The sequence below is a fragment of the Tinamus guttatus genome, unplaced genomic scaffold (assembly GCF_059628265.1).
Source record: "Tinamus guttatus ecotype Peru unplaced genomic scaffold, ASM5962826v1 Tinamus_guttatus_pri_ptg000038l, whole genome shotgun sequence".
NCBI classification, from domain to species: Eukaryota; Metazoa; Chordata; class Aves; order Tinamiformes; family Tinamidae; genus Tinamus; species Tinamus guttatus.
In genome coordinates this window covers 4,991,191-5,279,548 of record NW_028288572.1, presented here as the reverse complement: position 1 = coordinate 5,279,548, position 288,358 = coordinate 4,991,191, and the positions used below count along the sequence as shown (strand labels likewise).

Sequence of the window (288,358 nt, the reverse complement as noted above, 5' to 3'; positions counted from 1 at the left end):
CTGTAGCTATCTGGACTTCACTTTGGAGAAAGGCCAAAATAAGCTAATTTCTGAGTTCAGTATTCCCAGTAAAAGCGGTGCAATCCTCATTTTTTTCCAAAGGACAAGAACCCCCCTAGGTACTATCATTCCACTCGCATTGATAGTGTCTAAGGTCCTGGGATAGGGAGTTAATTTTGGTGCCATAAGTAAATATATAGAGATACGATGGTTTTAAGTCACTTACCATATGATAATTTAGAACACAATGTGGATCTTCTTGCTCTGAGATTTAGCTTTGGTTTTATGTTTTAGTCTGTTCTGAAACAGACCACATTTGGATTTTTGTAGTGACTTTTCATTCTAGGACAGTGTCAATGAGCAGCCTTCATGACTGAGCTCTATTGACCTAAACAAATTAAAATGCTTTTCCTATTTATTTCATTCACTCTAAAAGTATTACTGCACTATTACTGACTCCTCCCTTGAAAGACTTATGTTTCAGGGCCATTTTTGAAATCAACCTTTATTTTGCTGTCTTCCAGTCGTGCATATTTTTTTTCTTTCTCTAATGAATACTAATGCTGGCAAAGAATTCAAGACTTGACCCAGAAATAAATTTATGCAAAACCAGCTTGTACACTCTTCCTTTAAACCTAAGGGGACAATAGTCAAAGTCACTTCGCTTCTATTTCCACTATGCAGATTAATTCATTCACGCTCACAAAGTGTTCTAAAATTTTTGGCTGGCTAGTGCTTATGTAAGTACAAATGTTAATACTGTGAAGAATCTTTTCCTAGGCTATGTCAACAAACATCAGCATTACGAGGGGGACGCACAGGAATTAGTCAGTGGCTAGACTCTGGGACATCTGATTATTACTGGGGATTACTGGTGCAGGAGATTAGATGAAGTTTTGTGAACTTTGAGTTTTTCCCCTTCTTTGAGCTTTACACAACAAAGGTCTGAGAGAGAGCAGAATAACTTAGAAGCTCATATATGCCAGTGTCTGCTGCTGGTGGTGTTTGGTTAATATTTACTTTTCTTTAGGCTTTTGGTTAATGTTTACTTTTCTTTAGGGGTGCTGTGGAATGATTTATAGAATCATTTTATTCAGCTTTCCCTGTCCATAAACATAAAGCACAAAGGACCAAAGAGTAATTTCATTAGTCTCAGGAGACTGGAATTTAAATGAATGGCTATGCTATGCTGGTTGCACCCAAAAACAAAGGAAATTTCATCTTGATGCTTCTGTTTTTAGGCCTTCATTGGGGAACCTAGTGGAAGAGATGTCTGGAGAAGTTGGGATGTTGCTAGTGGCTCTCTTTAATCAGGAAGACTCTTATTCCTTTCTCTAATACATAGCCAGTTTTCAGGAGTAATATATTCTCAGCCATTTTAGAGCAGTAATAGCCAACCTTGTGATGGTCAGCTCCAAGCTGTGGAACACTGGCAGAAAACAGCATCTCCTTGGTCTCTTAGCAATGTAAGGTTGATTCCAGCAGCTCTGTTAAAAAAAAAAAAAAAAAAAAAAGCTTTAATGCACGGCATAGCTGAGGTACACTCATTTATCAGACCTCACATGTCTCTTGTCTCTCAGTGCACTGGGTCGTGGGACTTGGACACTATGTGCTCTGCTTTGCAATGCCTGAGGCAGTACTTGTCCTGGGCTGCCTTCTAGTGGAGCACATTGGTCCAGCCTCCTCGGTCTCCTTCAGTCGGGGATGTTGACCCTTCTCGGCAGGGGATATATCTCATTATGATGGCTGTTTTTTATTTATACTGTGTGATAAACAACACAGTACTTGCATACGGCTGGTCAGAAACCACCCATGAAGCAGTCGCAAGACTACACACTACAGTACAAAGACTGTCAGCTCTGACTTCTCTTATTTCATTGCAATACCATGTCCACTCATACAATTATTTTTACCAGTGTTCAAAAAAAAACATGTAACAAAATCACTTAAATTCCATGCATCCTGTCTTTTCTTTTCTTTTCTTTTCTTTTCTTTTCTTTTCTTTTCTTTTCTTTTCTTTTCTTTTCTTTTCTTTTCTTTTCTTTTCTTTTCTTTTCTTTTCTTTTCTTTTTTTTTTGGTACATCTTAAACCATGGTCCATGTTAGCCTTCTCAAAGTTTAGTATGACATACAGAAACTATGTAAATGCCTTTTCTTTAGCTAGTCTAGTGTAAGACATTGGCCTCTTTCCCCAAACTTTCCTTCCTCCTATGTATTTATATAAAGCTTTGTAAAGCTTTTCCATTTAGAAACCTAAAAGTGCCATGCTACTACAGAGTCTTACAGACAATTCTGTCTTATATTTTCCTTGGATCTGAATGTTGTCTACCCCATGTTGTGTCTCCAGGAAGCCCTTTCATGTGTAATGTGGAACACTTAGAAAGACCATTCTGCTGCTACTATTTATCATCAGGGTATGGACATTAAAAAAGTTTTAAAATATCAGCTTTTAAATATCAGCTTTTAAAATGTCAGCCAGCCTATTACTCTATTGTTATAAACCAGCAATGGGTGATGTGAGACTCCAAGGAGGAAAAACATTAGACATATTTATAAAATAATTCAGTACCTCTTTATGTAAAGAAATAAGCAATGAGGCTTGTCAATGCAACTTTTATTAAGCACTGTCTTACTTTTTGTTTTGTTATTTACTTTTAATGCTGAAGAACCTCTAAATGGATGGCTGTGAATGGAACTCTTCTGGCATGGAGCACCACAGAGTTCAAAAGGAACAAATGTGATCAGCCTCAGTGAAACACATTCCTCATTACATTGTACACAACCTCTATTGTGTGTTTATTTATCTTTCCTCTAGGCATGCAGGGCAGAAATGATGAGATGCAAGGCTGCCTAGTAGCCTTCTTGCAAAAACATTGCTATTTTGACCTATTTCAGCAACAATAATATCTTCAAAACAGATCTTTGGCTTAATACAATCCTCTCTTTCAAGGTGGGCCAAGGTTATAATAACAATGTTTAAATCTCATGTGGCAAATTATCTCCAAGTTTGAAAGCAGTTTGCAAAGGAAGGGCAGTTGATATTAGTAAATCTGTTTTCAGATGGGGACACTGAAGCAAAAGTGAAATATGTTTCTTCAGTTAGCAAATAGAAGTAAATATAGGAGTAAAACCTATTAGCATTTTAATTCATGGGATCTTAACCAATTGTAGGTAACAAAACCCTTGAAAAGGGAATGAAACTTTAATTCATGTGTATCCATGACGTTTTGCAAAAGCTGAAGTACTAATACAGAAGCATTGCCCTGCCTTTTGCAGCAGGAAACAGCAGGTTAAACAGCAGGTTCTTTGGTGCCTGGTTAGACTGAGTCACAGCAGACTCAAAGCCTACGTGCTCTCAAATCTCATGCAAACTAATAAATAGATGTCATGGAGCAGCTTGGCCATGATCTGATGGGCATGGGCTGCCCTCAGGCAGGACAGGCAGTCAGAAAGCTCTTGACCACTGCTGTAAGTAGCAAATGTTATTGCAAAATGTTCTGTGTTTTGTGTATGCGTGAATGCAATGCTGTTAGGATGGCAGCTTTAGTCAGAGAAAGTTTTCTGCAAATGTATGGGCATAACACAATAACTTCCAAAATGTGTGTGAACATACTGATGATAACTGAGATATTGGGAAGGCAGCTAAGGTATTAGCTTTCACCTGCAAAATCGAAGTGATGGTGTCCTTTTCATGCGATCAATATGAAGGCACTGTAGTTTACGAAGAAATGAGAACTTCTGGCTTGAAATTAAAGACTTTCTAGGTGAGGAGGTTGCTGAGAAGCCTTCAGCTCTGAAAATGCTCTCCTCGTTCTTCATGAAGAGATTGAAAGAGCTGATTCTTTAAGGCCAGAGTTATTCTGCAATAGTTTAAAGCTACAATTAATTGACAATTGATGGGTAATTTCCTCCTTACTCCCTCTTCCTCCTACTTCTCCCATGAAATCACTGGAAAAACTAGTGAATGGTTTAATTCTACTGCCTGGATGGAGATGGATGGAGTTACAGCAGAGCATGGTTAGGATGCCCTCATGCAAAGCCACTAAGTGCTGAGCCTCAGGCTAAACAAAATATTTTGCGAAGGAAGTGGTGATGGTTGCAAATGCCTGGAGCAGGCAAGAAGAAAGGAGAGGAGGCCTGGTTGTATGGTGGGGAATGGCTGCCATGGAGAATGATCCTGAGGACCTTAGGATCCCATGATGATCATTGCTGGTGGAAGGGTTCTGGGATTTCCAAACGTGGGCCCTGGTACAGTAATTTTGCAACTCCTTCTACTCTTACCAGCTGAATGTGGAGACCAAACTGTCTATAATTATTGTTTAAACTCTGCTACTGTTATGCGGTCTCATGAAATCCTCAGGAGAAGAATGCAGCAAGCTGCACTGTGCTGAAGGCTGAAGCTGTGTCATCCAGCCACTGGCTTGGCCCCCATGATGTCCCACTGGGCTAGTGCAGTACCACAGATGCGTGACACATGGCCGTATCATGTTTAATTCCTGTCTTAAACTGTGTCTGACAAGCCTCACCAGGAGTTATTCAACATTATTCAGTCCTTATGGTCTATCTATCATAAAATAGGTTCAGCCAATCCAGGCTAGGTCTTGAAAGTGCCCTTTTGGATATTTCAGAAGGGTTAGCTCTGAAGCGGTCACCTAGAAGTGCCTTCCCTGTACTAGCTATCTCCTTGGTCTCTGACAGCTGAATTAAAGGCTATCAGTATAACTCTAACAGAGGTTAATAACCCCTTCCAAATCATATTCCTTTAAGGGACAGTATGTGCACAAACACTTTTATCCATCTTGCTGAGTCCCAGGTCTTAACCACTTGCTTTACTAAAAGGAAAACAATTTAATTGTATGTGACTATGAAAAACTTTTGCCTTTGAACTTACAATATGCAATTTTGTTGAATGCCTCTGTTCTTGAATGAGAAATGGCAGAACAAGAACTTGCCAGCTACTTTGGGCTGTGCATTGCTTCTGCTTCTAGCCAGGACTGACTTTTCCAGGGACATGGGGCTAAACGCTCCCCGCTCCCTTTCAGTGTTGGCAGCTGGTGCTGCACCTCTTCAGGGCCTAGTGATGTGATTGTCAGTGCAACCACACAAAAACTGCCACTGCTCAGCCAGAGACCCCTTTCAGTGAGCAATCCCTGTCTCTCCAGCATTTCTTCTGTCCAGCATCCCTTCAGTTTGGGTTTCCACATATTTCCAAAAGGAGAGACAGTGTAAGGAATGCTCACTTTCCACAAAACCTGCTTTGATGCAGGGCACCAGGAATGAACACAGGCAAACAACGGGTTGTTTTTAGCTTTAAAATGGTCTGCTGAAATGGTCCATGGAGAGGAATATGCCTTCTGAGAGGAACCATACCCTGCCATTGCCTCATGGTGACTGCAGGCTGCGTGCTCTGGGAACACAGCTGTGATATGCAGTGACCCTTGCTAGCTGCAAGGGGAAGGAATGGGAGACCTTGTGGCTGCCTTTCATCGCAGGGGGCAGGGAAAAGCATTTCTTTTCAAGGAGCCTCAGTTGGCCTCAGCCTGTTCTGTATTTACTGTCTACAAAGGCAGTCTGTTTGTCTTTTATTTCAGTCCTTAGGAAAACTAAATGACTGTGACCAAAGATGTTCTAAAAATATCTGGGCAGATCTCTGAACTGTTCTGGGGAGGCAGTGAACTCCTCTGCAGGAGATGACAGGCCAGACCCAGTTCACAGGAGATCCCAATTTGAGACTGCCAAGCCTTCTTTCTTTCATTTAGGCAAGCTTTGATCTGGTGACTATCTTCAAAAAAAAAAAAGTGAACACTGGCTTGTGGTCACTGTGGATTTGGTTTGCACTTTTTTCCCCCTTGCCCTGCCCTTGTCACTCTTTTCCTTGCATGAAAGAAAAGAATAAATTTGCCCTTAAAGGAGCTCAAATAGCAGCTTTTACCTCTAGTTCTTGGCCTCCAGTTTTTCATATTGATTCATACCAGCTGGTAAATTGATCTGCTTTTCTAATCTACTTTCTCTAACCCAGGAAAACTGTTTGTGAAGAAAACATTTCCCTGTATTACTCTTCTGACCTCTTCTGGGGAAGAGTTTTTGATTTTACTTTCTGCATCGTCATTTCTACATTTTCCTAAAAGATATATTTCTGCATGCAGAAAAGCACTTTGAAATGATCTTGGGAGACCTGAGAGAGGGAAGGAGACATGAAACAATTCAAATGCAGAGATGGCCTTTAGATTGTGTGTGTGTGTGTATGTGTGTGTCCTTACAGCATGTGTGTTCGTTTTGCTCCTGGGAATGAGTGATAGAGATGGTCTCCATTTAAATATTTTGGTTGAAGGACCAAGTCATAGACAGCCTGACAGAAGCAAAGAAAGTGGCGCTGTTTCTCTGGAAATGTTGCATGTGAACAAATGCTACTGCAGAACCATGAGGAGTGGGATGAAGATGCTGCATCCCTATGTAGCATCTCAGTGTTCAGCTTTGTATCATTTTGCTGCACTGGTGGGCAGCAAGGATTGTGCTTGAGATCTTCAATACTGCTAAAGACTGTCAGAGGTCCGAGCTTGTGAGATATTTCAATCTGCTAAACAGCTAAACAGTTTAGGAAGGTGAGAACTTCAGCTGATAGCCCTAAGTGAGATAGCAATTGTAAGGCAAGATGACTGTCTCGAAGGTGGCTATCAAAATCGGGTAGTCACCTAGGCTCCCTCTGGTGAAGAGCATTTCTGTAAAGGAGTCATGGAAGGGAGTTACCATTGTGCTGCCTGGTCTCAATCTTCCCTCTGATCAGTGGGAGCCTGGACAACTGGAAAAGCATCCAGTTGGATTAGCTTGGGATCCAGCATCCAACTGGATTATCTTGGGATGGGTCAAGTCATGGCACCTCACAGTTAAGATCACAGAGATCTCAACATTTCTGTCCTTTGCCCCATCCTTCTGCTTGGGAAGTCAGGTTGTCAGAGCCCCAAGGATGACACATACTTCATCAGTGTGTTGAACCTTACATCTTCGGCAAGCAGTTGCATTTGCTGTCAAGTGTTTGCATAGGCAGAATTCCGAGATCATTTATTCACCCCACAAAGCAGTACATTCTGTATTACGCATTCAGTCTGGCTTTCTCTGATGGAAGTTATTTTCTCCTCCATGTACTTATAGCTCTCTTGTCAGTGTGCATCAGCTTGGCAAACATGAAATTTTGTTGAAAGGAATGGAAGTGCATATATATTTAGCAAGAGGGCAGCAAGATAGATTGTTCTGATCTGAAGTGACTAACTTATTCCATTAGTGGGCTGGGAAACATTTGCACCAGTGGTTACCTGTTCTTGCCATTGCACTGACAGGTAATGAATGAGGATGCTGCTGAACAGAGTGTGATGCAAACAAAAATAAAAGGTGTCAAGGTAAATTCACCAAGCCCCCAAACCAGGAGAAAAACAAACAAACAAACAAACAAAAGCCCAATACCATAAAATAGTGCTTGACAAATACAAAAGGATAAAAAATTGCAGAAAAGAGAAATGTTACTGTCTAGCTTCTAGCACTGCAGTAAAACAAGTGATACAACACACAGATACTGTCTCTTTAGTGAGAGGTTCCAAATACTCTGCAATCATTTTAATTAATGGCCTTGTAACATTGTGAGCCAGAAAAGTAGCATTAGTCTTTCATAACGCACATGTTAGGAGAGTTCAGGCTGCTGTTTTTTCTGTGCTAAGAGGAGAAATGGATGACAGACAAATCTTTAACGGGATTTTGTCAATGTACAAAATTCTGGTTTCCCAAACACAGCAGAAGCAAAATAAGGAATAATATCTCTACTCTCTGTCCAAGCACGTTCCAGCTCTTAACCTAGAAACTGTTAATTTTCACTCCAGGCTGAGTTCTTGGACTTATTCACAGTGAATCTTTGGGGGTTTTTTTTGCTCCCATTTTTTTTTCCTTTGCTTTCTTGCTCTTCTCTGTCTCTAATGCAAACAGTCCTGGAATAACAGTCAGTCGAAGTGTTTCAGGTCCGCATATCTTTGTTTTATACTGTGCTATTTTCTGGATGGAACTGAAATAGTTTCTTGTCTATAGTTCCAGAAAGGACTATATAAAGGAGTTATCTGTTAAATAACTACCTCTTAATATAGGAGTTCCATCCACAGTACTTTATTCTATATAAATTACAAGTAGAAAGGTAATGAAGGCCCAATATTCCTTATCTGGTACAACTGGTTTCCTAGAAGCACAGATCACTTGAAAGCTGCTTGAAGATGCTGGGAGAGATACCCCAGCAAAGTGAGCCCTTACAGAATCATAGAATCTTTAATGTTGGAAGGGGCCTCTAGAGATCATCTAGTCTAACTCTCCTGCACACGCAGGGTCACCTAAATCATGTGGCACAGGACTGCATCCAAGCGGGTTTTGAAGATCTCCAGTGAAGGAGACTCCACAACCTCTCTTGGCAACCTGCTCCAGGGTTAAGAATTTTTTCCTTAAGTTCCTGTGGAACTCTTGGTGTTTCAGTTTGTGGCCATTTCCTCTTGTCCTATTGCTGGCCACCACTGAAAAGAGGGTGGCCCCATCCTCTGCACTCCCTCCCTTGAGGTATTTATACACACTGATCCCCTCTCAGCCTTCTCTTCTCCAGGCTGAACAGGCCCAGCTCCCTCAGCCTCTCCTCATAGGGCAGATGTTCCAGGCCCCTGATCATCCTTGTGGCCCTGCGCTGGACTCTCTCCAGCAGCTCCACATCCCTCTTATACTGTGGAGCCAGAACTGGACACAATACTCCAGATGCAGCCTCACCAGGGCTGAGTAGAGGGGCAGGATCACTTCCCTCGACTTGCTGGAGACGCTCTTCTTAATGCACCCCAGGATCCCATTGGCCTTCTTGGCCACAAGAGCATACTGCTGCCTCATGGTCAACTTATCATCCACCATGACACCCAGGTCCTTCTCTGCAGAGCTGCTCTCCAGAAGGTCAGTCCCCAGCCTGTACTGGTGTCAGGGTTTTTCCTCCCTAAATGCAGGACCTTGCATTTGGCCTTGTTGAATTTCATGAGGTTTCTCACCGCCCAGTTGTCCAGTTTGTCCAGGTCCATCTGGATGGCAGCGCAGCCCTGTGGGGTATCAGCCTCCCAGTTTCATATCATCAAAGAGTGTCCCTCGGGAGACTCTTCCACAATGCAGTGCCTCATGCTGCAGCCACACAGCCGTGACTCCTGGATGCTATTGGATATTATCCTCTTCTCTACATCCCTTCCAGCACCCTCTTTTACAGGAGCAATCAGGTATAGTTCATCCAACCTTTTCTTGTGCTCTATGTCTCCCTTGCAGAATGGAAAACATGCAAGAATTTGAGGGCATGTAGGAGAAGGTAGAGGAGGGTTGACTCCATTCTCTTTCTGTTGTACCCTCTGGTTAATTATAGTGATGCCCATCTTCTACTGGGAAAATGCAGTCAAGAGGCAATACAGACATTACCCAACATACTCAGAAAAGCTGAAGTGTCCCAACTCCTTGCTTTATTCACTAGCTCACAGGATCAGTCTAGGACTCCTGAAGGGCAACCTGAGAGGAACCTGGCTCAGGAAGGCTCAGCATAAAGGCCTTTGAAGTCAGCAAGTCTTTCTTCTAATGAAGTTGCAGGTTTGTTGCTTTTCCCCTCTCTTTAGGAAGGTCTTGAGCTCAGACTGAGTTTCTGCTAGTGAATCATCTGTTTGCTCCCAAAGGTCAATTTCAACTAAATCGAATGTGATGAACAATTTTTTTTTTTTTTTTTTTTAGGAATGACACAAACTGTGTTTCCCAAGGGCGATGTCCTCATCTGAATGAAAGTCACAAGGGGACTGAATCTTCAAACACGGACAAGATGCTACTACCTCCCCCTTTCAGCAAATAGCAAAGATGCCCTGACAGTCACTTCGCACATGGGAAACCACTTCAGGATGCAGAGCAGGAGGCTAAACCATGACCTTCTACTGCCATAGTCTCAGTCTTCTGCTTAGCAGGGTCTGAAGTGTAGAAGGGGCAGTGTGAAAAAATATTAGCCCAGATACTGTTTACAGGCCTCCTTCCACCTCTGAGCTGCGTATTCTGGGAATGCAGCTGAGCAACTGCAGAGCCAAATGTAAATTAGAGATTAATTAAGTGGGATTAGGTAGGAGAACACTTATCCCACTTTCCTGGAAGCAGAGGAAGAAAGCCCATCTTTCCTGGTGATGCTGTGGCAGCTCCCCTTTTTCACTGACTTTGCTGTTCTCCGTGGTGAATGCAACTACATGGGCTCAGCACCTGTGAAAATATGAACCAATTATATTTAATTAGAAGTCTGCAGTGACTGCATTTCAAAGAGCTTTCTCACAGTGGCCGTGTTGTGTAGGAAAGGGTTTGTGTGGCACAGTAATTCTGTCAAATCATCCCTGCTCCATAGGGATATCACAGACATAAATGGCTTTGAATGTACTTTAGAAATGCATCTGGTTGCATTACCCTTCCCAGCAGTGTTCTCAAGGGATCCTGGAACAGGAGGGAGGTGACAGCAAAATGCTGGCATCAAGGGCATAATCCACACCTTAGTTCATGCCAGCAGCAGTGCTATCTGCTATGCCAGGTGAAGCTGTATAATTCATAATATATAATTATATATTATAATTCAATGTATAATTCAATGGATCATTTCACCACTCAGAGGAGTTTATTTGAAAGCATGGATGATTCTGCAAAAAATGTTTTTTTTCACTCTGTCAGAGTTTGGATGCTAATGAGACTTCGGAAAAAGATGTCCTAAAAGCATCTGCCTGGTGAAAGTTCATGAGGAGAAGAGATGCAGTGATGGCAAACAGGAGTGGAGAGAGTCGGGTAGCGGAGATCAAGATCAGAGCAGGACAGAGGCCCTGATGGATTGAGTTCCTCAGACCCAGCTTAAAAGCAAGCCTTGTGCATGTTCTTCTGGGTGCTGAGGTGTCTCGTGACCTGTCGCAGTGAGAGTTGTAACTGTGCAAGTTGCCTCGCCACGATTTTTGTCTCTTTGCAGACAGGCGCAGTCAGCTCTGTTGCAGGCTGGGCTTAGCAGAGGAGCAGCAATTCCTGCAGAGAGCCAAGCCTGGCTCTGACAGCTCTCTTGCGAGCCCTAGTGATAGCAGGACCTGCCTGCAGACCGAGGAGTCCTCTAAAATACATTTCTAACAGCTAGAAAAAAAAGGAAAATGTCTCTTCCATTTGCTAAATAGCACTTTTGCCCCATCTTTCTCCTTTACCTTATCAAAATGCCAGTGAACGTAACTGAACACCACAAAGGTCCACAGAGTGGAAAAACTTCTGCTGCATTGCACCCCAAGACAGAGATAAGAAAGGGGCCTTAAAAAGAAACAAGAAAAGGGAGATGGAACTATTTGAAATAAATATTTCTTTCTATGACATTCAAAATCTCATGAAATTTGCATTAATGTGTATTGTGGACTTGGTAATAGTGTAATTGAGTCTCACTTCAACTAAGTATTCGGTTTAATCTCACAGGGAGATGTTGTGTGGACAAGGATGGAGACCTAAGTGCTATTCTGAACAGGGCTATAAGTTCCAGTCAAATTCCTGATTTTCTAGTGTATCTCGTAAAAGAAACATCCTTACATTTTCACGCATTTTGTTTTCTCTGGAGGCCTTTCTACCTCCCTTGTATCATATGTATTCACTGTTGACCATAGAAACTGAGATGCTGGGATGCATGCACACACATAGACCTGGTGGCTGCTTTCTCAGGTAATGCTTTTATACCGGCAATTTTGCTTTACAGGCAATTCTGTTCCAATGGACAATCAAACATCCAGCGGTTCACATTCGCCTAGTGAATGGACAGGAGGAAAGCAGAACATATCAGGTGTCCCTGAATTCAGCAAATGGCTACTCGATCATCCCTGGTTTAGAGCAAAACTAGTTATTAAGGAGCCTCATGGATTTTCTTGCTGAATATGCTGCTGTCCTAAACAAGTCATCTCAAAAGCCATTTTATGTATAATGTTAAATCTAGCACCTGTCTGTTGCTGAGTGAAGTGATGAAGACTGACAGGATATTGCTCCTGCAATTGCTATTGGAGTTTCTTAAAGACCGACATTAAACTTAGTCTTTTTCTCTCCCGCCTGATGGAGTTGGAATGAATTGACTTTTATAAAGTTATGGCAGAGTGGTTTTATTGCCTGGTTTATGGCAGGATGCAAACAAAAAACAGACTCAGACCAGTGCCCGAAAGTTTGTGTGTGTGTGTAGATGTGTGTATATACAGTTGCATAAAAGCAAATATTGGTATTCATCCTCAGCAGTTATTTTAAATCCTATGCATTTTAATTGTTTGCATGACCTTGATATATTTTAAATTAAAATTTGTATTTCATGGGGAAAATTCTGGTCTCATGTATAGTATTGGTAACTATAGGTTTATACCACAAAAAATGATATTAGAATTTGGTGAACAGAGATATTCTAACTATATAAAAACACACCTCAGTCTCCTTTCAATCAATAGCCATTTTCAAGCTCGCTAGTACTAGGCTTGAGAATGCAGTGTTTTTCATGAGTAATCCTCAGAATTGATGAGCCTGTAAGTTCAGCATTTCTGCTTTGCTCTCAGCCAACTCCCTTTTTATTGACAGTCTCTGGACGAGCTGTAGGAATGACCAACAATCTGTTCTTTCTGGATTCCTAATTGCTGCAGTCTTCTAAAAAGCTTTCTGGCAAAGGTACTGAATTGGAGTTTGGAGTTTGGATTTGCAGTTTGGAGACAAAACAGTTGATCACAAGACTCTTTTCCTTTAACACAGCCAGGGAGAAATTTCCCACTATTTAAAAATAAGGAAAGCCTGTTCTGTATAGAGCTCTGGATATACCTTGTCTTGGTTTAGGCACAAGTGTTCAATTAGACAACGCATCATTCCAGGATAAATCACCTTTTTTACTCCAAACTGAGTGTGCAAAAGGAAAAATAAGGTAATAAAGGTATCAAATTTATCCTGCCTCAAGGTGATGCCCTTTATTGCTGTTATATAGTGACCATACTGTGACTTATCCAGTGCTACTCCAATTTTTCGTTCAAATTTCTCATCTGGAATGCTCCAAATAATATTTTAAAAGCATTCATTGTATCTCCGAATGAGATCTCCCTTCATTGCCTCTATCAGCTGGTGTGAATCAGGTTCAGCCCACAAACTCCCAACCACACATCGTGTCAGGCTCTTGATCATGTCTTCTACAGCCAGCAATTATCCGGCAAAGCAAACTCAAATGGAAAGCATTTCTGGGTGAGGAAGGTCTTAGTCCTACCTTGTAGCACAGCGGCGACACAGAGTGTGCAATGATTTGCAGTGCTGAACAGGGCCAATATTAATCTGGTGGCCCAGTCTGAGCAACCCTGTCCATCTCAAGCACGATGTTATTTATTTAGGTAATATATGAATAGGCTGATATGTTCTTTTCAAAAGAACATTAAAAAACTCAAGCTGCTGTGCTAAAATCTGGAAATATACCATCATTAAAAACTGCATATATATGCAAATATTCACATGCATATGTGTACAGAGAAGAGAGAGTGTGAGTAGCAGTAATAATGTTTATCAACATATAAGTCTTCTACCTAGATGTACAGGTCAATATTATCTTCCTGGTAGCTAATTTGAAGGTGAGAGGTACAAGTTCATGCCCTGTGTATGTGAGCAAAACCTAGCAGCTACTGCGAATTAAAAAAAGAAAAAGAAAATGAAAAAAGAAAAAAGAAAAAAAACAGGCCATTGGTATTGTTTATTAATATGTAGATGTGTTCGTGTAGCCAGCCTATATTTTAAAAACTATTTTGGGCTCTGTTCCTCCTGTGAGATTCCCTAATCAAATAAAATGGAGCCCAACACACACATTTGAGTAAATTAAGACATTAAGACTTGGAAATCCTATTTTCTGTTTCAAAATATGAACATTGTCTAAACTACTCCTGTTATCACTCATTATTTTATTTATTTATTAGCACAGTTTTCTGTGCTTATCATAAGCTGTATCACAGACTTCCAAGGTGCTTAGCTATGGAGGTTTAGGGCTGGCTAAATTTTTAACGATCTTATGGTTCATGTAGCATTTGGTGGGATTTTTTAGATTGCTAACTCTGAGCTTACTTTAGTTAACAAATATGAGCTATTTCTGTGTTCCACATTTTTTTTCCTTTCCTTTCTGAGCCAGGTTTTCTCCAGCAGCCAGATGGTTGCTAGAAAACAGGAAGGCCTGTAGGTGGTCTTTATGATTAATATTTTAGTAGATTGTTAGTGCTCTTTATTTGATGGTCAAATAGAGATTATGTCAGGCTACAGAAAACATGCAATTAGCTAATAAGCAATGACAGTAAATATAACTGTTCATTTAAAAATAATAATAAAAAGTCTCCATTTTGAACTGCTGTTTTTAGCAGGAAAAAAGAAATAAGGACTTTATAATATGTTTCTTTTTAAAGATGATCAGCTTCCATAAGTCTTCCATAAGTCATATCAATATGTTGATTGACCCAAGTTGGTCTTCTGAAGTCATATTTATAAATTAATCCCCGACATCGAACCAGCTGTGAGCCACTTTGAACTGTGAGAAGTACTGTATCAATCCACGTATGGAACCATCAAAGAATCCTTGTTTTATGAGCAAGCATTCACTATTATCCTACATTAACTTTGCCAATTAGTTGGTACCTCTCCTAACACAGGCAGTCCTTTTCCAGAGGGTCTAACAACTGCCTAAATTAGACCCATGGCCAGTCAGTTAGTCTTTTAAATGGGAAAGCTAACACAAGAAATCTTAAAGAGCTATAAAGAGTACCACTGTACACCATTGCAAAATGAGACAGATGGACTACAATTCTTGGGAGAGTTAACATAAAAAGAAATGAGAAGTTAAACCAAATTTGTCTTTGGAGCTGTAGATAAAACCTAATCTACCAGGCTACAAAGCATAAAGCCCAAACTCCTTTAATATACCTATAGATCTTTTGGTAAGAGTAGGAATTTCTGTATGAGTAATCCATTCATGTACCGTTAAAACTGACAGATACATGGCTATTTATTTAGATAAAATCATATCTGCAATTTAGAACAATACACATTGCAAATACATATTTAGAATATTTTCAAAGGTAATTTCAGAAAAATAAAAAAGGAACTATTAATATTTGAACTAAAAAGAGACCTGAATATGGTTAAGCATAGAAACTGACAGAGAATACAAACAAAAAAACATGTTATTGCCATCTCCACCATTCAATAGTTATGTAATTAGGGTCAGCGAATGCCAATGCTCATGAGTTTTAAGCATTTATTTCTAAAGCTTTTATTTCTATTCTAAGCTATTCTAATATCATTTATTTCTAAAGTGATCTTTCTGAGAGATTTGGCTTCATGACAAAATTAATGCTGAGGGTGCATCATGTATATTCAGCTTCACACCTTTATTGCTTTTAGATCACAATTTACATTAGAATATAGTTAACTTTAACTTACTTGTTAATAAATTGAGGACTGTGAGCAGTTTTAAGTAGAACAGCCTCACTAAAGTCAGTGAACGGATCTGTGGTTTAGAGCGGACACCTCTGTGACATCCTGATGTATATCACACTATGACATCTGTTTTATTCAGTGGGTTAATCATGTTTCTGCATTGACCTAAGGCAGATATTCATTATAGCTGGCTCTCAGAAAAAAAAATCGATATCTTGTTGAGGAATAGCATGGAGAAGCCATTGGGGATGAGTTTGGAGCTTGGACTGTCCTTCAACTGTGTGTTCACTCTTCTGTAATAAAAGATTGTCCATCTAGTGGTCATTTATAATGTCTTTGGGTTTTTCATCTATGAATGTGTCGATGTGCTACAAGTGAGGCTGGATGTACTTCTTCAAGTACAGGGTAGAAAGGGAGAAGACGAGTAGGGCTTCATGCAGCCCTACTTGGAAGATTTGTGCTGATAAAATGACTCATGAGATGAAATTTTGGCATGGAATTCCTGCTATTTTTCACATGTAATTGTACCTCTCTCCTGCTCTGAATAAATAGATTATGTAATGTTAAGATAGTGCTCTGTTGCACTGTCACACAGTGCAAACCCATGACAAGGCTGTCCATTGAGTGACAGGCCGGGTAGGACCCATATCTTAGATCTTCTCAAGATTACAGTCCTCATAACCAGCAAGCATAGAATTAGACATATCATCTACCATGCATGCATGCAGATCATGTTCAGAATACCCAGCCAGTTCGTGTAGAGCCAAACATGCAGTTATGAGGCAGATGCATAGGCAGAGGATTCTATGGTTACACCTGCACTGGGATCAACTCTTGCAGAGAATAAACTTAGGCACTGGTACACACACACACAGTTGCGTGACTGGGTTATGGCAGCATGCTTAAAAAATCTACTGAGTTAGAGCCCTAGGGTGACTGCTGTATGAACAGGAAGCATGAATTGAGTATGACAGCATGGATCTCACTCTAAAACCCACTATTTTTTTTTAGCAATGACTGTTTCAGTTCAAATTTGCAAACTGTCAGCTCTGCTGGCGGAGCGCCTTTCTTGGATATTCCTTAACATATCATTTTCCATGACATGTGCCGCACTGTAATAGTAAAAGTGTTATCCTGAGAACAGGGTTCTGTGGTTGCTCTCCTACAAAGTAATTTTTCCTTATCCTCGGTTCTGCTGTCACTTAGCAACCAAGAGGATAACCCGTGAAATTCTAAATATTATCTTGTCAAGGAAATCAAAACAGAAAATGCATACTCAAATTGTTGGGGAAATCACCTCATCTTTTTTTGCTTTTGCTTCAGCATCTTTGACTGTCAGAGGCACAGGAAATTGCTACTTACAGTGAATCTATACATCTGTCTAAAGATCTAGAAGATACCCACTTCAATGACAGTGCAAGGAAATACAGAGAAGGATCCACTGAAGACAAAACTAGGGCTGAGCATATCAGCAGTGATATCCTTTACCTCTGTATCTTGCAATGTGATCAAAGGTTTTCACAGAATCACAGAATGGTTAAGGTTGGAAGGGACCTCTAGAGATCATCTAGTCCAACTCCCCTGCTCCAGCAGGGACATCTAGAGCACATGGCAAAGGGTGGCATCCAGGCGGGTTTTGAAGATCTCCAGAGAAGGAGACTCCACAACCTCCCTGGGCAGCCTGTTCCAGGGCTCTGTCACCCTCACAGGAAAAGTTCTTCCTCACATGGAGGTGGAACTTCCTGTGTTTCAGCTCATACCCATTACCCCTTGTCCTATCACTGGCCACCACCGAGAAGAGTTTGGCCTCATTCTCCCTACATTCATCCCTCAGGTGCTTGTACATATTGATCAGATCTCTCAGTCTTCTAAGCTAAACAGGTCCAACTCGCTTAGTCTTTCCTCATAAAATATATGCTCCAGTCCCGTAATCATCTTTGTTGCTCAATGCTGGACCCTCTGTAGAAGCTCCATGTCCCTCCTTTCCTGAGGAGCCCAGAACTGCACACATTACTCCAGGTGCATCCTCATCTGAGTAGAGGGGCAGGATCACCTACCTCAACCTGCTGGCAACGCTCCTCCTGATGCAAGCCAGGATCCTGTTGACCTTCTTGGCCACAGGGGCACATTGCTGCCTCATGGTCAACTTGTCAACCAGGACTCCACAGTCCCTCTCTGCAGAGTTGCTTTCCAGCAGGTCAACCCCTAATCTGTATTGGTGTCTGGGGTTATTCCTCCCCAGGTGCAAGACCCTGCACTCATCCTTGTTGAATCTCATGAGGTTCCTCTCTGCTCAACTCTCCAACCTGCCCAGATCCTTCTGAATGTCAACACAACCCTTGGGAGTGTTGGCCACTCCACCCAGTTTGGTATCAGGCTCAAATTTGGTGAGGGTGCACTGTGTTCCCTCGTCCAAGCTACTGATGAACAAGTTGAACAGCACTGGGCCCAGTCCTCACCCTTGCAGGACACCACTGGCCACAGGCCTCCAACTAGATTGGGGCCCATTTATCACCACCCTCTGAGCTCTGCCATCCAGCCAGTTCTCAATCCACCTCACTGTCCATTCGTCCAATCCATGCTTCTGGAACTTTCCTATGAGAATATTATGGCAGAATGTGTCGAAAGCCTTGCTGAAGTCAAGGTAGACTTTCGTTCAGTCATAGTAGAGTCAAGGTAGACTTTTGTTCAGTCAAAGTAGAACTTCACCAAGTGGAAGGGCTAAGTAGAGCAAGAGCTTTGGAGAAGCAGGATATAATAGTAAACAGAGGTTGTGGACAAGGAGTTGGAAGAAATGGATCTCACAGGTCTTAACCTATCGTTACTGTCATACAGTTTGACTTCGTGGACTACTCAGGTTTCACACAATGATTCTGCTTCACAACCATGACTGAACTAGAAAATATCTTTTTAGAGAGGCAGAGTGGCACAGAGCATGTATTTAAAGACCGAAGGTGATTCAATCATGTTATAGAGAAAGGTTTTCAATGGTTAATTATCCACAAAATGTGTAAATTTATTTCTAGTTTGAATTTGCCTAGCTATGAAAGACATTTTATTCTGTCTTTTTCTATTACATTAAAGGATCTTTATAGAGGATAATTCTTCCTCATGGAAGAATTTATAATCTGCCATAAAATGACCATTTTGCCTTCTTTTATGTTAAGCTATGCTATTGACCTTCTTTAGCCTTCCACTGAACAGCAGTCTCCAACCATTCTGTAACCTCTACTACTTTGAAACTAAAAAATGGGTGAAAAAAGTCCAACAAATATTTCATTTAGTGGAATCCATCATTCTCCGAGTGCAAACTTTTGCACTGGGCTCAGTATCCCAGAAGTGGGCCCCTCATGCAAAGGTAATTATGTCTTCCTTTTCCTGCTTAATATTTCCTTTCTACAGTCAGGTACAAGGCTTGTTCTCTTTAGTCATTTGTTACAAGAAGAATCAGTGTTCAGCTAGCTACTCTCAGGAATACCCATGCTGCTTTTATTTATTTGTTTATTTTAAATACATTTCTTTATTCTGAAAGTACACCTTAGCCACTGTTACGATCCTGAATTATCTTGTACTAAATGACATGTTGTGCAAGTCGGTACCTTCCAGACCACATTGCATATTGATCTTCTTGTATGCTAATTTACTGTTTCATCAGTTTTTGGCTTATTTTCCATCTTTACTGGTTGTTGTTCTATTATTTCTTCAGGCTAAAGCTAGAGATCATAAAATATGGGTTAGAATGGACCTCAATATATCATCTAATCCATTCCTGTGAACCGAGGCAGTTAATGTCTAACAGAAGTCTTGCCAGGTGAGGTTCAGTGGTCTGCTGACCTTTCATTTTCATAGATAACAGCACACAAAGTGTGGGCCAGCATTTACATCTGCCCATTATGAATTCTCAGAGCAAGCGATCAGGCATTTGCCTACAGTTGGACCACCTGGAAACAGCCTTCAGTACCAGGGCCCTGCAAGGTCATTGTTCATGCTTTCAAAGCTGGAGGCCTTCAGCCTTCTGCTGGCTGCACAACTGTCCCTGGTAATCTACAGGAGGATCAGCAGGATTTAAAGCAGGCAATCATCCTTATCAGCCTCTATATGTGGCTCCTGCCCTTCAGAAACATGTGGGCCAGGGGGCAGGACTTTATGTGAGACAATAACTAAAAGGTGATAGCAACTGCTTCCATGGAAGACCATGCTGGCACCTCAGCAGATGTCTATGACAGCCTTCAGCTGTGCATCTGCAATTGAGCATGTTAATTTTCACTGCTAAAACACGACCAATTCTAATAGAGTTTTTTCTTCTTGCTGAAGAAAGAGATTTCTTATTAAAGAGGGGGAAAATGAACAAGCAGAAACTTAGGCGTGTATCTGTAACTCAAAATATGTTCAAGTGAACAAAAAGGGCAAAGATGTCATCTTTCTCTGCATGCCATTGAAGAAAACATCACTGTTCCCTTTCTGCAGGCCAAAGCCTAAAGTCACAAAGAGATAAACTGACTTTAGGTATGTCATAAGGTGAGTGAGTTGGAAAAAAACAAAAACAAAAAACATAAGTTCTGATTTTCTGTTGCCTAGCTTTGAGGTTCTTATACCTCTGCCCAGGGAAGGAGAGCATGCTGACAGATTCCCAGGAGTTTTACCTGAAGTGCTGAGGAATTATCACTCTCCCTGTCTACTGTGTGTTCACCTGGATTTTTTCTTAATGTGTATAATGGATATAAAAAGATCATGAAGCATTAGGCAACATCTGAAGTCTCCCAGATGAACTTCAGAAGATCTTCTCCTTTTTTTTTTTTTTTTTCTTTGAGCATTCTTGGTTCCTCCATTCTTTTTCTACTCTGCCATTCTCCATTTCTCTCCACAGTTGCTTCTTTTCCATTTTATCTCTATTCCATTGATTTGACATTGATTGTCCCTCACAACATCCTCCTGGGCAAGCTCCAGAAGTGTGGGATAGATGAGTGCAGTGAGGTGGATTAGGAACTGGCTGGATGGCAGAGCTCAGAGGGTGGTGGTCAGCGGTGCCGAGTCTAGCTGGAGGCCTGTGGTTAGCGTGGTCCCCCAGGGGTCAGTCCTTGGTCCGGTCCTGTTCAATTTATTCATCAATGACCTGGATGAAGGCACAGAGTGCTCCCTCAGCAAGTTTGCTGATGACACGAAACTGGGAGGAGTAGCTGATACCCCAGAGGGCTGCGCTGCCATCCAGAGGGACCTGGACAGACTGGACAACTGGGCGGTGAAAAACCTCGTGCAATTCAACAAGGCCAAGTGCAAGGTCCTGCACCTGGGGAGGAATAACCCCAGACGCCAGTACAGGCTGGGGACTGACCTTCTGGAGAGCAGCTCTGCAGAGAAGGACCTGGGCGTCATCGAGGACGACAAGCTGACCATGAGGCAGCAGTGTGCCCTCGTGGCCAAGAAGGCCAATGGGATCCTGGGGTGCATTAAGAAGAGCGTCTCCAGCAGGTCGAGGGAGGTGATCCTGCCCCTCTACTCAGCCCTGGTGAGGCCGCATCTGGAGTATTGTGTCCAGTTCTGAGCTCCACAGTATAAGAGGGATGTGGAGCTGCTGGAGAGAGTCCAGCGTAGGGCTATAAGGATGATCAGGGGCCTGGAACATCTGCCCTATGAGGAGAGACTGAGGGAGCTGGGCCTGTTCAGCCTGGAGAAGAGAAGGCTGAGAGGGGATCTAATCAGTGTCTATAAGTACCTCAAGGGAGGCAGTGAGGAGGATGGTGCTGGCCTCTTTTCAGTGGTGGCCACTGACAGAACTCGAGGTAATGGCCACAAACTGAAACACCAAAAGTTCCACAGGAACTTAAGGAAAAAATTCTTAACAATGAGGGTGACAGAGCACTGGAACAGGCTGCCCAGAGAGATTGTGGAGTCTCCTTCTCTGGAGATCTTCCAAACCTGCTTGGACTCAGTCCTGTGCCACGTGCTCCAGGTGACGCTGTGTGTCCAGGGCGGGTTGGACTAGATGACCTCTAGAGGTCCCTTCTAACCTTAAAGATTCTATGATTCTGTGATTTGGTCTGGATGAAATGGAGCTGTTGGGATGCTTATTTGGCTGTATTGTCCAGTAAGAATCCTTGTAAAATCAGCTGAGGGAAGTGTTCACCCAAAGACAATTTATTCTATCTATATGGTGTGGTTTCACTAAGTATCTTGTAGGGAGGCATCCTGCCTCCCAATTCATGATACTCAGGCTGCATTTTTGGCTTTGGAGCTGAAATTGCTTCTGGGAGACCAGTGGTTTTGGCAAGTAGAATAAAAGTGTGAGCAACCAGAAAGAGGTGGGGATGGAAATGTGTAGTAAAAATACATAAATCACAGCATTATAAGCTGCCAATAAATCTATTTTAACCTTCTGGGCAGTCTGTGCTCCCATGATATACTTGGTCTGATGGGCTTAGCGCAAAGCTCCATCTTCTGCCCTTCGTAGCTGTGATCCTGAGAGGCTATGATTAGTTTACAGGCACTGAATACTTTTATTATCACAAAAGAGACAACTCCAGTAATCCTTAACCACATAAAACCCCCTTGACTGACTTAATTGGATTTAGAGTGAAATAAGAGGAGAAAATGCAGTGTCTGCCATCCTTTTCACAGCATGACAAATATTCTACGAAACAGTAACATAACAATGGCTATCAACAGTATTCCAGATAAAAGTTCACAGCAAGTTTTGTGAGATCTGTGTGCAGAGAAGATCCTTATTCCCATTGTTTTGCAGCTGTGCTTTCCCCATGGTGACCTGCATTCCCATTAACTCGTAATTCCTAAACCTGGTGGGAAGCAGAACCTTCCCTCCCAAGATGACGATCTGATGCCTTTGTCCTTCCCAGCAGCCTGTCATCCTGTTGCACTAGCAATGTTAAGAGTGAGAGGGGGAATTTTAAAATCCCCAGTATGTGTATTTATCAACTATGAAAGAAATTTAAATTGGCATTTCTGTGCCATTGCCTGGCGGCCACTTTTTGGCTGAAAGACGTCCTCATTTGTAACAGCATCAGTGAAAACAACCAATATGAGAGTTCACAGACTATCGCTGTCCCACTTTGGTAGTGAACAATAAAGAAAGAACATCAGATGTTCTCACATTAAACATTTTGTTCAATATTTAAACATCATGGCCTAAATTTTTAACATGGTGCTCAAAGCTTCAGCTGTGTGCCTCCCATGAAATGTGATAGCAGCTGTGGAGGTAAATCCTAGTACACAGCACTCATTATTTATCCCTAAAGGCTTCTAGTGCTGCTGAAAAGATCTGAATACATTTCACTTGGTGAGGCTTTAGCAGGATTCCTAATATCACCTAGCAGATTATGCAATTAGTAATGAGCATATTAAATCTTGCAGTGCATAGTGCATGGGGAGAACACAAAGCAGTTGTGCCAGGATGCAAGCAATGAAAAGCATTTAGATTTAAAGAAAAATCTGAGATTTTAGTTAATCAATTCAGTAACATAATATGCCAATTCAGCAGGACTAAGATAAAAAAAAAGAATCAGTATGTTTAGCACTCAGTATTTTTAAGTCTTGGCTACAAAACATGTGTCTATTTATTTTATTTTCTGGTTAAGCTCCTTTTTGTGTTTGTGCACGTATTTTCATGAAACTCCTGAAGAGGCAATGGCATGTACTTGTTTTACCCGAGGTTGTTTGAATCAGTTTTACAATGTGCTCCTTGGTTACCACTCTTCTCTGGGGAAAACTATGACAGTTTTACACTCAACACAATGTGTTTTTCCCTTCGTGCTAACTGAGCTATGCCATTCACAACATCCAGAATAGAAAAGGGGAAGGAGAATCCATACTAGTCACTGTTCTCCAGCATGCTGGAATAAGGAGGGATTCTTGGTGCTCTACATCACCACCTTCCATCCTGTGATGGGCTACTGGTTCAGGGATGCAGAGGACACAAAAGAGGTTACATAGGATTGAACCCATCGGGCTAAGGGGCATGTGGGAGGTGGGCTGGGGGAGGGACTGACCTCGTTGGAGTCTCCTGAGACACTCTGCTCTGTTGTACCAAAATGAATTCTGCAGCATCTGCCCTTTTAACTACTTTCCTCTTACACTGAGTGAAAAGTGTAGGCACAGCACTGTGTGCTTGCTTCACATTTCTCACAATTACTCAAATAGCTGAGGAAATAATCTATGCTGTGCTTGGGCTACTAAGATGAGCACACTTGAGCTGTAATTCGCTGTATTGACTGCACAGGAGTGCGGTGTTGAAGCCGTGTTCAGCAGTGCAGGTTCAGCCTGTGTGCCCTATAAACTGTGAAAGATCTCAGGTGAAGAATCTTGCCAAGATTTTCCCTCCTTGATAGCGCATCAGAGTTACCTTGATTTGAATAATTCTTGCCTCATCTGTTGAGACCAGACCCAGAAGTAGACAGATGGAATTGAGAGACTCTTGAGGAAACTGTTATATAACAGCTGATTAATAAGATGTATCTATTAAAAGAATATATGGAGCATTAGTAACTAGCTGAGCCAGTGGTCTGTCAATTAAGAGAATCCAGGAGCAGTGAATTTGCAAAATCTGATTAGGGTTATCTGTGGTTTGTTAGATGATGACTAATAGAAACTCTGAGTTATAGTTATGATGAATCTTCAATGTAACAATATGAACATCACAAATATTAAGATATGTGAAGAGGCGAGAGAGATCGTTTGGTGAGGCTGTAATCATACTATCCTTAACCTGTATGTTTCAGGGTATTATTACCTTCATGTTATCAGCATGGTTATAATTTTATAAGCTATATGGAAAAATTAACATATGATTCCTTATGTACTTCCAGAAACTTACGTTTTACTTTCAAGTAGATGTTTCTCATAAAAGTATTAGTAAATACTGCTGATGAAATAAATTCCCTACAACAACTGGTAGTGACTATGATAGGGCCTGTGTGTCTTACTGTGTTAAAGCAGCTATATTTTTGACCTTTGCAGATGTATTTATGATCTATGAGAGTTTCATTTGTTTTTGTGCAATGAACAATATTCCTCTTGAAACTCTCAAGAACCTGTATGAAGATAACAAAAGATGGGTTGCTGTGGAAGAGTAAGGACATCTGAACCTGCAATACATTTACAGAAGATTTTGGTAGACTTTCACTGTTCTGCCATTGCCTCCCTGCAGTGGCCAAACATTGAAGAATTTAATGGTAACAAAGGGAAAAACAAGCAAACCACACATAGGCTTCCTCCAAAAAAATGCATGTGGGAAAGTAGAGAACAAAATCCCCTGCTAAGCCCATTACAGAATTATTTATCTGAATTTTAATTGGCATGTCTGGATTGAGTCTTTCGGCTCAGTCACATCCAGTGAGAGTGATTTACTGAACACCCTCAAAAATGCTCTGAGAAAGGTGTCATGTTACTCTGCAATTCCTTCTTTCTTCTTGTCTTGCTCTGTGTAGGAAATAAGTTGTCACATTCCTTTATGCCATGCAGCATTTCACAGGAGTTGAAAATCATTCAAAGGGAAAAAATGCGTTCTTCTTCTTGATCTCCTAAGTCACAAAAATGATCATACAAAGTGATGTTCCTTTCAGTCTCATGAAGTAGGAATTGAATATAATTTTAAATGATCTTATTAGTCATACATGGCTAAAATGTTCTTTTTCTCCACTAATTATCATTTATCTTCACCTAAGATCAAGGATGCAACCAAGAGGACACCTCAAAGAACAATGTCATAATTTCCTCCACAGTTTGAAAAGGTATTACATATCCAAGCATGTGCTGCAAAACAAAACCCAGCAATAACTGCAGGGATAACAGAGAGCTAGATATATGATTGCCCTTAAACGAGCATTTAATTTACAAGGTAGTGAGCTCTGGAAACCAGATATGATATCCATATAGGACAGGTAAGCCATCAAACAAAAGGGGCAGGAAGCTGTGGTGACACATGATGAAGACTTATTGACCAAAAGTAGGACATCAGTCAAAACTGGCAGCAAAGATTAGTTGTAATATCTTCTCTTAAGGCTGTTGATTTGGTCTATGAAAAATGGAGTTAAGGAAGCAATGAACAATTCACTCCTTTAGAATTAAGAAAGATAAATCTAAAGGCAAATTTATCCATGACCTTCATGAAATCTCATTCCTGCAGCCTTATAAATGTCTCATTGGACTAACTGTCCATTTTAAACCAAATTTATTCATTTTACTTTGTTTTATGTGGATTATTAAAGTAAATCATTGTAACTTTGATCTATATCAACCGAAATAATCTGGTTGCAATCACTTGCTGGAATATTCATCCAGTTTTAAATTTTATTGCATGAAGATATTTGCAATAAATACAAAAACCAGTTATTTCTACCAAGGGTAAATATTATAAGGTAAATGTCTGACTGGCTAAATAAAAGACCATACGACTTGATAACAATCACCAAAATTTTCATCTGGGAGGATCTTAGTGCTAAAGTAAGGGCAAATGCATCTAGATCACGCTTTACAAACCACAGTTCAGGAGTAAACAGAAAATGTGTGTGGAATCTGTGCTGGATGTAAGGACAGAAGATAAAATTGGTTGCCCTGAAGAAGGGTTAATTTTTACCACCTCACTGAGGAGACATATTTGCCCACCTGTGTTTTGGAAAATTCCAATGAAGGAGAGTCTATGGGCTTCTGGAGGTATTTTCATTCCATGTTTCATTAACCAGATCATGGAAGGGTTTTCTTTGGATTTAACTGAGGTTTCATCTGCTGGCAGTTAAACTCAGGAATTCATCTGACAGCACATGGAAAATGGAATTAGAGATGGATGACAACAGCATCTGCAGTTCCTTGCCACTCCATTATTTTTTTCCTTTCTCTCCTCTTCACTGTTGTCTTCTTTTCAGGACCAAACACTAATTCTTGCAACTTGTTTTCAGAGGCCACGTTTTGCAAAATTCTTATCTTTTTTTTTTTTGTTCCTCTCTTCCAGGCTCACTAATTTGTTCACAGCTTAAATCACAAGATTCAAATCTGAACTGGGTACTCTAATTTTAATAAAGTAAAGTTTAAAAGAATAATGATGTCCCATAGCTTACACACCACACTAGGAAGGATTTTTTATTTCCACAGCAGCAATTGCTGCTAGGTGTGCTATTTTTGTCTTCCAAAGTCTTTTTATTTCTCTGTATTATCACTAAGTCTGTTGTTTTTCATATTGCATTTGCATATTTTCTCTCTTTGTTATAAAAGAAATATGACATTTTTTTTAAGTGAACTTCATCTAAAATTTTAAAAACTAATGTATATTCTGACCCCAATCCTAATTGTTTGCAATCCCTTCTCAGGTGGGTGTCATCTGTGCATTTTACAAGTGTGTGCCATTGCATTACTCAAACTGTTGGCAAGAATTCGGATGAAGACCAGGGTAGGACAGACCCCTTTTATCCTCTGTATGAAATTCCTTTTCTATTTTATAGCCAGTTATCAATATGAATGTTTACAAGGCATTTATCAACTGATTATTCAGTCGCTTTAAGGTAGGGTAACAGAAATCGTATCCCTTTCATTTATGAGACTGGCATATGAGAAAGATCCAAACTTTTCCAATTTTCATACATCATATTCCTGCATATTCTTCTTACGTGCTGATTTACGGTAAAAGAGTCCAGTACTTAGTTTTCTCCATTTGATTTTAGGGGGCACTTGACAGATTCATTTCTTTTAAGAATTTTTAGTAAAAAATGTTTTATTCTTTATTGCTCTTCATCTTTAAATTATAAATTTACAAATGATAAATTATCTGAATAAATTGATTAGCTTTTGTTGCATTTGAAATATCACTAGCCAATAGAGCTAGAAAATTGTTTTCAAAGTTCAATCATCTCATGAATTTCATTTTGCATAAAATATTAAGTTACGTTAGATTTTCAAGGTGTGCATTTATGGATAAAACTACCATTTCTTTATAAGGAAAGACATCTATGCACTGTGAGCAGATACCCTTCCCAGTCCGAAATGTGAGGAGAAGTTCTAATATGATATTGTATAAGACATTGAACTCTTCATAAATCAGCATGTACTGGAAACTCAATCTATTTCATGTGAAGATGCAGCAATGTCAGTCATGGTTATCTTGATTAGATAATGAGAAATATAATTGCCATTCCAGTGAAATATCTTGACTAATTGCTGATTACATAATTGTGAAGTGCTTATCAAACAACTTCAATACTTCAGGGTATTCCCAGGATTTTAAAGGAAGGTACAGATGAATGGCTGGTAAATAATAGGTCTGAAACAGGGCGTTCAATTCTATTTTCAGATTGCCTTTCTAATAGCTTATACACTGTAATTGAAACTTATTACTAGAAGACAAAGCTAAAGACCCCACTCTGCATAGGCTGAAGAAGCAAGCACATTAACTGACTTGAAAAGAATGAAAAGGGATCCTGAATCTTTCCTTTTTGTCAGTAGGTCCAAACTGCCTTTGTGTAAGGTCAGAGTGAACTTTCCATGGGTCAGAGCTGTATCAGAGGATAATCTTGTGAATTCCCTTGGGTCGGTTCTGACTTCTACCACATTTTCTGTGATGCTTCTGAGATTAATCATTTCATACTTTAGCACCTTTATAGCAATACAGCTATATCACTTCTCCACTCCTGTGGTCTTCTGCTTAGAATTAAACTGCTGCATGTCTTCAAAAGGGCTAAAATTAAAGGACACTCTATCATCTCAGCTGGGGAGGCACTATCTTGTTGTTATTGAGCTGGTTTTGCAGGCTGAAATCTCCCTCTAATATATCTGCATGGGTTATTTTCTTGACCAAGGTTCAAATGATACCAGAAAATAAAATCTTTCCACTTGATTAATTTTAGCTTGAGAAGCAGGATATTTTTAAACTTGATTTCATACTTCTTCTTGTCAGTAATGAGAATTCATTATGATAATGAAGGATAATAGGAGAAGAACTTTCTCCAGCAGACATGAAAGATCATCTTTAATTTTTTGCATAGAATTCTATTGAAAAATCTGCATTTTGCTTGAATCAGAGACATCAAATTAATAACAATGATAAAAAGGGAGTTTCTGAAAAGAAGTGCATTAATATCAGCTTTAACGTTAACTCCAGTATTAAAAAAAAACCAATTTACTTGGTGAAAGACAGAACAGGGAGATAAACATCATTAACCTTGAAAAAAAATAGTAGCATTTTATCATTGCCTTTTATTGAAGCCGTTAAAGAGTGAGGGGAGGTAGAACGACTTTGTAAGATCTTTTGTATAGATGCTGAATTTTGAAATGTCGAGGCAGCTTTTTGTGTGAAGGGAAGGAGCAAGCCCTCTGACCTTGCAGTTCTCCATGCACAAAAGAGCCAACTTCCTCTCCAAAACCTTGTATTTTATTACCTGCCACTCTATACAATACCGACTAATCTTAAGTGCCAGTATGGGGCTATTTGTGTGAGGATTTATCTAACTCAGTTTTAAGTGTTTATATCAAGTTCTCATGGGTTCTCTCTAAAATCAGAGTCAATAGAGTCAAAGGAGTGTGGGATATGGTTCCCCTCACCATAAAGTAGGCATCCATATCTGGTTGGATGAAACTCAACCTGGTCTGCTCTACCTAGATTTCAAGATTTCCAGGGTACCTAGAAAGCCAGTGGTGCCTCCGATGGGGACGAGTCCCTGTCTGGTGTCCTGTCTGCTCTGTATGAGCAGATACCTACACGGTAGGTGAACCTCTGTTCTTAATACTTCATTGTCCACTAGGTGCCTAGCTCTGGAGGTTAGCTGGATCTGCCCTAGCCTATCTTTGGTGTGATGTAGAAATAAATCAGCCCGGTAAGTTTTAAAATGTGGTTAACTTCAGCAGGTTGCTTCCATGATTAATAACTCATAGGCTGAGTTACTACCAGTGCTGCCATTAGTCTTGAAGTTATCAATGTTAAACATTAATCACAAGCTCTTTGTAGCTGGTTGGGTCCTAGTGAAGCTATGAGAAGGCTCCAGCTGATTTTGATAAGATAGGAAGTGGCCTTTAGTTAAACAGTAATTGTAAGGCTCTGCTCTGAGCTGACAGGGAGTCACGGGTTATATTTCTGTCATGGGGAGACTTCTGCTGCAATAAAAATGAGTCCTCTTCAGGGATCATTAATTAGGTATGTGTCTCCCTGGAAAACATGTAGCTATTTTAGGTCCTGTAAAACACTAACACACATGCTTTGTTTGTTAGTTCAAATCACAGAAATTTGTCCTTAAGGTGCGCAAATGAGAGTGTTGGTACTGAGACACCTATGAAAGACATCTAAGTAAGAATACGCTTTTTTTTTTCATTTTTTTTTTTCAGAGAGTTATAGCCTTTGCAGTAACTTTGTCATTTTGAGTGAATCTTTGGTCAGGGCTACTTCAGAGCAGATGGCATTGTATGTCTGAATTATTTTTAGAACAGAAGAATTTTGCTAATGTTTCCTATCTATGACAAACAACAATGAAAAAATAAAATATAAAGTGGTCTGGAGTGTGATATGAAGGAATTATTTGACAGTTCAGAAATACATTCTGGATTTTAAATGATGATTTAAATACTTTTAACTTTTGAATTTGACCAATGGGCAAGGATTCTAAGATCTCAGGATTATTTTACCTATAAACCTATATCCCAAAGCAGCGATTTAAATGTTAATCACACTCACTCCTAATTAGAGTAGGTGGTTGAATTAGTGGTCTGTTGCACAGATCATTTCCTGTTCTAAGACTGCTGAATGTATAATTGTGTTGTTGTTCTTCAAACTGTCTAACAGCAGCTCTGGAATATTTTTCTCTTTGCAAAGCTGGGCAAGGGATGTGTGCTGCTTTCCATTCTTGCACATCAGTAGTTTTTCTGCTTGTTGAAAAGCTACACCTCTTACAATCAAAATTTCCTTAAGCATAAAATCAATTAAGAGCACAGAAGAAGATCCTGAGATATTCAACTACCCTCTCTTAGTTGTGCTTTTAAGCTATTGAGTTTGAAGGTGATGAGTCAGCTCATGGAAAGTATTCTGCCATGCCAGCATCGCTGTTAAAGTTCAGCTTTGCAGCTCAGCAAATGCAGATGTCAGCTAAAAAGCAATAGCCTTGAACCTGTTCACAGCCTGGCAAGGAGATGTCACTGCCCCATGGATGGTGATGGAAGCTCTGGGGAGATCCAATTCCAAGTTGTACCCTGAGTGCCTCAGCTGCGCAGACCCAAGTGCGCAGGATCGCAGGTGTGCCACCCTTTGGAGAGCTGTGCCTCATCCATCATCCACATGAAGGTCATGAGCTCGTTTTTAGCTGCTCAGCAATAGAATAGGAGGGTCGAGTTACCTTAGTTCTCTGTCTGCCTTCAGGCCTTGAGTGTTGAATGCCCAGATGCAAGGTCCAACTGCACCATCAAAATTATAAAAGAAGGTCTTTCTTTTTCTTAATTCCCTGAGCTTCAGCATAGTTCACATCACAGATGAAGGTCACAGAACACAATTATCAGGGCAAGTAATACCATCCCTTGAAAAATGTCAAATGAATAGGATAACTAAAAAGCTAGAGAAGTGTATTCAGAAGAGAAAGGAAAACAAATACTGACACCATTTCCTAAACTGCTAATAAAGTGGTGGGAAAGACTTAAAATGAAGAACATACTGGCACTGTATGCAAAAAGCACAGAACAAATGTTTTGATGACTTTACTTTTGACAGAATTACACAACGAAGATTTGCTCTCTGTAGTTCTCCTTGAACATCAGGATCTGGATGGAAGAAAGAAATGTGAGAATCAGCTTTAGATTCAAGAAGATGTCATATACTGTGTCTGAAGAAACCTTACCCAACACATTAATTCAAAATGTCTTAGCAGAGAAATCGGCCAAAAAAAACACTAAACTGCAGCATTTCTGAAGAACTGCCTAATGGGTTACCACTACAGTCAGTCTTGTTTAAAAGCCTCATTAATGGTCTAAGAAGGCTGAGTAGGCGGCTTGTTAATGGGATTCTCAGTGACTATTAAATTGAAAGGAAATTTGAACACCAGGCAGATGAGAGAAATAACAATAAAAAGACACAGAGCTGTTAGCAAATAACAAAATGAGATTCAGTTTAGAGAAAAAGAAGCAAAATTATCCGATGAAAATGATTCTTCCTCTAATCAGTGGGTAGAAGAAGCTTAAAATTAATGGTGCTGAATAAAATGGATAGGCAGAAATATGTCTGCAACAATGTTATAGGTAGAGCTAATGGGGTTTGGGTCAGAGATGGCCCAGATGCCTTCTTGAGGTCTTTTCTATCCTATTTACTAGAATTCAGCAAGTCTGTAATAAGTTATTAATGACCTTTTGGTCTGCATAAGCAGAGTGAGCAAAGCAAAGTGATTGTTGAGCCGTGATGTGTCAGCTGAGGTGCCTGTTTACATGCCCAGAGCATCATGATATGTAGGGTAGTGTGTTCAAAATGGGGAAGGCTTGGGAAACTGCTCTTGACGGTGAAGCAGAGCAAACTTTGCCTGGGGAGATGCACTCAAACACAGATGATTTATCATGTGAGGGTAACTCATCACGTTGCTGGCTTGCCAGGTCTATGGACACAGGGCTGTCCAGTGCCAGGCATCAAATCCAGTCCTGCTCACAGGCAACTGTAATCCTATCCATCCACCAGCTGAGGCCCAGTTTAAAAGCAAGTCTGATGATCAGAAACCTCCCAGACCTCCCAGATCTACCTGAGTTGTACAGAAGAGACACTACTCAGGGTGTTGCTGCTTTGTTTTTCTAAATTTCATTAGATATGATTAAGAACATCCCAACAAGGGATAACATTTATTCTGTAGCAAGAGTGACTCATGGAAGTAAGGACCATGTCTTCTCCTGGAGATATCTACTACTCCATGCAAAGATGACCTCCCAGCCTCTCCTTGTTCTGACTCATCTTTTCCCAAAGCTGCATGGGCTTTGGGAAAATGCTCAGATGTCCTTGACAGGACATCTGGGCTTACACTATGGAACGGTTGCAGAAACAGCTTCTGGGAAAAGGTGCCAGACAGTGATGATGTCAGCTTAAAATATTGACAAAATAGTCCAGGACTATGCCATCTGCAGCAGGGTGCATCAAGCTGTCAGAGACTTAAGTGAACAGAGGAGTTTGTAAATACAAGAATCTTCCTGACTGCTGCCACTTAGGAGGTCGTTTGTTAACAGTTTGTGTTCGAAAACAAGAGCTGTGTCATGTCTTGTGTGTTAAGGCCCATGCTGAGATCTGGCACAACCATGTGGCAGGTGTGACATGACTGGCAATCTGATTTCTGGAGAGGCCCTGGGTGAACAGCTGGAAAGACTGATAGGACTGCATGGTCTGGGTTTCTTTCAAGTTTTCCAGCACCTGGGGAGGAGTAACCCCAGGCACCAGTACAGATTAGGGGTTCACCTGTTGGAAAGCCGCTCTGCGGGTAGGGATTTGGAAATCCTGGCTGACAGCAAGTTAACCATGAGGCAGCAATGTGCCCTCGTGGCCAAGAAGGCCAATGGGATCCTGGCTGCCTCAGGAGGATGTTGCCAGCAGGTGGAGGGAGGGGATCCTGCCCCTCTGCTCAGCTCTGGTGAGGCCACATATGGAGTATTGGGGGCAGGTCTGGGCTCCCCAGGACAAGAGGGATGTGGCGCTTCTAGAGAGGGTCCAGCGGAGGGCAACAAAGATGATTAAGGGACTGTAGCATCTAATGTGTGAGGAAAGGCTAAGGGACATGGGCCTGTTCAGCCTTGAGAAGAGAAAAGTGAGAGGGGATCTGATTAATATGTATAAATACCTGAGGGGAGAATGGAAGGAGGATGGGACCAAACTCCTCTCGGTGATGGCCAGTGACAGGACAGGGGTAATGAGTGCAAGTTGAAACACAGGAGGTTCCATCTCCATGTGAGGAAGAACTTCTTTACTCTGAGGGTGGCAGAGAGGTTGTGGAGTCTCCTTCTCTGGATGCCACCCTGTGCCACGTGCTCTAGGTGTCCCTGCTGGAGCAGGGGGGTTGGACTAAATGATCTCTAGATCATTTCAAACCTTAACCATTCTGTGATTCAAGTGTCCTTCTCTTGCATCCTTGAGTCTAAACCTCCTACTGCTGCTGCTGATTTTTCTCCTTGGCCTAATTTCTCTAGTTAGTCATTTCTACTCAATGAAACCTCACATGCCAAGACAAAGACCATCACCATCTTTTGTATCTCTTATACCTATCCCAATCCTGTGTTTCTTTCTTTCTGTGAGTGTTGGGAATACATAATCTGTACAGAATCGCCTAATCTGTGAGTATTGGGAATGGGGATTATTTTGTACTTTGTGTATAACACATGTGGATATGGTGTATCAAGCAGTATATTCTTTTCTCATTCTGTGTATGTGTTTTTAAAACATGTAAGCATCAAGGACAGGATTACAGTGATTATTCTGGACAAATATAGTACAAAGTATTTCTGTAATTCTTTAGATTTTGTTAGATTCTGCAAAGATAAGTCCTGGAAGAAATATATGGTATTATCCCTGTAGAATTAGTGCATTATTAATGTTTCCAGACAAAATAGTATGGTGAAATCAGAAAATACAAATGAGCAGGACTATTAGTCCTGCTTGGCAATCAGGACTCCTCCATGCATCCCTGAATTGCTGCAGAACTGAAAGTATTGCTCATTACTGAAAATCAGCAGGTCTCATTCCTTTCTCTTAAAGTATACTGTGGGGTCTATGAATGGAAACTTGTGATTTGACGTTTACACACATTTTGCCAGATTTACATGAAGATACACACATGCACACAAATGCAGAAAATTAAAGCCCTAAGGTGTTGAGGATTCTTAATGCTCAAGGCATTATGTTGTACCTTAAATGTAATGACGATTTACTGGATAGAATGTCTGCAGGTGTTAATTAATGAAACATCAGTCAAAGCAACAGAACTATACCAGTTTGCGTCAATGGGTGATTTACAGAAATTTGCACTGGACTAGAAGAGCATACTAATTACCTTTGTATACCTCCCTCACATGTCAAAACAACAGATAATTTTACTCTTCATATTTGGACTATTAATAAAATAGATGATAGGCATTACATGAATTTACTGAAGTGAAAATGATTTAAACAAAGCAGTAATTACTGTAGCAAGCCATTGATGATAATATTTGCCTGCTTCCGTTTTGCAGCATAAATAGTGCTGTCTCTTACTGCAAAATTTTACATAGTTAGAGAAAGGGTGGAAGGAGCTCACAGAGTTTGCAGGGTGGAGTGCATTGGTGAACTACAAGACTATTTTGTACATTGAATAGCAGCCACTGCACTCCAATAGGCACTCAAGCTAGTTATGTTAGGCATTATTTGCACAAACATAATTTCCCAGCCTCAGAGAATGCGAGTGTGTTAAGCAGTATGGTGAAGTGGGCAGAGCACTGGTCCCAAGTTGCAAGGATGGTGTTTTCTTGCTTGTTAGGTGACCTTGAATAAATTGATTCATCTCTGTATTTTAGTTTTTCTCTGGTATAGAATTGTGGCAGTGGTGTTGACCTCTGTTGGAAAACGTTTTAGGATAAACCGCTGAAAGGAGCGTCATAAGAATGGCTACTTAATAGCCTGTATTAGTGCCTACCTAGAGTACTTTAAACTTTAGAGCTAAGCTCAAGGTAGATGAGTCCATTCCACTGCAGTGATTCATCCTCTTGAACTGAGGTCCTGGCTCACAGCACCTACCACTTTCTACCAGATGTTTGCTGTTGTTTTCTTCAAAACTAGTATTGAAAGTCATGTTTCTGTATTGTTCCATCTTCAAGAATGATTTGTCTGATGACTAACTTTCCCATCCCAGGTGCCACATGTCCTCCTGTAGGACGTGTGATTGCCCCCTTAAAACTTTTTATTTTTTAATAATTTGATGAATTTACACAAGCTTTTTGCTTCTCTGAATGTTCACAGAATCATGAATGCAACCGTTTGTAATTGCCCTGAGTACTGGAATCCACAGACACTAAAAACTGAGATGCAGCATAGTCACTCAGGAAGACCTCTACTGATATTTTCCTCCTAAAATAGCAGGATATCCATAATGATCTTTGAAAACATCCCTTCAGGTGACATTGTTATGTTTCTAAGTAACTGCTCATATAAAAGTCTGTGGTTGGTGCTACTTCATGGTGACTATGATATCCTATGTAGAATGCACTGATTTCATGAATAAACTGACATGGATGGGAGGACCCTAAACCATCTCTCCTTGGGCTAATATTCATTCTAGCTAAGGCACTTCAAACAAGTATCTGGCCTGCTTGTATGTGCCCAGAGAAGAGACCTCTAAAGGGGTATATGGTGGACTGACTGATGAGCTGTTGAGGGATCTTTCTTTGCTTGTATTAATTAAGCTTTTAGTTGGCTTTGTTGTAAAAATGATGAAAGTCCACTAAGGGCTGGTGCATCTTGATGAAAACTCATTGTAAAAGTTTAGGATTGCATAAATTGTGAGAATTTGAGAAGCTTCATCCACTTCTGAAAAAAGTGAATATCTGCTTTTTTAATGGAGTTCGGAGTTTTTCTTCCTAAATAGAGAAATTTTAAGCAGAGAGGAAAAAAAGAAGAGGCAGAAAAAATTCCAAGATAACATTTTTAATGTGCTTCAGTGGGTGCTGTTTTCAGTGCCTCACTGTATCTTGCCGGGAGACTGTACCTACAAATCCTTGCAGTTCTACAGACTTCTATAAAACTGTTTTACTGGCATGACATAAAGGCCTCCAGGCTTCACAGGTTTATGTCACGTAATCTCTGAATATTTTCTCTGACAGCCAAGCAAGCTGGAGGCAGCCTTGGCTACAGCTCATCTAGAGATGATTGCATTATCTGCTCTGGACCACACTGTATTGGATAATAACATTTGTTACTCATAAATAAAGATCACGTGGCACCATTATTCAGTGCAAATTAAAGATATTAATAAAGTAATGCTATGAGAGAGAACCTACTATGACTATAAAATATAATATTCAGGTTGCCAATATAAAAAATATAATATTCAGGTTACCAATATAAAGTTATACTGTATGTGCATGTTGCATCTGGGAGAAGACATCTTTAAAGGCCTATGGCATTTATCAATCCCACCAAATTGCGGGTGGGTGGGTATCTTTCTAGGATCTATCTTACTACTGTTTTTGGTAGGATTTTCTGTTCTTCTTTCCCTCTCCTTGTTAAGAATATTGTCTGCACAGAGAATCATACTGTGTGATTTTTATTATTGTAATCATAGCTTTGCTAGCAAAAAAAGTATTTTCCTCATAGTAAAGGACTTATTTTCATAATTCATCATCCTTGGCAGCTTCATAATGAGATAAACTCAATGATTCTTTGTCTTCATTGCTCCTTCGGAGTTCAAGCTGAATTATCAGAAAGGAGTATGGACATCTTCTTGGAAAATTATTTATAACAATATCATTGTAGAAGTGAAAGTAATCTGTGAATGTGACAAATGTACAGAGTGCCTGCTCCACCAAGACTCTCAATCTGGTGAACTTCAAACTTCTCTTTTTTCCTGAGTTTCCAGAGAAGTGTGTGTTCTCAAAGGCAATGAAGGTTTATGGGATCACCCCTCAATCTCATTAGCAACTTTCTGGCAGTTCAAGTATTTATCCTATATTGATTGTTCATCATTAACTTAACAGCGAGCAAAACCTGGCTGTTAATTTTATCTATCATCTCAATCATTTTTTTTCTGAATATCTTATGGGGATGATGTCTCTCAAGAATGGGATTTGTTTCAAAGCTAGCATAAGAAAGATTTATTTGTCTGTCCTAGAAGTCATAGCAGTAAGAATGAGTATTCTGTCTGAGCTATAGTAAGCAAACTCTTATGTGTGTGTGTGTATATATATATAAAATTCTGTATATACGTGTGTGTGTTGTATGTATGAATGCTTGTATGTATATTCTCCCCATTCCAGATTATTCAAGAAAAAAAGTTTCACATTGGTTTCACTTGGCCTAAATGATGTTTTACAATACTGATGCTTAATGTTTGAGATGTTTTACCACAGAGAAACTAGCACGCAACAATAAACTCTATCCATTGAGAAACCATGTGAAATAAAATAAGTGCATGCCGTATAGATCTTCAGTCTCTAGATCTCTACCTTCAGATGTAGTGAATTTAGGTCAGGAAAATTAGAGTGAATGAAGCCTTTTATTTTTGTTCTGAATGGATGTTTTGTCCTTTATCCCACAAGATGGCAGCAAAGGAAAATGGTTGCTGAAGCACAAGCCAAAAACATTCAAGGACACTTAAGCATTTAAGTTTCCCCTGTGATTAATAAGATACTGAAAATTCCATTGTGCAGGAGAGAGGAGAGGTTGTAGAAAGCCACCTGGGGAGCTTGCCAATCTAGTGAGAGCTTAATGAAGTTCCTTGCTATTATCTTTGAGTGTGTGCCTTAACAGTGTGGTAACAGCACGGCAGCTAAGCAAGGTCTCCTGGGCTTCAGCATCCCGATCTCTAGTGCTAATTGCTGGATTCTGAACAAATTTAGATGTCCCCTCCCACCTCCTCCTGCAACAAATATCCCTCTGGCTCCTTCTAAACTGTTCTTTGCCCAAGGTAGCACTTATACTTATGGTGACGCTTGCACCTGGGGGACACACTGGTGGCAGCACAACTGTCTCACTTTCTGCTGTTTTACTCTAAGATCCACCTGAGTAATAGAATCCTGTTTTGAGGGGGTTTGCCATCTGGCAGTCTTACCTAGAGCTATTCATGCAGAAATCAGGGTAACTCTTTTAGCTGGTTTTAATTGCCAGGGGAACATTTCTGTTTCCACCAGTGACTGTGCTGCATGCGAATAGAGATTAAGTCAAAAAAAAAAAAAAAAAAAGGGTTCTTGGCAGCATCCTGCATTTTCATTCATGCATTCTTTCTATAGGCAAACAGGGCATTGGTATTCTAATTACCATTAAAATATTCAGGAGACTTTTTTCCATTTTGAGTGCTCGAGTGTCTAAATAAATGAGACAGAAGGCAAAGTCTGAAAAAGTAGCATAGAAAAGTGAAGGCATCTTTCCAAAGACTCTACTAGAGCTTGAATCAGGACCCAGATCTTAGTCAGGTCTGTAGATGGTCCTGCTCTCTGCTACTTGTCCTGCTTTAGATTGTACTGAACACCAAGGGTGCCCTGGGTGATAACAGGACACTGGTAAGAGGGACTATACAGTCTTTGCTTATCATAGAATCACAGAATGCTTAAGGTTGGAAAGGACCTCTAGAGGTCATCCAGTCTAACCCCCCTGCACACGCAGGGTCACCTAGAGCACGTGGCACAGGACTGCGTCCAAGCGGGTTTTGAAGATCTCCAGAGAAGGAGACTCCACAACCTCTCTGGGCAGCCTGTTCCAGTGCTCTGTCACCCTCACTGTTAAGAAATTTTTCCTTAAGTTCCTGTGGAAATTTTGGTGCTTCAGTTTCTGGCCGTTTCCTCTAGTTCTGTTGGTGGCCACCACTGAAAAGAGGCCAGCACCATCCTCCTCACTGCCTCCCTTGAGGTACTTGTATACAGTGATCAGGTCCCCTCTCAGCCTTCTCTTCTCCAGGCTGAACAGGCCCAGCTCCCTCAGCCTCTCCTCATAGGGCAGATGTTCCAGGCCCCTGATCATCCTTGTAGCCCTACGCTGGACTCTCTCCAGCAGCTCCACATCCCTCTTGTACTGTGGGGCCCAGAACTGGACACAATACTCCAGATGCGGCCTCACCAGGGCTGAGTAGAGGGGCAGGATCACCTCCCTCGACCTGCTGGAGACGCTCTTCTTAATGCACCCCAGGATCCCATTGGCCTTCTTGGCCACGAGGGCACACTGCTGCCTCATGGTCAACTTGTCATCCACCATGACACCCAGGTCCCTCTCTGCAGAGCTGCTCTCCAGAAGGTCAGTCCCCAGCCTGTACTGGTGTCTAGGATTATTCCTCCCCAGGTGCAGAACCTTGCACTTGGCCTTGTTGAATTTCATGAGGTTTTTCACTGCCCAGTTGTCCAGTCTGTTCAGGTCCCTCTGGATGGCAGCGCAGCCCTCTGGGGTATCAGCTACTCCTCCCAGTTTGGTATCATCAGCAAACTTGCTGAGGGAGCACTCTGTGCCTTCATCCAGGTCATTGATGAATAAATTGAACAGGACTTGACTGAGGACTTACCCCTAGGGGACACCGCTAGCTACAGGCCTCCAACTAGACTCTGCACCGCTGATCACCAGCCTCTGAGCTCTGCCATCCAGCCAGTTCCTAATCCACCTCACTGGGCACTCATCTATCTCACACTTCCGGAGCTTGCCCAGGAGGATGTTGTGAGGGACGGTGTCAAAAGCCTTGGTGAAATCGAGATAGACGACATCCACCGCTCTCCCCTCATCTATCCATCTGGTCATTCCATCATAGAAGGCTATCAGATTAGTCAAGCAAGATTTCTCCTTGGTGAATCCATGCTGACCACTCTTGAGCACCTTCTTGTCCTCCATGTGCCTGGAGACAACAGCCAGTATGAGCCGTTCCATCACTTTTCCGGGGACGGAGGTGAGGTTCACTGGCCTGTAGTTGTCTGGGTCCTCCTTCTTGCCTTTTTTGAAGACTGGCGTGACATTGGCCTTCTTCCAGTCCTCCAGCACCTCCCCCGTTCTCCAGGATCTTTCAAAGATGATGGAGAGCGGCTTAGCTATGACATCCGCCAGCTCACGCAGCACTCTGGGGTGCATCCCATCAGGGCCCATGGATTTGTGGGTATCCAGTTTCCTTAGGTGCTCTCTGACCCAATCTTCCTCTACCCAGGGTGAGTCTTCTCTCTCCAGGCTTCTTCTCTTGTCCCTAGGGCCTGGGCTCTAATGGGCTGCCCTTGGTAAACACCGAAGCAAAGAAGGCATTGAGCAACTCTGCTTTTTCTGTGTTATTCGTAACCAGGGTGCCCATCCCCTTCACCAGTGGACTTACGTTTTCGCTGATCTTCCTTTTGCTGTTAATATATTTGAAGAAGTTTTTCTTGTTATTTTTAATGTCTCTTGCCAGATTGCATTCCAAACTGACTGACTACGTTCCTGTATTTCTCCCAGGGGACCTGTCCTTTTTTCCACATTCTGTATACTGCCGCCTTCTGCTTGAGCATTGCCACAAGCTCCCTGCTCATCCACACAGGTTGCCCCCTCTGCCTGACTTCTTACACACAGGGACGCACTGTTGCTGGGCGTGGAGGAAGTGCCGCTTGAAAACTAACCAGCTCTCTTGGGCCCCCCTTCCTTCTAGAGCTCTAGCCCATGGGATTCTTCCGAGGATGTCTCTGAAGAGGCTAAATTTGGCCCTCCTGAAGTCCATCGTTGCAAGGCTACTTACAGCCCTGCCACCTCCTCATTGGATCCTGAACTCCACCAGCTCGTGGTCACTGCAGCCGAGGCAACCCCCACCTTCACATGCGAAGCAGGACTATCCTTCATGCTGGGCACATACAATGAATGCAGTAGGATGATGGGTGAAATGCAGCAAGCCTCAAACAAAGCCTTCTTGCTCAGGCTGAGCAAACATCAGCTATTTTTTACATGATGCCAAAGAACTATCGGGACAAGACCTGCATGTCTCTCCATCACATGTGGCATTCCCAGAAAAGAAACCTGAGCATCTTCTCACCAACGTACTCCAACCTGTTGCCCAGGTGGACAAGTGGATCAGGACACTACTGCTGCCTACGGTAAATGCAGCCATGCCGAACCAAGGGCTTAACCAGGCCTAGAGAAGGTTTGGCCAGCTTGAACGTTAATCTAAAGACGGGCTTCGCCTCTCTCTGACTTTGCCCCCGCTTCTTGCTGTCCACCATCCGCCCCATTGGTGATTCCTTAGCGAAAAATCCCGCTTAGATTCAGACTACAAGCAATTATAATTGTGGCCTGTCTTCAGGCCACTCACAGTGACACGGTCCAGCATCGCTGCAAAGCTTCACACTTCATGTGCCAGTGTGAGCATCACCAGTATCCGGCTGGGGATCTTACCCAGATGTACCACAGTTTTCTCAGATCAAGCTTAAGTCTTTTCCAGGCCATCAAGGGCACTGGCCAAGTGCAGCCTGTTCATAGTTCTCCACCTTCTTGGGATTAAAAGAGAAACATTCAAAGCATACAAACATGCACTTAGTATAAGACTTTAAAGCAAGTGCAAAGGAAACTTTTGCTGTGTTAGAGTGGACATTTAAAATATTATGAATTATTCAGTCTTCCAAAACTCTGGCAGATGCTCTGAGGATGGACTGTGAGTATTTTTTTAAGCTGAGGTGTTTCTGTCTAAGAAAAATGCCACTCTCCATTATTCTGAGCTTGAAGAATAATGAAAGAATCAATCAAATCCTCTAACAGTGACAGAAAACACACAAAAATCCACATGAGACTCTTTTGGGGCTCTAAGAGGATTAGATTCCTCAGGCAGGATCACTTCTACGGAGGCTTGTTTATGGAGCGAAGAAAAATAGTTGGACATTTGTGTAGCCAGTTCAACAAAGCAGACAGTAGAAAACTTGCATCCTATCAGAAGCAACATAACTCATTTCTTTAGGCCTGGGTTCAGATCAAGAACCTGAATTCCAGTTTGACTCTGACATAGACAGGTCAAGCAGCATCGAACAAATCCCTTTAGTGTTTAGCACTTTTCATTTCCTTCTCATTCCATATTTTTTTTTCTATTTTTGTTATTAATTCTTCAAGGGCTGTTTCATACTAGAGATACTGAAGTACTTGACAAAGTGATTTATGACACCTGAGACTCTCGAGGAGTCCCATCATGCTATATCCTGCATGAAAGGATAGAGATGAGGGGGTACTGGTTCTTACTGGTACTGCAGGTGATGTGGTCAGAACACAAGCACATGGCTGAATTCTCCCCCTCATCTGCAGTGCCACTGTGCCTGGCCCTGCAAACAGATGATGCTTCCAGAGCCACTGGAGAGAGGGACAAACTCCACTTGTATCACATGTTGCCGGGGGAAAAGAGGGATTCTCACCCCATCTAGAGACAAACCAACAACAGGCTGGTGTAACATGAAAGTGTGATGTGGGTTAGCCAGATGACTTAGACTTATCATTTGGCTCATGGAATATAGTGTTTTAGAGAATAGAGTGCATACATTTTATATAACGCATATATGTGTGTGTGTGTGTGTGTGTATATATGTATATATATGTGTGTGTGTATATAGAATGGAAAAGTCTTTTAATATAAACCTTCCACTTTAAAGTTAGAAACTGTTAGAAAACAGTTATGTATTCTACAAGGTGAAAACTACTAAGCAAATTTTAAAATTTCACAGCTGACTAAGATGACTTCCAAATGACTTCAACCATTCACAGACCACGCACTGACACTGGGTGTCAGACCGTATTTTTCCTGTTTTGGAGATGATTGGAGGAACCAGAAACTTCATGAGTTATATTTTTTTCATGAGGGTTGTTTTTAAACTAACAAACAGGCTTTATTCTGCAATTGCAAGAGACTATTAGCAGGCACCCAGCCAGTGGCAATTGGTACCTCTATCGGGAGCAATGGTTTGGGGTACTGCTGGAGTATGGCTGTGCTGGCTAGCACAGTTGTGCTGAGATATGCACACTGGAAGGTGCAGTCATATGAATTCTTATGCTCACATAGGTCCAGGAGGGAGAATGTGTTACTTTCATGTCAGTCTTCACAACGTGGCTGACAGCTATACAGGACAAAGACACTCAAAAATCATACCCCAGGCCCAAAATGAAACATTAGAATTGCTGCAGATTTCCAGGAAGAAATTATTTAGAGAGGTCCTTCTGTCCTCCCTGTCTCCCTCCTTCTTATTTCAATTCCTATCCTATTCAAAGAATGATTATTTCACATCAAAGTCACCCGTTTTCAATTTGGTATTCCAAACCTGTTCAGATTAGTTTGTGCCCGAGAGCTGACTTGCAGATTTCCAAAACCTTATGTAGCCTTTCAGCTCTTTGGGCAAAGACAGGTCAATTCTATGTGCTTTAATTTGCACTCTAAACATTCAGTCAGCTATAAATACAGCAGGATTATAAATTTATATAAATATATTTATATAATGTATAAATACAGATATTCTTGGACATATCTGCCTTACTTGTTCCTGGCAGAGTTGAACATGAGAGAAGAGCATTTGATGCTCATTTGTAAGAGGCTCATGTGAGTTAAGGGCTCCTTTTGAAACATGGTGCTTTGTAAAGGATTGAAAACAGCTGACCTCTCTCCACATTAGCATTCTGTGCTGGTAAAAGAGTGAGTCTACTTAAGAGTGTCACCAGCAAGCACGAAGAGGGGGAAAATTGTTCTGAACTACCAAAACACTGATTACAAAGTAAATGGATCTCACAGGAAACACTGAAAGTGTTTCTAATGCTAGTCTCTGTAAGCAATACGACAGATTTTCAGATGAATTAGACTGTGATAGTCAGCAGATGTGATTGTGTTCCCAAATCATTTTTAAGACAAGCTGCCTAATCTTTTTTCAAGCTGTTTGCCTCCAGCAATGACTTGTATTATTATCGTTTTTGGGGGGACTTGTTTGTTTTCCACAAAATCACCTTAGATTCTTTGGTCTTTAGCACTCATAATTTCTTAAAACGGAGGTGAGACTTAGATCTATCCTTGTTTCATGGCAGCTTGTGTCAGCTCTCCTGGTCTGGACCAGGTTTCTCACATATGCAAATTTTGCCTGTGAATGTGGATCCTTTCTGTGTCTGTACCTGTGGTTCTTTATAGCTTCCATCAATCTGGAATTAGGAACAGCTGTTTTACAGAAAACAATGGAAGAATTTGCACTGAATTCTAACAAGTGTTCACATAATGCCAAGTGTAGGATGTTTCATCTGCTAAATTCATTTTATAAGACTGTGCATACAAGTGTTTCAGCATCAGCCAACTTGATGTAACTCAGCCAAGTGCTATAGAAAAGGTCAGGAAAGATATCTGTTATGATCTGATTGCTTTGGAAAAGGCTGTGCAACTTTAGTAGCCTCTAATGTGCTTTGGCAACCACACTATTGAACATCTTTGTGCTCTTTGGGGCTTGAATTCAGCAGGTGTTCAAGTTTCAGCATAAGGATTGCCAAGACTAGAGTTGCCTTCTAATGTTGGTAGGATCGTGATTTTGAGGAAAAATCAATAGCAAAGGTCAGATTAGGAGGGAAAATCACAGAGCTGTCTGAGATACAAAGACTTCAGTAGCCATTTTGTGCTGTTTGACTTGGAAGGAATGTCCTCACTTGGGCTACAGTAAAACTTTGGCCTGGTTTGTTTGTTATTTGGTGTTAAGGATCTTATATCTATCTCTTGAAGACTGACATGTACGTCAGTGCAGCAGAAGCCTAAAATAAGCAAGAAATCTTCAGAGACAGCTGAGAAAAGTTAGATTTCCCTGAAATATGGAGGAAGTACAGTGTACTATTATAAAAATACCATTAAGAAAAGTATTTGCTATTCCACTGGTTGCAATAAAAATTGCAGGACTTGTCAGTCTGACAAGCTTTAGTTCATAGCACAAAATACCTGAAATCAGAAATAAACACAAATTTCCTGCTGAACTATAAATTTAATTTATTTTGATTGTCCTGACCTTGTAAAGAGGATACCAGTCCCAAAGCATCTTCTGGCTGGCTCCTGATGAACAAGGTTTCTTGCTTTCAAGTGTTTTAGCTGTGTTCTTGGAAGAGAAGGTGCAGACTAGACTCCAGTCATGTCTTTCTGGGGATACCTCTTGACTTTCTTCCAGCAGAGCAACAAGAGAAATGTTCCCTCTCACAGGCCACAGGTATGCATAAGTGTTGGGATGGCAAAGGATACTCTTTACTAGTCAAAATTAGTAACTTGCTTGGATATATGTGCTTCATCTTCCTCATCTCTCAGGTCAATAGTTTTATCCTGCCTCAAAGCAGATATTGCTATGGCATTTATGCTTGTTTCTGGTCTTAAATGCTTTCTTCTAATTTTAAATAATAAAAAATGAGCTTTTGCTATTCAAACTCAATCCTGATATTTCTAGTTATACTAATCTAAGAAGAGAGATAATTCCTCTGTAGACTGTCATACCCTGAATCTTTTCACTCATCAGAGATAGGGAAGGGGAAGCCGGAAATCATAATGTCTCTGCAATAAGGACTTTTTACATAGTTCAGGAACAAGCCTAGAGGGGTCTACTATGAAGAGCTCTGTGGATATAACTTACTTTAGTCATCTGCAACTTAATCCTCAAACTGTTTAGTGAACAAGGTCATTATATTTCAGAATGGTTATTTGGACACAGCAAGATTCATTGCTGACATCCCCCTGAGCAGCTCTTGCTGATGTTTTCTCTGAATCACATCTAATCCCAGAACACCCTCACTGGAGATCAAGCAAAGTAATTTCTGCTGTCTTGAAGAAGCTTTTTCTCTCCCTCAAATACCAATGAAATCTGTTAGATGCACAATAAAAGGTCTAAACATCATAATTTGTGGGATCAGCTGCCCAAAGGCAGAAGGGAATCCTGGTGCACAGCGAATCAGACAAAATTATATACTTATATAATGGCATTTTCTTTTTAATAGAATGTGAGGGCTTTCAGAGCAGTAAACTGCTCTCCTCTCATTAAATGCATTGAAAATGCCACCCCAGGATAACCCACGAGAAATCCTGATTTCATGTCCTGAAGCAGAGTTATATTTCTTTAAGAAATCCAACCTGCCCTGAAACTATCCCTGATATGAAATAGCCGGCAGGGTTCAAAGGGCTTTTAAAAGGCTTGAAGTACACTGGAAAACTATGTTCTTTTTTTTTTCCAGAGGCAATAGAAAAGAGAACAGTGTGATTGGTATGTGCACTGAGGTGATACACTATTAATAATTCAAAGCAGCAAAGGCTTTTATTCTGCCTTGCCATTGTTACTTTCCAGCACAAATCTCTCGCCTCTGTCATTTGCTGGGAACTGCTAATCCAAGTGAAATATTAGGACTTAACTTGTTCTCATCTTGGTGGCAGAATTAGGTAACATTCAGTTCAGGAAAGGAAGGGGAAAATTCTTCTCGTCAGCCGTCTTGAAAAGTATGAGAAATACATCATGAACTGCAGGTTGCAAATAGGTAATTGAGTTATTTGGGAGATACTTTCTGAGCATTTAACATGCCTCCCTTTCCTCGCTCTACACAGGTTCAGAGGAAGCCTTATTTCCATTTGTCTTTCACTGCGTCCTGTCTTTTCTATTCAACAAAGTTTTTTTCTGGCTATGGAAATAAAATAAAATAAAAAGCTCAAGAAATCTTGTTAGTCTCAATATCTTACTTACAGAATATCGTATGCTTATATAAAAGTGACAGGGAGGCACTGTGATAAAAATCTGATCTTGCAGGGGATGCTTCATCCATTTAATTCAAGGTCACAGTTCTAGTTATATGGGAAAGTATTAACACCCTCAATGTAGCTGCAGTCATGCAACTGAATTGGCAGGAAGATATCCTGAGATCTCACTAGTGTTCTGTGAGTGGACTCTTTCTGTTCAGATATTATAGTCTTCAACTAGAACAAAAGAAATGTGAAGCTATTGCACTGAACACCAGCATAAGGAAGGAGAAATCATAGAACGGGAGGTGGTGGGGAGGAAATGGAAGAATGAATCTGGGGGAGTAATTAAGTTTCTTTTCCAGTGCTTGATTATAGATGGAGTTTTTGCTGAAATCAATGAAACAATTATGTAAGTGATAAGGAAGCTAAATAGTCTGACAGACTGTTTGCCAATGAGCTGGACCACCAGTCTGGAATGACTCTGGTGTCTTCCACTGAGAGAAACACATAGGAAATGATGTTTTTCAAGGCTTGGAATCTATGCATGAAACACAAAAATTTTGTCATCTTTATCTTCAGAAACATTCCCAAGATTGAGCATTTTACTTCTTTTTGCTTTGGTGGTTTAGCTCAGTAGTGGATAAATAATGCTAAATTCATGGATTAAAAAAAAACAGTAATAATCTTGAAGAATCCACTCTGTCTTTTAGGGCTTCACTGATTGACTGATTGTAGAATTGTTATCTATCAGCACACCCGGGACTTGCATGGGAATTAAGCATAATTTCCACAGAGGTCAGCATAATCTTCATTTGAATTCTTCAAGAGCTAATGGATTCGCTGCCTTTCATGGTAGTTTGTTCCAGTGGTTAATCGTGTTTGCAGTCAAAAGCATGTGCCTTATTTTCCATTTGACCTTGTTTCAGTTCTTATCATAATTTTTGTTCTGCTTTTCTTTGCTAGCTTAAAGAACTCTGCAGAAACTACTAGTTTCTGTCCGTGGTATTTGTTTGTTACAATTAAGCCAACCAACTCCAGAAAAATCCTTTATTTCACACAGTTTGATTCAATTCTGATAGTGATCTTTAGCAGAATTGATTATGAACTATTTTTTGTCGTCTCTCAGTCTTAGGTCACAAGAGAGAGAAACTTAAGCTGCGACAAAACTATGAACCAAGGCCGAAAACCTTAATCTAAATATATAGTCTCGACTTTTAAGCTGTAAAGCTCACATTCCTGTCCCTGAGTTTGGAGCTGAGGGTGGAGTACTTGTGGGTGAGAAGTACATTGGGCATCCGTATGCTGAAAAAGACTTATAATTAGCCTTTGCTTGAGAAGATACGAAGAAGGAAAGTACTAAAAAAAGAAAGAAAAGAAAAAGAGAAGGTCGTTCCAAGAAGACTTGTCTGCTAACATGCATGTAATGTCTCCTGAGAAACAGTAGGTCCTGCCAAGCTGATCTTCAGGAAAGGAGGAATTTGATAAGACACAAGGTGACTGCATGCCGAAGTGTCAGCTTTGGCATGAGGAAGAAGCTTGTGCCCTTACTGCCCTATGAACTGTGTTGAGGCTACCAAGATGCTGAACTGTCATTAAAAAGATTTGTGGTCAATGGCCTGGGAAAGAACCAGCTGTTAAGGTAGCATCTGTCCTCATCTCCTCACATGGGCACCCCTGTGATCTCCTTCCCTCCTTCATACAGATGGGACACATCTGGGCTACAGCTGCTAGCGCATCCAGGCTCCTGGTATCCCCTTCCATGGCAGCAGAGCTGAGGGGAAAGGGCTGGTGCAAGTGCACATCTCTGCCCAGTGCATACAAAGTTCACGGACTTAGCTGACCTGAATGGGAATTCTGGTTCCTAGACATGGCCTTAAGAGTATCTCTCTGGGCTCATCCAGAGGAGGCACTTAATCAAAGCAAAATTACTCAGTGATTTTTTAAAAAAAAAAGCCTAGAAAACCGACAGCCTGCCACAACAGTCACTGTGAGGGAAGTGAGGGAAAATGAGTTGGAACACTTTGCTGTATTTTTGTGATTTTAAGTAACTGATGAGTTAATTGAACCAATGCTTAATATCCTGTTGCTGTGAAAATATTGCCTGGCATATTCACATCACTGCTGTTGCAATCAGAAGTCATATTGTGCGTACTTCTTTTGTTTGAAAAATTTAGATTTTCAGTAAACCACATGACTTTTTTATTAATTGTTTTCTTTTGAATCTCATTGTTGCTGCCATTTGGCAATAGTGGTGCTTGTTTTATAATACTACAAAGCTGAAGGAGGCATTGATTTACAGGCCCTCAAAATGTATATGCACTGTGAATAGGATATCAACATTAACATATTTATTGGGCAGAAAAAATACTTCTGAGTGAGGGAGGTCTTGGTCATGGGAGGTAGTCTGAATGGCATTTTAAAGGCAATGCTGTCTTACTAGCCTTGCATACTGCTGTCATTTTTGCATGAAAAAGCTGAATGAATCAGTTCCTGGAAAGCTCTGTAACTCCTGACAGCCATCATCTGAACAAAAGCTCAATGGAAAATGGGCAAAAATAAAGAGTCTGTGTGCGTGCGGGAAGTGAATGGTGCCTTGAATGGTGCCTAAGCTACTAAAGTGGCCTAAATCAATTAAATATATTGTTCTACATGGAGAGCTAATAAGCAGCAGAAAAGGATTCACAAGGAAGTTAACAAATTGACTGTGCAATTACAGCACTGACCATGTACAAGTGAGGATGTGGTTATTTTGTACTCTGATCATTTTGCTGCATGTTGGCCAAGTCAGTGCTGGAGAAGCTTCCAGTGCTGAAACTTGATGGCATGCAGTACTGGCCATTTTGCTGTTAGACACCATTCCCATGCTCATTCCATGCTCCCTCCCTCAAGGAAGGGAGTGAGAATGGGGCCGACCTTCTTTCAGTGGTGGCCACTGATAGAACTAGAGGAAATGGCCAGAAACTAAAGCATCAAAAGTTCCACAGGAACTTAAGGAAAAATTTCTTGACATTGAGGGTGACAGAGCACTGAAACAGGCTGCCCAGAGAGGTTGTGGAGATCTTCTCTGGAGATCTTCAAAACCCACTTGGACACAATCCTGTGCCATGTGCTTGAGGTGACCCTGCTCGTGTAGAGGTCACTAGATGATCTCTGAAGGTCCCTTCCAACCTTAAGGATTCTATGATTCTATGCTGGATATTTGCAGCCTGGAAACTCTTTAACTCCCATAGATCTGAGGAAAGGGAGATGAAGTTCCAATCATTGCAGAAGTATCAGATGAATTTTTGTGCTCATCTGCACAAAAAAAAATGTGCACATGCTTTTCAAAATCTGCAAATGACTGTGAAGTAATCAGGAATGAATTAAACCTGACAATATTGAGTATTTTTCTTGTATGTGCAAGAGCTGTTATTTGAACTGCTTGTTTTTCAGTTAGCACTCACTCCTCTAGATGATGAGATGCCTTGGCTTTGATCTAGATAGAGGTAAACTATTTTTTTCTCTTGAGTTTTAATGTGGGCTAAGAATAGATACCCCGACAGGTATTGGTAAGCAACTGTTACATTCTAGACAGTTTTAGTAAGATTCATTAATGGTATGAATTATATTCCAGAATATTTTTTTAATCCTGCCAACACCAGCACACTTGCCACAGATTTGGGCTTTGCTAGAATATAGGGGTTGTAGTTCCAGATGTATGCACATGGAGCACTGCAGAATAATTTCAGTACAGAACTGCTATATAACTATTCAATATTCCATCTGCATTAATGAAAAAAAACTGGTGCTTCGAAGTTGGCATAAACTACCCTTGATGTAGCTAATCGAATGTTGCTTTTCGTAGAGGTATTCTGTGGATTTCAGTCTGGTTAGCCAGAAAATATTTAAATTAGAAGAACTTATGGCACAAAGCTTGTTGAAGGGACTGAGGTAGGAATTTCTAGGCAAGCAGGTGGCTGCTGCTTGTTTCTGGTCTGCACATTTGTTGAAATAAATAAAGTGACAACAAAGAACTTAGTTTTTGCCAGTGCTTTCTCCTCTTAATAGGAAGACTCTTACCCTCGATATTGGCTAGCTAGTCTGGACAAAGTGTTACAATATCAAGATAATACGCCTTTATTACACAGGTGTCTACAATTTAAAGGATATTAACCACATGTTTTGGCTTTATAGTTCGCTCTTGTACGAACAGTGCTAACCAGTATGAACAAGAAACCCTTAGGACAGAGTAGTAAGAGAAAACTCAATACTCTAATGATGCCATAAATTAATGGAGTGAGACTGTGTGCATAAATAATGGCTACTATTCCATTGAAAAGAGATTCTACAGCAGGCAACGGCATTACTGAACCTCAAGGTCATCACACTTGGAAAAGAAACAAACAATATAATTGCATGGGTGACAAACAGCCACTTCATGTAGACAAATAACAACAGGTGAAATTCCAGGAAAGAATTATTCCATGGGAATGAGCGGATTTAGGAAATTCTTTATCTGGTCACCACAGACTCAGACTTCATTAGCAGACAATTCTGCTTGGGAACATAGTTATGCAAATGAGGATTTTGAAGGGGATAACACAAAAATTCATCTGTATCTGTGCAAAGAAGGAGATTTGTGCCCATGCTAAGAAGCTGTAAAGTTACCTTCACATCTCCAACCTCAAATCCCATTGTCTAGTTAATACTTGCTGCTAATTGTCATTACAGGGATTGGCAGCAGTGGTGAGAATTAGTGAACGCATTCAACAGGGATATATATTTAGCCAAAATTAAATGTTTTGGGAACATGGAGAAGTGAGTCCTTCCGCTATAGAAATAAGCTGAGAAGGAAAGCTGTTTAATGAGCTAGTTTAAACAGCTAAAATTTACTACTCTAGGGCATAAAACATGTCCTTAAATACGAAGTTAATTTAACTACTTCATCTCTTCCTTTCCTACATCTCCTACAGTATCACTGTTACCTTGGGTAGTCTGAGGGCTCTACCTTCCAAGATTCCTACCCTGCATTGAAAGATAGTATCTGTGGGAATTTGAAGAGGTAATCAAATTGGAGCAAGAGCTCTCCTACTGAAAGATTTACACTGGCTGTAATATTTTAGGCAGCTCTTTGCTCTATGTTTTCAGACTTGTACTTCATTGATGCAATTTTCTATGGAATTTCTTTGGTCATTTATATTATTTTCTATTTCTGAAGCCAGCTCCAATATGATTAAATTTTGTACCGCATACCCATCTTCACAATATTTTACAAAGAAAGGTGATATTTTTGTTCTGCTACATTTTCAAGTTTTGATGTCTTTTTTATCAGGAAATCTAGTAAATAGTACAATGTAGGGAATCATAATTTCCTAGACACATTGGCAGCCTTTATAAAAATGGGCCTGGTCCAGTGGTAGCACTCTTGAGGAATCTCAGTTTTGGTTAAGGAGTGGATAATGGCCTCCTGGCAAGAACTGTGTTTGCTTGTGAAAAATCTGTGTGTCACACAGTATTGGATGTGAGAGGTCTTGGCTGGGGATTGCTGCATGATTCCAGGCTCTGCTCCTGCCATTTGCAGTTTATATTAATGATAAGGTTTACTGAGACAAACCTTGGTGCTTTGAGCATACAGGCCTGAAGAAAGTTTGTTTGTGCACTTTACAAATTCATGTGAATCACAGCAGCAATGCAACTTTGAAATATGTTTATTGTTTCCAAGGGGAAGCTGTATCGCCTGAATTATCCTCTTCTGCTTTTGATATAAGGTGTGTAGCACCTTGGTGTGACCTTGTAGCAAGCCAACAGGATTATCTCTATTCTGGCACACAAAAAATTGGGGAAACCTTAGTCTTGGCCTTTCTTGCTTCTGAGAAAACTAAACAAGAGTTTAGCAGTGAGCTTTGTCTTCTACTGTACTTCAACACAAACTCATTTTGTATCCTTGAAGAGAGCTCATTTGGTAGAATGCAGACTGGGGATGGGATTAAGAATGATACCTTGTGAGTTAATCTCTAGAAAGTGATTCCAGCAAATCTGATTAATTCCTTGCCTTGCCAGTAGGCACAGCTGTAGATTCCAGAAAAGTCATTCAAGTGCTGTTTAGTGCCATTTGAGATACCCTAGGACATCTTAATCCTCCAAGTGGGGCTGACAGATATGTCATAGGGCCTACAGGAGAGCCATGACTCTCTAGTGTGGGAGCTAAAGGTCAAGTGAGGTAGCAAGATACAATTCCTCTGTCCATTATCAACTAAGCAAGACATTTTAGGCTCCATAGCCAGTGGACTCAATGGAGTCAGTGAAGTCTGTGCAAGATCCATCTCTTCTCCCATCATTGCCTCCCAGATTCCCATATCTGGGCAAATAACTCACACCTTAAGATAAATTTGCTTTCCTGACCAACTTTTCTGTGATTAGTGTGGAGACCAGACAGCTGTCTCAGATGCATACAGGTCTGTACTTCAAGGCGATCAAAGCTGAGAAGAACCTACCCAATCTCCTTATTGCCTTTGCTTCAACTGGACCAGAACAGATAAAGTTGCCTGCTTTTCCATGGTTAACTCCCTCCACAATTTATATTCTAGATTAGTCCAGTCATGGGTATATTCTTGCCCCTATTTGCAGGTAACAGAAAGTGTGAGACTATGCTGCTGTGCTGAGCCTACAGCTATTATGGTTAGACACTCAAAGGTGAATTATTTGATGAATGTAAGGAATTTGAGTCTCATAGCAATATCACATCCAGAAAATAATCACACTTCTTTTAAAAAAAATTAAACCCTTTTTATTTGTATATTTATTTTATATATAAAAGAAATACAAAAAAAAAAAAAAAGAACACAAACAAAATGTCAATTATGGCAATTCAGTTTTATCAGTCCCCTCTGCCTGGGCTGCTGCCTCAGATCCGCCAGGAGTGAGCAAAGTCCTCCGATTGTAATGTCCCTTTATGATTCCAGAGTTATTGTTCTCATTAAGAATTTGCTTCTGTTTTTGCCTGTTAAGAGACTGTACAAGTCCTAATACAACAGCTGCTAATGAATACTGTCCAGTCAGTTTTCTTGGTTGTAAGATTAAAGGATTTGGTTGAACTCTTCCTAGAAGAAAATATGTTTTGATTTTTCCTTCCTGTTCACTGATACCTTTAACATAAATCTCTCCTCGGTAGTCAAAGGCAAATCCCCGGTCCTTCAGGATCTGATACGTTTCTTCAGGCACTTGTATTCTGTCACTAACACCTGTGCTGTCCATTCGACTCGCTAAATTAACTGTTTTGCCCCATATATCATACTGGGGTTTCTTAGCACCAATAACTCCTGCTACGACGGAGCCATGGCTAATCCCTATTGAAAAAAAAAAAAAAAAAAAAAAAGAGGAAATAGTGAGTTAGACAAGGAAAGTTGAAAGTCATGTTTTCAGTTAAGAAACAGAAGCCTGATTCAGATACACTTATCTCTAAACTTAGGTAAAAGATGTAGGAAGAGAGAAAGAAAGAGAAAGAAGGAAAGAGAAGAAAGAAGAGAAGAGAACATGAAAAGTGCTACCTTCACAGTAATTTTACAGCGAACCTGTCACAGTGGGACTTTAATATTTCCCTGGCATCTTAAATCTGTGCACTGTTCTCAAAGCTCCTTTAAACTGATTCTTATGTAACAGGAAAGATCTTTCTGGTTCTACATTTGTTGAAGGCAACCCTAGTTGTGCTCTACAGTCAAGAATATAGGAATATGCATTCCTATATTCTTTGAAGTGAAAATATTGAAGTATTCTTACTCAGTTATTAGAAGAATCCATTCTGTAAGAATGTTTGTTAAGTACAAAATAAGAAATAATGTGGAAGAAGCTATTTCTTTTCTACAGCATTGTTTTAAGAATAAATCTGATGCCAGTGAAAGGCGATTTATTCTTCAGGGAAAGTATGTTTGGAGGATTTTTTTGTAGATTAATTTTTAGAAATTGGTTATAGAAATGCTTTCCAAATGCTTTTCCAAACATTTATGATGTATAATAAAATCATCAGAAGTGATGTGTTTGCCTGACATATCTTGGGAACTGTCAGAAAGCCCTCAGAAATAGCAGATACTGCACCCCTTCATGCTGTGACTGATTAACGCATTTCAATTTTTGTTTGACAGGATTGCATGTAAAACACATGTTTCTTATGGCAGATTTTGGTGTATTGACAAGCGCTTCAGATTGAATGAGAAGACACCAGATGTGTTCCTGCTATAGAGCATATATTCTGGGCATCATTTTGTGTACCACTGGGGTCATTTCACCAAGTAGAATAAGTTCCTATCACAGCAGTTCAGAGGTACTGCTATTGAGCCAGGTCAGGTCAGAACTGTAATTCAATTTCTGTGCAGAGCCAAATTACTTCATAGACTTGGTCTTACCCCATATTGGCTCTTTGTCAGACTTGTCAAAGACAATAGATAATTTTGCTATCCATAGAAAATTTGTGAAAACTTAGGACATCTCTACTCCCCCTAAATTACAGCTGATATTCTGGGAACAGTGTATATCTTATTTTTAGCTTTGCCTGTGATTACGTCAATGTAAAAACAGGACATATAATCTCTTAAAAGGAACATGTGCTTGCAATGCTTCTGAGATTTCCTTGCAGAGCTGGATATTGCAGGTGAAATTACATTTTAATTCTCATGCGTGAACTCGGCTTACCAATGCGAAGTTCAAAGTTGTTAAACGAATGCTTGTTGATCTCCTGTATGCTTTCATTCAGGGCTATGGAGAAGTCAGCCAGAGCACACAAATGTCCCCATTTGTCTTCACATTGCTAAGAAGTCAATTATAAAAGAATATGTTATAAATGTTTAATGTTTGCCTGTATGACAGTTCCCATCCATCCCCATTAAGTGCCAAGAATTTGCAATTTTTGAGAGCAGTCTAAAAATGCAGACCCAAGGGTGGTAGGGTAGTATTAGTGGTGAAATAACATTTCCCATTTATATTACAGCATTTGTATACCTGAATGCAGAGAAATCTTACTGTGAAGCACAGAAGAAAGTAAATTCCTAGCAGGAATTTGAAGGGCAATCATTGAAATTAACTGGACATGTGAAATCCACCTAAGACTGAGAAAGGCAAGGATTTAGATAACTTGAGCGGGAGAGAGAAAAATTAATGAGAATGGAGGAACACCCAGGTAAGCAAGAAGTAGAGGAAAAGATGAGAAATACATCATTTTCCTGTGAAGCCATCACTCAGGAAAAGCACTGACTCCAGTGCTCCCAGGGATGGAAAACTGACCATGTAAGCCAGGCAACCTAATACACTGTAGGAGACAGAGAAGTGGCTGTTCCTTGTCTCATAAATTTATTCCACTTGAAGAAGCAGAGTGAATCCCTGTTTCTTTCCTTGGGTTCTGTACAAGCAGGAGAGAGCAGTGTCAGGCTCCTTCCCCTGTGGATATGAATGGAGGTGGGAGGAGCAGTCTCTATGGTTCCCATTCCCATGGAATAGGAACTTTCTCATTCCCCTGGGGCAGGGGCTGTCCAGAGGGAGTAAGAATCTCCTTAAATATTCTGACTGGGTGGTGTTTTGACCCAGTAATGTTATGATGTTGCACCATCTATTCTGAAGCCTAACAAATTGTTCATTAAAGGAAGATCCAGGCAATAGGAATAAAGAATTGGGAGGCCCCATTGGGTCATCCAGTCCAACCCTTTGCTGTTTGAGCATCCGGAATAGTTGATCCTTGATCTTCTTAGTGTCATCCTGATCTGGTCACATATTGCCCTTTCCTTCTCTTTAGCCATATTTGATTCAGAGTGAACCATCACTCCTGCAGCACCCTTAACCTCTTTGATGCTGATAAGGTGGAATACATATATGTATGAAGGTAGGTTTATTTAAATCATGAAAAGTATATTTAAATCATGAATACTGATTCCTTTAGACTAATATAGTTCAAACAGCAGAGGAACTTATCAGTTTTGGAAATGCAGGAAAGATTTCTTCAACCTATGTGAGTTTTTACCTGTATCTAGAGTCAGACACATTACTTAGGAGTCATGTACCTGTAAGCAGCCCTTTTCTCTAGTGTTCAGTCTTTCTTTGCTCATCTTTTCAAGAAGTATTTTGAACTGAAACAATCAAAAACCTCATGCGGGTTTGGTTCTGTGGATTTCTAGCCTTCAGCATCACTGTTGTTATTCCATAGGTGGGCGTTACTCAGCTGGTTGCATTTGACGTGTATTGCAATGTATTCTAAACAAACACTGGAAAATGTCTGGGTTTTCAAGCTCACTCCAAATTGGATTCTGCTTTCCTGCCAGTTGCAGAAAAGGTGGGCATATCTGATTCTCACTCTCTGGTTGGTTTGGGCAGCGCACCTGCATTTGTGGTGATGTTCCCTGGACAGAGGCAGCAGCCACTGTGCCAGGCACATTGCAACAACTGCTGATTTCCCTTTGGGTGTATTTTAGAGCTTTATCTTTCTTTGAGAACTCTCAGCCATAGTTTTGAATATAATTATGAATGGATTTCTTTCATCTGGCTTCTTAAGGTGTATATGTGTCATCGTGCATGTGTCCAGTGTGTCTGATTTTTCTCTTAGCTTGATTTGAACCTCTGAAAGAGAAGGCAGAGTGCTGATTTCTGGCTTCATTAGATTGTTTAGCTGAAATAATGCCTCTATTTTATTTCTGATGTATAGTTTATTTTGCCATCTGTAGCTATATAGCTACAACTTTGCAATGAAAGTTCAAATGCATTGTTTTCTCTTAAAAATGAACCTCACACTAGTCCAAGTTTGCTGTTGCTAGTTTAATACAGCCTCACTGCCCATAGTTTGTTGGAGGCTGTTAACCAGATTCTGCTCTGAGTTTCTGCTCCTGAGATATAGACAGACCTCCTGTGGATAATCATCAGCATGATAGATATTTTTTTTTCTCTCCCTCGTATAAGCCTAAATTTGAGGAAAGAATCCATATGGTTCTTGTACAGAGCACAAGTTGCCATTTCACTTCATCAAAAAGTGCAACTGTTGTCTGCCAGAAGCTCAAAATGTCTGTTTTCTTTTAACAAACATAGCTCTGTGAATATGTATAAAAATGGCACTAGTATTCTTTGACGTTAAGGGTGAGATCACACCAAAAGCTTGACTTCCTATAAAAGGCTACTCTCTTACCTGTTTTTCAGGTGATAATCCTGACACAGCCATATATGTGCTGCCAATGGTTTTAATTTTTTCAATATCTTGAAATCTCTCTTCACCTAGGAGCTAGTAAAATGTAAGAAAATACAGTTACTTCTTTAATTTCTAATTCTTTCATAGATTTCAAAATGAATCGTTACACTCATGGTTTCTTCGAGCTGGCAGTGGCCCTCAGTTCATCCCAGGCTCTGGGATACACCGAGTTTAAATCTCTGAATTGTTGCTGTACAGTCTACTCACAGAGCACAGGCAAATTAAATCCTGCTGTGCTCTGAAAGGCCGTTTGGAAAAAGCACATGATGGATGATACAAGGCATACATAATCGAAGCTAACACAAATGCAAATGATTCTTGCACTACATGCAATGTAGTCACCTAAAATTAGTGAAGACAAACCCTGTGTGTATGTGGATGTAAGAAAATTTGATCACTTAAAAACATTCCGAAATCTATTTCTCAGTAACTCAGTCTGCTTAAAATAAGTGCTGCTACAGAAAGCTTTCAAATGATAAGACCAGTGAGGAAAGGATTTTAGTCCACCTAAAATAACTATCTGCCCATCTTACAGTCAGTGGATGGAGGCAGATGCCTCCAAAGAACTTTTATCAGTGATCTCTCTCTCCTCATATACTGTGTGGACCAGACATAACATGTCAGTTGGGTGGTTCAGTCCCTATTTTTATAATGTATTTACCTCTTCTACAGAAAATATAGGTAACAAATAGGAAGTGGTAACATCTATATCTACCTAGATTAAGTAGAGCTGCTAAGTAGGCATTAAAACTTGTTAGATTTAGAGTCTGCCAGAAGGGCAATAAGTTTATTGTAGTGACTAAAGCACTCATTGAAGTAAGAATGCCAGTATGGGCCTTGTTTCCAGCCTCTATTCATAGTTTAACTCAGAATTTTCTGCAAAATAAAGACTATATTCCTTTAAAGATGCCCAGCAGAGGTCAAGCTGTCACATGTCTAAACCTCAGGCACAGCAGAGATTTAGGGGAACCCAGCACCTATTGCCTCGTCACAGTCTTCAGAGATTCTTACAGGGGTTAATACCCAAACACCCAGGGAGATATAGGCAAGGTGGTTTGTAATAGATGTAGGAATCAATAAGGTTACATAGGTCTGGGTGGAATGAAAAAGAGATCACAGATAAGGACTTTAAAAATTTCAGTTCTAAAGGCTTAACTTAGTTGGGGCTTAAATGGAAAAAAATCATGCTGTGGTCAGGAAGCAAAATAATGAAAGCTTTTCCTCTTCTTTTATACACTGTCATGCATTCCTTTTCTAAATAGCGGTTTGGAGCATCCTGTCAATTAAAAGCTAAAGGGATTATTTCATTCCAACGGAGAAACATATCAAAGGCACATCACAAAATATCCCCAGACATTGAGCTGACCGCAGCCTACGTCACCCAGAGTCAGGCTCTGGGAAGCTCTGCAGCTCATCTGCAGCCATCCTGCCATCAAAGCTCCATGCAGGAAATGCAAAGCCATACAGTCAATGGCTCCTTTCCAAGTCAGGGAAGTCCAAAAACTTGACCCACTTTGCATTTTCTTCAGACCACTAGTAAAGTCCATTGTCTATTTTTCTCGCTTACAAGGGCTGCCCTTCCAAATGTGATTTTAGAGTAAAGCACTGCTTCTCATAACTCATCTTTTATGAGCAATCTGAGAGCCCCTGGTGTGTCAACAAGGAAGAAAATTATTTTGGTGAGGAAACAGAATTTTTTTTATTTCCAAGTGGTTACTGGAAATCATAGCAAACAACACAATAATTTAATAAGTGCAATAAATCACTAAAACAAATGTTTTTAAGAAGAGATTAGTCTGTTAGTTATTAGGCAATTTAAAGGAAAGAATCACAAGTTATATTCTTTTTTTTTACCATTCATCATTATTTCCAAATCTCATTTTTTCCCTGTTAAATCCTTCTTATAATCTGGGTTCATTCTTAGTTGGGTTTGTTCCCATTTCAAATAAGGATTCATTTGCCTTCTAGTTTATTTGGAATGTGATAGAATGATGGATGCTAACACAGAGGGAAGATATGGGGAATTGTTTCTAAATCAGTTATATATTTTGGTGTTTTAAATGAGCTTGCAAATTTACCAACATAGTCTGGAAAATATTTTCAAATAGTAGAATGTGGTGAACATCTGAAAAGCAACAAATAGCTGTGATCCATGTAAATCTAAGGTTAAATGGAGGTCAGCTGTTGGGTAAGACCCCATAGCACATACATGCAATAAAACACATTCAAGTAGTACAAATGGGAACATTTCAAGACATGTCACGATTATGAAGTAATCTGTTCAGTCTGAAAACAAGATTCTGTTTTCTAGTAGAATCTCTATTTGTGACAACATAACATATTAAAATATGTGGTCCTAAATATCATCTAAACCACTGTAGATAAAGAAAAAGAGGGACTCTACCCAAATAAATAAACAATTCATGAACTAGAAAGCTCTTATTAAAACACAAATCCCAACTGCACCATCACAGAGATACATAAATGATAGATTAAAAAGACTAGATAGAAAATCATTTCCACCAAGACTCATAATCTTCAGAATAGGAGAAATGTCTTTATATTATTTTTTGGTATAGCATCTCCGGGAACGGGAGTTTAGCCCTGAAAGTGTGTTATTAAAACTACAGCCATTAAAAAAAAAAAAAAAAGAGCAATTATAAAAGCAGATCTGCAAAGCTCATGTTTGTTTATTGATGCATGAAATATTCCTGTCAGCCTCTCTGTGCTAGTGTCCAAAGTAGGAAGTCACATATAACTGGATTCTATAATGATGTTATACATCAAATAAAAGATCTCCTTTTGTTAGTCCAGATGTAATGCCTCAAATTCTGCCTCAGTAGACAAAAAGCCTAGAAAATTTGAAAGCCAACTGTTCAGGGCCATTAGGAAAAAAAAATCCTGGGTAAAATGGTGCTTTAAGAAACACCTTCTCCCAAGCGCCTATTTTGGATCAGGTTTCCTAAGAAAGAATTAGCCTTGGATCCTGAGTCTCCTGTGGACTCCTGCTCTGTGCAGGTGGTGATGGTAGGGTTTGTAAGACCACTGTTCACAGTTTTGCTTTGTCTGGCTTTGACTCCCTTACATAGATCCCTTATCTGGAAAATACAATAACAGATCCGGGTGGAAAGATGAAAAGACAAGTCCTCAAAACAAAAAGAAAACACGCAAAGATAACCAGTCTCCTGTCACCATCACACTTTCCAAGCAAGGTGTGTTCGGAATTTTTTCATCTGCTTTCATTCAGAAACATCTCTATCATCCTACGCATGCAGCCTTCCTACTGCTTTTACCTGTGGAAGTCAAGGAGGGGACTCACAGGGTAGAACCTGTTTTGAGATTAAGAACATATTTCAGTGGCTTAAACATGGGCATGTGGCATCACCTCAGATGCCCTAGAGCAAGTTTCTTGGCTGTGTGCCAGGGATTGCTTTGAAACAGCATAAATTTTCTCAAAGTGAAGTATCACATCTGTCAGTTCCATGTGGCTGCCAGAGATACCTTAGGACATGGTGCGCATGGACAAATCACACCAGGTGCCCATGCTTAGTGAGTAGAATCCCGTCTTAAGACTTTTATGTGTGGATGTGAATATGTAGGCAAAGCAATGCTGAGGAGTAACTTTTTTTCTGTGGTTAATAATCTCTTCCCAAGCTGCACTTTTCTTCAAGGGCTACATCAAGACAATGTCAGAAAAAAAAACATCATGAAAAGAAAGGGATAGTGACTTCCCTCAGTGTCAGTCTATAGTCGAATGGAAACATTACGGTCCAGTGAAATGTTGTACCTGAGGTGACTTTTGGTTCTTTCTCCACGGGAAGGATTCCTTACTTCAGTTGTTCTGGCTGTAATATCTATTTTCAATTTGCTTGGACAGATTAAACTAATGGCATGACTATGCTGGAAGTCAGTGGGGATCACATAATTTCATTTACTACCCATATCAAGAACATATCTATTATTTAACTAAAGATGTCTGGGATATAATATGGTCTCTAATTAGACCCTTTATTAATTACAGAACAGGTGTTAGGGACCTCAATGCAGTATTATGTCAGGTTTTTGATGAAAAAGTTGTCTTCAATAATAGCCGCAGCAACAATGCAATTTTGCTGTGAAGATTACATGAGTGTGCATGAGAAAATATTTTAAATTAATTCACAGCAATAGACTTTACATTCAATTTGAGCTATAACATTTTTAATCATATCTGGAAAGAAAAACAAAACTATTAATCAAGAAACATGTTGACAGTTGTGCAAGATCCCAGAAATAAGAATTAAGTGTTTATACCTTTATAGAAAGCTGTTCAAGGTCTCAGCAGGTGGCAAGAGCTTATCTCATAGGAGAACAGTTTAGTTTCCTGCCAGACTGCACAAGGATGCATCAAGCTGTACCCTGCATTCCTCTGTAAATTACATAGATAAACTCCCAGTTTTATCACAATTTAATAAGCTCGACCCTGGTCCAGCATTGATGAACTAACACACTATTGAGCTTCCTCATGAAAAGGTACAAGATGAGGGAGGGTAAAGGTGTAGTTTAGGCCCTGGCCTGGGTTACTTAGATTCTATTTTCTTTCTTGGGCACATGTATCTGTTTTCAAACAACTGCACGAAAGACCCCTTTGCGCCTTGGTTTTCCACTAATAAATTGAAGATAACTTTCACAGGAGCAATGCAGCAATAAATTCTTCAAAATATGTGAGATGTTTTACATACTTGCTGCTTGGGACTGAAGAAAAAAAAAGAAAAAAAAGAAAGAAAAAGTCTCCCCTGATATCTTTTTCTCAGTCTTACACCTTCCACCTTTTCCACTTTCATCTTTCCCTCTGATAGCTTCCTTCAAAACAAAATTCCTTAGGCTAGACCCTCAAAGAGAGGTATGCGCTTAAGGAAAGACTGGGGAAGGACTAAATTAAAAAAAAAAAAAAGCCCTTCTCCACACTCCAGCATTGATTCTTAAATCTCCATCTGAACCCTAGAAAGGCCTAAACTCTGACAGTACTAATTTTTGGGGAGGAAAAAAAAATCTAGGGGCTTAATCTGTAAGAAGTATCTTTGTGTGGATTCAAAAACTAGGCATCCATTATAGACTTGCACCAAAAACTCAATCTTGTGGACTCAACCTTAGTGCCAGTCTTGCCTTACTCAGCAGAACTGTGAAAGAGCTTTTTTTTTCTTTTTCACATTTTTCTCTTTCTCATCAAAGAACTTTACCAAAAGTAGTCATAGGTGATTGTTTCTCTCCCCTTCCAACCTGGATTTTCCATCCTGGGTCAGAGGTCCAATCTCTCTGTTAAACTCAAATGAGTAAAATTCCACTTCTTTTACTTGGGCAGTCTAGGCTATTTACCAACTATTGCACATCACTTGGAGTAGGTTCAAATTCCTAATTCTAAATACATTTAGCCTTAGTTTAATGCACTTCCTAGTTCTTAAGATATTTCAGAGTTCTTATTGAGGCTATCCTTTACCCCTTTTCTCTCCTAATTCCTCTTGGACTCATTGTTGTACCTAATACCATCTATCTTAGCAGCCCTATTAACTACTTGGCAGAGTTTGCAGCTTGATCCATGCTACCTTCTCAGTTTCCAATTTCTCCTTGCTTACAGCTGTCATTAGTTACCCTGGGGACTGATCTATGCTGACTTTTCTTCTCTTTTTTGTCCTATATGTTTCTGTTAGGATTCGGGCCACTATTTCCCAGAGCTGTTGCAAGTTCTTTCTTCTAGAAAATGAAGGCATATTCTCCTTCTAGCAGATTGGAGTAGTTTGTGGTTTTATTTATGTATATTTATCTTCGAGTGATTATATTGATTTCAATCTCTATCTTACTGGCAATACTAAGACCAATGCTTGACAATACTAAGTAAAAAAAGCAAAATAGAATATTGTAATAATTAGATCAAAAAATGCACAATTATTGGAAGTAGGTTAGTAAATTCAATGATCTAGGATTAAATATATAGCGGTTAGGAGCTCATCATTTAAAGTATATCAAATTATCTCTAATGGCTGGTGTTACCTCATCAAAGTCTGCAATGATCTCATTCAGCAAGCGCAGACATTCTACTCCTTGGTTATTCATTTCAGTCTGGGAGTAGAAGTCAGCAAATCCGGGAATGGAAGCAAACATCACACCAACAGCATCATAGGACTGAGAGTATAATTCCTAAGGGAACACAGAGAAAAACATCTTGAGTAGGTAAATAAGGATAAGAAAGTCATTATGTGCACATAAATATATATTTTTCTTAGCTTTTCATATGTGATATACTAATAACTCAGGATAGCATCCATATACTACGTATCCATGACGAGCCAGACTCCATAGGAGGAGTCTACTAGCTCTGCACATTTTTATAATGAAACTTAGACAGGATTTGCTCTTTGTTTGAAAAACTGCTTCTTTTCCATCCAAGATCAGGAAGCCACTACATAAAAAAACTGAAATACAATTTCTAATTTTGATGTTCATGAAGAAATATTCAAAGAAATGAATCATTTGCAGTATGAATACCAAAGAAGCAAACACTTTTAGTCAAGGTTTACAAGGTAAGACATTTAAGACTTCCTCCTAAATGCTTGTGGATGAGAACATATTTGTAATTTTATTTATTAACAGGGACCATTTTAAACATCTAATATGACCTCTTGACGAAAGACCTCATTCAGTGACCATCTTTTCAGGTGGATAATTTATATTTCAGATAACTGCAACTCTTTAAAAGCTTGTTTCTTCATAAATTTTCAGAGAACACTCTGTCTTCTACAACCTATGGTTCTTCTAAAAGTGCTGACTATGGAGCCATTTGGTTGCCTGTCTCTGGGAGAAGATTCCTGCCATTAGGGTTTGGAAGGAGGGAGAACAGAATAGGAGAGGCAACAGCATTAATGGGGACTGAAAGCAGCTTATAAGGGACCAGACACAAAAGGTTTACTGGGATGAAGTATGCCCTGAGCAAACATCTCCTTATGCCACATGTAGAATTCACTCTGAACCACAGATTTATGTAAGTATGGGTTCTTCTGATAAAATGTGTGAAAATATGTTCAGCTATTTTCTGAATATGGAATACATTTTTAGGAAGAAAAACTAATTTCAACTTAAAAATGCCAGGGACAAGAATGCCCACTGCTCCTGGTGTGTTTTCTAGTGGCTAGCATACTACAAACACACCACAAACCCCATTTTCTTTTGTCAAATGTTCCTTGCTTCAGCTTTCTGTCACTGATTCTCTCCCTTGGCGGTGCAAGGCAAAACTCAGTGTAGTACTGCTCTAAGGTTGAACACTTTCGTTTCTGTTCTTGGCTTCTCTTATGACATTCCGGCCTGAAGCAGCTGCTTTGCAATGTTCTTGATAGTTCATTTTAGGAAAGTTTGGTGCTTTGTCCTTATTAGAAAAGAACAGGACTTACTCCTAGATACCATATACCTAATATGAAACCCTCTTCTTCCTTCCCCCTGCTTCTCTCTAGAAAAACGTCTTGAATCCTTGAACCCCTGCACTGCTAATACCTTCAGCAGTTGCTAATACATTTCTCACTGGACTCTTTAGCAATGCCTTCTCCAGGTAAAATGAGAGAATTTTGCTTTCTTCAAAGACACATAACTAGTTTTGCTCACCACTTAGCATTTACACATAATTTCACTGAAGAACATCTGCATTTGGGAGAAGAGACAACATATACTAGAAGGATTGTGGATATATGCACACATACACACTCAGACATACACTTTCTTTAAATCTTGAAGACACAAAACAATTGGCTGAGCGTTCAGCTGTTTTTTTCTTTTTTTGTCCTTTTTTTTCCTATTTTTGATGAGGAGTATCAAGATAGAAATAATATATCCATGAGAATATGCTAACAGTACACATTTAGGAACTCATTTTTTGAGAGCAGAGGAATTAACTTAATAGCCAGACATGAATTGCAGGATTGATTGTATTGAAATCTGGTAGATGCGACAGCCAGCCAGCTCATGCATAAATCATTTCCAAGTATAGTCACTCAGGGAAATTACCTTACAAAAAAAGCAGGGATGGTGGCACTGAATTCAATGGCATGTTATTGAAGCATCAGCAGTGATCCATGAGCATCTGTTTGCTTTTCAAAATTATTATGTATGTGAACATATATGAATGGAGATATAAGAGGACATGTATTCCCTGAGAACTGATAACATAGACAAGACAAAACACAGGTATAGCTGGTGTCAGAATCTACTTCATCTGCAATGAAGTGATTTAACTAGGTTGCTTTTACAGATCCATTTTCTCATGTGCAGAATAGTATTTTTATTGCAGTTTAATACCTGCAGAGTGTAATACTCAAGAGGCTGATTTCTAAAGTGCCTTTCCTTGTAGCTTCTCACTAGGTTGTCTTTCCCTAGGCGCTATTTGAAATCATATCTTCAGAACACAATGACTCCTTATTGTGCACTCTAATTTGGCTGGTTACATGTAGTTTTAAAATGTACAACCAGAAAAGGGGAGTCTCAAATTCAAAAAATAGATAAATCACTGCTGGAACCTGAAACTTGAAACATATGCCACCTCTTCATCTGAAAAGATAATTCCAACATTACATGCTAAAATTCCACTTTTGACATACAGTAAACTCCATTCAGAGAAAACACCATTTGCTGTCTTCCAGATAAGGCATAAGTGACTTATTGCTACTTCCACAATCAAATGCTGGGCTTTCCCTTACCGTTTCAGTAACTCCTCTCCCAAGTCTGTCTTAGGAGGATCTAGAGACTCCATTATTTGATTTTATCGCTTTTTGCACTGTCTGACAGGCTTTCACTGTGTTTCACTTTCACTCACTAATTGTGTCTATGCCCTCTACATACATTCTTTAAGAACACGGCTATAAACTGTGAGGCAATTGTACAAAATAGGTGTTTTTTAACCATGCAAAGAAGCAGTTTAAGAGTAGTTTTAGAGTCATAGGGAATGGTAAAAACATTCTCTTAATTTTGAAGATGCAGGAAACTCAGGTGTGTTCCTGTCTGTTGCACAGACTTCTCACATAACAACATGCAAGATCATAATAACACTTCTGCAGCATTGGCCTGTTTTAAGGTTGCACAGGCATTCTATTAAATTCATGTATCTTTTAAAGAATCCATGATTTTCATAGATTCATAGGTTGGAAGGCACCTCTGGAGGTCATCTAATACTACTCCCACTCACATTTAGGCAGATCCAGTTCAGGGCTGAATATCTCCAAACCTGGAGATTCCACAACCTCTTTGAGCTTCTGATCTAGTATTTGACCACTTGAATGGGGAAGAAGTTTTTGCTGGGATCTAATTGGGATTTTTCTTACTGCAACTTGTGCCCAATGCCTCATGTTTTCCCACTGTGCACCTCTGAGAAACTTCGGATCTGTCTTCTCTAAACTCACACATTAGGCAGTTGAAGACATCAGTAAGATTCATCTTCAGCCTTTTCCTTTTAAGATGAACAGGCCTAGCATCTTACCCTCTGCTTGTATGTCTTGTGCCCCAGTCCCCTAATCATCTCAGTGGCCTTATCCTGGACTTGCTCTAGTGTGTCTATGCCTCTTGTACTGGGGAGCCCAAAACTGAATGTAGTACTCCAATACGGTCTCAGAAGTGCTAAATACAAAATAATAATCACTTTTCATAGACTCATAGAATCGTTATAGTTGGAAAAGACCTTCAAGATCATCAAGTCCAACCATAAATCCCTCAACACCATGCCTGTTAAACCATGTCCCTAAGCACCTCATCCTCATCTGCACATTGTCTTGACCTTAAAGCATGAATTCCTTAAATTTCTTGCCAGATGCCAAATGTGGGAACTATTTGCATACTGAGTCCTATCAAGAATTAAGTAGTAAATATTTTCTATCATCAGATCTGCTTCTCTTCTCCTTGTTAGACGGAATTATCAGAAATAGAGCTGATTGATTGATTGATTGATACATACTTCATTATCTCGATCCTTTTCCAGGAAGTGACGGGCAACGTGACTGGGTAAAATGTTCCGTAGCATATTCTCATTGTGCTCTCTTAATTCCTTCATTTCATTGATTTCTTCTTTTGCTTGAACACGCCACAGAAAATCCAGCCTTGCTGTGTATTCAAGCTGTAGTTCCAGGGAGAAAAAAAAAAGGTAAAAGTGAAACTTGACAAGATAAGAGTAGCTCTTTTACTGACATCATGGAAGGCTACCCCTGCTATATATATGGCTTGGATGCTGTAGAAAAACTTTGACTCCTAAATATTTTATTTCGTTGCCAAAAAAAAGAAAAAATGCTATGCCTATGGTGAATGTCTGAGAGGAAATTTGGAACTATTTATATTTGTCATATTAGTGCTAATCTTAGTGGCTAAAAATTTTCACAAAGTTATTCTCTCTTAAACTGTTCTGTATCAATTAAATAATGACATCAAGGAGTCATACAGGAGTTTAGGTAACGGAAGATGAAGTTCATTTACCAACATAAACCCTTAAATCCCAACATGGAAAAAAAAAGTGTTTTCCTTTTCATATCTGCTTCCAAATGAAATGGGTTTCATGGGGAATCAACAGTGATTCCAAACACTTTGCAGAGAGAGGTCATTTTTTTTCTCAGGGATGAATATCTTTCTCTCAGTAAAACTAAATTCAACAGCTGAAAGTACTGTCAAGGAGAATTTTTAAGTCTGTGATGCCAAAATGATGTATTTCTACTGTTAGGATATGCACTTGCATTTTCAAGTCTTTTAAAGGAGAGTCAAAGACAAATTGTTTGGTATCCCCTGAAGACTCTCTCCCTGTTGTATTGTGCATCCAGTGCCTGTACATGCAAAATGATATACCTTGCTGGCCTTAGCTAAGAAACACAGGGGACAGAATGTACTTTGAAGATTTGATACTCTAGTCAAGAATAATAATCAGATACTCAGCATAGAAACATATTATCCCAGCAAATAAATGCAGTTAAGAATCAGAATAGATGCCAAGCAGCTTGTCAAAAAGTGCTGGGATTAAGAAAGTGGTTGAGATGCAAATCGCAGTAAAGAGCAATCCTGCTTTGGGTGGGAATGACTAACAGAGGATTCAGGTATTGTTTAATGACTCATCTTGTCCCCATTTTTGTCATCGGCTGTGAGCAATGGCAAACATATCAGCAAAAAACATGAAGCCCTTGCAAGGAGGCTTGCAGGTTGACTGTATTCCAGGGAACTTCTAATTTTTAAATTAAAGATCTTCTGTCTTGTGGCTATTAATTCCCTAACATTAACTGCACGTCTGAATAAAGTATCTCTTGCCTCATTTTCCTTATGTTTTTCAGTTTGTCTTTCCCCTTGATTTTCAACATTTTTAACAACTAATGAATTTATTTTTTTTGGAAGTGGTAGTGGAATTCTGTTCTATGAAAGATTAACATCTCCAAACCTGGCTCAGTGGAGTAGCAGATAATTTTTATATTTTAAATAATTTAATTCTGGTTATATATAACTTCACTGTCAAAGGAAAAAAAGTCTTGCTTTTTCAGCAGAGAACTGAGATGATGCTTTCAGTTTTGGGATAAAATGATGAGCTAGACTGAACATTTGAAAATAGATATTTTTTAGAAGTTGCTCTCTTATGTTCTGATATTTGCTAAACCCAGCAAAATTATAGAGCTGAATTTTTGTTCTTGGAAAGAAATGTAATGACTATGCAGTGGCACCCCTGAAGAATGATCGAGCATAATATAAACCTTGAAATGTCCAGGTTTCCTTGCCCTGTCAGGTAGTTCTCAGAAACATCCCTAATTGCACTAGCAAGTAAAGAAAATAGAAACATTACCCTGAAAGCCTAACAGTCCTCATCTCCCTGAACACTGCTACAAACCAGTCTCTCTGCACTGAATTGCCACACATAAAGCAAGCACAAAATAAAGATCAGCACTGAGGAGGCAGAATGCTTTTCTTTGGAGAAGTAGCAAGGGGAAGATTGACATCCCAATGGGGCATTTCCCACTAGGGGAAATAATCTGATTCCAGAAAAGCCAAGTACTTACAAATATGCTTTCTTTACTATCCTAGCATGTGGATACAGAAAGTACAGTGAAGGTGATCTGCAGCATACCATCAGAATTAGGTACTTCATTTATTTTCCTCTTTCCATTAGAGGTATCTCCTCCTTGCATTTCCTACCTCCTCATCCCGTCTTTTGACTACGAGGGAGAAGGCTAAGGTCACGCTTGCTGCAGATGAATTGCTGCATAGGGAAGTCAGTCCTTTCTCCTTTGCAACAGGACTTTGAAGAACTGAGAGCTGAGACACAACTCCCACATCCAGGGCTTATTAGGAGCTTTGCTCTCTGTGTCTGCTCTGGCAAACTTCAAGTTTTTTCGTACACGAAAGAGTCCCAGAAGCAGAGAAGTCAATTATAAAGGCCAAAGCTAGTCTAGACAAGACCACTTATCTACAACTTAGAGAAACCAGAGAAAATGTTTTTCACAGAAAATGGTTTGCATAGAAAATGTTCCCCTTAGCTCATTAAAAAGAGGAAACAGCAGATAAATATGCTTCAGTATAGAATAGTTCTAGAATTGAAATTCATATATATGTATATATATACACATATATATGTTTATTTTATTTTCAATTTGATTTGCAGAAATATTTATGTACAATATTTATTAATTATGAATATATTTTAAATATATTAATACATATTTAAAGTATGTGTTTTTAGATTAAATTTCTAACAGGGAATTATCTTACTTAGCCTATTGTGTTTAGCATCACAGACCATCCAGATTTACTTGCTGAAGTTCATGTGAGGTTTTAAGAAGACTCTGACTAGACAATTTCACAACTTATTTTTTCTTGATAAAAATCTAATTTAAAAATCTGTGCGTAAGAGCAGGGATTGACTTCAAATCACCCTGGATAAAGAAGAGAAGAAAGCTAGGTATTCAGAAGCATATCGCTCATAATCTTGTTCTCGCAAAGTTAATCTTCTTTATAAATCCATCTAAAATAAGACATGTCTTAAACTATTTTATTTAGAATATATATGCAGTTTATGAGAAGCAAAGCTGGGCTGGAGAACAACTTTATCAGAGATGCGTGTTCCCCATCAGTTTGGGCTGTTGCAGAGATTTTGTTTTTGTTAACGTGCTGTGGAACAAATTTTCTATGTTTCTTATTTTGTGCTTATACAGAAACTGTTAGGTTAACCTACAACAGGAAATTAAACGGTGCTGGGAGATAGGCCGGAGCAGATGTTTTTGCATCTGGAAGTTGCCTGGGAGAACATGCAGCGGTTGGCACATTCAGGGACGGTTTCCAGCAGGCAGTTTGGATGCGGCTGTCCCATGTAATAGGACAAGGAGGCTTTACAGAAGAGCAGAAAGCTCCACTGTGCCAAGAGGAGAAGTCTCCCAAGCATCCCAGATCAGGTTTATGTGAAATACAGACATTTACATCCATTTGCATCCTGACTTCAGATGATTTATTCTCAATGCATTGGGTGTTTTAAATTTTACTTGGTCATATTTCACTTTACCTATGCACTACATCTCAATTCTGAAAAAAACAGGCTTATGTATTCCTCCTCAAGGATGCAAGTCCTAAAGCTTTTAGATGCATCAACCCTTTCTACGATCCAAGTAAATCCAGATCCAGGAAAAATGTTTCCTGCCAATGGTCCATTCCCCAGAGTAGTTAGAGTTGATGTTCACACCACTAAAATCACTTCATTTCTTCAAATCTGGTGGTTTTTCCCTACAAACACATTTAGTCAAATCATGGGAGTTTTATTATTTTGTGACTTGTGATTCCCTTTCATCATTTTGCTTTTCTGCCTTCCCAAGGGCACCGGAGCAGTCAGATGCTACTAGAATTATACAATACTTAGGATAGATGAGGTCCCATTTGTTCCTTCTACTTCTATTAACAACTGCAAATTACGTGCCTGCTGCTGAATGTAATATTGTACCTGTTCTTTAAGAACTGCTAAGCAGTGGTAGATGTGGGCTTTCTTTAATCAGATCCTGCACATGGGTTATTCAATTGTTAAAGGTCATATGCTCAAGTGGGTAAAAAGGCAGTTGGTATTTTGAAAATAATTATTGTCACATCCTGCAATTGCCAGTGGCATAGGGAATGGTTAAAGCAAATGTTTGTGTTACCTGTTGACCATGATAAAATACAGCTAAAAGGAACATTGCCATCAGTAGTAAAGATGCTTCCTTTGTACCCAGGAAGTCTGTGCTGAAAAAAAAAAAGAAAAAGAAAAACAGAAAGAGTAAAATACAGTTATTGATTTGTCAGTATTTGTTGTAATCATGAAAGAGTTTCGTTTTGTAACCCTGGTGCTTTTTGTTGTTCACTACAAAACCACTGTGTTTTTGAAAATTTCACTTCATGGCTCTTCCTCTTCCCTGGTAAAAGTCAGTGTACAGCTTCCTTGACATGAAGAATAAGAATTATTTTCAGAGTTTTACACCAAGGAGACTCTTTCTTTGCCATGTTTGATTAGTGAAAGAAAATCAGAGACAATGACAATTATTGTTACCTTCAGTACTTCACTTAGCCATTGGATTGTTTCCTTCTTGTCATATATCGTATTTTCTGGTCTTTGCCCAGATGTCATATCAGTAGATTCTAGCAGCATAACCAATGTTAGAAACTGGAAATGTATCTCAAGTTATTTAACATTTTAGTCAGTATCTTGTTGCTGTAGGAAGCTAGCAAGAAAAATACGTGTGCAGAGCCATATTATGTGTAAAGCTGTGGCTGTTGTGAGTACTATTTTCACCACAAATCCATGCTTGTTTATCTTTCTGTGCATCTTTGGCATAGGATGGTCTGGCTGGCTGGCATATGCCCAGAGGCACAAGCAGTAGCAGTGCAAAATTGGTCAAGTTGCAAAGACTGGAAAAGAAGCTTTTTTCTAAATGAGTTAAATCACAGGTGCTCAGCTTCAGAGTTATTGCAGCACTTAGTGGTCTTCTGACTATGCAAATCTGGGTGCATCTTCTGTCCTTCTATCTGACCTTAAGCTCCTTTCCTAGGCCCGTCCCTCACATGCCCTCCTAGACCATCCCTGTGTTGTCCACACATTTAACAACTATATGTTATAGTTTGAGATCTGTGAAATCCTATCCTCAGAAAATAAACAGTTCACTCCTGTTTTCTTAATTTGAGGTCAGAGTTTTGATCAGTATCTGCACTTTTCAGCACTAGAAGCAACTGGTGTAAAGACTCTGGGAATCATATTATCTAGTTTATTCCCACAGAGCTTCATGTGCTGTGTTTCACTATCATTAAATAACCTTCCAGATTAGGAAATGATCAGTATATACTTTCTAAATACACTTTGTTTATGCCTGAGATATTGCTCTTGGGAAGAAAATACCTTGGCTCCAGAATAAAATTCTTGACCAGATCTAAGGAAATATCCAACCACCTGCTTTTAAGCAACATGGGTGGACTATGACAGATATAAGAGATAATCCTTCTCAATATTTAATTGTCATCATGAAATAAGCATTTTAATTAGGAGGCTTGAGAAAGAATCACATCATAAATCTTTTAGGATTAGTCATTGCCCTTTGCAAACAACTCTAAATTCTTGACTATGGTGCTATTCAGTATGTGCACACTCTGGACATTCTTTTTTCTCCTAAAGGAGGCTACTAACACTTACTCTCCGCTGTGGTTAAAGTTGTCATATTGCAGGAAAAGGGAAGCATAAATAGTCTCAGTCAGGAGAGAATAGATCGCAATCATGATGAGAAGTACTGCCAGCTTCAGAACAGAGTTGAGACGAAGAAAGACTGCACAAGTCACCATTGCCAGCACACCGGTGAAGACGAAATACTGAAGAGAAACATCAGTGGTTGCTTTTAGTGATCAGTGATTACATACCCACCTACAAATATCTACATAAATGACCAAACGATGAAAAGTATCTTTTTTTTTTTTCCTGGATTTTGGAGATCCAGTTGGTCTTACTAGGATTCAGATTAATATCCTACTAAATAGAGCACTCAGTAGAACTCAATAGAACAGAAACTCCTTTTGGGCCATCATTGCATTTTCATACCACTCAAAGAAGGGGAAAAGGCATCCTGTGTAGTGAAAAGAGGAAAAGGCACAGATGCTGCATGTACCTATCCTAGCAGAAAGTCAGCTGAGTGAAAATCATTTCTTTTTCTTTGAATTCTGAAATTCCACAAAAGTCACATAAATCAGGATAAGGAAATCATATTCCTTCTTTCTTTCTTTATTCCTTTCCCATGTTATCTGAACAGAGGATAAATGTCTATTTATTTATTTATTATGTTACAAGCCCAGCTCAGTTTCACTCTTCTCTTAAAACATGATGCCTGGAAGTTTCATTTGTATCTCATTTTCTAATCTCTTCATTGTCTCATTTTTCTCAATGATTGGTCATTTGTCAAATGCAATGCATGCCATTATTATTGGATACAGACAGACAATCATGGCCATGAGCTATTCAGATTTAAAAAAGCAATGCCAGCACCCAAAGTTCAAATGTAGTTTAAATTAGCTCCTATAATCTAGCATTAGGAGAGAACAGCAGAGTTCATTAATTTGAGTGTGCTTTCTCTTCAGCACAGTTCTCTGTAGGAATGTGTGCATCTAGGCAATTTTGCTGTATGCTGGTGGCAACATCATGACACAGCCTTATGACTTCCAAAGCAACATGCTTGTTTTAGTTGCACATGACTAACCCATTGGTTTTGTTACCTGCTTGTTCACCATAGAGAGCATTTTCTTTGCCTCAAATGAAAGTTCAAAATCACTACAGCAGAATCACTGATTATTATTGTTATTATTATTGTTATTTTGCTAGGTAAGAACTATTAGTCTCCTCCAATAGCTTCTTATGAATTAAGTAGCGGATTTTATTCCAGCTGGAACACTGATTTGCTGCTAGATGTGTTTACAATAATTTTAAAATATATAAGGAAAAAAAGCCAAACCTAGAGATCAGAGCAAATGAGATTCTACTTTTAATAAAAAGACAGCTGGAAGGCTTAGTTTGGCCAAGCAGTTAGCAATGTCTTTTTGTGTCATTGATTTCATAGATGGACAAGAATATCACTGAGCACAGATATTCCATTTTCCTTAATGAATTCTATTGAAGAAATAAAATTTGCTTTGACTTTTACTAAAATGCAGGATGCCTTTCATCTCTACTCATGTTTCAGCTTTTTGCTGCATGTTATGTATTTCCATGTATGTCCTTGGCGAGCAAGGACAGTGGAAAATTATACAGCATACATACAGGTTCTGCATGAAGCTCAAAGGTTGAAGCATGAAGGGTTTGGAGTTCATATAGTCTCATAGGGCCTATTACAAGACCTATGAGACCATAGGATTGATTATGTTTTTTAACTGCTTTTCCTTTTTCTCCAGTTTTCCTACCAGCATGTGATAGCTGCAAGGATTCAGATTCACAGAACTATTGAGGCACCTGACTCCAGCCTTAATATATTGCTTGAGGATTTCAGTCAGCAGATACCAGGTAACCTCTGTGGCCCTGTGCCTCAGATTCAAAGTTCCTACCTCAGGATAGGAACAGATGTCTGTAAAAGATGCAGATGAGTTGAATGTCTGGTTCTTCAGTAGTACTGGATTGTCAAAATCACACCATAGCTGTGAATAAAGAAAGAAAACAAAAGCAGTGATATATGGCACATTAGTGACTGGGTGCTTATGGGGCTGGCAGGATTCAGGGATGGAACCTATTGACATCCTACTCCCCTTGGTCCAGTGCCAGCACCCACACTGGTATCAGATGTCTCAGAAGAAACATCGTGCTAAATGAAGGCAAGATGACAATCTTGGTGGTAAAAAGACTGCATATAATACTGCATTTCCCTAATATGACCTGAATCCACTTTAATGTTGTTTCAAATAATTTTAAAAATAAACAAAATAATATTTTTCATTTGCAATATATCATGCTCTTAAATCACAGGGAAATAAAAATGCTAAAGTTTTCATGTTTTGACACTTAAAACAGATGAAGTCTCCTGTCACATATATTAATCCAATCTGGATGTTTATATAAGGTCATTTAATCATCCTGGTATGTGCAAGTTAGTTCCCCTGTTTCTCTTTCCAACAGAGTTAGAGAGTTTGTTTAATGAGCTCCAGTTTCTTATAATTAAATTCTAATGAATTTTGAACTTGGAACTCACTTGTTTGTTCTTTCAGCAACTCAGATATCTCTGCATTGCAGCATATTTTCTCGGTTATTTGTGCAGTGCTCCATTACAACTGATAGCAAATTGTACTTTCTGCAAGTATACAAGGCACATAGGCAGGAGTGCCTCTGTGCCTTTTGAAAATGAAGGGTGCAGGACAACCATCCTGGACATTTTTCTTAGAAGACCTGCAGGATCAGAAATTTTCTTCTATTTTTATACTGGCAAGGAGGTCTTATAGAGAACTCCGGAACTCGCTCTTCTGGTGAAACCAAAATGTTATCTTCTCTGCTGAAAAGAATCTGAGACTTTAGTCCCTTTCTATCTATCTATCTGGGTTGAGTGGATGCAAATAGCTGCAAAGGCAGCTTCTTAAACACATGAAGGTCCCTACCGAGTGCTACATTTCCCTAGAAAGAACGCAGATCACTGCTGGGGTACTTGCTTCATGAAAGTACCCTTTTTTTGGTGGTGGGGGAGGTACAGAAAACAGTTACAATGCAAACTAATATTATGACAGGATTTTGATATACAAAATAATGGGATTATGAGTGTACTGTGATTTCCTGTAAAAGGTAGGACTTGGTGCCTCAAGTCATTGTAATTCTAAATATATGACTATAAATATATGACAGTAATCCAAGAAGAGGCATTATAATGCATTCTTTCCTGATGTGTATTTGTCAAATACATTTTATAAGCCTCTAAATCCCATAACATTCTTCAGTAATCTATACAGTATCACTGTCCTTATCTTCAGCAAGTTTTCAGCACTATTGAACTTCCTATCATTTTAGCAGACTTGTAGTTCCTCTGTAAGTGTAGGAATTGGTGATTACATCTTTCCTCCTCCAGCTCATTGTCCTATCAGTGATTACAGGGTATCACAAGAAAACCAAGACAGATGCTTAATCCCTAGCATACTGACAGCCTATACATAGTCACAGAAGAATGGCAGCAATACAACAAAATACAATTTAATTGTATTTAATGCAATTTAATTTAATACAATTGTTAGCAATGAGAGTGCCAACCCTTGAAGGGTCTGACTTCAGCAGATCTGCTACCATAATATAATAAGCAAAATAATTATTGTTAAAGGACAATTATTGATGCCATTGTTGTGTTATAGTTGCTATTGTCAATATTATCAGTAAGGAAGGAATTATATATTTGCAAAGAATAAAGTTCAGCTGAAAAATACTTCTACGCCTTACTCCAAAGATGCTCTAGGAGAGGAAAGAGCACTGTAAATATTATTTTTAATCCAACAGTGAGATATTTAGCTTCTCCCTGGTGCAGACTTTAACAACTGCTAGGCTTCCTGACATTATTATCTGCCGAATTCATGTGAGGCTTTCTCATGTTTCTGAAGGTGTTCGGATAATCAGCGCTCTATCACATTTGCATCAGTCTTATACCTGTCTTCTAATGATCCCAGTCAGTTACGATGCGACATTGTACACCGCCAGCCAGCCCCACAGTATTCGTCTACCAGTATTTTTATCTAAGCGCAATTATTCTGCAAATCTTGGTACCTGGCTTCCGTCATAGATACACTGATAATCTTTGCTCACTTAACTTTGGGCACTCAGTGTAAATGTGCAAATTAGGAGACCAATCAGTCTAGACTCCTTGTTGGAAAGTGGAGAGAAAAAAATCTCTAAGAGAATATTGCTATCATGCAGAACAAATCTTTGAGGATGCCGGTTATTCTGCACTGACTGTAAAGAAGCTTAGTGTGGCTATGCCTACACTTGGGTTCTTCAGCTGTAGAAGTGGCAAGGTATTATTAGATAATTTTTTTAACTTCCCCCATACTGTTGTTACTGTAGCAGCTTTACCTGATCTTTCCTTTCCATGCAGGTACTTTCTGGGTTTATTGGTCCTTCTCATTTTTTAATAACCCAATTGATAGGAGAACTGCAGCATTAGGAATTTAATATCTATGAGCATCACCTGGATAAACAGTCCTGAAGAAATTGTAGTAGTATATTGGGAAATTACAAATGGTTTGCAAAGTGTGGATATATTGAAAAGAAAGTAGGAGAAGGGTTTTAAAAATAGATGATCCGTATAAGAAATAAATAATTAGATATTTTGGTGAAACATTGTTTAAGCAATAGATTGAATTTCCTGAAGCTGTAGTGCTCTTTTACATTTAAATCATATCTGATTTATAAACACATTACTTAGCAAGTAGTATACCAAGCTTAATAATTCATAAATCATCTTTTCCTGTATAATATTCCCTGTTTCCCTATGAAACTTACAATATTTATGATGGCTCCCAGAAAATTAATCAGAATGGATGCAAATATAATGACATTCCTGGCCAAGTAGGTCTCATTAATCCAGCAGCAAGTTTTCCGGAGCATTAAGGGTAAACATTTGTAATCCTCTGCTGTGGTGATTAGCACAAGAGCAGAGTGCAGCATAATCAGTATAGAAAACTGAATGACCATTGGTATCACCCTGGAAAGAAAAAAACAGAATACAGCATTAAATATTAAAGCAATACCTCTGCTAATAAAAATAAATGGGAAAACAGTTAAGACTAGGAAAATAACAGTTGTCATAAATCAGAAGCAATTACTTTGGAAAGAAACAAAGAGAGAGTGAGTCATTTGTGTTCCATAGAGTTGTTCATGTTCCATAGATTTGACCATCGCTTCATATGGTTTCTTGCTGAGTAACTGCTGTTGAAGTAACATGCCAGTAAAATCACTGCCAGTGCCTCTTACCAGTAGGAATGTCCCTTTTTTTAAGGACTCAGTTCTCCTCTGTGTCTCCTTCAGAGCTGGTCTCTTCACCTTGTAGGATCTGATGATACATTGTAAGAGCTTGTTTCTCTAGGGGAAGTTTGGAAGGGTGTTGTGTTCCTACATTCATACAGTGCAATGCAAGTGCACTGCATTAAACTCCTGCTAGTAACAAAGATCATTGGCTTTAAAGTAAGAAATTGCCTTAAAGCAAGAAATACAGCCTTATTTCTGGCATAGGTCTGGATGTATTAATTATGGAAAGGTAATACTTCCTTAATTTTAGTTAATATTGAGTCCACAGCAGGTAAAAATGCCATCAGTTTCTTAAAAAAAAAAAAAATAATAAAAAAGATCTACTGTTTTCACAGAAACCCTTTGAAATGTTGCATGGATGAAAATGTGCTCAATGATCCAAAAATTTATAAATAAATCATGTCATTTGGCGTATCCTCTCAATTTTCTTATTGCTAATATGATCTTTAATCAAGAATTATTCCATTGAAAAGAATTATCATCCAAAAAGAGGATTCAATTCCCTTGAAAAAAATATTAAAAACAGTTTCTTAACTGTTCAACTTTTTTTAAAAAAGTTTGTTTCTTTTCATCTGGTTTAAATCTGGGACTTGTTATAAGTCAAGCAAATGACATGCTTGAGAAATGTGGCAAATCGTTTTACTCTTCTGAGAACAAAGCCCTCAGCTCCTCACAAGTCAACTATTTGTACCCGTTTGTGCCAGACATTGTCTTTCTGTATTTCTTTTCCCAAAGCTTTTTATTTTGACTGAACTCATGCAAATGAAAAATAACTCCACTGTTCTCTCTGCAAACCAGCCTTCACTCTGCTTCCTCTTGCCTTTTTGCAATACAGAGGATGATTAAAACTGAGTCATGTAGTTAGGTAATTAAAATTACTAGCAACCTAGTTCTGCACGGAGATTTAATCATGGTTTCTCAGAGAATAAAATCTTTGCAAGAAGAGAGTCAGGGCAATCCAGGGGGATTTCCGCACTTCCAAGTGGCTGAATGTAGGTAAGGTGTACTCTGCTCATTGAGCCTTCTGTAAAGATATATTCGTTTTGCTGAAGATATGAAGTTGCAGATGTTGCTCTTCTCTTGGGGCAGAGTGCAGTGCTATGTTTGTGTTTGGGCCTTGGTGAAAGACAAGTTTAAGGCTGAAGGGTAGAAACAGGAGGGAAGGCCTCAACATAGCTTTTATTTCCACATTTTTCAGTAGATTTAGGTCAACCAGATTCACTGCTTGAATCTAAATGTATAGGACTGAAACATAACAAATTTATCCTCTGTTTCAGGCTATTCAAATTTTTCCTAAGCATAACAAATTCTAAACTCAAACATATTTGAATTCAAATCTGCATTTCAAGCCTACAAATAACAAAGGTCTCACTCTAGAAAGAGGCACTATAAGCCAATATGTAAAGAGTCCATTGCAAAGAGGGAGCAAGACTGTAATAATGATAGAAGATTTACACAGATAACCAGAAAAGGTTCAGAATATTACTGCCAAAGATCTGACATTTCTTAGCTCTTTCTTATAGCCGATAGCTAGAGTCCAAAATATTTGCACAAAGGAGATCCCAAAGATGTGGTAAGCAGCTTATGAGAGAGCTGTGGGTATAGCTTCCTAGTAGTAATCATGATTTTAAGAGATTCTCTAAAAACTGAATAAATCAAAAGTTTGTATTCAGGAGAAAATATGTTTGGCAGGAAAAAATAGACAGAAATCTGAGTGTATATGTAATCTGTTGAAGTTAGAAAAAGGTACAAATAACACATGAGAAACAGATGCCAAAAGTAAGGGATCTCTAAGTGCAGAATGTTGCTTCTGTGTAATGTCTAAACCTGCATGGTTTTAAACCTCATTTTCTTTTGCAAGAGTACTCTGATCTTTTTTTCCTTAATTCAGTTGTGATAATAGTTACATTAAATCTGACAGTGCTTTAAGCACGATATCTATATAAATGTTAATTCTTTCTGATCAGTTAGACAAAGTTATAGAATGACTTTTCTTAAGCCTGAAGATAAATTAACAGAAATTGCTTTAAACTTTTTTGTCTATCACCTACTAAAATTAATTTAGTTAACATAGAAGTATAATGAATGTATAAAATTCTGAAAATGGACTGGAAGTCAAACAGAGTGGTATATAGTAATGTGGATTTCACTTATAACTACAACTGGTAAATATACTCAGAATCTCAGAATTAATGAGACTTGGTGAGTAGCATTCCAGAGAAGAAAATGGGTTAAAGAGATAATAAATAAATTAGGAGGCTGTAGTTAGCAGAGTTTTTCTTGTGGAACATATCTGAACTGCTATATGTGAGAGTTACGTGCATAAAATCATGATGTTTATAGTTGTAAATTGTGTCACAAAAACTTTTAAAATAAAATAGTAAAGATATTAAAATGGATGTTCTGTGATTGAATATACTGAATTAAGGTGATTATGTATTAAATTCCCTTGACATTTTCTGTGTGGTAGTATTAGCTTTGAAAGTAATACGATGATGCTACCAAATGGAGACACTATGCAATCATGGCTTGAGCGGAGCCTCTGTCTGTGAAAATACACAGACAGTAACTGATGCTTTTTAGAATAACAAGGTATGTTCATAGATACATTCAGGATACACTGATGACCAGAATATGGCAAAAAAGAATTAGGTGTGAAATGGGTAGTCTTGGAGATAGAAGTCCTTTCTTCTTGGAGCAGACAGGACATTAAACAGTTCTGTTTTTCTTTTCCTCACTGATGAGAAATTGTACAGTCTCTACTAAAACTTGAATATCAGGTGAAAAAGATACTTAAAAATAAACATAGATATTAGGAAGCAATATAGTCAATAGACAGTCAATAGGCTGGCAATTGAAAAAAAAAGTCAATAAAGCCAGGGCCAAGCTATACATTACCATAATGGAGAACTAGTCAAGAGTCGAGCGAGCTATTCAAGAGACCTGGGATATGAGTTATGGCACAAGTCATTTTACTGCAGAGCTGTGACCTACATTTGTTTAGATGATTGTCACCTTGAGATCCACTGATTACATTGACCAGTTCTCCACTGGCTCTGCCTTGAACACAGACTAGGAACATTGACAGCTACAGTTATGGGAGATGAGTTTCTTCAGTCTCGTACACTACAGCAGTATTCTGTGATAGTCTTCCTCCTTCCCAAAGCCAAGTGGCTGAGATCCTCTTGGGAACAGATAGTGTCTATCTGTATCTCAGATATACACAGACAGTCTATATTTGCAGATATAGCCTAACAGTTCTTCAGACCTAGCCTGACTCAGCTCAAAATAATGCCAAAATAAGGTTTTCAAAAGACTATGAGAGTATGGGAAGTAAAGCCTCAGACCTGAGGACAATAAACATGGGTTCTTATTTTGGACTGCCAAACTCCAGGTTCAGGATACAGCACTGCTGAATTATATGAAAAGGTATTATATGCAAAGATCCTATATGTAAAACTTCTCAAGACCTAAGTCAAGGATATCAATCTGAAATTCAGCCTAATCCAATTAGGTGCCCGAGAAACCATGGGTGTGTATTTGCTGATAATAAATATGTAAATAATAAAACTTCCATTGTAGCTGAACTGAACATTAATACATTTCTTCCATTGAAGACTGCTTGAGATAAATGACAAAATAGGACTTCACACCCCTAAGGTGTCCTTGAGGATCAATATCATGCTCTCAGCATGCCAATGGCACCAACCACAGCAGAAGACACAGTCAAGGTTGGCACTGTGGAAAGAACCAAACATAATGCTCTTTTATCTCCAAGAATTCAAAAGTGTCTCAAAAGTGGGACGCCAGGCTTTGATCCTGTCTTCACTCAAAAAGAGTTTCAAGACCACATATTTTTCTTTCCAAGGATTCCCTCACTCTTAATTTCAAGTGTGATTTAAAATGTAGCCTTTGGCTTCTCTCTTTCTGATGTACAATTAGAAACCGAGAGTTCTGGAGCCAGAAGAAAATCTTATGAAAAAAAAAGTGAATGTTTAAATGAACAATAATTTTGAAACATCTTTTTCTTTCCTCAAGCCAGTGGAAAAATGTCATATATAAGATTAGCACAGAAGCTCACACTAGTAGGATCTATTGGCCCATGTGAGCATATAGAAAGTTTAGAGCAAGAGATTAATCACCCTTCCAGACAACTCAGATGGAGAAGATAAATCACTACAAGGTTGGCAGTGTAAGTAAGTTAATGGCTTCGTAAAGGATAATTACAGCAGAATTATGACATTCATTTATGTTATAAAGTAATTTCTCCAACTCAATATTTCAAGGAATGAAAACTAGTGAATAGATTCCTAAATTCAGTGATAAACTTTTCCTGTCAGGAAGGAATATGAATGGATCAAATATTTATCCTGCGGGAGACAGATACAAACTGAGATAAAATTTGGCAACTCCCATACATACTGAAAAAGATGACTATTTTCTTTAACACACAGACTAAGGCAAACTATCTGGAAAGATCCCTTAAGATCCTTAATAACATATTTTTATGATCATTCAAATTATATTTTCTTCCACTATGTTTCCAGAAATCCCCCAAAGAGTCAGCTCATCAAAGTATTCAAATATATACTTAAGCAAATGCATAATTCCATCCTGTTAGTCTCCAAATTCTGCCTAACTTTGTGATACCTTGTTCTCATATCGTCTCATATGCTCATATCTTAACTGGAACTTAGTTATTTTTTTTTCAAAATGTTTAAACTTTCTTTGTCCTCGAACACCCACATCTATTATTTTACGATTGCTTTAGATGTTGACCCTGCTCATTTAAAAATGAAGCCTTTTAAAGACTGAGAACTGTTTTGAGGCAGAGTATCAACACTTGAAAAATGAAGATAAAAAATTGCGTTCTTTAACCCTGACAATGAACTCCTAGATTAATATAAGAATTGCCATAAAATATCCACCTCACTCTATTTATTTTTCTCTCAAAAAGGACAGTCGTAAATGCTTTTTCCTAAAATATCTTACCAGCTTCTAGCAATCAAACTTAAAAGGCATTCCTGAGGCCAAGCTTGCATCATTTTGTATATATATATATACGCTCATATATATATATATATATAATCTGCTGATTCCTGTTAAGAATAGATCTAATGTTTCTTTGACCTTTTCTATATTTATAGCCTCTTTAGCATTTAGTGACACTAAGGTCCACAAAGAACTTGTGAAGTGAAAAAAACCCACAAGACTGCTGTGTGGTTTAGGAAGTTCCATGACTCCCTTTCTCTTCATTACAATGGCCCTAGATGCTCTCATGACAATTAACAGAGATGAAAATGTACAGATAGAAAAAATGTCATGTTGCTGGCAAAGCAGTGATTAATAATAGTTACAAAAATCTTGGGAAAAAATATACATTAATAAGATCCATAAACCTTGTTGTACATACAGAAGAAAAATATATAAATAGCAGCTAACAAAATTTAAGCATTTTGGGTGTGTATGTAGAGACAGACTGTAGAAAAGTAAACCAATTTACTAATACTAGAGAAATATAGCACATAAGGAACAGCAGAAGGCAAGCACTAGTCTGGGTGCATTTACAGCTAAGAACAACTGTAATGCTCTAGTATGAAGCCTTCTACTTGCACCTATTCAGCATTTTGGTATTCTAAGACACAAATGCAGTGAACTAGGACCTCCAGGGATGATCCAAGAAATACTGCTGCAATTCTATAACATAATAAATTTCTTATTTCTTACATAAGCACTGTGTTTTCAAGATTCTCCTACAGCAGAAGTGCATCAAAGTAGTAGAAACCACCTTACGACTTTGTGCCTCTGAGCATTTCCACTGCAGTTCTTGCTCTACTATGGGTCAGCTAGGACCATGGACATTTTTTAGCAGTAGTAGATGTTCTTCTGGGTATGCCATGAATCCGGAAAATAGGCCATGTTCCTAGTACACTTTCTTGCTGTTGTCAACATTTAACAGTAGACAAAAATGCCAGTTGATGGGTTTTGCTGCGTTACATGATGTGGACACAGAGGCCACTTCAGTGTTGCTTAGTCTTCACCTGAGTAGGAAGTTGCCATTTGTCACACAGCAGAGGTGGAATCGCCTGCTTGCCTGTGTTTAACAGCACAAGAGTGCTCCCCCCGGGTAGGTGAAACCTATCATTAGCAGCTAAGTGCAACTATACAATTTGCTTCTGTAGTGTGCACAAACAAAAATAAAACACTGATCCACAATGTGATTACCAGTCTCTTCTCAAAGGAACACTGTAATAATCCTGGATCATGTTTTACTTCAACACTAGAAGCAACAATCCATACTATGTCATTTTGGCAAGCCAAAGTTCCCACATATCTCAGTGGGAGATCTCTGCTTAAAAACATTAAAGTGTAATGTCAATAGATGCTTCTGTCTCTCATACGTAAGTGTGAGGCTGCAGATAATATGATACAAAAGCAGATAACAAGGAAAAGGAAAGATGCACAAATATTTTAATGCACTTTGGGGAACAAGTAGGTTTTCTTGGCTTATTTCACAGCAATCTTAGAAATGTTATCTCACTCGTTCCCCAAGAGTGACTTCAGGCTTAGAGCAATACCCTTCTGTATTTACCTGGAAGAAGGAAGTAAGCTTTGGATAGCGGTGATAAATACAAGAACAATAAATGCGCACACCAAGTTTGATTTGAATACCTCGTCCCGCATTTGAGAGTACTGCAATAAAAAAAAAGAAAAAAAAAAGAAAAAGCAAATCAGCTCTTAAACCATACAGTGGTTTCATAAAGACTGATGCATTTAAGAGGCTTTGGGGAAAGTAGTAGAAATAGATTAATAAATATGAGTTGCCTTTTTAATGAAAAACAACAAAATTAATAAATAAGCTGATAGAATACTTTATCCAAGTAAGCAAAACTATGTATTTTTCATCTATAATACAAATTTTATTTGTTTTTTTTATTTTTTTCCAAAGTATCAGCATTAAAAAGAATTAGTAGATGCTAGAGACTCTACCTTCTGAGTAGAGCATTAAATATTTAATAGTTTAACCATGGAAAGCATTTTTTCTCACCTGAAGACAAACCCTGAAGTCAGCAGTGGCTACCTGCATGCATGACACGTCAGAAAGGTCTCCTTGCTTGCCAGCCTGTGGCCATTCTGATTTCTTTTTTATTTTTATTTTTCCAAAAAACATCCAGTTGGGGACATTCTTTCAACTGTTGCATCACTACTCTTTATATGAGATTTACTCCAGAAATTGAGTAACTTGGATACGTCCAATAAAAGTATATCAGTCAAAGTGGAAACATCACCCAAATCCTCAGCTGGTATAAATCACTGCTGATTCAGTCCAACACCAGTTATTTACAGAAGATGGAAGTTTTTCCATGGATTTATTACTGAAAAACCTCTTTATTCTACAGTGATGATACTGAATTTTCTTTACCAAATACAACAAAAAAGGCACAAGCCCTGCACTAGTCATTTTTCCTCTGGAATCTCTTCTGCATCGTGTTTGATCTTTGACAGTTTGGAGGGTGCAAAGAGTTACGTATAAAAAGAACGAAGAATATTAGAGTCAAACAGCTATCTGATATCATCGTCTTTCTCAGGGAATTTGTAAATAAGAGAAAACAAGAGTTGTAAAGGTCCAGAGTGAATTTGAGAAAAATGGAATCGGGACATGGACCATATGAGGAACAGGTATTGAGAGAGTTCAGCCCTGATCTCCTGCATTGTAGAGCTGAACTGCTATGGTAGGAAGATCCTGCACAGACTTAAACCATAGTTACTACGTGCACCCTCAATAGGGGCTTCATCTTGACTGTAAGCAGACTATAACTCCTTAAATGAGAAAGGTGATTTTCTCTTTCCTGCTCCCATTTGCTGTGAATACAGGTGTTTCGTTTCTGACCTCCTGTTTTAGGCTATCTTCTGCCACTTGCAGCAGCACTATGACTTTGATGTGATTTTTAACACTGCTCACAGGCAACTCAATTTAAATTGCTGTTGAGAGCATGGAGGGATTGAACCCAATACCATGGGGAGGAGGACAGCACTGCGTCAGTCTACTTAAGGAAAAAAGAAAGTGAATTAAACTTCAGAAAGTTCTACTGTTCATCAGCTTACTTACCAGGGGCAGGCTCCTACCTTCTACACCAGGAGAGAAGTAGAAGTTTGAAGTGAGGTGAGCTGAGGTGAGTTCAGTTTACCTAGATTGGCTTGGGTTTTTCAACAGCAATGGCAAAATGATTGTATATATGAGAACTGCCATGTTCAGATCAGGTCAACTGCTTTCTGTAAATATGAACTACTTCTCCTCTTAAATATCATTTTTTTTAACTTTTCATAAATTTAGCGGTGTTTCATACATCTTTTTTCAAAATGTTTCATAGGTTAGGCAAGCAGAATTATTAAAGGCTGCTTTGCCTGCCTGTGTTATATGACTCTAGATTTTGGTGCAAAAAGAATTAAAAGGAAAAAGAAAGGTAGGTTTCTTAAAAGATAACATGAAATCTCAACTATTGCTTAGGGAAATTAGAATAAATTAATTGACTGAAATACAAACATGGAATTTCCTGCTGTTTGGAGTGTAATGTCAAAAGGATAAATGCTCTGATCTAATCAGTAGTAATGTTGCAATGAAAAATTGTCATTAGTGTGTCTAAGGCAGCACCAATACTGATGATAAATGTAGCACTTTAGCCATTTCCATTTTTAAAGTCCTTTGAGTAATTAAGAAGTAGATTAAGCCTTGTGGCTCTTCTGTAAGGGCGGGAGGCACATAGCTGCTTTGAGGTAAGTGGAGCAGGAGTAAGGATCATGGCATGACCTACTCTGCAATCAAAGCAGTGATATCCCACAGACCTACCTGAGCTGGTGTGACTTGATCACAGCCTCTGGCAGAATGTCCACAGCAGCAGGGAGGTCAGTGAAGGCTCATCCTGCTTCTCAAGAGAGCTGAGCCATTTCCTTAGGACTCTGTGCTGTTGTGGTTTATCCACGTGCAGCCAGCTAGCCCAGAGTTAGCTTGAGTCAAGAAAGCATAATGCTGCTCCTGCCCATAGATGCTGGTCATCACTTTTCTCTCTTCTCCCGTGGCTCCTCAGAAGAGGAGCACTGGGCAACTGAGATTCCAGCAGACTTACTTAAGTAGTGCTATGTAAAGTGAGCCAGAAGAAGGCTCAGCATTATGGCAGCAGAGAGTCTTTAATGGATAGAGGCTATATTTCAAACATCTTCAGAATGTTCTGGGGCAGCTCTCCCTTATTTCTTACATAAGAATAACCCTTCACTTTTAGACTACTGTGAGGAGGAGAGGACCAGATTAATTCCTATGTTACATGTTCACCTAGAGACAGTGATTGGACATCAGGAATGAATGCTGTCAACTCTATCCTCACTGGTGCGCTTTAACTCTGGTTGGACCTACGATTAGAAGGGGAATCATTTTGTGTTTTTTCTCCATACCAATGGTGCTTACACAATAGGAAAGCTGAAGATTGAGGCTGGGCCAGAAGAAGACATGTTAGGAACCCAAGTCAGGAATACAGGCAAAGGAACTATTGAGGAGAGCATAGCGCAGATGTCCAGACCCAGGTCCCCAGTGACAAAGAAGGTGATGAATGGGCCCAGAGCTTGCCAGGCTTTCTGCAACTGGGAAAGCTACTGGAAGTTTCTGTATTGAATAAAATAGGTGAAGCCTATATCTGCAAGGATACAATAAGTAGAAAGGGAAAGATTTGATTCCTAGTCACTTAATTTCAGTTTCATACTTCAGAACTTCTGAAAAAGATGAACTTAAAGATCCAGGTAAAATTTTGGACTTAAGATAATCTGTAATGAGAAATTCAAAGCTCTTTTTGGTATTTGCAGTGGGCTCACCTAACAAAAAAGATGCAACACCACCTCTACATTCAGTCAGATTAGGGTTCCCAATAAAAATAGGAAGGTTTAGAATACCTTTATAAACATCTTTAGACTGGAAGCTTTCCTTAATAAAAGCTCTTCCAGAATGCAAAATTCCCTGTCCCATTACCCTGCTTCATCCTCTATGAAAGTGCACAGTTCTGATATTACCAAGTCACTACTACTGAAGCGGTATCAGATTTTCTTTATATGCCATTATATGTATGGAAACTCTGTGAGTAATTTTACACTACTTTCAGAAGTGTTTCAATCATGTCTTTTTTGCTTTCTCTACCTACATCCGATTTAAGAAAACAACCTCTAGCAAATTTGAGAGTGAATTAGACTCCAAGTAAGATATAAAGTGCTAATGAGTGAGATACAGGTTAACAATGAGTAATGTACTTGGGAAAGGTATCTATAAAATAAACCAGGTAAGAATCTTGTACAAATTATTTGGGAAATCATTGAGTTCTTACAAAATGTATGTGGAATTATACAGATTACCTAGAGGTGATAACACATGTAATTGTTCTTGCTTGCTGTGGAATTTACATATCCCAGGAAGGACACAGAATCATAGAATCATAGAATGCTTAGGGTTGGAAGGGACCTCTAGAGATCATCTAGTCCAACCCCCCTGCATACGCAGGGACACCTAGAGCACGTGGCACAGGACTGCATCCAAGCAGGTTTTGAAGATCTCCAGAGAAGGAGACTCCACAACCTCTCTGGGCAGCCTGTTCCAGTGCTCTGTCACCCTCACTGTTAAGAAATTTTTCCTTAAGTTCCTATGGAATTTTTGGTGTTTCAGTTTCCGGCCATTTCCTCTAGTCCTATCAGTGGCCACCAGTGAAAAGAGGCCAGCACCATCCTCTTCACTCCCTCCCTTGAGGTACTTATATACACTGATTAGATCCCCTCTCAGCCTTCTCTTCTCCAGGCTGAACAGGCCCAGCTCCCTCAGCCTCTCCTCATAGGGCAGATGTTCCAGGCCCCTGATCATCCTTGTAACCCTGCGCTGGACTCTCTCCAGAAACTCCACATCCCTCTTGTACTGTGGAGCCCAGAACTGGACACAATACTCCAGATGCGGCCTCACCAGGGCTGAGTAGAGGGGCAGGATCACCTCCCTCAACCTGATGGAAACGCTCTTCTTAATGCAGCCCAGGATCCCATTGGCCTTCTTGGCCATGAGGGCACACTGCTGCCTCATGGTCAACTTATCATTCACCATGACACCCAGGTCTTTCTCCGCAGAGCTGCTCTCCAGAAGGTCAGTCCCCAGCCTGTACTGGTGTCTGGGGTTATTCCTCCCCAGGTGCAGGACCTTGCACTTGGCCTTGTTGAATTGCATGAGGTTTTTCACCGCCCAGTTGTCCAGTCTGTCCAGGTCCCTCTGGATGGCAGCGCAGCCCTCTGGGGTATCGGCTACTCCTCCCAGTTTCGTGTCATCAGCAAACTTGCTGAGGGAGCACTCTGTGCCTTCATCCAGGTCACTGATGAATAAATTGAACAGGACTGGACCAAAGACTGACCTCTGGGGGACCCCGCTAGCTACAGGCCTCCAACTAGACTCTGCACCGCTGATCACCACCCTCTAAGCTCTGCCATCCAGCCAGTTCCTAATCCACCTCACTGTCCACTCATCTATCCCACACTTCCGGAGCTTGCCCAGGAGGATGTTGTGAGGGACGGTGTCAAAAGCCTTGGTGAAGTCGAGATAGACGACATCCACCGCTCTCCCCTCGTCTATCCAGCCGGTCATTTCATCATAGAAGGCTATCAGATTAGTCAAGCAAGATTTCTCCTTGGTGAATCCATGCTGACTGCTCTTGAGCACCTTCTTGTTCTCCATGTGCTTGGAGACAACAGCCAGTATGAGCCGTTCCATCACTTTTCCGGGGACGGAGGTGAGGCTGACTGGCCTGTAGTTGCCTGGGTCCTCCTTCTTGCCTTTTTTGAAGACTGGTGTGACATTGGCCTTCTTCCAGTCTTCCGGCACCTCCCCCGTTCTCCAGGATCTTTCAAAGATGATGGAGAGTGGCTTAGCTATGACACCCGCCAGGTCACGCAGCACTCTGGGGTGCATCCCATCAGGGCCCATGGATTTGTGGGTATCGAGGTTCCTTAGGTGCTCTCTGACCCAATCTTCCTCTACCCAGGGCAAGTCTTCCTCTCCACCAGCTTCTTCTCTTGTCCCTAGGGCCTGGGGCTCTAAAGGGCTGCCTTTTGGTAAACACCGAAGCAAAGAAGGCATTGAGCAACTCTGCTTTTTCTGTGTTATTTGTAACCAGGGTGCCTAATAATGGGCAATGAGTTAAAGGAGGAGTAAGAGATTTAAACTGTTATAAAGCAAGAACTACACTAATTCTCCTGGTGGTTCTGCGTATCCTGATTTTTTTTTTTTTTTTTTTTTTTGCATTTTATAACCCTAAAAGAAGCAAATCAGCAAATTGATTGCTAGTCTAGATTTGTAACTGTTCTTTAATGAAAAAAACCTTACCATTTAGGGAGCCAATATAAGCCTAGCAAGGCATTTCACATCCCTTGAAGCCATTAAAGAGGATGTACAATCACAGTGCACAATAGTCCTTTTACTTACACAGGAAGAAGAAATACAGTTCATTGTTTATATGATTACTAACTTTTCTGTGGTTAGAGACATATACCATTAGCACAATTGAATAAGTTTAACAGCAAGACACTCTTTGGTAGAAAGCTAAGCTATGAGCTCTGGCTATTCCATTTGTGGAATAAATGTAAATTGAGGGAGAAATGCACTTACAGGTAAGAGAAAAAATCATTAGGCAGAGGCCAGTGCTGCCTAAAAGCATGATGACTAAATGTGACCACATCTGATTTTACATTAGAGAAGTTATTTTACTTCAGAGTTACCTCTGACTTGCAGTAGCCACTGTGCTGAACTGAAGGTGACAGGCAGCAAATGAAAAGAAGCAGTGTGAGACGGGAGGGCAATAGACGTGCACTGTCTATTTGCCCAACAACACTGCAGGGAGCAGCTCAGGATGCTGATGTAGAAGGTCAGGGTAAGCAGTTGCAAAATGTTAATGACTGGAAGAAAGCATAATTTCAGACTGAAAGGTTAGGGGTGGAGAGAGCAGAGGGAAAAGACTTCTGAAATAGCTTTATGAAACTCCAATTTAAATCTGAGTTTGTATTGTTTTCTTTTCTAAATGGGCAGGAGGAAGGGAGAAAATGATAGTAACATAAGATAACACAGAATAAATAGCTACCTACTGTAAAAAAAACAGAATTCTCCCATTATTTTTTCATGATTGCCTCTAAACTGTGAATTAACACTAAAGTTACCAGGTCAAACCAGGCACTGGCAAACAAGGAGAGAAGGAAGGGATGTATTCCACATTTTCCCATGAGATATTGCCCTTGCCTATAAATCAGTGAATCAAATCACTTGTCCTTAACCTGCACCATTCCTAGGCATCCAGATGCATTCCTGGTCTTTTGCTGAGCACATCTGTGGTAGCTTTGGCACTCTGAACACAAACAAAGGAGGCTGCTGGAGGCAAATACCCAAAAGGAAAGACGCCAGTAGAGCAGAGTAAATAATTGATATTTTGATATTTTCTTGATATTTTGATATTTTCTACCTTAAATTCTCACAGTGCTTAAAACTATCCCAATTCAGAAGGCAGGAATAAGATTCAGTCTGCTTTACTGAAGGATTTTTCTGTTTGTGCTGCCTGTGCTTGCCAGCTGAGTTAAGGACCAAAGGAAATATGGAACAAATGTACCACTTTTGAAGTATTACAACATACCCTGACATTGGAAAAATCATACTGAGAAGAAGATGCATCATAAGTGGCAAAATTTTGACTTTTTAAAAGACTTTTTTTTGTCATATAATTCAATATTTCATTAATAATTCAGATATAATCTATGTAATGCTATGGATTAAGATTTGGGCTTTTCTTTTGTTTTTTGTTTGTTTTGTACTTTGATGAACTCCAACCCTTTCTGCCTAGATTTTACTTGTGGTTGTGCAATCTGAACATATAATAAAGTGTATATTGTAATTTTGGACAATCCCCATCACCTCCAGCCCATGTTCAGGTGTTTTTTATGTTAGATAGTAACTTGGTCATCATTCAGTAGTTTGTTCACTCAGCAAATTGTTTGAAACCAACATAAGTTTTATACCCCTATACTCACCATCTCCCACCTTCTAAGTTGCATACATTCTGCTCTAGACCTTTTTGCCATGCCTTTAGAACTTGAAACTTGAAAAGATTCATGATAGTCATGACTTGGGACTTCTAATTTAATATATTTTTTTCTGAGGGAGAAATTGCCTTTCTCCCTCTCTCTTTTAAAGTTTACTTTCCTTTTTCTTCTGTAGGACTACTTTTAAACTCCAAGCATAATTTTTTCTTTCCACTGGCCTTTATCAAACTGTTTCAATTGATACCACCTGAGGATTGGTCTCCCATAGTCAGCTAAATAAGTGTATTTGTTCAGAGGAGGTTGGAGTGACAATGGAGAAGAGGGCCTCCATGGCTGCAGTCTCTGACGTTTTTCTTTATTTTTCATCTAAGTGCATATCTCATCGGAGAACTGCTATTACTGCATTTTAATAAGCAGAAAAGAAATAATTTGAAATCTGTGCTGAAAACCCCAGTGTGGTTGTTTTTCATGGGAAATTCTTCTTTTCAACTTAACACTTAAATCTGAACGTAGACTGAGATAGAAATTAGTGAGATCATGCTGCTGTTGAGAAACAGCAAAGATATAAACAATATTTACCTCTTAGAAGCAGATGTTAAAAAGAGATATCCAAAACAAAGAGTTGACAGATTCATTTTGACTAGAAATAAAAATAGCAAATGACTAGAGGACATCAGATGGATCTACTGCTAAATGAAAGTAACATATCTATATAAATATAGATATATAGGTTGATTGGATATGTTAGTTTATTAATATGCTTAATCCCTAATTGTATTAAAGCAATTTGTCATCTGAAGTAAAACTGCCTATACCAGAAAGCAAATTAAAACTGGCAAATGTTTTTTGTTGTTTTCAGAAGCAGAGTTTGTGCAGTGTAGGAATTTTCCAACAATGCAATTTAATCATTACAGTAGTATAACACCTGTGTCACAAAGCTATCTGTTAATGACCTCCAGTTCAATCACTTCTGAAACTTCTGAAAACTTCTGAAACAAAACAAAAAAGAAGAACAAAACAAAAACAGAAAACAGACAATGCAAAGCTAGAACCTTGAGCTTCTCTAATTCAGTGGACATTTATTACAATTTGAGTTGCAAATAATGCAGCTATCAAGACCCAGCTACCTTATGCTCCAGGCTGGAGTCTTTAAACATCAGTGAAAAAGGCTTGATATGCTCTCTTCTCAATTTATCGCCACTTCGTAAGTCGATGGTGTGCTCTATTCGCTTGTTAATTTCCTCAGGCCCAGACTGGACATGCAAAGCTTGTGCAAGATGGTTTGGAAGCAGATTTATTGAATTTCTTGTTAGGGCAGCCAGAGTCTAGGGGAAAGCACATGCAAACAGAATAAACCTGCTGGTCCCCTTGGGTTAAAAATGCAATGTTTTAGTTCATGTTGCATTGCAAACCATTACAGCATCCATGCAATTCATTCAATGAAATCTACAGTAGTGTAAAATAATGTCTGTTCCACTAAACACATACAGTACATAAAGTGGGGAACTTTAATGTCCTGTTTTTTACAGGTTTGCTGATGCACTGAGTGCTAGGAATTCTTTTCCTCTTCCAGATTATTCTGATTAATTATTAAAACATGCATGAGGGGAGTACACACTAAAATCACAACAGGGTATCAAAGTCTATGGAGTGTTTTAACAACTAAGAATGGAAGCTGCAGAAACAGAAGTTGCAAGCAAAACAGAAGAAAATATGTTTTCCATGACACTAAAGTTCCTGGATGTGCATAGTTAAGGAACAGATCATTTAGGCAGGAGTGAAGAAGATGACATTTCTGATTACTTCACTGTGGGTTTTCAGATAATATGCTCTTCTTCACTACTGGTATATTTCAGCCAGTCTAGATTACAGTTAGACATTGTAACTTAACTCTAATTCCTATTATTTTTAAATGACACCTCAGTTCGTTACATTATTCCTTTGATTCTTTCATTGACTACTCAAAAAAAATTGGTTCTTGCATTCTTGCACAGCTTGCTAAGGAAAGCTAGTGGAAATAATACAAAGGATGCTTCACCTTCAGGAAGGAAGCAGAGTTTGCTTTCATAAAAAGAATAACTCTGTCAGGTTTCATGATACTGTTTCATGATACAAACCATGGTCAAGCAATAAGCTGAATGGGAAAACAAACTCTAGGATACTCTCAGGAGTTGAGAAATGTTAATGAATGCAAAGAATATAAACCTTCATACATCACAGCAGAATACACTTCTTATTGACAATAAATATATTCTTTTGTATTGGTATAGTTATCCTCTAGCTCCTTGCTGGAAACATCTTCTACTGTATTTGGCCATTGCTGGGCACAGGAAGCTGGAATAAAATCCTGGTTTTTCCCGGAAAACTAGTCCTTATGGATCATGTGATTATATGAAGCCAATGAGAGACAGAAGTTTCCCTTGTTAATATTCAAAGTACGGCCAGCAAGTACCTTCTAACAAATCTTGGAATGTACATTAAAATACAGGAAGAGTTTAAGTATACACTGTCAAACAACCATCAACAACTTTCTCTGACATGATTAAAGTCCCAGGACTCCATAGACACAGATGAAGTGATTCTTTTTTTTTTTTTTTTCTCTCATATTCTATGTTTGGAAGAGTAAAATAAGAGCCAAATATATAGACAGAACAAGAATATCAGGACTGAAATATTCTGTCTATTGGAGGAAAAGACAACCTTTCCATTAGCTTCAGTAGGAAAAGGTCTTCACTTTTTTGGCAAATGGCTCTACTCAGGTCATCCCGTCTTCCTTCCAAAAACAAACGATATCATCAATGTTTGGAAAAAAAGAATTAAAGTAATCTTTCTCATAATAAAAATTCAGATATCCTTGAATCTATATTTTAACTTTGAAGTTAAAATGGAAACTCTAAGGTAAAAGCAAGCCCCAGAGAAACAAACTAAGCCAAATGGAAAAATACTGTGGTACTACTGACTGAAGCACTGTTGACATTTCTCTTTTAAACTGACCTGTACAGAAAAGCTGTTATCAGTATGTGGGACTGAAAGCTCACAAAAGGGTCTCAAATTACTAAAGGATAAGATCACTTCAGCTGCTGATATGTGCATTAATTCCTCAGAATGAATTCATGCTACTATCTCTCAATTAGTACTTAAAGTCTTAGTTGGGCATTGTTTTTCATTTATATGAGGGGAATGACCTCAATTAATCCTAATAAGTGGTTAATTTTATTCAAATAATTTTTGCTGAATGTATGAACTGGTTTACATTTGGTGATGGATAAACATGCCACAATATCACTTCTGTGGCAATGCTGCCACTGGTATTGGTACAAAAATGGACTCTGAAGATGCATTTTTCTTTAAGAAAAGCAAGAAGAAATTCATATTTTAGTTTGATGGAGTCTCTCCCTCACACCCATACATACACTTAAGACAACTGCTTCCCTGTAATCAATAGTAAGGATTAAAAAAAGCATGCATGTTATTGGCCCAAGACTAATCAAATGTTTCTCTATCTCCTTCTTCATTCTGCACCTTTTAAGACTGTGTTATGTCTACATAAATAGATACTGATCGTCCCTGTTACTTCTACATTTTTGTGAGCAGCTGTATGGAAGATATTGATGCATATCTTGTAAGGGACCAAATTCTGCCCTTCTCATCAGTTCTGCTTTATACTTGAAACTCTAGTGGAAGACCAGGGAACATGCATAGGAAGGACAGAATTGGACTTGGATGGTTTTGGTCATAACACTTGAAGAAAAAGTATTATGTACACAACACTTTTACATAGATAAACGTGGACTGGGGCAAGGAGACAGATGCCAGTGTTAGTATTTTTTTAGTTAATCTTTTTTTTCCTACTTTGGGTATCCTGACTAACTCCTGGAATTTTTAATAATGATTGTTCTGTGAAATTGAATTGTAAAAATTTTCACAGATGTATTATTCTGACACAACATTACATAGTTCAAAACTTTCTGGAACTAACGGAACGCTATCAATGCCCTCCCTTTCCCTTGGTCTCTTATACTTCCATACTAACTAACCTCTTTATTGGAAACAGTCTCCATGTTGTGATTTCTGCTTTTATTCAGATTGATCATAGTGTTTTTACAGACCACCTGTCTGAGGCTTATAACAATGCACTATGACTCTTCAAGGCGCTACTGGCTTGAAAAACACGGGATAGTCTTTTCCTGATGTGGATAATTATTATATATTATATGGGAATGCGTGAAAAGTTCTGCTAGAAATAAACCTTGCTGAACTTGAATCTGAGTATAAATGACAATGTGAATAAAAATATAAATAACAAGGAACTACTTTACAAATATTTTGCAGAAACATTAAAAATATAACGGAATTTAGCTTTTACATCCTTTCTCCCTATAAAGCTTTCATTTAACAAATCAAATCATCTTGGCTTCAACAAAGCAACAAAATTACAATCACTAACATTTAGAAGCTCTAAGAAGGCTTAAAATATATATTTTTTCATGCTGTCAACAAGAGGTCTTGGAGTGACATACAAGGGTCACACGTTTTAGCAGATAGGATATAGGTGAGATTTGGTTCAAGAAGATGACACCTAAGTTCGGCTGTGTACATGCTTGGTGTCTCAGCTTCTGTTACTGACAAGGGACACTGGATGCTTTCAGTTACACGGTCATGTTCACCTGTTGTCAAAGGAGATGCCCTAGGTTATCCAAGGCTATGATTTGAAGCTAGGAGATGTGATGTAAGAGACCTATAGGAGGTCCATGTGCTTCTCACAGGTGGGTGGGGACTAACTGGAGATACCAAGATAGTCACACTTAGTCACTACCAAGAAGCTGAGTCAGATTCTTAATCAACACAGCCAGTGGAGCATAGTGTACTCAGGTAACTCACTAGCTAGGAGAATTCACTTGTTTCAGCATAAGTGAGTAATGCTTTTGGAGACATCATAGGATCTCCTACCTGGGTTTCAGATAGCAGACCAGGTGAACACAGGTCTTCTACAAATCTCTTCTTATATCAGGCACATATGGATGATGCAGGAACCCTAGAGCACTTCAAATAGCAGTAGACCCTCATGTATAGAAACTGAGTTGAGTGGGGCACTAGACGCATAGCCCAATCTCCGTATACAAATGTTAGTGTCTCAGTTTTGAACTGAATTCCACCTCTGCCTTTTATGCTCATCTGCCATCCATAGGAATCTTTTAGTATCTTTTTTTGATAACTGATAATACTCATTGCAACCATCATTAAGTTATGCTTTTAATTTGCCTTTTTCTTTTTTTTAAATTTGCTTGATAATAGTCATATCAGCTGCCTCCAGCATCAGTGATAACATTCTGCATTCAACTACTACTTTAGTAAGGCCCAGAGAAGCAATCCAACTCCATCAGCTCTCTTAGCTTCTGTTCACAATAACTTCTGCCCAACTTTCTTTGCTTTAGAAAAGATCCTGAGAAGCCTGTTTCCATAACAGGAAACACTATCCATATTAGGAACAGTCTGAATTTCAGCACAGACATTTACATCCCTGACTTACAACCAAAGTCTTACAATCACGTTTGCCATGCTGTAACCATGAACCAAAAATTCAGATTTTTTTTAATGTCCATATTACGTGAAAAAAAGAATGGCTATTCTGCTTCTCAGTCACATGAACATTCCTAAATGTCGACTTAGGACATCCATAGGGAATGAAGTTGGAATAAAGAACATGGGCAGTGATGAATTTGAGTTTGAGAGCTACTCAAATTTTGTTGCAATTTATACAGAGTAATGCAATCACGTAAGTCCTATTAACAAATATTCAAGCAGATGGAGTGATTCATTGCTGAGTTGCTGCTGCTTGGATTCTCAACATCTGCTGCTGCCAGTGACTTTTAAGCTGCATAATAAATGTTATTAAATGCTTATTCTGTCCAAGACAGACATACCTCTAAAATATAAAAAGCCATTATATCCTAGTACAATTTAAATCTACTATCTGAATTTTGAATTGAAATCCATTATTTATGAGCAATAATGCATATTTTCTCAACTTTGAAGGTAAAAATTACATAAAAGTTGAATCAGTCATAGAATAGCAGACTTCTTAAACCTTCTCTCCTTCAAAAGGCTTACTGTGAAGTGGTATGTAATATAGAATTGTAGTTATTTATAGCAATAGAAAAAAAGATTTTTCAGTTAAAAAAATCTATGCTAAAAATCTATTTATTTTGTAGCCACAAGACAGAAATCTGTTTTAAGACAATTGTTTATTTATGCATATGTCAATAATTTCATAGACTTTTTTTTCCTGTTAAATGTGAGCTGGTATAAAATTGCTACTCCGTTATTTTCTTCCCTCTTCGTTATTGATGTCAAGGTCAGGTTTATCTGAAAATGAAAAGATAGCCTAATCTGCATGATTTTGTTTGGACTTGTCTTTAGAATGTCTTAAATGGAAAGAAGAAGAAATAAAGAGAGAGTTTAGAAGAGAGATTCTCGGCAGCATGCATTCATATCTCAATTCTCAGTGAAATGGGAAGACAGAGACAGGTTGACAAAATGCAGTGAATACTAAAATGCAGCATAAATGTATGTTACATGGATGTACACATATATAAAAAACAAGGTTTTATATAACAGCAGAGTTTTATATAACTATGCCATGCGTCAGTTCACTTGGGAGAGATGAAGACACCACCAGGGACTGATTGGTTGTGAGGGTTTATCACTTCAGAGCAGATTTGTAAGAAGCAAAAGTCAGTTGACAAAGCAAGACCTCCATGCAACAATGCTGGAAGTCCTGGAGACATTGCAAACAGTAGGATTAAGGATGTGCAGCAAAAGAAAGGATATATCATGTCATTACCGATCCCTCTCAGAAAAATAGAAGGCAACTCCAGCTGACCTTGTTTCATAATGACTCATCAATCTTTCAAATGCAATGAAGAGTGGTGTCTGAGGGCATTTTAATGTTTCCATTTTTAATTCCTCTAAGCAAGAAGACTTCACAAGTGATTTTTATGATGGTAAGAAGACTGTTTTTCCTGGGCTGATAGCAGTTAGTCATGCATTGCTTTTGGAAAAAGTCTGACCAGGAGCAGCTGTTATTTCTCCCATTTTTGTTAAAATATACATGACTCTAACCCATCTGTTATTTAACCTTAATTATTTCTTAGATGCTCCTTTTCTTATATTTTTATCACAAAAATAGAAAGTAAAGAATGGTCAAATTCTTATTATAAAGAACTTCTTTTTTTTTTTTTTAAGCTAACCATTTTCTTTGTACTATATATCAATAACTTATACTATGCTTCTTTCCCTGGCAGAATGTCCCTTCACTTGTCTCTCTACTTCGACTGCAATTCAGTAAAGCTATGCAAGATACATGCTCTGACCAGAATGTCCCAACTAGTTTGGTCACATTTACTTCTCATTAAATTTCTTCTTTAATGATTGTTTCAAATAAAGTTCTATATTATTTTGTTTCTGTTGGATGAGGAAAAAAAAATCCCCAGGTCCCTGGCATTTCCCCAGTTTGGATACATGGGTTAATTCTGTCCTGAAGCAATTTGTTTAATCATCTGAGGATACAGTATGTGTTGGAGAAAAGGTTACAGATGAATTTGTTTCCACTGAGGCTACCCTTATTGAAATGCGCTCAGGCATGCTTTCGTACTTGGAGACATTAAAGGAAGTTTGACTTACATTCTGTTTTCCCACTATGTTATCGAATGGAAGTTCAGGGCTCCAGGAACCTTCGGTAAATGTTGCCCCACTGTTTCTCCTGTCGGAGGAGCTGACAGCCTCTTTCACGATGTCTTCAGGCAAAGTCAACAGGCTCTCCTCAGGTTGTTTGATTAAATAAGTCTCGATATTATGCTTTCTCAGGAATTCATTGCGCTCTTTGCCATGCCCTTCTTCAACTTTATAATCCCCATTCAAGCAGTCAAGAGTGGCTTTGGAGATGTGGATTCTCCTGCATAGGTGAAATAAGTAGCAACAAATACTGACTGTGCTTTAGTACATATAGGAGGGAAGGAGGGTTATGGACTCAGCATTGTTCTTAACATGATGGATAAAAAGAGGTCTTTCTTCTGGTTGTGATGATTTATATAATAAAATATGTATTTTATGGTTGTGATGATTTATATAATAAAATATGTATTCAACATAATGCCATTAATTATTTCTGATTCGCAAGTTCTTTAGAAACACAAACTTCATTTGGGGCAAATATTGTCCGGACATGTTCACATCTGTAAGCCTCTATGAATGCACAAAGTACTGTCAGAAGAAAAACACTTTGATATTCACTCTTGATACCTTTGCTCACAGTAACAGTTTAATGAGAGACTTCAATAAGTAAAAGTGAGTGAATCAAAATTGCCATTTCAGATATAGTTGAAGGAATGTATGTTATATTTTAGAGCAGTTTGTGTGAGATCTCTTTAATCTCCTGCACTTACCTGAGGTAGCTTAGACAATTTAGTATTTTGATTGTACCTGAATTAAGGAATTGTTATAAGAACTGTTCCAGAGACAGAGAGGTGCAGTGATAATCTCTGGTAAGGGCAACTGATGTGTTCGGAAAGCTTTTAAAACATGTAGTAGGACCTAGGAGAAGACATGGAGATCTCATGTGAAAGTGTGTTAGGGCTGTTGATATGTTCCTACCAAACCTCAGGCGTTTTGTTATTTGGGTTTTCCCATCCATCGCTATGACTACTATGAAGTACAGAAAGAGGTTCAAAATATAGAAAGAACAGGCCTTGCTTGTTACTGATTTCAATAAATCTTCCACTGTCTATATTTAAGGTAAATTTTGGATGTCTCTGAGACATATCTGTATAGTTAGCAGAGCAAGTAGTAAGACAGCATCAAAAATACAACAAGAGGAGATGGTCATTAAACATTTAGCTAAGTCTAACAAGTAAATGTGGTGTATCTTTACGATACTTTAAAATTGGCTTGTTTTTCAAAGTTTGAAGTCCAGGCAATTTTTCAAAGTCAGGCTTACAATCAAATACCTAATATTCAGAGAGAGCTAAAATTTATAATCATTGCTCAATGACATGTATTTTTCTCAGGTTCACCTGGGGACTTTCTTCTGGAACTTAAAGCATGCCATTGCAAAGTTATGTTACACAAAATACTGGTGAAATGCTCCTGTGTGATGAACATGCCTTGCCAGAACTATCTTGTAAATATTGCTGGTTGTCTTTAAGCTTTGTGAGATAGATGTCCAGAAGTACCAGAACTTGGCACAAACTGAGTCTATGTGGAGCATTCAATTTCAGTATATAATTAAAAGACCAAAATTTTGTTTCTTAGTCATTTTTAAACCAGTCTCATCTTCTCACTGAAGTTAATACAGGTTCATTACAACTTGATTTGTCTCAAGACATGTTGTTATGATGTCCATAGAGATTAATACTCTCTTGTTGCTAAATGTCAGAAAAATTGTTTCTCAAATAGAAGCACTCAAATAGAAGAACTTTTGGCCTGGACTTTGAAATCAGACATACAATATCTCAGAAGGGCAATGCATTTCCTAGGTTAGAATTCTAAACAGGCTAAATTAAGTAAAATACTAATTTAAAAAAGAGAAAAAAAGTAAGGAAGAAAGAGAAAGAAAATGATACATTAGTTGCCATGGTGACTATCTTTGTGCTGAGTTTCAACCTAATGTAATTTCAGAAGATTGCATAATAAAGCCATAAAATATGGATTTTATAATGGAAATGATAACAGCATGGAGCTGGCTATTGATGTATTACCTTTAAATGGACCAAATATTAATAAAAAGTTGGTAGATTAAAAATGTTGTCTGCTTTTGCCTTTGCATAGCTACTTAAAAAGAAGTATAATGTAAAGGTCATTTTCTAATTTAAGGCAAACACAGTAAACCATGCACCTGAGCCTGAGCACTGAAGCCAGTAAGTCGATGCGAAAAACATGTCAAGCCACAATCAGGTCCAAAACTTTAGTCAATCCTTGTCAATTATACATCCTGGAAAATTAATTATTTGCTAGGTTTTATGCCAATTCAATAGATTAAAACCTAGATGCACCAGGAAAAGACTAATAGAAATCTGGAGCTTGGTAGAAGCATGTCTCTGAAATAACAATATGGGATCTTATACGGTTTCCTTATCAGGTGTTCCAGACACATTTTTTTCTCTCAGAAATGCAGAATTTTTATTTTTTATTTTTATTTTTTTTCCCCAGCACACTAGATTCTTTCTGACTATGGCTGTCAGGCTGATTCGCTCAGGGGCAGCTGGTCCCTGACCAATACTTGCTTTTGATTCTACAAGATCTTGGTGGCAGATGCAAAGCCATGGGAGGGGAGTTTGAAATCCCTCTCCTCTGATGCATGGATGAGGTATTGCCCTCCTGCACCCAGACTTGCTGGAGGGATGATCACAAGGGTTGTTTCACTCCACAGTGTGCTCAAGAAAGGCCTGTGACCCATTTCTGCTCGTTTTCCTTCTTCATGTAAGAATAGGACCATTTGTGACCTGGGGGTAGCTTTACTGGAGAGGCAGAGAAAAGTAGTGTAGCCTTGGGCATGTGAATGATATCAGTACCATGGCAGGCAGTGGGACTTAAATGCTGGGGACAGGGACAAGACAGGAGAGGCTGTAGTGACCTTAACTGCTCTCTAGTAAATCTGCTCTGTGCCCCAGGAAAGTCTGACGTAAATCACTATTTCGAAGGCCACAGTGAATTGCTGTCACATACACGTTTCGCTCTGTTAGCAAACAGATATATAGGAGTGAAAATCACTCTGCACCAGTAGACTACAATTTAGCCAGGCTTTTTATTGACAACAGCAAGGTTGTGTGTACTCAGGATTATTCATTAGTAGCTGTATTAGTTGTATGCATTAGCAGTAATAATTATACTTTATGCAGGAGTGGATGGTGAAACTTAGTTAATCATTTTGCTTGTGTTAAAAAAGATACATCTGGCCTTTCTTAGCCCTGCAAAAATTTGTATATTAGTCTAAAGCTGGATTATGGGCAATGGTGGAAGGGTTTGCTGTTTGCATATATAATGCAAATATCTTTATAATGTTCTGGGAACACGGCTGCTTTGACATATTCAGGTGAATGTGTGGGAAGCATAGCACACATCTCAGATCTGATAACTTAAAACATCCCTCACTACCCAAGATGACAACATCGCTTAGACTTTTTTACTGTATAAAGGTCTTCATGGATATTGTTTCTACTTTCTATGGCCAGAAAATGTGTTGTTATATGGGATCCTTTTCCATACACATCAGTGGAAGATGGGATTAATATTGAACAGGACATTACTGCAGTCCTCACTGAACCTTAGAGGCTTTGGCTTCAAAACCACAGTGAGAAAAGAGTCATGACAGGCAGGAATAACATTTTACCCTGCAGGGGAATCTGTTACCTCAGACAAAGAAAAACTGCTTCTCTGGAGACCTCCAAAACCCACCTGGATGTGACCCTGTGCCACGTGCTCTAGATGTCCCTGCTGGAGCAGGGGGGTTGAACTAGATGATCCCCAGAGGTCCCTTCCAACCTCAACCATTCTGGAATTCTGCGATATTTCCACATACAGATACACTAACATAAATGACTCAAAATGTCTATGAAAGTGTTAGATTGTTTAAAACAGTGCCTGAAAAGGTTGATCATCAAAATTCCTTGTTATTAGTGTAACATTATATTAAAACATAACTGTTCCCACACTTATTAGTATGGATTATGGATTAAATTGCACTCTCATACCTCACAGCATCATTTGAATGCAGAAGAACAGATAATGAAGCCTCAGGAAACTCAGGAATGGACAAGACCTAACTAGGAAATTTGGATCACCTTAGGGTATTATATGGGCTCAATACAACCACTGACCATTTTCAGGAGAGTAGAGTAGTGTCAAGATCTGAACAGTTATCAAAGGAAGAGAAACCTTGTTGTCTTTTCCAAAAGCTCTGTAAGATGGCCTTGTCCACCTTTTATGAATAAATCCTCCCAAATCCTTGCCAATTGCATTAGAGAGAAAAAAAAAAAAAAAAAAAGCATGTCACAGCTGCTTAAACAATGTAAAGAGAATTAATCTGTTGGCAAGGTTAACCATGTTGTGTGTTGACAATATTTCTGAGTGTGGGAAATATGTATTGCCTTACCCAGGAATTCCACCTGACTCCAGTTTGTTTGCGATGTCCACATCCCACGACCAGACATCAAACTGCCACTTTCGCAGGCCCAGCACCCCACATAGAACTGATCCTGAGTGTATCCCTATTCGCATGTCAATGTCATGCTTTGTTCTTGACCTCACGTATCTATTAAAAAAAAAAAAAAAAAAAGTCAGGTTCATTCATATCTTCAGAAAAATAAGATAGGAAGTAAAATTCAATGCCAATTTGACATGAAAGATCACTTAGCTTGTAAAATAAAGAGATAACTTTCTAGATAGCAGAGTACAGGTAGTGATAAAATGACTCTAAAAGCTGTATTATCATTAAGCACTTAATGCACTCATGGTTCAGTGGCACACATATTATTCCAGTCAGACATAAATCGAAAGGTAGGAAGAGAAATAGATATACAAATTAAAGGAATTGTTTGATGACGTAAGTCCTTTGGCTTGGAATTATAAAAGAACATTCAATAAAATGACAGAAGCAGTTATCATGAAATCTGCATATTTTAAATTTCATTTTTGAACAACCTACAAAATTTCAAAAATCTTAATTTACTGAAATTTTACAGAGTTAGTTAGTCATTGCACAAAGTTTCTTTTTTTGGTAGATTGGAGCAGAATGCTCTCTGGTCCTTTATGACCAAAGCAGTATACTTCTAAAATATGGTCCTTGCATTCTGTATCATGGTAAAGGCCACTACACAGCCATGTAGTAAACACACAGAGACATATTTATTAACAGTTGCAGAGAAAATTTTGTTTCAACACTGTTTTCAACTACTATAAGACTATTGATTATAAAGAAAATTGAGATATGTAAAAATAGTATCTTCCTTTCCTTATACAAAGCAACATATGTCATGCACAGCCACAGGCAGGTTAGTAGCATCTTAGACCCACTACTGCTTCTCTCTGATCACTGGCACATCACTGCGGGAAGCTCACAGCTAAGTTATTTGACCTACAACCCCTGTATATCCACTAGGACGATGAAGAGAGTATGTTTCCGGCCCTGCCTGTCTGATAACAATTTGCAGTAAAAATACTATTACAGTTAGTGTTCATTAATATTTGAATAGCATGCTCAGGACAGGAAAAACACCTTGTTTTTGTTGGTCTGCAAACAAGACTCCTATGTACCAACTCTACTGTCACTGAAGTCAATAGCAACACAGCAAGATCACACAACAGGGCAGACAAAGAATAAACAATCATTTTCCACGATTCCAAAGCTAACTACTATTGCCTTAGATGCCTTAGTCCTGACCTTGACAGACCCTCTCTAGAGCAGAAAAGAATAAATTGTTTACTCCATTCACTACTTGCCCTTTCATGTTGCAAGAGAAGCAACAAATCAGCATGTGACAAAAGAAGAAACGAGAGTTTTGAAATGGGGAGAAGTCAGTGATATAACAATGTGCGGAACTGGGAACAAGCAATTCAGCTTTATTGCCATTTCCTGCATAATCTAAAACCTTGGAGGAAAAAAAGCATATGAAATGTCCCAGTGCAGTAGTTCGCCTACTAAGGGAGATTTGTTCATTATATCAGGAACCTAACATATTTCAGGTATCTAAAAGAAAAAGATTTACACAAAGTTAATCACAGACTAATAAAAAAGAATAATCTTGGGATTTATCTGTGTTCTGATATTATGAGTTTATGGCTTTCATCTACAAATTTCTTTATTGCTTTGCAATCAAGAACATTTGAAATATCAAAATTAAACACATCATCACCTGGCTCTGCAAGATGAGACTCGACTCTTCACACTGAAGAAATGCCTTAAATATTGTGAGAACGATTAAGAGCAGTGATAACACTGCTATTCATAACAGCATAACATGCTGTGAAGAAATTTTGCAGATATACTACAAAAATTACTAAACTAACATCCTTCATGTCAAGAATATTGTCATACAACTCCCCACATGAGCATTCCTGCAGTCTACATTTTTCTTATGTTCAGACTGAGATAATTATTTCTGTCGTTATGTCTGATTTTCCTGCCTTGAAATAAAAAGGTAATTGGATCCAGAGGAGTAAAAAGCTTTTCATTCAAAAATGCACACAGTAATGGGACCTCAATTTGAATAAAATGGTATAATAAAGTCTCTCTATACATATATATACACTACAACCTCATCTGTATGCAAGGTATGGGAACTAAAGTGCACAGGACTCATTGACTAGACTATGTACTAATGAAGGTGTAACTGAGCAATATTTTGCTCTACTTCCAGAAGGTTTGATAGGAGTTGTTGGATTTAGGGTTTTCTTGCGTTGTAAAAATGTTATGATAACCTGTAAAGGCTGCTGTGGCCTCAGCCAGCCGTAATGGACTTTCTTCCTTTTCCAAAACATCACATAAGAGCACTGTCTTACAGCCCTCTTACATGACACTAGAGCCTTCTATGCCTCTTGCCTAATCTGCTGTCTTTCGTAATCCCCAGCAGCTTTTTCCTGTGTGTGGCTCAGGTGATATCCGACCCCAGCTCTTCACCCATGACCCACAGGGATTTTTTTGGCTACCTGCCTGCCTCCTTTGCCTGAGGGTTCTTTGTTTTCCCTGTCCACTGCCCGTGGTGGTGCACCTGTGGGGCCCTATCTTCACATCCTCCTCTCCCTCGCCCTTCACAGCAATCTGCCTGTATGCTGGCAGGTAGGAAGTTAATTGCATGAGGGGACCCAATTGAATTGAGCTGCAGGGAGTCTAAGGTGTGTTTAAACAGACTGCTCAGAACGTGAATGCATATACAATACAGATTTGGTTCTGCTCTTGTGGCTCTTTTACTTATAACACAAGACTAAGGATAGAGCTGTTCAGGATGCGCTTTGTGGACGCATTAGTTTCCACCAACTTTTGTTATAAGCCTCTAAATTTGATAAGAAAGACTTGGGGGAGAAGTGAGGCAGTTCATTGCTATATTTGAAAAAAAAAAAAAGAACAACATAGAGTTATCCCTTTTCTTTAAAATTTGGAGCGATGTGGCGTGAAATAGAGTTCTGAACTTGAACTGTGTAGGCAAAGGAACTTCACCTTGGTTATCTCCACAGTCAGATCCAACTCCCTAACAGCCAAGCTTCTGTGTGCTTCTGAAGGCCTTGTTTGCATACTGCTACAGGGTAAAAGCAATTAAAACTTTGAAATGACAAACACTGGATCATTTTAGACAATAGAGAGCTCTTATTTACTCAGGAAGGGACAACTTCCTATAAATAATAACCTGTATTAGATACCGAAACAATGAAGAATATTCACTTCGCATAAGCTCAGGAACCCCTCATGCTCAGTTCTTCTGCCTTCATTTATATAAATATAAATGAAGCTTCTAGCTAAAAAAACTTCTTAAAAATTACTTGCTTTAGCTCTTTTACAGGCAGATACTTTGACAGGATGCATGTGGAAAGCTGCACTATTGAGGCAGCTCTGTTTATCTCACAAGCTGTCTGATATCTTATCCAGAAAGCAGAAACTGACGGAAGCTATTCACACTTCCATATTTCATTTCATCAAAGTCAGTGATAAAAATTTCATTGATTTAATTGGACCTTGAGGTTTCCTTCAAGCCAGCATTCTTTGATAGGTGGTTGAGTTTTCTGCTACTAATTAGAAACTCTCCTAATTGTATATAAAAATGTGAGCCAGAAGACACGTATCTGCTTTTAAGCATATTCTGTGGCTGCCAGGAAACTGAATGCCTGGAATTTAGATCTTAGAGGTTCACACTGTGCCACACTGGCTACATATGTATTAATCAGTTTAGCTGTAGAAGGGTCTGGCTATGGTTTGAGACTTTTGAAACACAATTAATATTTATTTATTTATTTATTTATTTATCTCATCCAACTATCTCACAACCAGCTCCAGATTCAGGAGTTCACACGGGTCAGCACCACCTCCAGCAGGCTTCTTGGATGAGATGCAACTACTTGATTTTGGAAGTAAAGAAATTTTAACAGAAAGGAGTTGGCTAGCCTGTGCCACTTTTCTTCAGGGATATTGGCATTGTCTAGAACTTCTAAATTTAACTGTAGATTTACAATCACTGTTGTATTCAGATATGTGGAATAAGAAAGGAAAATCCATGCTTTCTGCTTAAACTAAGCAAGGGTCATAGCAGGAACTGCTTTTAGCAGAAGTTTGGACAAAAAACTCCTGAGATCCCTTCCAATCTGAACTATCCTATGGCCCTAATGTTCAACCACATAGAAAACTTTTTGGTTAGTCAAAATAGGCTTGTGGAATTTTCCTACTCAAGTAAGAAAATTTACTCAAGTGCCTTTTCATTCTTACTTGAAACTGTAGTAAGTGAATTGATGTAAGTGCTCTCTTCAGGATGATTCTGGGAACCCTGTCATGCTTCCACAGGAAATATCTGTTATTTTTAAAAAGCTAGGTAACAGGATGCACTAAACTACTGAATGGTTTGAAGAACATGGCTAAGATATTATGACTCACAGGATATATAATACTTTATAGATCGACTTTACACAGTGTCGAATTTACAATTAAAGACAGGTATTATTCCCAGAAGACTGTTTAAAATAGCTTCAGAGTGGATTTTCCTTTGAATTAAATCTGAGTTCCAGGGCGAGCAGTAGCTATTGTTTGGAGAATTTTCATAGCAGACCACTATTATACCAGGCTTGCTCTGAGCTCAAACTGATACTGTAGCAACATGGGCAGCATTAAGCTACTGCCATATCTATGCTTTCTGATGCTTCCCTTTTCTTACGTCTGCCTCTGCTCTGAGATAGGAAACTGTCATAGCACCAGTGACTTGAGTACAAAAAGCTGCAAGGGCTACTGCAGAGCTAACAGCTGCTTAATTCTCAGTGTTTTGACAAAGAATAGAATTCCAATTTAGGAGTATAAATAATATTATCAGAAGTTCACTTTTTCATTTCAAAACCATGTTATAACAAGCTATTTAAATATATACGCTCCTACTCCATATTGCCAGTATTGCTTTGATTGTATTTTTTGACACATTCTAAGAAAAAGAGTCGTAAGAGTTCACAAATCTATTAATCATGACTCAGTTCATTTCATACATTCACCCAAAAACAAAAAACAAGAAAAATCATGCTGTCCTTCAGTTCTGCTCTTTTATAGTCAGTGACTGAAATGGACCCTTACAAGACCTGATATGATTAAGACCCAGTATGAAACCTATTCAATCTATGGCTTGCGTCTGAAAAGTGCTGACAGAACCTGTGAAAATCTTGTTAAGCAAGGATCTTGTATCCTAGCCCCATATAGAAATGAAGGTAAGCAGTAGTCTGTAGTTTCTGATTTTTTTGAGAAACATTGTCTTCTGTGAATCAAAGCTCATTCCCTGAGACTTGTTCTATACACTATATAAAAAAAAATCTGTGGAAGGGTTCCAGAATTGGGTCAATTATATAATAAGTCTTGGAATATAAAAACAATTCCCAACTGTCTCCTTTATTGAGCATCAATTAATTAGTTAATTAATTAATTAATTTTTAACACCAAATAGATCATGTTAAAAAGCATTGTTTTCCTGTAAAAGGCAAGATATTTGGCAGATCGGTAACTGAGATCATCTAAAAAGTATATATATATTTAAGTGAATTGATGTTGCTAATATTATATTAGCAACTAATTGCAGACTTTTAATGTAGGCAAGCTGTTATCTTGTTTCTGGAGTTTAGCCTACACTGTATGCTGAGACTATTTTTTCCGTCATAATAATTACTCTTTTAGATGGCCTTTTAGTAAGAAAGAATCCGAGAGACAAAACCATTCAAGACTCTTTAACTTGCCAAAAAACTATGGCATAGTTGGCATAAAGACTTTTTTGAATTTCCACCATTTTATGGAAATGTTTAGCAAGATCTTTAAAATGAAGTTACCTCACGAAGATGAATTATTCTCATCTCATTCTTGACTCTGGCAGACTATGTTCTACAATTTCCATTTCAGAAACACTTTATACTTCCCCCATGATTGTTATTCTTTACCTCTTTTTACTTTTCTTCCTTCACTTCCACTTCCTTTCGTGTTTCCCCTCCTTTCTCCTTTACCCGTCTTTTCCCTGAACTTCTCTTGATTCCACTTCTGCATCTTATTATCTACTTCTAACAACTCAGATCAATGTACTAAAAACCCAAAGGAACAAATATGCTGATATTTTGGATTATAGTTTGTATTGGAGTATACGGAGTACACGCTACAATGTGGTATTTAGAAGATATTCCAGTTCAGAATTACTTGTATATTCTCTCTTTCTCTTATCTACTTCAACATCTTTTAGGAAGAGATAGTCTTACCAGATCATACATCACTTTACTGTTCGATTTGAAACTCATGTTTGATATCCGTCTGCCAGCAAACAGATATCCTTATCTGGAAATTTATCATATATTCTTAATGTCTAGGACTCTAGCACAGCTTTGGACTTTTGCTAACTTATGCATTGAAAATGCTCATGATTGTTCTCTTCTTATTCAGCTTCCCCTTTGCTCCTTTACATGCATAAGATGACTGCTCTTTCTGTAGATAAGTGCAATGATAGATCTAGTTCCCGTCAGTAAAATCTCTGACTAACTATTATCTCATTTGTATCAACTGTCAGTACAGATGGACATGAATAAAATAGATCTAAATGCGAGAAAAGTTGTGCTGCCTGTGACCACATGTGAGAACCAGCTGAATGAATGGATCCCTCATGAAAGGCTCATTGGTAATTTTTGTCAATTGTATCCACAGTTAATGACAGTTTAGAAGAATTTGGGGTCCACAAGACAGCAAAAGTGTAGGATTCTCACTTGTTCATGAGGGTGATGGGGCAAACTTTCTCACTTTAGTGTATGTACTAGGTTTCCTGGGACCTTGACAGTCTTATTTCGATAGTGGTCAGTGGTTAAGGGAGGAAAGTACAAGAAGGCGGGATGGAATAACTTCTAAAAGCTTTACTTCTCTAAGCTTTGTAACAAGACACAATGAAGCAAAAAGTGTTATAAAGAAAGTAGTGATCTTGAATTGTTTTGATGGGTACTGGACAGTTCTTTTCAGCTGCAAAGAGAGACGAGGAGCATCGAGGCACAAGTCTGGAGCTCTGGTATATGGGTTTAAGATCAAGCTGTAAAATTTGAATTAAAAATGAATTAACACTGCTGTATGGATATAAGGCATATTAAAACATGTTTTTTTTTTTTGTCCATGCAGATTTAATTTATATGCTCTACGATGAGTAAACTTCATATTCTTGTTTAATTCCTGCTAACTAAGAAATCACCAAGAAGACTGGAAAGAAAATGAATTAGTAGAAGTCTGAGACAGTAGATTTTTGGGCACCCTCTCATCAGAAGCGTTGGTACTGATCCCTGTAAAATAACCAAACACTGTCAGTGGAGAGAACAAGAATCTTAGAGGAATTACAGAGGAAAATCTGGTCCACCTACTTTAAGACTTCCATCTACATTAAGGATATATGGAACTTAGAAGACCTACAAGCAGCAGGAATTCTAAAAGTGTGGATTGTTGTCTACTCTGTCTTTAGAGGCCTAAATCCCAATTCAGGCAAAATGATTCAAACCAGGCAGTATTTCAGATGAATTCACTATCTCAGAAGAAAGTGTGTTTCAGATGGTATAACCAAGCATACATGAATGATTTGATGTGTATCTCTGAATAATTTTGATAATGTTGATAGCATTTTTCATCTATATTTTCTCTAATTTATGCTTCCTTTTCACTATGGGGATTCCAGAAGCCAAATATTGATTACTCTCTGTGCAATATTTAGTCTGTGATAATTGAATCCAACCTTCTTAGAGATCATTGTTGCATAACCATTATTCAGTTACATTTTCCATTAATTAATTTTTGTCAGATTCTTTCTCTATTAATTTCTGGGTAATGTAGCTCCAGTACACCATAATTCTCTAATGCACGTAATGAAACACATGTAGATTAGAGCAGTCTGGAAAAGAAGCAGACAAAGAAACAAGGCAGCAAAACATCCACGTGAAGAGGAAAATACTCAGGTTAGGAAACATTTTTGAGGGGAGACAACAGCAGAAAAAAGATTTGGAAAAGGGGAACTTTGCAAAATGAATAAAATGAATAAAAAATAAATAAATAAACTTACAAAATTTATCTCGGGGTACTAAATATTGGTCACTGTCCAGGCAAATCATTGGACTAGCTCTATACATGGACTGCTGAAACCTTGCTATTTTTAGTCATTATAGCATAAAAATACAGTAATCTATCAGTAACACAACCACATATACATCATGGGAGCTCATCCCTTAATTAAAACACTTCCACACTTGTGGATTTAATCACCAACTTAATTCAGCAAGTAAAATTTGCTCATTTGGCAAATCCTACAGAGCTTATGAGCTTGTCTATACTCCAATACCCAAGCTAAAGCATTGCCGCAGCTGTCTATTTTGTGTTTTAATGTTGTTTTATTATATTAAAGGGATTATAGGAAGAAAAATCACACTCCTCCTCATCAACCTACTCTTAAGCATGAGAACAGCATAGAGTGAGAACCCTTAAGATCTGTGAAACCTATCTCTCCCAGTGCATGCATAACTATCGTGTTACATGCTCTGAAGAAACACAGGTTATTAAAGTGCAGTTAGTATCTGTTCCCACGGATTCAGTGCTTTTACGTGGATTAAAAAAGTCTTGTATTTTTTCACAGTGGTAATCTGAAGGTCTTTGAACCACTATAGAATTTACTGTGTTTAGTTACAGCATACCCAAATAACAAGTTCAGGACATTTAAGAAACGAAACAACATGGGGAAAAAAATACCTGATAGTTTTGATCATGCTGAGTCCCATTTCAACACAACAATGTGCATGGTCTTGGCGAGGTTCTGGGAGCCCAGATACACAGTAGTAACAGTCCCCCAGGATCTTTATCCTAAGACAATGATGTTCCTAAATGTAAATATATCAGAGAAGAAAGAAGAGATTTGTAGTTATGGTTTCACATTTTAAAAGGAATGTGAAATTGGTTGAAAAAAAAATGAAAGGAAATGCTAATGCCTCTTACTGGATGTTTTCTGCTTGCAATTACTATAATATTGCTTTATTTTGGTTTTGATATAAAGTACTTTTAGCCAGTATGAAAGTATAAAGCAATTTTTGTGTTACATTTGTCACAGATGTCCTTGACAGTGATGAGAAAGGTTAGACTTTCATAAAGGTTAGTTTGGCCAAGGACTCAGAAAACCCAGCTGAGAGTATGAATAACTCATTGAGACTCTATTCCTCCAGGGCATTTTTCTGCCCTATTTGAAAACTCTGAAAATGAATGAAGAGTCTCTTTCACTGATAATTCCTTCCCACGTAAAGTTTCCACTGTCACATTGAACCATTTCTAACAGCTGTAGGAACTGATCAAAGACATCAAGGCATTTCATGTCAAAGACATCAAACTGGAGAAACAACATTCTTGGTCACCAGAACGGTAAATATTTACTTAGCATCCAACAGAAACTTCCTTTTACCAGAAGCACATGCAGAATTTCACTTCTTAAATATATATTAATAGTATCCTTATTACTGTATGATTGGATCACTGTTTTAGAAGATCCTTTTCCAGTAACAAGATCTATCTGGGCTGCTGGAGCTTCTGCACCTCTAAGACAAGCAAGCAAAATATGTAAGCCAAACATAAATAGCAAACGTGCCCCCAGGGTCTGGCTTGGCACCCACAGGATATCTCCTATTTCCTGTGCCAAGGCATGGCAACAGGGGCCATGGCAAACTGAGGACACAGCCAAAAGGGTCAGGGGGCAGAAGGCATTACAACTTGAGTTAACAAAGCATTTTCATCATGGAGAATCATCTAAATAATAACTGCAAATTTAGCATTCTGTCAGTGAAGGCTCCAGAGACAGAGTGTCAAAATGAAGACCAGGCATTCCTGGGAAGCAGGAGGTTTTCTCAAACTGGTTCATTAGATAAGAGCAAAAGAGACAGAGAACAGGGGTACACTAATCCCAGTGGGATTCCAATCCCATTGGGATTTTCTACAGGAGCAAATGTGAATGCCAACGGTACCTCAGGAGTTGAGTAGTGGCTGAATTAAAGGTTGTTATCTAAATTTCGACAATGAAAAAAGCAGTTCTGTAATGAATTTCAGACAAATCTTTTCAAATCCTTACATGGTAAAGGGAACCAATTGTTTCATTTGCACCTCAAGATGCCACAAAATCAGCTGAAGCCTTAAGTATACCAAAGAGAGTAAAACCTGCTCTGGACACAAGGTCATAGTAAGCTGATTCAACCTGAAGTCTCCTTAAACCATCAGGAGCTGAGCGCGTTAGAAGCCTTGGCCTGGTCTCCACCTAATACCATGGCCGCCTCTGAAGGAAGTGTCTAGTGGTCAAAGTATGACAAAGAAATTCAGAAGTTAGGTCAGGCTCTTGAAAGGAAAATTTCTCATGTGAGTGTCCTCTCCCTTTGCATCATTCTCTGTTACCCCTCTGCAGACGCACACAGATGAACACTGGGGATGTTTTGTAGGGCTGTAAATATAAACTATCCTTCAGAACAGGATGAAATCTGCTGTTGCTAAGCCAAAGACAGCTGATTTTCCTTATAAAAACCATACTGAAGTAGGAACAGAAAGCTTGCATTCTAACATCCATGAGATTTGAGCACCAAATACCAAAATATTTATTTTCAATAAATTTCCTGCTCCTCAAAAAAGTCATTTTTACAGCACTTTCCATCTAAATTTTTGTCTATCTAGTGATATTACGGAACATTAAAGGGAAACAACAAGAACTGAGGATTCAGTGGGCATAAATCAGTTCATGATAAACCTTTAATGGACTACTTTAAACTTTTCTCTTTTAAATGTAAATATTTCACTTCCCCAGTAACAAACTGGAAAGAGATAAAGGTATTCAAATGACAATTTCTTGTCTTCTTTTGCTGTTATAATAGTTATTCAATTGATTTCCTATTTCTAATTGCCATTTACATCTACAAAGCAGCAAGAGCATATAAACTCATCAATTTGAATGAAATGGCATAAAGCACCTTTGACTTGTGAACCCACTGCAAAGAGATTTCAGCTAATAACTTTCTAGTGTAACCAGGAAAAAAAAGGGGGGAGAAACAGTCAATTTCCAGAAAAGACAGATGTGTCTGAAGTAGTCTTGCCATTATATATAACTTCAACTTGGGAACATTTTTTAGTATTTTAATTACACTTTTGTATGCAACATTTGCACGTAGCCTTATTCCAGCAGTACATTTTGTGGGAATCCCTGTTAACTGAGCTTCTAATTCTGCACACCTAAAGAATACAGTCTATAGCAGAAAAATCTTTGTTGTTTGGATGTTAATGCACCCCTTAAATGGGCTGAAATGTTAATTTCATTACAGTTATTACAGAGAGCTCCTCATGTCTCCTCATTTGTTAAAAATCAGAACAAGGACAACCGCTTCAAAAAGACAAATTTAACAAATACAAGAAAGAAGGAGCTGTATGCAGTAATGCTAAAGCAGTTTTTTTTGTATGCAAATGTGAGTGCCTGTGGTTGTATTTCTGGGTGTCAGCTGAAAACCCTTAAGCTAAAAGTGGATATGCCCTCTCTCTTGTCATGATGTGCCTCTATGAGTGTCATCATTGCCTCTGTAATGCTTTGCCAAAGAGGCACCTACCTGAAAGCTCAGTAAGGAGTCAGCTATGAGATAAGACATCCAGACAGACATGGCTAAATGTAGGTGTCCATTGTCAGCTGACAATCCAGGCTTGTAGGGCAGTCAAAGGAGAGCCAGACAGTGCAGTCAGCAAAGCCCATAGCTAACATGGTCTGCTCGTTCAATCCAGTCATCTACAGATAGGGTTACAATGCATCTGAGACATCTCAAGGAACTAAAAGATATGACACAAGACTTGTGTGTCTCTGGAGCAGTAAAGGGGGGTCTCTATTTACACAGGAAGCTGTGAAGATCAATTAAATTAATTGTCTTCCTTATTTTTCACAGAATCACAGAATAGTTGAGGTTGGAAGGGGCCTCTAGATAGATCATTTAGTCCAACCCTCCTGCTCCAGCAGGGACACCCAGAGCACGTGGCACAGGGTGGCATCCAGGAGGGTTTGAAGATCTCCAGAGAAGGAGACTCCACAAACTCTCTGGGCAGCCTGTTCCAGGGCTCTGTCACCCTCACAGGAAAGAATTTCTTCCTCATATGGAGGTGGAACTGCCTGTGTTTCAATTTGTACCCATTATCCCTTGTCCTGTCACTGGCCAGTGTCCTATCACTGGCCTTTCTCCTGATAGTTGAATCATTCTGAGTGACACATGAACTGTGTTAGAGCACAATTATGTTGTCTTTGTCCTTTTTCTCTTCTCATATTATACTCCTCATTTCCTTTTCCCTAATGAACTGTGGATTGTCTACCACTGCAAATGTTTCAGCTAGATCTAGATAAAAATCTGCCAGGAAGGACAGAGGGTTAATGGTCCCTTTGCCAGAGATGATCTCTTGAAATCCCACCTAATAACTCTTCAGTTTACTCTAAGCAAGTAGAGTTTATAGTAGACACTTTTTTTCAGGCTGCTTGTATTTGTACCGTTAGTCATTAAGTTGGGAGTTATGACTAACATGCCCTTGAAGAAGCCACAGTATAGTTGTAGATATGAGATTAAATTTTATAAGGTCCCGCCTACCTTTCAGTGTTATAAAATGGTATATTTACATTTAAGATTACTTTTCCTCCAGCTGTAGAACCCATTTCCACGAGTAAATGTTTTAAAGAAGAAAAAAAAAGATCACACAGGAATTTTACTGCAGAAGGTATTACACTATCGTGTGAGATTCTTAGGCTGTTCTGAGGCTGTTATGATCTTCTGCCTCTTTATTGTATTCCTCTCCCCCTTCCCTCAAGCAACTCCAGAAATTCTCCTTGACATGTTTAGATGATATTGTACAGACATTCACATCAATATTAATCAACTTCACACCCCCCCACACTCACTGATTAATATCATTTTCTTGAGTATCAATTAATTTCAAAGCATGTCATAAGTAGAAGGGTTTTTTTTCCTACTTACAGCCTCTCTTTTGATACAAAAGAAAGATTAAGGGCCCTGATTCTGCCAAGATCAATTGAAATCAAAAAAAAATTTGCTGAGAGATGTTGAACAGGCTCGAAAATGCAGCTATTAACAATAATAATTGTGCATTAATTTAGTGGCAATGGATAAGAAATTTCTTTTCCTCAATCCAAATCACCTTAATCCAAAGGGGGAAAAATGCAACTCTTTCATAAGTAATCATGTCATGCATGTAAATGATTTACATTTAAGCTTATTAAATACATCCTTAATGACTGGAAAGGAAGCAAATCAAATTGGCACAAAGTAATGATGGAGAAATGAGTTGCTCAAATATCAAGTTACTGAAAGACTCAGTGAGAAACTTCATTAATTTTTTTTTTCTTCCTCAGGTTGAATTTTTGAAGAGAAGAGGAAAGCACAGAAGGATTGCATCCTGTAAATTTCTGCCAATTTTTCAAATCTGACTGTGGTGAAGTCCCCCTGTTTTCAAAGGAATTCTGGGTGTTAGAGCCCAGTCCATAGAGAAGTCCATATTCACAGTTTTTCTAATTTCAAGATAATAATTTTAAACACCGGATGAGAAAATATTGCGGAACAAAAGGACCACGTATATAAATCTCTTTTTCAAATGTGGCTGGCGTAGGGGGAAGTGATGACTTGGCCTTTTTGTAAAATAGCTCAGTTCCTGAAACACGTGCCAAAGGTAGTGCCAGAGATATCGGAAACCTAGATGAAAGGCATTTCTCAGCATGAAGAGGGCATAGGCCAAAGCTCTTAGCAGTCTGTTTTGGATGGGCAGGAGAAAGGTCTGTCTGAATTTCTCCCATTGTGGTACTGTCATTTTTAATATAGAATTGAGACCTTGGCAAAGGCAAATAGACAGAAAATCTCTGACTCAGTTATCCAGGCAGATAGGGGGCCTAAATTTGAGTTGTGAACCAAGGAACAATAGTTTTGCAGAGGGCATCACTCTAAGAAGTCGTATAAGGAATACCTTCCTTCTGAGAATAGCCAGTAACTGGGGGGTTAGGTTTTCTGCAGGCCAGTGGGAACTATGAGCTTGGGGTCTCCCATGCTGAGGAAGTAACTGAAGCATGTTCTTGTGCAAGTCTTCCCATATGTTACCTCACCTTTCCATCCTTTTATGTATTGCAGAAAGACCACAGTTGTTGGTCACAACAAGTACCCTCGCCATCCACTGCTGTTAATGTAATTATCAGATTGATCCATGGGACTTTTTAGGTTCGGAAACTCCTACTTTAAATAGTCTAGGTGTGTTTCTTTCCTACTGTGGCAGCAGTAATCTGCATGGAAATTAGCCTATTCTGTGCATTTTGGGAGTTTCTAGGACAGCAAGATATGTGAAGTGTGAGGTAGAAATGTCTCAAGACTCTAATTCCAACGCCTAAACTTCATTCAAATATCAATTTAATGACTTTTTTTTTTCAGTTTGGATTTAAGTGACTCAATTCCTAATTCACTGATGGTATCCTTGAGATTTTTCTTTGATCAGTCAGTTTAATGTGACTTTTTCAATAAATGCCTATATATTGTTCATAAGTGATGAGCATTTCTAAAAGTGTTCTAATGTACTGGGAGGTTTTTTTGACTATGTAGGTTTTCTGATGATTTATTGTGCTCTTTAGCATTGGAAATGCTATAGCATTAGTTAGAACATTTTTAAGGTATTGTTTATTCACTGGTATTAGATAATTATGTATGGCCACTGGGAAGGAGGGAAAACATCACAGAATCAAGAACTTCGAAGAAAATATTAAATATCATTTCTGTTACTATAGATTTGTAATATGTCTTTATAATTAATTAAATATCTTGTATGTAGACTCATAACCCTGATAACTGATACAGAACCCAGAACACATGTATTCAGGTATGCACGTATGAATGCATATATAAATATATATACATGGAAAAATCATGCCTTAATTTACTGTCATATATATTTAAACATCCAGTTTTGTTTAGGGACTCTCAAGAGTTTTGAGTTTTGTTTAAAGATCATTTCACAAAAGAACAAAGTACTGCCAACTCCAACATCGAATGTAGCAGGGGATTAGTAAAGCACTTACTAAAGCCAGAGTGTTTTTATTGTGAAGACTAAGGAGCCTTCAGTGCCTTCCACTTTTCCCTCTTAGGCATTAGTTGGTGCAGACAACGTGCTTGGGTTGCATGATGTGTTCCTAACCATGAAATCTGCTGGTTAGACTGATGCTAGCCTGCTGCTTCACTAGTCAGAAGCAAAGCCACTATAGGAGGAGTCTTTTTGCTGTTTGACTGCAATTGTCCAAGACAGATTTTGGCCATGGTGAAATAATACTGACTCCCTTGAGAAAAATAAGTAAGCAAATAAACTCATCCATTCTTTAGCAAGCGAGCTTGAAGAAAAGCAACTTGCGATTCTTATTACATAAATAATCCTCCCACTAACACCACGTATTAAAGCCTCATATTAAACTGTGCGTCTTTCTTACACCCAGTATCTGCAGTTTCCCCACAAGAATTCCTGCTAAGAGGCAGCAGTGTTCTGGATTGTGGTATTGAAGCTGATGAAACTGTAAAGAGATGAGGTGTCTTACAGGCCACTCAGTTTATTCTTACATGAAACCTAGGGATAATAATCTTTTGTGGGAATATTTCTGTTTCAACATTAATGCCTCCTTTTGAATACTAGTCCAAACTCAAATCCAAGCATATCTGTATATTACTCAAACAGTGTTTGTGTGTACATATTTCCAAATTTAAAATTTGTGGCTTGATACTATTTTTAGATCTCATTATTTTGGACTCATACTCAACTCCTATTGGTACAAAGATTACAGAGTTAACTCCTCTGCTTAGGGTTTTACCTTTTTCCTTTCTCTCACCTGAAACTGAATCTACATATAGCCTGAATATTCCAAAATATGGCAAATAATTTAAGCAATATTATTGGTTGACATCTAGCTTTGCAAAGAAGACTATGGAAAAAAATGTCAAAAATAGCTATTATTTGATCAAAGTAGGATCTTTTTTAGCCTTAAGTGAGTATCTTACCAAATGTCATCTTATTTCCCTTCTTTCCTCAAAATTTCTGCCTAAGGAAAGCATTAATATTAATTAAGTTTCTGTTCAGACATTTCAGTAGATTCATGTATGTAGAAATCTTTTCAGCTCTTTTTTTTAGTGCCAATTCATTTGTCCCCCTTTCCAGTTGCCACTTGCATCTTTAATAACCATAAATCTTTCACAGATATATTACTGTAATTCAGAAGGTGGAATTAACTGTATATAACAAAATGTTACATTTGTTTCTTGTAAGAAATATTAGACTCTTTTTTTTTTAGCGTATTTTGTGCTAATGGTCCAGATATCCTGATTTTTTAAAATTTCTAATTATATGCATTGCTCATGCCATAATGCTTTTTGTAATTGTGGCTGAAGGATTCAAAAAAATCTAAGAGCTCTCATTGAGTCTTCATTGTACAAGGAAAAGAAAGGTTGGATAAGAGAAAGCAGCAACTAAGCCAAATTGCTTTTCTAAGAAATCTGTGCAATAGCATCTTCCTTAATATTATATGATTTATATAAGAAGATGAGACAGATCAAACAATCCCTTATATAAGATTATACGATACTATTTTTATCTAGAAGTATATTTAGAAGTAAATAAGGATTTATAAGGATTTTCCTCAAAATCTAAAGAAACTGCCTCAAGCTTTCTGCAACTGACCTCTTTGCTTTGATGATAATTCTTTGCAAAACCCAAGAGATTGTGTAACAGCATGTATTTTATAGAGTTATGATGACTTTATGTTAAATGGATAAGGAATAAGTATTAAGTGATAGATCTCAAATCTAGATGGGAATGTGTAATCCTCATTTAAGGGAATATATATTACTATTTCTAGAACACATCTAGAAAAAAAAAACTCACAGTGATCTGTTTTTTTCTGTTTTATCAAAAGGAAATCTGAAATGTGGCTTGAGCAAAGCATACAGGTGCATCCAGGAAAAAAAAAAAAAAAGACTACAGAAGAGAAAAATTAGGCACAGCAAGATTCCGTGGATGTTATTCAAAACCAGAAGAGACATGAGAGATAATGCATGCTGTATAAACAGTGTGACTGATTAGGGAGTGGACAGACTCCCAGGATATATGATGATTTTTCCATCTCTTGTCAACTTCAGATGAAGCCTGGGCATGTTTATGAAAGATACATCTTTGCCAGATGTTAAATAAGAAACTTCATATAACATGAATGGTGTGAAGTTAGCTCCATGGAAATCACAGCTTTAAGAAAAAAAAAAAAAAAAAAAAAAAAAAAAAAACATGTCCATGGACCAATACATTTTCATTTCCAATTTTTTTTTTCCAGAGTCATAGGAAAAGTCCAACAAAATATTTAGGCAACCGACCCCTCTGTCAGAAACCAGAACTCTGAGTGTTGAGTCCTGATTTCTCATGAAATGCAGAGGAAGAGGTTAGGCTAGTAGGTACAAGAAAGAGCCTACATCTTGAATTTAGTGATTGGGACATTCACTTGGAAGGTGCCAGGCTGAATGCTGAAGCTCTGCAGACTGAGGAGTTCTGTCATTCCAAACTCACTCAATGTCTGGGTAAGAGCTCTAATTTCTTGATTATTCTGTACAAACTGGGTTATCTACTATTGCTACTTTAAAATAAAATGGGGCGAGTAAATTCTGGGATACCCACTCCCATGTTAGCATGGTCACTGTTTTCCAAGAAAACTTGTTAGTCTGGGACTGAAAAGAAAGATTTCTGGTTGGATTAAGTAGGAGGTACCACGCAGCAGATTGTGAAAATTGTGATGTTTTCCAAAAACACAATTTTCAGTTTATATAGAATATTAAAAACAAGCAGAGAAATGCCTTCAAAGTCAGACAGCAACTGAAGAAGGACTAAATGTTTGGATTAATTTTTTTTTTGTGTAAATGTCCTCTTCTCCTTAATCCCTTTATTGGATCCAATTCTTGTATCAAAATACAAATTAAAGTTTGTGCCTGATTTGTAAATACACAAACATGATCGGTAAGATCGCAGAATCCCAGAATCCCAGATCATAAAAGGCAAATGTATTCTATCATCAAAGCTAGGTAAAATTGAAATCCAAACCAAGGAGGTAAATTATAATGTGAAAATGTGCATTCTAAAAATACTCCTTGACATACACACATACTTCTGATTTTTTTGTTAAATGAATTTCTTCAGTCGGTAGACATTTTTGTCAAGACACACAGAGGTAGTCATGATTCTTTTAAACTGTTCAGAAGTCATAGCTAATGCAACTTCTTTCATCTTATTTGCTTTCTAATGCAGATGAAATACAGAGCAGGTTTTTTTGCTTGTTTGTTTGCAAGACAGGTGTTGTAGACTGACCTTATTGCACTGGCAAGTATGGCAGTGACAAGGTAATGGACTAAGGTATCAAGCTGTACAAGACATGTTACTGTTTCAGATAAAAATAGCTAGCTAAAAACAACTTTCGATAATTACTGAAGTCTTGTCTTCATGACTTTAATTTCCAAGCTAAGCGACAGCACCATGGGTTTTGCTGATGTCTGTGTAATAAGTGCACATATATCCTACATCGTTGAACTAAAAATGTATAAAGATCAGTGTAGTGTGCACATGAGTGTAAGGTTTATAAATGAGAGGCTGTATTCATGGTTATTAGAGAACTAATTAAATGGTCAATGACATTCTGAATGCAATTCCTCTTTTCCCATAGTTCCCGTAAGTTCCTACATGTGGATGGATACATTCTAACTTAAACTCCATTAAACATATTGACTAGGACTTCACTGGCTACAGTAGTAGACCAGGTAGCTAGGTCTGGTGTAGACCTTAAAATAGATGAGATGAATGCTATCCTGAACCAGAGAAACATAGAAAGGAAGAAAAGAAAACACAGTTCTAGAAAGTTTGCATGGATCATGCATTGCGTGTATTTCTATGCTTTGCTTCTTTTTCTACTAGGTAGTATTAATAAATCAGCAACTAATCTGCTTAAAGTACTAGATTTCACCATTGTATTCAGTTTATTTCACTATTGAGTTAGAAAGACCTTAGCCTAAATGTTGGTAAAACCTGCTACTAAACCACTGCAGTGACTGTGATGGTTGACTATGTCATTTAAATGAATAGGTCTTTTAATCTTCCATAGTACTTAGAAGACTAGAAGACAAGTAAAAGAAAGGTGTGCTTGGTTTATATTGTTGTTGCTGTTGTTATTATTTTTTAAAGGCATTTTCCAGCAAGTGACAGAACTATAAGTTTCCTTAGAAATACTAATATCTTTCATGATATTGTTGGCCTAGAATTAGAAAAGCATGAAGTTCTTTTGACTTGCTATGCGGACTCATCACTTTTGATACCATTAAGGTGATCAAAAATTCTTCCCTAGAGCGCCTGAATTCCAAGCTGACCCTTTGTAAACGAACTGTGCTCAACTCACATGTGCTAGCCGATCAAATCTGGCAAAGAGCTCGTTCAGCATTCGGACCAACTCCTGGGCTGATAGAGTTGTAGAGAGGTTGGTAAATCCTTTAACATCTGCAAAAAGAATGCTAAAAAAAAGACAAAAGATATTAATATTGAAGTCTACTTTCTTTTGGTAACTCGCAATGTGATAAAATACAACCCAGTGTATTGTTATTACTATGTTCTCTATATCAAAGTTATGCCTGGCTGAGGGAGGTTTTCAGAAGGAGCAATTTACCTATGAAGGACCATTTTAAGGTCATGCTGCCTTAGCTGTTGACCTTTAGATATGCTGGAATACCAAATATAAAAACTGAAGAGGCTAAATAGCAAGCATGAAAAAGTAAAAAAAAAAAAAAAAAAAAAAAAAAGGTATATTTTGCAGATCTTTCATCAAACTATTTTGTCAAGACAGATACAGTTAAGACTTAATAAGCATATTGTACCCATTTTACCAGGGAGAAGACTGAGACAAGGTGGAATCATAATACAGAGGGCTGTCAGTGTCCTTCAGACAGTATCCTTTGCACCCAGCTCTCTGTCAGGAACTGACTGTGTTCCTTGGGAAACAGATTTATAAGTAGCAGTTTTTTACAGTGAGTTTGACTTCACAAATTTATTTTCATAGTGTAATTTTCAGGCCCGACCCGGCTATGTACCCACCACTCAAGATCCACATCCCAGGAGGAAAGGTAGATTCACAGCAATCTTGTCAAACTGGCCCAGGCTTTGGCCAGCCTCCTTGCATCTGATTTTAGGGATGTGCTCATGTACTTAAATTAGGAATACGTTCCCTCATCATGGAGGGAAGGGAGAGATCTGCTGTCAGAAATTTAACTTTGTAAATTCACATAAATTTCACAAAAGTAAAATATGAGTCATTTCTTGAATGATTCTTCATTCTTTCTATTGACTTTATAGGAAGTCTAGTGTCACAATACCTTGAAATTAAATGCAACAGATAAAGTATGTAAACTTATGATAAGATCTTAGTCAAGAAGCTAGTTCCTAACAGGGCTCTCTCCAATATTTCAGCAGCCTCTGAATCTTCTACCCATGTAGCTTTGGCTGTTCACTATACCTACAATAAACACATGTGAATGTAGAAAAACATACACACATGCACTCATAGCCTGTGTGATATAAGATAAGATTGTTATTGCCCAGAACAAAGCACATACACTCCTTACTTTCATACTTAGAAACCAAAATATATATGTATATATATATATGTATATATATCTTGCTTTGAAAAAATAACAACATTCAGAAAGACATGTTTCACTGGCACAGCCTGGAAATAGCCCCAATGAACCTCATTAGCACTAATCAGCTAATGATTTGTGTTATAATCTGAGTTTAAACTAGCTGAAGATTTTCATTTGTGTATTGAACAAATATATCACAATTTGAGATTGCACAATTAGCAGTAGTATAAGCTGTAATAAATACAGTAGTGATAAAAAATGGTTAATGACAATTCATCTCTTTGAGGTATGCAGGCTGGTAAGTTTGCGTGAGCATTACTATGGGGCTGAAAACTACGTCAGGGTTTTTGTCAATGAGAAAAGCAAAAAAAATAAGAACCAGACAAAGCAAAGAGGAATAAATGTTAATAACAACTCATATTTTAATTTAAAAAAATCGAGAAAGAATCAGCTTCTACAGTTTTTTTATATAAAAAAGTTAATTTTAGAGATCCATATCCTGTTATTTTATTTAGTAGTCTGTGCAAAATATTCATGAAAACACAAACAAAAACACAGGTTTGTAATCTAGTCCCTGGAAATAAGTACAGGAACAGACCAATATCTGTACTTTAAAGCATATACTATGTTCACTCTGCTCCTCTTTCAAGCAAAAAATGTTTAGACTTTTCATCTCTAACTATAGCTCTTTTCTTCTGAGGTTCAAAGGGAAGGGCCATCTTCTTTTCATTTTGATTCTTCTACCGCAACACTAACTCTAACTGAGAATGGAAAAGGTAATAAAAGAAATTTTAATTTATTTCAATGCAAACTTTTTGTAAAGGTCCCTGACACTTTCTACCAGACTTAATAAAATCATATGTCTGAGCTACTGTAAGGTCACAGAAGAAACAGAAAATCAATTTTCTCTTTTGTAGAAGTTCAGCATTGTATTTATTGAACTGGCACAGGCAAAGTTATATTTGGGCTTTGTTAAAAGGCAAAGTACATGCTTTCCTGGTAAATCGTGCTGCTTCGTATTATTCAAGGATGCTCATTTTCGCTTGCTACAGTGATGGCAGTTTAATCATTTGTTTCTGTGATTTGCTTACTTGTGACTCACAGCAAAAGTTCCAAGTTTAGCTTAATAATCTGATTGGGTGGAACTACAAGAGAATCAAAGAGATTCTGGAACATGATGGAATGATAGTTGATAGTATTTGGTGTGTATAGGAAGGGTTTGCTACTTGAGTAGCTGCTCATAAAATCAGTTAGCTTCCTCCTAACTAATTTTATGGTAGACAAAATTTAGAGGGAAAAAAAAACGAAATTAAGAAAAATGATAACCCGTAACAAAGATAAAATGCACATGGCTACTAATCACAGTAGCTATGTAACAGGTCAAAATATTTTAAAGGATCTTGCAGTCTTTATCTCATTTCTCAAACCATATTGTCTGTCAGGCCCTTCACCCTCACCAGTTAAGGGGAAATAAGGTCACGGCAGAATCTGTGTTCATCTGTCCTCAACTCAGGCTCTCCGTTCTGTGCATTCCTGACATTTTAATGAAGAGCAAAATGCCCCAAACGAACGGCCCAACCCTCAGTGTGCAATTGAAATAGCTCTTGATATGGCAAAGGCATCAAATATCTGATGGGTAAAAGAAGACATCAAAGTACTTCTCTGCTTACGAATTAAACCAGGTTACAGGGTAACTAACTAACTGGCTTATTTTTGAATGAATAAAGCAACAGCAAGGAAACTCAACACACATTTAGCACCATCAGTGACCTTAAGCCTTAAAGAGAGGCTCCTCCACCTACCTGACATTCTCATAGCGATGAATGTAGATCTTATGAAACTGGTGTTGCAAATGTTCATCCTCGACATTGGTCATATCGTTTATCATTTCCAGAACCACAAACCGCGGTAAGACAGAGAGTACCAGCCGCTCCTAAAATGAAAATAAGTGTCCTAAGTGTCAGGCCCATTCACAACAATCTGAATTAGTACTTCACAGAGAAGAACTTCTTCTTGAATGCCGCCATTGTAAGAGTCCAAGGTAACTATTTAAAATGCAGTTCTCCTCTCCAAAAATTCTAGCTCAGGTCATTTGTAACACTTTGTGTTAGCAACTTAACTGTCCCCAGAATATAGACACTTCTCCCTCCATTCCCCCGCATTTTTTCCCTCTGTTTTAAACTCACCTGTTGATTACTTAAAAACACATATTAGTTATGATCTCCATTACATATTTTTCATAAACACTACCTAAGCACATACTATACCTATATTGACAGATATAGTGCAGAGGAATTTGCAAGTCATCAGCAGAAAGATCAGGTCTTCATTGCTGTTATTTATTAAAACTTACAGATTGAGCATTAAATGTTCATAAACTCTATAATAATCAATTAAGCTGGATGTCAAGTAGTAGCAAAATATATGTAGAGGAACCCAAATTCTTTTCATCTAATTTAAAAGGACACTGTGTTAATTAAAAGGACACCATGGAGAAAAAGTTTGGTGCTATTGTCATAGACTAAAGACAGGGGTAATATGACTTAAGGCACAACCAAGAAATAGTTCATGGAGAAAGTTTTGCCATGGATCATTTTAGACATAGGGTCTAAATAGTAACCCTAGTGTGATTTGGCTGTGGGGATACACTGGTTAATAGGAACTAAGTAACCACCTTCAGCTGGGTAGCATTCAGTGTTGAGCTAAAATACATTTTTATGTACTAAATACTAAATACTAAAATACATTTAGTTGAACTAAAATACATTTAGTGGCTAGAGTATCCAATGGTACCCGCAGACTGATTGTCTTCAGAGCCTATCCATTCTGCAAGAGTGATCTTCATTTGGGTCAATGGGAAATGGAATAAAGTATTTGCAAGTTATGAACATGTATGAAGCATTTACTCCTTGCTAATAAAACACACCAGACATACACATTTACGAGGTGAAGAAGACAGATATGAAATGCTGACTGATGTCATAAACTTCACAAAAAAATGAATACTTCTGAGAACCTAAAGAAGAGCGAAAGCACATGGGAGGACGAGCGCAAACTTCGTCTCATTCTGGAGAGCAGAGTGAGTATTGCTTATCTACAATTCCATTTTCAGTCAGTATCACATGAACACAACTCTGTCCTATGCCAGGAGTTGGGAGTCTCTGTTGGAGACTGTCATAAATCACAAACAAAAAGTTAAAGTTTTCAAAAATCCTTGTTTCAAAAATCCTTATAAATCTACTTTTATTACAAAATCTACACCAGCTCTTTAGACTCATAGATTTCCAGTACGGTTTATATTCAGTTGTGTCAGATTCATTTCAGAAAACAGATTTCTGCTTCCTAAGCATACTTCTGAATTGCGAAGTGACTTAGGAATCTCTAAGTCTTTACAACCATCCATAGAACTGAAGTGCTTACATCATTTAACAAATGACAGTAGCCTTCAAAGTTTCTTGAAAATTATATGTGTAATTTCAGAGATTTATGTATGTTAGTAAAACAGGTTGCCAGGATAATTCATCTGGCTAGAGGTCCACTTCGTCAACCCTTTTTTTTTTATAGATCTCTCCCAAAAACAGACTGGGGGCTCAGCTCTTCTGTTGGCCAATCAGTCACTGCTGTTTTTTTCCAAAGACTTTGTATGACCTCCCTGTCCCATGATTGATCACATCTGTGCACATCATACAGCAAGGGCTTGTATAGCAGCAGCTGTCAAAGGAGTCCATGTAAAATATAGCCTTCTCTTGCCCCTGGAAGCACAAGAAGCGGGGAGCATGTGTTATTCTGCAGATGATAACCTGCTCTTGGTTATTTTCATACTTTTAGGCCTTAATGGACTTTCACTCATTTGTTGCATAGACATTTATGACAGAGAGCATGTTGAAAAAGAAAAAAATTTATCGGGATCTTGGCACATGGTGATGCTCACATACAAATGTCAAATCTCCTGAACAAGACTGTTGCTAACTGGTGATGAGGAACTTTCCACTGCAAGAGTCCTAGCAGTAGTGACTTAAGCTGGATGGGGAGAGACTTCTCAAACTACTGATCTGCTAGGTTGTTATAATGCAGCTGGCCATGGTCCTATTTGACCATACAAACACATGCATAATTCATCACATGACCATTTCTGCGGGAATAGTTTCTATTTATTATTTACAAATGGCTTATCTGCACATAGTTCTGTGGCAAGAATAACCTAGAGGAGGATCTGGATGGGACACTGTAACCAGGATGTTAGTCACAACACTTAAATGTTTAAATTTGACAATATACAGAAGGATATGCTTTGGGAAATTTCTAGAACTGTCCGAAATCACCATTTGGGGAGCTTCTGTAACAATCAGTCAGTATTTAATGTATGTGTTCAGTCAATCAATTTTAAGTTGTCTCAGACCAATCCATTATCTCCTCTGTGTAGGTAACTATCCAGGGGTTTGGTTGACCACCCAAGTGAGGTTTACTGAGGTCTACAGAGTGTGCCCATAGGCACAGGTCTGATAGCTGGATACGCCACTAAACATAACACTAAAACATAAACTTGATTTTCATACTTACAACTCAAATATCACAGCTCTTGCCACGCGTGCGGATGGGTTATATAGTTTTTCCAAAAAGTAATAAGTTCAGTCAAGTGGTGGCATCTTAGGACCACCCAAGGACCACCTAGTGGCACCATCTGCCACTAGAGGAAGGTGTGTGATCGGCTTAAACTGCCATTTGCAGTTTGTGTACCCATGACCCAGGACTAGTTTGTCTCCTGTTTGATTTAGGTAAAGAAGATGCAAATGAGATGAAATTAATTTAAATAATGCCATTCAAACTGGTCTTTTTTACTAGGAACACTGCAGAACATATTCAGCATTACTGCTGTGCATTTGTACTCAAGAGGTACAAACAGTTGTTACAAATTGAAGTGATATAAATATATATGTAGAGAGATGGTGTGTGCGCGTGTATGTCTATATTTACACTCACTAGTGATACATCTATATACTTATATTATTAGTGTATTACTATGTATATGTGTATATATATATATATACATAGTATATATATAATGAAATAAAAATGTTGCATTCCACACTCTGGTGCTATATAAATGCTAACAGTAGTTATGCAGAGACAGCTGAAGCCCTAAAAGATCAATCGCCTCTTGGAAGTCATGAAGACTGGATCATTCCTAGACAGATTTTACCTAGTCCCTCTGTCAATGTCTTATCAGTTTGACAGCTCTGATAGATTTTCCAAGAATCCCACCCATATCTATTTCTCTGCAAATTAAGATGATTTCTTTTTTTCTTTTGCAAAGTAGAGATGGTAACTACTGATTATCTTCCTCCCTGGAACAATATTTCTTTTTGTATCAGGTTATACAGTACCTAGTCATGGGGTGGGTGGAATCAAGAGCAACTCTTCCCTCTCATATTAGTAAGGGAACAGCAGCTATTTCCATAAACCCTTTCTCCACGTCACTCCACCCCTTCCATCACACAAAAAGAAAGATCCTTTACAGATCTGGGAAATGCGACTGGTTTTGATACTGCACATGTAGCTACAAAACAATTTCAGTAAACCAATTTTGGAAAAGAAAACCTCCTAAGAGAAAATTTCAGAATCCCTCTACTGAAAATATTAATGTGGAATAAACTAGATGACTCAGAGCAATATCATAAATATTTGATGAGAAATAAATGAGTAGCATAATTTTATAGGTTTAATAGAGAAAAAAAAAGTCCTGGAAATATTTTTATATCTTTTAATGTGTTAAGAAATTCTAACAGATTGCCACCTTTCAGCACTGTCTTGCCTAAATTTTTAAATTGTCAGGAAACAGATATTTTATTACTGCTACTGTGAAGAAATTCTTAACTGGAATGCAATGTTATCACAAGTTTGGTACATAGACAGTCTTTATTTATAACTTTATTTATGGGCAGCTTTGATCTAATAGTTACATTAATTTATGTGTTTCTGGACCAACTAAGCCTATTTGGATTTATTTTGTGGCCTCTTCTAGTCATTCAGGTGAAAAGATATTCTTCCCACAACTTTTTGGCTATATAATTTTCTTTGATTCCTATTGCCTTGCCTTAATTTGGGCTGAAATCTCTAATTTTTATAGCATTCAAGAAAAGTCCTTAAAATTCTATTAATTAACATTACAATATTCCCTTCAGCATTCTGTATGCACAATTTCTACTTTATATATATATTTTAGGAGCAGTCTTCTGTTGGTACCTCACTTCTCAGAAATCAGAAGTACTTTAGGCTCCTAGAAGTCTATACTGGCCACATTTAGGAGAAATTTGAGGACAGAAGACAATTTGGGCTGAGGTTAGTATGATTCTCCTTAGCATTAAAATTCTATATTCTAAAAAGGTTTGTTCTTTGGTTGTGAGCTTTCAGGTTCTTCTAGCCCCATAATTCTGTATTGATATTTAGCTCTGGACTGCCTAGCTTTATTTCTGTAGTTGTTTGTCCACCTGGTTGTTTTTACATGCTTATGAACTCGTATTCAAACATAAAATCCTGTCCACTTTTGCAAGTACCAGTCTGGCAGCCAAGAGTCCTGGGGGTCAGGTCCTTCCTGAACTAACAGGTTCTCCGGGAAATTTAAACATACTATACACTCTTCATGCTTTCTCCCCACAAAACTGTTATTGCAACAGCTTGTTGTTGGGGTACTTGATATTAGGAGGTTATAACTTAAAGTGATATTATCCAAGTTGTGGAATGTGCCCCTTTCTTGAGGAGAAAAGATGCTTAAAGAGAACAAGATAGAGCAAAGATGTGGCTTGCATGAAGAGGATGGTGGGTAGAATAAGAGTGAAGGGCCCTGGTGAGGCCGCTTCTGGAGTATTGTGTCCAGTTCTGGGCTCCACAGTACAAGAGGGATGTGGAGCTGCTGGAGAGAGTCCAGCGCAGGGCCACAAGGATGATCAGGGGCCTGGAACATCTGCCCTATGAGGAAAGACCGAGAGAGCTGGGCCTGTTCAGCCTGGAGAAGAGAAGGCTGAGAGGGGATCTAATCAGTGTCTATAAGTACCTCAAAGGAGGCAGTGAGGAGGATGGTGCTGGCCTCTTTTCACTGGTGGCCACCGACAGAACGAGAGGTAATGGCCACAAACTGAAGCACCAAAAGTTCCACAGGAACTTAAGGAAAAATTTCTTAACAGTGAGGGTGACAGAGCACTGGAACAGGCTGCCCAGAGAGGTTGCGGAGTCTCCTTCTCTGGAGATCTTCAAAACCCACTTGGATGCCACCCTGTGCCACATGCTCTAGGTGACCCTGCAGGGGGATTGGACTAGATGACCTCTAGAGGTCCCTTCCAATCTTAAGCATTCTATGGTTCTATGATAATCAAGCAACAGCTGCCTTTAGATGGCAACAGCATTCAATGCTGTAGATGAAATGCAGCAGCAGATGGAACATCAGAAAAAATGAAACGACCCGATCCCAGCATTTGTAAGAAGCAATAAAATTTCTACCCTATACCTTTTGCAGTGAAAATCATGAAGAATTCCCACTCTTAGCAGTTTTAGTCTGTAGTTAGTAAGCAATTCTCGGCTACAATGAGAACACATTATGTATAAACACCTCCATTTTTCTGTACGGCGGCCCCAGCTGAGGTGAACTATACATTTACTTCAGAAGACAAAACACATGTTGCTAATAGTTTCTGCTGTAGTGAGTGTGCATAATGCTCCACTTTTAGACAAAGCAGTTTTCTCCTGGACACCTGCCTGCATAAAATGCTAACATGAAAGATGGGAGTACAGGGAGTCTGCCAGGCTGCAATCCACCTATTCTACAAAACTTTACTAAATTAGGGCTGCCTTCAGGAATGAGAAAAAAACATAGGAGCATAAGGAAAGCTTAAAGGGAGCAGAGATCATTCCAAAGATGTTAACATAGTTGATATAGTTGGCAGTGAGCAAGCATACACTGAATTCATCCTCTATTCTGCTAAAAAAGCCCATTTTGGACCCTCTCTTTCCCCATGTAAGTGATACTAATCTTAGCATGACTCTGTTGTATTGACTTTCTTACACTTTTCCCACCTGGGAATTCTGTTTTCCTCCCCTCTTCTTCTGATGTGTGAATACTGAATGTGGTGCATCTGACAGCAAGAACAAAATCAGTCTCCCAGGGTATCGTTTCCACTCCCTCAAGTCCAGTCTCCTGCAGGAGTGCTGGAATATACAGCAGCTCCACCACTCTCAAGTAAATGTCCCAGGGCTTCCTAGAATGGCATGGTTGGGAACAACTGCTGATCGAAAGCTGAGATTTTCCAGGAATAAAAATAGTTTTGACATTTTGTGTCCTTAAGGCTCTTAAGCTACTTATTCCTTCACTATTATGATTGCTTAGTATGACTATATAGTAAACCCACTCACTATATAAATCAGATCAGTGTTTCCGAGAGCCATTGGATTACACTGTTTAGTGAGTTCTCTGAAGAAACTTTCACAATAGTGCAATTTTTTTCACTTTAAAAAGAAACACTTTTTTCCCTACCTAATCCTTGTAGGAACACAAAGTCAAAAAGTAAAGAAAAGAGAGAAAGAAAACAGAAAGACTTGTTATTATTGGACTTCTTATTAAATCTATGATATCTATGAGCATATAAGAAAATGCCATTTCTTCATAGACATATGGTAAAAATGGAGACTGTGCTTCTTTTCATGCCAGTTTGAATTCATTGAAGAAGTTATCAAGCAGTGGCTGTAGAACATCTATTTAGAATAAAAGATGGTTCACTTGACACATGTTCACTAAGTCAAAAAAAATGTGCCTGGCATATTTGATACCTTAACCTTCGTGCTACTTATTAAGATAAGTTAAATGGTTTTGACTGCACATAAGATCAGGCAATGACCCATAAAACAGAGGTTAATTAGTAAGCCTCTATTGCAGGCCTCCTTTATTAATACTGAAGCATGTGCAGACCTTTTGTCAGAATGCCAGCTCCAATTGCATGTAGAGTCTCTTTTCATAATCTGAATTATGTATGTCATGCTATGGAGGAATATTGCTATAAAAATAAGGTAAATTGCATATGTATGTCTGTATGTCTTTATGTATATCACATATATGAATTTCAGGCAGTCCAAACACTGCTACTGAAATTTTCAATAGACATGAAAATTCTTTCCTTGCTAGGTATCACTCTCAACTGTCCTTTGCTGCCCTAAGCTTCGTTTACACACTGCCAGAATAACAGACTAGTGTGAATCCTGAACCAGGTCCCTTGCAAAGATCAGGCAGGGAGAGCAGGATTATAGAGCAGATATATGGTTTCTTCTCCTACAGCTAGACCAGGCTTTTCACATTACCTTACTTCAACCCTGCAGTACAGAAAGCTCTTCAATTATTCAATAATATCATACAGTATGAAGGTATCACTGTCCCCTTCATATAAAGATCCTTGTCACACAACTCACCTTTACACCTTAAACCTGGGTAAACACTACGATTCCCATTTTACAGATTTAGAAACAAAAACCTTGCAACTGTCTGCCGATTTTATGCAAAATAGCAGTAACAGATCACAGAATAGAAAATTACTTTTTTATTATTATTTTTGGATGGACTTCTGTACCTTCCTACTTGCATGGCTAAAGACTCATTAAATTCCTAGTCAGTGTCTCTTAGATGGTTGTGAGAGAATTGCTCGAGAAAGGGGAACTTAGAGAAAAATAGAGCCTAACAGAAGTTATGACATTACAGAGGCTTGCTTGAGGTGAGAGACAGTTAGCACTTCCAGGATGGTTGGGATGTGTGGAATCTACCTCTCCAAGATTCCCTTGGCAAGATAATCTGCTCTCCTAGCAACTCTTAAGAAGAGTAAACGAAGAGTGGAGCAGAACAGCGACACCGTGGTCAAACTTTGTTGGCTTCTCTGCAGAGGGGATAATCTGATGGTGCTGTGCAGATGACATGTGAATGGAGAGTGGAGAGGAGTGAAGACACCACAGCCAAACTCTGTTTTACTCCTTGCAGAGGTGGCAACCTCGTTGTACCGTGCAGCTGATAAGCCACATAGTGTGATGTCTGGTACTGGGCCAACAATGGTAGCAGATCAGTCCCTTCCGATGGACTTTGTTCAAAATTCTCATTCTAATCTCGTTATAATACCAATACACAACCCCATTCCACTGAGCACAACTGCTCACTAGGCATGCTCTCTAGATTTTCAATTGACTCAGGAGACTTTTTAAAATCAATGAATAACGAAAGTAAATATGACTAGAGTCACTCAAGCTCCACCTAAATGTAAAAGAAAATATACAAAAAGCGAACTAAGGAAGGATATGGTAGGAAGGAAGAATGGGATAAGAACTAGGAAGGAAGAATGGGATGATAAGAATGAAGGAATAGGAACTAAAGAAGAAGGAAGAGGAGAGAGGGAAGATTCCATCATAACTTCTGGATCAGTTGACAGGCTGGACCCCTTTCCTCCCCTCAGGTCAGGACACTGCCTGAGGAGACTCCTCAAGATTGAGAGCCCTCCCCCATCTTCTGAGTGAGTGATGATTGCACATTTGTATGCTAGCCACTAGCTAAGAACCCCATACTGTATAGAGAATTTCCTATATTCACATCCAAATCTTGGATGGACCACTTGTTTTGAAGGCAATCATCGGACCTACAGTTGACAGGCTATTGGTGAATCCGATACTGCCAGAGTTGGGCGTATAGATAACACAGTATTGTTACCCCTATTAAGAGATGAGTCCAGCCACCCCCAGTCCCTCTAACTTCTGAGGATCGGCTGGAACGCAAGAGGATTCATCTCTTATCAAATTTTCCCCCCACCATCAAACGCAACAGTGGTAGGCAAGAGGGAAAGGCACTGGTAAAAAAAAGTGTTCTCTTGTTTCAAAGAAACACCTAATAAGAAAGTGTTATGAACTCCAGGGTGAAGAAAACTACATTATCTGTCTTTGTTGAAAGCTTGCCAATTGAGCAATTGGCTAACTGGAGACAATTCAAAGGTGAGCAGCAGTAGTGGCAAGCAATTTGAAAAGGAAGAGAGATAGACTTGTTCAAGAGAAAAATCTCTCTGGAAGAGTAAGAGATAACAACAAAGGGATTTTATAAAAAGAGATGGTGATCTATTGTACCATTAGTCATTCACAGCATGAAATCATTCAGCTCTGATATTTAAGATGGAACAGGTAGATTTTAAAGCAAATAAGTGAAAAAAAAAAAACCTTTAATCCAAAGAATAATTAAGCAAAAAAAAAGACTAGCTGAAGTCACTAACGGCACCAAACTAATGGTAGGATTCAGGTCTAGGTTCAGAAACCTGATTTTTTTTGTCTACAATGCAGCTGTATGTAAGTTCCCACTACAGTCAGTGAATCTGGAGAGATACTCAGCATATCAGACATAAATATCTACTTTAGTGTCTCTACATCTCTCTCTGGGCTCTGTTGCCTGTAATGACCTGATCTTATCTGCCTGTAGTGAGAGTACGGAGATATAGAGCACATGTAGATCTATTTTAGGGAGTGTTTGAATTTGGAACTGATTCTCACCCTAGATATCTACTCCTTTGGGAAAATTTAGGAACAATGAAATAAGTCCTGCAGTCGTAAAGGGAATCAACTCCATGAGTTGCTCATAGTCTGTTTTATAGCTTCAGGATTGTAATGTTATTCTTTCTCTAACGTTCACTTCTTGTTTTATGCATCTGCAGTAGCTATTATTTGTTGAACAGCTTCTCTGCGGTATATGGACACTGATGTCTGTGTCTCGTACTAAAACCAGGGGGTATTGACCGTGTTTACTACAGCACGAAAGTGGCTGGGTACATTCACAGCAAAGTGGGACAGCTCCCTGATGAGTAAATAACCACCTTCGGAATAATTTTTGAGAAGACTCAGTTACAGTGCAAGAAACCTTTGTCTTGTGAATAAAAAATAAACGGGAGACCTTTCTGTTAGAGGTGATCAAAGAGAGCAAAATTCTGACAAGGAAAAAATATCAATGAGTGATTTGGGGTCTGCAGGATGTTGCCAAGAGACAAACTCCCCAAGAGTTGCAGCGTGGAATGCAGGGGTGAAAAAGCCCCCCTTGATTGGCAGTTCTTTTCAAGTTTTGTTCTTCCTCCTGCACATATAGTCCCAGATCGGTAAACATACATATATCTTCAAAGTTTTAGGAGACCGTTGTGTGGGAGGAAGTGGTCGGATCAGGGAACGAGAGTTGTTCATGGCTATTCCCAAGACAGCATTGATACTGCCAAAATGTCTAACTGCAACATACTGCCAAAATGTCTAACTTCATAGAGATTCTAGAGAAAACATTCCACACTTCCCATATGGATTTTTATGAATCATTTTACCAGAACTGTTAAGCTTGGCTTTTATGAAGTTTATAGTTAGTATCGTGGAAGCTGTTTTGTCTTAGGCTCTGAGCTCAATAACGTGAGAAAAGGGCTACTCAGAGGAATGTTTAAGCTATTTTGGAGCACTTTTTTAAAAAAAAAAAACATTTAAGGTAAGTAGATAAAAATGGTATTGATTTCTACTGAAAAAGTGATAATGTTCAGAATAAATGTAATTATTGTAGGTGCCACTCTAGAAAATGGGAATCAGCACCTTTCATTATGATGAACGGCTCCAAAGAGAAATTCCTTCGTTCTTACTTAATGCACAATGGATAGACTGTTTGTGTCCGTTCTCTCTCCCTTTGGTGGAGACAATAGCAAGTCATTAACAGAGTATGGAAGGAACTGCAATAACTAATATGTTCAGATGTGTGAGGTTGTGAGTTTGACTATTACCTTATTCCTGGAACACGTGATATGAGCCCTATCAACTTTCTCTTATTTGAATTCAGGCAGCTACCATTCCCCCATATCCTGTCTTTGGCTGTATGCTCCTTTTAAGCATCTGCTGTTCTCAAAGACAAACAAGGCCAGATAACAGGGATGTTTTGGAGTCTCTTTTTCTTTGGAGTCCTTTTTCTTTACCTATTGTCTGTGAAATATGGCAATTCAGGGTCTCCTCCAAACAGATAACTTGGTCTTTATGAGAGTCATCATTTTTCAAAATAATGACTAAATAGTTATTAAATATATTTTATCATTTATAATAATATTAATGTAGTTTATTATATTATTATTTATTATTGAGAAGTGTTATCAGGTTTGTTACAATCTGAGAAATAAACAGTTTATCCCACACTTTTTTCTTGTAGGAAGAATACTTTCTTCTCTCATTTCCTTAGCAATGTGGCCCTGAAGGAGCCTGAGGAGCTATAGGTATTGCACATGCTGCATGGAAGGACTACAAGGTCCTGCTCTTCCTTTCCTTTGGGTGAGAAACAGCTTTCAGGTTAAAATACCTAAAGCCCCGCTGTAAAATTCTGGCAGACAATAGATCAACAGTGTACTGCCAGGTGTCAAAGAGATGCCTTTTTCATCAGCCAAATGTCTGAGTAAAAATATTACCATCTTAAAAACTGCTTGCCATGAGCTTCCTGAGCACTAGAAGGCTCATTCTAGGACTGCCAGTTTATATTTTCATTTTGGCCTCCTGAATGCTTTAGCTCATCCTGTAATATGCTGGGACATGGTGGAATGACCCTGTTGAGGGATTTTTTTTGGCACAATACCTATTATTGCTCCTGCGTCTATCTTTTAACTGAAGAAATGGTATGCATCCATAAAATATTTGCAAAAATATTTATGAAATTATTATTTAAAAAAAAGGAAAGGAAAAGAAGGGATTAATCTTGCATAATAAAACTGAGTCCTAGCACTGCTTTGCCATTTGAATTCTCTTTTAGCTTAGGTAATAGGACCTTACGAGTCTCAAATTCAGTGCCCATATAGGCTACAACTCTTAGCATGTGTCTTTATGGACTACAGACAATGTTTACACACCACAGAATCATTCGATTCAAATGCAGAATCATTTACTTCCCGAATGATGCTTATATTAGATTGAAACCCCATTGTGAAATTCAACCATCTAACAAGACAATCAGTGAAAAGGAGGAGTTGCAAAGCAACGTATATTACTATCCTGTTCCTGTCTCTTTGACATGAAAGGTTATGCCTAGAAGCATACTTCCAGGCCTGTAATAATCCATTAAATGTATTTAAGGCAGATTTAAAATTATATTTTTTCTTCCAGATATCATGATTTATTTGTTGATTCTATGTTAGGTGATAATAGGGCCAAAAATTATATAGAAGAAAAACATTTATGTGGAAATATGAGAAACAGATCAACTAAAAATCCTGTAATGTCTTCTGGCATATTGACCTTCACATACTCATTAAGTGTAGATAAGAACAACAAAGTCATACCCTAGAAGCAGGAGAAAGATAGAGGATAGAAAAATATACTAGAGATTAATAGCACAAAGGCATAATCTTAGGACAGGCTTTATTTTATAAAAATAGTAAGGGAGTTTTAAGGTGAAAAAGTTAAAAGCAAGGGAAATTAAAACAGCTTCTACAAGTCAGTTTTGTTCTGAAAGGTTAGAACTGCCTTTCTGACTTTACGTTCTTAGTTCTATGCCTCAGTACACTTTCATTGTTCTGGAATTGTTTTGACTCTGCTGTTGATTCTCCATGTAATTGTTGCATATTGTTTACACTCTATTTATTTCAATACTCTTTTTTCATTTTGTTACTTTATTTGCTGTTTCAGGCATTACTAGGCAATTTCAGCAATATGCACATGCCTCAATAGTACCAGTTATTGCAGCTAATGACATGCAAAGTTGCAGAAAGCAAGCTTGGATGCCATTTATTCTGCAACTTTATGTGACTAAATCATTGCAGATAAAGGAGATGGAAAAAAAATCTAGTAGGTTATCTATTCGGGTCAAAATAAGGATTCCACCTTTCCAGACTTACAAGACTCTAATCTGAAATAACACAAGCTGGATAAAACTTCCTCTGTGAGATTTCCGAAGGTGGGAGGAGGAGTAACGGTCGCTTTCTGAAAACCAGATCACTTTTAATAGGCTTGTTGAGATAGATACTGAGGCTGTGAAAAAAAAACTTAATCTATTTAAAAACTTTGATCTTAAATTTATATGTTACCTTAAATTACCTTAGAAACATCATCAGTGGCTTGCCTCTGGCTGACTTAGAACTTGTACAGGTCTTAGATAATTAAAGACCATTATCTCTATTAACTGTGATGTCTAATCAGACTTTTTGAAAGAGTCCTGCAGTCCTTTCAGGATGCTGTGGAAAGTTAATATAAGGAAGAAATACTGAACAAGAAATAAAAATGACCTAAAAATGATTAAGTATATTTAGTGCACAAGAGAGGTACTAGACAGATGAATTCAGAGCCCTGAGTTCTCCATTCCAGCACAGATGACTGCAATGAAGACCAAGTGCCAGAAGTGTCTCTTCACTGCAGGGGGCTGAATCAATTTCATTCCCCTTACTCATTTCACCCTTGCCCACTTTCTGAGGCAATTAGCAAAGGGAGCTATTCAGCAGCAGCTGTGATAATGCCTTTATTGTTGTTGGTGGTGTTTATTACACCCCTCTCCAGGAACGAGCTGAGAACACAGGAGATACAGGCCACCAGATGCTGAACAATGAGCAGTTTGTCCTGTTTGCACTCAGGCAACTTGTTTCAGAAGTCTAGCTTTGCCGCTAATGAATCCAATGTCTGGCTAGTTTTATCACGAGTGGCATCTAGCAATAGGCATCTGCTAGGGAAGGGAAGCACAGTTTGTCATCTCACCAATATTTCCTAGGGAAAGCTCCCATGTTTTAAGATCTGACACTCTTTAGAGTTACTTTTTTCCTTATATACGTTACAGTTCAGGATCTGATTGACATATTCCTTGCATTGGCTGTAAATCTGCATGCTTCCATTTGAGTTCATTTACTAATCTGGATTTACAAGGAATGTCAGAGAAGACAGAGAATGCTTTATATCTTGTTTTTACCTTATATTTCTACTTGAAAGTGAGATGGGTAGGTTATTTTGGGGGTGATAAGAAACAAATACAATCTGCAAATGCCTAAAATGCAGACAAATAAAATCAGAAAGAATTGCACCTCAAATGACATGTAAAATGTTATTTTTTCTACTGCAAGTGGAAATGAGAAAATTAGCATTTTGAGACAAGAGGATCTAGAAAATACATGTACTGTGTCTATGATGTGCTCCCTGACACCCACAAAAGCATAAGTGTATATAAATATTGTACAGGTGCTTCCAAGAAGAAGAAGCATGACAAGGGCTTTAAGGAATTGACCAATCTTTCAATATAGCTATAGATTGTGAATACAATACAAATACAATACAATACAAATGACACAACATTTGCAGTATTATCCAATCCTTAGGTAGCTGGATGACCAATATACTTTCTGTGTAGTCCTCTAAGTACCTGAGGAGCAATTTTGGGAACAAATTTCTGTTGGAGTTGTGGTTCTTCGGAAGAGGACACCACTGTGAGAGAAACTCTTGAGAGCAGTGAACCTTCAACTGGCTGAGATGGCTAAATTACCTGCCTATTGCATCCAGGAGAATGAGAGTGTAAAACTTTCTTCCTGCAATTGAATGATTGCCATAAAATTCATACAAATAAAATTTTCTATAAAGAAAAAAAAATCTTTTCTATAAAAGTCTAAAAGCTTTCTCTGAATAAAAAAATGTGGCTAAAATGCAACCTCTAACCAGAGGTTTCAATGAATTTATAATTGGGCAGGTTATTTCCTACCCTTTTTTAAAAAAAGCATCAATTATTTTTGATCACAATTTTCATTCAGTGAGGACTTGAAAATACTTTTGCCATGAAAGAAAGGTTGTGGGATCTCTAAACCTTGGATTACTCCTTTTTAAGCCAAATCTGAACTTTATCCTCATACCAGTTTAGAGGGATTTTCAGACTCTTAGGAGAAATATAAAAATGATGTCTTTATAATGGTTAACCCTCTTAAAATGTCCTTTCCAATCCCAGCCCAATCTGCTATTACTTTAAAGGTTGCAAAGTACTGATGGTTGATTAAAATCTAGATTTGCAAGAGCTTGATAAAACCTATACAGCATGTAAGCTTCTTTAAAAATAAGTGCAGAGTTCATCAGCCTGTAGAGAGTTTCTTAAATCTCCGGGAAATAGAGATTGTTACACGAGAAAGTGTGAAAAAATCCTGTGGAAGTAGCAGTAGAAGGGAAGCAACTGGTCAGCCAGAGCAGTTTTCTAATGGAAAAAGAGATTAAGACAAGATTACAGTTGTTCCACAGATAACAGAGAGGAGAGAGTAAATATGCTAGCAACAGATGCTCTTCTTAAGACAAAGGGATGTCCTTGCCTTATAGAGACTTAGTACCAACATTGGAAAAATACAAAATGTATACATAATAAGAGGGAATCCAAGTGCCTGCTATCCTGGGCAAATGGTCCTCTAGGGGTGTCGAGTTCAAATTTATTGCAGAAAACAAATGAAATTATAACCAACATGTTCTAGCATATATAGTGAGTTTTACTGGAATTTACAGATTCCCCTGTGAGAAAGATCAGCTGGATCAAATGGAAAAGAGGTGGCCAGTAAAACCAGTGGCAGGATGTCCAGGGAGGAACATCTCCCTGCTCAAAGATGCCTCTTCTCATCAAACCACTTGATGAAGAAAGGATTTTTCTTATTTCCTTGCAAAGCTGATCAATCCCAGGATTCTCCCTGCAGATTCTTGTCTTCACTCTGTCTTGTTTAAAAATGATACAGGAAGCTTAGTGGGTCAATGACGATGCCAGTCTGCACCTTCTTACCTGAGTAATCCTGGGAGGATAAGAGACAGTGGTCGTTTCTCTGGCCAATCTCTGTCTGAAATGCTCTTTTTCCCTGAAATCATTCATAAGACTTGGCAGGATGTTGAGAAGGAGATTTATATTCATTTGAGAAGAACTCTTGGTGGAATTTGAGAAAATGCCTGCAGAAGGAGGGAATTTGCTTGCTAAAGATTGGGAGGGGGATGTCAAAACTATAGCTAAATATAGACTTCTGTGCAGACTTCAGTGGCTTTTCTACCTTTTAGGAACAGATGATTCCACTGAGAGTGCAGTAGGAGGATGCTGATTTAAAATAGAATAATTTTATCTATTCTGCTTTACAGGCTTAGGAACTGGATGATTTCTTTCATTTATTACCTCTCCATAGCCTGGCACAGCAGTGGCAGCGCAGCTTGTTGGTGAGCGCTCTGTGCAGTAGGTAGGGAGATTTCTTTTCATGAATGATGCAGCACCAGCTGCTGCTTGTGAGAACAAGCACTTCACCAGAGGATGAATGTAAACATCACATAAATCAGCACTGATTTCACCTGTCATCTCAAACAACTGCTAAGATGATGCTTATTTCGTAAGGTACCGTTATATGCCCTAAATCTACCAGAAATAATGCAAATAAAATATTTCAGAGAGAGTTTATGTTATTTTTGGAAATGTTAGTCTGATGCAAAGGTCATTGGTGCTAATAGGATGCAGTATAACTTTATTTTGTTGGAAATCATACCTGTTTCCCTATTTCTTGATCTGGACTTCATTATTCTCATTGTGGGTCTAGAGGAATCTTGGGCAAATAATAGAAGTGCAGCTATTATTTCTATGAATAGAATTCTTGTAATTTTGTGATCTTATTACAAAGCCTCTAGTGTTGCAAGTAAGCTGGACAGATTTTTAAAGTTAGTTAACACCTTAGATTTGTGATATTCCTTTCCCAGTAGTTTTCAGTCTCTTTTTCCAGCTTTATTCATAAGTAATTTTGTTAAGTTAAAGTACTAACCTTCTTACACAGCAGTTGTCTTCAGACATGCATGATCTGTGTATCTGTGGGTAATGGAATGAGGGACAGAGTGGCAAAGTTGTCTGAGGGATTTTTTGATAACTAAGTGGTAATATTTGAAATTTTAAGATGCTAGATGAGTTGCAAGACAAGTGAAGATGTATTCCTTGGGAAAGCAGATAACAACAGCCGAGATATATGATTAGTGCAATTCTTAATAAAGACATCATTTCAGTATATTTATTATGTCATTCATTTGAAAGTTAGTGACTGTATAAAGAAAAAATGAAATGAAATAGCATTTAATACAAGTTCCTGTTCTTTATTGAGGACGATTATATGGCATTTTCACAATGAGGTAAATAACATTCCTTGTTTTTTTGGGAAGTTTTGCAGTAGATAATTAAGAAATAAAGTTACACTCTCCATTTTCATTGCTCAGATATGATGAAAGTAGTTTTTTTTTTCTTTTTCCTTTTTTTCTTTTTTCTGTGTCCTTTGCTATGAAATCAAGCTAAAACAAAAGTCTGTGTCTTTGAAGTAGTTTTTAGCAAAGTACAGCACTGGCTGTAAGCTTCCTTGGAATTAACGGATACCAAAGCAAAATATTGATCCAAAACTTCAAACAGGTTGTGGAAACCGATGATGCCATTTGAACTACATGGAGATATACAAATATAAATATATATATATATATATATAAAGAACTTATTTGTCATAGCATGTCCTTTGCTTACAGATTATCATCATGTAGACTAAACAAAACTAGAGAATATTTTAGGTATACCATTTTTGATTGTTTGAAATAACTATAATTTAGACACAAGCAGGTACCTACATTTCATTAGAAAATATTTGAATTAATGATTTGACCAAAGCTCATAACTTTATGACACATTATCTTAGCTATGCTACCTTCTCTAGCTTCTTTCTGATTGGAGAATGGACCAATGCTGTAAAATCAGATTGACAATTCTGCGACTGAAACTGAGACATGGCATGTAAACATTTTCCTACAGCAAAGTGTCTTTGTCTGTCAGACTGTAAAACCCCACAGGAGCACTAGAATAGAATAAGGAACCCTTAAATCCAGAAGTCTTTCCAAGAAGAAAACAACAACATCTGAAAACCAAACCATCACATCTAGCTGTCCACACTTATGCTTAGAATGGCACCAAAAGAGTAAATCATCCCCCAAGATAGAGTGGGAAAAACTATGATTTTTGTGGTTTCACCTTCAATTTTTATTGCGCTTTACAAAAAGAATAAAGACAAAAGAAGGAAAGAAACTGCTTTCACAACAAAAATATCAGCTTGTCTATGCAAAATTTATCAAGAAATGTGAACACTACCTCTTTATTTCCACCAGAAAAGTTGTTATGGTAAATACTGGTAATTTATATTGCAGAAAATCTGCAAGTACTCATTTAGGGATTTGTAAAAAGTCTCTAGAACGCAAACAAGTCTTTATTTATCAGTATATTTATTTTTCAGTGGTTTCCTTGTGCACCTGTCCGACTATATCTCCTGCTTGTCTCTAAAACATAGATTATAAAATGCTTCGCTCATAATGGCATGACTTTCCATTGCTAGCTCTCTTACACATAACACAATACCAGATAATTATAGCAATAATATTTATAGTTATTAGAAGAACAGATTATTAGAGACTGGGTGTTTTCCTGCTTTCTCATATTTATGGGAAAGAATAACAATCCTTTTGCATTTTTAACTTACATGTTTTTAGACTTACTTCTTACTGTAAGTTTACTAGTCTTCTGATTTAAACCTGTAAAAGCACAAAATAAGTCAGACCTTATAGGACCTTTCTGATGCATGTGAATGTTATATGTATGAGTTCTCTTAATTACTTATATGAATTGAAATCTCAGTATAGTTACCTGTGGAAATCATTACTATTATTGCTGTTTGTGAAGTCGAATCAGTGTAGGATAGGAACAAAATTTGAGAGATGATAATTTTGCCACCCATTCCTGAAAAAGAGGGCAGTACTACTGGAAGACACTAAAGCTTAATCTACCTGTAAGAAACCTTATGTTTAGATAGCTCATATAAAGAGGAATTTACTGAAGTTGATCAGGGTTTAATCCTGATTTTTTAAAATGTGGTATGTATTACTAGATAGTAGTATAATCTTTACTTTCAACTAAAAATTTAATGTATTATGAAATACATATGTCTTCAAGATAGAAAAATGCTAGCAGTCCTTGGATTACTGCCTGAGGAGGCGGATGCAGTAAGCATAGTCAAGCTGCTCAAAAGAAGCAGCCATCCAAAATATGACATTGTCAGTCATCTTAAAAAAGATATGTTTAGAAATTTCTTAAATGAACACTGCCTCACAAGTGAAGGGGCAGAACAGAAGGGAAATAATCTCCATTCCTCAAGATATTCCAATTTCACATTTTTTGCTATTGTTATTGCCCAAATGAGAATGAAAAGATGAGTTTGTCTGTGAATATGTATATATATATGCATATCATACAGATTATATATGTGTGTTTATATATATATATTCAGCTTTCAACAGCACTAACGCCTTGCAAGGTGCAGGTTCAAGACAAAATATAGACAAAATATAGAGCTCTATACCAGCTGATTAAAAATGAAATACTTCATATTCCTTTTCTCCAGCCTGGGAAACTAAAAAATGAATAAATAAGGGAACAGCCTAAAAGAGAGCATTCTGTCTTCATTTACTAATGAGAAATAAAATTGCAGCAAAATTGAATTTCTTACCCCTAAAGCCCCCAAACTTTCTTTGTAGAAACTTTATTTTCCAAATGAAAACAAAATAATTCTGATTGATAGAAAATTCTCAGAATTGTCTAGAATAGAGAAGACTTCTGTTGGTATTTTATGTTGATTGTTACAGAACATTCCAGAAAACCATAATCCAAGTAGAAGTTCACGGAATTCTAAATCAAAAAAATAAATAAGCCAATAAATAAAAAGTCTATACAAACCCATGGAAGAGAAACATAAAACACACACATAAACCCATACGAATATAATCCTACAATGTGTTCCTACAAGAAAACAGAAGATACTAGAGAGCATCCACTTTTTCTTCAAAGCCTCCCTCACTGGCAATGGTTGAAGATAAGTTCTGGCCCAGACAACTCGAACTATAGGTATAGTTGTTTCCTCAGCTGTTCTGAACATGACTTCTTGTTACTCCTGTCTGCAACTGCATGGCTTTCAGGAAATGAGCAGACACAAAGGAGAAGCAATGCACCTCCATATACACCCCAAGAAAATAAACCACTAGGTTTGTCTGTGAATGGAATAGCAGTATAACATACATATGGGCTGTGTTTTGATTGCAGTGCAGCTTTTAATATAGCAAAGGATAACATTGTCCTGATTTGTTTTAGTGGCAACGCAACGTGTATGTGACGTGTTGAATCTCAGCTGTCTTGGTACTATTAGATAATAAGCTTTCTCTCTTTTGGTGACTTTTAGTTGTGTTGGAGAACTTGATGCACATAGCAGCAGCTCTACAAGCTCAGATGAAATGTCTACCTAGATCAGCATACTGTTTCTGACAGTGGCCAAAAGGAGATTTAGGGCAGAGTTTGTGAACAGAGAAAGCAAAGAGTGATACATCTCTGCACCATCCTCACACCTCCAAAAGTTCATCCCTCAGACAGAGGAAACGTTTTAGTATTTGATCTGCCTAGACAGAGTTATCTGCCATTAGTTTTCTTATTTTTAACCTGAATTTTGGCTTGAAACAAAACATTCCACATTTTAACCACACTGTGCAAAGAACAAATTTTTAAAAAGACTGCCAGCTTCTAGCTTAATTTGATATCTCCCTTCTCTTGTAAAGGAAGAGGCAATGAATAGGCATCATCTATCCATCCTTTCTCCCAATGAAAACCTCGGATATCATAGCAGATCAATACACAACAGGAAAATAGCAGTATGCAGCTCACTTAACCTTGTACAAAGCGGGTGGCATTGCATCGGAGACATGGAGGTTACAAATGAGCAGATACCCTGCTCTTGGCAAATTATCAGTTTGACTTAACACAAAAATAGGAGTGTTTCTCCTGGTACCTGTCGCTGGTTTTCTGTCTCCAGCCTCAGTCTGGCTTCTACACATCTTCTTGTCTCCAGGAAGGCTTGACGTTGTGCTCGGTCTGATAGGTAGCTAATGAAGATTCCTGCGGTGTTCATACACATAAATAACACGGCCTGAGCTGCTATCTGCAAAGAACAACAAACAGGATTTGATCAGACAACGGAGGCCATTATATCTGCTTGAAAAATAAGATGTGAGAGAAGGAATGAGTGCTCTGCAGCCGTGCGGTCTGTGAAACTAAGCAGTTAAGAAAGTTTTTTAAAAGGGAATCTCTTGGATCTTAATTAAAGGCATAAAACACATAAAATTCTCTCTGCCTTGAGGAAGAAATATGTAGTATTTGGGGGCATTAAACTCTAGCTGAACCACAAATAATGTTTCCAAGAACTGACTCACAAGGCTCTAGTCAAGAATGATTACAAACTTAATTAACAATTTGTTTTCGCCTCTTCTGTAAAATGCAACTTTGTGATCTGTTTTGTAACTTAGTTTGAGAACAAAGCCATATTAAGGAAAACAAAGAGTGTCAATTAGCTAAAAATTAATATCAGTGATAATAGTTATTCTGTTGTTATTGACCAAATTAAATAAATTCGTTTTCAGCCAATGCCAAAACACCAACTCCCATAATCTGAATCCTGAACTGTTCAGAGGAGGAGCTGAAAGGTTATATTTGTGCAAACAGACCTCTCTCTTCACTGATACCTGAGTAAGAGCTGGAAGATGCAGTCTCTTTTACTTGTAGAAGATACATCGCAGTTTTTCCTTTTGACATATAAACTTAAAAGAGCTAAAGACATAGGGATCCTTGGTCTGGGTAGATGCCAGCGGATTATTTGTCTTTGATAAATACCTGTTTGTGCTTTGTTTGCGTGTGAGGTAGAGCACACAAACACTACTGAAGTGAGGATTGTTTGGAAAACAAAGTGGGAAATGTGCAATGTTTGAGTGAATCCTCAGCAGAGCATGGATCTGCAGTCTCAGCCCCTTCATCCAGCCCCCCAAATTTCTGCTAGTGATTATGAGTTCAGATGAGCTCCTCTCAGTTCTAGCATCAGCCATTGTTTTGGGAAGGGGAAGAGTGGAAATTAAGTAAGTCCCAAAGTCCTTAAATTCCTCAAATGCAACATTCTTGGCCATGTTAGGAAAGTCCAGGTCTCCCTCACTTCAGATCCTATCTCTGGCAGTGGCTAACAAGAATGACTAGGTCAAAGTACAAGTTCTACACTAGGCAGAAGTACAAGAATAAAGGACAGTTTCAGTGATATTTTGTCAGAAGAGTTTTGTAGACTCCAGTAACTTGAGGGTGAGAGACATCAAGGGTAATATTTTTTGTAATGATATTTGATAAACAATCTCCCCAATATGAAAGTTTTGCTTATTCTAGTAGAAGAGAGGAAACATTTAGTGGAACTCGTGAATCATATTGAGATGTTGTACCTGAGATCTGCAGGTCTCTCTTTTCCCATTCATGGTTGTTTACAAAAATGAAATCTGATACCAAACCAAAGGCATTTGGAAGAATCTTCAGCTTTAACTGTTCCTGTATTTCTGAATTTGGAGCATGGCCTCACAATGGCAGGGGGATTTCAGGAACAGTTTGTAAGCCATGATTAAATAAGAATGTACATCCTAACTCTAATGAAAGATCTATCTAACTTATGCTAATAAGAGACACTTAGGCAAAACCTGTGAGAAGTAGGGCATGATTACAACAGTCTTAGTTTAGTACATCTTCCTAGCTTCCAGGATCCTGTGGTTTATAACACCTCTGATCTGGAATTGGTATATTCTGTCCATCTGTTTAACAACCCCTAGTAGATCTACTATATGCATTCTTTTTCCTAATATCTTTTTGAAGTTAATTACACATTTGGCCCTATTTCATTCAATGACAAAGATTTCTATAATTTCACTAGGTACTTTGTGATAATAATGTTTCCTTTTCTTTGCTTTAAATCACTGCCTTGTCAGGCAGTGTCACTTGTTTGAGTGTCCCCTAATGCTTATAATAAGAGAACGGGTGACTAATCATTCCCCATTCATCTTCCTCTTAGCAGTCATCATGTTATTGATTTATAGAATATCCTCCCTTAGCCTTTTATTTGTGAAGTGGAAGAATTGTGAATTATTTAGTCTCACTCTGTTTGGACATCACTCCATCTCTCTGTTGATTGTTTCTTCCCTTCTTGCCTTCTTCCCCTCTATCTTGCTCTGTTCTGCTGGAAACTGAGCACCCCAGACAAGCCTCCTTTCATGTTTGTTCCACAGTAAAATAGAGAATGCAGTTGCATACTCCATGACATAACAGGCTACCAATAGACATATGATGAGCTAACACAAGAAAAAAAACAGTTCAAAATTACGTGGTGCAGTAGGACAGCTGAAATCAGCAGTGGATGGATGGAGAAATCAACATTAACCCAGAAGCAGTAGCACGGTACTCTTGTCTGCTTGCAAATTCCTGAAGTTCCAATTTATGCCCTTCTCTGCTTTGAACTGGTGCCACTCACTTCAGAAAATCTCCTTAAAGCAATGCAGTAGAATTTGGCCTTATATTAGATTTCATGAGTGCATAATTTGGTTTAGATAAAGGGAATTATGGAAAGTTTGCTACAGGTAAAATAACAGTTTACTCAACTGAAGGTACAATCTGCTTTCCTTTAACATAGTCAGCTTTAAGCCAATTGAAAGAGTTAAGTGCTGTGTCTGGCAAAGGTGTTAATTGGTGGTTCTTTTTAATTGAACAAACAAACCAAAAAGACACAGAAGACTTGAGTCCCTTGTTTGCCCCTCCTTTTTCCTGCAGCTTACTGTGTCCAATTCCAGATATCTTGATGGATTTTGTACTCCATATCAGGGCCATGAGCCAAGACAGACTGTGATTTCATAAGCTGTGCACAGTTTCATATCTTTCTCACTGACCTGAAGATAGAACAGCTGAGGTATAGGGCGAAAAAAATAGAATATCTTTTCACAGCATTTATGAGCCCTTTAGTCTATTTGGATCTTGCACAGCACTGAACTAGACAGTTGTAGCAGTGACAGCAAGTGATCTTGAAAAACTATGAATGATATATTTTGATGTCAAAGAGGGCTCCAAGGAGGTCTGCTCCTTGGATTTTGTAAAAATGCAAAAACAAGGCAGCCATCATCACACTGCTGATGGGTGCTACAGGGCCAGCACCATCTCTCCTGAACCTAGTTATAAATATCTGTTAAAAATGTTACCCTAAATTTCTGCTTCTCCCGTGTTTCTCATAGGAGGGGATTACAAGCTTAGTTTACAGAGAAATCACTTGTCAAATCAAATTTACATTTATAAAGTGTCTTGGTGAAAGCACTTTGCAAAGGCAACACAAAAAACAAAGGAAGGCAATACAAGGAGAGGAAGCAGGTCAGACAAGAAAGATAATTTAATATTCAAAAGTACACACAGATTCAAATCTTTCTTTTCGTCTCCTTTTTTGTCTGTCATATACTCTATCAAAAGCACTTTGCCAAGGCAGTTAAAAAACAAGGTAACATTTTGAGTAGATTTGGGAATCTCTAGATCTCAGACAAAAATAGAAAATAAAAAGCACTGGACCCAGCTGGCAAGAAAGAAGTATTAATCAAAGCAGGCACTGTATGGCAGAGTAAGAGAACAGGGAAAGGAGAATTGATCAGAAAGCTAGTGAAGTATCTCAAAAAGTATATTACTAAGTGGCAGGTGAATCACAGCCACAGAGAGATGATCAAGACACAATTGAATGTATTTCAGGAGACAGGAAATTCAGTAGGATAACGGTGACAGAATTTGAGTTCTTGAGAGCAGAACTGGACTATACCTAACAACAATAATTTGTAGGCATTTCTTCAATAAAAAGCACTAAATTTCACTTGACTTGATTGGGAGTTTATGCAGAGTCCTGTGAGTTTATGAAAAGCTGAAAGTGAGTTGGACACCCATTTGCAAAAAGTTTTGAAACTTCAAAAATTTTAACTAAAAATGCACTTTCATTCTGTTACATTTCTTCTTTGAAAAGATGCAGTTGCCCAAACAGAGAATAAAACCCCTAAGGACAACTGTACAGTCCTCCATTTCAGAGATTTCTGAGACTTTCCAGTCATAGAAGTGTACAGTGGTTGCTTGATTTCCTCCATAATCCAAGGAATAGCATTAATGGACACACAGAAATATTCCATAGATCCAACAGAGGGGAGAGGTCGTTGTCAAGTGTTCGCTAAATCTCAAAGAGACTGATTACCACAAACTATCTTCATTAAGAGTAGTTCAACCAGTTCTGGCATATATTCATTTGGAAACCACAGTAGAGAAGGAAGAGATAAAGTTGAGGAGCTTCTGTATTACTATCACCCTCCCCAAAAACAAACAAACAAACAATCGAACAAACAAACCCCCAAACTAAAAGAAATCTGAAAAATAAAGAAATCATTTCCAGCATAATTTCCAGTCAGAATTTCTCAAGGCAGATCAATACTAACACACAGAAATTTCATTAATTCCTGAATGGAGCCCTTGGGAAATTGTTTAATTCTTTTCCTATTTTGCTTTCTAATTTGGGGTAGGTTTCAACAACGGATTAAAGTAGCTTTTGGCTGTTTTGAAGAAGCGGAGACGGAAACCTGTTGTGCTTCTTTAAGAGTGTTTTCAGTACGTGCCACATAAAGAAATGGTTGCTATGGTAATTATTATTGGTTAATTAGGTTTGGAGAAGCATTTTGATTCATCATTAGTTGTTTAACTAAAAATAGCAGCTTGCCACAAGGTTGTTTTCTGTAATTAAAATGCCTCAGAAACCTCTGTACCCTCTCTCCTTTCACTATCTCCATAGTTAAGTTATTCTGAGGGAAAATATCTTATGCTCTTATCAAAAGACTATAAGAACTGATCAGCAGGCATGATGTGCAGATTGACTGAGAAGCGTGGGATTTGAGACCAAAATGCTGTGCTTTGTATAGAGGAGGAACATCTGGCAGTGCAGACGCCACCACTCACTCTTACTGCTGGGACGTGGCAAGGCGCTCTGCCCAGCTGAGCCCATGATTTTATGAATCAAAGCATTTGGCAGCAAAACTCGAAGGTACCTGCGTGTCTGTGCTGCCTCTTGCCCACCTTCATCTCACCGCACAGCTTCCTCTTTGGTGTGCCAGATCAATTATTTGTGGGACCATACTGTGAGCTATATCAGGGAACTTGGCCAACTTAAAAAAGCAAATATTTGGTGTTGGCAGTGATTTTCTCATCTCGAGCAGCCACCTGATTGAGCTCACAGCACAGCCTGCGTAGGGAGAGGAAGCACGTGAATGTGCAGAAGTTGGCATGGCAGCCGACTCATTAACCCCTAATTGCTGCTGCCTTATCATTAAACCACCTTGCCCAGAAAGGTGCCCAAACTCTCATGACTCTCCAGAGAGCTTGCACGTCCCTAATTCTCTATGCTCCATATTCTCTATACAGTGTGTAAGTATAGCAGATGTTCTGCAGCTACTCACAGCTGGAGTGAGTGCCAGCTCTTTTATCTGATGCCAATAGATACAGTTTACTGAAAGGCAGGATTATAACTCACATCCGAGAAGACAGACATAGTGAAAGGGATGTTGTTTATTCATGATAAGTTTAGTAAAGCACACAATGTGGTGCTTGAGAGAACTCTTTTTTTACTTACCCTCTAAATGTGAAAACGAATATTTTTGTAAATAACAAAAAAGTCTTTCTTTTGTTTGCATTAAATCACAGATTAATGGAGTTCTTGAATTCAGAAGGGAGTCTTTCAATATTCAGTTCTCCACTGGGACACGGTCAGGTTCTTAGAAAATTCAGGCCTTATTTAGGCCTCCAGGATAGTTGAGTTCTTCCAAGAATGCTGCCATTGTGCCTTTAGAGCAGGTACTGGAGGACTTTGCTTTGTACTTAGGGCACTGTCTGATCCTGAATGGGCATAAAATCTATAGCCTGCAGTACAAGCTACGTTGTCTATCGAAATGCAGGACGTACCTCATTAGATTACTGACAATGAGAATATCTGGTCTCAGAAATGTTTTTCTTCATATTTTTGCAAAATAGTTTAACTTAACTATTGCTCCTGCATTTCTAATTGCTTAGAAAATGAAGACTTTTTTTCCATATGAGCAGGGATACATCTGCATAAAACCAGTTGTTCTAGTTCAAGCTGGAATTCAGAAATGTCTTTAATATTCAAAATACGAGATTTGTTTTGCTGTTAGAAAAATCGCTATTTACTTTTTACTTTCCTTCTCAGTGAATCTATTAGAAATGCAGAAAATTGAGTGTCTGAGTAAATTGTTCATAGATAACCCAAAACATACAATTTGTCAGATCAGCTTTCAGTTATGGCAGAGTTTTGCAACATGATGTAATAGAAAAAGGTTTTCAGGAAAATTTTGTTATATCAGACATATAGGAGCTGACCTAACTTGAGTGACGCACAGAAGCAGGTGAACAAATACTAACTCTGATAATGCCATTAAACAGCTCTAAATGACAAATCATTTTCAGCATGTGACATTTAGAGTCAATGTAACATTTAGGATTCAGGCATAAAATTCAGAACAATATATATTATATATATGTTTTAGTCTAGGATTGTTGATAGAATTCTCTTGGTGCTTTTCTTTTTACAGGTGTTAAAGTGACTAGACATCAAGGATTTTCTGGGACAGTGGCAATATCAGGATCATAGCTCATGCATCCAGGTGAATAAACAGATATAGATAAATGACTTTCATTTTTAGGAACTGGTCTCTATGTCTAAAGAGTACTTTAGTCTACTGGACCCTTATCTAGAAAATGCTCCTGAATCACACAATGATTTCTCGTAGTTGCATCTCACATTCACTGAGCATCACAGAACACTTTTCTCATAGCTTTACACAAAGGATTCTATCAGATACCAGAAATCTTCCTATTTTGAGCAAAAAGTCTCTGCTGAGGTGAACGGCATCCCGTATTCACTGTTTTCTATGTATTGGTTAGATACCATCCCCTTCTACTCTGAGACAACAGCATGCAAGGAAATTCCCAGGAAGTCTAAAACTAAACCTTCCAGATATCATCATTTTCTTCTTAAAACTTCACTTCTTTTTGTGTATTTAAGTAAACTTAAAAAGCTCATAGGAATCTCCCCCCCTTTTTTTTCTTTTTTTTTCTAAAGATGCTTATGCGTAGCTTTGAAACCATTACACATCTAGTACAGATTTATTTTTAGTTATCTGTGATTTTTACCCAAGAGTAGATCATGTGACTATCTCCACAAAACAGCAAAAAGACAAGGCCCAGCACAAATTTCTGCCCAGAGGAGAAGCACACAGGGAAGAGCTGCTGGTAATCATGGTGGTTTAGGAGACCACTGAAGTAAGGGTATTTTGTTGCTCACTGCTTGGGAGGGGCAGGAAAAGCTCCTGTGGAGTTCTCCTTTTTGTGCTTTCACATTTCATACTTATGGGAATCAATTTGTCTGATGCTGAAATATCCCCTATATATTTTACACAGAAATTGACCTGCCTTCTGAGCTTCACAATTACTGTTCAAGACAAATACCAAGGTAATTGCATTTAATAGAAGTCACCTTCCATTCAAAACCTCTAGAGAAAATAATTATACTTAATAGAAGTTGCAGAATCTACGTAATGATTTATGGTGAATTAATCTGATATTGGGAAGTGCATTCACAATATTCTAGATGTTAGGAAGGAAAAATCCCTCCAGCACTGGTGGATCAAGCTTACCAAATACCGCTTTTTCCTCCTCTTGCATTAAACATAGACATCTAAACTGTAAATATCTTTCCTCCACTCCTGAGCTATCAATATCCAAAAACCAGGCATTGGACTCCACAGCTTATTTTTCCGTGACAAACTCTAGCAGACACCCAGTCTGGGAATGCCAGAGACCACCACTAAGCATGAGGGTAAGCCTGGGCAGCTTAAAATAGAGGCTTCTGAAATAATCACTTCTGGAAATATTCCCAAAATCATTTCAATTGTTTTGTCTAAGTAAAGGCAAGATAACTAAGGCAGAAGAGCTTCTAGTACTTCTCTTAATAGATTACACAACTCATTAGGAGGAATGGTGGAGAATATTTTATTAAATCTGCTTTGCAGCATTGGGAAGAGCTTAACTGCATTTTAAGAATTAGGCAGTCTATATTTCCACTAGCTGCATTCATAGTGAATGTTCTGCACAGTTGTTTTTACTGCTCTAGATAATGGCTTTTATCCGAAATAGGATGTCAAAACTGAGTGAGGGATAATTATGTTTGTATGGCTGACAGCCATTCATCTTCTCTGAAACACTTTGTTGCTATCTTCCTCTGATCAAATGCATGTGTATTGCAACAATTACCTAATCTACATCTCTTCCCAGTGGAATTGTCAAGCCTCATGATTTATATGGTGGGGACACTGTTTTGGTGCATTCTACAGAATTATAGCAGCAACCTGCACAGGAGAAGCTTTCCATGTTTCTCCCTAGCAATGCTATGCAAGGCCGTGCACATTTTTCTGTGAATTATCCAGCTGAGGCCATAAATGGGGAAAAGAAGTAGGCTTTTTCTAATGATTTTTCCCTTTTGTTTTGCAATGGAAAAGGAAAGTAATATCAAAAAGCAATAACCCTAAATCCATTCTTAGATCCTGTATCAATAAATAAAGGCTGTCTAGTGAAAGGTACTTCAGTCCAGGTGAGCGTGAGACTAATGACTCTACAAAAGTAAATTGTTTTAGGTAAAATAGTACTGAAAACACTGGTAATGAAAAATGCATGAGGGATATCATAGCCTTGAGTATCTTTTTTTTTTTCCAAACAATAGCTGTCCTTCAAAGCCTGGCTCTGCTATGAAGGGAAGTTCAGCTTTTTGTGAGAATCAGTGATACCTGCTGACAATCGAACAAACAACCCATCACCCCAGGTATTTCTTTTTTTATACCATTACCCCGACTAAGCCAAAACCGTCATGGAAAAAAAAAAAAAAAAAAACAAGCAAACAGACTCTTTGCACTTAAATAACTATTTTTAATGAAATCCCAATGTCAAGGCTAAACTTTTCCCAACAGTCATTTTGCACAGATGTCAATAAAGATGAATCTTGGCCCACAGACTCTGCTATGCATTGAGGTGTGGGACCAGAAAGGTAGGCTAGAGCTTGCCTTTCAGATACCAGGGCAGGACTGCAGGTTTGATAAATGTGAAATAATAAGGCAAGTAATTCCTCCCTGGAAATTTCCCATTATGGCTATTATGTTTTCATTTTAAGACATTTTTGAAAAGGAACAAGGGACCTTAAAAGCACAAGTGCAATTAATATTATCTATCTATCTATTTATCTCTAATCTTTCTCAGTATCTCCTTTTGTAACTGACAGAACTAAGTAGTGCCATTTTTAAAGTCTTTTCCTATCAGAACAGCAAGAAAAATAACGACTGAGGTTGTCAGCTGTTCTTGATGTTTATATTAGGCTGTGAACATGAAAGATCATAACACCTGAGGACTGCCTTTACTTTGGAGAATTCATGGGTAAAATAAAAGTGATGGATAGTATTCTGACTTGCCATCTTGTGCTTACTAAACTTAGGAGAATGCAGAGATTTGGGGAACCTTAACCATAGAAACAGCCTGACAAAACATACGCTGATAAGACCTCAGGGAGTCCTGCATAAAGGAAAGAAACCATGAAGATATGGATCACCTGCAAAATAAAAAACACATTTAGAGTGGGGGTAATAGTGTGCAGGGACCCTTGTCCTCTTCCTGGTCCAGAGCTGGACACCACCCTGGGGCTCAGCTGGGCAAAGTTAGCATAGAAGTTTGTTGCCAATTGTCTAGCAATACCCTATAGTCTGTTTAAAAGTCTATTTTGTCTCCACTTCTTTAACTCACACTTCAGAACAATTCTGGAGGGAAAATGGGAAAATACCATGGGAACAAATGGAAACGTACCAGACAAAAGCCGCAAGAGGTGACAGCACTCCATACTAGCTGGATTAAAACTTTATCTCACAGAGTTAGACGAGGACAAACATTTTCCTTTGTGAAACCTGTGGATGTTGTTTTGCTGTTAGTCACAGTGAATGCTTCTGTGTGGTGAGCTAGGGGAAGTCAGCCTGACAGCAGAAGCACAGAGAATGCTGTGGGAAAAAGTTGACTCAGTCCTTTGCCTGGCAGCATACACCGCACACAAATATTAAAGGATTAGGTTTCTTCTGCCACTTTTCTAGCAGAGGGGACTTACAGCATAGGCCTCCTTCCAAATTCACACTGGTGTGACCTGGGGCTAATGCCTTTGAAGGCAGTTGCTTTTTCTGGTACAATACAGGAATAGGATTAACATCAAACCCTGAGGTTTACATTGGGTCAAATTCTTCTTACCTTACAATACAAGCCATGTCTTTGTTTCCACTGCTTGTGTAAGTAAGAGAAACTGGTCTATTTGAGGAGTGTTAAATAAATTGATACAACACATAACAACCTCTATCTCTCTCTCTCTGATCTTTCTGTAGTGTCCTGCTGCGACTATGAGAGATGCTGGATTAAATCTTGATGGACATAAACTAAAATTACCCCTCCTCTCTACTCCCAGACTAATTTTTTAAATCGGTATAGCTCCGTAAAAAAAATAATTCATGATTTGTTCCTAAGCAGCATTAGTAAGACAATGAATCCTCTGTACATCTTTCTTCACAATAGGAGTTCAGACTGTCAATTAGAGGTACGTGGTTAGTAACAAGGTCGATCTTGACCTGCTCACATAGAAGATCATTGATTCTATATGAGGCAGAGAATTCCTTCCAGGCAAGGAATACTTGCCTGGGCAAAGCAATGTATGGTCTCAGGTTCAGTAACTACTATATAGATCAATGTAGCACCAGTCATGATGCATAAGCATTGCTACCCAAGGAACACACAGCAGATAAGCATCAGAAAAGAAACTGTGTGTGTCTTTTGACATGCTAGGGTGTGTTAAGAATAAATCAAGAATAATCTGGCAAAGTGTATTTCTTATTGTAATCTCATGCAGCAGAGAGAAAACCATTTCTGATGTATTTATATTTTACTATTGTTTTATTCTCTGAAAAAACAGTTAAACTAAGTTTTTATAAACTGTTCATCCCAGTCGTTTGATGTTTTTTTGGGAGCCAGAAAGTTCTGATAGCTAAATCTGTGAAATCTCTTATTAATAATAAGATACTTTTCAACATTTAGTGCTTGATCGAAAACCTATTCTGTTTGATGGAGATATGCCTATTGGCTCTGATGGGCTTTTAAGCAGATTCTTCCAACAGTTTTGGTATGCTAACGACCAGAGCACAAGTAAAATGAAGCATTTCATATATCCCAAGGAATCACTAATGTGTCCTTCTTGGTAACAATTAGATTTTTTTTCTTCTCTATAAAAGGATGAAATGAATTCTTAGAGCATAAGTTCTCTCATCCAACTGAGTCTAAGCTAGTCAACTCAGTGGACAGATATTCCCTTTCTAAGGGACATTCAAATATTCCAAACTGCAAGAAAATATAAATTCTGTCCCATGGAGGAAAATATGTCAGGCCCCAGTGTTCAAATTCTTCTCTGTCTGTTCAGATATTCCAGGGCTGCAAGCAATTAAAAATATGTCTATAGAGAACACTGCAAATATGTCAGTTGACATTAAGCCAGTGTCTAATGACACATGTTGCCCAGTAACTGTATGTTAAATACTGGGGGAAACCAAGAACTAACTCAAATGCCTTGTTTATGATATCCTTCACATGAACATCCATATCAATTTGTTATAATCAGCTCAGTTCATAATTATGTGAGCATAAAACTAATAGCATAAATAGCTATTGTCAAGAATTTCTGACCTTCTTTCTTGCCTTCTGCCACATTCTCATGTATTATCTCCACAAATAGTACATAAAAAATTGAAAACTTGTAAGTCATGTCAAAGTTTTTTAAAGAGAAAAATTTTAATAGCAAAAGAAGAATCAGTGATACTGAATATATCACAAGATGATATTTTGTAAAAATAACTATTTTGGAGAATGATATTTGGAGATGACTAGAGAAAATAAGACAATTTTGGAGAACAAGTAAAATTTTATGTATATATGTGTGTGTCTGCATATACACATGTATGTATATAAATATAATGAAAACCAAAATGTGTGTGTATGTGTTAAAATTATCATACTTGGGGATGTTATTAAAAACTACATTTTTCTCTTTCTTTTGTTAGCAGTTCTAGAGATACTATTACTCAGTTTCTGAAAATCTCCCTCTTGTAGGTGTGGAAATGTTTTTTTTCAATTGAGACACCTCTGGATGCACCTAGAAAAGAAAACATGGGCAACTAGAGAGATATAAGATTCAAAAGGCACTTGTAGATGGCAGACAACATCTGAGCAGGGTTTTGTAAGATTATTGCTTTGTTCCTTTCACCAAATGAGTCTCTGTCGGAGCATGGCACAATCTGCTCATGGAGACCTCCCAGTTTTGAAGGTTTACAGAAGCTGAGATGGCAGAGATTTGTCTCTCTCCATAAATTGCAGACATGTCCACTACAAGCAGCATGTCACTGGAGATGTCCTGTAAATCCATCATTTTGCACAATTCCTCCTCATTGTCTCCCAGAGAAAGTTTTCACCTTGGATTTTAAGGCTCTAGATCTCTGACTTTCTTTCACCAGTTCATCTGTTCTTCCTTCACATATTTCTGTCTTTGAAGAAATTTCATTGAACAAAGGAAAGACTGGTCCATAGTCACACTGCTCTTGACGTCAACTGGGCACATCAAAGTGGTGCTGGAGTCTCCAGAGGGGGTACATACTGTTTTTTGAAATGAACACAGTAAAAGCAGCTAGGTGAGGTATGAAAAACCTGGTTGTGGTAGCTCTCAGCTACTACAATTTTCAGTGAGTTCAAATGAGAATTGAAAGTGAAAAGTCACTGCCACTCAGGCTTGCAAAATGCTTTCTCTGGGAGATGGGGGCTCCTGCTGGCCTCAAAATTCAATGAAAACTCTTTGCTGATCAACAGGGCTAGCAATTGCAAGAGGCAGTAGCTGAAGAGCCAGCCCTCTCCAGTGCTTGCAGGAACTCAGCAGCACCACTGGAATTGGATGGGATCATTCAGATATTCTGGAAAAAATGCATCAGCAAAATCTGGAGTTGCCTGTTTTAAAAGTAATAACAACAAAAAAATAACACGATGGCCTATCTCTATCTACTAGCCTGCCTTTTCATTAAGATGAATAACAAGTGTAATCCACATGCACTTTTTATGCCATCCTCCTCTCTGAACATAAAAAACAGCAGGTGTTTTCAAAGTTTGCATCATTACTAAAAGATTTCTGTGCATTCTAAAGAATTTCTTTCTAAAAATCCTTTATTGAGGGTTTCAATATAGCTGCTTCAAACTCTGCTCATACAGATTTTGTAGGCTGGAAATGAAGACAAGTTATTGAATGAGTGTATTACCCTTCACAACATGAAAAACATGATTAAAATATCCTGGCAAGGTCAGAATTTATAGCCCTTGAAGAGAATGTTAGCCACCATGTTCACCGAATTACAAGTGCGTGCTGCAAAGGCCCTTTGCTTTGTTGAACAAGGGAGGGAGCATTTTCTGATTAGCTGTTCAAAGGAAAGGCCCAATTCTCTACTTCCTGGCAAGGGTAGGATGCTCAGCCCTAGGAAAGGTGCTACATTACTCTAGTAGCCTCAGGTCCAGTAGACCTAGTCCTGGTAGTTATCCTTAGGGAATTCTTTGCAGGAGACAAACTCTCCCATCAGTTTACAGAGTAAACCTGGATATAAAGGAAGAACCAGGGCTCTTCCACCCCATCAGAATGCTCAAGCTATTCAACTAAATCAGTCCTTGAAATTACTTACGACTGTACCGGCCTATCTTTTATTGTTTCTCTTATTTTCACATGTACCATATATCTGCGTATGAATCTAAAGTCAGGAGTAGTCCCAAGGATTTCAGTAAGGATATTCATATTTTTAAATGTAAACAGGTGCTTATGTACTTGGCTAAGTCAGTACCTTAGAGGAACAAGGACAACACTTATTTTTAATATTTTCTTACTAATTTCTAATTCTTATTGTTTTCTTACTAAACAGCATATGCACTACAAAATGTACGTATTGACCAATAACTTCAATAAAGAAGATGCTCTGGGCATCTATATGTAGTTATAAATAAGACCAATCAGAACAGGTTTATACAATTTATAAAATAAGAGAAGGAAGAATAAAGGTTAATTAACTGGAGCTGACGACCAAGGGAAAAAAAAAAAAAAAAGACCTGTCCTTGTTTGACAAACTTGTTCTTTTTCATTTCTTTGTTTTCACCTAAACTTTATTGATAGAATAGTACTTTCATCAGTCATTAACCTCTTGGAAGAGCCAACTGGATACTGTCATTTACTTGCATAATCAGCAATATTATTAGCTGAGTTTGAATTGCTGTTTGATCCAACGTGTCCTTAGCAAGCCACAGATATAAAGCCCTGATGCTGTGGAATTTCATGCTACATAAACGAAGCGAGTTCAGACTAATCTGTTGGCATCAGTGAAGTAATCACTAGAAATACAATACGATTTGGTTCTTTTGAAACCGGGAGAGGAGAAAAATTTGCACCATAGCCAGAATTAGATGCCAGGATCATGGAGTTATAGAAGCCAGGGAATGAAAAGACCTTAAGAGGTCCTGTAACTCAAGTTCCATGCCCTGGATGCTACCCAAACCACTCCTGATTGATAGTATCCAAACCAAACTCTACAGTGCTTAATATTCACTCATGATGGAAATACTGTAGCCTCTATTCCCTAGCAATACACGGTTACTTAAATATCTTTTGTTGTTGTTGCTTTTGTTATTGTTGTTGTTGTTATATAAGGTTTCTCCACCCCTTGCTATAATTTAAGCCTTACTTGTACTATCTACAGATGAAATACAACAAGTATTTCAGAAGAGAAATGCACTTCGTCACTGCAGAATCCTACATGCCTCTCTCCAGTTTTCTCTTCCCTAGAGCAATCACTGGCAGAAGGTTAGTTTCTCTCTTTTTAAAAGGATAATGTCTGTTGCTCAGAACGTTGTCCTGACAATAGTAGACTGCCTTAGGGTAAGCCTGTGACTTTTCTTTGATTGCTATGATTCTTGAGAGATGTGGTGAGAGCAGAGTTCACGGATACATCTCGTAACACTTGTGAAAGGGGGAGAAGCTGGAGGGTTGGTACTGGTAGAGGAACTCTGTCTACTGGTGGACTCAAAAGACATCTGCTTAATGACTTTCTTCAAACTATCTCCTACCTGCAATATTACTCTTATTGCAAAGATTTAGTAGGCATAGGCAGAATCATTCCCCCACAGAATCACTGAGTGTGCATGTTCGTGTGAGTGTGCCCGCTATGAGGTTGTCCTTCAGACAGCCTGATATGACCTGGTGGGAGTGAGGAAAGCAAGAATGCTGCCTTGAACTTTGAACTACATGAGGGTGATAAGTCAATAGACCAACTCCTACAATGAAGCAACATGTCAAGCCAAGTTTGCAGTAAAGTCTCCCAGCTGCCTTCTCTTCTCCAAGCTGGACAAGCACAGCTCTCCCAGCCTCTCCTCATACGACAGATGTTCCAGTCCCTTAATCATCTTTGGTCCTTTGCTGGACTTGTTTCAGTGCATCCATCTATCTCTTGTAGTAGTAAGCTAAAAGCGGACTCTGTGGCCTCAGTAGGATTGAGTGCAGGGGAAGGATCATCTCCCTCAACCTTCTGGCAGTGATCTTCCTAACGCAGCCCTTTGGCCTTCTTTGCCATGAAGGCTGTCCCAAGGTGAACTTGGCATCAGCCAGGGCCCCGAGGGCTTTTCCAACGAAGTTGCTTTTGAGCAGGTCATTCCCCAACCTGTAATGGTGCATGGGGTTATTCTATCCCAGTTGTAGGACTCTGCACTTCCCCTGGCTGAACTTCATGAGGTTCCCCTCTGTCCATTTCTCCAGACTGTTGAGGCCTCATTGAAATGCAGCAAAATCACCTGGCCTATCAAACCCGCACTATGTAATACTGCTGAATTCCTATTGACTTTTGTGGGATTTGGTGGGACTTAAAGAGTCCCAAGCTTTCAAGACACCTTCATAGTTTTAATTAATCTTTAAATTTAGGAGATGTTGAAAATCTCACTTGTTACTACCATGCATTTCTATCTCCATAGATCCTATGGAGCTCTAGACCAGATCCAGAGCATAACTGCTCTTCTTCCATATTTGTAGATCACAAGGTCCGTACAAGAGCAGTAAAGGTTCTAATTTGGATTAGTAATCCTTACCTTATTTGATGAATGCACTGGCACTTATTTTTGTTTGTTTTAAAATTACTTGAATTTTCATCGTATTGAAAAGGCACTAAGCTCTGACACCTGGTAAGTTATCTGCAAGTCTGCAGCAGCTGAATCCACATTGCTATCAACCAAAGATTTTTGGATTACAGTTCGAATTTGTAATGATAGTGATTAGAAAAAAATAAAAAAAAGGCTCTTAATTAATGGTGGATGTATTTTTCCATTTTAAAATTGTACCTATAAATTCTCTTTGGCTATACACAAACTTTAGGAACATTTCAAATATTATTTTGACTTGCAAATGTAATTACTGAACCTGAAAGCAGATGACAAAAAAAAAAAAAAGAAGAAAGATGAAAAGTCCACAGCATTAGCTTTGCTGAGAATATGTAGCTATATAAAAAAAATCTATGAAAATCTACAAAGGTTGGAAGATTTAAAAACTTAATTATGGAATATTATATTTTTATTAATTAGATATGTTCCTTTGGGATTAAAAAAAAATGCTGTGGGAAGTTTAATTACAGAAGTCTTGCATTGCAGAAGCAAAACAGAAGTGATCTCAAATACTCTTTCTTCTTGTATATCATCAAAAGAGTTCTTTAGTAAGTAGCATTTGAATACAGAATTGATAAATTCAATAAGGAAATCAGGGTATGCTATGGAAAGCAATTTGGCCAGCCAATTTGTTAGTTGCTTGAAGAGGAAAGAAAAGCTACCTTAACAATATCTGCACTGTGTTTCAACGCCTTGGGCCAACAGAAAGCTTGAAGTTATACCTAACTTTAAGTGACTTTTTGACATTGAAATAATTGAAAAAGTATTAAGAATTTCTCATATCTCCTCTCCAAAGTCTCATTATTTCTGAAAATCCCTCTTTGAAGCTTTTTCAATTTTATCACGTCAACTAGTCATGGGATTCGGAGTAATAGTGAATACTTGCATTAGGTATTTTAAAGTGTAGGAGTAGCAAAAAAGGTGGCTGTCATCCAAAAACAATACTGAAAAAATAAATACTCATAAATATCCCTTAAAAATAAGTAGATGAATACATTCCTGCAGGAAGGAAAGTGATAAGTCTCTGGAAAAAAAAAAAAAAAAGAAAAAAGAAAAAACAATTCTAAATATGAACAGCTGTTATAATAGTAAGATTATGGGAAGCTCTATCATCCTATGCTGCCACATGGGAAATGGGAGCATTTCATGTATTCTCTCTGTACTTGCAGCTTCTTGTAGCCTCTCAGGTGGCTATTGAAATACCGCAGAGGAAGGAAATTACATCAGCACTACTGAAATACATATAAGAAATTATTTGTCACTTCCCAATATTGTTGAAAACCTGTTATTATTCTAGGTATTGGGGAGAACATGGAAACTCTCACAGGATCTGTCAGAGAGGCATTTAGAAATACTTTAGAAATGTCAAGATTTTTTAAAAATATTGTCCTTGGGCAAGATTCAAATGAATTGAGTTGCTAAGACTCAGAGAGCAATTTTCACTGGTTATTCTCAAGGGCCTCTAGGCCTTGGAGGAATCAGTTGTAAACCTCTGCCTCCATTTTCAGATACCCTGTTCCCTTAATTCTTCAAGTATAGGCTATTACACATGTTTAACGCCTTGTTCAGGCAAAGTACACACCTCCCACTGAGCTTCACTGCAATTCAGAAATGAGCAGGTACATACCGAGGTTACATCCCTCTTGTGCATCAAGGAACATCCCTATAATGCCAACCAACAGTCCCTCAGCCATCCCCAAGAATAGTTCAGGAGTCATCACTGACCTGTTTTTCCCACCTCACAGTTTGGGTTCAGGCACTCTGTTTGGGCAAGGTATAACACTATCTCTAACTCCTGTAGGACAGCACAGAGATCAACAAAGCCAATTCTACTGAATGTCTAAGAAAGAATGAATAGCTTCCAACCAAGAGCCTAGACCAAGAGCTTAGAGCACAAGGATCCAGACCTGATTTCTGGTTTTCTCTCAGTTTTAAGGTGACAAAGTTTCAATGTCTCAATCCCTGTCTTAGGAAAGAACCCTAATACACCACATACACACCAATCTAGGTGGGAATCTGCTCCATTGTTTTGAAACTGGTCCACTGCACTTTTGAAACTGGTCCACTGCACTTCCAGGAGTGCAAGAAGATTAGGGATGTAGGAAGAACAAGGATGACTGGAGATCAGTGATGGAAGCATAACTTTATATTAACTATATGGCATCTGCTTTAATGTCCCTTTAATACAGATGCAAATGAGTCCTTGGAGTTATTGATAATCATGCTACAGTAAAAGAGAATTATACAGAATCAGATCTTTCCAAAAAGACTAAACTCATATGTAAGCATTCCTACTACATTCATTCTTTAACAATAGCTGACATAAGTCAGTACAGTACTCCTCTTTCAGTGCATTATGGAAGGTAAAGGACATCCTTTACACAAAAATCTCCAAGTACTTAAGACATTACTCACATATTACAGCAACTGAAAGAGGCAAATTTATGAATCAACTCAAACCACACAGGCCAATATCAACCTGAGAGCCTCCAAATCAGTCAGGTCCGAGTGTAACCATCAGTTCCAAGAAGTGCTCTATAGTGCTGTGCTTTACCTTCTGTGTCTGATCCCTCATGTCCAGGTACATCACTTACCCCTGATTTGAATGATACCAGAGTGCTCAAATTCACTGCACCATTAACTCAGCAATTTGCATTCGTCTCCCTCTTCGTGGGCACATTGGAGCTCTTCTGTGCAGGAATTGGGGATACAGCTCCCCTGCATCACAAACAGGTCGAATAAAACTACCTATCTGAGAAAGAAGGACTAGATCTGAAGACTCGAAAGCCACAGCATAGTGTCTAACTGAACCTCATTTTTAGGCACATAACTGCAAACATTTAAATGCTGAGTGTCACCATGCTCTTCAGAGCCCTTATATAGTGCATGAAAAGAGTCTAATGTCTCAGACTGGAGACAAATTAGCCACTATGATGAATGGGAGGAGTTGCTCAGAGCCAGCCAAGGGGGAACTATTATAGAGAGTGAGTGTCTTTAACCTCAGCTTCTCCCAGGATTAAGGACTTCACAGCAAAGCTTTTTCCCCTGTATTTGAGCTTCTCATCCCCAGGTCCCAACCTCCTTCTGCCCCCAAGGGCACCACATACATCTTTTTGTTCAAAACTGAATAGCCCACAATTGTCTTTTAAAATAGCTATATATCTTCTGCACAGCAGTTCAATGACTGGAAGCTCACACTAGGATACATCCACATTCTCTGGCCTCCCTAAAAAAATGCCCTCCCTGTAGGCTGCACTTGCTTTTGAGGAGTTGGAGAGGCAACACATAAGGAGAGAGGCAAGTTTCCCATGGAAGCTGTTCCACTCTGAAAAAGATTCAAGATTCAGTGAGTCAGAGAAAGGAATCCTGATCGAGTAGTACACTGGCTGGGACATGTGCCTGAGAGAGTGATTTAATGGCATTATATACAATGGGAAAATGTTTAGCAAGGACAACACCTTTAATTCTTTAATTGTTTGGTTACAGAGGCAGAATTTTGTTGTTGTTGGTATTTCTTTTTTTTTCTTTCTTTTGGCTCACGGGTCTAGACTTTTTTTCCTTTTCAAAAGAGAAATTTTCCTAGGAATGGGAGAAGGTTTGCTCTGGACACTCTCTGCTCTCTGATGAGGTAGGAAAGCTGAACTTGACTCCTCTCTAGAGAAAAAGCACCTAAACCTCCATATGACTAACACTTTTTGGATAGCACAGAGCTCCACTTAAGTGCTATGCCCAGTTTCCCTAAAATATCTAGGAGGGAGGGAAAACCAAGAGCTTAAGCATTTGCACAAAGCTCAAAACTTTATTTTCTGATTTTCCCTCAGTTCGAAGGTGAGGCAGTTTGAGCCTGTGGATGCCAGTCACAGGAAAAAAAGTCCTAACAAACTCATCTAGGTGGGAATCTACGCTAAAGGGAGACTTTAATGTAAATGCCATATAGTTTATATAAGGAATACTTTAATCATTGTGTTTTATTGCATGGAAGAAGAGGAATATAATGACCACTTCATCGAAAGCCATAAGCCAGGCCCATTTGTGTGTGGTGCAACCACAAAATGAGTTCTCACCAAAACAGTATTTGGTTTTGGAGAAGCTGAATGGTGGCTTAAACGTCAAGTTGCAACAGCACTCACAGGGTGCTCAGAAGAAGTGTGGTTAAGTGAAGTGCAAGAATACTGCACTTGAAGAAATGCAAAGTCAACGACGTGCCTGCTGGGGCTGGGTGCTAAGCAGCAGCTGAATGAGTGTTTTCAGGCCAGGAGTTCTCATTGGTCTAAGCATCACCTTAAAAACAGAGTTCTTTTCCTGTTTATTAAACTTCACTCTGCATGAAATACTTTAGTTTTTCTTATATGTACCCAGATGTTCTCTAAGTAAGGAAAATGAAGTGAGAAATCCTCCCACTCTCCACCTTCTCTGTCATTTTGAAAGAAAATAATTTATTAAACAATTCTAGTTCCTTTCATTCCTTGTTTAGATCATGTCACTGGCAGGGTTGAAAAGTGGAGTAAGAGGATGAGCTGGAGATGTTTATCCCCTTCAGCCTTGTGTATAGGTTAATAAGGATCATTCTGCTGTTAACTGTCAGCTGTAACTGCGCTGCTCCAGAGCGTGATTATTTTGAGACAGATGCTGCTATTTTAGAACATGTGCCCCTTTCTAGATGTTAGGAAACAATAAACAAGGAATAAACAAAATCTGAGAGACAACTCCAAGAAATATGCTGACAGCAAAGAAGTGTCACATCAAATCCAGCAAAGTAACTTTCACTGGATGCAGGTACATAACTACATTGTAGGCTGAAACTCACTGATAAAAGCAGGTTTCATTCATGTTTCTTCCTGAATTCCTCCATTTTGGAGGAACTCTCTAAAGACAATTAATGAACAAATTGTAAATATAACTAATGCATTTGCCCTACTTAGCAAAACAATGATTCATCTGCTTCAGAGAAAACTGTATCCAATTCTAATCTAATTATACTGTGACCCACTGATACTGGTCAGGTGATATTACAGGATAAAAAAGGAAACTAGATCATAATCCAGTCTAAAATCACACAACCAGGTTATAAGTCACTCAACAGACTATGGCAGAAAAATCAAGGTTATTTCTAAATATATTTTAAAAGTTTGATATAATATGCAGAGTTTATCTAGAGCATGCAGGTGACTGACTTACACAACAAAGTAGGCTTACTAACTTCAATGGAATTTACTCATATGAATGAAGGTTACAAGGGTAGAGGATTTAAATGAAGTGTACAGTGTACAATGTAGCTTACATAATTCTTCCAAGCCTGTCAAAACCCATATCTATATTATCTGCCTACATTATATAACACTAAGGAGCTGTGAGTTGTTTGTTCTTCTCCATATGCCTGAGTCACATATTTGCTCTTAAAAATTTGGGAGTGTATTTCACATTTTCACCACAGAAAACGAACAGTAAAAACAATATAAATGAAGCTTTCATTTTTGGGAATGTCAGAGGCAAAACAAAACAAAACAAACATCAAAATCAACACCAAAAAACACTTCCAGCACAATATCTGACTAAATAAACACAGTACTGCACATTACTTGTCTGTGTAAGATCTTGCATTTCTCATTTGCTTCCCAACAGAACACCAATGCTGCCCTTACCTAAACCATGGCATCAGGCCCTCTTTTCCTGGATTTTCTCTAGCTGAACAACAGAACATCACTCAGCATTTCAAGATGAGGTCAGTCTAGTTAAAGTATTCTCAAATCTCCCCCAAAGCATTGAGCATCTGGAAGAATTAAACCTAGTCAGTCTAGGTTTGCTTTATCTAATTTCTAGTTTCAAGGCAATTCTTTTCCTTCATCTTTACATAGGGTGCTGGTTCAAATTAATTATGGAGATACAAGTGAGAGAAATTCACATACCATCCTGAATGTGACTTCAACAGAGAATGGTAGAGTGTGGGCATTATTTGTATTCAAGGTAATACATACTTTAACTTCAACAAAAAGGTGAATCAGGGAGTAGCACTGTGTGCTTCTGTTCAGCATTACTAATGTTTTAAATGGCTCGTGAACTTATTCATGAATGGAAATATTAATGAAGAGATTAAGAGAAAACAGATTGCAGCACCTGATTTTCCTCTTGTATAAACTGTTGCAACTTCATCAGTTTAGAAAGATTTATCACTAATTTATACCAGTGTGATTAAGAAGCGAATCAGACCCATTGTTCCCAAGGATATTACTGGATACAGTAATAAAGTGACTCTAGGGTAGACATATCTTTGTGTTCAGAATTGAATTCCTTATTTTTTATGCATAAAATTCTGTTCTGACCAAAATCAGTGGAAAATAGATTACTGATATCAGGATCAGAATTTTAACTTCTGTTTCCTAGGAATTAAGATTCCTTTTTTGGATCCACTGTAAGCAGTTCTTTGCATCCTGGAGCATAGGAAGGTGATCACAGCTAGAGCTATATAATCAGATATGTCACTTGGTCTCATAAGGCTTCTCTGAAGTGAAGAGCAGCAGTTTTTATATGGAAAAATAAAACTCACAATAAAAGAGACTGCTTTGTCCAGCAGGTCAAGAAATCTGTGTTGTCCCAAAGATTTCCTATCTAATCTCGATAGTGCAGTCATTTGAACTGCCTGTATACACTTCTGAAGTAATATTTATAAACTCTTCATCCATCCCCCAATAAAATAACCCTTGCAAGACCCCTGTCAAATAAATAAATAAATAAATTACTTAATAAGAGCTGTAAGGCTGTAGAGTGACTGAGCAGGCTGTGCATGCGGCAACATCTCATCCCCTGAGGATGGGTCAGTGCCGTCCGTATTGCAACCGCGGCACAGCCTCTAGGTACCCGACTGCCAGGCCAGGCCAGGCCAAGCCAGGCCCCATCTCCCCTTGCCTTGTCTGTTTCCGCCGGGCATTGGGACCCGCAGCGTTAGGCAGGACACGCCAAAAGGCCGCGCAGCCTCAGGAGGCGGCAGCCACCGGGCCGGCTTCTCCTGCCGGGGCCGCTGGAGGGAGCCCCCGGCCCGCGCAGCGCCGCGCTCAGCACCGCGCTCAGTGCTGCGCTCAACACGGCGCTCAGCATCCCGCTGAGTGGCACGCACTCAGTGGCACGCTCAACACCGCACTCAGCTCTGTGCTCAACGCCGTGCTCAAGTCCGAGCTCAGCACTGCACTCAGTGCCGCAGTCAGCACCGCGCTCAGCTCCGCGCTCCGCACCGCGCTCAGCACCGCGCTCAGCTCCGCGCTTCAGCACCGCGGCAGCGGACAGCGCCCGGCGGCGGGATCGGCCCCGCTCCGCCGCTCTCCGCTCGGCCCCGCGCTTCGGGTCGGGGTCCCGGGTGTGCGGAGGCAGATACACTCCAAGGGCAGCACCGGGTGCACGGCCAGTGGGGCAGCTCCCAGGGAGGAAATCACGCTCACAAGTTGGAGAGGGCGCCCATCAGGCTGGTGAGCTCTCCTTGCACACTTTGCAATGCAGCTTGTGAACGGGTAAGAGCTGCCTGGGCTGCAAGTGAGAGCATAAGTATTTGTCTCAGGGAAATGCATCCGTGCGTGTGTGCAGGAAGACTTGCTGAAAAATCTAGCACTAACAGTTCCAGCAGTGTACAGCAGTGGGATATTGAGCATGGTTGTGTTTCATTCATCAAATTTTACCAAGAGCTGGGGAACAAATGCTCAGCCCAGTCTTACACTGACAGGGCTCAGAGTAGCTCAAGACACAAGTCTGTTTTCCTCAAAGCAGCGGGAGCCTGGCCAAGGGGAAGTGAAAGCAGGTAACCAGCCCCACAGCTATGACCATCAAAACTTCCAGATGCAAGAACACTTCTCAGCTGCATGCACAGCTGGGCAGTTAAGTAATCAACATGACACCAAGAACACATTCCTCTGCAACCTCCCTCCTTTGAGGATTGTCTGTTCCACCCCTTTTTCCTGAATTCCCTAGCGCTGGGCAAATGGAGATGATAATCTGCTGTGAAATATCGATAGCGCTCAGCTACGACAGTCTGGGAAAAGTGGAAAGGCAACAGCAAGAATCTCTAGGATTAAGCTGCCCTACAGAAGCTGTGTTTTCTTGACTTGCAGGAACATTGGGAGTTCAGTGCATCCTCAGTTTACCACAGAAGATGTCAGGCAAGTGTGAAGTTGTGCTAGTCCTGGTTTTAACTCCTTAGACTTGTAATTGTTCAGCGTCACTGAGCTATTTCCATTGCTCCACCTCTTCCCTATTGCAAACAGCTCCCTGTCCTTAAGCATCACTTCTAAGGATGCAGCACAGCGGTGTTTTTCCCCTGCTCACCAACAAAACAGGTTTATGGGTGCCCTCCAAAGACAGTCTAGGAGCTCACACTAACCTCCAAGGGGAGATTTCCCCTGATTTCAGAGGAAATCAGCTTTTCCCCAATTTCAGATTTGCTTTACTCTTTGCAAGAGAGCATCATGCTTTGCTCCTCTTTTCCTGTAGTCCAGCTCAGTCCTCTGAGCATCCCAAGCAGATCCTGAGTTTAAAAGCATATTAAAGTAAAAGAAGTGAGAATTGAGAAAGTTTAGTCAAAACAGCATCATCTTTCCCATCCCAGACCCTAGACCATTATGGTAACAAAGAGGGACAGGGATAGATGTCCCATCATCCCCAGTTCCCCCAGGAAAGCTCTTTTGAAGGACAGCAGTGAAATGAATGTGCAATGAGGGGGAATGTGTTGGTCAGGAAATGTCCCCCTCCCCAGCCTTAGGTCAAGCCTCTATCCCTGATCTTCTTGCAGAGGATCTCACAGACTGAATATTACCTAGGGTCTCCCCTCTACACACTCACCATCAGATAATCATGAGCAAAGGAAATAGAACTTCTTGGGGTACCCCACACCTCCTCTCACCCAAGCTGATGGAGAAAGAGGAGGGTTCCCACCCCTTCCTCACTACAGTACCTGGTTGAGAGAAGTCACAGCCAACCTGGGGATAACCAGCTGCATGATGAGCTGCAGGACAGAGGTCACCAGTCCAGCCAGGATGGCCCAGGTGAGTGGCAACGGGAGCATGCTGTAGGTTGCAAAAAGCGTGAAGAGCACATAGCCAATGCCATCCCCAAGGAGGCCACAGCCCAGACCAGCTGCCAAGATCTGGGTGGCCATGGCCACCCAAGTGACCACACCACTGTACTGCAGATAGGTGTATGAAGTTGTGTCCTTCCTGACCACCACTAAGGCACAGATCACCACCTCGATGCCAGTGAAGAAGCCCAGGAGGATGCCCTTAATGGGGTCCATGGGAGCGGAGGCTAGGGTCAGGTGGAGGAACAGCAGAGTCAGCTTGGTCAGCACGTCCAGGATGTTCATAACCACCTCGGATTTGCGCCGCTGGCCCAAGAAGTAGCGCTGGTAAAGGCGCTCCAAGTCCCGCGACTTGAAGGAGTTACGGAGCGTGGGGAAGATCACCCCACGGTAAGTGTATCCCCAGTTGAGGAAGAAATCAGAGTTGCTGGGGGCACAGTCCAGGGGCAGGAAGCCAAGGTCCCCACTGCTGCTCGTGCGCTCCGGGAAGACTTTGGTGCCTCCGTTGTTGTGGCGCTCGCCACCCAAACTCCGGCCGGCTGACTGTCGCCGGAGGTGGTGGTGGTGGTGGTGGTGATTGGGGCAGCAGGTCTCCTCAGAGCTGAAGCCCTTGCCACCGCCGCTGCTGCTCCCGCCGCTGCTGCTGCTGTGTTCCTGGATGAAGCGCTGCTCGGTGATGTGGCGCACGGCTGTCTGCCACAGCAGCCGCTGGGGTCTGCTGCTGCCGGGGGGAGTCCTGTTGATGGTGTAAAGTTCATCGCTGTCGCTCAGGCACCGCACCTCCGAGAGCTCCATGGCGGTGACTGGCGGGGGGCAGAGCACCGGCGGGGTGAGGGGGGGCTCCCGGCTTCGGGGAGGGGAGCAGAAAGGAGGGGAGGGCTGGAGCCGAGGGAGGGGACGGGCGGGTGGCTGGCGCGGTTGGGGTGGCCGTGGGGGGTCACATTTATAGGCAGGTCCCCGGGGCTCGGCGGGGGCGACTCAGCGCACGCGACCCTCGCCTCGCGCCCGCGTCCGCTGCCGCGGCGCCCCGCGGAGCCGCATGCCGCGGAGCGCGAGGCAAGCGGCGGGTGCGGAGGGGCGCGGGGAAGTGCGGAGCATCTACGGGCGAAGCTCCGCTGCCGGGAGGGCCATCCGCGGCTCCGGGAGGAGGGAGCTGCCTCGCGGCGAGCCTGGCTCCTGGCTCCGGGGGGTCCACTGAGAGCTTGGGAGCCCCGGAGCTGCTGTGATGCCCGAGGCTGCGGTCAAGGGAGAGGCGGCCGGGTCGCCCGCATGGTCGCTCACGGCGCCGGAGTCGCGGGCCGGGGGCTGCCCGCCCGCACGGCGCCGGCGGCGGGACATGCCCCGCGGGGCGCGCATCCCGGGCTCACGGGGCGCCTCAGCGCGGGGGGCGCCTCGGGGCTGCCATCCATCGCATCCAGGCTCTCGGCTGGCTTGGAGGCGAGGAAGAACAAATACAAAGAACAGGAAAAGAAAAGAAAAGAAAAAAAATAGGAGGGGAATAAGAAAGAGTTAAAAAAAAAAAAAAGACTAAAGAAAAATCCTGCCCCAAACTTAGAGCTCTGCAAAGAGCGCCGGGAGCATCCCAAGTTGTCGGCGGGTCAGGGCTGCATGGAGAGGAGGAGGAGGAAGAGGACGGGGCGGGCGGCCGCGGGAGCCGGGGCGGGCGCTGCCCGGGGCCGCGGGATCCGCTCGGCGGAGCAGCCGCCGCCGCCGCCGCCGCCCGAGTGCAGCTGCGGGCGGCCCGCGAGGAGGCAGAGCCCGGCGCCGTCAGCTGATGCCCACGACAGCGGCGGGGCTGCCCGCACCCGCCTGCCCGGTTAAAGCGCCCGCAGCCCCGGCGGCGGCTCGAGGAGGGGGGGCCCGGATTACCCGGAGGATCTCTCCACTCTGCTCTTTGCTCCCAGGTTGCTCCCAAAATTGCTTCTGCAGATGCCCGCGACTGTTCCAGAGGATGTACTGGAGTCATCCGTTGCTCACACTAAGATCTGATGCTGAAGTTGAGCATCCCTCCACCTTAGGCACTGGAGCTAAAGCTGTTTGATGGGCATAAGCATTGGCATAAGCATAAGCATAAGCAGGCCTTGCTTGACAGCTACCGCTCTTGCCCGAGTTGAGAAAATCTTGATAACCAGCTCTACCTCTGCCTGTGCAGGCTCACCCCTCCAAGAAAGGTGCTGTAGCTGCCAGGACTGTGAATTTAAGCACCCCGTGTTTGCAAATATGATGATTCTCATCCTCTCAGCATTTAAATCCTCTGGATGAAAACCAGAAACTTTCCCACATGGAGAGCACAGAGATGGAGCCTCTCCACACTCGCCCATTATTTGGAGATGAAATTGTCCTTGCTCCTGCTGCGAGTTTGTAGCAGCAAGCCTGAATGCTCTGTGTGCTCTGTGCACAGTCTGGAGAAGAGGGTAGGAGGCATCCCTCATCTACCTCCTCCATCTCTTCCTTGTCCAAAATAAATCCTATTCGAGCAGCTAAGTCTTGCCCTGGAGGGAAGGGAGTTCTGGAGCTGAATCCCTACCATGAGAAGCAAGAGCTGAAAATGAGTGAGTGAAAACTCAATGCAAACTACTGCAAAGGAGAGAGGTTTTCTTTGCCTACAGCTGTCTTAAAAGAAAAGAAGTATTTCTCCCTCCTTCCTTCCTTCCTTCCTTCCTTCCTTCCTTCCTTCCTTCCTTCCTTCCTTCCTTCCTTCCTTCCTTCCTTCCTTCCTTCCTTCCTTCCTTCCTTCCTTCCTTCCTTCCTTCCTTCCTTCCTTCCTTCCTTCCTTCCTTCCTTCCTTCCTTCCCTCCTTCCTTCCTTCCCTCCTTCCTTCCTTCCCTCCTTCCCTCCTTCCTTCCTTCCTTCCTTCCTTCCTTCCTTCCTTCCTTCCTTCCTTCCTTCCTTCCTTCCTTCCTTCCTTCCTTCCTTCCTTCCTTCCTTCCTTCCTTCCTTCCTTCCTTCCTTCCTTCCTTCCTTCCTTCCTTCCTTCCTTCCTTCCTTCCTTCCTTCCTTCCTTCCTTCCTTCCCTCCTTCCCTCCTTCCCTCCTTCCTTCCTTCCTTCCTTCCTTCCTTCCTTCCTTCCTTCCTTCCTTCCTTCCTTCCTTCCTTCCTTCCTTCCTTCCTTCCTTCCTTCCTTCCTTCCTTCCTTCCTTCCTTCCTTCCTTCCTTCCTTCCTTCCTTCCTTCCTTCCTTCCTTCCTTCCCTTCTTTATTTCTCTCTCTTCCTCTCTCTCTCTCTTCTTCTCTTCCTCTCTTTCTTTCTCTTTCTTTCTCTCTCTCTCCCCTCCTTTTTTTTTTCCTTTTTTTTTTTTTTTTTTTTTTTTTTTTACATAAACGCACATCTGCCTTCTGTTAGGAGATTTGTGGAGAGAGGCATGGAGTAACACTTCAGAACTGAGATCTAAGTCTCTCTTTCTCCTCTTGATTTTTTTTTCTTTGCCTAGATTATGAGCAGCTTCAAATGTAGGATGGTGAGAGGAGATTGTTTTCTTTTGGCTGCAATGGCAGGGACATTCCCACTTCAAGTGCTGAACTCCTCCTGCCTGGTACAGGAGGCTTTACTAACTCATTTGTCTCAGACTCCTCTTGGGAGTCCGTGTGCTGTTTAGGTGGCCCTTGAACACCCCTCCTACTGGGTGGTTCAGGAAGGATTTCAATGACTCTTTCTCTATTAGCACTACAATGAATTCAGGGAATCCAGCCAAGTCTGTGCTCCATGTGTCAGACAGGTTTTACAGGGACCTAAGCAGAGGAAATTCTTGTTCTAGAGAGTCCAAACAGCAAATGAGTGGTGATTTTGCAGACTGGGATAGGTCTTCCCCAGCATGGAGCACACTTCAGGACTCTATTACTCATCGTAATAGAAACACACAGCCTTACCACAAGATAAATCCCAGGATACAACTTTACTTGAAGATGAAAATGTTACTGTAAGTAAGGATGTCATAATATGGTCAGAGAGAGAGAATTATTTTAGAACTATTATTAGTATTAGCTATCACAAGGGCAAAAAGACATCTTGCTGACTCAGTCAGCTCAACTCAAATCATAACAAATCAAACAAAAAGAAGACAAACATGTAATGCACCTTAAAATGACTGTCATTTCAGCCATTCAAAAATATAGAGATAAGATGATTCCAAGATAGAGAGCTCTCAGTTCTCTTATGCTGTTATAATCAATGAATCACAGTGCTAGAAGGGTCCCTGGGAAGTCTTTTCGTCCATCCTTTGGCACAGTCAGCTCTTTTCTTGGTGCTGTTCATGCATGGAGGTGCTGTACCGCCTCAGGCAGTTTATTTCTGTGCTTCTCCATCCTTATCATTTTCTTAATATCTAACCTGAATTTTCCTTGCAACATTCTCTAAGCACATCTCTCCTTGTCCTGTCCACTACAGACAGGGAGAACAGATTACCCCAGTAACAGCCAATGGCTATTTAACGAACACCTCTTGTGCTTGCACCCTCTTCTTGTTAGGCTAAGCAACCTCAGGTCTGCCACCTGTCTGTCACAGGTCATATTTTCTAGATCTCTGATCATTCTTTCTTTTCTGTTCCAAATTCTGTACATCAGTTTCATGATTTTGTTCTCCTTTTAATTAGTTAATTAATTAACTAATTAATTTTTCTTTTCATCTGTGAGATGCCCATACCTCAACTCAGTTCTACAGTGGAAAGATCTACTTACATCTTATAAGCTACAGTCTTGTTTATACGTTCTGGTGAGATGTCTGCCTACCTCACAGCAGCATCTCAAGATTACCTTGTATACAACCACCTATGTTGAAACTTGATTGATGTCATCAAGGCTTGAGAAGTTTTCCTTGCTCTGTAGACACACAGTGATCTACATGAAGCATTTGACACCGTTGAAATGCTTCATAGCTTTTCCAACATGTACACAAAATTTGTTTAGGTTTTGTTGAATACTGCTCTCCACTGTCCTACCCATTTTTTTGTGAGGATACTCACCAGAGATGATGGTAAAGTACTGCAGTGCATTTCATTAATATCATCTGGATGCATTTATTGCAAGCATTTATGAATCTCAACATCTAGACACCTTGGTGCAAGGCTACAATGGGTGAACAAGGGCCTGTTCAGCATAGGAAACCTCTGTAGCAAAGCCCCCATTGCCACTATAGGGCGAAAGAGCCAAGCTGTGGGTCTAGCAATGAATTTCACGCATCTTTCCTGAAACCTGATAAGGCTCAGTTTGGTCCTTGATTAGTGTGCAGTATTCACTCTTTGTACTTATTTGAGTTTTCTTTTTTCTTTTTTTCTTTTTTTTTTTAACAGCTCTAAATGAGTTGGCAGTGTCACAGGATTACTAAAAGCCATTTAAGAAGAACTAAAAGTGTTTTGAAGGATGAAACCAGGCAAAATTCATTCATTTTATGCATCTGAAAGTTTATATCACACTCCTCTACTCCCCACAGTAGTAGCGTTTATGTATAGCTTGATGTTATGATACTTAATCACGCAAAAAAAAATGATGTTGTTGACCTTAATGAGGCTATTCTTGTCCTCAGGACTGCAAGCCTGGCACTATGCTCTATAAAGCACTCAGGGATTTTTCAAGGTAGCCAACATTTTTCAAGGTAGCCAACATTTCAATAGCCAACATGTTACAAAAAGGACACTCGTTACTATTCATCTCATTTGCTTAAATACACTTTTCAATGAATAATTTTTAAAAATGGAGAAGTAATCAACATATAGCTTATTTATTCCCACATGCCCACATGAAATTTGAAACTTCAGTGATGGTGACCATGCTGGAATATGAGAAAATTAATTTCCATTTCACCTGTTTTTTGTTTTTTTTCTTTTTCCCCTTTTTCTCCTTGGCAACAGTTTAGGCATTCTAGTGATAATAATCATAAAAGAACTTCTGGTATTGATTTATTCTCTTTTTCTTCAACCTACAATTTTTCTCAAACAAATGCATATTTCAGTATGATGTCCGTATGAAAGCAGACAAGGAGCATAAGGGAACAGATTAAAAACTGCAACTCTAGATCATAAAAACCACTCAAACTGATTAATGAAAGCCATAGTGAAAGAAAAGTGAGACTGCAAGGACTGTAAGATCAGAGAGAAACAGAATGGGCTTAACGGGCAACAGAAACAATCAACATTCACTGGAGATTAGAGACGATTTTTCACAGTGCAGTGAAAATCATGATGCACTGTTTTAAAATTTGCAGACAGTGAATCCAAGTTATTGCATACTTCAATTATACCATACGGTAGGGAAAAAAAAGAAATAAATGCAAATAGAATTAAGGGGTATAAATCACTGCCAATGTTAAGCTACATGTTAAAAAAAATCTTTAATCTCACTTTTTTTTTTCATTTTCTGTACCTGTTATTACTTCTCCATGTCACAAAGCAACAATTCTATCATATCCCAATGAAGTTAGTTATTCTATCTCCCTCTCTTCACAGATGCACATACCCACCTATATCAGTCAGAAGATGTCTAAGCATGTGGATTTTATGGCGGGAGATAAGAAGGGTTTGGAGGTGTAAAGTTCATCTTTTAACCCATGGGTGGAGCACACATCAGCTCTGTGTCTCTCATAGGTCTTTCTCAGGTATAGTCTTTCCTCCTCCTCCAGCTACTACTTCAGCTTTTGAAATGGAATGACAGATGTGACCATTGGACATCTTTTACTTATGGCTTTGTAGCCACTGGTGCTTATCAGGAATATGTTGTCCAGGCTGCTTTATACTGAAATATATGAATCTGCACAAATATGCAAATATTACAATCCTTGAAAATTAACCTTTAGAAAGATGTTAACATAAAGGAAACTTTATATTCTTAGAAAGACATTTTTAAAACAGTGAAATTCAAGTTTTAATTCAGATTTTGCTTTTGGATGGTAGGGTTTTTTGTGTGTGGTTGTTTTTTTTTTGAATCAGGGCTGAGGCTTCATAATGTTTTTAAAGCAAAACAAAATGCTTGACAGATTAGATTCTTCTCCCTTGAGAAAAGTTATTATAATTCAAAAGCAAATGCAGTCTCAATAATTTACAAACCAAACCAACCAACGAAGCAAACAAAACTCCACAGAACTCACATGCACAATGGAATTGCTCCAGGGGCAACCCAGAAGTTTCTCTTCACCTTTACACCCTCTTCCAACCAGATTTCTCAGTTCATTTATCTCCTGTGCACAGCTCTACTGTAATGCTGTCAGTCTGGTGAATTCCTGCAGCACCTGAGTTGCTGAGTAAATTATACACCTTACAAACTAGTAGACAGTTTCATGGGATACTTAATGAGATACCTTTGAAGAACACTTTTTTTTTCCCTTTTAATACAAAAGACCTTTGACCTCCATGTTAATTGCAGCAGAAGTTAAAAGGAAACGAAGTATAAAATTGAGCAAACAAAGCACTACAAGTGAAATCTTTATAATCTGTGATAGTCAGACTGTTCACAAGTATTTTATGCTTGATTCACTGTCTGAAGCAGAGGTAGTCTGGTGGGAGAAGCTGCAATTTAAGTTAATACTAGAAAGGAGGCTTACATTTGCTTAGACAGACAAATTAAACTAAAAAATAGGCTAAGGTACACATAAGGCTTTTCTTTATATATATATATATTTTTTCCTCTCAGAGGAATAATCCTTAGCTCTGTGTAGCAGCTTTCACAAGCCGATCTCAAAGTGTTTTACTTGTTACAGGAAGGAGATGTTTCCTTTGGATGTATACAATAAATCTAATTAAGATGTAAATAGAGAGTTGTTATATTGTATTAGATTTTAAGTCCATCGATATCCATATCCTGCAGTTACTGCAGTGTAAAACATATTCTAAGACGAAATCCCCTTGTCAGCCAGATCAAAGAGGGGAAAGGTTGTGCATGCCTGTTCCTATGTGTATGTATTGAACCTTGGAATGTGAACAAAACCTAGAAATGTTGATGCTTCCAATAGGAAGGAAATTCCTTTTTTCTTTCTTTTTAGGAGAGTCTTTTCAGGAGCTTTGGGAAAAGCAGGGATCCAGGGCTGGCAAGGCCTGGGTGCCGTGGCTTTCTACTCACAAATCCCTCAAGGTGAGGGCTCAAGGTTCTCCAGCACCTTGCTACTCACCTGGCAGGAAGCCAGGCAGATTTTTGAAAGAACTGAGTTTATATTTTTGCAATGTTCCTTCATAAGATATACAAATATAACAGATTCATGAGTATATGAATGTGTAGGATTCTGTGTTTTGCTGGCCTAAGGGTAAACATAAATTCAATGCAATTGCGTTGTTAAACAGCCCTTTCCTCCAAGAACAGAACCCTTGCCCCCACTCCTCATCTTCTGTATGAAGGTTTCCTCCAGTAGGAAAAGGGGTAAATGCACTATAACCCTTTAAATGACTTGGCATATTGCAGAGTGCACTGGTCCCTGATGTGCTGATGTTAACAGTGATTCATTTCAAACTAAGCTCCTATCATAACTGAAACATGTTAATCTGCTCATTGCCAGTCAAGCTGTGGAGGGTAGGTGTTCTTAGATGAAATGTTTAGAAGGAATTCGTTGACTCATGGCAATCTTTAGTCATTCTCTGAAATGATACCACTAATGTGTATAGGATTAGCATATGACTTGTTTCTCTGTTCTGTTATCTTGTTTTTACATTCAGTAGTGTCTTTCTTGGCATAGAAGGAGGATAACAGATTCATGTTTGAGCACGCTATTTGATTTGTATTGCATTTCTTTAAATCATTCCAAACTGTCAGTCTCTAGTGTTGCAGGATTTGTTGGATCAGATTAAATTGATGGAGTAGCTAATCCTGGATACTATTTCAAGGCACCTGAAGGACAAGAAGGTGGTCAGGAAGATTCAGCATGAATTCACAAAGGGAAAAATCATGCTTAACCAATCTGATAGCCTTCTATGATGGAATGACTAGCTGAATAGATAAGGGATAAACAGTGGATTTGTCAGTCTTTACTTTGGCAAGGTTCTTGACACTGTCTCTCATAACACCCTCATACATACGCTAAGGAAGCATAGGCTAGATTAGCAGACAGTGAGGTGGATTGAGAACTGACTGAATGGCAGAGCTCACTGGATTGTGATTACTGATCTATTTGGAGTCTTGTAGCTAGTGTTGTACCCAGGAGCAACCTGGACATAATCCTTTTCGACTTATTCATCAGTGACTTGGATGAAGGGACAGAGCACACCCTCAGTATACTTGATGATGATACAAAAGTTGTGCACCAGAGGGGATGTGCCATTTAGAGGAATCTTGCCATTCTGGAGAGTTCCTGGACAGAAAAGAACCAAGTTCAACAAAGTTCAACAAAGGCAATTTGCAGGGTCTGCAAATAAGAAAAAATAACACCACACACCTGTACTGACTGGTGCCTGTCTTGTTAGAGTGCAGCTCTGCAGAGAAGACCTGAAGGGAGCCCTGGTTGACAATGTTAACCATGACACAGCAATGTGCCTTTGTGGCCAAGAAGGCAAATGGCATCCTGGGGTGCATTAGGAAGAGTGTTGACAGCAGTTTGATGGAAGCAATCGTCCCCTTCTACTCACCCTGATGAGAACGTGTTGTATCCAGTTCTGGGCTTCCCAATATAAAAGAAACATGGATATGCTGGAGCAAGTCCAGCAAAGGGCCACATAGATGATTAAGAGGCTGGAACATCTCTCGTATGATGCAGTGCTGAAAGGGTTGGGACTTTTCAGCCTGGAGAAATGAAGGCTTGGGCAGATCTTATCTATGGCAAAATGGGATATGTATATATCTCACTATTATAAATAAATAATACTATTTATTTATAGTATAAATACTATAAATATGTATAAATACATTTATTTATAGTATAAATACCTGATGAGAGAGTATAAAGAGGACAGAGCAAGACTCTTTTCAGTGGTGCCCAGTAACAGGACAAGAGGCAGTGAGCACAAATTGAAATACAGTAAATTCCACTTAAACTAAAGGAAAAAAAAAAAAAAGGAGAGTGAATGAACACTGGGACAGGTTGTCCAGAGACACTGTGAAGTCTCCAGTCTTGGAGATATTCAAAAGTTATCCAGACATGATCTTGGGCAGCCTATTCTAGGTGATCTTACTTGAGCAGGGAGGTTGGACTAGATGATCCTTTCAACCTCAACCATTCTGTGATTTTTTGGCCTCCTTTTGGTAGCACTGGCAGGTTTTTGGTACTCTTGAAGAAGATAGAAACTTGGCCTCTAGGCTGGTCTGTCCTAACTGTGAGATTAATCTGATCCTCTTTCTTGACTAGAGATATCAGTGTTAGTTTTAGGTCTGAATCTATGTAGTTTTCAAAATTGTGAGGTTGCTAAGAGCCAAGAAGAATACCATATTAGCGCAAGGTAACACATGGATATATAGAACATCTGAAAGCTTCTTCCTGGAAACAAGCATGGTGGATGCTTATGACATGCATAGAGCTTTATAGACAAGTTAAGCAGGTTTGGATGAGAATCAATCCAGGGTGCTGCTTTTTTGTTCGATATTATTTATAATGGCAACATGAATTATAAAATAGGATGTGCATATGGAGTGATTGAGGCTGCTTTCAGTTATATGGGAAAGAGGAAAGAATTAATCACTCTGAAATCATAATGGAAGTAAAGAAAATAAATCTGAAATTCCACTACTTTGTAAGGAGGAAGCTCCAAGCTACACTATAGCCTACCATAATTTTCCTGGCATATCTCTCATAAAGACGTTTCTGGTGGATGATTTCAGCCTGTAGCAGCTCAGGCATTCTTTTTTAGAAGTATCAAAACCCTACAATGTTACTGCCTGTTGAGCACAGGTGTCATGATTCACATTATAATGTACAAGATACTCTTGAAATGAAAGTCCAGTGTGTTCTTTGATTGCTCTGAGATTCTCCTTATATGTATTTCTTTGAATTACAGTATCATCTTGTGGCTACAATCCCTTTTTACAAGTCTATAGATATATAACAACAAAACATGTCAGCTTCTGATGAATTTTCAGCGCAAGATGGGAAGTATACCTCAGAAGTAGCAAAGAGATGGAAAGAACTTTGGAAGGAACAAGGAACGTGTGGAGGGCACTTGCAACCACTGTAGTAGCTGACTTCTTATGAGATTTCTGCTGGAGCCGTGACAGAGAAGAGTTTTAAGATTCAATGTATCAGGCAATAGTTTGCTGCTTTTTACAGATGTTGGCAGAGCTAGGAAATGGCTAGCAAACAGGTGAAGCTGTAGTGCTACAAATGCAGGAAAGAGATTCAAAGTCTTCCTCCAGATTTGACTTGGAAGTTGTCCAAAACCATGCCAACAGTAAAAATGCCCCTGATCATTCAGCTATGTACATTTTTTGCCAGTTAAAATGAGGAGTTTATAGTAAACTTACTTTCATAGTCCATTTTGTCTGTGATCATTGAATAGTGACTTTCTTTAACTTCAGTGGCATTGCATTACTCACACTCAGAAATATCTCCTAGCGATAAAAGCTCGGATGATGGAATAGTTGCTGTTCTTACTAAATACCTGGCCAAGAAAGATCTCCAGTAGTTGAAGGACACTTTGAGTTATGGTCTAGCAAGAAAAAAAAAAAAAAAAAAAAAAAAAAAAAAAAAAGCAAGTGCAATGCAGTAATCGTTTACACCAGCACATGATGGAGAACAGCTGCTAAATAGCAGTTCTGCAAGAAGTGATCTGGGAGGTTATTGAAACTGAGCCAGCAATGTCATGCTGCTGAAGAAGAAAAAAACATTTTGGTATATAAGAAAGAGAGGAGTCTTTCAAGACTTGTGAAATAATCTCTCTACTCAACACTAGTAAAGTAATAGCTGGCTGCTGTCCAACTGTCAGAGCATGGCATGGACCAGGGGCTCTGGGGGTCACTGTCATGGGAGCTTGGGAGCAGGGATCTGGGGCAGCTGGGAGAGTCTCTACATTGGCCACTGCCATGGGAATGGAGATAGGAATGGAATAGGGCTTGGACTGCAGGTGTCCATGGGTTGGGGGACCCTTGGCTGGGCATGGACAGGACAGTGACAAGGACAGAGCCAGCACTGCTGCAGTGTCATGGGGCAGAGACTGATGTCCTCAGGCTAGACTGAAATGCAGGCCTGGGGGCAGGGGATGCCTGGAGGTGGGCAGGGGCAAGGATGGCTGGCAACCTCTCATGGCTCTGATATCAATTTTGGGAACTGTACATAGAATCATAGAATCATAGAATCATAGAATGCTTAGGGTTGGAAGGGACCTCTAGAGATCATCTAGTCCAACCCCCCTACATACGCAGGGACACCTAGAGCACGTGGCACAGGACTGCGTCCAAACGGGTTTTGAAGATCTCCAGAGAAGGAGACTCCACAACCTCTCTGGGCAGCCTGTTCCAGTGCTCTGTCACCCTCACTGTTAAGAAATTTTTCCTTAAGTTCCTATGGAATTTTTGATGTTTCAGTTTCCGGCCATTTCCTCTAGTCCTATCAGTGGCCACCACTGAAAAGAGACCATGACTGTCCTCTGCACTCCCTCCCTTGAGGTATTTATATACACTGATTAGATCCCCTCTCAGCCTTCTCTTCTCCAGGCTGAACAGGTCCAGCTCCCTCAGCCTCTCCTCATAGGGCAGATGTTCCAGGCCCCTGATGATCCTTGTAGCCCTGCGCTGGACTCTCTCCAGCAGCTCCACATCCCTCTTGTACTGTGGAGCCCAGAACTGGACACAATACTCCAGATGTGGCCTCACCAGGGCTGAGTAGAGGGGCAGGATCACCTCCCTCGACCTGCTGGAGATGCTCTTCTTAATGCACCCCAGGATCCCATTGGCCTTCTTGGCCACGAGGGCACACTGCTGCCTCATGGTCAACTTATCATCCACCATGACACCCAGGTCTTTCTCTGCAGAGCTGCTCTCCACAAGGTCGGTCCCCAGCCTGTACTGGTGTCTGGGGTTATTCCTCCCCAGGTGCAGGACCTTGCACTTGGCCTTGTTGAATTGCATGAGGTTTTTCACCGCCCAGTTGTCCAGTCTGTCCAGGTCCCTCTGGATGGCAGCACAGCCCTCTGGGGTATCGGCTACTCCTCCCAGTTTCGTGTCATCAGCAAACTTGCTGAGGGAGCACTCTGTGCCTTCATCCAGGTCATTGATGAATAAATTGAACAGGACTGGACCAAGGACTGACCCCTGGGGGACCCCACTAGCCACAGGCCTCCAACTAGACTCTGCACCGCTGATCACCACTCTCTGGGCCCTGCCATCCAGCCAGTTCCTAATCCATCTCACTGTCCACTCATCTATCTCACACTTCCGGAGCTTGCCCAGGAGGATGTTGTGAGGGACGGTGTCAAAAGCCTTGGTGAAGTCGAGATAGACGACATCCACTGCTCTCCCCTCGTCTATCCAGCCGGTCATTTCATCATAGAAGGCTATCAGGTTAGTCAGGCAAGATTTCCCCTTGGTGAATCCATGCTGACTACTCTTGAGCACCTTCTTGTCCTCCATGTGCCTGGAGACAACGGCCAGTATGAGCCGTTCCATCACTTTTCCAGGGACGGAGGTGAGGCTGACTGGCCTGTAGTTGCCTGGGTCGTCCTTCTTGCCTTTTTTGAAGACTGGTGTGACATTGGCCTTCTTCCAGTCTTCCGGCACCTCCCCTGTTCTCCAGGATCTTTCAAAGATGATGGAGAGCGGCTTAGCTATGGCATCTGCCAGCTCCCGCAGCACTCTGGGGTGCATCCCATCAGGGCCCATGGATTTGTGGGTATCGAGGTTCCTTAGGTACTCTCTGACCCAATCTTCCTCTACCCAGGGCAAGTCTTCCTCTCCACCAGCTTCTTCTCTTGTCTCTAGGGCCTGGGGCTCTAAAGGGCTGCCCTTGGTAAACACCGAAGCAAAGAAGGCATTGAGCAACTCTGCTTCTTCTGTGTTATTTGTAACCAAGGTGCCCATCCCGTCCTCCAGCGGACCCACGTTTTCCCTGATCTTCCTTTTGCTGTTAATGTATTTGAAGAATTTTTTTTTGTTATTTTTAACGTCCCTTGCCAGCTTGCCTTCCAGACATGCCTTAGCTTTCCTTGTCGCATCTCTGCACTCCCTGACTACGTTCCTGTATTTCTCCCAGGGGGCCTGTCCTTTTTTCCACATTCTGTATACCGCTGCCTTCCGCTTGAGCATTGCCACAAGCTCCCGGCTCATCCACGCAGGTCGCCTGCCCCCTCTGCCTCCCTTCCTACACACAGGGATGCACTGCTGCTGGGCGTGGAGGAAGTGCCGCTTGAAAACTAACCAGCTCTCTTGGGCCCCCCTTCCTTCTAGAGCACTAGCCCATGGGATTCTACCGAGGAGGTCTCTGAAGAGGCTAAAGTTGGCCCTCCTGAAGTCCATCGTCGCAAGGCTACTTACAGCCCTGCCTCCTCCTCGTTGAATCCTGAACTCCACCAACTCATGGTCACTGCAGCCGAGGGTACCCCCCACCTTAACATCTCCTACTAGGCCCTCCCTATTTGATAGCACGAGGTCCAGTAGCCCACCTCTCCTCGTCGGCTCCTCCACAACCTGCGTCAAAAAGTTATCGTCGACGCTCTGCAGGAACCTCCAGGACTGCTTATGCCTGGCTGTGTTGTCCTCCCAGTTGATGTCGGGGTAGTTGAAGTCCCCCTTGAGAACCAGGGCCTGTGACCGTGAGGCAACATCCAGCTGCCTATAGAAGGCCTCATCAACCTCCTCGTCTTGGTCAGGTGGCCTGTAGCAGACACCCACCACAGTGTCTCCCACATTAGCCTGCCCTCTAATCCTTACCCACAAGCTCTCAACTCGCTCATCCTCCACTCCCAGGTTGAGCTCCATGCACTCCAGTTGCTCTCTCACATAAAGAGCAACTCCACCACCTCGCCTTCCCAGCCTGTCCTTCCTAAAGAGCACATAGCCTTCCATGGCAGCGCTCCAGTCGTGCGAGCTATCCCACCACGTCTCTGTGATTCCGATGAGATCATGACGCTGGGACCGCACACAGATCTCCAGTTCATCCTGCTTATTCCCCATGCTTCGCGCATTGGTATACAGGCATTTCAGGGAAGCAACAGAGGCCACAGGTTTCCCAGGGGGGGTGAAAGAGGACCCTCTGTGATCATTTCCTACCCTCACATCAAGAAACAGATGGACTTTCAAGAAAACATTTGGGGAAAAATGATCACAGATGTAGTAAAAGAAGATCATCAGGAAATTTATTTGAGTAGGTTCAGGTATTGTTTACAAATACCTCTGGATAAAATTAAAGAATAATAATATTAAAAAAAAAAGAGCAACACAAAGGAAGTATTTTATAGCTGTGAAGCATAACAATATTTAGCTATTTTTAGCTGACTATTACATATTCCCCTGAAGAAAGAAGGCAGTTAAATTACATTAGTAAATTCCTGAAGAGAGCTGTAGATGTTTCTTAGATGTGATGACACTTGTCACCACCATTTGCAAAATTTCTAGTTAATTTTGTTCTTGACTAATACCTTTGCATTTCAAAATTTCATTTAATCTGTGCTAATTTAAATTATCCTCTTATATATACACCAGGATAAGAAGTGGACAAGTTATGAATTTATTTTTTTTAAGAAGTGTGGTCAGCTTCTAGCATCTCAATTTTAACAATTTCTGTAGCACGAGGAAGAATTGTTTTATTATCATCCTTCATGAGCTATTGACTGTTGAAATGCAGCTATTCACTTTGTATTATTTCAATAGGCCAGAGTCATGGATGTTTGTGTGTGTACTCCTTATTTTTGCAGAACTCAGTATTTTGTATGAGCTGAACAGGCAAGGCCAGGTTCTCTTACCATTGAGACTCTCTTGACTCAACAGAGTGTGGCAGATGTCCATCTACTTCTTTTCAATTCTCTGTTCAGCCCCAACCCATCATAGTTAGCCATCCCTGTAACTCAGGTAATTCCTGGAAGGCAGAATTTACCCCTCTGAGCGCAGTCGAGATCTATAAGTAATTTATTTCATGGCAGCAATATAGCAGACCGACTGACCCATTAGCCATTGCCTCCCTTACTACTGTTCACTCGCTCTGCAGGCCTTTTGGGAGTTGCACTAAAGGCTGTTGGAGTGACAGGGCTGAGCCATTCCTGGTTCCTTTGTTCCCAAGCCAGGTCCACCAACATCAGAACTGTTCTTCTCAGCACAGTAATACTTGCAGGCATCTTGCTTTTCTGCACTCTCCTGGAAAGCATCATTTTCACCTGAAGAATAAATATATGCCCCCTTGCTAGTTTCTCTCCGATTTATTTTATATAGCTATGAAGTATCAATATAATGATGAACTCTAGATGTCCGAAGCTACAAAAACTCTGATTCTGAAATCACTGAGTGATTGATGCCATTACTGACACTCTATGCTTTGAAACTCGGACGCTGTGGAATAGGACTTCCATGTAGGTCAAATAAAGGAACCAGACAAAAAGTTAATCAAACAAAAGGACATTTCATCAATATACCATTGTATAGCTTTTCCTGCCCAGCTTCTCCTGTATCTTTGCAAGGAAGGAAATAGAAGACTTCACAGAGTTAATTTTTTTCTGTGTATTCTGAGCTGTGATGTCAGGGTATGCCTATGATTTATGGATTAAATCTTAATCCAAGGTAGAATTTCTAGTTTTACCTCCAGTTCTTTCATACGGAATGATTTTTCCTACAGAGTAGGAATAACCCAGAATTACAACCCACTCTTTCCCATCCACTTGAGACTGTTCCTCACACTGAAATATTTTATTATCAGCAATTGTGGGAGATATGGCAGTGCCATTCATTGCCCTTTGACATGCAGTCTTCATCCATCTAAGCACTTGATTCACTGCTAGGTTTTGTAAGAATTAGCAAGATGATTTTGATATGTTTTATATGAAATTCATCTTCATTCTCTGAATCCTTTGGACTGTCCAGCAGATTTTCCTACAAATTTTCTGGTTGCATCTGAAAAATAGAATTACCTTTAATTTTTCCCACTAAAAGTGTGAAAGAACCAGACAAATTCTATATGGACTTGAATATAATACAATTTGTTTGTTTGTTTTTGCCATTAAACTTAATAAAACCAAATTGGATATTGTGGAACTACAATCTCTTTCTTAAAATATTCATTTTGACAGTGTTTGCTATGTCCACATAATTATTTAAGGCTAGAGATGTGTTGTTCTAGAGTTGTGTTGTTCACTGCACTGAAGAAAGCAAAGTGTAAATGAATATTTCTAAAGCAGAATAATCATCACTTTAGCTGGATAAGCAGTAAATGGGCAGAATGATCTAGACTGACAAAAAAAACCAAAAAGTAGTTTTATCATAGCTGTGGAATCAAAAAACAGGCAGAGTTCTGAAGTCAGCAGATTAAAAAAAATGTACATCACAAATTTTCTGGTTTATCTGAGGGGGGCTGATGTCTAGAATCCTCACTTCCCATGGGGGAGGAAGTATTTAAGAGACCCTTTGGCTAAGTGAGATCAGAACCTATTTAATACCCCTATAGTTCGATAAGCTGGAGGTGAAAGCTGCATTTGAGCCCTGGGAAGTGGGATACGTGGATTAACTGTGTATCTAAGAAGAATGGGATAGAGTCCTTGCATTTCTGGCTCTCATTTTAGGGAGGAAACAAACAAACAAACAACAAAAAACACAAAAGAACAAAAATCCCTTTTACTGAGTTCTGCAGAAATGAGGCTGCCTGTTGGGAAGAAGACCCTCAGTGATAACCAGAATAAATCAAGGAGGAAAAGTGCCTGCCCTTGTGAAGGGCCAGCTGGTTCCCCAGCAGTCCAAAGAAGACTGGAAAGAGGAATAGGTTCCACACACAGAAGATCTGTCTTGGTTGAAAAAAAAAGAGTCTATCCTGCCTGAATTCTGTACTGCATATAGCTGGGAGGAGAACTTCATGTTTCTTAAGGAGGACTTTCATGCTTTCTTCTCTCCTGGAGACAGCAGCTCTCTGTCAGAGCTACTCTGAGCTGTGTCCATGAAATGCCTGGTCTGGCATATCTTTTCCTTGAGTCTGCCTATCCCTGACTGCCTTGTTGACAGCAGCTTACATGTGGTGACACATTTATATACGATGTCTTCTCCACTGGCAGAAAACATTGGCGGAAACTTTGTCATGGTCTCTTTCAGAATAGCTTTCAGGTCCCTTGGCAAGGCTGGAGTAATCTCTCTTGTCACCTCCTGTTAGGCCATCCAATGGGCAGGGCCATAAAAAGCTTAGCAAGGACAGTTGAAGACATAGAAGATTATTGGAAATGATGCTATCTGAGTTTTAAACGCCAGAAACGCTAACTGAATCCAAACCACCCAAACAGGCTTCTGAAGATGTCACTTGAAAGCTTCTCCTTTTCTGTAGACAATGATACATAGCTCAAGGCTTTAAAGTCCATCCTATTATCAGCTTTTATAAGTAAAGTAGGAAACAGCGTCCTGTAAATGTATCTAAAGAAGAAATCCAGGCTGGCAGAGAGATAGGCTGGGTATGTCATCAGGCTTTTATCAACTGTGGCAGCAGTTACTCCAGTGCCTTTAACAAGTCTGTTTTGACTGAGTTATGGAGACATTTTTGACTCTGCTCAAACCAGGAAAGCATCCATGGTCTTTATTTTCCCTCTTTGAATAAGTGAGTTTCTGTTTCTAGTTGCCAAATACAAAATTAATCCCACCCGCATCCTTATGAAGACAGTGAAACTTAGTGTGTGTTGTTCTGCAGCTTCTTTCCTCTGTCTGTCATATTGTAGAGTCACAGATAAGACTGAAGGAAAAGGTAACTTCCTCCATCTCTTTGCTTATACAAAATTGGGTCCTGTTCTGTGTTGTCCTTTTTTTTAATGATTGAAATGAAGCAATGTCTGCTTTGGGTGTGTTTCTCTCTGGTTAAAAGACTTTATCACTAGACTTTCTTAGGAGGAGACTGCATTTTTTTTTTCATATGTCATTCTATACCATCCATTTCTCCTCCTCCTCAATAAAATAGCTCCTATTCTTCCATTCCTGGAACTGATATTTTTGTCCCCTGTGTATTTATCTATCTTTGATAAAGTAAAATATATCCAATTTACTGAAATCTTTTTGTTTGTTGAACTTGCTTCAGTGAGCTAAAGTTCCTGGGCTTCAAATCCCACGAATTCTTCAAGATCTTATAGCTAAGCTAAAAAAACAGAAAAGCCCCTGAGCATTACAATACACAGGAGAGCTATAATTATTTCCCTGATAGGGCTAGTAAGAAATCCTCCAATTTAGAGACAGTCTTTATCCTTCCTACAATTTCCCTAATAGGCAGAGCAGGTGAAAAAGTATTCAAGGTTAGAAAAAGAACAGCTTGTATGTACACAACATTACATTTAAAAATCACTTATCTCCAGAATAGGTCTAGAGCTATTAGACCAAAACGTGTCACTGTTCAGGACAGGCCCATGAACTTCTTTTGTAGCTGAGACAAAGTGTGTTGCCAATACGTAAAGCCCATGAGAATGTCCCAAATCAGATGTCTTTTATGCCTCATCTGTATCATAAAACTTTCACCTCGCTGAGGATGATGAGAACCCTAATATTAACCACCAATGTTATTTTTTAGTGCTCTCAGGCTCTTGCCATGTGTGGATGTTGCTGTGCCTTACTTCTCATTTATATATTCTGTTATTGTCTCACTTGTGCTTTGACAAATGCTAGACCAAAACAAGTTTATTGTTTTATTTCCCAGTGGACAGCAATTGCTCAACAATGGAAAATTCAGCTCACAAATGCCAAGAAAAGAAAACCAATGATGACTCCCCATGACTGCACTGTGTGTTAATAACGACTTAGCTTTCCATGCCTCCTTCTGCCAGATAGTCTTCTAAAACCTTCCCTCCTTCCCAAACTAGAACGCTTAAGCTAACCCTGGTGTGCTATTGTGTTATGAAAAAAGTCTCTTTCCTCTCATGCTTTGTGAACAGCAGAATAGCACATGTTGGCACTGAGTGGTCATAAAGATATGCAGCCCCAACAGGTGCTAAATCATTTTCTTACTTCAGATATGTTGTTTCTGGCTTTCTCCAGTCTCAGGCATATTGAATATTTTCCGCCTGATGTTTTGAATGTTTTCAGTGCAAGCTTTCAGAAATCAAGGTTCTAGAGAGCATTTGAAAAGCTTATTTGCATACTAGCTGGGCCCTGTTTATGTTTATTTATGGAAGGATGAGATCTTCACTGGTATCTGTGATCCCATTCTGTACTTTACTTTATAAATATTTTCCCAGAACCTGCATCCTCCACAGGTCTATAAGATAAACAGCATCATAACATCAACCAAACACAGTTTTGGGTCAAGACCCTCTGGCAGGAGGAGCAAGGGAGAATTACTCCATAAGCGACAGGGAGCCAAGAGTGACACCAACACAGACTGTGCCTGCTCTCGTGGGATGCAGGCCCACAACGTCTGAGCAGGGATGGCAGGAATGCTTGTTAATAACAAGGTCTACCAAGAGCCTCAGACACAGAGAGCAGTGAGCCAAGCCAAGTCTACCCAGGCAGCCTAATCAGGGGCAGAATAAAACAGAACAAGAGACAGAGCTGGAGACAAGGCTCCAAATGTGGATGCAGAGATGACCCAGAAGACAAGGCCAAAGGCAGGATTAGAGACAAGTTACAGTGTACATCTGTAAGGTCTCTCAGGAGGGACCTCAGATAGTCAAGTTACCTTTAGTGTGTGTGTCTGAAGTCCACTCAGGAGTTGGGGCCAGAAACCCGCTGGTGACCAGCACTTCTACAGCATAGCTCAGACGGGTATAGAAGACTCAGGGCTGGACTGAAATGGATAGGAGATATGAGTGGAGGCCCCAGGTGGTGCTGGTCAGGGCTATTAAGCTCTGCTAGTGCACTCAAAGCCCTGACATCCACCTCATCTACCCAGAGTGGCAATCAGTTTAAGATTAAGGCACTGACACTTGTTAATCCACATGTCTGAAAGCTGACTAAGCTCCACTAGAACTGATAAACATATAGACAAATCTACCTAAGCATAAGCTTGACATATCCAAGCATATGTGAGACAACTAGGAGGTGACTGACATAGTATAGGATCCACAGGAGATGTGCCTGTCTCTGAAGTGCTGGAGACCAGGTGAAGATCTCTCACATCCATGGGAGGCAGCTATACTGTGGGTGGTTCTTTCAGAGACCCACAGCTGAACAGTTATTAACCATTTCATCTGCCAGACATCTTGGCTCCTTTTAAACACCATAGAAGAATTGCCTGACAAACTCAGCATGGAGATGAGAACTCTTCAGGTTAATATAACAGTCTCTTCTTTCTCTGTCTATTGTACACACCTCTGGAAGCCTCTATCTCATAAGGATTTTGGCAAATGGCTTCTGTTCTCTTCCTCTGTCCTCTCACCACAAGGACAAACTATTCATTGAACTCAATATGGGACAGAAATATTATAGAAAAACAAACAGATATGGAGAAGGAGACTATGTTTATCCTGGCAGCTCTTTAATCCAATCTTTTATCTCCCATTTCAATTATATGCACTCCAGGCCCATGCTTGGCTCCATGCTTAGGGCTGCGCTCTTAAGGCCATTCCAGGACCAGTTCTTATTACACTGGCATCACATCCTTGACTATGGAAACTAGGATGCTGACACATAAACTTGCCCAGAAAAGAGAAGAGTGCACTTAAACTATAATCACCATGAGTCACTACGGCCGCTTTTTAGAACCAAAGGAAGTATTTTGACTTGTGCTCCATTTTCAGTAAAAAGCCAGAATGTTCTACAGAAATCAGACACCCTTAAAAACAATAATTTCCTCAGTAAGCCACATTTTCTTCTGGTAAGTAGTTTTAATGTAGGATTTTCAGCCAGTTGTTGGAATAATCTCCGGTTTAACAGATTTTTTTTTCCAGAGTTTGAACATTAGAAATGGTAAAGATAGCATTAAAGCAAACACAAACAAAAAATAATTAGTGGAAATAGAATGATGTTGAAATTAAATATTTTGAAAAATTCCAGACAAAGGTTTCACGGGAGGTTAAAAGTTTCTGTGCCCTCCTTTGGCATTGAAAATTTTATTCAAGATTTTGTGGAGTTTGTCTGGTTTTGGTTTCTCTTTGTTAAAGACTATTTGATGGGGGGAAGAAGAAGCAAGTCTGGTTAAGAACTATGAAGCGTGCCATAAGAAGATGCTCTATTGTAGATGGTAAAAGTATTAGAGAGTCATAGAATATTAAAGTATCTTTCTTTCCCTCTCCCCTCAAACATCTGCATGAAAGATGAGCATATAAGAAAATGAAAAAAAAAAGAAAGAATTATCCACTGTAGTGAGCTGGAAGTATCTAATATAACTTGCTACTTTTTGTGGAGCAAACCTGGAAAATGACTAAAAGCACTGACAAACAGTTTGCAGCAGTGTCAAGGGGATAAAAACATATCGCAGGTATCAAGATTTCTTTTGAAGACAATACTCCCATCTCATCACACCTGATCACATGTGTTCAGTGTAGAAACATGAATGCAAACAGGTTGCATTTGCACAAAACACTCTGTAAAACAACAGCCTGGCCCAGCCAACAACATTTCACCCAAATGCCTGCCAAGGGGCAGGGAAAACCCTTTGTAATTTTTGCCAGTACTTGTCTAATATGATAGAGAAGCAGCTGCAGTGCAGATTCCTGATCATTAGTTTTAATGATCTCTTCAGTAAGATCCTGCAGGATAAAAACAGGTCTAAAAGAACCTCAAATATTTACCTAGGAAACACAAGGAGCAGAAAAATAATTGGGCTGGAACAGCTGCACGGCAGGATACAGCTGCTTTGATGTGAATTAGCTCCTGCAGCACCAGAGCTTGTGGCTCTATCCACACTCACAATAACATCTCTGACGAAGCACAAAGTTTGGGAGTGGTTAGCACTAAAGAATAGCTAATCTGGAAGCTGGGAGTGAGTTCTTCCTCAGTACTTTTACAGCTTTCACTCTTATCTGTCCCTGTTAAGAGTGGTGCTTTATCTTGCCTTTCTGCATAGACAGAGATAGAAAAGCTTATTGCTTTTGTAATGTCCCCAAATGTAAAAAAAAAAACAAAAAAACAAACAAACAAAAAAAACAGCCTCCTACTTACTTTTCACCAGTCAGAAATACACTTTGGGCTGTTTTCTATCATTAGCTTCTTAAAGTAGTCTGAAAGTTGGAAGCAGGGCAATAAGGAGTCGTGACTTTTCTCCCAGAGGAAACTGCAAGAGAGAGCTAGGGTCTTTGAATCAGCTTTTAACTCGTGACAGGTGAAGTGCTGCCTAAGCCTGCAAAAGTCAGGGAATGGATGGTTAACCTTACTTTGTTTTCAGAATAAAATAATTATCTTACCCAGCTCCAACTTTTGGAATATGATTTTCTAGAATAGCCTACAGATGACATCTGTGTTATTTTTATGAATTGTATACATACTTCAATTTAGCTATTTGAGACTCTTTCTCTTGCTACATGGAATTAAACACAAATTGTTGTTGATAAGAGCAGCCAGAAAAAGAAACTAGGAATCAAAAGGTCCTAAAAGAACAAAATAGGCCTAGGGGAAGTGCCAATTTAACTGACTGCACCTTGTAGGTATGTATGTATGTTTTTTTCCAATTTTGGTGTCTAAGATCAAAAAATGAGTGAACTCTTATGAATCATTCCTATAGGCAAATTGAAGGGAAGCAGGAGTTGGAGTAGGGGAATAAGTGAGGCATGAAGAAAAACTGTTTGAGGAATATGTTGTGGAAGTGGGACCAAAAGAGGCAGTAGATGAAAGGAAGCTTCAGGCAACAAATCTAGCCATCGGTGTTGAATAGGAGCATCCCATGCGAAGAGAGAGTAAACTTTCATTAGACTAGATGCAACTTGGCTCTTGGGGTAACTCTTTCATTTGGCATCTTTTTGAATAAATAAAGAACCCCTCATTTTGATGAAGGTCTTTTAGATCACTTTTCTCAGTAAGTGGCCAAAGGACCTTCTTGGAGACATAAGGATAGTTGGCAGAGCAAGACTCACCTCCATGGCAGCTGCACTGTGTCAGAAGTGAAAGACACGGTGCTGGCTGCCTGACAGCAGCGTTTGAAAGGGGCTGAGGGGGTGTGATGCAGGATTTGATCTGTATCATGATGGAGATTTTTATTTTGGGATAGCTTTAGTGCAAGAGTTACTCCTAAAATAGCTCTGGCAAACAGCTTACCCCAGTTAGACCCAGTCATACACTAATCTAACCTAAGCCATTCCACTGCTGAAATAAGCACTGACACAGCCTTTGGGATTACTTTAACTATCCTGGTGTGATTTCACCTCAGCAGTTGTACTGATGGGACTTTCACCTGTAGATCAGTTTGGGGTGAAGTCCCTACTTTTCTTCTGTCACTCAGTGCATTCAAGTTATGCTTTTATATCACTTCAGAGGCATGTTCTCATGCACTCGGTTATCTTGGTTTAGTGCAAATTGTTAAGGTCATTCTGCTGTTAATTAATTGGTTGAGCCACATTAAAATATTCTCCCTTAAACCCTCTGCATTAGAGATTAATGTGAGCTTCTCCAGAGACCTAGAAGTTTAAAGCGAGTATCTCACCAGCCATCTAAATGAAACTTATGTGCTGGGTTGATAGTTATTCTCTGTATTGCAGAAGAGAAAGATTTCAGATAACATTTCAGCTGCATTTAGAAGTCTTTTGGAAAGATTCTGTCTGAAATACCAAATGAAATCTATGTGCCATAAAGAGGGTAAGTAAAAAAGTGAAGATCATTTAGCTACAACTGAAAAGCTCGTATAAACCTAGATTATTAGCAGGGAAATGATGGAAGGCAATAAAATTATTGCTTTTTAAAAACGCACTGAGAATCTGGGAAGACACCTGTGAGGAACCTCTAAAAGCTTGACCACACTATACAACTGACCATATTGTTTTTAATAATCTCCTGATGTAAACTTGGGGAAGTTTATTCACAAACATCATTGTAATTTCCATGGACAACTAATCATTGCTATTATGCTCATGCCCAGCTGCAGCTGGCTGCTGCTAAAAATGGAATGCTGCATTTTTTTTCCCTGTAGTTTGTTTTGGTAATTAAGATTCTGACAATTGGAGCATTTTTGTGAGAATGAGAAGCATGAAAGCTTTGCAGTGCTCACCTTGTGACCAAGCTATTCATCTGAAAAACTTAGGGCTTACTGATGGACAGGGTTGTTCCCTGAGTCCTCCACTGCCATTGTTCCTCTTTTCAGGAACTTGGAGTGCTGCTACGAATGGTTGCTCTGCTTGGAAAGCACCACTACAGGCCTTCCCTCTGCACCTTATTTACCTGATTTATTTAAGTGCAAGTCAGAGAAGAGGCTGACTGCCTTTTTGGTTATTGGAAATTCTTCATCCTTCAGTTAGGACATAAGGGAAATAAGAAAAAAACCCTTCACCCTGAAGTTAGTTAGGCAAGGGACAGGGGCTCACAGGAGTGGTGGAAGGTCCAGCCCTGGGGAGAGGCAAACCTTGATTGTACAAGATTGAACTCACCTAAATTTGAAGTTAGACCTGCTTTGAACAGGGGGTAAAGACTAGAAATCTCCAGAAGTACTTTCAAACCCATTTTTTTCCATGATTGTGTTCTCCCCTTAAGGTGTTTATTTCTGTTAAGAATTAAAGTGCAGAAAAGGCCATGCAATCCTTTAATCTGAAGCCTTGTGGAGTTTTGACTGGGAAAGCCAGTAATCCTGGACTGAGTCCAAGAAGTAATTCAGGCTTCAAACTTCTCTTTGTACATTTATCAGTTTTCTCCTGAGGCCTACACCATTGTAGATATGTATGAAGTTTTTATGAACTGAGTCAAAAATGTTACCATACCAAATGGTGGAAAGTCTTAAGCCAAGATATGGCTACTACCAGTAGATACTGCATGTAGCTGTTGGGTGTGACCTGATCTGATGTTACATCAGCTCAGCAAAAATTCACCTGCATGGTATTAAGAAAGCAAAAGACCTTCTCTTTTTCTGTGGAGAACCAAAGACCAGTGCTGTATCAGATTTTGTACACATGCCATTGCAACATCAGGGAGTGCTTTAGTTGAATCAGCTGAAGCTGACTGATATTAGGTAAAAAGAGGGTGTTTCTGTCTAAAAATAGTGGGTTTTGGGTACAGAAGCTGTATCTTTGAAAATCTTTAAGTTTTATCTCGTATGAAATGGTAGAATTTAGGTTATGAAGTTTGTAGATTCGCTGATCAAAACCTAGGGCTCCTGAACTCCATGAGCACCTTTCTGATGAGTAAATGCCCCCCCCAACTGAGGTCCTCCGAAGCGGATCTTTCTCTTTTTTGATTCCCTAATGAACTGACAGTGGTGCTCATCATGATCCTCTGGGCCTCCCATTCTGTAGAAGTTTAATGATTAATGATTAGAGGGTTTGGCCCAGAGCTGAGAATATTTGGGTTGCATTTCCCACTTCTGCCTTTAAAGTTTGGCACCTGTCTCATGTGTGGGCTTTGCACAGGGAGTTCTCTCTGCCTGTTCACCCAAAATGGAGCTTCTGGGGCTAGGCAAACAAGACAAATAAGGATGTCAAGACAAAAAAGGATGTAATTGCGGTACTGTGGTTACAGCACTTAGCTGGGTAGGGGGAAGAACTTTGTCCTGCTCCTAAGCTACTCCTATGTTTTAGTATTTATCTTTCATTAGTAACAACATTTAGGTAAAATACAGAAAGTCCAGCAGTCATAAGAATACACATGTAATTCAGAATGCAAATAAAACACAGAATTATACTTCACTAACTCAGTAGGCTGCTTGAAATACATAAATTATACACTATTTGAAGCCATGAGATGAGGCATTAAGATTCTGCTTCAGTTTTTCTCCAGATTTTTATTAAAAAAAAAAGACTTGAAATAAATAAAGATTGGGCAAATTAATTTGCCTATAAAATGAGGTCTGCTTGGAGTTCTGTGATATTTGAATGGCTGCTGTGACAGACCCTTACAAAAACAACAAACCCCAAGGTGTTTAGAAAAGAGAATATCTTTTCATTACTTCAGCTGATACTCTTGGAAAAGACTCTTGGAAAAGGGAAGTTGTTTCTGAGGAAAAACCTTTTCGCAGAACTGTAAATAGTTATCAACACAAGAACCTTTCTCAATGTTGTTCAAACCACAGTTTTGGGGAAAATAGGAGAGACTATAAAATGGGATACATTTTTCAATTTAAAAAATGTCATTAAAATTGTTATTTTATTATTTCTTAAAAAGTCAGAGAAATCTGTTCATTTTCAGAATTTGTAAGAGTGTTCTTACGTTTATTTGTTCTTCTAGGACATGATTCTAGTGAACACTATTGAATCATCTTAACAAGAAGCGCATACAACTCCAGAACTTTGATTACGAGCAAGAGATTCAAATACAATGTGGGGAAAGAGATAGGATCTAGATATGAGAGCAACTCAGAGCAGGAACTTGCTAATTTTGGGATAATTGAATAAATAGATAAATATTTTATTTTCAAAAATGACCTTTAATTTTGCATGCTGGCATATTAACTGATCTCTAACTCTGTATGATTTTCAGAGTTATAGACCTCGTCTAATGAGTGGGAGTCCCAGAGTGGAATATTCCAGGAATTTTATCTTCCATGTCTAAACTGAGGATCACAGGAATTGTGGCATCATAAATAAAAAGCCAATTTTGGATGTTTCACCCAAGATCTTTCTTAACAATACTGCGAGCCCAAAATGAACTTGTTCTTATTCTTGTTGAAATTAGTGGCAAAACTCACACTGACTTAAATTCATGCATTGAATTATCGAAGTCTCAGGGACACAGGGGAATTTCACAAGTATTTGATTAGCATTTAGGAAATTGAACCTTCTTCCTCTAAATGTGTTCATTGTGGACAACGTGAGCGTACACAACTTCAGTAATAGTGACACTGCCAGTTACAAAAAAGAACAGGACATTTTATTTAATTCACTGTTAGTTTGTGTATTTCATTCTGTAACAGCATCAGTGATCCTTGGTGCACTTGGTGTTCCTTGGAAGGTGATGGATTGGAAACTGTTCTTGAAGAATGGCCCTGGACACTCCTCATTGTTTTCCTTTCTCTTTCAGACACTTCATTAAGCACCAAGCTCTGTTCCAATGCAGACTTCCATTTGATTAAAAGCAAATGATTCCCTCAGTCAGGTTTCTCTGGTTAAGAACTATTTACTGTGTCTATTCAGGCAGGTTGTCAAACTGTGACCTTTCCTCATGCCTGACATGTTTACGTTGGCAAGGTCACTAAGAGGGACATAAATTGTTCAGACTCAATGAAAACAATCAGAACATTTAAATCACAAGCAGGTTGTAACCCGGTGACACAGCAATGGAAATATCTCAAAATGCTGCCCACGTTTTTCAAATGAGATGCTGTTATACTATTGATTTATGGGCAGTGATATTTCAACAAAAGAGAAACGTGAAAATATCTACATCTGGCATTGGTTAGGAGATGTCTGGAGGTAGGTGAGACTGATCCAACCCCCAGACTATTCAATACTGCTACATTTACCCTAATAAACTACCTGTGTCCAAAAATGGCATTTTGACCAACTGGCACAGAATAGCTAATGTCCCTACTGTTAATTTTTTCCTCTCTAAAACACAGCAACCTTGTATAGAACTACGGAGATGAGTTTCTTTCTTATGCTCCATCCTAGGGAAAGTGCTATATAGCCCACACCAAAACGATGTTAGTCTGAAGAACTGAGCAATATGCACAGTCCAAGTCTGGTATCCATTGACATTCTTGAATAGTCTTGTTTGGTCCAGTGAGCTCTAGATCATTTAGCCCAGTTTCATTACAGTTAATAAAGCAGGAGCTTAGATAGCCCAATTTTCCTCCTCAGAGGAAGAGGGATCTGTCGCATTTAAGATAGATTGACAACACTGCTTTCTTGGAGGCACCTATTTGTCTTCCCAGAATATATTGGGAATTTAAATTGACAGCTGTCTGATGTAGGCACTTCTAGATGGTTCCTATAGTTAGTTGGGACAAATCTGGGGCTTTGTGTTTTCTTCTTTTCCGCAAGGAATTGTGAAATGTATGGACGCAATGAAGTTTGTCTCTCAGGAAGTCTTGTTCAATGTGCTCAAATCTTGTATGTGCTCAAAAACAGCTTAAGCAGGTGTATACAGTGGAAGTATTCACCATTTAACATTTCTACTCTCAGAGGAGTTTTGGTGTATGTATTTTTTTTTGTATGAAAAATAAGATACAAATCCAGACTGGTGACAAGAGCAATCCAGCTGCAGACAGGCAAAGAGAATTGTGTTTTCATATAAAATGCTGACTTATTAACTGGGGTTTGTTATTATGTATGAAACACAAAGGAAAAGACAAAAGCCAGGTAAGACTTGCATTTACATGACCCTTATTATAAAGGCAGGATTACCAATAAATTTCTAGCTTCATATTAAAAGCTACCCCCAGCTGACCCACTCTAAGCTGGTTAGTCAAATGGAATTGAAAGTGCAATTGGAAGTGCCCAGCTGCTATTTGCATGCCATCAACAACAAGAAATTATGTGCCCTCACATCACTAGTCCATTAAGCTCGGGACATATTTTAATGCTATAGTCCACCTGGAAGCAAACATATTTTGTTCTATGCCTTGAATGAACAAAAGGGAATATGACTGTCGTAGCACATATCTGAATCAAAGCTAGCAAAAACTTTGCAGTTTTGGGGTTACTTTTCCCTGTTTTTGAAACCATTTTAATTCTTCTAGGCCAAGTGGTGTACGTATTTTAGGACCAAAAAGTGGTGGAAGGAAAAGGCAACTGTCTAATAGTCTGAAAGTACTGATAAAAATAATGCCAGTACAATCGCTGTTCGTGCTGGACTTTGCTGCTTCCATCTTCAAGGTAGGTGGAAAGATACAGGCAGAGCAAAGGTAAGGGCCTTTTTTCCAATGAAAACCGGACTCTCAGAGACCGTTGAATGCAGATAAAGAGGAACAAAGTTAAATCTCTTCATCAATCTGCTCCTAAATTGATCTTGACGTAGTGGGGCAGGTAGAACTACGTAATGCTTATTACTTTTTTTTGAGGGAGAGAAGGAGGGAATTGGAGCGGGACAGCCGCTAGTGCTGGTCCTGCTCTCACCAGCAAGAGTTTCCTATGCAGTTGCCGCACTTGTCCTGCTTGCTGGCATCCAGGAGTCAGAAGTTGGAAACTACAAGACTGCACTGAGCAGCAAGGGGGAGGGAAAAAAAAAAAAAAAAGGGGATTGAGAGATTTAAATTCTGATCTTGGAAACTTTACAGCACACTTCAGTAATCAGGAGCTTCCTTTTAATACAAAAAGAAAGGAGAAAAATAATTCCAGGAATTTAAGGCTCCGGGAAATACAGTATGCTGCAAGACTGGTGATTAATCCCTGTAGTTGGCAAAGCTATGTCCACATTTCAAGTGCTGCTACCTGTCCTACACGAGGAACGGCACCTGCAGTTCAGCTACATCCACTAAGTCAGACATAAAGCTCATGAGCCTGTTCCTCTTTCTCATTTGTGGACACTAAGACTCTGGTGGTTCTGTACTGAAATCTAGGGTTCAAGTCTCATGTATCCATTAATCCTTTTATTGAATTAAAAGTCTTCTTGGATTTCAGACTTCTATATTTTTATCTTATCTTATCTTATCTTATCTTATCTTATCTTTGTGAGCAACCAAATGGATCATCCACCATAAAGCCCTGCTGATACAGTTCTGGCTCTTTTGAAATCTCCAGATGAAGATCTTCTGTTCTTAATATTCAGTAAATTTCTGTGTTTTTTGTTTGATTGTTTTTGTTTGTTTGTTTTTGGGAGTGGCAAATCTCCTCCTCCAACAGCATGTCAAGATAAAACTCTGAGTGTCCAGACTGACTATTGTGAAACTGTTTTTTCAAGCACAAGTTTTCATCTATTTCTATAAATATTGGGCGATAGAGAAATTGTTATTCTATCAGCATGACCTGTACTTACTGAACACAATGCATGCAGAGATAATTTCGAATTAATGTTAATATCAAAAATAGTATTGCCACTTTTTCTTTCTTTTTCTTTAGAGAGTTTGGAAAAAATAATTCCTTTTTCCCCTGGCCTTTCTTTCTCACTTTTCCATCTGGACCGTCTCTTTGCCAGACCTTTTTTCATGTTCAAAACAGACTGCTCATTCTTCTGGCTGATACATTGCCTTAAACTTCAGTGACACTTTCTTTGTATATTAACTTTTCCATGCTACTTGCCCTCAATAGATGACTTGCTGCCAGAAGGACAGAGTTGTGAACCACCTAGGGGGAGAGAAAACAAAACAAACAAAAAAGGGGGAAAAAATCTCACTACTTACAGATAGCTGAACTTTTCTCCAACTTAATTTTCTATCCTTATCTGTTAATTTAACAGGCTATCTTTCTCAGAGAAAAAAGATCCCCTTCAGAACATCTGCTTACATACACAGTTCTTAAAACCTCAAGAGACCACTGAAGTGCACATCTTCAAAAGATCTCTAGCGAGTCATCTCATGCAGAGAGCTGATGAAACCAGTCACTGCTAGAGTTCTTGCTTCTCCTGGTCCCATTTCAATGTACAGCAATGAAATAAGGACCAAATTAATTGGTATTTACCCAGGTGCCCTCAGACACTTTTGTCAATTTTTGATGGACACTTCTGTCCATCAAAAGCATGTCCCATGCAAAGGACATAAAGCTGGGTGCTTTGTATGGCAAGTCAGAATGACATTAGCTCAGCCCCTCAGCTGCTCTGGACAGCCCATGCTGGTTTCCCTATTGCAATTACTACATCATTAAGAACTTACTAGTTTAAAACCACCTTTGTTAATGACTCCATGGCCAACAGTTTCCCTTTCAGTACATTACTGACATTCCTGGAAGGAGCATCAAGGCAGAGATCATATCTTCCTGTGTGCCAGTAAAAAGCCATGCTCATCTGTCTTGCATACTCTATTTCAGGACTAATTTCATTCTTGGAACATTTTGTGGTATTTGATTTTGTTCTTGATTGCAAAGTACACTAACCAAAAAAAAAAAAAAAAAAAAAAAGAGACATCTTAATTTCTGGAGTGTTTACCCACTCCCCTGAAGTCTAATTGCTTGTTAGTCACCTCCTAATTGATTGCTGTGGAATAGTGATTAGGAAGGCCCATACAGAGGATAATGACTTCAGGTGGGATGCATGCAGGAAAGTTTGCATAATAACTAGGCATTCCTGTAAATCACCTTCTTAATACAGAACAATCATGTAAGGGCCAGCCTTGGGTGGGCTGTGGTATGAGAAGGACCTTTCACAGATTGTGCAGCTGCATGCTGTGCTTGGGGCCTGGACAGGATACTGGGTTTTAAAATGAGACCTCCCTACAGGACTCTGAGGTATTTAACTGCCTTAAAAATGTCAGGATGATTTGCAAAAATTTTCTGTTCAGGTAAGAATGTAAATCTCATGGAAGTTAAAAAGGGAAAGTCGTTTGTATGCTGTAATAGCTTTCCTTTGGTACATCTCTGTACCTGTAGAGGTCTAGGTACTGCTGTAAATCCAGGCTGAAAGGGTTATGGCCATACAGGGAGTTAGGTGTGAGAGTGCTTCACAGTCAGCTAAAACTAGAGAATATCTCTGTTTTCTCAGCCTTCCCTGAATTGCTGTTTGCCTTTTCCATTTATATTTGAAGAGGGGACTGTCGTTTGCCTTGTCATTGTTTACTTCTTAGCATGAAAATAGTCCCCCAAAATTAATACGTCTACAGCAAATGGTAGTCTGAGGCTTGGTGGAAAAGCAGACTGCAAGTGCGCCAGTTTCCTGTACCTCGTGGCACACAGAAGTGTTAGAAGGATATCTGTTCTTCAGCCTGAAGGAGTATAAGCCCACTTACAGATGGGTAAATCCAGGATAAAAGAGTGTACATACTGTTGCCAATAGCCATTGCTTAGTTCCTGGTACGTGAAGACCATTGACATCGCAATCCAGAAGTTAATTCATGGCTATGGAGAACAGATGCTGAGGCATTCTCCTTTTCCCTGAAACCTGCTTACTTTTGCCCAAAGTTTAAGCTTGTGCTGTACAAAGAGCAAGACCCTCTTGAGAAAGGACATCTCTGTGGGCAGGAAAAAGCTCCTGGTTTGTAGGGAGTTCAGTTCCAGCTAATGCAGAACAGTTTCCCCGGTTAAGAAAGACACAAAAGTCATAAGAAGGACTTTTCTGTAGGTTTTATTTCTTGCACCTCTCTTCTCAGAATCAGAAGATGCTTTGGTAGATACTGATGAATGCAACTTCAAGACATTTCCCCAAGCTAAGTAAATCTCCATTTCACAGGGCAGAAGCAGAAATTTGTAGCAGGAACGCAAGGAAAGACAGTGTCCTCTCCAGTATAAGCACTTATGCAACAACCACAAGAGGCACAGCAAGAGAGGCAGATACCTAGACAGTGATTGTTGGTCACCTCTAGCTTGACCTCTATTTCCAAATCTCTGGCGTGGGAAGGATGCCCTATTCATCTAGGCAAGATTGATCCTGGTTTGCAGCCTTCTTTGATTCTCCTGCTGACTGAAGTTTCTATTTTCTCAATAGTTCCTAGCTCCAGATTTCCATGAAGGAACTATCCCACTGTAGCAGGGAATAGCTCCTCTGGGAAGCCCTGAGAGGAACCCAACCCCTGCACACACTGCCAAAAGCACAGCCTGGTTGCAGGCGCGTAGCCATGCGTTCAGCCGCCTCACCCTTGGCAGCCTGCAGACGTTTTCTATATTTGGCATCATGCTTCAACTGTTCCTTTTCCCACTCCATAGTGCCTTTAACCCAGGACAAACTAACGGATGTGAAAGGATTGGCAGGCTCTGCTCACATTATTGCTGTGGCTTGATATCTGCAACTAGTTCTAGTTTTAAATAATACTTCAGAGCTACGTGTTGCTCTCAGAGCATCTCCTTATGATATAAATTTCCTAGTCCTTGTTTTTGCTCAATTTAAAAAGCTTGGATATGATGTTTTCCTTTCAGTCTTTCCTCTGCCATGTGCCTTCACCAAGTTCATAGTTTATGTTTGCACCACTATGCTCTATCACTGCAGGAAAGTGAGATCTGTTTGCATTCTGCATCAGGAATGACTGAGAAGGGAGGAAAAGAGGATCAGAAATATAAAGCTAGGACTTTCCTGGTGCTAAGATGTATTTGGCCATCATTTTGTGATATTTAATCATGTTTGTTCCTAAAAAAAAAAAAATACCAACAACCAGAATTATCTTTTCCAATTACTAGCACTCAACTACTGATCCTGGGTAAACCTCCTCAGATCCAAAGACATGTGTTTCATTTATGAGTACAGTTATTTACTTCTGCATAGATCAAAGGAAAGAGCAGATGAGTGCCATGTCTTGCCCTCAGTTGGCAGAAAGCGAGTGCAGCTGAAATCGGCTCAGTTAATTGATAACAAAACAGCTGAGGACCAGGCTGAGTGAACTTCTGTGAATGTCCACAACGACAGCATTCCTGTGACCCATTTCCAATTTTATATCTCAGTTTTAGATTAAAGCAGCCAAATTTGGGGTGGGACTGTGGAAAGACAGTGGAAGGTTAAAAGGTACTGACTGCAATAGTTTTGTCAGAACTACTGTGTTTCATCTGGACTTTTACCTGACCTGACTTCAGAACCAATTAGAAACTAATTAGAAACACATATTATGACTGGTTTTGTTTTAAATCATTGCCTCATCAAGGCTAGAGAGCTCTGCCACAGTTTGTTATATATGGTGTTAATTGAGAAAGTAGATACCAAAGCAGAAGGCTGAGCTGAAAGGAGGATATGAAATCCAGATTTTTATGGAACCAGGAACCAGGTAAGAGAAGGACCATTATCTGAAAATTGGACCAATTTGCTTGACTAATGGTGCAGGAAGAGACTGGTTGTTTGTTTTCCTTTAGTAGAAAAGGAAAGTAGAATTTTTAATGTTGAGACTGATTAAGCAACAGCGAGTAACTGAAGGAAGTGCTATTGTTTTTAGAATCCTGGGAAAATAAATATAAACCAAGGGGGGCAAAATTATCCTCAGCTGAAAGGGAAACAGGTTATTCTCATTAGAGTATCCAAAGGTTTCATACAATTGGAGAAAGATGTCTTGCTGGTCCTAGATGAGCATCAGAGAAGCACCAGATGCTGTTTGTATGACACCCTGGTGGGGAGTGAAGTGGCTGGGGGGCATGTGCAAGAGAGGGTCCCTCCTGGCCATGGCACAGGAGAAGCCTTCACAGATAGTTTCACAGACATGCTTTTTAATCCCAAATATTTCATCCCAGATGTCACACTAAGACACACTAAGGTTTCCTGCCTCCCCTTTATTAATGTCTTTTCCTAGGATCCCTGTATTCACCCCTAAGACTTTTGTCTTAAAAGGATTCTCTCCGTTCACAAACTCTGGAACTTCCTTCCTTTGTAGTTCTTTACACAGGAAATCAAGGAACTGTATGTATCATATGCTTTTTTGAATGCTCTTATTTGGACACATGTCACTGAATCCTAAGTCAAACTTTTCTCTAAGAATTGCTATCCTTGACCTTTTGTGGATGAAGGAGGAGATAACCAGTTCAAACAGGAAGGGAAGACTTTGTCCTGTGAGAAACATCTGTTCAATACACCAGCAATTCAGGGATGCAGCAAAGGATACTAGAAACCACAGAACTTTCCCATGAGTCTTTCTTCGGAGTCATTGTTGGCAGGATATTCTTTTCATTCATGAAATCTAGTCCATTCCATTACTTTTCGTTTGTTTTTCTCATTATCATGAGGACTCAGCATCTCTTGCTTACAATATTTCTAAATTCTCTTCATATCTGTATGGCTAAATCTACCACCTAGTCAAGGGAGGTGGAATTTAGCCCTTTGGAAATTATTCATTTTTTCTGTCTTCATTCATCCTTGGGTCTTGAATCCAGGATGATTTTGTTATTTTAGGTAATGCAAGAGGGTGACACTGCCTACCTCTGTTGCAAATTCCCTTTTTCCTAATAGAGAAAAAACTTTTTTTTTGCATGTGTGTGTCGGAAAAGAATGGGTCACAATAAATATTTTTTTCTACAATACTTCTTATTCATTAAACATTTATTTCTGGTAGCAAATAGCTACTCACGCAACACATTCATTTATTCACTGACTCATCCCACTCGCTTATTGATACCATGCACACCTTGCTTATTCCCGTTACTGGCACCACAGACACATGGGCCCCTATGATCCATGCCCTGCCAGCTCCTGTTGCTGTCACTCAGACTCCTGTACATACACAAAGTAGACAGTTCCTCACCTAGAAAAAGAGTTAAAAAGGAATTTAATAAAAAGGTTGGACAATTTGTGCTGATCAGGTGCAGGGCACAGGGAAACAAGTGTACTGACCAATCCATTTACATGTAACCGACACCTTTTAATCTCCAGATCCTTCTATTTGGAAGAATCCCAGATGCTTCCAAAATCACCTAGATCTCTCCCTTTTTCCTCCTTTCCTCCTTTGATTTCTCCCTTAAACTGTCTTGCATGATTCCAAAATGCTCTTCTGCTGTTTCCCATAATGTGTCCCTTACCCCCCAGCAGTAACCAGTCCAAAGGGTGCTCAGCAGAACTGCTCTGGTTGACACATCTTGCTGCATTTCACACTTAGACAATAGGGCTGATGCTATGAGTTCATCTGCACGTAGGTGTCATCTCCTCTTGGATGTGGCCTGAGTTATGCAACCTGCTGACAATACCGGTCATGGTACCTTGTGCTCATGTCCCTGTACAGGCTCAGTAGACCCTGGGTCCATGAATTTATCAGCTCTTTAAATTCCAACAGGATTACTACATCCAGGGCTCATCAGACCATGGGAAACTTTCACACAGTCTTCTAAGAACACACTTTTCCTCTTCTGAGCTTGTTATTTTTCTGTTATTTCTCCATCTAAATCTATGTATAGATATGGAACTCATTCACACAAAAAAAACAAAAGGCTTTTATGATCCCGTCCTCTTCCTTCAGCCATGAAAAAATTTCCCTTTAGACTAGTGCAGCGAACATAAACATGTAGTTGCATTTTGCAGCTTCACCTGATCTGAACTCGAGTTGCTGTCAGAAGAGCAGGTCTCACTCTTCCTCTGTGGATTCCTACCTACTGCCCTGTGTAAAATCTAGTATCTGTCTCTCTCCAGCGCGACCTTGATCAGCTTGTTAATCTGAAGAAAAAATAAACTTGTTTGTGTAGTCAGTTACTTTTCTTGTGAATCACTGGGATTGCAGAAAAAAATAGATTAAAGGCAAGAACACTGTGAGTTTGCAGACGGAGAGCATGGGGGAAAGGGTGCCCCAGTGCTGGTGACAGATCTAGATCACATTAACACTAATCTGAAACTGCTCCCCAAAATTTAGATAACAAATCATGAACTTCAGTGCTGCGGTCCTGAATGTGACCATAAAAGTGTCCTTTGCAAAGTGCCCTTTTCATATATTACTTCCACTGGATTCCCACAAAATCCATTGATTCTCATAGATACCAAATTTATAAATGTGACAGAGCATTTCATAACGGTGTATTCTGTCACAGGTGTTTAAAGCACCGAGCACACCCTAAAAGCAAGGCACTTCACTATTGGCAAGGTAATAGCAGTGTGCCTTCATTAGTATCTGGACAGTTCAGGTGGATTTTATGTCTGAAGGAGAGAGGTGGAATAAGCCCAGGAAGAAGCAAATACAAGACACCAAAAATGAAGGCAAAAATCAAAAGTCCACAACTCCATTTGATAGTCCAACAGCTCCAGTGAGTTCAAAGAGGATACAAATACTTGCTGAGCCTTTAGTGGTCATTTTCCAGTTATACCGTTCTGTTGAGATTTTTAAACTCTAAACTGAATGTGCATCATTCTGACGGAAGATCAAAAAGTGTAGCAATTACCGTTTATTTTTAGGCCAGCTTGACTTTAAGCAGAATCCTATATTATACAATTTTAAGCAGATAGATAAGATTCTACTGCTTTCAGGCATTTATTCTTACCTCTGTCTCTCTCTCTCTCTCTCTCTCTCTTTTTTAAGCCTGGCCCCCAAAAGGGCTCAGCATCTTCTCCACTGCAGTAGAGTGATTCACAGCCCTGGAGTGACCACTACCTCTATAGTCTTTCTACAGACCACATTACAGTGCTGAGGCTCATAAAGAAAAATTATTTTCTAATCCTGATGCCAACGGGTTAGTGCCAGCTATTCTCTGAAACCTTCAAACAAAGGACAGGATTCAATTCCTATAATTCAAAAAAAAAAAAAAAAAAAAAAAAAAAAAGATGTTACAGAAATGAAGTAGTCCACAGAAGACTCCTCAGCGGCTCTGCTGAAATTGTCTTGTGGGACATTGTCTGCTCAGATGCAGGGGTCCTAGTCATTCCTCCACTGTGGTGTAGGCAGATATTTACAGAGTTAAAGAGATCAAGGAAAGGAAGCAGCATAAGCTTGACTTATCTCCCTTATGACTATCAGTCTAATGGAGGCATTTAATACTTCCTTTTCAGAAATTTTTGGATTATTTTGTCTGTTTTTCTGCTCAAAGCACAGCTTGAAGTGAAGTCAGCAGCAGCTGCAAGTGCTCGGCATTTAAGCAAATCAGGCCCTAGAGTCTGCTGGTTGGCAGTAAAAGGGGAGTCCAAAGAACAACAGCTTCTGAGATGGTCTTGCTTAGGATCACATATGAAGTCTACAGCAGAGGGAAAGCGGAGAAGGTAGAGTCCTTCAGTGCAACCTACTGCCTTTTTAAAACAGCCTTTCTCTCTATTCTTGCAGTAGACCAAAGACATTCCTTTATTCACACACAGCATCACAGAATGGTTAAGGTTAGAAAGGACCTCTTGCAAGAGACTGTTATGGGTTGTGTTTGTCTTGTTGACGCACCATTTACATGGACAATGCCATGGCATCTTATCTCTGGGAAGGTCCCTCACCATTCTCTGGGAAGGTCTCTTACCATTTGCGCCTTGTAACCCTGGCACCTTATCTCTGGGAAGACTGTAATAGTAGCTATCTACTTGGCCTTGGAAGATCAAGTTCGAGACTTGAACAATGATGGCAATGACAGTGCCCATCAGAGCAGTTTGCATAGGAATCAGGGGTGAAGAGGAATACAAAAGCACACAGCACGTACAACAGGAACAACATGTACCAGAAAACTTCAAGAAAATGGGAGAACCCTTTGAGAAGGGGTCCCCCTTCTCATAAAAGGAGCACATTTTCCTCTCCCTAGGAAGCGGGGAACATCACCTGCACCGGGACCTGCACCAAAGCAGAGCCAGCAACACTTAGCCAGACTACTGGTGGTGGTAACTATAAACTTGTTGCATCTCTCCCCCTTGCCTGCTTATCTTTCTTTCCCTTTTCTCTTCTTCTCTCTGTCCTATTTGCACTTATGAGAATAAAGCTAACAAGGTTGTATGGCATTTGACACTGTTTGTGTCTTAATCTCACTCTTGGGATTGTATTGAAACCTCCCCCGACACCGTATCGGGACACCTCTAGAGATCATCTAGTCCAACCCCCTGCTCCAGCAGGGACACCTAGAGCACGTGGCACAAGGTGGCATCCAGGCAGATTTTGAAGGAGATTCCAGAGAAGGAGATTCCACAACCTCTCCTGGCAACCTGTTACAGTGCTCTGTCATTCTGTCATGAATTTTTTCCTTAAGTTCCTGTGGAGCTTTTGGTGCTTCAGTTTGTGGCTCTTGTCCAAGTTTGGCCCCCACATCATAGGCATTGATGGCAAATAAACTTTAGCTGTGCAGGAGGTTGCACAGAGGAACATATGAGATTATTATTATGGGCTAGTAAAGGTTTTTGTTCTTAATTTAGAAAGAAGATTGATGAAGATCTTTGGATCCAGCTTCCAGCTTTATTTTTTCGTGTGCTTTTCTCAGTTATGTGAGTTTCCCTCAATGCACAGTGTTGCTTACTTTTAAGAGGATGCTATTATATGAAAACTGATCTATAAAACATGTACATAGGGCTGCAGCTTGATATAGGAAGGAGTAAAAATAGCACTGCCTCCCCTTTCTGGAGGGCTAAATTTAAGGAAGCTTAAGGAAGATGTTTTAACCGCACTGCTTTCCATAGAAAATGCCAATAAAAACCGGAACAGCTCAATGAAAGTGACTCCTCAACAAGGTTTGAAGATGATGACAGATTCAGACACAAAGTAAACCCTGAGGTCAGTGCTAGGGGACTGCTCTTGTCCAAGCTTCTGAATATTCTGGAAGACGGAGAAAATCAGCACATTCAGCTCTTCAGTGTCAGCTGAGCTCTCACTCATAGAGATATCTGGAGCTTAGGTCTAGAGTGGAGGTAGCAGCTAGTAATATGAGTGGAAAATGAACACTTCATGGAAGCTTGATTTGCCATGTTGAACTCCTTTCACAGGATTTAATTTTCTCACGTGGGCTGTATTCTTTCACTCATTTTCCTATTTTCCAGCTTTTTGTGGAGAGGATAAATGAAGAAAGCTGAGCTTTCTGATGCATCAGTTGTTTACAGCAACAAGGGGAGTTAGAAATGCCATTTACTGATCATCTGGAGTCATGGAATAATGGAATAGCTTAAGTTTGAAGGGACTCTATATTCCTCATCATACGGCATGTGCTTCAGCCTCTTGACCATCTTCTTGATGGTCTTCTGCTGAACTCAGTCCAATTTGTCAATGTCTGCAGGACTGAAATTGACACAAACATGTGGTCTTGCAAGAGCAGAATAGAGGGGAATAATCACTCTCCTTGATCTGACTGCTCAGGTATAGATAGCACAACTCAATACACTTTTGACCTTCACCACTGCTAGATCATGTTAACTTGCTGTACACCAGGATTGCAGGTACTTTTCTGCAAATCTGCTCACCAGCCCGTCGGTCCTCACTCAGCCTGTACTGTTTTATGGGGTTATTTCATCCTGACTACAGAAGTCTGCATGAGGTTTCTGTTTGTTTATGTCTTTAATCTATTGAAATCTCCTAATGGCAATCCTGCCCACTTGTGAATTATATGCTCACTGCATTTTGATGTAATCCACAAACTTTCTGGGAAAGTGTTCCATCTCAATGGCTCATCTGTTTAAGAAAATGTTAAGTAACTTTTCCCTAGTTTCAAACCCCCCAGGAACAGCACTTCCTACACAGTTTGTAGAAAGCTTTTCAGTATTACTGAGTTAATCATTACCAGCAAGATTCTGGTGCGGATACTCCATCTGACATCACCAATCATCCATGTTCCCGCCTCAGGAAAGAATATCACATAAATTATTGAGACATTAGAAATTTTGCTTTGAGATATATAATCCTATGCAGAGCCCACTGCATCCTATTTCTTCACAGTTTCATTATTACATATCCTTTAATGAAAACTGTAATGAAATCTGTGAAATCTAATTGTATTATAGAAAAAGGATGAGACGTCCAGTTTGGGAAAACCTTACCTCATTTTAATTCTAGCAGCAAATATTAAAACTGCAGGTTAAGAAAAATAAGTAGGAAAATACGATTATATATACACACACAGAGACTCATATATATGCATATATTTTATATATGCATATGTATAAGCATATATTTACACAACAGGCCAGGAATCTGTAGAATATCTTTAACTACTTTTTGTTATGTTTCTCCAGTGTCAGACAAATGAAATTGGCAGTATTTTCTCCAAACCTTTTGATCAGAGTGTATCTATTTCCTTCTACCAAAAAATAGCTTGCAGAATAAGAATTTAAGTGATGACAAACACGGCAATATAAAATTGTAGATCAATGTATTCAGTGACTTATTGCAGAAGCAAACCACGAGGCAAAAGGCATTCAGCAGAGCAGTGGCCAGTAGCAAATTCCTTAAAGGATAAAACTGTTCACAGAGAAACTAAGTGAGCTGGACCTGTTTAACCTAGAGAAGAGAAGACTGAGAGGAGCTCTGATCAAGATGTATAAGTACCTGAGGCTCCCCCTCTCTTCCCCATATAGGGAGGATGGGGTCCAACTCTGCTCCATGGTGGGCAGTGACAGGACAAGGGGTAATAGGTACAAGTTGAAACACAGAAGGTTTCTCCTCTTGTGAGGGTGACAGAGCCCTGGAACAGGCTGCCCAGAGAGGTTGTGGAGTCTCCTTCTCTGGAGATCTTCAAACCCTGCCTGGATGTCACCCTGTGCCATGTGCTCTAGGTGTCCCTGCTGGAGCAGGGGGGTTGGACTAGATGATCTCTAGAGGTCCCTTCCAACCCCAACCACTCTGTGATTCTGTGAAACTATTCAGAACTTGTTTTTTTTATACATATCAAATGAAATCTTGAACTTAAACCATGCATATTCATTACCCAAATATTCTCAAGTCTATACTTGCTATCTACACCTTTTCTGCAGAAAGGAACTCACCACTTCAGTGTTTTTAACCAGTTATTCCAGCAGAAGCAATATTACACAACATAGACTCTTTCTGTGTTCCAGTGATTTAACACAAACACGAATAGCAATGGCCAGTGGCAGTCTGGAGCCTAAGAAGATGAGATTGTCAGAACCAAATAAATGAGACTTGTAGTGGTTTTGTTTTTGAGCTTTTTTTTTTCCTAAACAACTGTTTATTCTGCACTGCAGGTAAGGAAATTGCAAGAGAGAAAATGTACTTTGGGACACAATTACTACTGCAGGCTAGAATATATAGGTGCAATGTGCATATACTGCAGATTCATTCCCCAGTCTAAATTTTCATCTTTCTCTAGTATTGGTTTTGTATTCCTCCAGATCACATAAAAGAAAGATTGATAGAAAATCAGAAAAACATAGTTTAAAGAAATTTGGCTTATATCTTCAGCATATGTAAATCTGTGTACTATCTCCATTTAAATCAGTTTTAAACCAATTGACCTGGCTGTGAGATAACACTGCTAAAATAAATAGAACCTTCAACCCTCCAGAGGCATTTTATTTTTAACCCTACTTTAATATGATATAATATAAACTTAAACCAAATGGGATGAAATATTTTGTAAATGTGGGGATCAAATATCCCTGGAAAACCTCAGCTGAAAAAAAAGTGGTGACATCTACTGGGGAAAGAGTAAGGCAGAAATTATCCTTGCTTGGAAACTTCCACCTCTGGAAGTAATCCTGCCATCTGACTGCAGATATCTCTGTCTCTCTGTCTTAGTTAGAAAATTGTCTTTCCCAGGATATGAAGAGATATATGAAACAAATAGAAACTTCAGTGGTAGCTGATGCATATGTTAGACTTTAGCTCTCTAATCACCTGCTAGAGTAAATGATAGTATAGAGAGGTAAAACGTGATCTGTATTATAGTGTGGATCTCTGACATTAATGTCTAGCATGAGAGCAGGTGTGAATAAACTTGGTTGCTTGTATGGATGGGGATAATTTGAAAGAGATGAAAAAGAATATATAAATTATGCCCCCGAAATACTTCTTTTTGTCCAATGTCTAAATTGGAATTTTGGGTAGATAGTTCATAGATTTTTTTTTTTTTTTATGGTGTGGAGATTAAATCTATCCTATGTATCTGGCATTAAAATACCCATCTAGTTCTCATCTTCCTTTCATTAGCTAGTTTAAAGAAAGGCTGTCATGCAATTGAAAACATAGTTACTCACACAGTTATTCACCAACTGTGAACTTCTGAATAATTAACAAACCCTTTGCTAAACAACACAGATTAACCTTTCCTACTTCTAGTGGAAGGGAAATATTTTGGAATTGCTCTTCCATTAATAGCTCAGTGATCAATATACACTTATTTTAGATAACTATATATAAGCAAGCTGAACGTTCCAGTGTGATTTCCAAAATAGTAATACAAGAGCTCCATTGATCTTCCCAACAGAAAGCTAAATAATGCATCAGGTAATCAATGAATTCCTCTAAAGTAAAATTTTAAGTTTGGATACCTCAAATGAGGCATAAAATCAATATACAGATACCCATATGATTTCTTGAGGTGCTTAGCAAAGTCAGCTCTCAGTAAGCTCAAAAAACCCATGATTCAGCTGCCCAAATACAGACTTGTGGTGACATTTGGGACACAATGTCAAGATCTCAGCAAGGACCTATGGGAGACCCTGCCCTCCAGGGCGTTTGGAAATACAATGGATCGCAGAGAGTAGCTGATATCCTCAGGGTGCAGCAGAGAATGGAGGAGGTAGGACCTGGAAATCTGCTCCGTTTCTGCAGAAGCCATGCTATAAGCAACCAAGTCAGAAGACTTTAGCCTCAGACATCAGAGTAATGCACTTAATGCCTTAATGTAAAGCACTTTGGAGATCTATGTGGTCTCTTACACTAATGGAAATTGCTGTTAACATTTAATATCTTTAATAAAACATCTAGTCTCCATGGGATTGTAATTGTACATAAAGAGAACAGAGAATGAACAAGCGCAGCACAGACTGCAGGCAAGTGAGATCAGCTTAGGTTTGTCGATGCAGTGGAAGACAGGGCTTCAGAGAGAGTAATGCAGTGGTCTTTGATACCAGGAACACTTTAACCTTCCTCTGCTAAGTGCTATCACATAGGGAGGGTTTTGAGGCACTTCAAGGAAAAAATTCCTATCATAAAAGTTCCTATCATAATAGAGATACGGAGCAATAGTTATTTAACAACGCATAATTATATTACCAAGTAATTAAAACATGTGAGTTACAAAGAAAATACTATTTGCAATCACTTGTGTGGTTACCAGTTACCAGCTAGTGAGAGGAATTATAAATAACCTTAGATGATAAGGAGTTAGACTTGGTGTATTAAAGTTATTAATACAATTTATAGGCAAAATAGAAGGAAAAACTCCTTCACTTCTGAGTTTACTCAGCTATGTCTTTCTGCACTATTCCCTCAGCCCACTTATCCTGTGTGACTTATTACAATACCTTCATTTTTTTCTTTCTCTCCTCATCCTTGTCCTCAGGGTCTTGTCTTTTGCAGATACATTATGTTACTATACAGCATAATCCTACAGTCCCAGTGAATCCTCTTTCTCTCATCATTAATCTGAACAAATAAAGATTCCTCAGTGCCTCTCCTTCAGCTTCTGTTTCTATCCTCTGCTATCAGTCTCTTCACCAGCACGGCTCTGCAAAACAGTTGCCTATGAAAAAGAAATTTATATATGAGATGAATACTTCCTTTGTAAGACTGTTAGGATTTGCTTATAGGTCCCCATTCATACTTGAGGAGAACCTACAACATTGCTATTAATTTTTAAAATGAGATGTTTAACATAATTTCCCATCATATGTCTTGGCAGGCATGCTCATGGTCAGGTGGCCACAAGTGGTTTGCCTGATATTCTTCCCAATCAGATTAAGAAGTATTTCTAGACCATATTTATATTAGTAAATTAAGCAGGGCCAAGGCACAGACAAAAGCTTTGCCATACAGTCCTCTGCATCAGTAAACTCTCAACATTGTCCTAAGGAAGGTGTTGTCCCACCTTAACTTGCATTCTTTCAGACAGTTGGGGGAACCTTCCCTTGGGGGAACTGCTCACAGTTAGCAGCTGGGATACAACACCAAATCCATTGGTGTCTCATTAACAAGATCCTTGGAAATGTAGTTCACCTGCAGCCTTTGCTTATAGTTCACTTGGTTTTGTTTGTTTGATTTTTATACGATTTTAAAAGAAAGAAGAGCAAATCATTCCAAACAAGTATGCTTCTTCCCAGCATTTCAAATCTGTGGCACCCCAGCTGAAAATCCAAGAACAACCCTTTCAGTTTCAAGGAAACCCCAGACTAAACTACAGACTACTCATCAAGGCAGAGAATCTATTAGCAGAGCAAACTGGATGATTGGACTCGCAGTCATTAATGATCACCCTGTTCAGCTACCAGTCCAGTGATGAACCCATGCCTTGTCAGTGAGGACGATGGAGTTGTTCTTTTGCAGCTCCTCTTTTGTTGCTACTGAAGCAGATGCAACTACCACATCTTGTAATCTTTCCTGTAGACCTTTTAAAAAGTCTTAGCCTCTTATGGCTAAGGCAGCCATTTATGTTGTTAGCCTAAGATTAAACCTCTCTCTAGATGAAGCATCTCTGAATATCATGCAAACTACAAAGGCTTTAAATAAATATTTTTGAAAGAATCAAGCACCCATTTAAGCTAATAATTGTTCAGTGATAAGGATGAACTTTTTGGGGAAGTTTCATGTCTAACAATTACTTCTATCTACTATTTTTTAATCTGTTCCCCTAGATTAGTTCTTTTCAAATATTCTCTTCTGGAACATGTCAAACTTTAACAACAAATGATATCATTACCTCACAAATACAATTTATTTCTTGGTAAAGGAATGTTAGTTCACAATTTTGTCATTGACACTATTCTTTTTGTTCATTGTTTGTTCCCTATTTTTACTTCCTACGCAACTCGTAGCCACAATGTTAAAATTTTCATCAGATAAATGTAGCTTAAGAGGATGGATAGGCCTGGCATGGCTAAAGATACTATAGCTTTCACTTTATCACTATTCAGTAAAGTACCTATCTTTACTAATAAAATAAACTTATTGGTAAAGTACCAGGATCTGCCTTGTTCATGTCCTCAATGATCTGAATCAGAACAATGACTTTGCCAGTGACAGTGGATTTTTAGAGATACTGAAAAGAAATGTTGAGTAAGCAGAGTAAGTGCAATGTGTTCTGGACAAACATGACTTAATATCCCTACTATAGTCATAGCGTGGGTGTAACATCCATGTGTGCAGAGCGTATGGGGTTTAGTAAGTCCTCAGTGTTTTGAACACACTAGTCACGAGCTATACAGCAGATTTCACAGATTAAAAAAGAGGCAACCCTAAGTATTTTCTCTAACATCAGCTAATCATAGCCATGGCACTGTGAAGCACCCAACCACATTCTTCCCTTATAGATCCTGCTTTTGCTTTGATCTACTTTCAAAGTGTTTTATAAAAGACTTTTCAGAATGCTAAGGCCCATGTCTTAATATATATGCTGCCATAATGATATTTCCTTTATCCAGTACATTCATGACAAGTTTAAGGGATTAGTGTGATGCAATTTTCTTCTGCAAGAGTCAGGCTGGCTGGGGCCTCTCTTGAGATATCCTCCAGACATTCCTTATTTTGGCAACACTTGTTTACATATGACATTTACTGCCTTCTTCTCCATTGGAACATTGACTATTTTGAAGAGAGACTGCACATTTTTTAGAAGAACTTTTTCCACACTTATGTTGCCTTAGAACTCCCGGGTGCATTTGGTATGGTGATTTTTTTCACTTTAAGTTAATATTTCTTCTCCTGACATTTCGATATCTGAAAATATTTCCGTTTCAATGTCAGGAATGAGTGAGTTCAAGGTAAGTATTTACACGACAGTCTCCTCCATGATATGTATACAAAAAAAAAAAAAAAGTTAAGTTTCTCATCAATGTGCCTATCCTCCTTAGTAGATCCCTTTTGCCCCTGATGATTCAGTGAAATTATTGATCTTTTGAAGACTTGCTGATTCACATTTGTTTTCACACCATTAGCAATTTTTTTCTTTGAAATCCATCTCGGCCTTTCCGGTTTTCTTCTTACTTAATGGCTGTCTACTTAATTTATGTTCTTCTTTATTGGCTTCATTAGGGTCAGATAATAAAAGATTCCTGTTTGACTCATTTTACTATTTAGATGTCATCATTTCATCATGTCAGGTAACTTCTGGCTTTTCTTTTGTTCCTCTTTTTCTCTCTCGTTTGTGCTTCCTACTTCCACCCCAGACTTGACTTGTAGGATTTTATATATATACATGTACATGTGTGTATATATATATATTTGACTTCAACAGTTGCTTTATTTTTAACTGTGGAATATTTTGTCCAATTTTTCAGTTTATTGAAATCTCCCTTGTGAAGTTTGGTGCTACATGGCTCCTTCTGGTATCCCTCCTGTGTCCAAGTGTGGAACTGAGCCAACTCGGTTCACACATTTTTCAGAGGCTCATGTCTCTGGCCTGAGAAAACTTCCCCCTCCATAAGTGATTCCTGTCTCCCACATGCCCTGCCCTTCTGATGAAAGACACTATCCCAACCCAAATTTGGAGGAGATGAGAAAAGGTCTAAGATCCAGACATCCCAGTTGACTCACTGGTGTCTCAATAACAATTTCATCTTCTTCAGTGCTTTAATGTCTTGTGGCTGGTGGACTGCAGAAAGGAATGATTTACAAGTCATTCTTCTACAGCAGTGAGGCAGTTAGCTAAGTGAAAGCTTCTTCAATAGATCACTTGTCATTATTCAAAATCCTTTCTTACAAAGACTTCTTAGATTATTCCTATGTACTACCTATGTACTCCTAAGAGAAAAATCAGGAAGAGCAAGGATGTCACTTGCACGTCTGCATATTCCACATCCCCTTCAATCAACCCAGTTTTCAGATAGACTCTACCTACTGCCTGTGAGAGAATTGCTCAAGAAAGGGGAACTTAGAGAAAAACAGAGCCTAAGAGAAGTTATGGCACTACAGAGGCTTGCTTGAGGTGAGAGACAGTTACTACTTCCAAGATGGTTGATATGTGCAGAATCTACTTCTCCATGATTTCCTTGGCAACACAGTCTGCCATCCTAGCACATACTAATAAGAGTAAATGAAGAGTGGAGCAGAACAGAGACACCACGGTCAAACTTTTTTGGCTTTGAAGACACCACAGCCGAACTCTGTTGTACTCTCTGCAGAGGTGGCAACCTCGTCGTACTGTGCAGCTGATAAGCCACATGGTGTGATGTCTGGTGCTGGGCCAACAACAGTGGCAGATCAGTCCCTTCCGATAGGCTCTGTTCAAACTTCTCCTCCTTCTAATCTCATTACAATACCAATACACAACCCCATTCCACTGAGCACAACTCCTCACTAGGCATGCTCTCTAGATTTTCAATTAACTCAGGAGACTTTTTTAAATCAATGAATAATGAAAGTAAATATGACTAGGGTCACTCAGGCTCCACCTAGATATAAAAGAAAATATATAAAAGGCGAACTAAGGAAGGATATGGTGGGAAGGAAGAATGGGATGAGAACTGGGAAGGAAGAATGGGATGATAAGAATGAAGGAATATGAACTAAAGAAGAAGGAAGAGGAGAGAGGGAAGATTCCATCATAACTTCTGAATCAGTCGACAGGCTGGACCCCTTTCCTCCCCTTGGGTCAGGACACTGCCTGAGGAGACTCCTCAAGATTGAGAGCCCTCCCCCATCTTCTGAGTGAGTGATGATTGCACATTTGTATGCTAGCCACTAGCTAAGAACCCCATACTGTAGTAGAGAATTTCCTATACTCACATCCAAACCTGTTTTCCAAATGTTGCATTTGAATGAATTGTGCTGTTTGTGAATCCGACCAATTGTTCTGAAGGCAATTGGACCTACAGTCAACAGACTGTTGGTGAATCCGATACTGCCAGAGTCGAGCTTATAGTTGATCACACTATTTGGGAACTCGATTCGCTCCTAGAAGGGCGATTGGACTGAGTCAGCAGACTGTTGATGGATGTGATACTGCCAGAGTTGGGCATATAGCTAACAGTATTTGGTACCCCCATTAAGAGATGAGCCCAGCCACCCCCAGTCCCTCTAACCTTTGAGGATCAGCTGGAACACAAGGGGATTCATCTCTTGCCAAATTTGCCCCCCCATCCAACCACAACACTGCCCCAACCGTTCAGAGCTGTAATGTGGACGGAATTGTGCCTAGACTACTAATGCATTTCACTGAACAGGTCCACCTGCTTGTTTCAAGTAGTAATTATACTTTAGGGAAAATGGAAGATGCATTTTTTTTCCATTTCATAGAATTGAAAAATAAGCTCTGAGCTTTACAATGGACGTCTCACCTTCAACTTTACGGATACTTTTGATATGATAATATTGCTGTTTCCATCCACAGAATTTTTAAAACCAGACTCCTGCTTTCTTGGACTTGAACAAATTAACGGGATTCTTCCCTTCTGTTTTGAAAAGAGAAATATGTGGCCGTAGATTGTCCTAATGGTCACTCCGAATGACATGTTTGCTTACAGCAATTTGTGCAAATCGGAAATCCACTTTTCTGTATGGGAAATGAAATTATTTCCCATGTTGATACATTTCTCTGCGCAACTGAAATAAATAGATAGTTCATGCTTCTTGGAACCATGCTGCAGGCTGCCCCCGAACCTATCTGTTATTACTTACAGCTAGTCAGTCAATCAGCTGTGAACCAGTGTCGGGCAAGGTGATGGCTTTGTTGTGGTGTAGTAGCTGTGTAGCTGCTTGTGCCCTTAGAAAGCTGATGTGAGTTACTGCAGAGAAGGCCAACCTTAAGGTAAGGGCACAGCCCCCTGGCACTCAGGCATAGAGGCAGCGCATACCTCGTCCAGCCCCCTTCATTGTCTGCTTGCCTGATGCAGTAATTTGGCCTGCTGAGTGCATAGCATGGATTCATTTCTCTGTTACAAATCTCCTGAGTCATCTACTCCTCCCTTTCAGTTTAATTTTATTTTTTTCAGTCTCACATCATTTATCACCAAAGGTATGTCTCATTACCATATATGAAAAATATTCTCAATTGATTATATTATATGTAAAGAGAAGACAAATGTTAGTCACCCATGGAACTTTATTATTATAAAATCAACATCTGTCTAGAAAGTTGTTAATTTTCAGTATTACATTTCTCATTATTTTACACAGACTATGTGGAGAATTTCTAAATGCAGGTGGTAAATGCAGTTTGTCACGAATTGCAAACAGAAAGTTATTTTAGAGTTAACAGTTCTGTTTCACGCAGCTTTATCTTGCATACAGCCACTGTATAATGAATTTAGCAATGTTTTACACAGTATTAAAATCTAGTTCACTCTAAATAGGAACAATGAAAAGAAGGAACTGTGAAACGTGTGAATTCAGTATATTTACAGTGACATGAATGTTATAATATTTATTTTGCATGTTGTTAACTTTTTAGTCTTGAAAGACAATCTTTTCTGTGGCCAAAAAGAAAGAATTTTTTTTTTGTGAGCTAAGGCTAATAACAAAGCATGAGCGAGATTATAATTGTATGCTTTCCACAAGGAAGCATCAATAGTCTGAATGAATTTATTCAGTCTATTAGAAGAGCTATTATAAATTATTTATAACATAAGTATAATTAAAACATTACCCAGAGGCTTTTCATTATTACTTTTTGACTCGTATCTTCCCTCACAGTCTCTGCCCTTCCAATAGTAATTTTATATCTACCAGCATAACGGGCTACTGATACATTTGGACTGCTGGTAGAATTTTAGTAGCAATTCAGCACTGTCTCTGTTCTCAAGAATTATAACTAGGGCCAGAGAGAACATTGACATCAAGAAATAATTCTTATAAAAGGCCATGGACAAAAAGAAAGTTTCTAAATCTTATGTATGTGATCAGCTAAAATAGAGGTATCTTATTTTTCTTAAATAAGGTAACAAGGATAGAATGTTTTTAAAGGTATGTGATAGCTCAATCATTCCAAACAATGGTTCCAGGGCCACAAGGACAAGACTCTACGTCAGTAGTAGGAGGTTGCCAGCTGCTCTCTGCTCAGTGTAGGTGTCAAAACCTCTGTAGCTGGGTTTGGGTCCAGGAGAAGCAGTGAGGGTGCTGGATGCATGCAGGAGAAGTGTATGTGTTTGGCCACCAGTGCTTTGCCCATCCTGAGGCTTAATAGAAGAATCTCCGTGCGAAAGTTCGTGACTGGTACAATGCAGATGTTCAAAACAACTTATCTGAATGGTCTTTTAAATAAGCAAATACAGTCATTTATGTTCCTTAATGTGTAGACGAGGAAAAAGAAATTTCTGCATGTGAAGAAAACTTGTATAATTCTTTTTTTTCTTCAAAAAATTCCTTGAAAAAGGTGGTTCATCTTGTGAACCACTGCTTGCTATATTAAATAATATATTTATCCTTATCTTACACCAAGGAATAGATAAGAAATGAAAACAAGAGAAGCCATCCCATGTATTTGATCAGAAAAGACTGACCCTTTTACTGATACAAAGCACAGATCCTGCCCTTCTTGTCACCAGCACCTATGAAAGAACAGGGAAATGCATTCTGTTCTTTAGAAATCACTGCACCTTACACCAAGGATACCATCACATGGAAGGTCATTGTGGTGTGCTGAGACTGAGGGAGAGGATGGGCAATGCCATGATGACATGGCTCTTACCAGTGTGAAGAAAAAAGACTTGAAAAAGAAAATCTGCTGCATCTTTGAAAGCCAGCAAGAGTGTGTGCTTATGCCTAGAAGCGAAAGGAGAGCAGAATAAGGAACCGTGATTATGAGACAACAGTGTTTTGCAGAACTGCTTTTGGAGTGGGTCAGGCCCCTGCCATGCTTTGCCCAGGGCTAAGTCCAGAGCCTTAGTCTAGTATTATGAAAATAATCAAAATGTTTCAAAAAATATTTTGAAAGTGTGCATGCATCTGTCTCATATGTCATCTTCACTCAGTTTAATTTCCATAACATGCTTGCAAAATGTACATAAGAATAGTCTTTATATTCTGAATGTAATTAAAAAAGAAAGTTTCTATTATCATGACTCAAGGAAAGGTATTCCTCTTGCACCAGGCTTCTTGGTAAGTGATGGAATCAGTATCACGCATAGACTGCATTGAGAATTAAATTCTGTTACAAATTGACTAGCTTTTCATGGATTGCTTATATAACCCACGGACAATTCAATATCTTTTTTGAAAATGCATTTTAGAAGAAAAATATTTCAAAAAATACTCCAAAATAAATCAATGAAAATAAGAAAAGAACAAAACTTTACATACACTTAAAACATTCAGGAGAGTTATTTTTTTTTTCTTTTCAGTCCTTTGGTAATGAATTCAATAATAATATCCCATTTCCATGAAACTAGTAGCCATTGTACTATTAGGACTGTTTTAATATCTCCTACAAATAAATAGTTTTTACTTTTGCCTGTGTATTCCCATAATTGTAAATGCCCAATTGTACATGCCCAAGTGTTTTCTGCTTTTTCAACAATAAGGCAAAGGAATGGTCGAGGATGATCAACAGCCAGATGAAGTAAACATACATCAGCTGGGGCTATGTCCTTAGCCCAGGCAGCGAGAACCCCCCGAGTGCACCCTGCATGAGCAGTCACTTTTGTACATCCAGTTCTCACCAGTGTTTGCTAATAGCTGAAGGACTAGTCCATGTGCCCCAAAACTTAAGCATGAGCTAGTGTGGTTGGCAGAAATGCCCTGGATGTGAATACGATCACTACTGTCATATACTTTCAGGCACTTGGGTTGACTTCTCCTGTGATTTATTAGAATTTATCAGAAAGATTGCAGAAAATACTGTTAAAAAGTGAAGATGACAACTAGTGGAAAATTTCTGTATACCCTCTTACCCTACAATCATGCAGAGAGCCACATAGGCAAAGGACTCGACCCTGCAGCTACCCCTTTTGAATTGAGAAGAATTTGCATGTAAACTTCACACACTTTGCATAATAAGGCATGTGAACCAATTTTTGAGTGCTGATATTTTTTACTTAACTATCATCTCTTCTTCCATCTATCCATCCACCCATCTATCACAATGTATTCGCAGAGAACACCTGGTAAATATCAAGCGCCACAAAAAATATGAGGAGGTTGCTGATATATCAGTAATGAGAACATCTTGTAATCTAAGAGAAAACAGAGAAGATTTGGAAGCTTGAAATTGTAGCGGGGCTGCACAGTAATGTAGCTGCTAATAAATCATGTGTCTGAGCACATTGCAATATGACAGTGGAAGGTGGACTGGGACTACAGCCAGTCTAGCTCTCCCCTTCCTATTCCCAAATCTGGTAAAAGAGTATAAGGCATTGAAATTACTAAAACTTTTCTTACTAAACTCAGTAAGTAATTTCCTTGCTGGGTTGCTCAGTGATGAACAACTCAGCTAACTTTAACTTGGGTTAAACGGGGCTCCAATTTTGTTCAGAAATCTAAAGAAAAAATTATTTAAGCTGAACTTAACTTAAGTTGAACTTTTGATTGTTCTCAATTCCTTCTATCTCCAGATTGGAAGTGAGATGCTAAGAGTAAATAAGAGAGCTTTGGGAACAGACACGGAATTCGAAGCACCATTTCACATTCTTTCATGTTGCTCTGGAAATGTCATAACTCCATGTAATTTGGTGAGAAACAGTAATTAGGATGGGGAAACCAAGGCACAGAAGTTATCCAATTATTCCAAGGCCGCACAACAAGCAGGTGATAAAGTGAAATAAGCAATGGGAGAAATACAGACCTAGTCTCCCCATCATATGTTGTAACCACCTTATGCCCTAAATTACCCCTCTGCACTTTAAAGGGAGAAAACAAACTCTTACACTCCTCCAGCTCTTTCCAAAGACTTTATTTGTTTATTTATGCTTATCAGCCGCTCTTTTATCTGAAGTTACTTTGTGCTATCTGAGAAGACTTATTTTCGTATGACAATTTTACAGTGGGAGGGAACATGCCCTTGGAATGGAAGAGGGACTGCATGCACCGGTGTGTCCTTTGTGGTGATTGGTGCTATATACAGTGCTTTGTACTCTGTGGAAGTGTATTTGTAATGTAACCTTTCCTATTAGCAGCTGACCTTTCTTCCTGATCAGATCCAGTGCTTTTTAGCCCTCATTTGAAGTGTGAAAAAGAAAAGAAGAATCCTCAAATGTCTTTTTAAACAGAGAATCAGAAACTAGCAAAGCATTCTGCAGCAATGAAGAAAATCTAAAAATATAGCAAAGAAAGCTGGTATGCTATATAGTAGATTTTAGGAGAAAATCCAGTGTGAGAAGAGAAGAATGGTAGAGAAAGAAATCAAAAAGAAAGAATAAAAGTATCTTTTAACTAGAAAAACTCAAAATCTGGAAAACAAAAGAAAATGATGATAGGCTTTCAGATCTGAAGAAAGACATGCAGGAGCTCAGATAATGAAAGTAGCCTAATTAAATTAAGTTTTCTTAGTACCAGTCACTTTTCTTTTGCCAGGAAGCGAGGTGGGATTTATTGCAGGATAACACAGTACAGGTCCTAGTCTTTATCATGCATCTCACCTGTCTCTTTGGAAATCTGCCCCAGCAGGAAAGGGATTAAGATTTCAGTGAAATATTCCAGCATGCTTTCAATGAACAAATCTTCTTCCAGCCTGGACCATGCCCACACTCAATCAAGGTTCACTGGAGTTCAGAATTCTGTCCTTAGGAAAAAAAATAATAATTCAGGAAGCTTGACATAACAGTAGAGGTGTAATATAGCAATTCTTTATATACAACGTCTTTGCTGTGATTTGTGTGAACAAAATCTAATCTAGTTGACTGTCTCAAAACCTGCCAGCTGCCCTGGTTGCAAAACACATGATTTACCACAATGTCAGAAATAGCATTTGTCAACTCATTTCTCCACTCATGGACTATGGCCAGCACCAAATATTTCAGAATAGAATGAAATAAATCTCGCAGCAGAGAGCTACATAATAATCTGCCTGAGTAATGCTCTTATCCTAAATCTTAATAGTCACTGTTTGTCTTGAGTTTTGTATCATGCGATTTTGTCTCCCTTTTTCATCTTATAGCTATTCTATGTCTTATTATCTATAAGAATATAAAGTCCCTCCTTAAATCTAGCTGAATTCTTGATCTCAAAGACTTCCAGTGGAAATGTGTTGCATGTTGAAGTGATGTACTGTGTGGAGATATAAATAAATAAATAAATAAAACAAGAGTTGTATTTAGTTTTGCCTCTATCAGCTTTTAAATGAGACAGTTGACACGCTCTTCCATTGACTTCCAAAATGTCACTTATTCTTGCAATAAAAGAGATTTCTATAGTTTATATAGTTTATTGTATGTTGACTGTCCTGTGTCCATGGTTGGACCCTAGTAAAGGGGAAGGAGAGCATGAGTTCATGTTATATGTACTGTAAACAAGTTATTTTTCTTAAAGACTACTGAAATTTAAGGAACCAGCCAAAATTGTAGCCTAGCAACTCCATTCATATAAAGACCTGAATCTGAGACTCAGAGCCAGATCTGTCTCTCTATACAAACATAAGAGCGAAACTATTTCACCGATGCACCATGGCAGAAGCAAAACTGGGGTAAAGCAATGCAGTAGATAAAACAATAAAACGTTACGACCAAGAGAAGGTTGGCAGAACTACTTGTTTGCATCACCAACGACCTTTTAGCTTATCATTTGGCTGTCAACTTTAACATTTTAGGTCAGAGTTTTGCTGGAGAAGAAGTAAGCGCACAAAGAAATAAAAATGGGATTGGGGATGTTAAAGGCAGAGCAAAGGGAAAGGTAAGTAGTTTAATGTTCGTACGGAAAAAAAAGTGGGAAGAATATCAGACCATGGAGAGAAAGATATGTCCATATCTGAGGCTGGAGCGGCACTGGTGCGACACGGGAGACCTTCACTTTCCTCTTGCTGCTGCTTTGTTCTTGGGGACATTTCTCCCTGGCTCTTCACCTTGTTCTCTGACTGGGACCATTAAGTCCCAAACACCCCACAAAATGTTTGTTTTTCTAGTCTTGGTGGCAGTTTGGGGAATCTGCAAGGAAAGAAGCGAGGACATAATCCTGCCTGGCTCATGATTCCTTTCCCCCCTCCATAGACCAATTATTTTTCTGTGCTGGCTCTGCTGCACATGTGATACTCCAGCAGGTAGTTTTGTCGGCGCAAACCACATCTTTATACCTGTTCTCCAAGGATCATAATGGCAGCCTAATTCTAACATTAATCTCCCTTCAGTGAAGGAATAGTGTGAACAAAACAGTTGCTTGATAGAAGGTTTTTTTTTAACCTCCTCACTATGGCTTGTTGCCACAAACTCCTTTGATGTTCTCTGCAATGACAGCAGATCTCTGATTCTCTCTCCCAAATGACTGCAGGCACATGGAAGAAAACACTGTCTTTTGTTTTCCCCAAGGAAAAGACAAAGGTTTATCTATGTGTTTAAAGGAGCAGAGATACCAATTACAAACTTTTTTTTTTTTTTTTAATGAAGGAGATAGGCTTACTTCTCTGCATCACAGCAGTGCGATTCCTTAATTTTGAAGGTGCCATGTAAGTGTAACAGAGCTGAAAATAAGGCCCAGTATATTTAGCTTGGTGTTACAGCACTCATGGGGATTATTTAAGCATAGACTGATGATATGACTAATGTTCCGTGCTGACAGCCTGCTTTGGTGCCTCCCTCGACTTTGCTGCCAGGCCTAAAGCTTATTAAGCACAACAATATGCTAAGCAATGAGCAGTTCCTGAAAATAAAGCCAATCTCTGGGGCAGACGCCTTCACCTTTCTGTGCTTCTGTTTTCTTTGGGGAATTTTGCCTTTCATCACATCAACAGTTTGTTTGTTTGTTTAGATTATGAAAATTAAAATACTGGGGCGGGGGGGGGGGGGGGCGGTTGGGGAAGAGTAAAGCCCTGAAGTATTTCAATTTGGAAATACCTCCAAGGTATTTCGCTGGTGCCATAGCATGGATATTTCCATCTCTCTTTTTTGTACATTAGCAGGTTATTTAATATGTTGAAGGATGGCCCGTTGGGTCTTTATCAGAAGATGAAACAAGGCATTCTGGAGGATCTCACCTTCAATGAATCATGGGTGTGGTGGCTGGGAATGCAAAGGTATCGTGCAACTGGATTGTAAAGGTCATAACGTGCCCTGGCAACATTTTGAAATGCAGAAGTTTCAGTTATCTTTTGGCAACTTTTAAACTTCAGTTTTATAAGTTCTTTGGAAAGCAAACACTTCTCTCCACCGCTCCCCCAGCAAAGGGCTGTTGAAAATCTAACTTTCCATCAATTGTTCCAACCGGTGTAAATGCAACAGTTTCAGCCAACACTTCTTGCTATGCCTCTATATAGTGACTAGATCGCCAATCTCAACTTCTATTCTATAAATAGCAAGGCAGCCATCATAAGAAGGATAGACACACAGAAACAGAGAATCTCTTCTTTTCCTGGAGGTAGAAGGACTTACTGCTCAGGCTCTGTGGGCAGGGAGATCCAGCTACCTACACTCTTACACCCACATGTAAGTCCTTACCATGTGCAAAACAATGAATTTTCAATTTCAGTATTATTTAGCTTTCTAAGTGAACTTCATTTGCAGAAGAGGCTGTGACTTCAAAGTCCATTTCTACATCATCAAGTTGATACATTATTCCTTTGGAAGTCTGAATGAGGCAAATTGAAAAGCATATTCGATACTTATTTTGTATACCTAATTACTTTAGATAAGGGTCTACCCATCTAAGTGAAACAGCATCTCTAAAGTTAGGAAGTAAATTACTGTCACAAAACTGATTGGGAGATTTTCTGATAATACCCTCCTCCAAAAGCCACTCATGTTAGGACATGAATCATGTGTCCATTCAATCTCTACTGAATTTTCCTCCCATCACCATTTTGTCTCTATAATTCATTCCTATGTCTCAACATTTTTTGCCCTTTCTAAAAATAATGCTAATTTACCAAAAACTTCAGACAATATGCAGGAAACCTTGCCTGCTCCCACTGAAACTATGTCTGGTATTTGTGGGAACAGGGAAGATCAGTGCATGTGTCTTCCAGTTTAGCTCCCTCATGTTAATACATAATAACAAAATATAAAAAGAAAATCTGATTTTTATCAGTCACTTTACTGCCATGATACATTACTTTAAAAAAGAGGATAGAAACCAAAAGCTTTGTATTTGCAGTAGTATCAGAGAGCATTTTTTCCCTCTTTGAAATTATGATTAGACACACAGAATAGACACAGCGTCTATTTCTGTGTCCTACTGTCACTTGCAAGGATGACTCTGAGCTTATAAAACTGAAATGTCTGTAAGTTAAGGATCAACCACTATAAGGAGAATAATGATTTCATTAATAGTACGAGCTCTGTAAGAACATGCACATGGCTGTGAAACTGTAGAAAGATTTCCAAGAAAGATGGACATTAGGGATATAGGACTCAAACATTTGGCTGTCACTGGTCATGTTGAAATCAGTGGATACTCTGCGTGACTGAACATGATATTTTAACCTGGTGCCCATTACCTGCCCTGTTGTGTGCTTCAGCATGCTGACTGAGTGGGCTGTCATCTTTCCTAATGAGATACCTGTACGGGTAACATTGGTCAAAGGATGAAATGCCAATAAAAGGAATTCAAAAATATGCAATGCTGCTCCTTGCTTTTTTTATTTTTTAGTATTACTGATAAAAACTCATATTGGTAATTTTCTCTGCTCAGCTTTTTATTTGATGGTATTAATAGGGTGTGGATGTTAAAAAGTGGTTTTATGTTTCCCTGAAGAGAAGTATCGTTCCCTCTGCAGCACCATCATGTCACTTCTCAGCTCTTCATGCAAAGCTTTACATTCTGTTAGGTGTACCTAGTGGGCAGAACTGTATTGCCAGCCCAGTCATTCAAAAAATCATGAAATGAATATAATGAGTTTATCTTGAAGATACTGAGATTTAGGAAATGCTAATACATTTGGGAGTCTGAGCTGTTGTGCGCAGTCAAAGCATACTTCCTTTTTTTTTTTTTTTTTTTTTCCTCTGCAATTTCAGAGACCTAGCTTAGAACTAAATACTTTTTTCCCTTTTTTTCTTTTTGCAATGAAAGATAAGACTACCATGGAATCCAATGGTTCTAGGAGCTGATACTCAAAAATAAAAATTGCCCCCACCAAAAAAAAACCCAACAACAACAAAAAACCCACAACACAAAAAAATATTGCAAAGCCTAATAATGAAAGTCAAAGGTACTTGCAGTTTAAGGTTACAAGGTTTGAGCATATCATCTATAGTGATTCTTTTTATTTCTGTCAGAAAGTTTAATCTAGCTATGTCTGCATTGTGTCCAGTAACTGATGCCTGGCAAAAATATATCTTCCAAAAAGGCATCCAACCTTGATTTGTAGATATCAGAAGATGACATCATGTCTGGAAATGTGCCACAAATGAGGGAACACTGATGATGAAGAAAGATGAGGTAGGTAATGCTCATGGATATCTGTGCTGGCTTACTCCTTATATTAGGTAACCCAGAAAAAAGTGTAGTTGAGCATGGGAAGTGGATTTCTTTGCTTATTTGGAAGCTGGTAACCTCTAACTCCTCCAACTTTGCTGGTAAGTTAGAGGCTGTGAGATGACAACTATCTGTAGAATTTCACAGATATTAGTCTTAGCTTATACTGTCTCTGGCTGGTGGGCACACAGCATGTCAAAGCAGATTTTGCTGGCATGTAACTGCCCACCTACGTAGTCAGCAGGATGCATATTCACTACCCAATGATTGTAGCAGAGATCTTTGTCAACAGGAAGGGCAGGCTTCACTCCGCTGCACTGCGAGATACTGTAGGCAACTAGAGAGCATCTACTGCAGTTGACACCAGCTGTTCTGGCGAAGTTCATGCTACCAGTGTCTTCCACAACTGCTTCTTGGCTTATGGCATGCCAAGAAGCTTCTGTGCACCTGATGCCCTGAGATCAAGAGTGTCACAGTGTCATGCTGGAAACTTGGCAAACCTGCCTACCACAACCCTGTTGTCCTGGCTCCTACTGCCATGACTTGTTCAGAGGTGACCTTGTTCCTCTTTAGACCCTTTCAAATTACTGTCTCAGCAGCTGCACCTTGGCTGGTAGACACAGGTTCCGTAGTGCCAGAGTCACATATGACCCCAGCTTCCTTATCGAACTCTCATATTCAAGCTGTTTTCTGCACAGTATTTGTAAGATGGAATGAGAACAGATGGCAAGAAGATGGCTCTGAGGAGCTCCAGGGAAACCACCCACACCTTCTCACCAGCTGCAGTTCATTTACTCACCTGCAGGAGTTGTGGCACCACTAGTGAAAGAAGTCTTGGTTATTCTTTAATGGAAAAGCTTCACAGATGTTGTCTGTGACTCAAAACATTCAGGTTTCAGGAAAGAAAGCTTATATTTTCTTGAAATAAGCTTGTGCTTACATCCATAACCCTTTCAGCCCGGATCCTTTAAACCCATAGATACCACAACATTTCCTGTTACACATCTCTTGATCCACAGGGAAGTCTAACTCCAGGTGACTTGATCAGCCCTTTTCTATCCAGGATTTTACTGCAGGAAGGGAAAACTCAGGAAGTATGTCCTGTCAGAGTTATAGCAAATAAATGCATGGGAAATGATGAATACATAGATGTAAAGCATCTGAGGGAGGATCATCACAAGAGCTTAGTATTTTGAGACCTGTTTTAGAATGCAACATTGCTATCTGATATGTAATTCACTTTTATTATACTTGCCACATTAGCTGAGAATGCCAAAGCACACAGGATCTGGCTGAGTACCCAAAAATGGATAAGAGCTGAGAAGATGTTAAAAAAAAAAAAAAAAAAAAAAAAAAAAAAAAAAAACCAGGTAGCATCCAGCCTATTCAAATCAGTTCAGTCCTCATTAGTGATAAATTATCTAATCTCATTCCTGATTTTCTTTTCTGTGAAGATCTAAATTCTCGTAACTCCTCCTTTATTACAGGAAACTTCCTCCCTGCCTCACCCTGCAAATGGATACATGGATTTTTCCCTTCAGGATGCAGTCACTTTAGTATTGACTTGACAGTCCCTATAGAACCAGAAGCATTCCTGTCTTTCTTGCAGACTTTCTTCACGATATTGATGTTAGGCATGGTTTGCTCTAATTCCTGTTTGGTGACTCTAAACAAATTCATATAGTTACGTGGACTTTGTTAAATATATTTACTCCAGGAAATAATCTCTTGATTCCAAGCCAAGTACTACCAAGTTGTTACAACACGTTTTTTGTTTTTTTTTTTTTTGGGGGGGGGGGGGGGGCGGGGGGCCGGTGGTCAATAGGCCTCATCCACATTCCAAAATTCTTGGAACAACTCTAGTATATGCTGGTCCCCATGACTCTAAGACAAAAATATTTATTGTTGTGCATCTCTTCAACTCAAAGTGTCAAAAATAGTGTGGAGCGTGTGCTGAACTCCATGAGAATGGTGGAGGTTTATTTGTGGGTAAAACTAACTTCCCTCCCGAAATCTCTGAAATATGGCATGAGAGCATGTAGTGATGCTGGAAGATGGAAAATCTGCTGTGATAGTGTTGGAGGACTGCGTGTTCAGAAAGACAAATCCCAGTCTTACCCTTATTGCCAATTGAGAGAGGTTAATTGGAAGAAGTATTCCTGACTGCATCATAGTTTTTTTTTTTCAGAGGAATTCATGGTTAACTCTAAAGAAGAGACTAAGAATATACTAATGTGTGGATACTCAGAGGTTCAGGAGCTGGAAGTAAACTTGAAAGTCATGCTATCTGACAGTGGACTTGTAGATTTATGGCTTAGTAGACCACAGAGGTCTTGCATAGCAACATCCCTCTATATCCTGAGACATAGTATAAACTTTTCTTATCAGATTTAGATGGCATTGAGAAGAAATGTCATCAGGGAGACAAAGAAGGCACTGATAGCTAGTCCTGAAGCTTAATCAGTTTGTTTTTTTGTTTTGTTTTGTTTTGTTTTGTTTTCCCAGGTGTGGCCCTGCTGTTGCATCAACAAACTTGAAAAGACAAGTACAGGGCAAAGGCAATATCGCAAAAATTTTTCTTATGCCACATAACCTAGGGGGAATGGTCTGAGGTTCAGAAAATATTGAATAAGGATTTGAAGATCCTTCAAAGGATCCTTTTTTTTTTTTTTTTTTGATATTTGTTCTTTATTTAGCAACTCAGGAGAGGAGCTTCTCTGGAAAATAAGCAGAGAGGGATAATGAAGGTGTGGAGTAGATGAACACTGAAATGGTTTCAAACCAGCAGAACGATCATATCCAGGCTCTGTATTTACATGTTATCACAATGGAGTTTTGATAGTTTTGATCTGCAGCTTATAGCCTTAGAGACAAATTTAGTGTTTTGTCTAACCATAAAGAATACAGCAGCTCGGAATACAGAAGCTCCTTGGTATGTTTTAAACTATCAACTAAATGGCCTCACTGTTAAAAAAAAAAAAAAAAGAAATGTCAAATTTCCAATTCCAATTTGTATGGCTGAGGCTTGTAGTCATTAATTCTTGTTATGTTTTTCTCCACTAGATGAAAGATTTTTAAAATCCTTTATTTTCTCCTCATTAATGCTAACACTTTGTAATCAATTCACCTTTCAGTCATCTTTTTGATAAGCAGAACAAATTCGGTTCTTCAAGACTCCTGTAGGAAGGCAAGTACTCCAGCCCTCTAATTATTTTTGTAACCTTTTTTTTTGTATCTCTTCCTTTATTTTTCTCAGTCTAGCAACCACATTTGAATTATATTTTCATGTGATGTACACAGAAGCAAAAACCAACAGCAAAAAATATATTCCTGCTTTACTGCTAATTAATTCAAAAATTCTACTAGTATAATAGTTATGGTGCAGTTCCTGCTTGCAGTTCCTGCTAAATGATCTCTGCATTACAAAGACAAAATCTTTGTCAGAATCTATGATTTTTCAGGATACAATTCCACTCCCCTGTGCTTTGGCTTTCATTCCTCTTTTGCTAGGTTGGCTTTTTGATATAGTAAGATTTAATCATTGGTTTGGATGGCTGCTCTGTACAGAGTAGGCTGCTCTGTGCAATGGCTTCAGCCACCCTGTCAGTTAGGAAGGCTTCAGGGCACTTGCAAACTGTACTATGATTTGAAATGAGGTAGTTAATGGCAAGAAGAATTATACAGGTACCGGAATGAGTGGGAAAGGCAAGGAAATGCATTTTCTAGAAATCTCCTTCATTAGAGAGTGTAGGTCTATGCCAGAGAGCTGTGAAAAGCTGAAGCATTGCGTCATCTCAGGTTCCTTAGAGTTGTCCCCAAATTAACACCAAAGTCTTTTAAGGAAGAGTTCTGTCTCTTTGCCTGCCTTCAGGCTTTTACTATGTCTTGCGGAAGTCCAATTATTAACATGGAATTAAGGTGGAATAAATCAGTGTTGTTCGCAGGGACAAAAAATCCATGAATGAAACTAGGCTTTTTTAATGTGCAATTGAAATGAAAATCTTTGACAGATTCAGGTTTTGCAATGACAGGAGAATGTATTCATTAGAAAGGTTATAATGCAGCACTAGGAGGCACCTTTATAAGAATATGTGATGCACCTTTATAAGAATAGGCTTTGTTTGATTGTTTGCAATACCTAAACACAGGCAAATAAGTTAAAATATATATATATATATATAATAGCACATATTTCATTTTTATGCTCTTAGTTTTTCAGTGGAAATTTCTAGAGTTTAATCCTGTCTTCTTATGCTGTCACAAATATATTCTAATAGCTTTTTAGGTTTTACTGCACTGCAGCATGAATTATTCTGCCTACGTGTGTTCAGCAACAAATACAAAACAGCCCCCACCTGCAGCAAAAATACTCTCCCAACAACATTTGACACTTGTATTTAAAGCAGAATTTCATTCAAAGAAAGCAAGAAAGCTTACAGGACTGAATCTAATTTCCTCACATCATTTGGAGAGCATAATGCTCCAGCGCCTCCAGTTTGAGGAAAACATGTTTGAAAGATTTTCTAGAACAGATCAACCCACATGTTTAAATGGTACAATTGAATAATGGAATAGTTATGTCAGCTCAGCTGCAAACAAATATGTAGCAGGCTTTAAAGACAGAAGGTAGGATCATGCAAGTGCACATACACACAAATTGCTTCCTGTGTCCTTTTCTGTGTTTTTAAATTTGACTTCCATAAAATTTAAATATTTCTCTAGGATTCTTTCTTTGCTTTAAGAAGAAAATAATAATAATAATGATACAAAAGGGAGAGAAAGAAATCTTCTTCATGGTCCTGTTTCTTCTCTGCATGCAGCTCCAAATCTCTGCTGTTCTTTTTGCCCATAGTGGTGTCTCTGACACTAGTTGCAGCTGGCCCTGGAGTACCAAGAGGAGGAAGATGCTGCCTGTGAGACCTCACACCCTCACCAGACTGGCATGCAGAGCACTGCAATACCATGTCAGTAATTAAACTTGGCCAAGTAATGTCCTTAGATGAGTCTGGCTGCAACAATACTGCCATGATGACATGGATGTTACTGACAATAACATGAAGAGCTGGCACAAAAAAAAAAAAAAAAAGATAGGAGCCTAACAGTTTGCTTTTTTCCAGATGCTTGAGCCTACCTAATAAAAGATGTCATGTCTTCCTGCTAGCCCAGCTCTCTTATATTCACTTTTAGACTAATGAACAGTACTACCAATAATTATCCTCTATAGGGAATTTGCTTCCTTATTCGAATATCTCTATTTCCAGGTTTTGGTCCATGTTTTATATGAGAAAACTGTCTCTTTGACCACTCTGTTGCAATGATTCCCAACACCTTAGAGAGCTGTACCTGGCTGAAGTTTATAATTAGACAGCAATTAAAATTGCTTACAAGCAGAGTTTTGTGTGGATTAGAAGCAGTGGGGAACTTGTGCATGTCTACTTATGCTTAATGTTGTCTGTGAAGATTCTTCCTAATTTCCAGGTAAAGTTTTCTACTCACAATAAATTCAGTAATTTACAGTTACTCTCAGGAAAAGAAAAAGGAGGTTGCTTGTTTGTGTTTAAAAGGCAGAGAAAGGAAGTAAAAAGAATCAGTTATAATGCTAACTTGGCTTGTATTTGTGAAATAGCTCAAGCTCTTGACCTGCAGTTTAGAAAGAGTTTGAGAAGAGTAATGATTGGTTTGTGGTTCATAGCTCAAAATAGAGCTAAGAATTATTTTTGCATTAGATGATTTTGCTCCACACTTACTGTATGATTTGGGAAGATGCAAGAGGTGAAAGGGTAACAACAGATCTGATTTGTGCTGATATCTGAGAGACTGGCATCTGTTTGACTGAATAGCATGCTGTAGGGGAACTCATTTGAAGTCCTTGAGCTCTGTAGAGCTTATTGGTAAATTATTGGGTAAACGACTCTGCTCTTGAAAGGCAATTGTGGAGTAAAATAGTCTACAACTAAAGAAAATGCTCATTTCCCTGATGAAACCAGGAATATCTATTTCTATTACTGCTATTCTTTTAGGAGATATTGCTGACCTGTTGTGTGGATAAACAGAAGCACAGAATGCTTTTCTGGAGATGGATCGATCAGACCATATTCAAGACACAAGTTTCCCAGAAACAAATAATACTGCAAAATAAACACAAATATATAAATCTTTGTATTCCTATAGCTCTCAGGTACAATGAAGTCCATGAAACATTCAAAAGCGGCTAGTCAGATGATGTACCATGAGTACTGCTTAGCACAGTGTTGTAATACTTCTTGACTGAGTTCTCACTTGATGGATGCTACTCATAGCTCTTTCTTAGTGCTTGCTTACCAATCTCTCATTGATCTAAGTGTGCTCATCTATTTACCTCTTTTGCAATTTCCATATCATTGATTCTGAACACACATTTTGTAGTAGATCGGGGAGCTGATTCAAGAACATCCTGATTTTTGACATGAACCATAGCAATCATACCAATATAAGTGTCCTTCTTTTAAAATGACACATGTCATCTTGGTATTATCAGTTTGGACAATATCAATAAATCAAACAAGAATAATATCTGAGGTAGAAACGTATGCATGTCTGGAAGCAGGTAAGAGCTTGTAGACAGCCTCTGACATTTCAAAGAGCTATTATTAGTGAAAGAACATGCTCCGTTGCATAGCAAAGGCTATTGCACCATCCCCGTTTATCATCTAGAAAGTCTTTTTAAATGTAATTCACTCATATCAAAACTTTGGGAGGGTTTGGAAATAATTATTTTGGGGCATCTTTTTTCACCCTACCTTTTTTTCCATAGTCTCTTTAACATCTTTCACAAATAATGGAGAGCATGCAGGAAGTACCTACCAATTCTCCCAGGGCCTGATAGCAGGATGAACAGGTTTAAAAAGCTTTGACAAAAAGCTTTTGTTCCTTTGAAACAAGATGATGAGAGACACACTTGCACGCTTAGCTATTTCTCCTCTAGTGTAAACCTTCATGGTTGCTCTTCTCATCTGTAGAATGGAAGTACAGAAAGCTGGAGGAAGAAAAAAGAAGATAAACTAGAATGTAAGAAATTTCTCTTAATAACACAGAAGGAACATGAGTCATCATCTTTAATTTTTAAGTGTCACTGTCAATAGCAAGCAATTTATTTTAAGTCAGCAATAACTGTTCTTCAAAGTTGTAAAGAAAAGAAAAAATGCAGTTTAAATACAGGTAAAGTCTTAATATTTATATTAGTTTTATTTTCCTCCATATGAATAATGAATCAAAATGTAGGAGAGAGCTAGGGAATTGGCAAGCCCTTTTAATGATAACAGCAGCAAAACTGCTGTCTTCAAGCCAAGCTGATGGAGCAAGACTTTTTCTAATGGAGTGCATTTGTGAAAGGACGGTTTCTTAGGAGCTGAACAAAAAGGAAGAAAGACTTGAAATTAATTTGAGTAAGATGTAAAAACAGAGGGCTAGCCAACATTTAAAACATGCATGCATCAAAGGATAAACATAATTTGAGGAATTTTCTCTCATGGGGTTAAATCCTTCTTCTATTGGCATTTCTTTCCCATGGGCCTTCCATGGGAGTGACTGGAGTGACTCAGTTGTCTTCCCTGCTGCATTGCAGGCTGATTTGGTACATGTGCAAACACACTTCATGCACACTGGCCAGTTCTGTCCCTAGCAGTTAGAGGCCAATATGTAGCAGATGCTACCAGACTTAACCTGCTTACTGATGTGCTCTACTGACCACACAGTGCGACCCATCCCCAGAAAGTAAATATAAGTCCTGGAGGAAAACAATGTCTTACAACGTCCAAAAGGTTGAGTGGTGAAAGAGAAAGTGTTCAGCTGGTAAAGGGAATGACTCCACAAATATAGTATTCTGATTCTACTGAAAATTGCTTTTCCGTGCCTCTACATGGTTTAATTTCCTTTACAGAATACTGTCTTCAACCTCTTTTATATCAAAAAAGCATTATAGCAGACCTACTACTTGTGATTCTCCCAGCCCAAAACTGTTTTCAGCTGAGTGGTTTTCCTGAATCTGACTTGGTCTGTCATTTAGTAATACCTTCTAGATCTGTCTTCTGGACTTCTCCAGCCTCTCTTTCAGCCTATGTAAAATTCTTCCATCAATGATGTCCTTTGACAAGGAGGTCCACAGGTCTATTACCTCTTGCTAGGAACTTCCATTCGTTTCGAATCTGAGTCCGTTTAGCTTTGTTTGGTGGTCCTCTCAGTTTACCATACTCTGCATGTTCACTGATCTATTCAAAAAGCTTTTATCCACATGTGAGTTCTGCTACTCTCATTTTGCAGCATATACTTCCACAGATCACCTTTCAAAAGCTCACTTGAGAAACTAAATCAAATAATTTTATGATAGGACTTAGTACTTATATCACTTTAGACCCATGCAGAGAAGCTTAACAAGTTTGCTGAGTCTCAGAGTAACTAGCTATGTGAAAACTGTGTAGCAGACCATTTGTATAACACTTTTACTCTTTTGTCCTTCTGTAGTCAGCAAAACAGGGCATAGAGATACAGTGTTCATGAAGTGTTCATATACATGCTGGTTTGCATTGGTTGCCTCCATCCCTTTTATCTCAGCTCCTGGCAGTATGTAAAAGGGTGAATAGCCCTCAAGCCTTCTCGAGAACCCAGTAAAAGTTCCACCACATTGTGAAGCCCTCACAGTTAAATTAAAACATCTCTTCTTAGGCTATGCTTGGGATGAGAAAGAGAGCTGGGGAAGATAAGCTTAATAACTTGCCCTGGCCATAGTCGATGCTGGTATGGCTGGTGTGACAACCAGTGCAAGCACCTCCTAAAAGATCCAATGTAGAGATAGATGCTGCCCCAGCACTGCCTTCAAGTGCAAAAGCAGAAAATTTCAGGCTGAGTGTGCCAGCAGGAGACATTTGATGCTGGAAATAGTCCATTCCTTGCATGCTTATGGGAGGTAATGAAGACAGTGGTAAAAATTCCCAAGGCTACCTCTCCCTCCTCACAATCAGCTGCCCTACCCAACCGTCTACTTAGTCTGAAACCAGACTATCTCTATATTTTACTCTGGAAAATGGCTATATTGGGAAAGGTACATTTTTTAAGAATAAACTGATGAAATATTTAGTTAATAGTTAAAACTAATGCAAAGTAATGTGTTGTGGAAAAAAAATGCATATGGAATTCCATGAATGCATTCAATAAAAGTGGAATGAAACAAAAATGAAATTCAATGGAAGGATTCTTTCCATCCAGCCAATGAGCAAAGAAACTTTGCAATGGGACAATACCAGTTTGTAGGACTTCGTAGTTACTAGTCTGACAGAAAGCAGCTTGAAAAAAGAACATTTCGTCCAAATTATTCTCCCTGACACAAACAAGTAAACATCATCCCAGTTATGAAAAGAGGATACGTTTTTCACCTGGCATATCAAGAGTCCTTAATGACATAAAGATGTTACTTAAATAAAGTCTGGACCTGAATTTCAAGATGTGAATCTCTTAAAAATAATAATAATAAAAAAAACTAGAAAGAAAGTCAACAGAATCCAGAAGTTGCTTAGTGTTGCAAATTCAAAAGCCGGCCTAGATTCTTTCTCTGATGAATTTAATAAAAAAAACCCTAGATCTATTTCCTGTAAAGAAAGTCGTGCATTTTTTCTGCCTATGACACTTTTCTACCTATGGCACTTTCTCAAAAGATTTATAGGGTAGTACAGGAATTTGAAAATCTGCTAAAACGACCTGTAATATTTCAGGTTGGAAATGTGTGACTGCTGAAAAAGTGCCGATCATTAAGATACAGTTACACACTGGAAAATACTTTCTATTATGGATCACAGTGATGTAACTCCACAGATGTCAGCTGAGTCCAGGGATCATTTCTGGGGTTGGAATCCCGTCATCCCAGACACTCTACTAGCTGGACTGTGCTCCGTAGCAAAGCAAATGAAGAATCAGAAGGGCAATAGAGACATCCCAGAGTGACATGGCTTGCTCACAGCCACAGAAAGAGCAGTACTGATCTCCTAATTTATCCAGTGCTTTCTCCACTTGAAGGAATCAGCTCTATATTTGTTTCCCACTCTGTCTACTGGCTTTATTAATTTATTAACATTTGTCAATTATTGATTTTTATTAATTATTGGTATATGTGATTTTATTAATTGTATTCTCTCAGTGAATAAATCCAGTGGGTCAATACCCAACTTGGTCACATGCCAATTAATAATTTTTGAAATTAATATCTAGCTTAAATAAGTGCTTCTGCTCTAGCTAAACAGTTAAAAAACTGCTTAGCATGGAATTACAAAATATGTCAATCTGCATCACATTTTATTTGGCTTAAGCTATCTACAACCTTCAATTCCATTCCTTAAATTCTTGAGTCATGTCACTCTTACCCCTGCACCAGCCTCAAGCACTGATAGAGCAGTTTTGTATGAAATCATCCCTGACAGCTATTTCCCTGTTGGCCTGGTAAAAATAATAATAATAATAATAAATAAAATAAAATAAAATAAAATAAAATAAAATAAAATAAAATAAAATAAAAAAGCTCTTCTCTGTACCTTTGTAGTTACAGCATAGGAACACCACTATTACCTGCCTGTGTAGTCCAAGAAGAGGTTTGAAGGTGCATCTCCACTTCCAGTGTCTTTTTCTAAGTGTCTTTGATGATACGGCCATGAAAGAGAAAAGCTGATATGAGAGTGTTTTGTGCTATAGTTACTTGTTCAGAGAAAGGTGAAGCCACACTGCCCATTATTTCAATGCTAAATGACTTTAATTCTCCATCATCCTGAGCTGGATTTGATCTGTGGACTTAGTTTTGAAGCTTGTACTGGTCAAAATTGAAGGCAAGGCAGATGAGGGTAGATTCTCTGTGGATTTGATTTTGTGTGGTGTGAGTCACTCTAGCTCCTTTTGGCAAATTATTTAAGAACCTTAACATTTTGTATGCTTATATGCCTAGAAACTGGTGGACCTGAAGTTCATATCCTTAAAATGGTCCTATTTTTTTCCCTTCTATATGTAGCTTTTTAAAGATGATGAAAGATTCACTGCAACCTCAAGGCACAGGCACAGTTATTATCACTCCACTACTCTTCTTCCCAATGACTTAATTTATTCATTAAACTGGAGCACACTGCAAACCATAGCCAACTGTCCTTACAAACAACAGATGAGCAAAGCCATGAGACCCTTCAAGCTAGCCTCAAGGAACTTGTGGGAAATCTGAGCAAAGGATAGGACTTGTCTTGATGGGGCTTTGATCTTTTAAATTGGGTCCCCCATGATATTCCTATAGCTCTCAGTCACGTTCATGTTCTCTTAAACCTTGAAATGTGCTCCTTTCTGCTTTCCTGTTCCCTTCCCTAAAATAAAATTCCATGATTGATTTTGTATTACCACCTTAAGAGCAATCAATAGTTTCTGAAATTTAATGTAGTATTTGTTAAGCTTGAAAATGGAATATGATTCTATGGGGCCAAATGCTGGTCCCGGTTCTGGTTTGTCCCTTTCAGATATGGACAGAGAAGGTTTCCCTCAAATGCTAAAGTTCTGTGTTGCAACAAGAGTCAGTGTTTCAGACTTTATCTTGAACATGTTTTTGGAAAGCCTTAGCTGATAGAAGTTAACGCTATGAAAAGGTTAGAAACTAAAACGTGAGTTTGCTGGACAGTTTGATGATATAAATGCCCTAGTCAGGACCTATAAAAACACTTAAAATGCATTTATGATACGTTCTAATCATGTACATTTAATCTTAGAAAAGAAATATCTGTTTTTTGCCACTCCTCATCCCGGTTAAGCCATCAGTTACCCAGCAGCTTTTATGAGATAAGAGCAAGGGATGGGTTTTGTCACCTCTCTGGCTCTTCCTGTTCAGATGTTACCTCAGTATAAAACTCACCCTCCTCTGCAGGATGATGGGAATCCTAAGGTTGTGCAAGATTTGGGCTGACAGGTAGCATGGAGAGAGGTGCTGGCAAACCTAAAGATGGCACAGAGGTAGAAGCAGGACTGAGTCAGAGAAGAAAAAGTGGCAGATCTTTAGTAATCTTGCCCATGACTTATACTGAAGGTGTCTTCCACTGTCAAGCATCCAGCTCCTCTTCATGTGCACTCCACACTTCTTTACTGCACGCTATGTTTAGCAATGAAGTCATTGACCTTTTCATTGTCCTCATGATGCTTCCAAGGGATGTATTTAAGTTATTTTCATTACCGCACAGGTAATGAAAAGGAGGTAGTCCTCTCCTCAATATTAAATACTCTGGGTTGGCATCTATTTTATGAGACCACCTCTGGAGATGAGGAATCAATGGAAGGGGATAACAGGCTTCAAAAAGTTGTAATTAGGAGATCATTCTGGAAAAGAAAAAAAAAAAGAAAGAAAAAATGAACTTATATTGAGTGAAAATCTGATTTCAAATATATGAGAGACAGGGATGTATCCTTTTGAATGGAGGACCAGAATGATCTGTGATACTGGATAATGATTTTCTGTCATGTAATTAATTAATTAATTCTCCAATGATTGCATCATTTTGCAATCCCTTATAGTCTGTTAGTTTAAATCCTGGAAACACTGTCCCCAAGAACTATTTCAGAAGTTCCCTGATCAATCTCTGTTTCCTTGACTTGTAGCTTTAGATTTGTTTATAGGATGACACGAAAGAACAGGGAATGACTGTACATTCCCAGTAGAAACACTTTTTTTTTTAATCACTGCTTTTTGACCAGCAGGTGGGGCTGTTAAGCACTGAATTTGTTCTGTTCTGCACTGCAAAACTACAGGTAAATGGAAAAACATCTTCCCTTTCCCTCTGAAATTCAGCACGAAAACATGAGCAAAATAATGCACTTTCTGGATATTTTAAATATGGGCTTCATTTTCTTGTACAATAATAAAATTAACTTTCAGATGGTCATGCAAGTCTTTGAATGAACTGCCTGTAGGAGTTTAAGTACTAGTAGATAATTAAAACATACATACATTCATTTGTCAGACTGGAAAACTCAGGATGTTTGTAATTATTATTATTCCCAGGTTTCTGCTGAGTCTATTGCTAGGATAGCTCTGCAATTCAGTTACAAGAATTAAGACACAAAAAGGAATCACAGGACCTTGCAATATGACTAATTGCATAACAAAAAGGTAAACACATTTAAGGGCACTTGATTGTGATTCTGACAAGCTGCCAAAAGGGATGAAAGCAGTTCTTCTAAAGTAAAGAGCCTGAACTGAGGGAAGTACAACTTTACCGTACTTCTACGGCTCCTATTTTCACCACCTGTAAAGGTGACATTGTGGATCCATTGGGAAGGGGAGGTGTGCAGCATGGTAGGGAAAGATATGCATCCCTGAGCCCTTCCCTTATACTCAGCCATTGACCTAAGCTGCCTCAATGACAGGTCCATTTGGTTCTCTTAAGCATCTAAATTGCCATGACAATGTTGAAGACACAGTTCTGTGTTTCATATAATATATGTGGTATTTTATGTGTGGGCATATAACTCCTAAGTATAGACTGGAAGGGCTCAAGAGAATTTTGTCCCCATCACTCCATGTTGCAAGCACTCACCTGGTATGATGGCAGATGCATGTGCTTATCATTGCCTTCACTCCTGAGGAAAAAGAATCGTTAATCTCCATTAAACATAATCAGAGACCATGAGTCCTTCACCAGAGTTCAACACACCTGCAAACAGAGCTGAACCAAAGACTAAAGTCCACGCAATAAATCTGAACAGCAGTCCACTTTGGCATTCAAGGACCTCTTGCCTGACACTAGGACTTAGCTGGATTACTTAATGCTGACGCATCAGAGGTGGCCCTAACCCAATCACAATCCAAAGCCTCAGTCAGGAGCTAGCTAGCTCAGAGAAGATCATTGAGACAGCTACATTTAACAGGGATGGGCACAGTGACCAGGCCAGGGAAGTCAGGAACTATTTCCGGCCACTGCTGCTGCTGGGTTCAGGAGTAATGACTGATCATTGCACCCTGGGGCAGTCAAAGCCTCTGCCAGCTCATCCAAATGCTTCCTCCCACTCACAACACAGCACTTCCCTCTTCTCCAAGATGACTCATACTGTGTTCACTTCCATCCACAGCCCTGTGTCTGCCAGGCACTAGGAATATAACACAACTAAAATTTGGCTTTGGATGTCATGGCGAGTTCTGTCTATAGCATATGGAGGATAATGAAGACCCAGTGTTGCTCAGTCTCTTCAGCTAGGTATTGAGCTGTATGGAAACTCCTGAACAAGAGGTTCTCAGAATAACCAACTCCCAAACATACTGAGCCTCTAGGAACTTAAAGGCCACTCAACATATTTTTGTGATCAATAGTTTCAAAAATTACTAACTTTATTCAGATCAAATCAAATATAAGGATGTATACCTTGTAATTGCCCATCAGTAGAAAGCAAGCATCAGCCAAATAGTGAGATTTCGATTTTCATATTCATATAAGAGTACAGAAAAAGAGTATTAAGAGTTACCTAATACTTCATAATACTAATACATAATACTAATACTTCATAACACTAATACTTCATAATACTAATACTTCTTGACCAGAAGAATACAGAGCTACATTTTCAAATATATTTTATTCTTATTGTAAAACACTCAGAGTGGTGGACGGATAAATTCATTAGCTGTTTTGAGGGGGAGAGATATTTTTGCATTGAGATATAAACACTGTGGGGGGATCCTACTGTGGATTCAACAAATCCAGTATGTCATTCTGCATCTCTTAGGTTAGAAATCTTCTATGCACCATACACCCAGCTGACTATTTTGGGTTTCTTTGCTCCTGACCTGAAGCAGGGTAGAATAAGGGACCTAAGAGTTCTTTGACTGTCACCAGTCACATATGTTATCCTTTTTTTCTTTCTGTTCATGCTCAAAATACAAACAGCCAACACAGCCAGAATCTAATTTACTTCCCATAATTCTCTTTTTTTCTTTTGCTAGCAGCAACTTTTCTATTCCCGAAACTTTTCTTTACCTCAGGTCAAAATTTCACACTCAGTTAATATTAAAATTTGACAAACCAGAAGCATTAAAGCTGAATAATCAGGCAGTTTGGGGCTTCAATTTAATCTACTGTAGAGCAGATACATTCCAGCAGGAAAAGCCTTGTGGTATTTTTGCTATCTGTGCTTAATATACTCCTTTGTTACTTACATATTACTTACAGATTATATAATTAACAATGTATCCATGGAATTACAATATTTTTTACTATACTTGTAGATATGGTTGAACAGATTATAAGATTCTTGGGGTAAACCTGCTTCTTTTGTCTTACAAAAAACTTAGCAAATTACAGGTAAAAATAATAATATAGTGAATTACATTCAGGCAAGAGAAGGTGTATAAATCAGATAAGCAAAAATGCATTCTGTGGTGATTCTGATTTGACTCTATAATTATTTATGTGGGAAATAATAAGAAAAATGCATGGAAATGCATTTTTGGAAATGCATATTTGGAACTTTCGCGTGGCTTCTCAGGGTAAGGTCTTTTTGTACTTCATAAAAGGACACCTCGGGTACACGAAAATTTCAAAAGCAGAAATGCCTGCAGGAATAAGTCCCACAGTACAGATAACATTGTATTTCTTTCTCTGCTCTTGACCTACACAGCTATACTGGTGAAGCCACATACATGCAAAGATTCATGACCACTGGGCAATTCCTTACGCTGCCTGTGCAATGCATAGTTCAGTCCCAGCAGTTAGAGGTTATGATATTGTAATTTCTAGCCCGTGTTCCTCACTAATTAAATGTAACTGTATAGGTCCATAAATTCCCAGTTCCAGCAGTCAAGTTCAACTTCCTGCAAACATCCTTCAAGCACTGACTTTTTTTCAAACAGATTCCCTCCTGATTGAGGCAGCAAGATCTGATCAGGATGATGTTCTCTTTCTTGTGCCAAAAGCACGGATATCTCTTCACATTCTGCCCCCAGGATGAGGTTGACTGCAATGGCAACTCTCATTAAAAAAGTGAACAAACAGCTCAGGTATGGCGCAGTATGCTGTGTTCAGAGAGCAAGAATGGAAAGGTGAGAACCTTGGCAGAAAGAAGTAAAAAGGACACAAAGAACAGCAGATTTATTTTAACCATTCTTGCAGAGTACTGATAATGAAGAGCAAAATGACAGACACTATAAAAGTGGCAGAAAATGTGCTTGTGACCAGAAGCCAAAGATCTCTTTCCTTTTTTTGTGCCAGACTGTTCTTGCAGTATTGAATGCTTTTACAATGACTATCTTTTATTTCAAAAGTTTTGTATGTGTTCCCAGTATGGGAAACAGCACAATGAGGAAAAACTGGCAAAAAGGCACGCTCAGATCCTGATCACAGTTACTCAAAATTCAACTAAGTTTAGGCTTTAGGTTACATTTGGAGCTCCTCTTCAAAAACTACTCATAGAGATGTCACAGCTTATAGTATCAGTCTGTGTTCTTGTTCACTCTAGATAGCTCCCTGGATGGAGGCAGGAAAGTTTTTGGGTTGTTTATCTGTGAAAAGTCTGTCTCTGAAAAATTCCTGAGGCAAAACTCTCATTGAAACAAGACCAGGGCTTGTTTCTTTATGTGAGGAAAAAATGGAAAGCGTTTTTTATTTTTACAGTCATTGGATGACTGATGCAGATGTCTATGTTGATAACAGCAAACATTTTAGGGAGGTTCTTTGTCATAGAGGATTAATACAGAGGTTGATGGACATGAAGGTGATATGTTATGAATGTTATTAAAACAGGAGCCAAAGAGCTCAATATCTGGTGGTACAATGGTGGTTATATGTCTATATCGGCCTTTGTATTTCATAGGATATCACAGTGTAGATATTTATTCATTGTTCTGAATGTATCTATTCACCTTCCAACCATTTTTTTTTTTTCCCGTGGAAATCATTTTAGTCCATCTACTGTTTATATTTAGTCTCACTTATACTGATTGTAATTGAAGAGCCATGCTATTCACCTCTTTGAAGTTCAAGACCTACAATGGTAAGTCCAAGAATTTGGCCCTGGACAGGATTAGATACAGAGCATGCTTATTATTGAATAGATAAAAGCTGATTTCAGTTTTCTTAGGTAGATGCAGACAGATCTTGTTCTCCATTCTTTGCAAGCATTGGTACATTTTTCCATTTGTATGAGAACCCTTTTTCTTCTTTACTTTCTTTTTTTCCTGTTTCAGAGTGACGGAAGTCTTCTATTCTTTTCGAAGAACCAGAGGCCATTAAATACTATTGAAACGAAAAACAAAATTCAACATAAAACCCAGGGGTGTAGAAGAGCCTATTCCCACCTTGTGCTTTATAGACATGGTGTCTTATAGATGAAAGAGTAAAAAAGAGCCTTTGAAAAAGGCAAAGATGATGAGGAGGAAGCAGCAGCAATCAGACTGGGCCAGCCTGCAAGCTTGCACTGCAAAACACAGCCTTGCGGGTGTTCCGCTTTCCCTTCTCCAAAAACACAAACCACAAATAGGCTCTGGACCCTGCTCTCCACCCCAGGCCTGTAATTGCTGTTTCATCTCTTCCTGAGCAGCACAAGAGCAAACAGAAATATCAGGAGTTTCGTAACAGTAGTGCACTGGACTCCAGGAAAAATCAAGGGACTGCTCTTTTGAGATCTCTTTAGAGTGTTGTAGTTTGCAGCGGTATCAATGAACACATCAGGACATGTCCCTTGTGCTGGAGAGGGAGCTGATCTGCTTAAACCACTCTGCCCTGTTGCAAAAGCAATTTGGTTTTTAACTTGCATACTTCAACAATAATTGTTTCTTTTTACAATAGCGACCCTTCACATTTTCCTGGCTCTACAAATGGGACTTTAAATGAGGCATGGTTTATATTTACAGTGGTCACATGTGAGCCAACAAGGCTGCTGACACACTTTTGTACCCACTTAGTCTCAGTGTGGTTAGTTGGGGATCAGATTCCAAATTATATGGAGTCCACATGTGAGCACAACTGCTATAGACAGGTGAGGTATCTGTGTGACCTGGGTTTCAATAATTTAGAAAGGGATAATTTATAATCAACTTTCTGTAATTTTAAAACATAGCAGTCTTCTACTCACATAATGATGGGACAGAGAAGAACCCGAAGGCTTTGTTGTAAACACTGGCTGGAAGAGGAACTTCTCTATTCCTACAAAGCATCCTACTTGCCCATGGCCTACATTCAACAGTAGTGGCCAGATCCTTGACCATCTCCGTACCAAAGCACTAAAGGGAAGACAGTGAAGGAATGCCTCATGATTTGAACCAATGCAGTTATTATCTCCATTTGGGTAGCAGAGAAGCAAAGAATGAAACACACAGGCACTGAGCTAGATCTTAGGGTTTCCTGCTCATTACTGTTCTCAGACCACAAAACCATGCTGTCCTCATGCGGCAGTGCAACACTTGGATAAGTAAGCCAGACTTGTTCTTTCAGCCTGTTTTTTTTTGTTGTTGTTTATGTTTTCTTTTCTTTCCTTTTTATATTTTTTCCACATTTTTATGCTGAATTTCAGTAATCTCTGAAATACAGTAAGATGAGCTTTATACCTCCTCAACAATGTTCCTTTGCTTGTTCCATCCTTAAAAGGAATTTTTTAGCTTAGGGTGGTTTTTTTTTTTCATTCCTCAAGGGATGTCCTGCTTTATGTTTTGCTCAACAAAAAGCAGAGCATGATTTTTCTATTTTTTTCTTTTTTAATAAAGTCAGGGCATGCAGGGAATTAAAGCAAGGGAGTAAAATGTATGCCTTCAAGACTGAGGAAATACTGACAGCAGAAGCACTTTACCAGTAATGGAATAACAGCAAAGTATTCATGATATGAAAGCAGCTGTACTGGAAATGCTATTTATCACCAGTAAAGGCAGTAATGTCGAGGAAGGAAGTAAGAAACCAGATTTTTTTTTTCTATATAACTGTGTTTAGAATTGTTGACCTCCTGATAAAAGCTGCAAAACCACAGAAGAAGAATAAATGTGAATAAATCCATTTAGAAATAATAGGTTTCAATTAAAAAAAAAAAGATGTTTATTTAAAAATGTACTCATGCAAATATAAGTAAATAAAAACATTGTAGTGAAGATATGCTATAGAAAGTACATGTGCTGTGGAGTTGTGCCAGAAATATATAAAAAGATATGTGGAGAGGAAATGAAAAAAAAAATGCTAAGAGAGGAATTGTTTATTTTAGTGCAGAAGTTTTACCTTCCTAAGTGTAACTACTGAGTTTCAAGGACAGATGAACACATTTGAGCTGCCAGAACCATCCATCTTTTAACGTTCTAATCAATAGCATGGAACATTTTAATCTATAAAAATGTAATTGGATATGATTACACTGTTTTCCTGTAATCTAAATAAGGTAAAGATTATGCCTACTTTGTAATTAAGTGGTTTCTTTTAACATTTTTTTTGCCCATGGAAAGCCTTGATTTAGCTCTATCTCAGGCAGCTGATATTTTTTGATCCTAGAAATTTCACTTTGACTAACTCGTGGTTCTCAGATGCCTTTGCTTCAAAATTTACTCATATGTGCTTGTCTCATAATATCACCTATTCTGTCCACAACAATTATAATATACTCTTTTCTGCAGTATTTTATAAAAAAACTATTATTTTGCCCTACTGAATTAGCTTGAATTGATTGAGCTTTACATTAGGATTTTTTTTTTCAATGAGTAAACAGATCCAGCACAGAATATCTTTTGCAGCCAAAATTTCTCACATATTTTATAAAAATTGTCATATAACCTATTCAGGGCTAACTTAGGCCATTTAGTCTGACAAAACTCAACAAGCTACAGTTGTTTAATAAGTTGAACACATCATCTGAGCTTCAGAAATGAACTGAAAATTTTCTATGATGGTGTGCCAAAGATTCTCCCAATTGCAGATGTGAACAGGTCTTGTGAGAAACTGAATATCTTATCTAGTCAGAGAGATAGGAAGTCTGGACCTCTTTGAGCAGTGAAAAGGTGAGATAAACAGCCTGAGAAAACAAGCTAAGAAGTAAGCACATCTACTTTACAGAATTGCAAGGTAAATACTAGAGCATGTTATATTTTAGAATTTATATTGCTTCCATCTAAAGCTAAGGCAATGCTATGAACTTCTATCAGATAAGATCTGTCACAAACAGGATTATAAAGATATGTCATTCATGCACCCAAAAGGGTAATTATTGCTATAATTTGCCTTAAGGAAGAAGTTTCTTTCCAACATACTACAGTACAGCACTGTTGGTACAACTACGTGCAAACCCAAAAAAGGTTTGTTGGTGTAATATATGGTTCTGTTTGTCCATTAAAACACTCCAGAGTCAGATATATCCACGGATTTTGAAGTCTTTATTTACTCCTTATACTCTTTAGAAAAATCTTTAGATCTCCTCTGTTTTGCATTTCAATTTATGAGATAGACAATGTTGCCTGGTCAAAACTCATTATTATTCTAATCATCAGTGTGTGGCTTGGAGAAGAAAGATTGCTTCCTTTTGGTTTTAAGCCTTTTCCATTTTTAGATGGATTTGTCATGCAGGAGACAAGGTCTGTGGTATTGCAAAGCTCAGCATTAGCCATCTTCAGAAGCTATGGCACCTTCTGTAGTGAAAGCATTTGGTAATTTCCAGTCTATTAATATTTCTCCATCAGCTTTTGACAGTCCTCTTCACAAATATGAAGAAAATGTGGACCTATGCTTATTACTCATGACATCAATATTTCCCCTGAGTAAAAACTTACAGGAACTCAGAATGTCTGAAGGGAAAAACAGTGCTACAGTCGTAGTGTTATAGCTATTCTTTATACAGCTGATATATTAGTTTCCCAGAACCTTTTAAACTGTATATTCATCTGAGTGGAAAGAATCAGAGCATGCCTTTTCAACACAGCTCAGGGGAAGGGCTAATAAAAAAGCACACTTCCTCAAAGGAAGTAAAAATATTGTCATTTAGCCTATTCAAGGCTAACTTAGACCATTTAGCCTAGACAGGCCTTAACAGACTACTGTGGCTTAATAATTTAATAAGTTTAATAAGTGTCCTATAGTATTTTTCATACCATTTTATAGAAAACACCATCACTTGGACCTACTGAAATGGATCATATGATGGATGTTAAGAACCTCTTTAGATATCACATCCTTCAGATCAGAATATCTACTTCAGCCAAAGTTTGCCAGTGTTCTACGTGCACCTCCAGTGCTCCTTAGTGTATATATGTGCTAATATAACCATAGTATATGGCTGGGATAGACCTGAAAGTCCCTCTTTCAATCACTCTTTAAGGATCTCTGGCCCCACTATCTCCTCCTTCCTTTGCAAACACTTACATCTGATCAATATGTATAAGTACCTGAGGGGAGGATGTGGGGAGGATGGGGCCAAACTCTTCTCCGTGGTGGGCATTGACAGGACAAGGGATAATGGGTACAAATTGAAACACAGGAAGTTTAATCTCCATATGAGGAAGAACTTCTTTCCTGTGAGGGTGACAAAACCCTGGAACAGGCTGCCCAGAGAGATTGTGCCTCCTTCTCTGGAGATCTTCTGAACCTGCCTGGATGCCATCCTGTGCCACGTGCTCTAGGTATCCTTGCTGGAGCAGGGAGGTTAGATTAGATGATCTCTAAAGGTGCCTTCCAACTTCAATCATTCTGTGATTCTGTGTGTGATTCTCAGGCACCACTTCATCCTAAATTCTCTTTTCTCTTTTCCTCTCGTTGTGGATCTTTAGCATTTTGATTCTGGTAAACTTAAAGTGATGCTGAATTACAGAGAAATGGAATAAGCTATGGAAGAGACTGACTCTCACAAATGTGTGTCTCATTTGCCACCTAGAAGATTTCTTTGATCAGATGTATGTCTTTCATCCAAAATACCCCTTCTTCGTAGACACCTTTCTCCCATAACTTATTATTTGACAGATTCATGCAGGCAGATGTGGTTACTGAGGACATTTTAAGATGAGAATAATGAGACTGAAACCAATACCTGTTCAGAAAGGACAACTTTTGTGATAGAAGATTTGATGGTACAGATCTCTTGACTTAAATCTGTAAATAGAAAAACTTTTTACATGGCCCTCTGAAAGTCTCTTAGGTCATCTTTTATTCTCACTCTATCTTTAGCATTTTTTTCTGTCTCATCTACCTTGGTGTATATGTTTAGGGGTAAAGTTATAAGGACTGTTAAGAAACAGATATGATTGAAAGGGGAAATGAGAAATCATAACATTGCTGCTGAGATAAGTCCATGTGATTAGGGACAACAACCACAAAATGCGAAAAGCGGGAGAAGAGGTCAAAGTCCAAATAACACTCCTACCTCAGTAGATCTCCATCTGGTATGCGTAATATGTCTGCACTGCATCCATTGTAATCAGTCTACCATCTTGACTAAGGCCTGAGGAGTCTACCTTAATAATACCTCAGGGCAATAACTATGACCTTCTGGGTCCATTCAGGGTAGTTCATTCACAAAATAATTTACAAATGCTTATTTCAATTGTATTCAAAACCTTAAAGATTCTTGAGTATTAAGGGCCCAAACTATATCTATTATTCCACTTTTTATTATTTTATTTTTGGGAAAAAGAAAGCAAGCTTTCCCTGTCAATTCTGGAAATTTAGTTGCTTAGCTATGGATAAGTAAAAACTGAGGTTATTTATTCACTAAACGACAGTTTATGTAACAAAATGTTTTTAGCCAAATACTCCCTAGTGAGTACTAAACCTTTTTATTTATTTATTTATTATTATTATTATTTGCTCTGATGGTTCAGGCCTGCGGGATTCTTTCTTACCTGATACGGACCTTAAGCAACATTTATCCATTATGACAGTTCGCTGCTCTGGAAGAAAGAACAGGTTAAATATCCTTTATGAAACAATGTATCAGTACAAGAGTACCTTTTGGTACCAATCTACTCTTAAGCTTTTCTTAAATCCATAGTTTGAGAAGTTTGAGGGTGAAGGAAAAAACTTTGTGGATTTTGAATCTTTTCTGCTTCTCTGGGTAGGACTCATTTCACCTCAGTTTAATTAGCTAGCAGTTATGTGTACAAGCTCCCTCTAGAATCTGGGGAGAAAGAGAAACTTTGGAGAAAGATTTACCCTATCCCTCAAAATAGCTATTATAGAATGGGATTAGTCATTTGGGGGAAGCATCTATCTATATACTAAAAATAGAAGAAAGAAAAAAAAAGACTAGACGCTTTCTAGGTTATACATACCCAGACTATGCCACATTTTTTACATAGTTTTTGGACATCTCTATATTTTTGCACTGCCTTCATTAGAGGAGTAGCCTAATGTAAGAATTTCTTCTTAAGAACTAGTCATCTTGCAGAGAAGCTTTATTATAATACATTAAAAGAAATACATACAATAAATATACTAGGAGTGCCAAATCTGGCAGCCTTACAGTGGTGTGTGCGGATGCCTCCTGTAACTGGCATTAGATACTCAGTCTGTCCTGTGGCTGTCTCTTGCATTCTCTGGTCTCTTGTGGCTGTTCCTTGCATCCTCTGGTCTCCAGTTTCTTCATGCACAGAGACATATACATATACAAACCAAACTCTCAGTTCATTCCCAGGCTTCATGTGTTTCCCATACTCAGTTTGGATCTTCCAACTCATGAACGCTCTTGTCTCTCAGTCTCTCCCACACTTGTCCCTATTTTGGTAATTGGTACTGAACCACTTCTCCAACTTATCAGCGTAATACTCAGTAGATCTCACACAGCAACATAGGTACCACACTGTACACTGCATGCTCAGGTCTTCCCAGGTGCTGCTATCCAGACACATGGTCCTGTGACCCAGAGTCACACTCTGATTGCTGGCACTCATCCTTCTGTGTACAAACACACACAGCTCACCTAGGAAAGTAATTAGAAATTATGTTTAATGAGAAGAGAAAATGCACAAGCATGATGATCATCAACCTGGTTACATGTGACCAGTTCTATCTCCTTATCCTTTTATTCTGGTTCTATCCCTTTATTCTCTTATTTTTCTACCTTGGTCCTTCTCAAGCCGCCTTGATCCCTTCCCAACTTTTGAACATCCTTTGAGTTCTGGGCAATCCCCAAATTTTACAACTCTCTCTAAAAAAATACCCTCCTTAGCAAACATTCCCACAGACAGAAGCTGGTTATATTTCTAATATCATATTGTGTGTTTGAAGGAACAATTTTCTCAAATTTCCACAATGATCCAGCACCAAGCTATTGGTATTAACTCAATTTTTGTAAGAGTGACTTACTGAAGTAAGAACAAATATCAGATCATCAGTGATAAAACAGTTGTGTTGAGAAAAGACTGTTCTTCAAAAGCGTAACACACTCCAGCTGTGAAAGAAGAATAAGTTGTTTACCCATTTTTTTTAAAAAAATGCTATTGTTTTCATATTTTTTTTTCTGTTTCCTGTACTACCTGTACTACCTGGGATACAATTTTCCCTCTGCTTAAGAAGAAATGTTAAACAGTGAGCAATGCATGACAGTAGCAAGTAGTGTTTTATACTAACTGGTTTTTGAAGTATCTCGTAAGTTAGAGAAAATTCGGAGATGCTGAGGGAAAAGTCCTACAGAGGCTTTGTTCATGGAGATTTTCATTAAAAAAATATGAATTACGGGTTTTTTTTCCTCACTGATGTACTGTTAAGGGATGATCCTATGCTGTATGACTTAAGCTTCATTTTACAACAAAAATCTTGCAAGAATTTAAATACATATGAAGAATAATGTGATTATTACAAATCAGATAGATAGTGAATAAACTAGACATGATCAATACACTCGAAGTGAAAAATCTCCAAAGGACTGAAGATCATTTCTGTGAAGGCAAGAAATCTTCCAAAGGAGATTGTAGGAGCTGCAGAGTAATAGTCTGAACCTGTATTAACAGAAGTAGCAGACACATGGATAAATAGTGGAGGTCTGCCAACATAGCCTTTGGATAATAATTGATATCTTATATATCCAGTGGAGCTCACTCAGTACACGGTCAATTACTGTGCTTCTTTACATTTCCAAATGGTATTCAACAACAACAACAAAAAAAAAAGAACAGCAGTTAAGAAACTTGCTAAATATTATTGATGGATTTAAGCTGGTGGGGCAAGATGGGAGTTTCTGTATGGTCTAATAATTTGCTAAAAAACAAGGAAAAAGGGATAACTGTAAGTAGTCTCACAGCATAATAAGGTCACTAGCGCAGGCCTCTGTTGTCTTCTATTGGACATGTGCTGGTCTACATATTCATTTATTGTCTGGAAAAGGGTATGAAAAATAAGTCAGTAAAGTTTGCTAATGATACTAAGTTATTTATGGTAGGAAAAGCAAGGGTGAGGTCTTCAAAAAGATATTACTAGACTGAGTACCTAGGCAATAAAATGACAGATGACATTCAATGTAGATTAAATTTAAAGTGATGCTCAAGCAGTAATAGTGCCCTAACATTACACACAAAATGACTGGTTCTGAGTGGATTGCTCTCAGCCAGAAACAAAGCCTGGGGTATCACTATGTGAAAATATTAGTTTAATGATGAGCAGATGAGCATTATCATAAAAAAAAAAAAAAAAAAAAAAAAAAAAAAAAAAGTTTGAGCATTCAGAATCACAAAAAGAAAAAAAAAAGAGAACAATATGTCACTGTACAGGTCGACAATCTGCCCACATTTTCAGCAAGGCATGATGTTCTGATCTCGATATCTCAAATATATATGTATATATTTATACATATATACTAGAAAGAAAAATGGTCAAAGAAGAAGAGAAAAGGATGAGCAAGGTCTGGAAAAGGTTCTGTGTTTACATATGACAAGTTTTTTCAGCTTGCAAGCAGACAGTCTAAGAGGATATGACAGGGTCCTGTAAACTTTAGATGGCCTAAAGAAGATGGATGGAGATCAGCTGTTTACTATCTTTTCGACTTTGAAAGCCAACTGCCATTAAAGGAAACTAAGAAGTGGCAAGTTGAAAAGGAATGGAAGAAAACAGTTATTCATACAGAATGAAGAATCTGCCCAAGCTACTATTTATAGGGACAGCACATCTGTTTCTGGAAGTCATTGAGCCATAAATCGTTGGAGGTTAGGAGAGCATTTTAGGGAATTATTAGTACTTCCTTGCCTGGAATTACCTCTTTCCTAGATATCCACTGATGGTCACTGTTGGGAACAGGAGAATGGGATATCTCTACTTCAGATCTGACACAATATACCTATTTTTTATGTGATAGAGTTTAATTTTGTTAGGTTTAGCTTCATTAGGTATAGCTTCCTCTATGTTGTGGTTAAATGTAGACTACAGAAAGGTTATTTTTATTTGCACATAGTCATAGAACAATAGAATGCTTAAGGCTAGCAGGGACCTCTAGAGGTCCTCTAGTCCAAACCCCTGCACATGCAGGGTCACCTAGAGCACGTGGCACAGGACTGTGTCCAAGAGGGTTTTGAAGATCTCCAGAGAAGGAGACTCCACAACCTCTCTGGGCAGTCTGTTCCAGGGCTCTGCCACCTTCACTGTCAAGAAATTTTCCCTTAAGTTAATATAGAACTTTTGAGGCTTCAGTTTCTGGCCGTTTCCTCTAGTTCTGTCGGTGGCCACCAGTGAAAAGAGGCCAGCACCATCCTCCTCACTGCCTCCCTTGAGGTACTTATAGACACTGGTCAGATCCCCTCTCAGCCTTCTCTTCTCCAGGCTGAACAGGCCCAGCTCCCTCAGTCTCTCCTCATAGGGCAGATGTTCCAGGCCCCTGATCATCCTTGTAGCCCTGTGCTGGACTCTCTCCAGCAGCTCCTCATCCCTCTTGTACTGTGGAGCCCAGAACTGGACACAATACTCTAGATGTGGCCTCACCAGGGCTGAGCAGAGGGGCAGGATCACCTTCCTCGACCTGATGGAGACGCTCTTCTTAATGCACCCCAGGATCCCATTGGCCTTCTTGGCCATGAGGGCACCTGCTGCCTCATGGTCAGCTTGTCGTCCACCATGACACACAGGTCTTTCTCTGCAGAGCTGCTCTCCAGAAGGTCAGTCCCCAGCCTGTACTGGTGTCTGGGGTTATTCCTTCCCAGGTGCAGGACCTTGCACTTGGTCTTGTTCAATTTCATGACGTTTTTCACCACCCAGTTGTCCAGTTGTCCAGGTCCCTCTGGATGGCAGCTCAGCCCTCTGGGATAACAGCTACTCCTCCCAGTTTGGTATCATCAGCAAACTTGCTGAGGGAGCACTCTGTGCCTTCATCCAGGTCATTGATGAATAAATAGAACAGGACTGGACTGAGGACTGACCCCTGGGGGACACCACCAGCTACGGGCTTGACCACTAGCTACAGGCCATCATAATGGGCCTCTGGCTACATCACAATGGGCCGCCTCACAGTGGGCCTCTTGTTACATCACAATAGGGTTCTCTTTAAATTACGATGGGCCGCCTCACTATGGGCCATTCCTTACACCAAAATACTCCTCTTGTTACATCCTAACGGGCCACCTCACAATAGACCTCTTGGTATATCACAAGGGGCATCTTGTTACATCACAATGTGCTGCTCTGCAAACAGCTGCTCGTTACATCACAATAGGCCTCACAACGGGCCTTTCGTTACATCACAATGGGCCTCTCGTTCAGTCACAATGAGCCACCTCACAATGGGGCTCTCATTACATCACAATGGGATTCTGGATACATCACAATAGTACTCTTGTTACATCACAAAGGGTCGCTTCACAATGGGCCTCTTGTGACATCACAATGGGCCTGTTGTTACATAACAATGTGCTACCAAACAATGGACCGCCTCACAATGGGCCTCTCATTACATAACAATGGGCCGACTCAAAATGGGCCTCTCCTTACATCACAATGGCCACTCATTAAATCACAATGGGCCTCTTAGCAATGGGCCTCCTAGCAAATGGGCCTCTCGTGACATCACAATGGGTCTCCTGTTACATCACAATGGACCGCCTCACAATGCACTTCTCGTTACATCACAATGGGCCTCTCCTTACATCACTATGGCCAATCACAATGGGCGTATCGCTACATCACAATAGTTCGCCTCACAATGGGACACTCGTTACATCACAATGGGCCTCTTATTACTTCACAATGGGCCGCCTCACAATGGGCCTCTCGTTACATCGCAATGGGCCTCTCGATACATCACAATGGGCTGCCTAACAATGAACCTCTCGTTACATCATAATGGGGCGCCTCATTATGGGCCACTCATTACATCACAATGGGCTTCTCATTAGATTACAATGGGCTGCCTCACAATGGGACGGCCGTGACATTACAATGGACCTCTTGTTAAAACAGAATGGGCCGCCACACAAATGGCCTCTCCTGGCATAACAATGGGCCTCTCATTACATCACAATAGGCCTCTCATGGAATCACAATGGGCCTCTCCTTACATCGCTATGGCCACTCATTACATCACAACGGGCCTCCTAGCAATGAGCCTTGGACTCTCCTTACATCACAAGGGGTCACCTCACAATCCATTTCTCCTTACATCACAATGGGCCTCTGCTCACATCACAATGCTCCTCTCGTTACATCACAATGGACCTCTCGTTAACATCAAAATGGACCGCCTCACAATGGGCCTCTCGTTACATCACAATGTACCTCTCGCTAACATCACAATGGGCCTCCTAGCAATGGGCTTTGGCTTCTCATTACATCACAATGGGCCACTCATTACATCACAATGGGCCGCCTCACAATGGGACTCTCGTTACATCATAATGGGCCACTCATTACATCACAATGGGCGGCCCCACAATGGGCTTCTCATTACATCACAATGGGCCTCTCGTTACATCACAATGGGTTACCTCACAATTGGTCTCTGATGACATCACAATGGGCTGCCTGTGACGGATATGCTCCTTCCCCAGCTCATCCTGACTTCTCACACGTAGCCCTGTTCAGGTGTTAACTACCATATCATCTGATCCTGGTAGTTGCCTCCCTGATTTCTTCCCCCACCCAGACATTAACCATCAATAACAGCCCTGATAGGGAGATAAGGCTAACTGTGAGTGCACCAGCCAACAGTCATTTCTGAATTGAAAGAATGACTATCAGTCAATCATCTTATCCCATAAATAGGGAAACAGCCCAAGAGCCCATTGAGCTCTCCTTGCATGGCAGTGGGCTGCACGCCAGGATCTCCCCTTGAGCAGGGATGCCTCTCAAGGATACTCCTCGAGGTTAAGAGATCCTTCCCACTACAGATTCGCGGTAAGTGACTATAGAGCGCCTTTCTCTTTCTGAATTTGTAAACCTTACTTTGTAACTGTGCACAAATCCCTTAGACATAAACTGTTGACCAGGTCTGGGACTAGGACTGGATTCAGCCTCACCCAGACTCCTCTCAGAAGGAGTTTGGAAAGCAAGGGGGTCCAGTCTGAACCTCGTGACCCAACGGGAGGGTGTCCTTGATAATTCTGTGTGTATCTTGAACTTCCATGCAGTAACTAATAAGTGACCTTGCCATAGAATCTCGTGAAACCATTGTCATTACCAATAAAACCTATTCCTATTTCTTTCCCACGAGTGAAGTGCATTGTGTCACTCACTCCCACCACCACTCGTTCCGTGACACTGCCTAACAATGAACCTCTTCTTACATCACAACGGGCCGCCTCACAATGGGTCTCTCGTTATACCACAATGCTCCTCCCGTTACATCACAATGGACCTCTTACTAACATCACATTGGACCGCCTCACAATGCACTTCTCGTTATCTCACAATGGGCCACTCGTTACATCACAATGGGCCACCTCACAATGGGACTCTCCTTACATCACAATAGGCCACTCATTACATCACAATGGGCGGCCTCACAATGGGCATCTCGTTACATCACAATGGGCCTCTCGTTATATCACAATGGGTTGCCTCACAATCGGTCTCTCGTTACATTACAAGCAGTCTCTCGTTACATCACAATGGGCCTCTCAATACATCACAATGGGCCTCGGAGGACATCACAATGGGCTGCCTAACAATGAACCTCTTCTTACATCAAAACGGCCCGCCTCAAAATGGGACTCTCGTTGCATCACAGTGGGCTTCTCGTTACATCACAATGGGTCACCCAGCAATGGGCCTCAGACTCTCATTACATCACAATGGGCCACCCATTACATCACAATGGGTCACCTCATAAGGCGTTTCTCGTTACATCACAAGGGGCGTCTGCTTACATCACAACGGGCCACCTCACAGTCCGTGTCTCGTTACATCACAATGGACTTCTTGTTACATCACAATGGGTCGCCTCACAATAGGCCTCTCCTTACATCACTATGGCTGCTCATTATATCACAATGGGCCTCCTAGCAATGGACCTCAGACTCTCGTTACATCACAATGGGTCACTCATTACATCACAATGGGCCACCTCACAATGGGACTCTCCTTGCATCACAATGGGCCACTCATTACATCACAATGGGCAGCCTCACAATGAACCTCTTCTTACATCACAATGGGCCTCTGATGACATCACAATGGGCCTCTGATGACATCACAACGGGCTGCCTAACAATGAACCTCTTCTTACATCAAAACGGGCTGCCTCAAAATGGGACTCTCGTTGCATCACAGTGGGCTTCTCGTTACATCACAATAGACCGCCTCACAATGGGCCTCTTGTTACATCACAATGGGCCACTCATTACATCACAATGGGCCACTCATTACATCACAATGGGCCACCTAGCAATGGGCCTCAGATTCTCATTACATCACAATGGGCCACCTCACAAGGCGTTTCTCGTTACATCACAATGGGCGTCTGCTTACATCACAATGGGCCACCTCACAGTCGGTCTCTCATTTCATCACAATGGACCTCTTGTTACATCACAATGGGTCTCTTGTGACATTACAATGGGCCATCTCACAATGAGTCTCTCGCAACATCACAACTGGCCTCTTGTTGCTTCACAATGGGCCGCCTCACAATCAGTCCCTCATTACATCACAATGGTCTGCCTCACGATGGGCCTCTTGTTACACCACAACGGGCCTCTTGTTACTTCACAATGGGCCGCCTCACAGTGCGCCTCTCATTACATCACAATGGGCCTCCTGATACATCACAATGGGCCGCCTAACAATATACCTCTCGTTACATCATAATGGGCTGCCTCACAATGGGGCTTTCATTACATCACATTGGGCTACCTCGCAGTGGGCCTCTTGTTATGTCACAATGGGCTTCTGGTTACATCACCATGGGCCACATCACAATCCTTAAAAATGGGATCTGACATAATATATCTATTCTTTATGTGATAGAGCTTAGCTTGATTGGGTATAGCTTCCTGCATGTTGTGGTTTAATGTAGACTACAGAAAGGTCATTTTTATTTGGAGATGATGCATTAGAGTGATTTAAAAATATATAAGGTATCCAAGGAGCTTACTTAAAAAGACTTCAGAATATGCTGAGAAGCTTCAGAAATTATGAACAACTATGGATAATTTGTAGGTGATAATGCTTTAAGTTTTGTCTGCAATATTTTCTTTCTACTCTGAAAAGAGAACTGATATTTGATAAAAGAGAAATACCAAAAATAATGAAAGATACCCATCTGAATGAAACAGCATTCTGTAACACTCTTTGAGAGAAATAAGGCTTAATTTGTTAAGTTACCATATGCCCGTTGTGCTTCTGCACATGTTGGTAAGGAGTCAGTTCATTAAACCTAAGTGCTTAGTGCCATTTGAAATAGCACAGAGTATCTGGGATATCACCAAGAGTCTTGCAGATCTCACGCAAGACTAATGTATTGGCAGCTGGAAGTCAAAGACCTTAAGTACCACCTTATTCTATCTATTGTATGCATTAAAATGGACACAGCCATTTGTCATGCAATGGATTTATAACTTGGTATCAGTTCTTTATTGAAGCATATAAATATGAATGTTAATTTTTTATTTGCTAGTGGAGACACATCTCACTAGAATATCAACTCCAAAGAATCAAGCAACAAGGAAAATTTGACTTTAATAAAGTATTTCACCAAATAGAAGAGCAAGAAAAGGAATCATAGGGGAGCCAACATTAAATTTAATGAGACTGACAGTATGAGCTCTACCCCACACAGGCAGCAAGATGCAAATCTGTTACTGCCAGTGGTTAAGGTGTAAAAATAAACCAATTCTTCTGGAAAAAAAAAAAAAAAGCCTAAATAGCCTAAATTCTTCTGAAGTGAATCATGCTCCTTTTCTTTTTGTACTGTCTCCATCAATAAATTGTCAGAGTACCTGCTAAAGGGTATCAACACACATTTATTGCAAAACCAATCATGGAGGTCATCATTTCCCATCCCTTTCCAGGCAAGGATGAAACTTCTGAAAAAAAAAAAAAAGGGGCATTTTTAGATGGTAAATCTTGAGAGGAACCTGTTGCAGGGGAGTCTACCCTTTCTGTCTCCTGTATAACACATGCTTTATGTCTTCTGGAGGATATATGCATGGAAATCTGTCACCACCACATTGCCACCTTGGGGGAACTTGGCTCCCTTGTCTCCAAACATTGTGACTGGCCATTGAATACGGCTGCAGTCCCTTCCACAAGAGACACCTTTTGTGCTGTCAGCACAGCAGCTGCAGGTGCAGAGCATCAGCATCTTCCCAGGGAGAAATAATGTGGAAATTGGAACTGGTGTTTACACTGATGTCTGCAGCCACAGCGACATTTCACTAACCTCTTACTCATACCATATTCAATCAGGATGACTCACCTTGGGACTGACAAGGGAGAAGGGATAAGGTAAGAGAGAAGGTAAGAACGGGAAAAATCCTTGGTCCCTCTGTGCTAGTTCACTTATCTCTATGAAAGGTAGATACCAAACATCATCACCCATTTCCCATCGCTGTCAAGGACTGTGCAAGGACAAAATAATGGGATACTCTGTGTGACAACTAAATCTGACATGGAGTTGAAGTTAGACAAAGTTGAGGTTAGACAATATCCTCCAATAACTTTCATATGCATTGGAATACTGTGATAGCAATGTATTCATTCACTGTCCTATTTTCTTAATCCTCTTGCTTGTGAAGCTGTGGCGTGGGTGGATACCAAGATTAAAAGATAAGAGTCTAGATAACTGTGTGTAGCTAAGCCCTGAAAATATTAATTTTTGTCTTTGAAATTCTCTAGTCATGGTGGGGAGTAAATTAATGCAGGATTAGAAAGATTATTTTACACAAGATGTGATTCAGGGCTAAATATGAGAGACCCTGTTAATTAAACCACACAGTTCATATTGTTCAGAAATACTGACTTAAGGAGTTGAACTGCAAATTAGAAAATATTTTGGTCTGCTTATGTTTAATTTTAATTAACTGGAGATATACTAATGTGACAAGTGTTTCACAACACAGAAGTTGTAAAGGGAAAGTTGAAGGCTGTATTTCATCTGGAAACTATATTTTAAATACAACTGAACTAAAAAGAAATCCTAAGTGCATTCTCCAGCCTTACAACATAGACATTTAAAACACTTTAATGTAGGCACTAACATTTTTTTTTTCTTGGCATAAAATTATTGGTTAAACATGCCTGAGCCCCACCACTATGTATTTCGGCTCTGTCCCCCAACATTCCTGCGGTTAACTATCTGCTAACAAGGTACTAGTGTCTTTGAAGAGCCTCCACATCTCACTCTTCTTTGTTTTAGTTGAACAGCCATGACTTAATTAAATGATCAATCAATCAGGTGTTAAACACATAACAAGAAACAAAGCAGACATGCTAACAATAAAATATGTCAATCATTGACAGGCTGTCCTACTAGACAGGTTACAAACGGATTTCCTGGACTAGATAGTATAACGTGTCCTGTCTCATTCGATTGGCCCATTACCCATATGTAGGTTTTAGCTTGGGACGGTATCCACTGCAGTGTGAGTGATGTTACGGTGGTGCAGATGATGGTGATGGCTAAGAAAGGTTTAATCCATCGAGCAGATACCCATCTTGGCCCTGAGCCTGTAGAAACACAAGCATATCCTCTACCCCATGTTATTGAAGAAAAAGGCCTTTCCCACTGATTTGTCTGTGGGTTTTTGATGATAACCGGGGCTTTAACCTGAACTTTGTGTTGTCTGTGTGAATCAAAATGTTGGTATATAGGGAGGCCCTCTTCTGTCCAGCAATTTAAAAAATTCAACACATAGCAAACTTTTGCTATGCATTCTTGTGGGGATAACCCTACACTCCCCCTTTTTGGTTTTTGTAACATATTCTTAAGGGCGCCATGTGTACACTTGATAATTGCTTGGCTTGTGGGTGAATGGGGGGTACCTCTAAAGTGTTGGATTCCCCATTGTAGAAAGAATATTTGCATTTTTTGTGCTATATAGGCTAGACCACTGTCAGTTTTTATAGTTTTTGGCACTCCCAACATTGCAAAGGCCATCATAAAGTCTCGAGATACGTCTTTGGCCTTTTCACCTGTATGTACAGAAGCATAGATACAGTTTGAGAAGGTATCAACAGAAACACGTACATATTCAAATCTGCCAAATTCACGGATATGCATTATATCTGATTGCCAAATTCCAAGCGCAGAAAGACCACGAGGGTTTACTCCGATGGATGGTACTTGTAAAATGTGCTGGCAGTCTGAGCATGACTGGGTATGATTGTCTAGCTTGTTCCTGAGTCAATTGGAATGACCTCCGTAACACTTCTGCATTTTGATGATAAAAGTCATGTGACCAACGTGCTTGTGCAAAGCGATCCGCAGAACTACAGCTCCTGCAAGGCTGTCTGCTTCAGCATTACCTTCGCTAATAGGTCCAGGCAGCAAGGTGTGCAAGCATACATGTTGGATAAAGTAAGGATAAGTCCTTCTGTTTGATAGCCATCTAAGCTTCCAGAGAAGCACAAAGAGGGTCTTGTTTGAAACCTATCCATTGTGCTAATAGGCCATAAGGTTGGAAAGCTAGAATAAAAAACAAAAAGACTGACAGGATAATTCTGCTTTCGTCTGTGAACAGTCTGAGTGGTTAATTTGTCCACAACTTTGCCAAGCACAGCTTGCGCAGGAGGGGTAAGCTTTCTTGAGGATGTCAAGCTCGTGCCTCCATCTAAAAGCTTAAATAAAGGATGTAATTCTTCTGTGGAAATCCCTAAGGAGGGACGGAACCAATTAATAGTTCCCGAAAGTTTTTGAAGATCATTCAAAATCTTTATGTCTGTCTTTAGGGTCAATGATTGTGGTGAAATTTGATGATCAGAAATTCTCCATCCTAAATACTGCCAAGGCAGAATTTCCTGGACCTTATCCTCTGCAATTTTTAATCTTGCAGCCGGTGCTGCTCGCATAATCTGATGTAGAGCCTCTTCTGCTCCCCATGGAAGTAGTAGAAACCACTAAGAAACTCCTTTGTAAGTTGGTCATCAGTCAGTTTGGAGATATGAGTTGTTCCCAAAATTAATAGTTGGTGGTTTCCAACAGCAACTAGTTTATGGATGGAAGAAAATTTCTCTTTTTTTGTTGAATGCATTTCTCATTCTCCTTAATTCTTCTAAAAGGCATCTTCATCAATTCTTGCTGTTTCTCCAAGCGATCCAGGTTATGGGGTTTAAGTGGTGATCCTGGTAGTGGCTGGCAAAAGCTGTCATTCACAGGGGAAGCCCTGAACCTGTATTTAGGATGACTGCGTAACAGAGGGTAAGTATAACCACTTCATATTCACCAGTTGTGATTTTGGCGATGGAGAAGATCTCATACTTAGCTTTTGAATGGCAGGTGTACATCACTGTGCCTGATTCGGGTAGGTTTTGTCTGAAGCTACCAGGTGCGCCATTTCCCATTTCTACAGGATAGTATGGGGTCATCTGCTCTTCTATATTTTTGTAGGTATCTCTTTTGCACTCTCTTGGATTTTCCTTTTCTTCTTGATCTGGTTCTGACAGTGGGTTCTTTATCATCATCCCCAAGACCAGACCAGTTTCTTTCTCTTTTTAAAGAGCCGTTCCAGCAGTTCTCCTGCAGCAGGACCGTTGCAGCCCTTCTCTTCTCCTCACTGCCCCGGACACGAGCGCTCGGGTCTCCGCAGCGCCATGACGAGGCGGTTACACAGACCCCGCTCGCGGGCCGGGCTCGGTGCGGCCGGGCCGCCCTGCAGGGGGCGCTGCGGCGCGGCCCGCCCGCCGCCCACACCAGGATCCCGCCCCGCAGCGCCCCCGCCCCCGGCCCCGCCCCCGCCGCCGCCGCCGCCCTGTCCCGGCGCCCGAGGGTCGCGCCGAGCCCCGCGAGCCCAGGCGGAGCTGCCGCCACCGGCCACGTCTGCCCTGTCCCGCAGTGTCACCCCGACCTTACCCCACGTTGGCGGGTCGTTCACTGAATGAGTATTTAGATGCGGTTCTTGCTCAAGCGCCCGTATCAAGCTCTGTTTCAAATCAGCCGCCTCTCCCACATTCTTCTGCTCCTGTGCCATGAGTTCCCCACCGTTCTCCACTGCTCACCTCCGTCCTGCAGGAGGCACTTGTGAGTGCGACTTCCTTTCAGCCTTCGTTCAGTCGACGCCGCGGTGCGACAAGCACATCTGTCGCCTGTCTCTGTCCCCGTTCGGGTGCCATTTGCTGCACCTTGTGAAGGAGCGGACTCAGTCCTTGTGTTCCTTCGTTAGGTATGAACCCGTAGTTCCCAGCCGCTTACCTCTCTCAAGAGGCTTTTAGTGCATGCACACAGGACACTTCCTTTCATCTTGATCCTTACGCTTCCGTTCAGCGTGAGTCCCGGAGCTCAGCTGGGCGGTGCAACCGCAGAGACAGCCAGTCTTCGAGCCCCATGCTGGGCGCCATTGGCGGGCGCATTGAGGAGCAGGTCTCTGTGCTGGTGGCCACAGACCTTTATTTAGGGTCAAACACAACTTATCCCGTTTCCGATGCCGGAGCAGCCCCTGCCTTGCCCGGCAGCACGCGGAGCGGGGCAGCCCAACCAGCCAATCAGGCAGGGGATCCCACCCCGCCCGCGCGAGGCCACCCAATGAGCTGCCTGGTCACGCGCTGGCCACGTGGCTGCAGCTCCCGCCTCTCCTGCTCAGCGCCCCCGTCTGCCGAGGAGACACTGCCGGTACTGGCCGCAGGCTGACTGCAACGGATTTCAGCAAACAAAATTGGTGATTTCATTCTGATTCTCTCTGAGTTCTGAGCACAACACCCATGTAGTGGAATGCAGTTCAATATTACACATGTAGGGAGATTCATCCCATTCTGAGCTAGATGTCTAACAGGAAATATAACTTAGGCATTGGATGTGTTAATCCTATACTGTTGATGAGAGGCAATAAAATGTAGGTGAATCCCACTTATTAATATTAGGATGAAAATCTGATTTCATTTGGGCAAATAATTTTACATTTTATATTCTATTTTCCTGATGAAGAACCACACAAGAGTTTGATTTCATGATAGATTTTCTTCAAAATTCAATGTCTTCAAATCGCCTTAGAACTGAAGGATGTAAAAGATGCTTCCATTCTGGAAATCAAAGCTCCTGTGTTGATCCCAATATCACAGTGGGATATCATTATATATAATAATAATAGAGAACATAAAATTGGAAGTGAGACATGGAGCTCTCAGAACAGGTCAGGACAGTCCTTTGATATCTTTAATAAGTTGGTGATAGATACAAAGATATAAACTTTATTCAAATGCCTAGTTTAAACTTACACAGGACCAAATTTTCTTCTATTTGATTTGTTTCCTCTGTAACTGTTGCTCTTGGTAGTTAAAAAATAAAAAGTTTTGTGGTACTAACGAACATGAATTATTCTACTTCTCATGTGATTGCTCCCTCTCTGAAGCAAGATAACTTTCCAGTACTGACATTCTGCTTCCCTTTTTTTTAAAAAAAATACTTAAAAAAATAGTTGGTCTATTTGGTTCTGGGAATTCCACCTCCTTTTCTGTAGTTTACAGCCCCACAGAAGAGTCTGAAAGAAAATAATCCTCAGCAGAGGCCTTGCAGAGTGACAGAAAAAGACAGTTTGTCAGGCAGTCTGATCAGTCTCATATAGGTCTGTGGAAAAGAAAAGGTGCTGGGCTTGCAGAAATATCCAACTGGTAGCTGAGTCTGGTGACAAGAGGACCTGGAATATGAAGCTGACACATTATTTGAGGAAAATGCTGCTAAAAGAGGACCGGTGTGTGAATTTAAAAGCTTTCCAGGTTGTCACTCGTGTTTTTCATCGTACAATCATAACAAGTGAACAGCTTGATATTTTAAATATGGGGAAGTAATCATATTTTTGCCCTCTTGCAAGTCACCACGTTTTGATTTCTTCCAGGTTGCTTGCCGTTGTAAATGCCACAAATTCAGCTTAATAACACACTGTTCAGATACTGACAGTTGCTCCCTGGGTAGGGAGTTCCCTGAACTTTTTTATAGAAGATTTAATTCCTTAAAAATTATTCTCCAAGTATCTATTTGGTTAATATTAGGGAATAGACCTTAACGGATATAAAATGGCAAAGTCCTCATCTGATTCACAATACATGTGAATTTTACTTCTCGCAGAATTTTCAGGTCTCCTCTATAGAGAATTACTTTTAGTTTAATGCAATGCAACAGAAATATTTTTTTCCACAAAGAGCACCTTTTTTTTTTTTTAAAGTATATAAGGCCAATGGCTTGTTTGATAATAAGGTATTCAAAAAGGGTTAGCTTCACAAAGTGACAAAATGATGTCAAACCTTCTTGGGGAAGCACATTTAATTTGATGGAAAGTTTGAGATACAAATAAAGATTTGATCAAGAGCTGTTACAGGAGCTGAAGTCTACACACCCTTCTAACAGTCTTTTGAAGAGGTAGCAACTCTTGATCAAACCAACACATGGAGACACGGAGTTGGAAAAGTTATGTCTCTTCACAAAATACATTTCATTGGGAAAATAAAAATGTTTCAGCATAACCGAGCACTGCCCCCTTGGTATGTTAGAATTACAAACTTACTAGCATTATTACCTATTTCTGCAGATGTTCCGGGTCCATAACCTGTAGCTGCTTACTTTTGGAATGAGCGGCTATGTCCAAACTGACTGTTGGGAAGGTCTGGTAGCAAACATACTGTGATGTCTAGCCTTTGGAAAACCAGTGGAAAGTACAGGCTCCAAAGTACTCAGTACCTTCACTTTCTCTTGGGCACAGGGGACAGTCACAGATGCATAGTAACTGGAGGTAAAGTACTTGTGATGAAATGCATGTAGAACTACTGCAGGATCAGGGGAAGCTGATCACCAGTCAGCTGGTTTCAGCTGATCATCAGCTGATACCAGTGCTCTTGCAGCAGAAGCAAGAGCACAAAGCCAGAAGCAAATGAAAAAGACAAGGAGGAAAGAGAATGAGAAGAAGGAGCTTGAGGAGGCAGACTTTATGTTGTGAAGCTCTTACATCAGAATTAACAAGCAAGCAGATGCCAATTTTATATGTTAAGAATTATACCAAGTACAATAACCAAGCTCCATATTCAATCTAACTATCTGGGGAGAGAGATGACATTGAATAACTAACATACCACAGATAACTGTCCATTGTGAAATGATTTTGGACTAATAAAACAAATAGACCAAATGAGACAAAGAAGAGAGAGATCTGCCAAAAATAGGAATTGCTAATCATTGCTTATAATAATGATGTAAAGACTAAAGGTGAACAAAGAGGCAAACCATAATTACAGCAAGGATCATTTTCTTGATACGATATTAGTTTAATTGTGCATTGTTATTTTATGTGAAATCTCTGCTGAAAGCAATTTAGTCTACAGAAAAATCTCCAAAAAAAGTTGTCAGAGGCAGCAAGTTCCTATATTGTTCTAAGAACAAATCCAAGTGCAAAAAGAAGGCAGTAAGGTCTCAAAAAGAGAGAAATACAAATAATGACATACAGAATGCAGGAAAATAAGAAGGAAAGAAAGAGTTATCTTTATGGCTATCAGATTATTCCAGCTCCTAGACATATTTCATAGTAAGATGAAACATGTTTCTGAGGAAAAAATATGAGGGTGTGTATAAAACATTTTAGTTTGAAAAGACATTTTCAATGTTAAGCTTAAATCTCCTGGAAAATAAAGGAGAAGAAAAGGAGAAAGGCATTTTATTCACTATATTGGACAAAATTGTACACATAAACCTTTTCAAAGCAGTGTAAATATTTCAGCTGCTTCAGTGAAAAAATCTTACATAGCCATAGAGTGAAAGCATATTTCTGCTGTCAGATACGTTTTGATTCTCAGAACAGAATAAACCTGGAGCTTTTCCCTTTTGACCCTCTGCACAACAGTTTTTCAAATGATCCCTCTCTGTTCCTGCACCATTTCCTTTTCTCCTTTATCCACATCTCTGAGTATGAGATTTTTGAGTTAAACGCTCAATTCCAACAGAATTAATGTCAGCTGGAACAGAGACTTTAACGAACCAAATAGCATTGCAAACGCTGTTAAGACTGCCTTTCTAAAAGGCTCTTAAAAAAACCAAAACAAAACAAACAAACAAAAACTAACCTCTTACTATTGTTAGATTTGTCCTCAGGAGCCTCAACTGTGTTCTGTTATCAACTTTCTGGCATCAAATTACTTCTTGCTTCTAGGCCTCAGTTTTCATTTTTAGTGTTGTGACAACAGTAACTCAATTCTTACATATTTTCCACCTCTTATTACCATTTAAAGTCTTGGGGGCAGAGTGAAAAGGGGCATACTATAACTCCAAATCTTAGACATTAAAAATAAATATATGTAGCTGAGGCAGTCATTTGGAATCACTCCTATGGTAAGGAACATCTGTGTGTCCTTCAAGAAGCATATCCAGACCTAAGGATGGTTGACTGACAGTGCAACTGTTTAAAAGTGAAAATAGTAGAGGAAAGATCTGGCAGATCAAATATATCATTCTCTACACTCTGCTAGGAAGAGTCAGTGCATTGAAGCTAAAATTACAGCAGAAGGATGTTTGTTAGTGTCTCTAGTGTGATGCTCATGACCTTAAGAACTAAGTCCCGAACCTGGGCCAGAAAGATGCAGTGGAGCAAAGTTATACATAAATATAGCAAATTAAATACTAACCAACAGCATCTGTTTTCGAGCTGCCAGCTCTGCCTGACTTTGTTAGGTGTGCCCGAACAAGGGAAAAATATGGGTATTGGAACCCTGAGACGATTCCGTGTGTAGCAGAGGTTTGGGAATCAGCATTGCCAACCTCAACTGCTTCTCTGCAATTGAGCAAGAGACAGTGTGTGGTGATGCCAAAGAGGCAAAACCCGGCCCATGACTTACGGTCTTCTTGTCAGGAAGACAAGATAGGAAAAAGACACCATCTACATGAAAAAGGATGTATGCTATAAGGAAGAACCTCAGGTAGACGAGCTGCAATCACTGTGAGATGTCTCACATGTAACTTGACCATAGTCACATCTTCTTGGCTACCAACCACTTTCTGAATGCTGCTGAAGTGCAAGAACTTCAGACAGATAAGACAGGGCTGGAGATGGGCATAGGTTTTCTCCAAAGCAATGAGGACAGCACAGATAAATTTTACTACTGGGCAAACTCCATCTCTTCTGATAGCTATCATGATTGTCTCCAGCTTTGATAAAAACTGCAGAAAGAAGGTAAAGCAGAAGGAAAAGATAATATCCATGCACTGTACATCCAGAAGATAACAGGACAGAGCAGAAGAAAATATTTTGACTAATTCTTTCACTACTTCAGTTTTGCAAGTTGTTACTCAGGTTTTTGCAAAGTAAGCATTTTGTCTGGCGGTGTCAGAACAACCATCACAGACAAAGTAGCGAGGATTTTCCACCAGGCCTGGTATCCCAGTCTGTTTTGTTTCAGACAGCAAACTGCAGCTTACTGGCAGGCAATTTATACAATTTACCGAGCAATGAGAATTCACTCACAGCACATCATCACCATCCCACAGCCAGTCAAATGTCAACACTGAATTAGCAGTTGAAATGATTAAGGCTCTGTTAAAGAAAGCTGTAAGCATCAAAGAAAATCTATGGCAGGCTACCCCTGAATGTAGAAACACTGTCACAAAATGTATTCATTAGCAGCAGCTTTGTACAATGTCTGATGTCAAGATGCTGTTATATATTGGTGCCTGCAACTCCAGCATTAAGAGAGAAATTGTAGTGCAGAAAGAACAAGATAATGAAAAAAGATACATAGAGGCAAGTCCAGATGTAAAGGTAGGAGGACTTCAAGGACAGACTATTATCTCGGAAGAAAACACATACATGCAAGGGAATTAGATAACAAGGCTGTGATTGAACACGTATTTCACTCACGTTCCTCCCTATTACAAATATTAAAGCTAGACAGATACTGAAATGGTAAAATATGCCCTATATTACGCTTAAGTTGGAGAACATGAGTGAACAGGGATGGGTATGAGAATGCACTGGAAACTTTTCATTTACAGTAGGACTAAGGAAAGGGTGGCCTCGAAATCAGAAATGTCAACATCAAACTATCTCTACATATGGAAAAGCTCTCACATGTATTGGACTGCAAAAGGCTGTCGCCTTTCCAGCAGCTGCCCTAGCTGCCAAGAAAGTTAAAAGATGGATAATAAGAATAAAATTTGTAGTTAAATGTTTGTACCTTACGCACCCTATAGACTTTTATTATATGGAGTGAAGCATGTGAGGATGAGTGGTTTTGGATACAGGGTTTCTCAGTGCATTGGAGGATGCTTGTGGGTAAGGATTAGAGGGCAGACTAATGTGGGAGACACTGTGGTGGGTGTCTGCTACAGGCCACCTGACCAAGACGAGGAGGTTGATGAGGCCTTCTATAGGCAGCTGGATGTTGCCTCACGGTCACAGGCCCTGGTTCTCATGGGGGACTTCAACTACCCCGACATCAACTGGAACGACAACACAGCCAGGCACAAGCAGTCCTGGAGGTTCCTGCAGAGCGTCGACGATAACTTTTTGACACAGGTTGTGGAGGAGCCGACGGGGAGGGGTGGGCTACTGGACCTCGTGCCATCAAATAGGGAGGGCCTAGTAGGAGATGTTAAGGTGGGGGGTAGCCTCGGCTGCAGTGACCATGAGTTGGTGGAGTTCAGGATCCAACGAGGAGGAGGCAGGGCTGTAAGTAGCCTTGCAACAACGGACTTCAGGAGAGCCAACTTTAGCCTCTTCAGAGACCTCTTCAGTAGAGTCCCATGGGCTAGAGCTCTAGAAGGAAAGGGGGCCCAAGAGAGCTGGTTAGTTTTCAAGCGGCACTTCCTCCACGCCCAGCAACAGTGCATCCCTGTGCGTAGGAAGGCAGGTAGAGGGGGCAGGAGACTGCGTGGATGAGCAGGGAGCTTGTGGCAATGCTCAAGCAGAAGGCGGCGGTACACAGAATGTGGAAAAAAGGACAGGTCCCCTGGGAGAAATACAGGAACGTAGTCAGGAAATGCAGAGATGCGACAAGGAAAGCTAAGGCATGGTTGGAATGCAATCTGGCAAGGGACGTTAAAAATAACAAGAAAAATTTCTTTAAATACATTAACAGCAAAAGGAAAATCAGGGAAAACGTGGGTCCGCTAGCGGACGGGATGGGCACCCTGGTTACAAATAACACAGAAGAAGCAGAGTTGCTGAATGCCTTCTTTGCTTCGATGTTTACCAAGGGCAGCCCATTAGAGCCCCAGGCCCTAGGGACAAGAGAAAAAGCTGGTGGAGAGGAACACTCGCCCTGGGTAGAGGAAGATTGGGTCAGAGAGCACCTAAGAAACCTCGACACCCACAAATCCATGGGCCCTGATGGGATGCACCCCAGAGTGCTGCGGGAGCTGGCAGAGGTCATATCTAAGCTGCTCTCCATCATCTTTGAAAGATCCTGGAGAACGGGGGAGGTGCCGGAAGACTGGAAGAAGGCCAATGTCACACCAGTCTTCAAAAAAGGCAAGAAGGAGGACCCAGGCAACTACACGCCAGTGAGCCTCACCTCCGTCACCAGAAAAGTGATGGAATGGCTCATACTGGCCATTGTCTCCAGGCACATGGAGGACAAGAAGGTGCTCAAGAGCAGTCAGCATGGATTCACCAAGGGGAAATCTTGCTTGACTAACCTGATAGCCTTCTATGATGAAATGACCGGCTGGATAGACAAGGGGAGAGCGGTGGATGTCGTCTATCTCGACTTCACCAAGGCTTTTGACACCGTCCCTCACAATATCCTCCTGGGCAAGCTCCGGAAGTGTGGGATAGATGAGTGGACAGTGAGGTGGATTAGGAACTGGCTGGATGGCAGGGCCCAGAGAGTGGTGATCGGCGGTGCAGAGTCTAGTTGGAGGCCTGTAGCTAGCGGGGTCCCCCAGGGGTCAGTCCTTGGTCCAGTCCTGTTCAATTTATTCATCAATGACCTGGATGAAGGCACAGAGTGCTCCCTCAGCAAGTTTGCTGATGACACGAAACTGGGAGGAGTAGCCGATACCCCAGAGGGCTGCGCTGCCATCCAGAGGGACCTGGACAGACTGGACGACTGGGCAGAGAAAAACCTCATGCAATTCAACAAGGCCAAGTGCAAGGTTCTGCACCTGGGGAGGATTAACCCCAGACACCAGTACAGGCTGGGGACTGACCTTCTGGAGAGCAGCTCTGCGGAGAAAGACCTGGGTGTCATGGTGGATGATAAGTTGACCATGAGGCAGCAGTGTGCCCTCGTGGCCAAGAAGGCCAATGGGATCCTGGGGTGCATTAAGAAGAGCGTCTCCAGCAGGTCGAGGGAGGTGATCCTGCCGCTCTACTCAGCCCTGGTGAAGCCGCATCTGGAGTATTGTGTCCAGTTCTGGGCTCCACAGGACAAGAGGGATGTGGAGCTGCTGGAGAGAGTCCAGCACAGGACCACAAGGATGATCAGGGGCCTGGAACATCTGCCCTACGAGGAGAGGCTGAGGGAGCTGGACCTGTTCAGCCTGGAGAAGAGAAGACTGAGAGGGGATCTAATCAGTGTATTTAAGTACCTCAAGGGAGGGAGTGCCGAGCATGGTGCTGGTCTCTTTTCAGTGGTGGCCACTGATAGGACTAGAGGAAATGGCTGGAAACTGAAGCACTAAAAGTTCCACAGGAACTTAAAGAAAAATTTCTTAAGAGTGAGGGTGACAGAGCACTGGAACAGGCTGCCCAGAGAGCTTGTGGAATCTCCTTCTCTGGAGATCTTCAAAACCCGCTTGGACGCAGTCCTGTGCCACGTGCTCTAGGTGACCCTGCGTATGCAGGGGAGTTGGACTAGATGATCTCTAGAGGTCCCTTCCAACCCTAAGCATTCTATGATTCTATGATTCATTCTATGATTCTATGACCTGAAATTTCAGAGAAGGGCACAAAGAAGTGTTCAGTGTATTAGAATGGTATTTCAAGTGGGAAGGTTGTATGTTGCACTCTCTTGGCACTGTCATTTTTCCTCTACCTCTTGACTTGAATACCAGAGAGTTGGAATGCAAAATATCTCAATTACTGGTAGCTACCATAAAAGTGACTAAACATTTTGGGGAACAAAGCAGCAGTGCGATGACTCTGCTTTAAAAACTAGTCACTTTTTTGTTGTTGTTGCTTTCTTTGAAGTACTGTGTCTCATTTTAAATTGTTTTTCTATGTGTGTGTGTGTGTGTTTTACTCTGAGGTTATAAAGAATATTCATCACGTTGCAGTTGGTATGCCAGGTTCCTAGTGAGGCGACAGTTACGTTTGTCACCAGACTTCCTTGACTGGAGCTGTGTCAAGCAACTCTAGGACTCGTAGGGTGACAATCAAAACTGACAGAGTACCTGACAGCTCTGACAAGTGACTGCAGAAAACCCTGCTTTGCACTTCGCACAAGCATGACTTAAACCTTACTGTTAATACTAAATACCCCTCAGCAACATACTCTCCTCACATAAGATTATATTGTTAAGAAGGTTACAGAAGGCTGGCTTCTTCCAGTGCCTCATGGATGTGCTAGAACGGAGTAATAACTCAAAGGAGCAGAGTTCATCTCCAGTGGTCACTGTGCAGAGCGTAAACTGTAGCCAGCTATCTGCCTGCTGCTCGTGTGATCTTTAGCTCCCTCCATCAATACACTGCTGACTTCTGCTCTGAAGTCAGGATCAAAAGAGAAAATTCTCCTTTTGTGTTCTCTGGGTGGATGATCTAAGACACAAAAAAATGCACATTGATGATCAAGGGAAAGAAAAACCTCATGTCTGATTATGGAGAACAGATGCAGTGAGAGATAAGTAAAAATTTCAACAAAAGCTAAAAGGGCCGTTTTAAGATGCTCCTCTTTATCTCTGTTTTTGGATTTAAAACAAGCTTACATAAGACTGCAGGAGTGTCTGTTTATGTGTGGAGGTGTATTTAACTTCTTGCTAAGCTCTTTCCAAGGCAATTACTTAAATTTGATATCTAGACCTTTGAATCCATAGTCTCCATGTCTACTTACTTTCTCTCTTTCCACCAGGATGTTTTCACTGGTACTACTAAACTCTGGTTTAAGCTGTTTAATCATATTTTGCTCTCAGCTCTCTCCATTGGCATTTTATTCTTTCTGTGGAGATAAAATCTCTATTACTGTCAAGTGCATTGAAAGCCTTTTCTTCCTTAAGGTGTTTGTGTGTCACACAAAGGGAGAGGTGGGAAGAAATGAAGATGTTCTTATGGAAAAAGGCATTCAGTCTGCCAAAAATGTAATTAGATGCAAGTGTTAACCACTTGCTTTACAGTATACCTCGCAGTAGTTAAACACCCAGCCAATGCAGCACTCCACTGTTTTATATATAAGGGCAAAAGAGGCCTGATTTGTAAACTGAACTCAGAATGAGTTTGAAAAGATCAGCTGATGTTGTGGAAGGTCCAAAGGACAAGTCCACCTGGGAGCTACCTGGAAAGAGAAGGAAAGGCAGCAAGTCAGCAATTTAAATGGGCAGCAACCAGCCTGAAAATGGCAGAAATCTGCTTTAGCATTATCAATAGTTTTATATCAGTATGCTTTGTTTGAGAAGTTATAATAAGCAAATAGATATTATGTAACTACAACAAGGAATATAAAGCATTTTTACAGAAGGTCTCTGCTAGGGCTTTTACTAACATAATGGTGCAGCAAAAAATTCTCATCTCTAAATGACATAACTAGGTATCACTTGTGAAGTGAAAACTGACCTTGACTCTCCTGGTACTTCAAGATTAAAACAAGATTAATAGCACTGCAATGATCAGAGAGCAGAAAGTCTGTTTTCAAAAGTTCAGTATCTATGAAGCTATATATTTAAAAATCAGGTTGGAAAATTCTAATGATGACTATTGAAACAAGCTATTAAATTTCATACTGAAATTCTTACAGAAAATTCTCCGGACTGTCTCAAATTGATTTTATTTTATTTTATTTTATTTTATTTTATTTTATTTTATTTTAGTTTAGTTTAGTTTAGTTTAGTTTAGTTTAGTTTAGTTTAGTTTATATATAAAAAAGATCATTTTTACCTACATAGGATTTCCTGGCCTCTTTTTACTGCAGAAATCTAAAACTATAAATTAAGGGGCATCATGGTCTCCTCGGAGACCTCTGGCTCAGACATGCTTCCCACTGCCTGAAGCTGAGTGTCAGAATGTTCTTCTGACACTCTTATCGACATTCACTGGAGAAACTTCTTCCCTCTGGCCACTGCATTTCCATTTCCCAAAATAGCTTGTGAAGTTTAAATGAACACCCTCTGGATATCCAGCAGTAACAGGTAGGGAAGCTGGTTCCCTAAGCACCATACCTGGAGATATGAAGTGTCCTGATTGTAGCCAAATGCAGCCACCCCAAAAATCACCCTTTGTTTGAGCAAGGGAAAGGTGAAACAGGGATACAGTGTCTGAATCTAAAATAGAAACATCCACAAAGCTTTACAGAAGCAAAATGAAGAAAAGGTGCATCCCTCTGCTTAAAAATAATCTCAGACAATTTCTTGCACCCTGTGTGGCTTGACTGAAATATTGACAGACTCTCTCCTTCTGCCAGATGATTTCAGTTTTCACTAACACTTGAAATCTATTTCCTGGACAAAACAATTCCAAATATTTAGGACATACCTTTCTTTAAAGCCTAGATTTACCTACTGGGACCATTTAGTTCCATACTCCTGGTATTCTTCCATAGATTTCATTGACCCAAGCAGACAAGGGCTGGCCCTCCTTCTCACCACATTTGCTTGGAGATGATAAAATCTGTGAGTCTGGCATAAATAGTCTTACCTAAATTCCCAGGGGGTTAATAACTCTCTCAGCTTGGTTAGTGCTGGTTAACTCTCTAAAAAGTCTTTAAAGTGTGGTGAGGCATGGTGCTTTCTCCCGTGGGTGGGAAAGTTCAACCCCAGGCTGTTGCCTTTTTTATTATTATTTTATTTAATACAAACCAACAGGTTTTGGGGCAAAACATAAGTTCAATGCATGCAGATAACTCCTGGCATTTGCCCAAGATTAGATATTAAGGTCATCAAGGACTTTAGGGGTTAAGGTGATAATCATTTCACAGGAGCAGGTCTCTGCAGAGAGAAGACAGAGGGAAGGTGGCAGGTCAATGTGCTGAGAAGTGTGTAACAACAGCAGCCCTCCATGAACTTGTGCTCCTGAGAAAGCTGCGCTTACAACCATAGGGATACCGGGGCTGCAGATGGCAAGTAGCACTGAACTATTTCTAAGTGTAATTGGGACTGAGCAGGTTTTGCTGCCAGGCCGGTGGTTAGAGCCCAGCCTGTTGCGTTACCACAGTGATCACAACATTTGCCTTATCTACAGCATCTGTTCAGAGTGACGTTTTCTCAGGCTGGATGTACTATTAATATGTTATTTAACAAACACTTGAAGGGGTGTGATGGTGTCAGGAACATTTTGGATAACAACTTTCATTCCTCCCACTCTTCCATCACTTCACTTGTTTCCCACAAGGGAATTTATCAGTTCTGAATTTGATCCCCGGTATCTATGAAATGAAGAAAAAAAAGCACGGGAAAAAAATATATATACTTTTTTTTTTCTTTTTATTTTCTTTTTTTCTTTTTCTTTTCTTTTTTTTGTTTTTGTTTTAAATTCAGGATAAACAAATGGTTCAAGTTCAGAAAATAGATGTTCCCCAAACCCACACAGCTTTGCCTTCCCTTGAGATTCATTCTAATTTAGTAAAAACTCAAAACAGTTAGGTTAACATGTTAATAACTTCATTAAAATGAATATCAAGACTTTATTTACTGCCTTTACACTTAATTCCCATGAGCCTCTGTACTGTACATTGTCACCACAGTGCAAGTTAAATGAACTTTGCTCAATGAAATTGTGAGAAAACACTTGTGCTTTCTAAGTTTCTTTGGCCATCAGCAGCAATGGACCCTTCCAGAGAACTACTTGGCCCTTGCCACCTTATTAACACTGTCCTTTAGAGTGGAGTCACCTATCTTCAGAATTATGTAACTCTCTTTACTGAGTAATGAAGAAGTTAGATTCCCACTTTCTGGAGGGCTAAAGCTGGAAAGATGACTCTCACCTAGCTAAAATGTGAGGATTTATGTGAAAGCACCAGCATTCTCAGCATCAGTAATCTTGCTTGACATTCATGATGCTTCGCCATCATCGGACTCCTTTTCTCACTTCCAACCCTCCTTTACTAGGCCACATTTATAATGACAGTGATGGTTTCTGTCCAGAGTTCGCACATCTAAATAGATAAATATAGATTTCTAGATAAAGAATGGAATGGAAGATGCTAGATTTTATCTGTAGGGAAGTAACAAATGAAGAATTTTGAAGAAGAAGGCTTGAAGCCTGCAGAAAACACAGTGAAAAATGGATATAGAAGCTGGGAAAAGTAGATTATAAGGAATTTTGTACACCTTATGAGTTTATAGGGTTGTAGGGGATTGTAGAGCTCCAGGAAAATGCAGTTAAAAGCAGAGAAGATAAGAAAGTAGTGACTTTAAAGGAGAAGGTCTAGGAAGAGGTGGGTATCCAGGGACATAAGCTCTATTGTATCTGCATTAGAGAAGAACTTTTTTTGTTTGTTTGTTTTTGTTTGTTTGCTTGTTTTTTTTTTGTAAGGGAAGAGCAGCAGGCCCATAGCTGGCTGCCTGTTGTCACACTTCATTTCCTTCTAATCCCGTGGGTGAAATGCAGCTGTGGCAGGTTATTTACTGCACTTGAGACCTTTAAGTTCTTTTAAGCTTTTAACCTTAAAGTCATACAAGAGAGATACAAAAATGCTTTTCATGGAAAAATCCCTATCCCTATCTGTCATCTGTTGCAAATATTAATTTAAAAGAGCATTAAACTCTTCTTTTTCTTAAGGCTCAGTTGTCACTTCTCCCTTTTTCTGAGTCCTATATTCCCTTATGTGCTTTTGCCTTTCTTGTGGTGGGGATAACATAACATGTGTTATTATTTTCATTTACTTTGACACTTTTCAGAGCATCTCTTGGCTTTCCTTATTTCTCATTTATGCCAGACCTGGCATCAGTTTTATTTGGACAAGATCTGTCTTGTGTTATTTACACAAGATTCCCCTATGTTTTTTAAGAGGGCTTTTTATTGTCAATAAATGTGCTCATTTTTCTACTTCATGTTGGGGGCTTCCCTTTTCGTCTTGGTATCCATTGTCTCTGGAATTGCTCCTCACACACTTTTGATGTCAAATTTGTGGAGTGGAGGGTGTATCTTTCATATTACATTCTTCTGCATGCTGTTAACCTTTTCTATCAGCATTTAGACTTTGCCCTTTCACAGTTCGTTGTCACAACATTTGCCTTCTGGGAGACACCCTTAGCCATAATATCAAATCTAATTTTGTCCTGATGCCCAGTGGAACCCAAGTAACCTTTGTAGATCAGTATAATAAACACAGTTTTACCAGACTCAGGAGCAGGGGATTAAACTCTACTTTTCCCAGTCACTGCCACTACTGACAAGTCCTCTTCCTTGTCTGACTCCTTCTTCCTTGGTTTTACAGAGCTTTGGAGCTGTCTAGGAGCTGAGTTCCAAATTCATGCAACATTGTGATTGCTAATTTGATGTTAATTTTGATATTGCTCAGTTTTATTTTATTTTGAACAAATCATTGAGCTTAACTCAAATAGATACAAAGACATTATTGAATGCATGCCCTGTATGGAAACAAATGCAGATAGAAGGAAGAGAAGCTAATAATATACATTTCTCCAAGTAAAGATAAATGTTGATAAAGTGATATAGTAAATCATGTAAGAGAAGGAAATAGATACTACTTTTTACAAATGCATTTATATCTTGCAAGAGGTAGGAGGCCAAGAGGTACTGCTGTACAGGTGCAGGCATATATATGTGTACTTGCCAAATACATTTCAGCCTGATATATGAGGAATAAAAAGTCTTTCTGTGTACAGTCTTACATCTCCTGACTCCTAGACACACTCCAATGTGAAACAACCCTTTTACCCTTTTGTACATTTTGCTATTGTTTTATTTTCATGATTAAAAATCTTGATATGGAAAATGCTGGAATGTGCCTTCATTAAGCCCATCTTAGCCTCCAGTGGGAGTGCTGACAGGAAAATATGATCACTGAGCGATTTGCAGGAATTGAAATATGAAGCTTATACAAGAAATTTGTAGAGAAGTGGGAAAGAGGAGAGGTCTTTTCTCATTTGAGAACCCTTTCATTTCTAGTGAATGATGCTCACTGGCTACTACTTTTTCAGCTTCCTAAAAGATGGTGTAAGTTTTTTAGAAGAAGAAAGTTCCAAGTATTAATTGGGGGTGGGAGGAAGGGGAGTGTCAAAAAGATATATATATTTTTTGGAAGCGGCTTTATCTTCATATAAAATGAGAGAAGACAGATAGCTATAACAAGCTGGTGGAAAGTTGAGAACTATAAATGAATGAGTCTATTAGGGATGCTGTGCTAAGAACTGGCCTTTGCCCTCACATTTCCTCCCTCTTCACTTCTTAAAGCAAATATTCTGAGAAAATTTGAGGACTCTACGTTTTTTTTTTTTCCAGTTCATCATGGAACTTGCCTTGAAACAGTAAACAATTGAGTTTCTAGGTGGTATTAATTATGTTATAGCCCCATGAATTCCCTGTGATTATTCGTGATAACGCTCAGTTATCTTTTTGCTTAATTTGACCTGCTGTGATACTTCAATTTTTTTTTTTTTTTCTTTTTTGTACTGCAGCTGTTGTGCTGTCTCATGCTGATAGAAATGCTACGAGAATTGCTAATCCACTGCATGGTCCCTTTGAGCCTTTGGAAACTTGCAAAGAGTAGAGACACTGCCACCTTGGGATCAAATTCCACGCACTGATCGCTGCCAAAACTCACAGGAAAGTCACTGTGGCCAAGAATTCACTCCAGATACCGAACTATTCCAGGGATCGAATGGCACAGATTTATGACTATGCATACTCCAAGAGCTCAGAGTTTTGTAAACATCTACTGGGTTGTGTCAAGTATAATGTCAGACTATGAAAATAACATCTATTTTGAATAATTGATTATGTCTTAAATACTAGGTCCCATAGCCCTACAAGTGATTACTTGTTACAAGTCAGGTTAGTTGATTATAAACCTTTAATTAAGCATTTTGGTATCTCTCTTGCTACTTTATTAAATGAAGGAAAGAATGGATATTCACATTATCAGAATCACCAATGTCTATAAGGGTCAGCTTGACCTCAGAAGCTGGTTGTCCCAGTGGATGTTTGTCTTACAGCTTGTCTTACAGATCAGATTTGCACTCTGAGGAGTGAATTTCTCTCAGAGAAATGCAGTGATCTCCAGGATAGTGAATTCCGCCTGAAATCTTAGAAAAACAAGATATGCTTGGATTGTGTTACACTGACCAGCTGAGCCCTGAGTGTCTGCTGTAACACCCAGACTGCTTGAAATGTCTGTATTGCAGGAGTCAGGGGAGATTGTCACTTTGCTATATTCTGCATCCATTTATGAGCATTTTCCCTAACTGTAATGCTAAGACCAGGAAGGGTTATTAACAGTTGCCAGAAAATGTGAATTCAATTACGTTATGCTGCAAAACCCAAAGATAAAAAGTAGACTTATAGGATGCAGATATATACTTATTCCGAGTAATAATGCTGAATGTAATTGCCCTTTTACAATATGAATGACATAAGGAAGAAGGAGGTAAACTGTTTTTTATGGCTTTAATTTTCAGAATCAGGAACTACTTAGCATAAGCGATAAACAGAACTCACTGAAGCTCATACGGAAGAAATTTTTAATGAGAAAATATACTTCAACTCCTACACATTCTTAGTAATTATTTGAACAGCATTAAAGAGATAATGAATAAAGGGGAATGCATTTGAAAAAGAAAATCAAAATATAATGTATTGTATTCAAAAATATATTATTTAAATAGTAATAGTCTCTCTTCTGTTCTTTCGTATACTAAGAGTGGCTCTATTTTATGAATAATAGAAATTTGGTTCTTGTGTTCAAAATAGTATTCTTCACCTACTTAAGCAACAAGATGAGAACATAGTCACTCATCTCTCTAATCTTTTCAAGAACATATATGTATTTTTACACTGTAAATCAGCCCATGTCATGTGGGGCAATAAAGGCTGGAAAAGCAACATTATGTGATCTACCTACATGATCCCTATAACTATTACAGCACCACTTAATATGATGCTCCTGTTTCACAGGTAGAACTTCATAGCCCTGAAGTTGTCTTCATTACCTCTTGAGGACAATCTTCATGAAAAATTTCAAAGCATCATGAGTGCATCACTGCGTGCAGCAAGAGATTATGTTCTCTAATACTGCCTACCCGAGTGTGCTCTGGGTCCACACCCTCACAGACTATCTGGAGG

General features: G+C 39.5%; 1 protein-coding gene across 2 annotated transcripts; it reads right to left on the bottom strand.

The window, feature by feature from the left end:
- Positions 1 to 53,530: 53,530 nt before the first annotated feature.
- On the bottom strand, positions 53,531 to 175,228 carry ADCY8 (adenylate cyclase 8). Of its 2 annotated transcripts, XM_088534944.1 has the most exons (18): positions 174,259 to 175,228; positions 148,900 to 149,049; positions 127,834 to 127,964; positions 124,798 to 124,909; positions 114,048 to 114,175; positions 105,225 to 105,383; positions 100,760 to 101,030; positions 94,204 to 94,401; positions 85,578 to 85,678; positions 78,461 to 78,662; positions 75,544 to 75,633; positions 73,655 to 73,827; positions 72,135 to 72,216; positions 67,949 to 68,107; positions 64,012 to 64,158; positions 57,925 to 58,017; positions 55,455 to 55,569; positions 53,531 to 54,115 (listed from the first exon to the last, which is right to left on the bottom strand). In XM_088534944.1, the coding sequence occupies exons 1-18, from the start codon at positions 175,174 to 175,176 to the stop codon at positions 53,628 to 53,630; spliced, it is 3,717 nt and encodes a 1,238-aa protein (XP_088391070.1). In that variant the 5' UTR covers positions 175,177 to 175,228; the 3' UTR covers positions 53,531 to 53,627. The 2 variants fall into 2 exon arrangements, with proteins under 2 accessions (XP_088391070.1, XP_088391075.1); XM_088534949.1 differs by lacking the exon at positions 94,204 to 94,401.
- Positions 175,229 to 288,358: the final 113,130 nt, after the last annotated feature.

Excerpts from the sequence above, each read along its gene's own strand:
- ADCY8 (XM_088534944.1), bottom strand. The coding sequence starts at position 175,176 with ATGGAGCTCTCGGAGGTGCGGTGCCTGAGCGACAGCGATGAACTTTAC. Across the intron at positions 73,828-75,543 it reads ACATCTGTTCCTATCCTGAG|TATTTCGTCTTCACCGGTGT; the intron begins GTAGGAACTTTG and ends GTTTCTCTTCAG. Across the intron at positions 64,159-67,948 it reads AAAAGGATCGAGATAATGAA|GAATTATACTCTCAGTCCTA; the intron begins GTATGTATCAAT and ends GTGTTCCCTTAG.